General features: G+C 38.0%; 7 protein-coding genes and 1 non-coding gene across 60 annotated transcripts; 5 read left to right on the plus strand and 3 right to left on the minus strand.

Annotated features, from left to right (window-relative positions):
* Window positions 1-19487: 19487 nt before the first annotated feature.
* LOC145802414 (uncharacterized) lies at window positions 19488-22627 on the plus strand. The gene is made up of 4 exons (XM_082895125.1): window positions 19488-20055; window positions 20632-20846; window positions 20967-21150; window positions 22614-22627. The coding sequence occupies exons 1-4, from the start codon at window positions 19488-19490 to the stop codon at window positions 22625-22627; spliced, it is 981 nt and encodes a 326-aa protein (XP_082751251.1).
* A 2929-nt stretch (window positions 22628-25556) lies between these two features.
* LOC114256789 (GDSL esterase/lipase At1g71691) lies at window positions 25557-175829 on the plus strand. 45 transcript variants are annotated; one of them, XM_082894148.1, is made up of 11 exons: window positions 25557-25945; window positions 26104-26367; window positions 169445-169582; window positions 170394-171548; window positions 172327-172366; window positions 172454-172546; window positions 173705-173884; window positions 173976-174106; window positions 174658-174882; window positions 175053-175302; window positions 175434-175829. In XM_082894148.1, exons 8-11 carry the CDS (start codon window positions 174044-174046, stop codon window positions 175610-175612), a joined length of 717 nt encoding a protein of 238 aa, XP_082750274.1. In that variant the 5' UTR covers window positions 25557-25945; window positions 26104-26367; window positions 169445-169582; window positions 170394-171548; window positions 172327-172366; window positions 172454-172546; window positions 173705-173884; window positions 173976-174043; the 3' UTR covers window positions 175613-175829. The 45 variants fall into 45 exon arrangements, 20 of the variants coding, with proteins under 20 accessions (XP_082750274.1, XP_082750285.1, XP_082750282.1 ...); XM_082894158.1 differs by lacking the exons at window positions 25557-25945; window positions 26104-26367 and adding an exon at window positions 128493-129183 and having other exon boundaries at window positions 169445-169570; window positions 170394-170514; window positions 170599-171548; XM_082894154.1 differs by lacking the exons at window positions 25557-25945; window positions 26104-26367 and adding an exon at window positions 128494-129183 and having other exon boundaries at window positions 170394-170514; window positions 170599-171548.
* LOC114256767 (GDSL esterase/lipase At1g71691) lies at window positions 43543-50539 on the plus strand. The gene is made up of 5 exons (XM_082894142.1): window positions 43543-43842; window positions 48709-48839; window positions 49390-49614; window positions 49785-50034; window positions 50186-50539. Exons 1-5 carry the CDS (start codon window positions 43572-43574, stop codon window positions 50356-50358), a joined length of 1050 nt encoding a protein of 349 aa, XP_082750268.1. The 5' UTR covers window positions 43543-43571; the 3' UTR covers window positions 50359-50539.
* Window positions 69215-69823, minus strand: LOC145802415 (uncharacterized). The gene has a single exon (XM_082895126.1). It carries the CDS (start codon window positions 69821-69823, stop codon window positions 69215-69217), a length of 609 nt encoding a protein of 202 aa, XP_082751252.1.
* A 12715-nt stretch (window positions 175830-188544) lies between the features above and the next one.
* LOC114261462 (uncharacterized) lies at window positions 188545-190371 on the plus strand. The gene is made up of 3 exons (XR_014345273.1): window positions 188545-188820; window positions 188918-189768; window positions 189919-190371. It is a non-coding gene; the product is annotated as an uncharacterized LOC114261462 (transcript).
* Window positions 190372-209367: 18996 nt separating this feature from the next.
* LOC145802416 (uncharacterized) lies at window positions 209368-210942 on the minus strand. The gene is made up of 2 exons (XM_082895127.1): window positions 210777-210942; window positions 209368-209768 (listed from the first exon to the last, which is right to left on the minus strand). Exons 1-2 carry the CDS (start codon window positions 210940-210942, stop codon window positions 209368-209370), a joined length of 567 nt encoding a protein of 188 aa, XP_082751253.1.
* Window positions 210943-233385: 22443 nt separating this feature from the next.
* On the plus strand, window positions 233386-270063 carry LOC114256738 (transcription factor BIM2). 9 transcript variants are annotated; one of them, XR_014344141.1, is made up of 10 exons: window positions 233429-233606; window positions 233721-233855; window positions 234066-234150; window positions 252099-252168; window positions 252249-252344; window positions 253235-253674; window positions 264000-264129; window positions 264481-264586; window positions 265024-265185; window positions 269501-270063. XR_014344141.1 is itself a non-coding variant. In XM_082894163.1 (9 exons), the coding sequence occupies exons 2-8, from the start codon at window positions 233765-233767 to the stop codon at window positions 264580-264582; spliced, it is 1014 nt and encodes a 337-aa protein (XP_082750289.1). In that variant the 5' UTR covers window positions 233386-233606; window positions 233721-233764; the 3' UTR covers window positions 264583-264586; window positions 265024-265596. The 9 variants fall into 9 exon arrangements, 6 of the variants coding, with proteins under 6 accessions (XP_082750289.1, XP_028052214.2, XP_082750290.1 ...); XR_014344140.1 differs by lacking the exon at window positions 269501-270063 and adding an exon at window positions 265335-265596; XR_014344142.1 differs by lacking the exon at window positions 269501-270063 and adding an exon at window positions 265335-265596 and having other exon boundaries at window positions 265059-265185.
* A 796-nt stretch (window positions 270064-270859) lies between these two features.
* Window positions 270860-272436, minus strand: LOC114256770 (rhamnogalacturonan I rhamnosyltransferase 1-like). The gene is made up of 5 exons (XM_082895128.1): window positions 272160-272436; window positions 271985-272052; window positions 271759-271847; window positions 271460-271625; window positions 270860-271153 (listed from the first exon to the last, which is right to left on the minus strand). Exons 1-5 carry the CDS (start codon window positions 272434-272436, stop codon window positions 270860-270862), a joined length of 894 nt encoding a protein of 297 aa, XP_082751254.1.
* Window positions 272437-288358: the final 15922 nt, after the last annotated feature.

Here is a 288358-nt window from a genome sequence, read left to right on the forward strand (position 1 = left end):
TCCAAACACGTGTATGGAGGGGAGCAAAGTGGGTGCCAGCTATCACAGCTGGCACAAAAATATCTGAAAAAGCAGATGAACAGTGGTCGGCCGGCCAAAAATGCAATTTGACTAAAAAAATAGCCGGTCGACTACAAAGAGTGCTGGTCGGCCAAATATTTGGCCGATGGCAACTAAACATAGCCGGTGGCCTCAAGCCCTAGCCGATGGAGTGTGGGGATGGCCAGTAAGCCATTCCCTGCCCTCCAAAGCAAAAAAACAAGTGTTTTGTGCAAAACCAAACACAAGTGTTTGGTGCAAAACCAAACACAAAACAGTCGAGTCGAGAGATCCTGAGACAAGGCGTGTGTAGCCGAGACCTCCGAGAACTCAAGATGAACACAAACAAGGATGATCACTGAGTGTTCAAACAGTGACATCCAAGTCTTGAGGACGGTCAAAAATGGGGTGTCTACAAACCCTTAGTTTCCTCAACAAGCTTGAGGCTTGGTTTTCTATATAAGAAAACCTCTTCCTCCCCTCTCTAGGGTCAGAAAATTGTGCTTGAGAGATATAGATACACCTTTGTATCTATCTGGCATCTTCTCTTCATATTTGTGCTCAAAAGTGTAGTTTTATCATACTTTAACACATAAACACACACTCAAACACCATACTCTTGGAGCTGAGGTCCCTTGAAGTTGTTTTTGAAGTTTTTGGGCTAGTTTTGGTAAGAAAAATCTGCTGGAGTTACAGTCTTGAAGGTGTTCTTCAAGGGTGAGCTTCTAACCCTTAAAACCCTTATCTTTGCTTAAGCTTTTAGACCTATTTGCATGTTGTTTTTGGCTTGACTTTAAACTGAAAAAAAATCTATTTTTTAGTCCTTAGCATGTTTGTTTAAGGTCATTTTTTGTTGGGGGTGGTCTACTCCCTCTTAGGCCTTGTTAGACCTTGTTTTGAGCCATCCCTTTTGGCTCTTGTTCTAGCCTTTGCATGACCTTTCTACCACTGAAATCCAGAGGATTTTCAGTAGTGGAAAGGTGGTTTTGGGGTCCCAAATAGGAAAGGGTCATCCCCTCTCCTTGTGTTTTGTATGCTTGCTTTGAATGCCTCATGTTTAAGCATGTTTATTAAGCTCGTGTTGGCTTGTTCTTAGCATGTATTTGGGGTTATTTTGAGATCGCATGCAACTATTTTTGGTTGTCTTGATCGTCCCTTTCATGCATAATACACTTGTAGTGTAAATCTCACAAACTAGTCTTGTATGCTTCATGAAGTAGCATGTCTTTCTAGCTTGTTTTGAGTCCATCTCAGTAGATTTTTCGTGTTGTTTTAACATGCTTCAGATCTGTTTTGGATTGGTTTGGTTTGCCCTTGCATGCTCCTTGCACTTGTAGTGCAATTTCCTTTACTAGCTTAATCTGTATCATGCTTTAACATATCATTCTAGCATGCTTTTAGCTTAACTCTAAGAAGCTTTTGTCCATGTTTTAACATGCTCTAGCTCTAATTTGTGTTGTTTTGGTCATGCATGCCATGCTTTGTATAGCTATAGTGCATTCTAGCTTGTTAGCTTTGTGTATCAAGTCCACTAGCATGCATTGCTTGGCTTATTTGAATGATTTGTCATCATTTATTATGTGACTTCAGTGCATGTTTCATGGCCATACACTTGCATCTTTCACTTATTCAATGCGTTGGAGGGTTTGCCCTTTATGCCTTAAACATGAGTCATTGTGTATGCCTTCATGCCTAAGCTTGCGAGCTATCATTTCAATATGTTTTTGGGGTTATTTTGCCATGATATAACTCTGATTTTTGTTGGCGAAGCCATCTCATGCTTGGTCTTGATAGGTGTAGTGTAATCCACCTTATTTGCCTTGCATATTCCATGCCTTATGCCCTTCATGCTAGCTTATTTTGGCTTCCTTCCATACATGTTTTAGACTCATTTTGGCATGTTCTAGGACTGTTTTAGGTTGCCTTGACCATATGCTTCATGTTTTGCATAGTTGTAGTACAAATGCTTAGGCTAGCTTCAAGCTTTGAGCACCATAGCATGCTTCATTTGTGTTATTTGGATGATTTGGCATCATTTACCAAGACATTTCAGAGCATGTAGTATTGCCATGTTTCCACTTCATTCACTCTTTAAGTGCCTTTAAGTGTTATGCATTGTTGCCTTGTTTATGGCTTAGCTTGTATGCCATCTTACCTAGGCCCTTGAGCTCTCATCTCAGCATGTTTTGGTCTTTGTTTAGACCTATTTGAGCTCTGTCCATGATTGGTTCATGCATTTGTGCCATGTATTGCATGCCCCCTTTGTAGTCCTCTTAGCTAGCTTTAATGCTAAAGGACCTTTGCATGCTATACTTGTTTTGTTTGAATGATTTGGCATCATTTCATACCTTATATTAGTGCACTTAGTGTTGTTACACTTCCACATTTGTCACTCCTTGAGCACTCTTGAGGGTTGGGCTCTTAGGCCTAATTGATAGGCCAATGCATGTGCATGCATTTACTTTATGCTTTTGTGCCTTCATTTCTTAACATTATGGCCACTGTTTTGGGCATGGCTGAGGTCTGTCCTTTTTGGTTTAAGTCCATTGAGCATGTTGAGTATGCCATGTTCTTTACATTGTGCATGCTTAGGTCGCATTGCATTGTGTATGCCATGTTGTTCATCGCATTGAGTATGCCATCTTTCATTGCATTGTGTATGCTATGATGTTCTTTGCATTGTGTATGCCATGTTGCATTGTATTGAGTGCATGCCATTTGCATTGTGCATGCATGCCTTATATTATCTTTAGATGCTTAAGTTGCATTGCATGTTTGCATGCTTGAGTTGCTTGCATTGTGTTTGGATTGGGTGTTAGTCCAAACACAAGAAACGGGGGACCGTTTCATACTTGAAGTGATGAAACGTGCCTCAATTCTCGACCGTCGACGCTCTTGATCATACATGATAGAGTTCTAGGCTTTATGTGTTTATGTGTGCATTCATTTCATATTGAATTGTGCAATTTGGTTTCTCGGCCATCATGCATCGAGGTGCGTGATTGGTGGCCCGAGGGTCGAGAACCACACTCCCTTGAGCTTATGAAATGATAGGGAGGGTGGTTGTGCACACATATCTTGCAAATACATTGCCATACCCTTTCTTGCTCTCTGTTGCAGCAAATTGGAGTTTGGCAGCAACAACTGGTCGGCCAGCCAGAAAAACTAGCTAGCTGACCACTTTCTCTGGTTTTCAGTAAAAAAAAGTGGTCGGCAGGTGGTCTCCCACATCAACAACTAGTCGGCCACCCTCCCACAGGTTCCCAAGGTGAGTTGGAAGCTTTCTGGAGCTTGGTGCAAGGTTCCTAGAACAATTGAAAACAGAGGCAAGTTGGGGCATCGTGATGGATTTCCAAACGAGGCGACCAGGCATGCGTGCACTCTTCTCCCTCTGAGGACCTTGATTTACTGCTTTACTTAGCTAATTTGCTTAGCTAGTTTATGCTTTGGTTTTGTACCTAAGTAGTTAATGCGTTTAGCTGCTTAATTGTTTTGTAATAATTAGTTAGCTTGTTAGTTAATTAGTTTTGTGTTATAATAATTAGTTTAATTAGCTTAGATTAGCTAGTTAACTTCTTATTCGGACCCTTCGTCGAGAGGGCCAACTGTTGTAATAAGCGTGCGTGTGTGTGATGCATGTCTTCTAACCCTCATTTCTTTTTCCTTTTTACTTAACCGCTTACGATGGTTAGTTTTAGGGCATATTTCGATTAGCATACCTTATGCTTGCATGCGTGCATCCATTCATCTATCTTACATGCACTGGGCTCGGCACATCATACTAAACGTATTGTATTTCAATTTCAATTTGAATACATGTACCAAGTTGCATTTCACATGACATCTTAGGATAGCCGAGCCTATCTAAGTTGCATTTTTGCATGTGTTGTATTAGCCATTTTAACATGAACTAGGATCATGCATGATTTCTAACTAGTTCTTTGTTTTGGCTCGAAGTACACTGTGAGTGTTTACGCTTTAGCATACTGCATGTGTGTTAATGTTTCCATGAAAGCATGCTTGCCATGAGGCTAACTGCTTATTCGATATAACTGCCTGAATGCCTGTGGGTGAATGTTGGGTTGCTTGAATTGGAACAATTCATTGAAATCCTCAATTTAACCTACTTGCGAGTAGCAACTTCAAATCATTTTCACAAACGAACATGCAATGTTTTGTTCCAACTTAGGCAATCTAGTCTATACTTGTATGCTATGCGCATCACATAGTAATTCTAGGTTAATAACCAGAATAAAAACACATGTGTTTTCAAAAACAAAATATCATGCTTAGTACAGGTCAATCTTTGATCGGGCGAGCGGGGGTGCTCATTGCATGACCTTCCCCTCTCGTACCCAAGTTCCCGAGCCGAGGCAACTTTGGCGATGACAGACACGTGGCCTTAGGCACGAGTCAGGGTTTCCTAAATTCCCCCAAAATAAAATATTTAGGTGGCGACTCTATATCTGGCAAATCAATCCATGTTTGGCACTTCTTTATAAAAATCAGTTTTCCAAAACGATTTGCCGGATTTGGACTCTTTGGTGATTTATCAGTCTCACATTGCACTTTGTGAGATTAGATTCAGAACCATGACATTGAGTCCGAACTTGTAGTAGCCTAAGAACAAAACGAATTCGTGCCCTTCGCGACGCGGAGCTCGGGAGTTCTCGGGGCGGTCTACAGATGTCCTTCAATCTTTAAAATGATCAATTAGCATTAGAACATTTTCGATTAACATCTTTTGTCAATCAATCATTCGATTCAATCAATGCGATCCATCATATTCTTTTAGGTCATACGTGGTACATCTAATAGCAACAATACACTAGGTCTTAAAGACCGACCAATCAATTGATGGTCATCATACAATAACAATAGTTCCAAGATTTGGAACTGATAGAGATCTCTGTAACAATAGCGATGTCAATAACAATAACAATAACAATATGCAATGGATGCCACGAATACAATTCAAAAGAGGATCATCATTCGATCGATAAAAGTAATCATTCAGAAACAATATAATTTATCATTCTGAAGATAATACACTTTGAACATATCTTTACAACATTGTTACTCACAGATAACGGGGCTGTAAACAGGCTATTCAGCTTCCTTGAGGTGCGTACCCCTACACAGTTACAGAACGAACGTATACTAGATTACACATCCGGAATTGGTAACTTGTTCTGTCTACTTGTGTTGGTGTGGTTTTAATTCATTAACCTCATTATGATGTCTTAAACATGGCCTAGGAATGCCTAGGATGAAATGAGGATGCAAAAATGCACTTACCAATGTTTTTCAAAATTTGCCGAAAACAGGAGTCTCACTCGAGCGTAGCTTCCTTCGCTCAAGCGAGCATACCGAATGTGAGTGGTCGCTCGAGTGTAGACTCCTTTGCTCGAGCGGTCTGCAAAAATGTGAAAAGTTCTAGTTGCATGAAATCTTCGCCCGATGCTTGCTCGAGCGTAAGACACAATTCTTCGCTCGAGCGCAACTCTCGTCGCTCCAGTGTGCTTCTAGACACACCAACGCCTGAGAGCATGCAATTTACGCTCGAGCCATCCTTTTGTCGCTCAACCGAAAGTATGAAAATGAAGGTGGTCGCTTGAGCGTGGAATGCTTCGCTCGAGTATGGAAGCAAAATTCTGGGTTTTCCAAATTTGCTCCCAAAGTTCAAACCATGGGTTTAACACCTCCAAACACATCCTTTTGGGACAAAATTCTAGAAAACACTTGGAAACTTATAAAACATCATGGTTTAAAAAATCAAATTATGAAATCCAAGCCCTAAAGTATGCCAATTGTGCAAAAACCCAACTTAAACTTTATGAACATTACAAGAACATAACATGCAAGAATTCTCTTGAACTTCATTACTTCAAAACGTAATCAAACTTGGCAAATTTATAGAAAACATGATGATCTCCTATAATTAAGCTCAATCTAGGACACGCATGAGAAAATCTCATGAACACAACTTCAAAACTCCATGATATGGACATGCATGCATGAATTGATTCTCAAATCTACTCTTTAGGCTATTTCTTGATTTTAGCCTCTAATTTCCATGTACCCATGCATTAAACAACTTTAATTCACAATTAAAAGGGCAGATTCCTACCTTAATTCTTGAATTCCCAAGTGTGGTAGCCTAATCTTCCGAGTCCTCTTCAATTTCCTCTAAATTTTAAGCAATTGCCTAGTTGAGTTCAATTTTCTTCCTACTCTCTCTCTCTCTCTCTCTCTCTCTCTCTCTCTCTCTCACATTTTTGTGCAAGAAGGTGGAAAATGGATGGTGTCAAACATGTATAAGGTGAAAAAAAGAAATGGTCTTGTAAAAACCTGCTTAATGGCAAACATGTAAATAACTTAAGCTAGATTAATTAGCATTATTTATTATAATTTAATTACTCTAAATCGAACTTCAATTAAACCTACCACAAATTTATATAATTCCTAATTAGCATATAATATAAGTCAATTTCTGAATTGGTTGCCGATAAGGCTTTCAATTTGCAAATTAAAATCAAAACATGAAAAAATCTTTCCATATCAAACAGATAAGAATGCATTTAAAGCAACACACTCACATAATTAATCTAGGATTTCATCTTAATCATTTTCTTAGTATGCTTAATCATGAATTAGCGTTAACCATGAGTCGGGGTTGTCACAATATCTTAAAGTTTCCAACGGTCTATTCAATCTAGGCACAAATTGCATAGAAACAAAAGAATGGGTTGATCCTGAATCAATCAAAACATACGCATACTGTCCACAAATAGAGAGTGTAACTGAGACTACAACTTCTGCAATTTGAGTGCCCCCCGATACAAGAGCAAAAACCCTTCTGTCTTTGATTATCCCTTGTAGCAGTCGGAATTGCGGACATTCCCTTGCTATGTGTCCTGTCTTCCTACACTGGAAAGAAGTCCTAGTAGTCTAGTAACACATAACCCCCGTGCTTTCTTCCACAATCCGGACAAACAGGTACTGAATTACCACTCTAACTTGAACTGCCTAAATTTCACAACCTTGCTTTCTTAGTTGTTGTTGAGGATGTCCCTTTGTTCACATTCCAATTCTATCTTTTGGCTTTCCACTCAAAATTTCTGTCACGGGTAGCCAGATTTGTCTCTTCTATGAGAGCTCTGTCTAAAATATCAACATATTTTGGTAGTTTCAACACATTAATTATGGCAAGAATTACATCACAAAGACCTTCTTCAAATTTTTTGGCCTTTTATAGTCTGTGTTGACCATGTGCAGTGCAAACCGTGCTAGTTCAGCAAGCTGGGCCTCATACACTGCCACTGATTTATTTCCTTGTTTCAATTGTTCAAACTCTATTACTTTCCTATCTCAAACACACTGCGAGAAGTACTTCGCGTAGAAAATCTCTAAGAATTGAACCCAGCTAATTCCCCTGTTGGTATCTCGCACTAACATCGACCACCTTCTTGCTTCATCTTCAATAGTAAAGGTGGTTAGCAATACCTTTTGTGTCTCTGTGCATGGAAACACTTCAAATAGTTTCTTGATTCCTAATACCCAAGCCTTAGCCTTTAGCGGATCAATTCTCTCATAGGACAAGGGCGACTTTATCTTTTTGAATTCTTTAGTGAGAGTAATGGTTCGGTCATCTGTTTGATGATCTTGTTTCAGTGGTACAAGCATCGGAGATGGGGGTGGTGGTTACTGTTGCTGCCATTGATCTTTTTGTCTCAGGCTCTCAGCCATATCATACATCATTCTTTCCATCCGATCAGGACGATTAGAGGTAGACTCCTCCAATTCATTCCCTCTTGTTCTCACCATTATCTATATAAAACCTATATTATAACAAATACATTGTATGCACACTTTCACATATACACATTTTCAAAAGTTATCTCATATTGACATTCAAATGCAAATGAATGCAATTCTTAAGCCTTTTCAAGACACCTTATTGTTCAATGGACTAATGAGTGATGTATAACTCGTGCTCTAGTGTCTGCTTTTCCTTTTCCCTTTAAGGTCACCAATTTTGTGGGGCTCAAAGGTGGTCTTTCAATCCCCTCTAGAGAAAAAGATGCTGGCATTGGATAGGAGAGGGACAGGCTAGTTGCTGCTGCATTTCAAAAGAAAGAAGTGCAAGGGCAATGCTAGCATAAAGGATGTGAAACACAAAGGGAATCATAAAGAGCTCAAGAGGATTACTAGCAGTTTTAGTGGTGGTAGCTGGAGAACTGTAAAGAGTGTGATGTTCAGCAGTTCTACTTTTCCTTACAGCCACTTTTTGTACTACCTCAGCAGTAGTAGCCTCCTCGCTTGAGATTCTCTATTGCCTCTTTTTCTCTTACCTCTAGAACACAATGAGCTCCTTGGCCTGTTCCTTTTCTACTGCCTTGGCTACTCCTTCATGCGTAAAATCCATAATAAGTTCGACAATAGGAGAGATGGGCTTCTTCCTCCTTTGTAGGAGACTCTTCTTTCTCTTCTTCATCTTCCTCTAAAGGAACCCCAGGTAACACTTCTATAGGATCAAGCTTGAGAGCGGCCTTTCTTTTCTTTAATTCCTGCTGTTTTCCTTTCAGAGTGACAGGGGCCTGTGCTCGCTGATGTAAGACCTTCTGCAAAGCCCCTATAGCAGTAAAATGAGCAATAAGGTTAAGAAAAGTGTAAAAGAAGGTAAGAAAGTCAAAAAAAGAGGTAAAGCATGTACCTTTCTTGGTGGCAGCCCTAGTAATTCTGAGTGAAATAGCTGAAACAGTAGGGGTGGAAGCAATGGGTACGCCAACCCCCTTAGTTTTGGCTTGCCCACCATGGATTGGCATACCCAGCCCTTTTAGTAAGTCTAGGGTGGGAGTGGTAAGCTACACCTCCATGTTCGCTGTTCACCAGTCTTGAAATCTTTGCATGACCCCACCATGGCTAGTGAAGGACACGAATTCGAAGCTAGAAAAGTCCTTTACAAACTTGACCATTGCTTCATTTAGCCTGGTTTTTGGCACCTTCAAAAATCTGGCATCAAGTTCAGAATTAGAAAGGCTGCTGAGAGGGACTGGGATCCCCTGGGTAAGCCCAAACTGCCTTGCAAGTTAGGCAGGGCAATAAGCCTCAGCGATGCACTTATAGGCCCTAGGGTTTATAGTGACAATGAAGAGCTCCTTAGGAATTAAGATAGAGGTTCACATTTCCTTATGAATAGGCCTGGAATACGTCACATCAACCAAAAAGGCCCTTAACCATGTCGGCCTCACGTCAGCATCGAAGGGGCAAAAAAATGAAGGTCAAATAAAGGCTGGCAAGTTATGAGAGTAAGAAAAGTAAAAAGCAAAACTAGAAAGATACAAAGAGAATCTGGCATAATTCTCTCTGTAGGTGGCGGGCTCTTACACCAAAAATTTTAAGCAGCGAGAATGGAAGTCACTAAAGTAAGCAGAACCCAAATAGGGCCTCCTTGATTGGGTTCTAGAGACCTTTCACAAAACTGGGAACAAACCCTATATACATGGCCTAGAACATAGGAAGCCAAGGCTATACTCTTCTTTGAAGCCAGAGCCTTGACAAGATGAATAAATTCAGACATTATTTTTAGGATGAAGTATCAAAAAGAAATTTACAAAGCCAATAAAGAATAAAAAGAAAAGAATTCTCAGTTGGTCACTGGACCTTCCTTATTATTCTCAACTTCTATGAACTCACTGTAAGAAGGATTCAAAGCAAGAGTAGAGAAGGAAACCGCAAGGTCTGGGTAATCAGGACCAAAGGGGTCACCAATGGGTGAGAGTCTTAGAAGATGGCACATATCAAAAATGGTGGGGGCCATCATACCACACCGAAATTGAAAGAAATTGAAAGCAGAATTCCAAAAACAAAGAGCAGCTGGGATAAGGAAGGGATCCTTAGGAATTATGAACCTGGAAAGTTGAAGGGAATCAAGGATATAAAGGTCCTCTAAATCTTGTTCTCTAGCCTCGATGATTCAATCATACCATTCCTCACATTCCGTCTTCAACATGGACCAGCAGTGATAAGGTCGAGTGGCCCTCCAACCCCCAGTTGAATTTTCCTTCGTAAAGAAGGTAGTGATCCTCCAAATGTGGGTGCAAAGCGGAAACTACAGCAGGAGCCTCAGTAAAGATAGGGCCAAGGATATACTCACCTTTTGCGTGATAGCGCAGGATGAAGTACCTTCCATCGATTGCACTGTGGCCTTCATTATATTTGGCTATTTCTTTGTTTATCCAACTTCTTAAGGCCATCGAGGGACAAAGATGTTCGATAACTAGTACGTTTGTAAAGGAAGAGGTAGTCATTGGTGAGCGTAGAAGAAAGGATTGAAGAAGTAATAGGAAGGGTAGGAAGAACAAGAGCTAAAGTAAGCACAGAGGGAAGTAAGAGTGAGAGTAAGAGTTAGAAATTGACAAGTGAATATGTAAGAGCACAAGAATTAGGGCTTTATACCTTCTTGTCTAATTTGCCCATTTAACCTAATGGGTCAAGTAGTTCTAAGCTATTTAAGCTTCATTTGACCCATGTGGAGTTAGGGCCCATATTTTAATTTTAAAGGCCTTGAAAGCACATTTTTGGGCTTTCTACTAAGAAAATTTCCTTCAAAAGAATATTTTACTTCCTTTTGAGGAAGGAAAGTGTGCTTCAAAGTGCTTGACTTGGCTTTAAATGAATGGGTCACTTTGAAGCTAGTATTTGCTAATACGTTAATCAGTTTTTGCATATTAGCAAGTACAAACCATGAAATTTGAAAAGATAAACCCATATTTTAATTTCAGAGGTTTTGAAAGCACATTTTGGGGCTTTCTACCAAGAAATTTTTTTTCAAAGGAAATATTTTACTACCTTTTGAGGAAGGAAAGTGTGCTTCGAAGTGCTAGACTTGGCTTCAAAATCAATGGGTTACTTTGAAGCCAGTATTTGCTATTATGTTAATCAGTTTTGAGATCAAAGGCTTGCATATTAGCGAATACAAACCATGAAATTGGAAAAAATGAACCCATATTTTAATTTCAGAGGTTTTGAAAGCACATTTTTGGACTTTCTACAAAGAAAATTTCCTTCGAAGGAATATTTTACTACCTTTTAAGGAAAGAAAGTGTGCTTCGAAGTGTTTGACTTGGCTTCAAAATGAATGAGTTACTTTGAAGCCAGTATTTGCTAATATGTTAATGAGTTTTAAGATCAAAGGCTTGCATATTAGAAAATACAAACCATGAAATTGGAAAAGATAAACCCATTTTTTAATTTCAAAGGTTTTGAAAACACATTTTTGGATTTTCTAAAAAGGAAATTTCCTTCGAGGGAATATTTTACTACCTTTTGGGGAAGGGGATTGTGCTTCAAAACACTTGACTATGCTTTAGGATAAATGGGTTACTTCAAAACTAGTAATTGCTAGTATAAGAACGAGTTTGAGGTCATACATATTAACAAATACAAACCATGTAATTGGAAGCAAGAAACCCATAATTTATTGAATAAATAAATGATTACATTGAGGGGCCTATTTGGTTACATTTGCAATTTCGTAAAAATAAGGAATGGAAAAGGTTATGAGGTCATGGAACTTAGTCCAGCAAAACTCAATGAATACATGTTCTCTCTCTAACCTTTCCTCTATCCTATCTAATTGGGGCTTCTCTAGCTGGTGTTCCCTTATTTGGTGAAAAAGCTGCTGGGCCTTCATCTCAAATTATGTTTGCTTCAGTGCCTGCTCCACCTCATCCATCCTATCCATCCCATCCATATCAGAATCCTCGCTGTATGCTAAATCATGGTTCTTGAAGTCTTCATATTGTTCAAAGAGATTCTCTGCTTCGTATTGGGTTTGAATACGAGTGGTAAAGATTTCTTCCAACGATTCACCAATGGCCAATGCATTTTTATAGCAATTAAGAAGAAGAGGGAGTTGGTCCAGGAAGGTATGAAGTTATATTTGGGCCACTAGATTGAGGGTATGGCTTCGAGAGACTATATTACTATGAGGGGTGTCATCTCAAAGCACTTCAAAGGATAGGTGGGAGAAGGCAGTAAGCAGAGTTTGGGCTTTGTACTGCTGGTAGGCAGTGGGAAAAGCTGGGGCTTGATAGGGGGCAAAATGCCGATCCTCAAAGAGGGTGAGCTTCAATTCCTCAATCCGGTTAGGATTATAAGGAATGAGAGGTGCAATTGGGTCCACTCCAAAGGAAGGAGGAAATTGGGGCTCATTCACACACTCTAACCAGTCAAAAGAGCCGAGTTTTGCCTTCTTGGCTAAGTGTGAGGGTCTCAGTCCTAGAGCTTCGATTAAGTGGGGAGTCTTCCGCACTATTTTTCTTGGCAAGGTGGAGGTATACCTTGGCGATAGTAAATTGTCTTCAAGGCAGCGAAGACAGTCAAATGGTACATAGGATTATAACACTAAGCTACGAGAAGAAGGAAGAACCAAAGTAGGGTCATCAAATTCAACAAATCTATGGTGAATTCGCTTGTTTGAGGTTGGGCTGGTTTCGGCCAGGCATTCCAACCAGTAGTTTTGGTAGAGGAGGAGGCAACCTCATCCCAAGCAGAGACCTTTGGGACAGATGAAGAGCCTTCAAAGTCTATATGAGCAACTTTTTGTTCTAAAGGTGTATATTCTGCAAAAACCTCCATACCTTGTATAAATGGAGAATGATAGGTATGGCTAATAAATGCATAAGAGTTCTTTCGAGATCGACCATCATTGTGCAAAACCTCTTCACATGCTTGATCACTGAATGAACATGTTTGATTAGCAATCAAGGATGAATCAGTCTCTTCGTTTGCATAGATAGTGGAAGTAAGGTTCAAGCACAAGGGGAAGTTTAGTGTTTTAAACATTGCTTGAAGGCGATTATACTTCCAGAACAATTAATTACCATGCACACCCTAGAACGTAGGTAGTAGGGCATCAATCCACTAATATTACCAAGTATTGGTTATATTAGTGTGGGGGGTAATGTTGGCCATATATTTTGTATCAATGAGTCACAGCTTGACACGTGGTCCATCAAGGGTAACTTGAGGAATTAGTAAAAGTCTCCAATCATTAGAGGACATGTGGCAAATCATATCAATGGCAATGGATCTACGAAGTACTAGAACAATCAAAAAGAGCAAGGTGTCGTGGCTAAACATTTCTTGAAGATTTAAATCCAAATTCAAGAGGGAAGCTCAACTGCAAGAAATCGCGTAGTGAAGGCAAAATGCTTGGAGCCATGTCCCATGATCATGGAAGTTACTTCGACAATTATCATCTACTTCGACAGTTATCAGGCACTTCGACGGTTACTACCAAGGCCTATAAATAGAGAAGAAAGCTGATAGTAGAGGACCCAGAACCAGATTCAAAAATCAGTTTACTTACTTTATATTTTTCCAATACTTTACTTTCAAGTTCTTTACTTTTCCGTACTGCATTTCAGTTTCTTAGGAGTAATTCTAAGTTAGTCTGTTCATGGCTATAAATTCCTTCGAAGCTGTGGAAATGTGAAGGTACTATTGTAAACATTTGTTTACTTAATGAAATTCGATTCTAACACTGTTCTCTCCTTCTTTTACTTTTGATTAGTACTTCTGAATTTTCTCCTAAAACAAGCCACTAATAAAAGTCCTCTTCATTGGGGCTAAGAGAATTTTGAAGCAATTGTCAGATTAATTGGTTGACATTTATTATTTTTGTAAGAGTTATTGATCGTTGCTAGCACACTGTAATTACATTTCTAGCCATCAAAAGCCAAAAAAGCCAACAGTTTTGTATAAAAAAATAAAATAGACGGTGAGAAAATAAACCATTAATTCAAAATTGTTTCAAATGCGTGGTTTCCGTTATTCGATCAACTTATTTTTTGCAAGAATAATATACTTGACAAATCCTAAAATTTAAACAGTTCAGATTATCGAAATAGGGCCCAAAAGAGAACCTATTGGGCCGAACTGGACTATCCTATCCGAATATGGACTGGAGACAGTCCAATCTTATACTTTAATTCATATTTTTCAAATTTTATGGTGTATATTTAAATTTGACATGGTGTAAATCACAATATAAAGAAATCTAAAACACTCATTTCAAATTTTGCATATTTTTTGAAATTTTTTCTTTTTTGGTCTTCAATTTAAGAACCCTAATAATATATTTTTTTTTAGAAATATAAGGACAATAATAATTTATGTATTAATTTATGTCCTCCAAAACACATGGTGACAAAATTCTATAACTTTTTTAACTCATTTAAAATTTTGAAAACTCTATAACTTTTTTATCTAAGACACTATGTGGCATCCCCTATATTAGCACCTTTTTTTTTTTAATTTTTTTTTGGATCACATCACCTCTCTACTTTGCTTGCACATCTTTTCATAAAAATTCAAAAAAATATACTTATTTAGGGGCCATTTGGGAAAATATAAAAAAAAAAAAAGAAGCCAAAAGCCAACTTTTAACCGATTTTGGGTCACGTCACATTTTACATAAAAAAGCCAAAAAAAACTAAAAAGACAGCTTTTAACCATCTTCTCAAAACACCTCTTAGATCATTCCAAATACCCTTAAATCTTTGTTTTTTTTTAATTTTTAAAATTTGTATTTTTTAAATCATTTCCTCAAGATTTGTAAAACAATATTCATAATGAATAAAAAATTCTATAAAATAAAATAAAATAAAAAAATGATGCCATTTCACTTACCTAAGACAAGTCAGTGAAATTTCAGTTAGTTAGTGAATTTCGATGACCAAGTCTGATTTAGTGAAATTTTGGTTAATCAATGAAATTTTAATGACCAAATCAGTGAGGTCATTGAAATTTCACTGACCTAGCCTAGTTCAATGAAATTTTAGTTGATTAGTGAAATTTTGATGACCAAGTCAATCAAAGTCAATGAAACTTCGATGAGAAAACTTGTTTAAGTAAGTGAAATTTTAAAAGTTCGATAACCAAGTCAGTAAAATTTCACTGACCTTTCACTAACCTAGGTTGGTGAATTTCAATTGGTCAGTGAAATTTCAATGACCAATTTAGTGAAATTTTATGAATATAATTTTTTTTTTATTTATACAATTTCATATTACTCATGTATTTTGTTTGAAAGATCTTATCAATAGAATTCTAAAAATATAAATTTTATATTATTAAATTTTAAAGTTTAAAAATCACTTAAACAATATAAAAGATAGGACAAACAAGTTAAACTACTAAAATAATAATACTGAGAGATCTTAACTAAAAATGGAAATTATTTCTTGGACCTCTCCTTCTACCAGGATAAGCTCCCCTTCATAACTCATCTATCTATACCTCTCCACACTCTTTTTATGGGTTTTAATTTGGACCTATACTGATGATCCAAACTGTCTATCTCATAGTCCCCACAATGAAGGTCATCCATGAAAATCGGACAATTATAAATATGGAAACAAATCACATTTTGTTTTGTAAAATAGATATTTAAATTTTATATTATATTTGCCATTCATTTTATGAAACAAAATGTAATTTTTTTTTTGTATTTATAATTTTCTAATAAAGTTAATTTTTTTGCATGGATGACCTTTATTATTGGGCCTACGAGACAGACAGTTCGGATCATTGATACGGGTTCGGATTGAAACCTATACGAAAAAGTACAGAGAGATATAGAGAGATAAGGTAGGAAAGAGATCTTATCCCTACCCAAAAAACTATATGGAAGATGTATTACTCCTTTTCTCTTTTTTTTTTTTTTCCTCTTATATATGTAGATAACATAAATAAATAGATAAAAGTTGTGTGAGAAAACGAAATCATTAATTGTTGAACTTAGGCAAGGTAGGCCCAGCACAAGCACTGACCAATAAACCCTACACAGTGATGGGCAGTATTAGTAGATACCATTACCCTGGCTTGGGTCCAAATAATATTTGTTCGACAGCCAAGAGAAAATAAATAAAAAAAAGAATCGAAATTTGTCAAGAATCAATAATCAAATGTGAAGATTTTTTCATGACAAAAATGTAAAACCCAAGTTGTGTGTAGGATTATTTTATTGGATAGATTAGTAATTAAATTAATTTATATGGGTCATTTATTAATATCAAAGAATTAGTTGTGAGATGGCATTATATTTCCTATTACTTAGATGGGTAATTTTGTAACTTTGTGAAATTAGGTTAATAAGCCCACCTATTGTGGCTTAAAGTCTTGGAAAACAAACGAAACAGAGGCTATGAATTGCTCCATAGGCGGCTAGGGTTTGAGAAGGTAAAAGAAAAAAGAAAAGAAAAAGAGAAGAGAGGTTCAAGTGAGGCTACAATAGGGATTGAAGGCAGCACGTTGGTGATTTTGGGACACCCATTGGTTAAGGTAAAATCTGTCTTTACTATTAATTATTAAGTTTATGTTGAGGAATTTAACAATCAATGCATTAAGGAGATTTGGAAGATCTATAAGTGCCTACTTAGGTTTTGAGAATTGGGTGCAATGTGTAAGTGTAACTTTGGGTGGGTAATAGAAACAATGGAGTTTTGTATCATGGGTAAAGGTGTGTTTGGCTATAAAGTTGGGTTGAATGGTTTGATCTCTTGGATACTAAAGTAATACATTAATCTAATATAGTGGTGCTTTTGTGGGTGTTTGTAACATGTAAAAAAAAATATTAATTTATTTGCGGTGTAATATTTTATTAGGTTTGTGAGATTGAGGTGGATCTTGGTAAATTGATATTAGCTTGGAAAATATTATTTTAGCTGTTTGAAGGTAAGTAACCCTCTATCACTGTTGGTTCATTTTTATTCCTATCGAATCGTTTAAAATCAGAAATATTTATTTATATCCTTCATGTTCTCTTAAAATAAAATATGGGTCAAGTATAAAACAACATCGAATATTATTATGAAAATTATTTGAATATTTGATGAAACTATTTTGAAAATTGTACTAAACATTTATTCTGAAAATATCGAATGTTTTATTTGAAAGTTGTGTATTGTTTGAATTTTGAACATCACTCAAGTCTGACTATGATTTGGACCCTAGCCAATGGGGGTTATTTATTGGCACAGAAACTAGTTTCTTTTGGGGCTTTACCACCGGCCTATGTGTGGTTCTGGGCCTTGTCACGGGCTAAGTGACCGTAGTCACCAAGACTTGGGTTTTGTGAATTGCATCATTGAACCATTTGAATATCGAACCATCAATTTTGAACAACGAAATTTCATTGAATTACCTCATTGTCTTTTCAATTAAAATGTATTGCTACACTGTTTATTTTCAGCTACGAAACATCTTACAAAATAATTGTTCATTTATTGAATGGTAGCAAAAAATATATTTATTGGTTATCGATTATTTTTTTTTGTATACTTGATCCAGCTAACAGTGATGGTTGGTTATTTACTGGGCTGTCTAGCTTACCCTTATTTTATTTTTCAGATTCTGAGGAGTAGAGCTGCGCGGGGTTTTTACGTGTGGGAGTGCCGAGAGTAGGACTATGATTTAAGTACTTGGATTATTATTATTATTTCTTTTATTAGTGGACTTGGTGGACAATTTCATATGATAAGAATTATCTATTTGTATGGTTTTTAGCATTATGATATTTAAGGATTTAATCTGAGTATTTTACATTGTTGGTTATGTGTTGGACTCTTAGCCTTGCATGCTCACTTAAATGAGTGTGCGGCGTTGTCACGGAGCTTGGGGCGTGACAATTTTATGGTATCAGAGCCAGGTTGTAATTTTAAAAGTTGGTATAGAATAGTGGTGAGATTGGGCAGATGTAGGATTGGGAACGCTTATAATTTGGTATAATGTTAATTTTATTTACATGTTGTAGGGACTTGAGAATAGAATAAGATGAGGTTTTATTATTGATGCATATAGGTTGCAATGGAACATGAGGAGACATTGGGAAATCTCGTGTGGTTAGTACAGATAGCAGGAGATTGCTTGTAGACTTGACTGTTTTAGATATGCAGGACTTTGACATAATTCTTGGAATGGATTGGTTGGAAACCAATTATGCTTCTGTTGATTGTCGAGGCAAAAGGGTAGTATTTCAATTTCCTGATCAACTAGAATTTTGTTTTCTGGGTAGTGGACTTAACACTCCTCCTTTGGTAGTCTCAGCTTTGCAAGCTAGACGATTGTTGAGGAATGGTTGCGAGGATTATTTTGCATCTGTGAGAGATATTCATGAGACTGGATTGAAGTTAGAGGATATTCTAGTTGCAAAGGAATTTCCTGATGTTTTTCCTGACGACTTACCGGGTTGCCACTAGATAGAGAGATTGAGTTTGTCATCAAATTGATACTCGGCACGGGTCCTATCTCTAGGGCTCCGTATCGAATGGCCCAGCAGAGTTGAAAGAGTTGAAGGAACAATTACAAGAGTTACTAGATAAGGACTTTATTAAGCCTAGTGTTTTTCCTTGGGGTGCGCCCGTTTTATTTGTGAAAAAGAATAATGGTAGTTTTCGCCTTTGCTTTGATTATCGAGAGTTAAACAAGGTGATAATTCGAAATAAACATCCTTTGCCTAGGATAAATGACCTATTTGATCAGTTGCCAGGAGCACAAGTCTTTTCTAAGATTGACCTTCGTTCTGGCTATCACCAGTTGAAGGTTAAGGCGGAAGATATACCTAAGACAGCCTTCTAAACTAGATATGGGCATTATGAATTTTTAGTGATGTCATTTGGGTTGACCAATGCACCTGCAGCTTTTATGGATTTAAGGAACAGAGTATTTCAACCCTTCTTAGATTAGTTTATGGTAGTTTTTATTTATGACATTCTTGTGTACTCAAAGAGTAAATAGCAGCACGAAGAACATCTGAGAATAGTGTTGCAGTTATTAAGGGAGAAGAAATTATTTGCTAAATTAAAGAAGTGTGAATTTTGGCTGGAGAGTGTATCATTTTTTTTTGAGTCATGTGATATCTAAAGATGGGGTGTCTGTTGACCCCAAGAAAGTGAGGCGGTAGTAGAGTGGAATAGGCCTACTAGTGTCACTGAAATTCGTAGTGTCTTGGGTTTAGCAGAATATTATAGAAGGTTTGTTAAGGGATTTTCTTGAATTTCTATGCCTTTGACTCGTTTAACACAAAAAGGGGTTAAATTTGAATGGTCTAATGATTGTGAGAAGAGTTTCCAGGATCTAAAGAGTCGATTAGTGTGTGTTCTAGTACTTATAGTTTCGTCCGGAGATGAAGGTTTTACCATCTATTGTGATGCATCGAAGATAGGCTTGGGTTGTGTCCTGATGTAGAACGATAAAGTAGTGGCATATGCGTCTAGGCAGTTGAAGCCATATGAGCAGATTATCATACGCATGATTTGGAGTTGGCTACAGTGGTGTTTGCATTGAAAACCTAGAGGCACTAATTGTATGGGGTAAAATGTGAGATATTCATTGATCATAAAAGTCTGAAGTATATTTTCACTCAAAAAGAATTGAATATGAGGCAAAGGCGATGGTTGGAGCTATTAAAGGACTATGATTTGACTATCAATTATCATCCAAGAAAAGCCAATGCAGTGGCTGATGCCTTGAGTAGAAAGACCCTGAGTAATTTGGCTACCTTGATCACTGACCAAAAGAATATCTTGGAGGACTTGCAAAGGTTGAATATCAAGATTAGATGGCATAACCATGGAGTGCAGTTGGCAAACCTTAGAGTTCAACCCACATTGATTGATAGAATTAAAGATGCTCAGAGAAAAGATCCTCAGTTGCAAAAACTTAAGGCTGAAATGGAAATAGGGCTACAGATGGAATTTTGTATGCATAAAGATGGAACCTTGAGATTTGGAGAGAGGTTGTGTGTGCCTAATGATTTAGAGCTCAAGAGAGAAATCCTGAGAAAAGCTCACAGTTTAGGGTATACTGTACATCCAGGGAGCACTAAAATGTATAAAGACTTGAAGATGAACTTTTGGTGGAATAATATGAAGAGGGAAATTGCTCAGTATGTTGCTCAAGGTTTGGCATGTCAACAGGTGAAAGTTGAACATCAGAGACCTACAGGTAAGTTACAACCTCTTCCTATTCCCAAGTGGAAGTGGGAATATATTACCATGGATTTTGTGATGGGGTTGCCTAGGACCTAAGGTGGTAACAATGCTATTTGGGTTATTGTTGATCAATTGACCAAATCCGTTCACTTTCTAGCTTTTATGGTAGGGTTCTCCTTAGAGAGGTTTACAAAATTGTATATCAAGGAGATTGTGAAGTTGTATGGTATTCCAGTGACCATAGTGTCTGATAAAGATAGCAGATTTGTATCTATGTTTTGGAAAAGTTTGCATACAGCTTTGGATACTAGTTTGAATTTTAGCATGACCTTTCATCCTCAAAGTGATGGATAGTCAGAGAGAACTATTCAGACTCTTGAAGACATGTTGAGGGCCTGTATTAATGATCTTGGAGGTTCTCGGGATGAGCATTTGGCCTTAGTGGAATTCTCTTATAATAATAGTTATTATGCGAGCATTCAGATGGCACCATATGAGGCTTTATATGGACGAAAGTGTAGATCACCTATTTGTTGGGATGATGCGGGCAAAAGAAAGTTGTTAGGGCCTGAGATTGTGCAACAAACAGTGGACAAGATCAATCTTATTAGAGAGCAACTTCGCACTACACAGAGTAGACAGAAAAGTTATGCAGACAACAGGAGACGCGATTTGGTGTTTGGGGTTGGAGACCATGTGTTCCTTAATGTGTCTCCTATGAAAAGAGTAATGAGGTTTGGTGTTCGTGGTAAATTGAGTCCTAGATTTATTGGACCATTTAAGGTTTTAGATCGAATTGGAGAGGTAGCTTACAGACTTACCCTACCACCTTCACTAGTTGGAGTTCATAATGTCTTTCATGTTTTGATGTTGAGGAAGTATATACCGAATCCCAATCATGTGATTGATTATACACCGTTGTAGTTTAAGGAGGATTTGACCTATGAAGAACACCTTGTAAGAATTGTTGATAAGAAGGAGCAGGTTTTGAGGCGTCGAGTCATCCACTACGTTAAGGTTCAATGGAGCAATCACTCGGAGAGAGAAGCTACTTGGGAACTTGAGAATGAAATAAGACAAAAGTATCCACAACTTTTTGAGACTACAGGTATGTCAAATTTCGAGGACGAAATTTCTTTTAAGAGGGGAAGAATGTAAAACCCAAGTTGTGTGTAGGATTATTTTATTGGATAGATTAGTAATTAAATTAATTTATATGGGTCATTTATTAATATCAAAGAATTAGTTGTGAGATGGCATTATATTTCCTATTACTTAGATGGGTAATTTTGTAACTTTGTGAAATTAGGTTAATAAGCCCACCTATTGTGGCTTAAAGTCTTGGAAAACAAACGAAACAGAGGCTATGAATTGCTCCATAGGCGGCTAGGGTTTGAGAAGGTAAAAGAAAAAAGAAAAGAAAAAGAGAAGAGAGGTTCAAGTGAGGCTACAATAGGGATTGAAGGCAGCACGTTGGTGATTTTGGGACACCCATTGGTTAAGGTAAAATCTGTCTTTACTATTAATTATTAAGTTTATGTTGAGGAATTTAACAATCAATGCATTAAGGAGATTTGGAAGATCTATAAGTGCCTACTTAGGTTTTGAGAATTGGGTGCAATGTGTAAGTGTAACTTTGGGTGGGTAATAGAAACAATGGAGTTTTGTATCATGGGTAAAGGTGTGTTTGGCTATAAAGTTGGGTTGAATGGTTTGATCTCTTGGATACTAAAGTAATACATTAATCTAATATAGTGGTGCTTTTGTGGGTGTTTGTAACATGTAAAAAAAAATATTAATTTATTTGCGGTGTAATATTTTATTAGGTTTGTGAGATTGAGGTGGATCTTGGTAAATTGATATTAGCTTGGAAAATATTATTTTAGCTGTTTGAAGGTAAGTAACCCTCTATCACTGTTGGTTCATTTTTATTCCTATCGAATCGTTTAAAATCAGAAATATTTATTTATATCCTTCATGTTCTCTTAAAATAAAATATGGGTCAAGTATAAAACAACATCGAATATTATTATGAAAATTATTTGAATATTTGATGAAACTATTTTGAAAATTGTACTAAACATTTATTCTGAAAATATCGAATGTTTTATTTGAAAGTTGTGTATTGTTTGAATTTTGAACATCACTCAAGTCTGACTATGATTTGGACCCTAGCCAATGGGGGTTATTTATTGGCACATAAACTAGTTTCTTTTGGGGCTTTACCACCGGCCTATGTGTGGTTCTGGGCCTTGTCACGGGCTAAGTGACCGTAGTCACCAAGACTTGGGTTTTGTGAATTGCATCATTGAACCATTTGAATATCGAACCATCAATTTTGAACAACGAAATTTCATTGAATTACCTCATTGTCTTTTCAATTAAAATGTATTGCTACACTGTTTATTTTCAGCTACGAAACATCTTACAAAATAATTGTTCATTTATTGAATGGTAGCAAAAAATATATTTATTGGTTATCGATTATTTTTTTTTGTATACTTGATCCAGCTAACAGTGATGGTTGGTTATTTACTGGGCTGTCTAGCTTACCCTTATTTTATTTTTCAGATTCTGAGGAGTAGAGCTGCGCGGGGTTTTTACGTGTGGGAGTGCCGAGAGTAGGACTATGATTTAAGTACTTGGATTATTATTATTATTTCTTTTATTAGTGGACTTGGTGGACAATTTCATATGATAAGAATTATCTATTTGTATGGTTTTTAGCATTATGATATTTAAGGATTTAATCTGAGTATTTTACATTGTTGGTTATGTGTTGGACTCTTAGCCTTGCATGCTCACTTAAATGAGTGTGCGGCGTTGTCACGGAGCTTGGGGCGTGACAAAATAATATCAATTTAAATATAGGGTTTAAATTCTAGAGTAATGTTACATACCTACACTTCTAATCTATAAATCTATTTACAATGATGTGGTAAGAGGGAGGGGCCTATATTATTAGATGTATAACAAATTAAAAATTGGCATGCATAATATCACATTATTATAGATACACTTGTGAGACTTGTTTGTGGATCTTAAATATTTTCTTAAATTCTAAGTTATTTTGTAGGTTAATACACTTTTAGTGCAGTTAATGGCTGCTGAGCAATGGAAAAGTTTGGTATCCTAGAATTAAGGGTCTAGATTTTACTAAGAATGAGTATGTGTAGTGGAAATTAAATTGATGAAGTGTAGCGTTTACTAGTGAAATGAATTTGAACCATTAATTATTGTTTCTGGACAAATTTTGGGTAGATAATTATGGATTTGTAGTATTGTTGCCAAGCAATTGTCCAGTTAAACCAAAAAAAAAAAAAAAAGGCTAGAAAATACATTGAATGATTGAAATTAATTTTATATGTTAGTCAGTGTTTCAATACTCTCTAATGTTTTAAAAATCAGGTTGGTAAGAGAACCAGAAAAGGGATTAGGTGGGGAGATCACTAGTTCAACTGTTGAACCAAATTGGAAACAAACCATAACGCCATAATTATTTTATAAATATATTGAAATTTATTTAATAATAACATAAGAATTAGGATACATTGATTTATTTTTTTTAAAAAAATTAAAGATAAATTTACAATTTCATAAATATATTATTATATATAAAATACATCAACTATATTAACGATTGAAAGAAAATGTAATATAGATATATATTTATCAAATATAAACAAAAGTTGAATATGGTATGGTAGTTGTTTGTCATGCTACTTCCATCTGGTTCTATGCTCAATTCTCCCAAGCAACATAGTTTCGCAAATTTGCTTGCCATTTAACAAAATGGGAGCCCAACCGATTTAGTTGAACCGTACTCGGACTGAACTTTTAGTCTGGTCGATGGTTCAACTAGCTTGTCCAGTCCGATTTCAAAATATTGTTACTCACACTAACGTTTTTGATCGGAAAAACATTACTTTTGGCGACTAACTTTTTAGCTACCAAATGATTTAGTACGGTAGTTATATGTTCAACAACCAAAAGTTTAGACCAAATATTTGTTTTTAATCATTTAGTCACTGTAGTTATTTGTTCAAACGGCCAAAAGTTTAGTCATCGAATACTTGTTTTGTCAATTAATTTGATTAACGATTTTTTTTAGTCATGAATTACATTTCACGACCACATGTATTCACTACAACAAAACTAACTATTTACGGCTTCAACTTTATGGCATACATCAAATGCATGTCGTAATTAGTATACTCTATGACATTTTTTTTTTTTTGGAAGTTGTTCATGGTTTTTCAATAACGACATACATACCATGTAAGTTGTTAATTCATATATTTGTTGCATACAAAAATATATCGCAAAAAATGTATATTTTCGAGACTTAAAAAATATGTCGTAAAATATTTACACTTAAGAAGATACACATTTCATGTTGTAAAATATTGTAACTTTACACGGCATGCATTAACATGTTGTGAAAACTTCTACAAAAAAAAAAAAAAAAAAAAGTTCAATACGATTTTTTTTTATGGCATGCAAAAGCATGCCGTAAAAATGCATATTTTTATAGCATACAAAATATGTTGCAAAATTTTTACATTTAAAGCGACATACATTTCATGCCGTAAAATATTATAACTTTACACGGCATACATTAACTTGTCGTGAAAACTTTTATTAAAAAAAATTTCAATCCAATTATTTATTTATTTTTTTATTAAAAAATAACTAACAATTTCTAACCAAGCTTCCCACCTTAAATTTTTCTAATTGAGGACAACGTAAAAAATAATTTATACATTATTTTATAATTTAGTGTCTTCTTTTAAGAGATAATTGCACCTAGTGAAATTTTAGAAAAAAAATTATATATTCATGAAAAAGTTTATAATTTTAATTATTAATATTTATATTGCTTCTCACTAATTTGTAATTATTGTTTTTTAAATTACCTTGATTTGATATTTTCCCTTCTTTCAATAATTTATTTATATTTTACTTTTTAGATGTGCCTAATCTAGATACAGCTAAAAAATAAAATATTTATAAAAAAAATATAATACATATGAAATGTATTGAATTTTATATTTTTTTAATTTAGTATTTTTTTTAGAAAATTAAAAAAATATTTTTCTTCTAAGTATATGTAAATTTTTTCAATTTAAAATGTAAAAAAAATTATTTAAAATATTTAAAAACATACAATAACTAAAACAAAAACAAAAAAATTCAAAAACATTATTTTAAGGCCCGTTCACCACTCTTCCTCTCATTCTATCTATGCATGTTTTTGCCTCAAACCCTCTCTCTCTCTCTCTCTTTCTCTCATTTTGCTATAATTTTTTTAGACTTATTTGGATATATTTATAATTTTATTAGAAAAAAAAAACAACTTTAAAGCTTGTCTAAAAAATTACTAAAAAACTACACACAAATATGAACTATTTTTTGTAACATTAATTTTATTTTTTTTTTTAAAAAAACTTATTTTTAATTAATAAAAGCCGAATTTCTGTGTCATCCCTAAACAGTCCGCCAAAGCCTTCATTGTGCCTGTTTGGCAGAAATTATTTACAGCTTATTTCAGCTTTCAGCTTAATTTAAGCTATTTTGATGTGTTTGGTTTAGCTTATAGCTTATAACTTATAGCTTTGTGGAAGTCAGAAATCAGCTTATTCTTTGAGTGGGGCAGGAGATGCTTTAAGAATAAGCTGGAAATCAGCTTAAGCTGAAAGTTATAAGCTATAAGCTGTTTAGGCATAAGCTATAAGCACTTTCCCACAGCTCTACCAAACAGGGCCATTGTCCGAATCCCCTCAAGCACAACCGTCCGTGTTCAACTTGATTCGAGCTGTGGGAGGCAAACACCATTTCACAAATTTAGGACTCACAGATTTCAAAAGAATAGATGCTTGAAAGGCTTCAACAATTTGTGAAGTGTAAGTTTGAATAAAAAAACAACTTTGTTGCCGGGCATGATTTTATTTTCAATTTTTTTTTTTAATTTCTATCCTTCCAAAATCTACTACTTACTCAGCAACACAAATATCATCGGTGGATCTCTCTCCATCATCATTTTCATTTTGTATCAACCTAGGGTTTCTTTCTCTCTCTACATACATCGCGATCCTTCCTCCTCCTTTGATCTGATCATCTCTCTCTCTCTCTCTCTCTCTCTCTCTCTCTCTTCAATCGAGTTCTCCAATTCATTGAGTCAATGGACGCGGTCGACGAATTGGCTCAGCTCGCTGATTCGATGCGCCAAGCATCTGCTTTGCTTGCTGACGAAGATGTCAACAAAAACTCATCGTCCTCACGCCGCCCTTCCACTTTCCTCAATGTCGTTGCTCTCGACAATATTGTGAGTTGATTGATTTCAGAATCAATGATATATTGTATCGATGTTGAAATTTGATGCTTTTGTTAATTGATTAGATCTCTGGATCTAGCTGCATTTTTTGTCTTTATTTTGATTTCAATAGGTGCATCTGAGTCAGATGTAGAGAGAATTGTGTATCAATTTTTGGTGAACAAGTAGTTAAGAGAGAACTGAGTCAAATCAGGCATTTTTTTGTTGTGTTGATTGTGTAATTGCTTATTGGATATCTTATGATCTTTGGTTATTATTGCTCTCTCAGCATTTTGGTAGTAGTGCCTCAAGTATTATTGATTCGATGAATTGAGTAGTATTATGCATGTAATTTGGTATACGAGCTAATGTTGCTGTTCACTTTGTTGTTAGATTGAGTGAATTGTACTGTCCTTGCGTGAATTGTAATTGGCATTTTTTTTTAATCTTTAATTTTAATTTTAATTTTTATCTTGTGCTTTATGAGCTCAGATTTCTATTTTACTGTTTTATTAAAATGTAACATGTATGTGTGTAAGTGATTCTGGTTTGTTGATACAGCTCTTTTGTTTTATTGCTCTAGCTTACACATGCCACTTACACATTTGAATATACCCTTTCAAGGATTTTGTAGAAGCCATTACAGTGTAAAGCTATATAGACTTTGATTGGACTACTATGGACAGGAGCAAAGGAGCAGTTTGTGTAGAAGATTTTAGAGGCTTAGGGTGTATATAATGTTAACACAATACAATCATTACACAATCGAACTCTGAAACTCTGTTGTGTCTTTAGAGGCTTATGTTTTGAGAGTTAAGGGTATTTTGGTAAGTTTGAGATTGCTAGACATCTGTTGTGGTTATGTTTACAAGCATTAATATAGATCAAGTTGTGTTTACAACAAAATAACCTATGGTGATGAAAAATAGTGAAGAAAATAAATTTCATCACTAAATAAGAATAATTTGGGATGAATTATAAAATTTTGTCACATATAATAAAAAAATAAAAATAATTCGTTGACGAAATTTATTTTTGTCAATAAATACTTATTTTTAGGTGAAGAAAAATTAAGTTTTGTCATCAAAGGTTTTCCCGCTAATTTTTTTTTATGGTGCCAAAATTTTGAGCCTTTTGGTGAGAAAAAAATTTGCCACCAATAATAAAATTATTAGCGAGGAATATATTTTCGTCATCAATAATTTTACATTTTTTTTTTTGAAAAACTTGATTTTAAATATTTTAAGATTATTTAATGAGAAATATATTTTAGTCAGTAATCAGCTTGTTTGGTTTTGGTTTTCAGAAAATAGTTTCAAAAAATTCTACTTTTTTATTTTTCGTATTTTAATAATTTCAATGAATTTTTTTAATATTTTAAGTTTTTTTTTTTTTTTTTTTTTTTTTAGATTCTTAGACACGCCTAACATAAATATACTTTAAAAGTATAATGTTTGTGATTTTTTTTAAAAAAATACACTAAATATCAAAAAATAAAAAAAAATTACGAAATTTTCCCCCCTTTTTTTACACTACAAATTTTTACACTAAATACAAATTCACTAATTTTAGAGGAAAATTTTTGACAAATTGCCAGAAAAAAAATAGATTACTAATTTCCCCCCCCCCTCCCCCTTTTTTATTTTTGTTTTTTTGTTTCGTTGTTTTTTTTTTTTTTTTTTCCCTCTCATATCACTCTCTCAAAACAAAACACTGGTTAGTCCTCCTTCAACGTGTTCTTCTCTCGTGCCATCGCCGATGTCGCCTGTTCTCCTCCTTCAGTGCTGTTGCCGATGTCGCATCTCTGAGCTCGCTTGCCCATTTCCTTTAGTGCCTCGTGTTCTCTTCCATCAGCACCTCCTGGTGACAAAAACTAGTGAAGAAAATAAATTTCGTCACTAAATAAAAATAATTAGTGAGGAATTTATAAATTTTGTCACATAATAAAAAAATAAAAGTGATAGATGACGAAATTTATTTTTGTCAATAAATACTTTCTTTTAGGTGGAAAAAAATTAAGTTTGGTTACAAAAAAATTTCCCGCTAATTTTTTTGGATGGTGTCAAAATTTTGGGACTTTTGGTAAGAAAAAAATTTATCACTAGTTATAAAATTATTTGTGAGGAATATATTTTCGGCACAAATTTTTTTTAATATTTTTGAGATCTTTTATGAGGAAATAATGTTCTCAATTTTGATGGGAAAATGTTGATATATTAAGCCGCAATGAAAAAAATAGGGCATTAATTTTTTCACCCTGTTATCATCTTATCATCTCTCTTTTTCCGTTTATCATCTCTCTCTCTCTCAAAATAGGATATTATTTGTCTCACCTCTTGCTCCTCCACCACGTTGATTGCCATCGTCGTCGCTTTATTAGCCTTGTCGGTCGCCACCGCCACTAGTAGTCTTTCCGGTAACCGCCGCATCTTCTCTTCTCGCCGATTTAGTACGTGATTTCTCCTTTCTCTTTTTCTGCTCTCTCTCTCTCTTAGGCCTCGTTTGGCAACAGGCCGGCTAGCCAAAAAGTCAAAAAGTTATTAAAAAAGCCAAAAAGCCAACAATCCATACCAAAAAGTAAAAAATTCTTTTTTCTCTCTACTTTTTGCACATCTTTTCGTAAAAAATCAAAAAGTCATCCCAAATATACTAGTTTTTTTTAGCTCATATTTTAGCCAAATAACCAAAAAGTTACTAAATTAGCCTATTCCCAAACGAGGCCTTATTCTCTGTTTTGGGTTTCTTTGTAGTGTTTTTCACGAAATGGGTCTCTAGATTTGGACCTTTTGCTTCTTGATTTGGTGTTTCTGTGTTTTCTAGGGCTGGAAAGAGAAGATATATATATATATATATTCCCTTGTATTGTTCACATGTTTTGTAATGGGTTTTCAATCTTGTTCAAATCTGAGTTTTGTGATGGGTTTTTAAGAGAGATTCAAATATGAGTTTTCAATCATGTAATGCATATTCCTTCATTTCTTCTTTTGCTGCATTTTTTTTTTTTTTCAAATCTGAGTTTGTTTTTTCTCTCTATTCTTCCGAAGAAAAGATTGCTTTGCTTATTAATAGATTGACATATATGCATCAATTACTTTTTCCATATCTAACAAAAACTAGGATCCCATTCTTTGTTTGTTTTTCCGGTTTAACTTTTGAGTAGAATTGTTGGAGACATTATCTAAAAATTTTGTGAAAGAATTATATGATTGATGATTTAATGAATCTGTGAATAAAATTTTGTGAAAGAATTATTTTGTGAAAAAATCTGTGAATAAAATTAGTATTGCTGATATATGATATATGATATACACAAAAAAAGGTATCTGAAATTTTATCTGAATATGAATTATATGATATACATTTAAAATTAGTATGATGTGAATCTTATCTAGAATGACTGTGATTTATATATATATTTATCTAAATGTTTTCTAAGTATTTTTTTGAAAAATTTGTAATATTGCTGATAAATATTATAGCCAGAGCAATTCTGCCTCAAAATTACATGATTAGGCAAGTATATATTGCCGCAAAGATTGACATTGATATACACAGATAGACACAAGCACGTTATATATGCACATGTTTGCTTTGAGTGCAGTCCACTTCAAATTCTCCAAGTGCTCATGCTTTTTTGGGTCTGAATCTGGTTTGCTTGAAATTCATTATTATAGTTCTTGTAATTTGGTCATTTTTTCCCAGATCTTAATTGAGGTTCTGAAGTGTGTTTGTATATCAGTAGGAAAATTTTTAAATGCAACTAGCACTTTAATAATGAACCGTAAATTAAGATTGACCCAACACAAGTTTGTTATCTATTAGATAATGGTTGCTTGTTATATAGCAAAATCCTTGTTGGCTTGCTGGACTAAAACACTATTGCAATTTGCAATCAATCAAGTTTAGGAAACAAGTTGACCTTGTTTTCTTTTTCTGAGTCATTCGTATAAGCTATTTAATCAGTATTTTTAATAAAATTAGGGTTCAACTCCTCTCTATATTTGAATGTTTGTTTAATATCTGTTTATTTTATTGGTTTTTCTACTTAGGTTATTCATAAAAAAATAAAATTGATTACTTAGGTTATGAGTTGGATTGATTCCTTTGCTTCTATGATCATCCTTGCTAGCTGGACTAGCCTCCTGATTCTTCTTGGATACCATGCCTAGCTATTTGAGGATCCTTGTAGATGCTTGACGCTTTGCTACTGCCATTATTTCTTGCCTTTGTTTTAGTTGGCTGTGGGCATCTTCTCTTTGAGTAGTTCCTCCTTGCAGGCTGTTTTGAGGTCTCCTTCTGTTAACAATTTCACAGACCCCATCTCTCTTTGTTTATGTGGTCTCTACACTTGTGTGGAGTTTTCTTTTTATTTATTTTCTTTTCATTTAGCCTTACCATATAACATACGGAGAAATAGTTCTACCTACTTCACTCCAACTATGGACATGGGAAATAGAAGCTTGTCATTGACTTCCATAAGATCAAATGGTTGGTTTTTATATGAGATAGGCTCGGGTGGCTCTACTCCAGTGAAGATGTAGAGAGCTTTTAGTTCCTCTGCGCACATTGCATGGGGTGCAGCTTTATATCCCACTATAGTTCTCAATGCTTCAATCTGTTCCCATATTTTATCTTTGCTTAGCAGCACTTACAGCAACAATGGTAGAGGTAGATCCTATCAGAAACATTTCCAATAATGCAAATTTTGACAAAGGAATGATCAGATATTAATAACCGAGACCTACACAATCAAAATAGTCCATAACAAGTCATTAAGAAATCAAATCATTGGCCTCATATTTTTCCAAATAAAGAAGAGGTTAGATGATACAAATACAATATATCAGTGATAATTGAACCTTTATTGTTGTGTGCTCCAGGTTCCAACCATCTAAGAACCCATGAATGCATGTGAGCTGCACATGGATTTAGTTTGTTAATCTCTGCTTCTCTTAGCCATGTTCATAGCCCGTCTTCCATTAGGTAATCCATGTCCATGGCACTGCTAGTCCAAGTTGCTTGTTTGCTGCTGCCCATTTGCCTTGATTTCTTGTATGTGCTAGCTGCTGGATGTGGGAAAATGGGTCTTCAGTTGGTCCTTCTACTTTTTTGGATGTCTTGTCTTTGGTGGGTTTGCTTGGCTGCTGCTATGGTTGGTGTGGCCTGCTGTGGTGTTGCTTTTGGCGACTGGTTTGGCCTGCTGAGAAGGCTTGCTCCCTTGGTTGGCTTCTCCTTTTTGTGGTTTTATTTTTTCTGCTAGGTTGATTTATTTTAGTTTAGTAGTGCTTTATTTTTGGGTGAATAAGTCATAAAATAAAGACAAGAAAATTTACACAACTACAAGGGGTATGCTCCAGGACCTAGCAAGAACTATACATAACCAGAGGATAAAAACCTGCCTAGAAACAGCAAACTAAATCCAAAGAGAGAACAACGGCTCATAGAGATAAACAACTAAAACTATGCATACGTGGGCCCTCAAAAAGTATCACCAAAGTACCACAAAAAAACCCACAATAGAAACCCTAAGGAAAATAAAATCTGGTTGCAATCAGTGAGCATAAACCTGTTCAGGGGCCTCATACTATGCATATGTGGGCTAAGAACAAAGTCAAACAAACCAAAAGGGTTGTCGCAAATACCAGAATTTTTCCTTGCACATCCCGCAAGGGTAGACCCAAAAAGGCTCTGTAACAGAGCAAAAGTGACAAAATAATATATACAAACTAATAGAAAAGCCTTGTCATTCTGCATGTGTGTCCAGCAGCCATACTTCAAGATAACACCCTGTACAGTAGTCACAATATAACCATCCTCTATGTCACTGCCAGCACTCTCTACAATTGCACCATCCAACGTCAGACTTGGGAGATTAATAGGACCTGCCCAATATAGAAAATGGATTAAGTACAACCAAACAGGAAGCCTGCCTCTGTGTAGAATACAACAAAGTAACCAACACACAATATATGAGCTAATTTCACTCAACCCACAATTTTTAATCTCACAACCCTCGGGAATTGATTGACCACACATAATATCAAGTCTCACACCACTCAACCCACAATTATAACACTCACACCATTCAATGTATAGCCTTTCCATGTACCTGCAAAAAACAGAGAAACTAGAGATACCAATAAAAGAAAACATTAGGCAACTCTCTCACTGTGGACTCAAGTAAAGGTATGAATATAGTCCCCACTATCACTCAACTCTCAATGGTATATAATAGTTCACACTCCAGCTTTTTACAACCTGCAAAAATTAGAAGATTGTTAGATAACACACAATATCTGCTCACCTTCACTCAACCCACATATACTAAACTCCCATCCCTCATATTTCTGCTGCTTCCAGCACCATGACTGTCCTTCAAGATGGAGTGAGGCAGCCTCTATTTGCTTAGAAACCAGTTATGAGTGGAATGAACTTTCAAGTTAGACAATGAAATCATTCTATATCTGATCATATCCACAATTCTCTTGATAACCACTTCTTCAGGGTACATTTCATTATTAAAAATCCTATTATTCCTAGCAAGCCACAGCTGGTAAATTGTGCAAGTAAAAACAAGCTTAGAAATAATAGTGCCCATAGAATTCCCCTTAACAGCTTTAGAGATATGTTCCACCAAATCAGGCCAAAGAAGACTAGGCCAAGATTCATTAATCATAGATTTCAGCTGACTCCACACTCTATCAGAGATAGGACAGTGAAAAAATAGATGATTATGATCTTCATAAGTGTTCTGGCAAAAGACACAATTCACATGTTGGGATAAACCAAGTAGATAAAGCCTATCCCCTGTATTAAGCCTTCAGTGAATAGCCATCCAAGTAACAAAGCTAGCTTTGGGATAATACGTGAGCCCCAAACAACATGAGCCCAAGGAACTTTGGCAAAAGATTTCCTCCAAGAATTCCAAGTAGATTTGATAGAGAATTCACCATTGGGGGCAGGAGTCCACAGAACTTTATCATCATCCTGACTGGGATGTAAGGGATAGAGGAATGTTATCAATTAACTCCTTAATTTCCCAAGAGCTAACCACAGGCCACTTCCAAGAGTTTTTCTCAATAACAGCACTGACCTTAGAATCACTATGAATAGCAGAATCATAGATGATCCTCTCACCAAACTTAGACCACAAAGAACCTAAAGTGTGCCAATTATCATGCCAAAGGAAAGTATTACGCCCATTCCCAAAGATGTGTTTGATAAGAGGAAAGATAATAGGCCTAAAATTTAGTTTAGTAGTGCTTTGCTGGTGCTTCTTTGTGGGGCATTGAGTTCTGCATCTTTTTGTTAGGCTTTGTTTTGTTTGTTGTTTTCCTTGGGTAGGTTGCTTAGTTATTTTTTTTGGCTGGTTCTTTTCGCTAGGGTTAGCTTCTTGTGCCTCTTTGTTTTGGGTTGGTTTGTTGTTTGCCTTAGGAATGCCTCTTGTAATCTTGTATATTTCTTTGTTTTATTTTATAACTTGCCCAATGTAATAATAACAAAGATGTACACTCCAAAGAGAGGAGAGAGCCACTTTATTGACGACAAAGAGGTAGATTCATGAGGGAGGGGAGAGAGATAGATAGGTCCCAAATTTTTTTCTCTAAATTGATAGTGAAGGAGAAATTATTCAATACTTTTGGAACAATACTCTATTTCATTTGCAGGTAACACACCACAACACATATAGGGCTCACTTCACTCAACCCACACAGGAAGAGGCACTCAACAAAGATATATCCTGAATTCACTCAACGCACAACCAAAGAATTCCCTCACCCAAAGGCCAGCTCGACAACCTGTAGAGAAAACAATGAGTAAAAACATATGTGCTCACTTTCACTCAGCCCACATATAGGAACTCACATTACTCAAATATCCAAGAAATACAATAACCTAACATATCTGGCCTCACCAATCTCAACCCTCATTCTCCTTACAAGCAGTACTAGCTAGACACTGCAGAGAAAACAATTAGATAAACATATGAGAACAATGCAATATGGATAAGCATTTTGGGCTCACAACACTCAACCCTCAACCTAAATATCACATCACCTCAACCCTCAGCATCCCTCAAGAGGTACCAGCAGGACCTGCAAAGAAGCTCATTAGAGGAAATAAGGAGTTGCTTCAGCCAACAAGCACCCACAGCCTAAGGAGACCTGCAAGAGTAGTAAGTCCAAGCATATAAGATCAGAGCGTTAGTGCCATAGCCATAAGAAAGCACCCCAGTTTCAGTACAGAGGAAGGGAGCCTCCATCTGTCCATAAACCAATCACTAGCGGCATTCTTATTAAAGTTCTTTCACAGAAAGAATTCTAAACCTTACAGGGTTGACAATTCTCCTCTGAAACACCTCAACAGGAGAGCTAATAGATTGAAAAATTCAAGAGTTTCTTTCCTGCCAAATACAGTAAACAGATAGGTTATTTGTTGTAGATAGAAAGAGGGGGGGGGGGGATTGTCAATAGATTTCTAGCAAAGGTTTATTAGCTGATGTGGCTTCATTATGCTAGTCCTACTCCATAAATTTGTTATCTATTATGTTGGAAAGTTTTGACTGGCTGCTTGAATTTGGGCAGTTTTATGAACCAGCGGATTCTTGCAAACTTTAGATTTAAATGTTTTACTAAGTGCCAGAATTTGGCACTTAAGACTTCATTTGTACAAGTAATAGGAAAATTGATTCTGAACTTAAAGTTAGTGCCTAGAAATGAGTTTATGGTGAATTGGTGATCAGGACCCTATATCTGTCCATTTACTACTTATGTTATTGAATAATACATTATAATTATCACTGCATTTGATAAGAGAGGAAACACTCTTTTTGGCAGTGGGATATATATTTAATGAAAATTAGAATATTACACCCTTAAATTAGCATATCTTGCTTTAACTTCTCTGGACTTCGTATATAGTTGAGTAAAGAGAAAATCAAACAGAGTACGAACTGCAGTAATAGGCCATAAGTACTAAATTTTAGTCTCAGGGCATTCATTGGAATTGTCGCATGTGGCTATCAATTCTATTGGTATCGTTCATTTCTTATATGCACAGCTCCTTAAGTGCATTATTAAGTTCCTCTCTAGAATTTAATCACATTTTGTTTACCGAGTGCAGATTGTGTACACAATTTGTATTGACATGGATAGAGAGGTCTATACAATGTAATTGATAATATGTTGATGTTTTTCTTGTTTATTGTTTTTGCAGATTGGTTTTTGATGACGTTTGGAAGCATACTTGAATTTTTTTTTTCCCCTAAATTGATACTTCTACAAATCAAGATCGAGTGTTGATTTTTTTTATGGACTCCATGTTAGTTCATTTTGGGATTTGCTTTGATGGTTTTTTTGTTATACTTAATGGATTATTATTAAATTTGTTTGATGGATATATTTTGATTTATAATATAAATTGTATAGTGAATTTTTTTGTGGAGTGGTGTATAATAGCTAGTGGATTTCTTAGTACATTTAAAAGCCTTTTGGGATATGAACAAGGATATTTGTGAAATAATAATCTAAATTAAAATATAAAATACAGGACAAGTTTAGTGACGAATTTTTTTCGTCATTTGTACTTGTTATTATGACAAAGTGATTATTCGTCACTAATAAATATTTTTTGTGACAATTTATTGCAACTTATATATGAAAGTTTTCATTGATTTTGTTGTTTGGTGACTAAAAATTTCGTCACGGATATATATTTTTGTCACGAAATATATTTTGTCACCCATGTATGACGTTTGGAAACGAAAAATTTCGTCAAATTTACATTTTACTGTGACGAAATTATTTTCTCATCAATGATCAACATGTGAAATTTATTTGTCAACTAAAGTTATAATATGGTACTGAATAATTATTTGGTGACAAAAATGAGGATTTTTGGCGACAAAATGTTATTTTATTGGTGACAAAAAGTTTCGTTACTGAAGTAATTTCATTGGTGACGAAATTATTTTTCGTCACGATGCTTTTTAGTGACAAACATTCAATGACGAAACCAGTGAGGAAAATATTTCCTCACAAATATCTATAGTGACGAAATTAGCTCTTTGGCGACACAAAAAATTCGTCATTCAAGACCCAATTTATTGTAGGCTTATATATGGTCTACATTCCTTAATTTGGCATCTTACTATAGAATCAAGAGATTCTCTTGAATAATTCCAATTATCCTTCATCTTTTTTGTCTTTTTTTTATCCTACTTCCATCTTCTTGACCACTAAAAGAAGTTTTCTCTGCATTTGTTTAAGCCGCTGCGTGCTAGTTTTCTTGGTCCCATCTATCTTACAAACCAGGGAGCTATTCTTTTTGCTTGTTCTAGTCTATATTTGCTGTGCTTATGTGCTGATCATCTAGTTTATGCAGGATATCTTACTTGTGCTCGCTGTTCAAGCTCAGGAGTGCTTGTCCTAGTTGAACCAGTTTCAACTGTTAACGATGGAGATCAGCACCTAGCAACTCCTAAAACTGAACGATGTTCAAACTGTTCAGGTTCTGGAAAGGGTAGACATTTGGGATTTTGGTTTCCGTATTTGTTTAATGAATGTCACATGGAGCTATTTACTATTTGAGGGCGGTAGAATAGTGGATTTTGATGGTGCAATATATGGCTTATATGCATGGTTAAAACGGTTGCCCGATGAACTAATATGAGATTCTTGGGGAAGAGATTACGAAAACAAGAATGCTATTTCATCAGAAAAAATAAATATCTAATTTAGAATGCTTAATGCTTTGAAGCCCTTGCGTTTATATTGTGCTAAATTACTGACTTCAACCTGCTTGAAATTAATCCTCTTATTTGTTTCCTATGCTGACATGTCCAACTATACCTTTGTTACCCCCATTGGTGAAATTTCTTCCTGTGCAGTAAGACTCTAGACCTGCTTTGACACTAGCTGAGCTAGAGCTGTTTATTTATTTATTTATTATTTTATTTTTAAATTTATTATTTATTTAAGTTGGCTGCTAAATGAGGAAGTTATTTGATAAACTGGTGAGCTCCAACCCGTGACTTTTGAAATTTTTATTTTTATGAGTAAGCTAAAAGTTTCTCTTAACACCTTTTCATTTGGCAAGTCTTACCATTGGGCCATGCCACCCTTTTTCCATTTCATACCCCTAATTACTAAAATATTCTGCTGCCGAGCTTTTTTGTGGTTCTGCTGCCTAACTTTTTTGTGGTTCCTCGAGGTTAACTATTATGACCATTATACATTATGTTTTTTTTCATAAGCCTGCTACTCCTTTATTTATCTTTTTCAAGTTTTTGTAAATGGAAGAAAGCTCATGGTTGTCAAACTGTATTTTGACAGTGAATCATGCGCTTGGGTTTTAATTGGGACTGACATAAATATTCTGCTACTTGCTAAGTTCGCAAAGCCTTTAATGGGACCTGCCCAGATAGTCATAAACAGCATCCTCATTAACGGTGAAGTATGTAGTTTTCTTTTCTCTTTTTTACTTACCTTTTATATCTAAAATTCTGAATTATCGTTCTTCTCTTTTTGGTAAATGAAGAATTAAAGTCACATCTATGAAATTGAAGAACTGGTAATTGTTCTTTGCCACCACTAGTGTAAATCAGGTAATGTTACAGGCTCAACTCCTCATTCACATATAAGATGGTGGGATATGTGGTGGGTAATTCCTGGGTCGATTGAGGCTTTGTTTCAGTGGTGGGCAGGGGCTTTGGTTAAGAAAAAAGAGGTGAAGGTGTGGAAAATTGTGCCGCTAGTTTTATTTTGCCAATTTGGTAGTTAAGGAATGATATATTGTTTAACAGTGGCCATCCTAATTTTGATGATTTGGAGGACATTGTGAAGACCAGGATTGCATTTTGGGCTAAGAACAATTTACCAGGTGTGCAGTACGGAGTGCATGATTTTGTTCATAGGTCAGACATTGCTTGAGATGAAGGGTGTTTACTGGGGCACTGTGGTGGCAGTGTTCTGGGACGCCTTGTGCTGGTTTTGCTGTCAAGTCCTGCTGTTGCTGTGTGTAGTCCAGTTGCTGGGTGCGTAGTCCCACTGCTGTGGTCTTGTTATGGGAAGCCCTCTGCTGGTGTTTTTGCTGTTATGAACTGCTGCTGCTGGTCCTATAGTTGCTGGTTCTCTTGTTGCTGGTGTTTGCTGTCATGTGTAGTAACAGTTTGCAGTAGTAGTGTGCTGCTGTAGCTGTGTACTTGGTGCACTTATCAGTTTGTTAGCAGTCCTGTTATAGCTTCTGTGTTGTTTGCTTGCTGGGTTGTCATGCAGTTGCTAATGTTTGCGGGGTTGAAATGCTGTTGCTGATGTTTGCTGGGTTGACATGCTGTTATAGCTGTTGTTTTGCTACCTTGGGTGCTGTTGGTGCTGCTGTCTATTGGTGCTGCTTGTTGCTACCTTGGGTGTTAAATACTGGTGCCTCTTCCTGTGGCAAGGAGTTTGATGGTGTATTGTTTAGAAGTTGCTGGAAGATTTTACAAGGGAAGGAGTTGGCAGAGTTGGATGGTTGTCCTTGCGGTGTGGTTGGTCTGTTTTTTACTGTTTTTCTTTTTGTTTCTCTGTTTTGGATTGGTTTCTCGTCAATCTGTGGGTTTAGTGCTACCATATAATTGTGCTTCCTCCTTGATGCCAATCTAGTTGGGATTGTGGAGTTTAGTTATGATGTTTTTTGCACTTCCCTTCTTTATTGATGTTTATTGTTGCTTGTATTTGCTCACCTCATCAATAAAGTTTTCCTTTTTTTGCTGGTCAAAAAAAAAAAAAAAAAACTCACATAGTGAAAAGGGGGAAATAAAATAAATTAAAAAAATAAAAGATATTTTTTTTCTGTTACTTTTTGGGAAGTGGAAATTGCATCAATAAAATATCTAAATTAATTAACTAAACTATGCTAGGTGATATTATGTTTCGTTCTGTTTATGTGTGTGTATTAGTGGTGGACATATGGAAATGTTATTTTAAAGGGATGAGAGTTTTGAAAAAAAATTCCTTTTACCTAGTTCCAAATAAAATATTAGAGTGAATTTATGACATGAATGTCTGCCCGATGTAGTGAAGAGCATGGATGTAAGACTCTCTCTGGCTATAATTTGATATAGTGTTTTCATCTAGGCTATGTTACATTTAGACACTTGGGCTATTAAAGCATGAGAACATGCGTTAAATTTGATGTTATTCATTTTATTCAAAAAATACCAGAGCTTTGCTTATTACTCTCAATCTACTCCTAGTACCCTGTTTTGTTGTAGTGTTGATACAGTTTATGTAGTTGGTGTGTGTTACCTCTTTTGTTGTTGATCTAATTGTTCTTGTTGTTGATCTGATTGTTAATGTGAATACCCATTTTCTTATTAACAGTTGAATCATGAAATTGTCAACTAGCAAGATGAGTGGAGAGGTATTTTATTTCTCATTTAACATAAAATTGAATTTATAACCAATTGTTGTCCCTATTATTTCTTATTTTTCCTTGTGTATTGCACAGAATTCAAAAAAAGCTGAGAAAAGAATTAGGAAGGAGCGTGAAGCTATAATTGCTACGACAATGGATGATCTTCAAGATGTAATAGGAAGTATAGTTGCATGGCCTAGTCAATTCATTTTTTTGGACTAAATATTAGAATAATTGATTTACGATTTGTAGTTATGCTTTTTGGATGTTTAAAGTCGTATTTTAGAAATTAGTAAATCTTATGATTTGGATACTTTTCTTGGTTTGTATGTTTGAGATTGTTATTAGCTTGATATGATAAAAGTTAAAGATGGAAGTTAGTATGAAGGTTGTTTGGTGTATGGATATTAGATTTTTTTGTTTACTTCATAGTTGTTGCTTTTTGCTTGGTTTGTTCACAGATTGCATTTTATAAGCTACTATTTGCATAATGTTAGGCAATGTTATATTTCTGTATATATATTATATATTAAAAATAGCATTCTAAGGCATATAAAATTATGTCATGAGCAGTGTAATGATTTATGACATGTAAGAAAATGCTGTAAAAGATTATATACGATATACAAAGTACGTCATAAATATATTAAAAATGACTTAAGGCCTACAAAATTATGTTGTGAAACGTGATGATTTATGGCATGTAAGAAAATATCGTAAAATATTATACATGGCATACAAAGTATGCCATAAATATGTTAAAAATAATCTTCTATAGCATTTAACATTATGCCATGGAAATTATGATGATTTATGACACGACAAAAATATTGTAAAAAATTATGTATGATATACAAAGTATGTTATTAATGTTTAATTTATTACTTTTTATAACTTTATCTGTATGCCGTAAACAAAACTCAACTTTCCACGGCATGTCATATAATGGCATTTGTATACATGCCGTGAAAGAGTTTTTACGGCATGCATTGCAAGTCGTGAAAAATCAATTTTATTGTAGTGGTTATCGACCAAAATTTTTTGTCGCAAAAATGCTTACGCTGATTAAAAATAATTTTTTTGCAATAAAAATTTTAGTCAGCAAAAAGTGTAACTTCCTGTTATATTCTAAAATTCAGTTTCTCAGATCTGTTTTTGGGTTTATAGACTATCTGGCAGTCATAAATACCAGACCCATCTTGTTCCATTTTCTTCACATTCTCTTCTATTTTTCCCCACCATAGATTGGCATGGGTGCACTTACCCCTGTGTTTTTTTTCTTGCTTCTTTGTTCGAGACATGCTTATTAAAGATTGAGGGTTCAACAAGTTTGCTAGTTTATTTTTAATTATGAGTGGTATGGTAGTAAGAGTATGGGATGAAAACAAGCTCTTGTCTCTGCTGAAGTTATTATGGACACTCAAATGATTTGATTTTTTTTTTAGGTGAATGTGATTTGATTATTTAATATACACTTAATCTAAACTTCATTCTTCTACACTTAATCTACACTTCATTTTTCTTAGCATCCTGCTATTATTTTATTTATTTGTTTTTTATTTTGATTCTATAAGTTTGCGTGACGTGGGGGAATAATGTTACGTGGTATTTTACAAGCATCTAAGAAAATTTTCAAAGTTTAAATGTCAACGGTGAGTTTTAGAATAATAGAATCAAGGAATGGACACTATATTCATGGGTGGAAACAAAAGACTAGTATTAGAGACCCACAATTTGAATCCTTAATTCAATCTACAATGATATGACAAGAGAGATGGACTCTACACAACTGAGAAATGACAAACTAAAAGTTTATATGTATAATGCCACATCATTGTAGGTCACATTGTGAGAGATTTTTTATGGGTTTTAAACATTTTCCTAAATGAGAAATTATGTCTAGGGAGACCAATGTGATTGTGTGAAAAAAGAAAAAGGAAAAAATAATTGGTACATTACCGATAGAGAGTAATTTCTCACATGAGGTTTGTGAAAAAATTGCTCTATGAGAAAAAAAACAAACAAATAAATCTAATAATTTCTTTTTTCTTTTTAATTCTTTTCTAAATTTGTGAAATATTAGTAAAGCTATTTTGTTGGTTGACAATATCTAGGAAATAAAATGTAAGCGTACTTTTTATTTTTGAAATAAAAATAGAAAGAAATGACCTATTCTATAAATAAAATTAAGTAAATCTTATTGATGCTAAGTAGCATACCAATTAGTTAGAAATCATCTCATTATACATTGTGAAACATTAATGAAATATAAAATTAATAGAAAGATTTTGAAAAAAATTAAGAGACAATCCAATGATACATTTTACAAATACTTATGAATATAGAGCTAGTAGTGTAATTTTCCAAAGGCTGGGGTTGGCGATGGCACCCCAGTCCCACTGTGGGTCCGCAATTAACTATATTTTTCTTTTTTTTTTTTTGTTTTTTTGTTTTTTGTTTTTGGCAACAATTTTATATTTATGTAGATGATGTTTCTGGGCGACAAGTAGTCTTTAAAAGAGAAAAAAAGAAGGTGAAACAAAAAGAGAAAACTACATTCATTTTAACTTAGCTATCATGAATCAGTTTTAGTGTTAAGAGTTTCTCCAATGGTTAGCTAAATTCAATAGCTAAAGTTATATTTTAGCAATGAACCATGTAAAAAATTTACAATTCAAATTTTTTTTTTTTTTTTTGAGGAATAATTTAACAATGTTTTTCCAATGATCAGGTTGCTATTCTTTGGCTCAACTAGCTTTGCTCAGATTAATTATTATTCTTTCAACCACTATTTTTCAACCATTACGCTTCCAACGCTGCCAAAAAAAAAAAAAAAACAAAGAAAAGAAAATTTGTTTCTTATATTTTCTATTAATTTTTTTTCGTGGCCCATTCGAAGTCATAAAATTTATATTTTTTTGTGCTTCTTCTGTAACAATTGTAAGGAAATGTTAGAATATGAAGTCTCAAAGGAATTGATAAGAAATCAATGCATGGCAGAGGAACACAAGGAACAATTAAGTTTTAAACATCTTCAACAATCCCACATTATTAAAAATTAAAAAATTTCAAAAAAATAAAATAAAATTTTGGACTTAACCACGTGTCTTGATGTTGATTGATGTTTTCTGGACTTGAATGTGAGTGTCTTGATGTTGATTGATGTTTTCTGGACTTGAATGTGAGTCGTTGGTGTAAGTCTTGAGTTCACCTCTAAATAATTCAATAATGCTAGTATGCTACACATAATTTAAAGAGAAAAAATATATATATATTTTCTTATATATGGGAGAGAAAAATAGGATTTCATTATCCTACCTTAACAATTATTTCGAAAAACATTAAGTATTTTGATTTTACAGTTTTCAAAAATAATTTAAGAGTTTTTAATTCATATTTTTTTGAGTTTTGGTGAATTGTTTTTAAATAAATTAATCAATTTTTTTTATCCACTTAATCTCAATATATACTGAAAAAGTAGAAAATTTTTGAAATTTTTAAAAAAATTTCACTAAATACATTTTTTTTTCTAATGCATTTTCGTATTTTTTTTTAATATTTATTGAATTCTTTTTAAATTTTTTTTATAAAGATTTTATTTTTTAAGTATATTTAAATTATACATTTAAAAATAAAAATAAAACTAAAAAATTCAAAAATTTTAGTTGGCAAAAAGTGTAATTTCTTATAATATTCTAATATTCAATTTCTCATAGTATCTGTTTTTGGGTTTACAGACTATCTGGCTGTCTATAAATACCAGACCCATCTTGTTCCATATTCTTCACATTCTCTTCTATTTTTCCCCACCATAGATTGGCATGGCTGCACTTACCCCTGTGTTTCTCTTTTTTCTCTTTCTCTCTGCCAATTCTGATGAAAGTTCTAAGTTGGATTCATCGTGCTTTTCAGCCATTCCGATTTCCAACTCGGTTGCTGCTCTCTACGTGTTTGGGGACTCCACCGTTGATGCCGGCAACAACAATTACATCGACAATGCCGCAAGGGCTAATTTTTTGCCTTATGGCATTGATTTCAACAACACCCCCACTGGCCGTTTTACCAACGGAAAAACTATTGCCGATTTCATTGGTATTATATTACTAACTACCGTAAACTGTAAGTCAGGTCAGGACTTACGGCAGGAGGCTTTTGGAGTTGTGCAGTTTTTATGATTGTATTATCTTGGAATATCAGGGGGCTGCGAAGACCCGAGAAGAGATCAAAAGTTAAAAGTGAAGTTCGGGAGAGGAAGGTAGATTTTCTTCTGCTGCAGGAGACAAAGAGAAGCTTAGTAGATGTTAATTTTGTTAAGTCACTTTGGCCGTGGGATCAGCTGGAGTTCATGGAGGTGGGTGCAGAAGGGAGTGCTGGTGGTTTGCTATGCTTGTGGAATCCACAGAATTTCGAGCTTAAGGAATGTTGCTGCTCCAGGAACTTCATTCTTTTATCAGGTTTGGCCCATCATTCTTTCAATTGTTCTCTTATTAATGTTTATGCACCTAATGATGTGCAAAAAAGAAGTATACTTTGGAAGCTCCTATCAACACTGAAATCATCTTTCCCAAACCCTTGGTGCATAGGAGGTGATTTTAATGAAATCAGATTTATGAGCGAAAGAAGGGGTTGTTCTCGTAGGGGAAGAGGGATGAAGGATTTTAATGAATTGATTGATAAATTGGAGTTGGTAGATATGCCAATGCTGGGCAGGCAGTTCACTTGGTGTAATGCGATGGATGGTGATAGGTGGAGTAGAATTGATAGATTTTTAATTAATCCTAGGTGGCTGGAAGAGTTCAAGCTCAAACAGTGGGGACTTCCTAGGAGTATCTCTGATCACTGCCCAATTCTCCTTATGGAGGATGAGAGGGACTGGGGTCCAAAACCATTCCGGTTTATTAATGCATGGTGTCTGCACCCTAAATTTAAAACAGAAGTGAAAAACTGTTGGGAAGCATTCCAGGTTAGTGGTTGGGCAAGCTTCAGGCTTTTGAAAAAGTTAGGAAATCTGAAATCCCATCTGAAGAGGTGGAACTGTGAAGTCTTTGGTAACATTGAGGAGAAGTTGAAAAAAGCAGAGGACGAATTGCACGAATGGGATTTAATAGCTGAAGGTAGGAATCTACAGGATGCTGAGATTAAACGAAGGATAGAAATAAGAAAATTAGTCTGGGATCTCAGTAAGAAGAAGGAATGGTTGTGGCTCCAAAAATCTAGAAGAGTATGGGCTGAAAATGGGGATAAAAATACCAGATTTTTTCACTTAATGGCAACCAAAAGGCAGAGGTTAAACTTGTTAAACTCAGTTACCGTGAATGGTGTGACTTATGATGAGCCTGGGATGATTAAACAGGCAGTGGAGAGTCATTTCAATTTCCTTTTCACTGAAGATTGGAAGAATAGACCAAAGCTATCAGGTTTTTTCGACTCAATTAGTTCAAGTGACTCATCTGAGGTGTTAGAGGCAGAATTTCTGGAGGATGAAATTTGGGAAGCACTTAAAGATTGCGAGGGAAATAAAGCCCCGGGGCCGGATGGTTTTAACTTGAAATGTATCCAAAAGTGCTGGGCCATCATGAAAGGTGAGTTCGTGCAGTTGATGAATGAGTTCCATTCTAATGGAAAGTTAGTCCAAGGAATAAATAGTTCATTTATCACCTTAATTCCCAAGAAAGAAAATCCTGTGGGGTTGGGGGATTACAGGCCAATCAGCTTGATTACCTCCGTATACAAAATCATAGCTAAAGTCTTATCAAGAAGGCTGAGGAAAGTGCTGCCTAAGATCATTAGTGAAGTTCAAACTGCATTTTTGAGTGGAAGGCACATTATAGATGGGGTTTTAATTGCCAACGAAGTGGTGGACTGGTGGAAAAGGTCAAAGAAAAAAGGTCTCATCCTAAAGCTGGATTTTGAAAAGGCGTATGATTCCGTAAATTGGGAGTTCTTGTTCTCAATGATGAAAAACTTCGGTTTTGGAGAGAAATGGGTGGGGTGGATGAAGACCTGCATATCCACAGCTCGAATTTCAGTACTTGTAAATGGCTCACCAACTTCTGAGTTTTCTCCCATGAAAGGGCTTAGGCAAGGAGATCCGCTCTCTCCTCTTCTCTTTAATATTGTAGCGGAGGGTCTGAACATTCTATTGGAAAGAGCTAAGGAAGTGGGACTGATTAGAGGAGTATCCGTAGGATCATCTGAATTGACAATTACACATCTACAGTTTGCCGATGATACCATTATTTTTGTGAAGCGGAGTGGGAGGAAGTTGTAGCCGTGAAAAGAATTCTAAGGTGCTTTGAGTTGATGTCTGGTCTCAAAATAAATTTCCACAAAAGCAAGGTTTGTGGTGTAGGTGTGCAGGAGGATATTGTTCAGGTCTTTGCAAACAAACTAAACTGTCTCAGTCAAAAGTTGCCAATGAGTTACCTGGGGTTACCATTAGGTGCAAACCCAAGGAGAAAGGCTTCTTGGAAACCTGTGCTAGACAAGTTTAAGAGGAAGTTAGCTTCTTGGAAAAGAAGGTATTTATCCTTTGCGGGCAGAGTAACACTTATCAAGTCCGTCCTGTCAAGTTTGCCAGTTTATTTCTTATCAATTTTTAAGCTCCCAGTGGGCATTGCAAAAGCCCTTCATAGAATTCAAGCCAATTTTCTTTGGGGAGGATCTGAAATCAGGAAGAAAGTACACCTAATTAACTGGAAGGAGGTATGCCTAAGTAAAATTAAAGGTGGGCTAGGTGTGAGAAATCTTAGCCAGGTAAATGAATGCCTGCTAGTTAAATGGTGGTGGAGGTATGGCAAGGAGGAGTCAGCGTTGTGGAAACAAGTGATTTGTAGTAAGTATGGAGGTTTAGGTGGTGGTTGGTGCCCATTTTTTTCTAGTTCAGTGTGGCTATCACATACGTGGAAAGATATATTGTCAGTGGCTGTAGTTAACACTGACCTGCGTGATTTCTTCTTGCGAAACTACAAGCTAGTTGTTGGAAATGGTAGAAGGTTGCATTTCTGGACTGACAGGTGGTGCCAGAACCAAAACCTGAGTGTGTCTTTTCCCAGACTATTTACACTTTCAGTTGACAAAGATGGAAAGCTGTTTGATTTTTTTCACCGAAGAGTGGCAGACCCCGACTGGAATCTGGTTTTCAGAAGACCACTTTTAGCATGGGAAGAGGAGGAAGTGCAAAAACTTAATGATCTTCTGCAGAGTGCGCCTAGGCTCAATGAAGGGGTGGTAGATTCTTGTGCTTGGCTAGGCCATCCGTCTGAAGAGTTCACTGTGGCATCAATTTGGAAGTGGATGGAAGCAAGTCAAGGGGTGGACTGCACAGTCACTAGGTGCATTTGGAATAATATAGCCCCACCCAAAGTTCAATTCTTGAGTTGGCTAGCGTGGAAAGGAAGGATAAAATGCTCTGAATTCTTGCAAAGAATAGGAGTGTTGAGCCCAAACGCCTCGGCTGTCTGTCTCTTCTGCAGATCTGGGGTGGAGTCCGTAAATCATGTTTTTCTGCACTGTCCTGTCATTTGGAAAGTGTGGGCCATGTTAGTGAACTGGTGGAATTATAAGTGGGTTATCCCTGGATCAGTGGAGGGACTACTCCTGTCGTGGCCAGGCATAAAAGTGAAGAAGAAGTTGCAAGCTGTTTGGAAGATTATACCTCTAACAGTCATGTGGTCTGTGTGGAAAAGCAGAAACGATTGTTTATTTAATAAGGCACAACCGGATTGGAAGGCATTGGTAGAACTGATAAAGGCTAGAGTCGCGTTGTGGGTTTCTACATCATTAAAGGGGTTTAACTATTCGGTGCAAGATGTTATCTTCAACCTGAGTCAAGTGTGTCACTGTGTGTAGTTAAGTGCTGATTTGCTTCTGGTTTTGTGGTTGGTTAGTTGGTCTGCTCTGAAGTCTGTGTTGAGTTTGTCATAATTTGGTTCAGTAGGCTTAATGCTGTGCGATTCAGTTGTCAAGCCAGTGGAGTGTCCATCTGCATCTCTGCTCTTACTCAAGGAAAGGTGTCTGGTTTGTTTGTTTGGGCTGTTGCTAGGCAATGTAGCTTAAGGCAAATCTGCTCCATCTGTATGCTCCAGCAGTGGTGACTTCTGCAGTTCTGTTGTAAGGATAGGTGTATGGTTTGTTTGTTTGTGCGATTTACTTCAGTCCCACAGGTCTGCCATGACTTTAGGCTGCAGGTGGTAGCTCTCCAGCTTAGGTGCTGCAGCTCTGTTGGCTCAGTCAGAATTAATCTGCAGGTTGCAGGTTGCTGTTTGGTTCTGGTTTGGACTGTTTTTGGACTGATTACCTCTGTCTTCTCTGGGCTGTTTGCATATCTGTGGGGTATGGTGGTAGTCTCTGATCTGAGGGCAGAGGTGTAGCCAGTTGGATCCAAGGGAGTTGTGTCTGGGCTCCTGGAGACTTCATCCAGCTTTGCATCTGTGCTGAGTTTTGGTGATAATGTTGGTGCCAATTTGAAGCATATCTGCAGTAGATTCAGAAGTGTAGTGCCCCAAATTGTGTAGTCTGCTAGCTCTGGGGACTGATCTCTAGCTGAGTTTTGTTTAGCTGTATATGCTGATCAGTCAGCTGTGGTTGTCCAAATGTTGCGTAGTTCTGCTTTGTTCTGTTTTTTCCTCTGTAGTTTGGTTGTTAGCTACGGTTGCCTTTCTTTTTTCTGTTTCTCTTGTCTTGTTTGTTGGTTTCTCACCAACTGGCGCTTGGAGCTTCTGTTAGCTTCAAGCTCCTCTTTATTGATGTTCTGTATCTTTCTTGGTTACTTTCATCAATAAAGATTTTCTTTGCCGATCAAAAAAAAAAAAAAAAAAAAAAAAAAAAAAAAAAAAAAAAAACTACCGTAAACTGTACTCTCCCTTTGGTTTGGTTTGGTTTTGTTATGTTTTATTCTCATTATAAGTAGTAAATGTTTTAAATTCAATTTTCTGTGTTGTGATGTGATTCGTGAAGCGATATTATATAATCTTTCACTACCCCCTCCGTATTTGAGCTTGATGGAAGCACAAAGGAAGACCACCATGGGCGGCATCAATTATGCTTCTGCTGGATGTGGTATCTCCCCCAACACCAAACCAACCGAGGTGAAATATTTGCAACTTTTCTTGCTTCTTGTGAATCCTCTAAATCTGTATTTTTTTTCAGACTTTTTGTTTTTAATATATGTATATATTTACAATTTACCCAACCATTGTTAACGTTACTTTATGGGAGAGGTTTTTCTGCAATCCACATAGTGGATTGGAGTGTGTTGTAGGATTCGTGAGGTTCACCACGGGTTTCATTTCGATAATCTGAATTGTTCATTACATAGAGTTTTTCGAGTACTTCATACCTACAAAAAATACATTAATCAGATATAGGTAACCTCTTGATCGGAATACATTTTTGTTAATAATTTTATTTTTAAAATCATATTACCATTGACAAAAATATATTCCGATCAAAGGACTGCCGATATCTAATCGATATGATATTTTGCACACATGAAGTACTCGACGAGTTCTACATATTGAACGGTTCGGATAATCGAAACGGGATCCATAGTGAGTCCCACGGGTCCAACAGCATGCTCCAGTCCACTGTGGACCGGAGAGAAGCCTCTCCCTAGTTTAATTCCTCTTGGTTTCTCAGAAAGATTGCTGGAGTTTGCAAACACAGATTGAGGCATTTAACAGGACTGTCCAGGAAGATCTGCCATGTATGATTGAAGATCCACAAGAGCTCGCTGAGTATCTTGCAAATTCCATATTTTTCATCTCCATGGGGGGCAATGACTACCTCTTAAACTTTAACAACCACAGCGACCCTGAATATTTTGCAAATTCTCTCTTAATCCAGTTTCAATGCTATTTGCAGGTAAACTTTTAACTAATTGCATTCAAATCAGATTGTTGATTTTTAACACGATATTATTGCTATTAATCGATGATCAACTGTAATTTAAGTGTGAAAGATGATAGCTTCCATGGCTATGGATTGGATTAGAGTCTAACGTAACCATCCTTTAATGTTTTCATTATTGCAAGACACTATATAACATTGGAGCCAGAAATCTAGTGGTGAACAACATAGGTCCTCTGGGATGCTTGCCGTCGGTGATAAACACGACAGGAAATGGGCAGTGCGATGAGCGGATGAATCGAAACATCATGCCATACAACTCGCAACTTCCTAAGACACTAAAAAATATCCAGGATGATCATCCTGATGCTACCCTCACTCTGGCCAACAGCCATGATCTTCTTCAAGATGTATTGGCAGACACTGAAAAATATGGTAACTGTTTTTCTTTTCATTATTTTTTCAATTGACAAATAATTGATTTCTGGTCATTATTATTTTTTTTCTTTTTCTTTTTCTTTTTTTTAACATCATTTCTCCGTAAAGTAGCTATTTTCGTCTCTTGCATGTGTGTTGTGTTGTGTAGGGTTTACAGATGTAAAAGATCCGTGTTGCAGAGGCTATGTAAATGGGAAACTAGCTTGCATCCCAAACTCTACACCATGTGACAACAGATGTCAATATCTCTTCTTTGATGACAGCCACACCAGTGAATTTGCAAATTGTATCTTTGTTCGAGACATGCTTATTAAGGATTGAGGGTTCAAAAAGTTTGCTAGTTTAATTTTAATTATGAGTGGTGTGGTAGTAAGAGTATGGCATGAAAACAAGCTCTTGTCTCTGCTGAAGTTATTATGGACACTTAAATGATGCAATTAAATAATCTACCCTTAATCTAAACTTCATTCTTGGACACTTAATCTACACTTCATTTTTCTTAGCATCCTGCTATTATTTTATTTATTTGTTTTTTATTTAGATTCTATAAGTTTGCGTGATGTGGGGGAATAATGTCACGTGATATCTTACAAGTATCTAAGAAAATTTTCAAAGTTTAAATGTCAGCGGTGAGTTTTAGAAGCATAGAATCAAGGAATGGACACTATATCCATGGGCGGAAACAGAATACTAGTATTAGAGACTTACAATTTGAATTATTAATTCAATCCACAATGATGTAACAAGAGATATAGACTCTACACAATTGTGGAATGACAAACTAAAAGTTTATATGTATCATGTCACATCATTGTAGGTCACATTGTGAGAAATTTTTTATAGGTTTTAAACATTTTCCTAGAAGAGAAATTATGTCTAGGGAGACCAATGTGATTGTGTGAAAAAAGAAAAAGGAAAAAAGAAATGGTACATTACTGATAGAGAGTAATTTCTCACATGAGGTTTGTGAAAAAATAACTTTATGAGAAAAAAAAACAAACAAATAAATCTAATAAGTTTCTTTTTTTTTTCTTTTTAATTCTTTTCTAAAGTTGTGAAATATTAGTAAAGTTATTTTGTTGGTTGACAATATCTAGTAAATAAAATGTAAGTGTACTTTTTATTTTTGAAATAAAAATAAAAAGAAATGACATACATCTATTCTATAAATAAAATTAAGTAAATCTTATTGATGCTAAGCAGCATACGAATTAGTTAGAAATCATCTCATTATACATTGTGAAACATTAATGAAATATAAAATTAATAGAAAGATTTTGAAAAAACTAAGAGACAATCCAATGATATATTTTACAAATACTTATGAATATAGAGCTAGTAGTGTAATTTTCCAAAGGCTGGGGTTGGCAATGGCACATTGGCTAATATAGCCAACTTTTTAAGCCTGAGACTTTTTTAACCTCGTTTGATTTTTGTTTTGGGGTTTTTTTGACTTTTGTAAAAGAAAAAAAGTAATGATTATGGGTAAAAAGTGGTATTTTGTCTTATTGGCTTATATAACTTATTTTATCTTTTTGTGATTTTTTAGTCCCAAAATCTTAGCCAAACGAGCACTAACTATATTTTTCTTTTCTTTTTTCTTTTTTGTTTTGTTTTTGGCAACAATTTTATATTTTATGTAGATGATGTTTCTAGGCGACAAGTAGTCTTTAAAAGAGAGAAAAAAAAAGAAGGTGAAACAAAAAGAGAAAACTACATTCATATCAACTTAGCTATCATGGATCAGTTTTAGTGTTAGAGTTTCTCCATTGGTCACTAGCTAAATTCAATAGCTAAAGTTATATTTAGCAATGAATCATGTAAAAAATTTATAATTTAACAATTTTTTTCTTTTTTCTTTTTTTTTTTTTTTTTTTTTTGAGGAATAATTTAACAATGTTTTTCCAATGATCAGGTTGCTATTCTTTGGCTCAACTAGTTTTGCTTAGATTAATTATCATTCTTTCAACCACTATTTTTCAACCATTACTCTTCCAACACTGCCACACACACCAAAAAAAAAAAAAAAAAAAAAACAAACAAACAAACAAAAACAAAAAAACAAAGAAAAGAAAATTTGTTTCCTATATTTTCTTTTTCTTTTTTTCATGGTCCATTCGAAGTCATAAAATTTATATTTTTTTGTGCTTTTTTTTTTTTTTTTTTGTAGAGTTAATTGTGGTATTTCTTAATTTTTTTTATTTTTGAAAATTTCGTTGAGAGATGTACAATGTTTCATGGCAACTTTGTTGACATGACATATTTCACTATAACTAGACCTTGTGCCAAATTTGACACATGGTATATGTATGTGTATCAATTGGTAACAATTGTAAGGAAATGTTAGAAAAAGTCTCAAAGGAATTGATAAGAAATCAATGCATGACAAGGAACACAAGGAACAATTAAGTTTGAAACATCTTCAACAATCCCACATGATTAAAAATTAAAAAATTTCAAAAAAATAAAATAAAATTTTGGACTTAACCTCGTGTCTTGATGTTGATATCTTCTGGACTTGAATGTGAGTCGTTAGTGTAAAGGAGTTAAGTCTTCAATTCACCTCTAAATAATTCAACAATGCTAGTATGCTACACATACTTAAAAATAAAAAAAAATACACTATTTTCTTATATATGAGAGAGAAAAATTCGATTTCATTATCGTACCTTAACAATTATTTCGAAAAACATTAAATATTTTGATTTTACAGTTTTTAAAAATAATTTAAGAGTTTTTAATTCATATTTTTTGATTTTTAGTGAATTTTTTTTAAATAAATTAATCATTTTTTTTTTGTCCACTTAATCTCAATATACACTGAAAAACTAGAAAATTTGTGAAATTTTTAAAAAAATTTCACTAAATACATATTTTTGTTGTACATTTTTTGTATTTTTTTTATGTTTATTGAATTTTTAAAAAAAAATTATAAAGATTTTATTTTTTAAATATATTTAAATTATACATTTAAAAATAAAAATAAAACTCAAAAATTCAAAAATTGTTTTATAAACTCAATTCCAAACTGGCATTGGAAACTTTTAAACATATAAAGAATTCAAAAATTCATTATATGTCGTTTGCAAGATATAATTGTTATGATAGACGTCATTTCCGTTATACCAAGTTTTACAGGTTCAATAATGGGGAGAACAAATCCTTTTTGTATACATTACTCATAAATGGACTGACACAGTTGCAGATCTCTTACAAGTGGGAATATCATCCCAATGAACCATGGGGCCATTTTTGTTAGGAATAAACTTCTCTCGATGCTTCTCTTTATATTCATCTCTTATTCTTTTTATTTTTATGGATTTAAATTTGGACTCTGTTATGATCCGAATCTATCCTCAGAGATTTAGATCATAATCGGCCAGTAATCATGAGATTATATACGATCCCAGATAGTAATTAAATCATATTCAATTATATGGAGTCAGAGGCGGAAATAGAATTATCCAATTTGGTTGTGCACAAATGGCATAAACAATAACTTTTTATATATTAATAAGTCACCCATACATATATAAGAGATTTCACATGTCCAAAATCATACATATGTCATTAACATTCAAAACAAAAACTTATATAGAGACATGGTCAAACATGACCAACAAAAGAGAACAAGAAATCAAAAGACAAAAGCCTCATTCGTAAGGCAATCCTTGGCTGACTCCACGAAACTCAGTAAACTTCACAGGCTCACTGGGACTAGACATCCCGCTACTCACCCATATACATATAAATACAGAGTAAGCGAAAGCCCAGTAAATAACATCAGAGTAAAGAGGTTATATGAATGAGATCTAATGTAAAAGTAAAATCATTCTCATCATATTAATTTCATATCACAACGGAACCAGCTCAGGTCCAATACATGACAGAACGACATTGGATCTAACATATACAGAGATACAGAGCAGAATAGATCATACTTGTTGGAATGACCACGGGTACAATGACCTCAGGTCAAATCAATTATAGTTGTATAAGCACCATTGGGTCAACACATAACAAATATTCAAACTTATTAGATATTCAGAACAACTTTGGGTCCATCTTGTCAAATTTACAGAATAACCTTGGATCCATTTCAGATATACAAAACAACCTTAGGTTCATCATATACATTTGTATTTCATCAAACACATTTGCAGATATCATGTTAATCAGGTAGATGGAAACTCATTCATACTTGTAAAATCATAGATTCGGAAAAACTAACCATATTAGGACATTTAGAAAATAGAGTAAATAATAAAATATCTTTTTTAAGATATTACTCACAGTGATTCGGTTGCTGACATGTCCTTGCGGATGATCCTACACAATTCATAAACATATACACATTGAATCACATTGTTCATTTGAATCATTCTCTAACTTATTCAATTCTCATAGACTTCATTCTAACTCTTTAATTCATTTAGGATGCTCAATTCATGCTTAATAATGTTCAGAAAGGAATGAGAATACATAAGTGATCAGAAATATGTCTTTTCAAAATATGCTAAAATAGAACACTTCGCTCGAGCGCAAGATTAGTCGCTCAAGCGAACCACATGGTTTGCAAAAGTACTGGACTGTCCGAATCTAGGCTTGACGATCGATCAAGCCAAGGTGCAAAATAAAAAGGCGATCACTTGAGCGGTAACTTAGTTGTTCGAGCCAACTACAAATGTCTGCAAAAATACTAGATGTAAAAGATGTGCGCTCGAGCGATAGTTTGTTCACTCAAGTGATTTGATCGAATTTTGGGTTTTCCAGTCGCTCAAGCGATGCGGTCGAATTCTGAGTTTTCCAGAACATAGTTGAACTTCAAAACATGTATTTTCAAATCAAAAGCTTGCATGGCTTATACACAACCTCCCAAAAACTTAAAAACTCTTCTATAAACATGGATACAAAACCAACTCTCAAAACTCAAGGTCAAACTTCATGAATTCAAACTCAAATGATTATGCATGTAACATCTAACTCCAAATTCCTTTCTAAAGCTTACAAAACATAGAGATTAGCTTCAAAACAACTTAATTCTTGAGTGAATGTATGATATGATCCTCAATTCAAACATGGATAACAATATTATGCTCAAAATGATTAAAGTCAACAAAATTATTCATGCATATATGATCTAGCCCCAAATTCTTCATTTTTAGACCATTCTCTTGTGATTAATCTTATAACTTCTTGAATACACATTTGTTAACTTAAACTCATGAATTAAGGTTCAAAAGCTCACCTAAGCTCTTGAATCAAGCTTTCTCTAGCCAATTTTTGAGCTCTCCTTCACAATTCCACAATCTCCTAACCAATGTTCCAAGTTTTCTTGTTTCTCTCTCTCGAACTTGCTCTTTCTCTCTCTAAGATGAAATTTTAGAATTGTTGAGTGAATAATGAGCTAAATCAACACTTCCTTCATATTTATAGACTAGATTAACTTAATTAACTAACTAAGGATTAAGCTAAGTAATTAAAGCTTAGATTAATTAATCTGAGGCTTAATTAGATTGATTTAATCTAATTAATTTAATTCAAATCAAAATTTTAATTAAACTTCTTATTAGACTCTAAAAATTATGCCATTCATATTAAACTAATCAATTTCGATTTTTGACACCATTAAGACCTTTTCAGATTATAATAGAAATCATAACAAATTTTCCTACGGCTAACAGATATAAATTCAAAAATTATATTAAGCACATAATTAGCATTCAAATTCTCACTAAGCACTTGAATAACATTCAAAATCAATGATTAAAAGCATAATATGTAACGGGGTTGTCACAGTCTTTCCCCTTCAAGAAGTTTGGTCCTCCAAACTTGCGTTACCTTATGTCAAAAATAACTCCGGATACTTTTGCCCCATTTCATCTTCTTTCTCCCAAGTTGCTTCCGTACCATAATGTTTCTTCCATTCTATCTTAACCATGGAAACCGCTTTAGTTCTCAGTTGTTTCACTTGTCGATCGATGATTTGTATTGGCCTTTCTTCATATTCCATATTATCGTCGAGAGCTATCCGATGATAATCAATAACATGGAACGAATCTCGGAGGTAACCCCTCAACATCGATACGTGGAACACATTATGCACTAGTCCCATCCCTAGCAGTAGAGCAATTCCAAATGCAACTGGACCTAGCCTTTCCAAAATCTGAAATGGCCCAATATATCAGGGTGCCAACTTGCCCTTATTACTGAATCTTGACAAGCCACTCATTGGAATCACACGAATGAACATATGATCACTGGCTTCATACTCAAGAGCCCTTCTTCTATGATCTACATAACTCTTTTGTTGACTTTGTGCAGTTTTAAGCCTTTGTTGAATGACTTTAATCGTTTTGGTGGTCGTTTGCACAATCTCGGGACCAAGCAAAACTCTATCTCCAACTTCTATCCAACAGATTGGAGATCTACATTTCCTGCCGTACAAGGCTTTATACGGTGCCATATCGATGCTATAATGAAAATTGTTGTTGTAAGTAAACGCTACCAACAGTAAGCAGGTTTCCTAACTCCCCTTGTCACGACTCGAACCCACCCCAAGAGGCTTAGGCCATGACCGGATAGTAATCCAAGATTACTTTCGGCCTCAAAGACAAACTGATAATAATGATGATATTGGGACGTTGCAGAAGCAATATACAAATATAAACATGTACATCGAGCAGTGCATACATGAAAGTCCGTATTAAATTTAAACTTCAACCTTCTCATAGATATAGACACATAGAATGTCAAAACATCTTAGCACACTTGTACAAAATTATCCATACACAACAAGTTCCAAAAATAAAAGAAAACAAAACGAAGTAACTTGATCCACGTGGTTGACATAACTTGCCTCCAATGAGTCCAAGATCGCCCCATCACGGAGGCACTTCCAAAATGGCTTGACTGAATGGTGGACTCCTGAGGTTGCTTTACACTTGACACTCCATTTGCTGACCTACACAAACATATATATATATATATATATATACAAGGGACGGGGGAGAGCTAAAGCCCACTGAGTAATACTAGTATAAAGAGGTTAAATGAATGATTTCTATCATTGTACAAAATCATATCACAAGAATTCAAAGCAAAACATAAGTGAGCACTTGTTGTATCAAAGTTCACAAATCATATTTATATGTGGTACATCCAAATGTGTGACGAAGGGCTCGAAGGCATAACATGATGGACCATATAGGTCTAATAAAGGGACCATATAAGTCAAGCGAAGGCATCACCTAGGTCAACACCAGAGATCTCTAAGTAGATTTCGTTAATCTATCAACAATAACGCAAATAACACTCTTACCTCTAGGTGTTCGTGGTGGACCGACAATTAAGTTCATGGTTATAGGTTCCCACTTCCATTCGGGAATAAGAAGAGACTGAAACAAACCTGTTGGTTTCTAATGTTCAGCTTTCACTTGTTGCCATTGGAGGGAATTGTAGTCGGCAATTTCTTTTTTCATGTTTGGCCACTAGTACACTTGTTTCAATTCTTGGTACATTTGGTATTCTCCAGATGCATAGCAAACATTGACTGGTGAGCCTCTTCTAAAATTATTCTTTTCAATTCTATATCATTAGGAATACAAAGTCTTCCTTGGAATTTCAATAGTTGTTCTTTGATGAAGAATCTCGGTTTAGGCTTAGTTTCAAAATCATCGCACACTTTCTTCAGGAACTGATCTTTCGTTTGTTTTTGTTTAATTTCCTTAATAACGGCTGGCTGTGTGAACACTGTGGCCGAAATACTGTCCTGCCCATAATACACAACTTCTATCTCAAGTCTTTCTAGATCTTGCAAAAGCTCTTTTCAGTCAGTAAACAGACAAGTCGAGGGTCCCGTACTCTTTCTGCTCAATGCATCAACTATGGTATTACCTTTACCCGGATGGTAGTGAATCTACAGGTCAAAATCTTTAATCAGTTCAAGCCAAAACCTTTGTCACATATTTAGTTCTTTCTGTGTAAAGAAATACTCTAAACTTCTATGGTCTATATACACTTCACATTAGCCCCATACAAATAGTGGTAGCAAATTTTCAATGCAAATATAACGGCAGCAAGTTCTAAATCATGTGTTGGATAGTTCTTTTCATGTGGTTTTAGTTGTCGGGATGCATAAGCAATTACTTTGCCATTCTACATTAAAACACAACACAAATTTCTATGAGATGCATCACTAAAAATTACAAACCCTTTAGTACCGAATGGTAAGGTAAGAATTGGAGCTGTAGTTAACCTCGTCTTCAGTTCTTGAAATGCGGATTCCCTCTGATCAGTCCACACGAATGGTTCTCCCTTTTAGGTCAATTGTGTCAATGGCACATCAATTTTAGAGAAGTCTCTAACAAATCTCCGGTAGTAACCTGCCAAACCCATAAAACTACGATTTTTGTTACATTAGTCGGAGTAGGCCAGTTAACAATTGCCTCAATTTTTTGTGGATCAACAGATATCCCTTCTCTATTAATAACATGCCCAAAAATGTAACCTAATTCAAGCAATTGTTTCTCAAGTAGTTGTTTACCCTTAGTGTTTGAAGAATTATTCTAAGGTTTGTTAGAATTATTCTAAGGTGTTGTTCATGTTCTTCCCCATTCTTTGAATAAATCAAAATGTTATCAATAAAAACTACAGCAAACTCATCCGTAAATGGTTTAAAGATTCGGTTCATCAAATCCATAAAAGCTGCATGTGCATTGGTAACTCCGAATGGCATAACTGAAAATTCATAGTGTCCATATATGGTTCGGAAGACAGTTTTCTATGTCTTTAGCCTTAACTTTCAATTTGTGGCATCCCCAATCTCAAGTCAATCTTTGAAAATACCTGAGCCCCCTGTAACTGATCAAGCAAATCATCAATCGAGGCAAAGGATATTTATATTTAATAATTACCTTGTTTAGTTGTCGATAATCAATACACAAATGAAGTGTCCCATCTTTCTTCTTCACAAACAACACAGGTGCACCCAACGGTGATATGCTTGGTCGAATGAACCCTTTATCAAGTAATGCTTGCAATTGCACTTTTAGTTCTTTCATTTCAATAGTTGACATTCGATACCGAGTTTTGGATATGGGTTGAGTAATAAGCATCACATCAATCACAAATTCAATTTATCTATCAACTAATTGTCCTGGCAACTCTTCCAGAAACACATCAGAAAAGTCTTTCACAATTGGAATATCAAAAATACCCTTGACAACCAGTGTTAATCAATTTACGTGCTTTTATGAAACTAAGTATGGTGGGGGAACTACACCTCTCCCCTTAAAATAAATTTCATTCTGTCCTGAAAGTCGGAATATCATATGTTTAGATGTAAAATCAGTGGTTGCATAATATTTAGATAACCTGTTCATACCCAAGATAATGTCAAAATGAGTCATATCTAAGGGCAACAAATCAACATATAATGTGGCCTTCTCAAGCAAGATTTCACACGCAGGGTAAACAGTTGAACATAGCATAGATCTCCCTAACGGTGATGATACACATAGTATATATTTGTCACGACCCAAACCCGCCCCTATGGGTTTAGCATCGTAACCTGCAAGTAATTCGTGATTACCAAAGGCCTGTTTAACAATAATACAATACAAAGGGGCTGGCGGAAGCCAATCAATAGTAATATACATTGTCCAATGAGCTGTGAAGATCTGAACGGAAAAACTTTCATGCACATGGCCATAATCATATGTCACTTAAAAGAAAAGTGCAAATATATAATAGGGACATATTCCCAGCATCAAAAAGAAAACTGTACAATCGATAGTCTTAGACGTCCATTACATTAGCAAAGACCAAAAAGGATAAATTTGAATCACCCCAAAAACAGCCTTAACTTGTGCAGGTTCGGACCTCGATGTGAGGCACAAAGGCTGACTTGACAAAACAAAAGCTTGGGCCGGCGCCTTTAGCTTTGGTCCGGTGCTTGGCCACCTATATAGATATATAAACTGTGAGCCATAGCCCAGTGAATAACAAATGTGTAAAGCGGTTAAGAATGATGTCCTTCAAGCTTTAAAACGATCAATTAGTATTAGAACGTTTTCGATCAATATCTTTTGTCAATCAATCATTCGATTCAATCAATGCGATCCATCATATTCTTTTTGGTCATACGTGGTACATCCAATAGCAACAATACACTAGGTCTTAAAGACCGAACAATCAATTGATGGCCATCATACAATAACAATAGTTCCAAGATTTGGAACTGACAGAGATCTCTATAACAATAGCGATGTCAATAACAATAACAATAACAATATGCTGCGGATGCCAGGAATACAATTCAAAAGAGGATCATCATTCGATCGATAAAAGTAGTCGTTCAGAAACAATATAATTTATCATTCAGAAGATAATACACTTTGAACATATCTTTACAACATTGTTACTCAAAGATAATGGGGCTGTAAACAGGCTATTCAGCTTCCTTGAGGCGCGTACCCTACACAGTTACAGAACGAACGTCTACTAGATTACACATCGGGAATTGGTAACTTGTTCTGTCTACTTGTGTTGGTGTGGTTTTAATTCATTAACCTCATTATGATGTCTTAAACATGGCCCAGGAATTCCTAGGATGAAATGAGGATGCAAAAATGCACTTGCCAATGCTTTTCAAAATTTGCTGAAAACAGGGGTCTCGCTCAAGCGTAGCTTCCTTCGCTTAAGCAAGCATACCGAATGTGAGTGGTCACTCGAGCGTAGACTCCTTCGCTCGAGCGGTCTGCAAAAAATGTGAAAAGTTCTAGTTGCATGAAATCTTCGCCCAACGCTCGCTCGAGCGTAAGACACAATTCTTCGCTCGAGCGCAACTCTCATCACTCAAGCGTGCTTCTAGACGCACCAACACCTAAGAGCATGCAATTTACGCTCGAGCCAACCTTTTGTCGCTCGAGCGAAAGTATGAAAATGAAGGTGGTCGCTCGAGCGTGCAATGCTTCGCTCGAGTGTGGAAGCAAAATTCTGGGTTTTCCAGATTTGCTCCCAAAGTTCAAACCATGGGTTTAACACCTCCAAACACATCCTTTTGGGCCAAAATTCTAGAAAACACTTAGAAAGTTATAAAATATCATGGTTTAAAAAATCAAATCATCAAAATCCAAGCCCTAAAGTATGCCAATTGTGCAAAAACCCAACTGAAACTTTATGAACATTGCAAGAACATAACATGCAAGAATTCTCTTGAACTTCATTACTTCGAAACATAATCAAACTTGGCAAATTGATAGAAAACATGATGATCTCCTATAATTAAGCTCAATCTAGGACATGCATGAGAAAATCTCATGAACACAACTTCAAAACTCCATGATATGGACATGCATGCATGAATTGATTCTCAAATCTACTCTTTAGGCTATTTCTTGATTTTAGCCTCTAATTTCCATGAACCCATGCATTAAAAAACTTTAATTCACAATTAAAAGGGCAAATTCCTACCTTAAGTCTTGAATTCCCAAGTGTGGAAGCCTAATCTTCCAAGTCCTCTTCAATTTCCTCTAAATTTCAAGCAATTGCCTAGTTGAGTTCAATTTCTTTCCTACTCTCTCTCTCTCTCTCTCTCTCTCTCACGTTTTGTGCAAGAAGGTGGAAAATGGATGGTGTCAAACATGTATAAGGTGAAAAAAAGAAATGGTCTTGTAAAAACCCACTTAATGGCAAACATGTAAATAACTTAAGCTAAATTAATTAGCATTTTCTAATTTAATTACTCTAAATTGAACTTCAATTAAACCTACCACAAATTTCTGTAATTCCTAATTAGCATATAATACAAGTCAATTTCTGAATTGGTTGCTGATAAGGCTTTCAATTTGCAAATTAAAATCAAAACATGAACAGATCTTTCCATATCTAACAGATAAGAATGCATTTAAAGTAACACACTCACATAATTAATCTAGGATTTCATCTTAATCATTTACTTAGTATTCTTAATCATGAATTAGCGTTAACCATGAATCGGGGTTGTCACAGTCTTCCTTCTTTTAAAAGAGTTTGGTCCTCCAAACTCAAATTACCTTCATTTTGGAAGAACACCGGATTCAGAGGAAATATCTCAGGATATCTTTTCATCATGTCGTCTTCTCTTTCCCAAGTCGCGTAAACGCCACCATGGTTTTGCCAATCCATTTTCACTAACGAGATTTCTTTATTTCTTACCTTCCTGATTCGTCGATTTACAATCTGAATAGGTTGTTCTTCATAAGTGTAGTCATCACTCAACACCACATGGGTAGGTTCAATAACATGAAAAGGATCCCGTAGATAGTCCCGCAACATCGAGACATGAAAAACATCATGCATGTGTTCCATTTCGGGAGGGAGTGCTACTTGACACGTCACTGGATTGATCTTTTCAATAATTTCTGACGGCCCAACATACCTCGGTGCTAGCTTACCTTTGGTTCCAAAGCGAGTCTGTCCTTTCATTAGTGTTACTTTAATAAAAACATGATCGCCTACTTCATATTCCTTGTCTCGTCTTCGTACATCTGCATAGCTTTTCTGTTGACTCTGTGCAGTTTTCAATCTTTGTTGAATTAATTTCACTTTTTCTGTGATTTCATGCACAATTTCAGGCCCAAGTAAAGGCCCGTCTCCAACTTCTGCCCAACAAATAGGAGACTGACATTTTCTGCCATATAAAGCCTCGAAAGGCGCCATACCAATACTCGAATGAAAACTGTTGCTGTTGGCAAATTCAGCTAAAGGTAAATGACTTTCCCAATTCCCTTGGAAATCAAGTACACACATATGTAGTAAGTCCTCCAGAGTTTGGATTGTTCTTTCTGATTGGCCATCTGTCTGAGGATGGTATGCACTACTCAATCTCAATTCGGTACCCAATGCCATTTGCAGACTCTGCCAAAATCTTGATGTGAACTTCGAGTCCCTATCAGAAACAATGGACACAAGCACTCCATGTAATCTAACAATCTCATTAATATAAATTGTAGCCAACTTATCCACATTATAAATTGTTTTGACAGGTAAGAAATAAGCAGACTTAGTCAATCGATCAACAATAACCCAAATTGAATCCATACCTCTACTGGAGTAAGGCAATCCAACAATCAAATCCATAGTGATATGCTCCCACTTCCACTTCGGTATTGGCAAGGGTTGAAGCAAACCCGCAGGTCGTTGATGTTCGGCTTTGACTTGTTGGCATTGTAAGCATTTTGACACAAATTCAGCAATTTCTTCTTCATTCTCGGCCACCAGAAATTTAGCTTCAGATCTTGGTACATTTTTTGTATTCCCCGGATGAATAGAAAGTTTTGAACTGTGAGCTTCTTGCAAAACTCGCTTGTTTACCTTAACATCATTTGGTACGCACAATCTACCCTGAAATTTCAGCACATTATGTTCAAAAACAAATCCCGGCCTCGGTTTAGATTCTCGTTCATCAATAATCTTCTTCAAAAAGTCATCTTGTTGTTGTTTCTCTTCAATTTCCTCAATAAGTGCCGGCTGGGGAGAAATAACAGCTAATGTCTCACCTTGTTCTCGCACAACAATTTCAACCTCAAATTTCTCAAGATCATGTAGCAATTCTCTTTGCCCGGCAAGTAAGCATGCCAAATTCCCAATTGATTTCCTACTGAGTGCATTAGCAACCGTGTTAGCTTTCCCCGGATGATACAAGATTTGTAAGTCATAGTCTTTTATTAATTCTAGCCATCTCCTCTGTCTCATATTCAACTCTTTCTGTGTAAAGAAATATTTTAAACTCTTGTGATCTGTGTACACCTCACATGTTGCCCCATATAAGTAGTGGCGCCAAATTTTTAGTGCAAATACTACTGCGGCAAGTTCCAAGTCATGAGTTGGACAATTCTTTTCATGTGGCCTCAGTTGTTGGGAAGCATATGCAATAACTTTACCATTCTGCATTAACACACATCCCAAACCCTCATAAGAAGCATCACTAAAAATAGTAAATCCATCTGTACCTGAGGGTAAGGTGAGAATCTGTAATGCCCCCAAAGTGCGTATAGAAAGTTATCCTTATTTAATTAGGGGTTAATGTGCTTGCCATTGGAATTGAAGAATTATCCGTTGGATTATGCCTTTGAAACTAGATTGGTGACCTTTACCAAATAACCTGAGAATTTTCCCTCTGCTCGAGCAGAATAGTTGGCGCTCGAGCGTAATTTTGGGGTTCCCAGCAAATTTTGCAGGTGGCCTGAGATTCTGCGAGTTGTGATTTCCCGCTCGAGCGGGGGATTAGACGCTCGAGCAAACTACCTTGTTGGTCTGCACGCTCGAGCGCAAGGTTGGGCGCTCGAGCGGGTCTCCTGGTTAAGTTTAAATTTCTGAGGCACGTAGGTTCGTTTTTGGACATTTTTATTAGTGTATTTAGAACCTCCTTATCTTATTTTGGAGTATTGATTGAGATGATAATATGATGGTAAAGTAAGATTGGATCAAAAACTTTAATTTGAATAATTCGTTTACGACCAACCGTCACTCTTTTGCCCTTTTCTTGTTCCACACTTGGAATTTGGATGTGCGGTTAGAACCATTGGAAAGCTTATTTTCGGGGCTTCAATTTGGACACAAGAACGACCTAAAACGGAGTCCGGATGGGGGAGTTATACCTGTTTGAAGTTTTGAAATCCGTGCTGGGAGCAGGCCCGCTCGAGCGGGAATTGGGACGCTCGAGCGGGAATAGCGGGTTTTTCGGGACAACAGCTTTAAAAATGGGATTTTGGATCATTTCTCATATTTTTCTTCTTCCCTCTTCCTTCCTCTTTGCCTAAGTCCGAAACCCTAGCCCCAAATCCTTGAATCCCTTTACTTTGCTCACGATCCACCATGGTTTTTGGCATCAAGGATAGAGAACAAGGGAGGATCGATGATTTTACCCGATTAGAACTTGGATTTGTGAAGGCTTCTTCTCAAGCTCACTTCTTTGCTTGATTATTGAGGTAAGGGTTTGAATACTCTTCATTTGAAGATGTTGGGAGTTAATTAATGGGTTAAAATGGTGAATTATGAGTCCTAGGTGTATAATCAATGGAAAAGTTGGAATAAAAAGTGTTGGGTTAATAAGTTTGATTATTTCTTGAAATCTCCATATTTTCTTGAAACCCTAGGTTGATTAAAGATGATAACTAAAGATTTAACCCAAATCGAAAGTAGAATAATGAAATTGAGGTATTGAATCATGTATATACAAATTTAATTGGAATTTGGTGATACTTGGAAATTATGTTTAAAATTGCGAATGAACTTTGTTGTGAGCACGGTGAATCATGTCTTAATGAGAAAGGAGATTAGGGGGGAAGGGTTTGTTGACGATGTGGATGATGTAAACTTGGCTATGGAATATTGAATTGAGTCTTAGCAAATTAATTTGAATTATGTGGAATTATAATTGGTAGTATTGAGTTAAATAATGTTAAATAGTGTGGATTATCTTGGATAGTAATAATTATGTGGGGTTATGTCGAATTGTGTTAAATGTTGTTGAATCGAATTGTGTAGGGTTATCTGCAGGGACGGACCTAGCATCTAAACACTGTGAGTAGTAGTACGCTTTACCACCGCTAATGCTTGCCATTAGTATTCTGTTAATTTTGTTACTTATGTATGTAAACGATTCAAGGAAGATAAATGTTATATGTATATAAATGATTCAAGGAAGATAAATGTTATATGTATGTAAATGATTCAAGGAAGATAAATGTTATATGTATATAAATGGTTCAAGGAAGATAAATGTTATATGTTTATGTAAATGATTCAAGGAAGATAAATGTTATATGTATGTAAATGATTCAAGGAAGATAAATGTTATATGTATATAAATGGTTCAAGGAAGATAAATGTTATATGTTTATGTAAATGATTCAAGGAAGGTACATAAGTAAGAGAAAGAATGAAACAACCCTCCTATGATTCTGGAATTCTGTAAGACTCTGAAATAAGTTTGCTATGATAATGTTGGGCTAAATGCCAACAAGTTTAATGCCAATACATGTAAGAGTTAAAGGCCAACAAGGCTAAATAATCAAGAAATGCTCTAGTTATGATATGTTACGTTTGAATTAATGAATTCATGATATCCTTAGTACATGGCCCTTACCCGGGGGTACTAATACCGTGGTTTAAATAAATAAGTTACAAGTGTATGTATGTTACAAGTTCAAGTGTATTACAAGTATAAGCATGTTACAAGTTCACGTATGTTATAAATTTAAGTATGTGTTTCAGGTATGTTTCAAGTATATGTTACAAGGGCTTAAATGCCAATATGTTTACAAGGGCTTTATGCCATTTTCAAGGGTTTTAATGCCAATATGTTTACAAGGGCTTTATGCCATTTTCAAGGGTTTTAATGCCAATATGTTTACAAGGGCTTTATGCCATTTTCAAGGGCTTTAATGCCAATATGTTTACAAGGGCTTTATGCCATTTTCAAGGGCTTTAATGCCAATATGTTTACAAGGGCTTCATGCCATTTTCAAGGGCTTATGCCACTTTCAAGGGCTTCAATGCCAACAAGTTACAAGGGCCTCGTGCCACAAGTTACAAGGGCCTCGTGCCACACGTTTCAAGGGCCTCGTGCCACCATGTTTCAAAGGCTTTATAGCCATTGTGTTTATGTTGCAGGATTAGGCCTAAGGCCATATGAAATGAAAACAGGAACAGATTAACTACATGAACTTCGCATTTATTTATGCATTGTTATGTACTATGTTTAAATTGTGCATTTATGTATCATACTATTCACTGAGCCCGGCTCACCCTCTGTTATGTCTGTTTCTGTAGGTCACCAATCAGGCAGTCAGTCCTAGCCAAGACGTTGCTTTCTTTTTGTCAACCCCCATATGTCCAGGCACTGTTTAAGTCATTTAATTTCTTAAGTTGTCAAGATGTTGGTTTGCTTATGAGTGTCCATCTAAAGTGGTTGTATATACCTTTCATGTTTGTTTTTGTATACGCCCGACTTTAGGGCTGGAACTGTAAATGCGTATGTACATACTCTGGGATATAGTTGAGACTTTATTTATCCGGTATAATGCATGTGATGAATGAGATCCTGGCATGTAGGAGTAGCTCAATGGAGTTTAATTGTTCATTATTATTTATCTATTTATTTTTGTGCTTCCGATAAGGCCCCGTATGTTAAATTACCAGGTTACATGTCCGTCTCTAAAGAGGTCATGCCCAAACTTTTAGGGGCGGGTTTGGGGTGTGACAGAATCAGTGCAGTCACAAGTCGAGTCTTCAATTCTTGAAAAGCTGATTCTCTGTGGTCTGTCCAGTCAAATGGTACCCCTTTCTGTGTTAGCTGAGTCAACGGCAAAGCAATTTTGGAGAAATTTTTCACAAATCTTCTGTAATACCTGGGTAAACCCAAGAAACTCCGAACTTCAGTAACATTAGTCGATCTAGGCCAATTTACCACTGCTTCAATCTTTTGTGAATCAACTGAAATGCCATCTTTACTAATCACATGCCCCAAAAACATAACACTATCAAGCCAAAATTCACACTTTGTTAGTTTTGCATATAGTTTATGTTCTCTCAAGGTCTGTAAAGCAATTCTCAGATGATGTTCATGTTCCTCCTTACTCTTGGAATAAATCAAGATATCATCAATAAAAACAACCACAAATTCATCGAGGAACGATTTGAAAATTCTGTTCATAAGGTCCATAAATGGAGCAGATGCATTAGTAACTCCAAAAGGCATAACAAGAAATTCATAATGTTCGTACCTCGTTCAGAAAACAGTCTTTTCAATGTCTTCAGCTTTGACTTTCAATTGGTGGTATCCAGATCTAAGGTCAATTTTGGAAAAGACTTGAGCACCTTGTAGTTGATCAAATAAGTCATCAATGGGAGGCAACGGGTACTTGTTTTTCACTATCACCTTGTTTAGTTCACAGTAGTCAATACAAAGCCTTAATGAACCATCCTTCTTTTTCACAAATAAAATTGGAGCGCCCCACGGTGATGTACTAGGCCTAATAAACTTCTTGTCCAATAGCTCCTGCAACCGAATTTTCAATTCTTTCAACTCAGTAGGTGCCATTCTCGGAGCTTTGGAAATTGGCTGTGTACCCGGCAACACCTCAATGGTGAACTCAATCTCCCTATTAATCAAATCCCCTAGAAAATCATCTGGAAAGACATCTGGGAATTCTCTGACTATTGGAATACTGTCCACATTAGCTTTAACATTAGTAGGCACAATCAATATACAACATAAATACCTTTTACACCCCTTTTTAATCAATTTAAATGCTTTCATAGATGAAATCAAGTATAGGGGAGGTACAACACCAACTCCGTTAAACACAAATTCAGGCAATCCAGGTGGACGAAAAATAACTTGCTTCGTTACACAACCAATGGAGGCATGATATTTTGTTAACCAATACATTCTCAAAATTACATCAAAATGATCAAGATTCAAAGGTAGCAAATCAACAAATCAAAGTACATCCTCAATAACAATCTCATATGCAGGATACACATAAGCACAAGTCATAGATCCCCCGGGTGAATATACAACTAACCAATAGTTCATGGGTTCCAGTGGTCTATTTAATTTTCGTGAAAAAGCATGCAAGACAAACGAATGTGTAGACCCTGAATCAATCAGAATATAAGCACTTTGAGCACAAATTAAAAGTATACCTGACACAACTGTCTCGGTATTTTGCACATCTCCTGGTACAAGTACGAACACTCGGCCTTGCCTCAAAGGTTCTTTCCCGGTGGCTTTGGAATTGGGTTTTGGTGTAACAGTTGATGCTGCAGCACTTGCTACGAGTTTACTGAAATTCTGAGAAGCGAGAGAACAGTCTTTAACTATATGGCCCACCTTGCCACATTTGTAACATGCCCCAGAGATTCTACAACAAACCCCTCTATGTCTTTTGCCGCATTCTGAACAAGGCGGTATAGAGTTATTGCCTTGGCTAGAACTGGTTGTTGACCCTGTGTTTTGCTTTTTGTTCGATGAACTGTTCCGGCCCTTTTTAAAGTTAAAACTTTGTCTCTTACCCCGCCATTCGGTCGCCGGTGTCTTAGACTGTTTCAATGCTGCCATATTTGCCTCGGCTATAATGGCTTGGTCAAGGACATCCACATACTTAAGTAATTTCAAGACATTAATTCAGTCCAGGATTTCCACATTAAGTCCACCCTCAAACTTCCTAACCTTTTTGTAGTCGGTATCCACCATGTGTGGTGCGTACCAGGTGAGCTCGGTGAACTTAGACTCATATTCAGCTATTGACATGGTGCCCTGCTGTAGTTGTTCAAATTCAGTCACCATACGGTCTTGGACACACTGGGAGAAATACTTTTCGTAGAAAGCTTCTTTAAACTGTGCCCAAGTCATAGCATTATTTGTATCACGAATAAGCATCCACCATCGTCTAGCCTCTTCTTGTAGGGTAAAAGTAGCCAATAACACTTTATGTGCCTTTGCACATGGAAACACTTCAAACAGTTTTTCAGTTTCTAGGACCCATGCGTCGGCCTTCAGTGGCTCAAGACCTCCATGAAATGTCAGTGGCTTCATTTTGTTAAACTTTTGTATCAAGGCAATCACATCATCATTGGCATTTAATTCTGGTTGTACCAGTTGTGGAGAAGGAGGTGGGGGCTGTTGGTTTTGTTGCTGTCTTAAAGTCTCAATCAATAATTCAACCATTCTCTCCAACCTAGCAATTCTTGTTTCGAACGATTCTGGTTCATCTGTATTTTTTGCATTCTCCATTTCACTATAGAAAACATGGTAATAATAAACATAGGAAAGATGGTTTCATATTCATGTATGTCAATTCATATGCACACATCATGTCCGTACATACTTATGTATGCTCATGAAATGCCCTATTACTTTTCTAGGACACCCTATAGCTCATTTGGACCCGTGTGTGCAGTATAACTCGTGCTCTGATACCATTCTGTCACGACCCAAACCCGCTGCTATGGGTTGAGCATCGTAACTGGTCAGTAATCTGTGATTACCAAAGGCCTATTTAACAATAATACAATACAAAAGGGCTAGCGGAAACCAATCAATAGTAATATACATCGTCCAATGAGCTGTGAAGATCTGAACGGAAAAACTTTCATGCACGTGGCCATAATCATATATCACTTAAAAGAAAAGTGCAAATACATAATAGGGACATATTCCCAACATCAAAAAGAAAACTGTACAATTGATAGTCTTAGACGTCCATTACTTTAGCAAAGAACAAAAAGGATAAATCTAAATCACCCCAAAAATAGCCTTAACTCGTGCAAGTTCGGGACCTCGATGTGAGGCACAAAGATTGGCTTGACAAAACAAAAGCTTGGGTCGGTGCCTTTAGCTTTGGTCCAGTGCTTGGTCACCTACATATATATATAAACTGTGAGCCATAGTGTCACGACCCAAACCCGGCCCTATGGGTTTAGCACCGTAACCGGCCAGTAATCCGAGATTACCGAAGGCCTGCTTAACAGTAATACAGTAAAACAGAGTACAGGGCTTGGCGGAAGCCAATACAGTAATTAAACAATGTCCAATGAGCTGTGACAGTCTGTATGCCAAAAAGATTTTTCATACATTTATACATAAACAGTACAGAACAGTATGCACAATATTTACATTCATTCAAACTAGGGACTCTACCCTAGATAGCAGTACAGTGAACAGTCAGTCTATACAACACAGTGAAACAGTACAGAAGGGGGAATTCTTAAAACACCCCTAAGCCTTAGCAAGTAGGCTCGGAACCTCGCAGTGAGGCACAAAGGCTGGCTTGACAAAACTGGAGTTACCCTGACGTTCCTAGCTCCGATCTGGTGCCTGTACACCTACATATATATATGAGCAGTGAGCTAAAGCCCAGTGAATAACACAAAGCGTAAAGGGGTTTAGAATGAATGTCCTTACAGTAATGAAAACAGTTCAATTCAATCAGTATTTCAGTTGTTCAGTACAGTAAACAGTCATATGTGGTACATCCATTAGCATAACAGTGACAGTAGGTCTTAAAAGACCGAACAGTAATGATGGCCATCAGTCAGTAAACAGTAGTGGTTCCACGAGGGAACCGACAGAGAATTCTGTCGCAGTAACAGTAACAGTAAACAGTAGGTACTAAGGATGCCACAGTACAGTTCAGAAATAAAGGACATACATTCATTCAGTAAATAATACCAGTTCAGTAAACAGTTTAGTTCAGTATTCAAAAGATAATCAGTTGAACATATCTTTACACAATTGTTACTCACAGAGTTCTGGGCTACAGTATGCTAGAGCGCGTCTCCCCAGTTGCCAACCCTACACAGTTAACAGGTTGAACACACTAAGCTACACAGTTGGGAAATCTCATAACTTAATCCCTAATGCCTCGGTGTGTTCTACATCTATATCCTCAACAAGATGCCTTAAACTAGGCCTAAGAATGCCTAGAATGGGATGAGGATGCAAAGATGTACATTTAAAAGCATGTTCAGGATTTTCAGAAAAACAGAGTCCCGCTCGAGCGCAGGTTTCCCCGCTCGAGCGTACAGGCAAACAAAGGTACACGCTCGAGCGCAAACTTTCCCGCTCGAGCGTACTGTAAAAGTACTGGATGGGTGAAATCACCGCTCGACGCCCGCTCGAGCTTGAGACATGACTCCGCTCGAGCGCCCAATCCTCCGCTCGAGCGGACTGCAAAACAGTGCAGAGAGATGCTGGTTGCTCGGATTCCACGCTCGAGCGTAAATTTTCCCGCTCGAGCGGAAGTGCGAAATCTGGAAAACCCAGATTGCACCTCCAAGCTCAAACTCAAGTTTAAATGCTTCAAAATCGATCCTCTTGGGCTCATTTTCTGGAAAACTCTTATAAACACATGGAGTAACATGATTCAAAGCTCAATTTGAGAAATCAAAGCCCAAGGGTGTTTAATTCAAACCCAATTTCAAACCAATTTCAAATCATTTTCCAAGAACAATCTTCAAACATGACATGCATGATCTTAAATCATTTTCAAAGCTTTAATGCTGTTTCAAGAGAGCTCAAGCCTTCAAAAACAAGATGAACTCATGGAGTATGACCAAAAGATGGACATGCATGTAACCTTTGCCATGAAAACAACTCAAACATCTACATTACAAACATGCATGCAACACTTAAGCTTCAATTCACCATTAATGACCCAAATCATGACTTAGCTCTACAATCTAACATGGATCATGCAACAATCAACTCAAAACATGGACAAGAAGACAATGGAGTTACCTTTAGTCTTGTAGTTCAAGAAGGGAGCTCAAATATGCAATCACTTCAACAATTTCTTCAATTACCAAGCAATTTTACAAGCAAAATTGAGATGAAATCAACTCCTCAAGTCTCTCTCTCTCTAAGGTCGGCTAGGCACAATGAGGAATGGCTGATGAAATGTTCTTGGCTCAAGTATAATGAGCTCAAGGTATAGAGGTAGTGGCCCACTCAAGGGCAAAACGGTAATTAAGTCCAACTCTTTAATTCGCTTATTTTAATCTAATTTAATCATACCTAATCAATTTTCAGATAATTATACTATAAAATCACCTTAATTCTAAGGATCATAGAACACTAATCGGTTTCGGATTCGGCCGTCGATAAGGCCTTCAATTAGCAGTTTAAATGTCACGACCCGAACCCGCCTTCGTGGGTTAAGGACGTAACCGGCCAGTAATCATGAGATTACCTACGGCCTCAAACTGTTCTAAACGTATTTTAACAGAGTTAATGGGGGCCAAACGGAAGCAAAATTAAAAACTTTGTCCATAGAGCCGTGCTTATATGCACATCAAACAAACCATACTCAGATACGTTAATAACTCACATCAAAAGTGCAGTTTCACAAAATTCATTACAGACAGGATCGTCCAAAACGAGTCAACCTATAACAGACTATGTACAGACATGCACTGGGTCCTTGCCAACAAGACAAAACATAGGTACATAGTAAAAGGGCAAGGATGGTCTCATGCGCGAGGCACAAGGCTGACTCTCCCAAAACTCCTGTTGTTCCTAGCAGACTTCACTGGGGCTGGGTTTGGACTTCCCTTGGCTCACCTACAAATACATGAATGAGCGTGAGCGATAGCCCAGTGAATAATATCAAACATAACAGTTACATAACAATATGTAGATCAACATGCTCCAAACGGCCTTGGGCCCAATTCATACTTCTGTTTAACAGCAAAATATATATAACTATACGAAATGCAAGTCAAGTAACTGTAGTTCCAAACATTCTGGCCTTTGGTCCATCCGGGTTTCCATTCATGGCAAAACGGCCTTCGGCCCATTCATTCATGTCAAACGGCCTTTGGCCCATTCATTCATGTCAAACGGCCTTTGGCCCATTCGTTCATGTCAAACGGCCTTTGGCCCATTCATTCATGTCAAACGGCCTTTGGCCCATTCATTCATGTCAAACGGCCTTTGGCCCATTCATTCATGTCAAACGGCCTTTGGCCCATTCATTCATGTCAAACGGCCTTTGGCCCATTCGTTCATGTCAAACGGCCTTTGGCCCATTCGTTCATGTCAAACGGCCTTTGGCCCATTCATTCATGTCAAACGGCCTTTGGCCCATTCGTTCATGTCAAACGGCCTTTGGCCCATTCGTTCATGTCAAACTTTTGTCCACAATCCCAATTAACAACTCATAATATTTATAGGGGAATAACAATTGGACATTGACAAGTTTTCAAATATTGATATTACTCACAGCGATCGGCTTGTGGATGCGCCCTGGAGCTTGACCCTACACATTTCATGAATACAAAAGGGTCACTAACAGTTCAATCCGTTCTTTAATTCACATATTCCTCTTTAGGCTTTGTTCTTATCTCATTAACTCATTTACAATGCTTAACACATGCCTAAGAGTGCTTACAAGTGAAAGAGAACGGAAAACGAATCACAGAATGCATGAACAAAATTCCAGGAAACAGGGTCCCCGCTCGAGCGTAAGATTCTCCGCTCGAGCGGACCCTTAAGGCCTGCAAGGTACTGGTTGCACAAAAGATGCGCTCGAGCTGAAGGTCCGTCTACAAAAATCCACGCTCGAGCGTGAAATGTCCCGCTCGAGCGGGCATCCAACTCTGCAAAAATGCTGGGAGCACGATTTTCCCGCTCGAGCGGCCATTACCCCGCTCGAGCGGACCTCAAAAATCTGGGTTTCCCAGATCGTGTTCTTGAGCTCCAAATCAGTTTTCCATCTACATTTCTTGCATGCAATGGTTCAAATTACACATTTACACATGCTAACATGCTACTAATGCAGATTACAACATTAGGAAGCTCAATTACATGAATTATCTACATGCATGTCCCAAATTGTCTCAAACCCATCATCAACATGCTCAAATTCAACATTCAAGACTTATACTCCCATGATTTGTACATGCATGTGGGAGATGCTCATCATTCTCAACTTAGATGGTACAAATGGTGACTACAATATGAGCTTTACCCAAAACTCCACATGAATCATGTGTTTCAAGCTCAAACATGCAATTTCAAGCTAATTTCTTACATGCATGAGTTCTAAGACTTCAATCTCAACAAAAATCAACTCATTACATGTTCTTGATCACAAACAACCCTTGAACTTACAAATTACAAGTAAGAGTTCATGAAATCACTTACCTAAGAGCTTCAACACTCAAGCTCTAGCCAAATCTTGAGCTAGATCTTCAAATTCCCAAGTCTTGAGCCCAAATTACACAAATCTCTCCCTTTTTCTCTCCATGGCCGGCCTCTCTCTCCCTCTCAATTGTCTAACTCAGATTTTGAGTTTTAAGAGAGCTAAAGGGGAGTGCAATGCAAATATAAAACAAGCCCCACTAACAAATATTTTAATATAAAATAATGGGGTACTTAATTTATCAATTTAATCAGTTTAAATTGGCCAGAATCAAATTTCAATTAAATTTCACCGTAGGCCCTAAAAATTATGCCAACCACAATGGCGTAGTCAATTTCGGGTTCCGTGGCCGATAAGGCCCTCAATTAAATTTCCAAAACAGACTACTCAAACAGATATTCCTACGATGAACAGATAAAATTTCAAACCACATATTTTCACATAGTGGAACACAAAATCATATCAAAATACATAATCACACCATGTTAAGGACCAATTAACATACTACGGAACAGGGGTGTCACAGTCTTCCCCCCTTTAGGAAGTTTGGTCCTCCAAACTTAACTTACCTTCGTCGGGAAACAAATGTGGATAGCGTAGCCGCATTTCCTCCTCTTTTTCCCATGTAGCATCTGCCCCATAGTGTTCCTTCCATTCCACTTTCACCATTGGAATGGATTTGTTTCTCAATTCTTTCACTTGTCGGTCAACAATTCTTTCCGGCCATTCAGCATATTCCATATTTTCATCAATAGCAATCCGGTGATAATCAATCACATGCAACGGGTCTCGGAGGTAACCCCTCAACATTGACACATGAAACACATTGTGGATTTGCTCAAATCCCGGTGGCAAAGCAACTCTATAAGCAACTGGACCAAGTTTCTCCAAAATTTGAAACGGCCCAATATAACGGGGCGTCAACTTGCCCTTTTTCCCAAACCTGACTTGGCCTTTCATTGGAGAAACACGGATGAACACATGGTCACCGACCTCATACTCAAGAGGTCTTCTCCGGACATCTGCATAACTCTTCTGTCGGTCTTGAGCTGTTTTGAGCCTTTGCCGAATAGTTTTGATCTTTTCAGAGGTGTCTTGTACAATTTCAGGCCCGAGCAAAGCTCTGTCCCCGACCTCTGTCCAACAAATAGGTGATCTACACCTCCTACCATACAAAGCCTCGTATGGTGCCATACCGATGCTGGAGTGGAAGCTATTATTATAGGCAAATTCTGCAAGTGGCAGGTAATCTTCCCAACTCCCCTGAAAATCCAAAGCACACATGCGAAGCATATCTTCCAAAGTCTGTATTGTTCGTTCTGACTGCCCATCTGTCTGTGGGTGGAATGCAGTGCTGAACCTTAGTTCTGTCCCCATAGCTTCCTGCAAACTCTTCCACAATCTAGATACAAACTTCGGATCTCTATCCGACACGATGGTTACTGGAACTCCATGTAAGCGGACAATTTCATCAACATAAATAGTAGCCAACCTGTAAGCAGTAAATGTAGTTTTGACAGGCAGAAAATGTGCAGATTTAGTCAGTCTATCAACTACAACCCAAACAGAATCCATACCGCGGGAAGTCCGAGGTAGGCCAACAACGAAATCCATGGTCACATGTTCCCACTTCCACTCAGGAATGGGGAGAGGTTGAAGTAGACCGCCTGGTTTCTGATGTTCAGCCTTAACTTGCTGACACTGAAGGCACTTGGATACATGTTCTGCAATCTCTTTCTTCATTTTAGGCCACCAATAGGTTTGTTTCAAATCCCGATACATTTTATTGTTACCCGGATGCATAGCAAATACGGATCTGTGGGCTTCATCTAAGACCCTCTTCTTTAGCTCCGGAACAACTGGAACACATATTCGGTTTCGAAATTTCAACATTCCATTCTCGATACTGAACTCTGCTTTTGGGCTGACTTCAAATTCATCAATTACCTTTCTGAGGAACTCATCCTCTTTCTGTTTTTGCTTGATTTCATCAACAATTGCCGGCTCGGCTGTAATAGCGGCTATCAATCCGCCCTGTCCACACACTACCACTTCAATTTCAGACTTTTCAAAGTCTTGCAAAATCTCCCTTTGTTCAGTAAGCAAGCAAGCCACACTCCCTGTTGATTTCCTGCTCAAGGCATCAGCCACTGTATTAGCTTTTCCGGGGTGATACTGAATTTCTAGGTCGTAATCTTTTATCAATTCCAGCCATCTTCTCTGACGCATATTCAACTCTTTCTGCGTGAAGAAGTATTTTAGGCTTTTATGATCTGTGTAGACTTCACACTTTGCCCCATACAAATAATGCCGCCAGATTTTCAAAGCAAAAACAACTGCGGCCAATTCTAGGTCATGTGTTGGATAATTCTTCTCATGTGGCCTCAACTGTCGGGAGGCGTAAGCAATAACCTTTCCGTTCTGCATTAACACACAACCCAAACCCTTATAAGATGCGTCACTGAAAATCACAAAATTTTCCGTACCCGAAGGTAGTGTCAAAATTGGTGCAGTGGTCAATCTTGTCTTCAATTCATGAAAGGCTGATTCTCTTTCACTATTCCACTCAAATGGTTGTCCTTTACGTGTCAATTGGGTAAGAGGCACAGCTAATTTCGAAAAGTCCTTTACAAACCTTCTGTAGTACCCAGCTAAGCCCATGAAACTGCGAACTTCTGTCACATTAGTTGGTGTAGGCCAATTTACAATTGCTTCTATTTTCTGCGGGTCCACTGAAATTCCTTCCTTGTTGACCACGTGCCCTAAGAAAATAACTTCATCCAACCAAAACTCACATTTCTTTAACTTAGCAAATAGTTTTCTTTCCCGAAGTATTTGTAAAACAGTCCTCAAATGATGTTCGTGTTCAAGTCTATCTTTAGAGTATATTAAAATATCATCGATGAAGACAACAACAAACTCATCAAGGTAGGTTTTAAAAATTCTATTCATTAAGTCCATAAATGCTGCCGGAGCATTAGTCACTCCAAATGGCATAACAAGAAACTCAAAATGACCATACCTCGTTCTAAATGCGGTTTTCTCAACATCTTCTGCCTTAACCTTCAGCTGATGATACCCGGATCTCAAATCAATCTTAGAAAACACCTGTGATCCCTGCAACTGGTCAAATAAGTCATCAATACGGGGTAAGGGATATTTATTCTTTATCGTTACCTTGTTCAATTCCCGGTAATCAATACATAGGCGTAAGGTACCATCCTTTTTCTTTACAAATAACACTGGTGCGCCCCAAGGCGAAGTACTGGGCCGGATAAACCCTTTATCAAGAAGGTCTTGCAACTGTTCTTTTAATTCTTTCATTTCGGCTGTAGCCATCCTGTAGGGAGTTTTAGAAATAGGTTGGGTGCCTGGCACAGTTTCAATAGTAAACTCTATCTCCCTGTCTACCAATTCCCCTGGTAATTCATTTGGAAACACATCTGGGAATTCTCTAACGATGGGAATATCATTCAATTCAACATTCACGGATTGTTCAGTCAATACGTAACACAAATAACCCTGGCATCCCTTCCTGATCAATTTACATGCTTTCATTGCAGATATCAAATATGGTGGAGGTACTACCCCATTTCCCACAAACACAATTTCTTTCTGTTCTGGTGGTTTAAATACAACCCTCTTTGTCACACAATCTATAGTGGCACAATATTTGGTCAACCAATCCATGCCCAAAATTACATCAAAGTGTCTAAAGTTTAAGGGCAACAAATCTACATACAAGGTAGCATCCTCAATATGCATGTCACAAAACCGATATATATAGTCACATAACACAGATTCCCCCGATGGAGCAGACACACATAACAAATATGGCAACAATTCTAGGGGTCTTTTCAGTCTAGATGCAAATGCATATGTCACAAATGAATGCGTTGATCCAGAATCAATTAACACAAAAGCATCCTGATTACATATCGAGATAGTACCTGAGACAACGGCATTGGCATTCCGTGTATCACCCGGAACGAGTGCAAAGACTCTCCCTTGTCTCACTGTATCCCCAGTAGTAGCAGATCTCGAAGTGTTTCCCGGCTTCGGGATCGATGCAGTGGAGCTAGCAGCTATCTTCCCACTATTCTGATTACAATCTCGGGCTATATGCCCTTGTTTCCCACACTTAAAACAGGCTCCCGATGCACGGTAACAAACTCCACGGTGCCTTTTGCTACAAGTGTTGCACATGGGAGTCGTGTCTCGGGAAGAACTTGAGGTAGTTGAGGAGCCCGTGTTTTGCTTTTTCAGAAATTTCTTCTTCAAAAAGAAGCCTTGTCTTTTGTTGCCTCTCCATTCGGTTGTTGGCTTAGCTTGTCTAGCTATATTAGCCTCTGATATGATGGCCCGGTCAAGCACCCCAATGTAGGTCTCCAATTTCAGGACATTCACCCGCTCTAGGATGTCACTTCGGAGCCCGCCTTCAAAATGCCTTGCCTTCTTATAATCAGTGTCAATTACGTGTGGTGCAAACCTGGCCAACTCAGTAAATTTGGCCTCATACTCAGCTACAGTCATACTGTCTTGTTTGAGTTCCATGAACTCTGCCACTTTCCTGTCCCGGACACACTGCGGGAAGTACTTGTCATAGAAGATTTCCAAAAATTTCGCCCAATCAATATCTCTGTGGTTTTCCCTCATCAACATCCACCATCTTCTCGCTTCATCTTCTAGCATAAAGGTGGCTAGAAGCACTTTCTGTGTATCCGAGCACGGAAACACCTCAAACAGTTTTTCAATCCCAAGTACCCAAGCTTCGGCTTTTAAGGGATCTAGTCCACCATGGAACTGTGGTGGTTTCATTTTCTTGAATTCCTTGGTGAGGGCGATTATCCGATCATCATTTTGATTATCTGGCACAGGTGGTGCCGGAGGTGGAGGTGGCGGATGTGGTTGCTGCCACTGTTGTTGCCACTCCTGTTGCTGTCTCAAAGCTTCTGCCATTTCCTGAATCAGTCTTTCCATTCTGTCCAGTCTGGCAGCAGAGGATTCCTCTAACTCATCCCCTCTGGTTCTCACCATCTGATTAAACTTGCATTATATTCCATACCAAAGGTACACAAGTACACATACACTAAGGAGCACATATTTCCAGATAATTCGTAATGCAAGTAGTTCACAACTTACACATATAATTATTCATAACAAAACATTTAAGTATATAATCAATGCTTCCAAACTCGTATTTATCACATGAATGCATCCTAGATCTCATCTAGACGCTTATTGCTCCTTTTGGACAAGTGTGTGAGTTATTAACTCGTGCTCTGATACCACTCTGTCACGACCCGAACCCGCCTTCGTGGGTTAAGGACGTAACCGGCCAGTAATCATGAGATTACCTACGGCCTCAAACTGTTCTAAACGTATTTTAACAGAGTTAATGGGGGCCAAACGGAAGCAAAATTAAAAACTTTGTCCATAGAGCCGTGCTTATATGCACATCAAACAAACCATACTCAGATACGTTAATAACTCACATCAAAAGTGCAGTTTCACAAAATTCATTACAGACAGGATCGTCCAAAACGAGTCAACCTATAACAGACTATGTACAGACATGCACTGGGTCCTTGCCAACAAGACAAAACATAGGTACATAGTAAAAGGGCAAGGATGGTCTCATGCGCGAGGCACAAGGCTGACTCTCCCAAAACTCCTGTTGTTCCTAGCAGACTTCACTGGGGCTGGGTTTGGACTTCCCTTGGCTCACCTACAAATACATGAATGAGCGTGAGCGATAGCCCAGTGAATAATATCAAACATAACAGTTACATAACAATATGTAGATCAACATGCTCCAAACGGCCTTGGGCCCAATTCATACTTCTGTTTAACAGCAAAATATATATAACTATACGAAATGCAAGTCAAGTAACTGTAGTTCCAAACATTCTGGCCTTTGGTCCATCCGGGTTTCCATTCATGGCAAAACGGCCTTCGGCCCATTCATTCATGTCAAACGGCCTTTGGCCCATTCGTTCATGTCAAACGGCCTTTGGCCCATTCGTTCATGTCAAACGGCCTTTGGCCCATTCGTTCATGTCAAACGGCCTTTGGCCCATTCATTCATGTCAAACGGCCTTTGGCCCATTCATTCATGTCAAACGGCCTTTGGCCCATTCGTTCATGTCAAACGGCCTTTGGCCCATTCATTCATGTCAAACGGCCTTTGGCCCATTCGTTCATGTCAAACGGCCTTTGGCCCATTCGTTCATGTCAAACTTTTGTCCACAATCCCAATTAACAACTCATAATATTTATAGGGGAATAACAATTGGACATTGACAAGTTTTCAAATATTGATATTACTCACAGTGATCGGCTTGTGGATGCGCCCTGGAGCTTGACCCTACACATTTCATGAATACAAAAGGGTCACTAACAGTTCAATCCGTTCTTTAATTCACATATTCCTCTTTAGGCTTTGTTCTTATCTCATTAACTCATTTACAATGCTTAACACATGCCTAAGAGTGCTTACAAGTGAAAGAGAACGGAAAACGAATCACAGAATGCATGAACAAATTCCAGGAAACAGGGTCCCCGCTCGAGCGTAAGATTCTCCGCTCGAGCGGACCCTTAAGGCCTGCAAGGTACTGGTTGCACAAAAGATGCGCTCGAGCTGAAGGTCCGTCTACAAAAATCCACGCTCGAGCGTGAAATGTCCCGCTCGAGCGGGCATCCAACTCTGCAAAAATGCTGGGAGCACGATTTTCCCGCTCGAGCGGCCATTACCCCGCTCGAGCGGACCTCAAAAATCTGGGTTTCCCAGATCGTGTTCTTGAGCTCCAAATCAGTTTTCCATCTACATTTCTTGCATGCAATGGTTCAAATTACACATTTACACATGCTAACATGCTACTAATGCAGATTACAACATTAGGAAGCTCAATTACATGAATTATCTACATGCATGTCCCAAATTGTCTCAAACCCATCATCAACATGCTCAAATTCAACATTCAAGACTTATACTCCCATGATTTGTACATGCATGTGGGAGATGCTCATCATTCTCAACTTAGATGGTACAAATGGTGACTACAATATGAGCTTTACCCAAAACTCCACATGAATCATGTGTTTCAAGCTCAAACATGCAATTTCAAGCTAATTTCTTACATGCATGAGTTCTAAGACTTCAATCTCAACAAAAATCAACTCATTACATGTTCTTGATCACAAACAACCCTTGAACTTACAAATTACAAGTAAGAGTTCATGAAATCACTTACCTAAGAGCTTCAACACTCAAGCTCTAGCCAAATCTTGAGCTAGATCTTCAAATTCCCAAGTCTTGAGCCCAAATTACACAAATCTCTCCTTTTTTCTCTCCATGGCCGGCCTCTCTCTCCCTCTCAATTGTCTAACTCAGATTTTGAGTTTTAAGAGAGCTAAAGGGGAGTGCAATGCAAATATAAAACAAGCCCCACTAACAAATATTTTAATATAAAATAATGGGGTACTTAATTTATCAATTTAATCAGTTTAAATTGGCCAGAATCAAATTTCAATTAAATTTCACCGTAGGCCCTAAAAATTATGCCAACCACAATGGCGTAGTCAATTTCGGGTTCCGTGGCCGATAAGGCCCTCAATTAAATTTCCAAAACAGACTACTCAAACAGATATTCCTACGATGAACAGATAAAATTTCAAACCACATATTTTCACATAGTGGAACACAAAATCATATCAAAATACATAATCACATCATGTTAAGGACCAATTAACATACTACGGAACAGGGGTGTCACATTAAACATATAAGCATGAACAGATAGCCATACAATCAACAGATAAAATGCAATTAACTAACATGTACTCAGTCAATTCGGTTTTCAATTTCAGTCGGCCAGTTCAGTACTTATAATCAGTTCAATTATCGGTCAAAATCAATTCAGTTTAACGGTAATCAATCAGTCATCAGTCGGTAAACAGTATGAGGGTTGTTACAGTCTCCCCTCCTTATAAAGAGTTTAGTCCTCTAAACTCGAGTTACCTTCATTCTGAAAGAAAACGGGATTCAGTGGAAACAGTTCAGGATATCGTTTGGCCATGTCATCTTCCCTTTCCCAAGTGGCATACACACCACCATGGTTCTGCCAGTCAACTTTCACTAGCGGGATCTCTTTGTTCCTCTGTTTCTTGATCCGTCTGTTAACAATCTGTATAGGTCGTTCCTCGTAAGTGTAGTCATCACTCAGCACTACACGAGTAGGCCCTATTACATGGAAAGGATCCCGAAGGTAGTCTCTCAACATAGAGATGTGGAAGACGTTATGCATGTGCTCCATTTCAGGAGGAAGCGCAACTTGATACGCCACCGGATTGATTTTCTCAATGATCTCATATGGTCCGACGTATCTCGGTGCTAACTTGCCTTTGACTCCAAAACGAGTCTGGCCTTTCATTGGTGTCACTTTCACAAAAACGTGATCACCCACTTCATACTCTCTGTCCCGTCTTCTAACATCTGCATAACTTTTCTGTCTACTCTGTGCAGTTTTCAGTCTTTGCTGTATCAGTTTCACTTTTTCAGTTGTTTCATACACAATCTCGGGCCCAAGCAAAGGCCCATCTCCAACTTCTGCCCAGCAAATTGGAGATCTACATTTTCTGCCATACAATGCCTCAAAAGGCGCCATACCAATACTCGAATGGTAGCTGTTGTTGTAGGCGAATTCAGCTAATGGCAGATGACTTTCCCAGTCTCCCTGAAAATCAAGGACACACATTCTCAGTAAATCCTCCAGAGTTTGGATGGTCCTTTCTGATTGGCCATCTGTCTGAGGATGATAGGCACTACTCAGTCTCAGTTCAGTACCCAATGCAGTCTGTAGACTTTGCCAAAATCTCGATGTAAACTTCGAATCCCTGTCAGAAACAATAGACACAGGCACTCCATGCAGTCTAACAATTTCATCAATATAGATGACAGCCAATTTGTCCGCATTATAAATCGTCTTGACAGGTAAGAAGTGAGCAGATTTGGTTAGTCTATCAACAATAACCCAAATTGAATCCATACCTTTTCTGGAGCGAGGTAACCCAACGATAAAATCCATCGTGATATGCTCCCATTTCCACTCTGGTATGGGCAGGGGTTGCAATAATCCGGCAGGTCGTTCATGTTCAGATTTGACCTGTTGGCAATGAAGACATTTGGATACAAAATTAGCAATTTCTTTCTTCATTCCCGGCCACCAGAAATTCTGTTTCAGATCTTGGTACATTTTCGTATTCCCCGGATGGATAGACAATTTTGAATTGTGGCCTTCTTGCAGAACTCTTCTTTTCAGTTCAGTATCATTTGGTACACACAGTCTTTCTTGAAATTTCAGTACATTATTCTCAAATTTGAATCCCGGTCTCGGTTTGAATTCTCTTTCCTCGATGATCTTCTTCAAGAAATCATCCAGTTGCTGTTTTTCTTTAACCTCTTCAATCAGTGCCGGTTGAGCAGAAATAGCAGCTAAGGTTCCACCTTGTTCTCGTAAAACAATTTCGATTTCAGATTTTTCAAGGTCACAAAGCAACTCTTTCTGTCCTGTAAGCAAACAGGCTAAGTTTCCAATCGATTTCCGGCTCAATGCATCGGCAACGGCATTGGCTTTTCCCGGATGGTACAATATCTGTAGGTCATAGTCTTTAATCAGTTCCAACCATCTCCGCTGTCTCATGTTCAGTTCTTTCTGTGTGAAGAAATATTTTAAACTCTTGTGGTCAGTGTATACTTCACATGTCACCCCATACAGATAGTGACGCCAGATTTTCAGTGCAAATACTACTGCAGCAAGTTCCAGATCATGGGTCGGGTAGTTCTTTTCATGCGGTCTCAACTGTCGGGAAGCATAAGCAATAACTTTCCCATTCTGCATCAAAACACACCCCAGACCCTTATGAGAAGCATCACTAAATACAGTATAACCATCCGTACCTGAAGGTAAGGTAAGAACTGGTGCAGTCACTAATCGAGTTTTCAACTCCTGGAAGGCAGATTCCCTTTGGTCAGTCCAGTCAAATGATGTCCCCTTTTGTGTTAACTGTGTCAGTGGTAGGGCAATTTTGGAGAAATCTTTGACAAATCTTCTGTAATATCCAGCCAATCCCAAAAAGCTTCGGACTTCAGTCACATTTGTTGGTCTAGGCCAGTTCACTACAGCTTCAATTTTCTGCAGATCAACAGAAATTCCATCTTCGCTAACAACATGCCCCAAAAACATAACATGGTCAAGCCAAAATTCACATTTAGACAGTTTAGCATACAGTTTCTGTTCTCTTAAGGTTTGCAGGGCAAGTCTCAGATGATGTTCATGTTGTTCTACACTTTTGGAGTAAATCAATATGTCATCGATAAATACAACAATAAAGTCATCAAGGTATGGTTTAAAAATTCTGTTCATAAGGTCCATAAAGGCAGCAGGGGCATTCGTGACTCCAAAAGGCATAACCAAAAATTCGTAGTGTCCATACCTTGTTCTAAAAGCAGTTTTATCAATGTCTTCCGGTTTAACCTTCAACTGATGGTATCCGGATCTGAGATCAATCTTGGAAAATACTTTAGCACCCTGTAACTGATCAAACAAGTCATCAATACGCGGTAATGGGTATTTGTTCTTTACAGTTACCTTATTCAGTTCACGGTAGTCAATCCACAGTCTCAGTGAGCCATCTTTCTTCTTGACAAACAAAACAGGAGCACCCCATGGCGAAGTGCTAGGTCTGATGAACTTTTTGTCTAACAGTTCTTGCAATTGCACTTTCAGTTCTTTCAGTTCAGTTGGAGCCATTCGGTAAGGAGCTTTCGAAACTGGTTGTGTTCCGGGAATCACATCAACGGTAAATTCAATCTCCCTGTCAGTCAAATCTCCTGGAAGATTCTCTGGAAAAACGTCTGGGAATTCTCTGACTATAGGAATACAGCTTATATTAACATTAACATCAGTAGATACAGTTAATACAGAACACAGATATCCTTTACATCCCTTTCTAATCAGTTTAACAGCTTTCACAGACGAAATCAGATACGGAGGAGGTACTACTCCACTCCCATTAAACACAAATTCAGGCAAACCAGGTGGACGAAAAACAACTTGCTTGGTCACACAGTCAATAGTGGCATGATATTTTTGTAACCAATCCATCCCCAATATTACGTCAAAATGATCAATGTTCAATGGCAGTAAATCAATAAACAGATGCATATCCCCAACAATGATTTCACATGCAGGGTACATATAAGCACATGTCACGGATCCCCCTACGGGTGATGATACAGCTAGCAGATAGTTCATAGGTTCTAAGGGTCTATTCAATTTCCGTGAAAAAGCATGCGACACATATGAATGCGTAGACCCCGAATCCATCAGTACATATGCATTTTGAGTACAGATAGAGAGAATACCTGACACAACGGTCTCGGTATTCTACACATCTCCCGGTACTAGTGCGAACACTCGGCCTTGCCTCACAGGCTCTTTCCCGGTAGCTTTAGGGTTAGGCTTTGGTGGAGCATTTGATGCTGCACCGCTGGCTGCAGCTTTGCTATTGCCTTGAGGAGCAGAAGGGCAATCTTTAACCATGTGGTCCACCTTGCCACACCTGTAACAGGCTCCAGATAATTTGTGACAAACCCCTTTGTGCCTGTTGCCACATACAGAGCAGGGTGGAATGAACCCACTCTCTTGGCTGGGGCTAGTCATTGATCCCGTGTTCTGTTTCTTATTGGCTGGGCTGTGCTTGCCTTTCTTGAATTTGAAACCCTGCCTTTTTCCATGCCATTCAGTTGTTGGTGTTTCAGATTGTTTCACTGCTGCAATGTTCGACTCGGCCATCAATGCCCGGTCGAGAACACCCACAAAAGTCGGTAATTTCAAAACATTTATCCGGTCAAGTATTGCCACATTAAGGCCACCTTCAAATTTCCTGGCCTTCTTATATTCATTATCCACCATATGCGGTGCATAACGGGCAAGTTCAGTAAATTTGGCTTCATATTCTGCAACGGACATTGTGCCCTGCTTCAACTGTTCAAATTCAGTCACTTTCCTATCCCTAACACACTGAGGGAAATACTTTTCAAAGAAGGACTCCTTGAACTGAGCCCAAGTCATAACAGTATTTGTATCACGGATCAACATCCACCACCTTCTAGCTTCTTCTTGAAGAGTGAAGGTAGCTAACAATACCTTGTTCGCTTCCGAGCACGGAAACACTTCAAATAATTTTTCTGTTTCCAGAACCCAAGCTTCAGCCTTTAGCGGTTCAAGGCCTCCCTGAAAGGATGGCGGTTTCATTTTACTGAACTTCTGGGTAAGAGCAATTATATCCCCATCATTCACATTCACATTAGGTTCCAGTTGAACCGGAGGAGGAGGAGGTGGGGGCGGTTGGTTCTGTTGTTGTTCAAGTCTAGCAGTTATCAGTTCGATCATTCTTTCCATTCTTTCCATTCTTGCCTCAGTAGATGAGGACTCAGGTTCATTTGCATTGTCCATTTCACTATAAGCAGTTATAACAGTTTTAAACATAAGCAGTCATTTGTTTAACAGTTTAACACATTAGCAGATATTCAGTCATAACATAACCACACACTTTTTAAGTTCATGAGATGCCCTAATAACTTTTCTAGGACACCCTATAGCTCATTTGGACACGTGTGTGCGGTATAACTCGTGATAAGTATCGCTCTGATACCACTCTGTCACAGCCCAAACCCGGCCCTATGGGTTTAGCACCGTAACCGGCCAGTAATCCGAGATTACCGAAGGCCTGCTTAACAGTAATACAGTAAAACAGAGTACAGGGCCTGGCGGAAGCCAATACAGTAATTAAACAATGTCCAATGAGCTGTGACAGTCTGTATGCCAAAAAGATTTTTCATACATTTATACATAAACAGTACAGAACAGTATGCACAATATTTACATTCATTCAAACTAGGGACTCTACCCTAGATAGCAGTACAGTGAACAGTCAGTCTATACAACACAGTGAAACAGTACAGAAGGGGGAATTCTTAAAACACCCCTAAGCCTTAGCAGGTAGGCTCGGAACCTCGCAGTGAGGCACAAAGGCTGGCTTGACAAAACTGGAGTTACCCTAACGTTCCTAGCTCCGATCTGGTGCCTGTACACCTACATATATATATGAGCAGTGAGCTAAAGCCCAGTGAATAACACAAAGCGTAAAGGGGTTTAGAATGAATGTCCTTACAGTAATGAAAACAGTTCAATTCAATCAGTATTTCAGTTGTTCAGTACAGTAAACAGTCATATGTGGTACATCCATTAGCATAACAGTGACAGTAGGTCTTAAAAGACCGAACAGTAATGATGGCCATCAGTCAGTAAACAGTAGTGGTTCCACGAGGGAACCGACAGAGAATTCTGTCGCAGTAACAGTAACAGTAAACAGTAGGTACTAAGGATGCCACAGTACAGTTCAGAAATAAAGGACATACATTCATTCAGTAAATAATACCAGTTCAGTAAACAGTTTAGTTCAGTATTCAAAAGATAATCAGTTGAACATATCTTTACACAGTTGTTACTCACAGAGTTCTGGGCTACAGTATGCTAGAGCGCGTCTCCCCAGTTGCCAACCCTACACAGTTAACAGGTTGAACACACTAAGCTACACAGTTGGGAAATCTCATAACTTAATCCCTAATGCCTCGGTGTGTTCTACATCTATATCCTCAACAAGATGCCTTAAACTAGGCCTAAGAATGCCTAGAATGGGATGAGGATGCAAAGATGTACATTTAAAAGCATGTTCAGGATTTTCAGAAAAACAGAGTCCCGCTCGAGCGCAGGTTTCCCCGCTCGAGCGTACAGGCAAACAAAGGTACACGCTCGAGCGCAAACTTTCCCGCTCGAGCGTACTGTAAAAGTACTGGATGGGTGAAATCACCGCTCGACGCCCGCTCGAGCTTGAGACATGACTCCGCTCGAGCGCCCAATCCTCCGCTCGAGCGGACTGCAAAACAGTGCAGAGAGATGCTGGTTGCTCGGATTCCACGCTCGAGCGTAAATTTTCCCGCTCGAGCGGAAGTGCAAAATCTGGAAAACCCAGATTGCACCTCCAAGCTCAAACTCAAGTTTAAATGCTTCAAAATCGATCCTCTTGGGCTCATTTTCTGGAAAACTCTTATAAACACATGGAGTAACATGATTCAAAGCTCAATTTGAGAAATCAAAGCCCAAGGGTGTTTAATTCAAACCCAATTTCAAACCAATTTCAAATCATTTTCCAAGAACAATCTTCAAACATGACATGCATGATCTTAAATCATTTTCAAAGCTTTAATGCTGTTTCAAGAGAGCTCAAGCCTTCAAAAACAAGATGAACTCATGGAGTATGACCAAAAGATGGACATGCATGTAACCTTTGCCATGAAAACAACTCAAACATCTACATTACAAACATGCATGCAACACTTAAGCTTCAATTCACCATTAATGACCCAAATCATGACTTAGCTCTACAATCTAACATGGATCATGCAACAATCAACTCAAAACATGGACAAGAAGACAATGGAGTTACCTTTAGTCTTGTAGTTCAAGAAGGGAGCTCAAATATGCAATCACTTCAACAATTTCTTCAATTACCAAGCAATTTTACAAGCAAAATTGAGATGAAATCAACTCCTCAAGTCTCTCTCTCTCTAAGGTCGGCTAGGCACAATGAGGAATGGCTGATGAAATGTTCTTGGCTCAAGTATAATGAGCTCAAGGTATAGAGGTAGTGGCCCACTCAAGGGCAAAACGGTAATTAAGTCCAACTCTTTAATTCGCTTATTTTAATCTAATTTAATCATACCTAATCAATTTTCAGATAATTATACTATAAAATCACCTTAATTCTAAGGATCATAGAACACTAATCGGTTTCGGATTCGGCCGTCGATAAGGCCTTCAATTAGCAGTTTAAACATATAAGCATGAACAGATAGCCATACAATCAACAGATAAAATGCAATTAACTAACATGTACTCAGTCAATTCGGTTTTCAATTTCAGTCGGCCAGTTCAGTACTTATAATCAGTTCAATTATCGGTCAAAATCAATTCAGTTTAACGGTAATCAATCAGTCATCAATCGGTAAACAGTATGAGGGTTGTTACACATAGCATAGTGAATAACAAATGTGTAAAGAGGTTAAGAATGATGTTGTAGACACCCCATTTTTGACCGACTTTAAGACTCAAATGTCATAGATTGAGCGCTCGGTGATAGTGCATGTTGTGCTCGTTTCGAGTTTCCAGAGTTTTGGCTGAGAGGCTTGCCTCCGGGCCTCTGAACTCTTTGTGCTTTGGCTCGGTTTGTCAACCGAACCTTGTTTTCTCTTCCCTAGAGGGAGGGAGAGGTCTTGTAGACCATCCTTTGTGGTCGTAGACCACTTTTCCTGCTTGGAGATTAGTTTTCGATTTTCAGAGCCTTCGGTCGCGCGCCTTGTCTGGGGACCGCTTAACGTTCTCCGTTTGGCTTGGTTTTCGAACCACACCCTGTTGCCTTGGCCTAGAGGGCCACTGTCGTCTGGGAGACCACTTTTGTAATCGTAGACCACTTTTGATGCTCGTAGACTAGGTTTTTTTTGGAACAAACCTTGTTTTCCTTGTTTGGAAGGTGGTACAAGGGTGGGAGTGGGAGACCAGTTCTTCCCCTTGGAGACCACTTTTCTTCTCGCCAGCCAGTTTTCTGGTCGTCCAACTGGTCTCCTTAGTCTTTGGGCCACCTTTTCTGGTCGGCCACCACACCACCACCTTGTTTTCAGTGTGTAGACTTCTCCTGCCCATGGCCGACCAGTTTTGTTCTTGGGAGACCACTTGTGGTGGTCGGCCGACCACTTCAAGTAGCTGGCTGACCACTTCAAGTGGTCGGCAGCTTTTCATCAACTTTTTGGAGATATTTTCATCCAGCTGGCACAGCTAGAAGGCACTGAAGCCATCCTCCATACACGTGTATGGAGGGATGGCTTTGAACCCTGTAGACGCGCCCGCGTGAGGTCTTCGTGCTACAATTCAGACTCGATTTTTGTCACGGTTCTTAATCTGAACCAAAGAGTCCAAATCTGGCAAATCGTTTTGAGAAAAACAGATTTTTAGAAAAGAAGTGCCAAACATGGACTGCTTTGCCAGATACAGAGTCGCCGCCTAAATATTTTTTTAATGGGGGAATTTAGGAAACCCTGACTCGATGCCAAAGGCCATGTGTCCGTCATCACCAAAGTTGCTTCGGCTCGGGAACTTGGGTACAATTGGGGAAGGTCAGCTATGAGCACCCCCTCTCGCCCGGTCCGAAGACCGGCCTCTACTAACCATGATATCTGATTTTAAAAACATTATGCGTTCTTATTCCGGTTATTAGCCTAGATTTACTACGTTATGCGCACAGCAAACAAGCATACACCAAATCGCCTAAATTGGAACAAAACATTGCATGTTTGTTTTGAAAATGGTTTGATACTCGCAAGTAGGCTAAAATACAGGTTTTGCCACCCTCAAGTGGGATTTAGAAAAGATGGTTTTGCCATTATCTAGTGGGCTTAAAACTCACAGTTTTAGTGCATTATTCTAATTTAGGTAATTCAACCTCCATCCACAGGCAATCAAGCAGTTATATCACATAAGCAGCTAGCCTCATGGTAAGCATGCTGTCATATCAACATTCACACTCATGCGAGATGTTAAAACATAAAACACTTGTAGTGTACTCCAAGTCAAAACAATAAACTAGTTAGTAATCATGCGTGATCCTAGTTCATGTTAAAATGGTTAATGCATCGCATACAAAATGTCACTAGAATAGGCTCGGCTAATCTAAGGATGACATGTGAAATGCAACAGATAGCATGTATTCAAATTTGATTTGAAATACTATGCAGTTAGTATGATGTGCCGAGCCCGATGCATGCAATACTGATGAATGGTGCACGCATGCATAGCATAAGGATGCTAAATTAAATATGCCCTAGACTAACCATCGAAAGCTAGTAAATAAAAGAGAAGAAAGACGTGGGGTTGGGAGACATACACACACTTACGCACACTTATTACACAATTGCCCTCGCTCGGAGGGTCCGAAAGAATAATACAAACCTACAAGCTAATTGATTATTACAGACAAATTAAACTAGTTAAGGAAATTAACTAATCTAATAAGACAGTAAAAGCATCCTCGAGAAGAGGGCCCAATGCATGCGCGTTCGGTTCCTCTTGGAAACCCACCACCATGCACAAGTTGCCTCTGTTTTCCCTGCTCTGCTCCTCTGAAGACTGCCAAAGTCCCAGGGTTGCTTCTTTGAGTGCTGTGGGACACCACCGGTTGAGGGGGAACACCACCGGCCAAGGGAAATGATCACCGACCACAAATTGATCCATCGGCCAAAAATGGATGGCCGGTCAGCACTTTATTTAGTCGACCGGTCAAAACTTCCTGCAGAACCTGTTTTTGACAGCAGCAGAGGGCAAAACTTGGCATGGCAATGCATTTCAAGCAAATGTATGCACCAACACATCCCTTATCATGTTCATGACTCAAAGGGACATGGTTCTCGATTCTCGGACCATCAATCGCGCATTTCAATGCGTGATGGCCCAAGAAACTAAGTTGTGCATTTTCAATGTGGAATTAAATGCACATAAACGAACAATGGGGCTCAACCTCTGTCACAATCAATTCAAGAGGCTAAGCATGCAACATGGTCCGAAACTCAAGGCTAACAAGCCAAAATGTAAGGTAGCTATACAAAGCATGCCATGGTCGACCAAAGCAACCCAAAACAAACTTCAAGCATACCAAAACAAGCATGGAAGCTTCACAAAGCTTGGCCAAAAAAATGCTAGAACAAGGGCTCAAAGCATAAGACATGTTAAGGCTAAATGATGGCATTACAAGACATGTATGCAAGGCATACAAGGTGTGTCCAAACCAACATGAAACAAAGGTAATACATGGAAAAATACTACCAAATAACAGTTAAGGCATGGTCAACATGAACCTAGACTAGGTGCTCACACATGAGGCAAAAATGGACCTTTTCAAGGACAACAAGGAGAGGGGGTGGCCCCCTCCTTCTTAGGACCTCAAGGAACCATCATCACCACTGAAATCCCTCAAGATTTCAGTGGTGAGGAGGGCCAAACAATGTGGTCCCGGAGCTCACCAAAATGGCACAAAAATAGAGCCTAACAAGGCTTAAGAGGGGTCAAACAACCCCAAAGCTTAAAACACCCTCAACCAACTATTTGAAGCACTAAAAAACAGAACTTTTATATGTTATATGCTAAGCTCAAAAATAGTTGGAAGATAGGTGAAAAAGCTATGCAAAAATGGGGAATAAAAGGGGTAAGTTCTTACCCTTGTTGACCTTCTTCAAGAACAATGCTCCAGCTGGTCCTCAAAGCTCAAAACCAGTCAAGAACACCAAGAACAACCCTCTGGCCCCTCATCAACCAAGAGAAGGTGTAGAACTAGGTGTTTGTGCACAAAAGTAAGACAAAACACACACAAGGCAAGAGAGAGAGAGAAATATAGAGATAGGATAGAGACACTATGACCTAACCCTAATATCAGAGCTCCTCTGGCTTTTTTTTTGTAACCCTAATGGAGGGAGAAGAGCCTCCCTCTTATAGAGATCACTCTTGCAAAGCTTCTCAAGTAAGCTAGTCAAGAGGGAGATCCCTCCATACACGTGTATGGAGGGGAGCAAAGTGGGTGCCAGCTATCACAGCTGGCACAAAAATATCTGAAAAAGCAGATGAACAGTGGTCGACCGGCCAAAAATGCAATTTGACCAAAAAAATGGCCGGTCGACTACAAAGAGTGCTAGTCAGCCAAATATTTGGCCGATGGCAACAAAACACAGCCGGTGGCCTCAAGCCCCGGCTGGTGGATTGTGGGGATGGCCAGCAAGCCATTCCCTGCCCTCCAAAGCAAAAACACAAGTGTTTGGTGCAAAACCAAACACAAAACAGTCGAGTCGAGAGATCCTGAAACAAGGCGCGTGTAGCCGAGACCTCCGGGAACTCAAAACGAACACAAACAAGGATGATCACTGAGTGTTCAAACGATGACGTCCAAGTCTTGAGGATGGTCAAAAATGGGGTGTCTATAGTTGCCTCTCTTTGACAGAACTCGAAAGTCATAAGAATGACGGGAGTGAGTGTCAAAGCCCAGAGACGACCCATTTTTGACAAGGCCGAAGACTTAGACAAACATGCAAGACAAACAAAGATATGCGCCCGAAGGTGGGGACAAAATGCAATTGACAATGCAAGGAGCCGAACATAACTTATGATCATGCAAAGAAAGCTGTAACGAAGCACATACAATGCAATAGTTTTAAGCTAGCAAACACAAACCCAACCACATCACGATGCAGAAAGGATGTAAGAGAATTATGCAATTCTCGATACGTCTCACTCGGAGAATACAATACCTGTGCGGTTCGTCTGGTTGCACCAGCTTCAAATGAACCGTACATACAATATCGTGCCTGTAAAAGAAAGCAACTTAATAGGTACAATATTGTTAGCAACATGCATGACAATGCAAGATGAATGCAAAATGATATGCAATATATACAAAACTATGTATAAACGATACAAATGATATGCAATGTATTTGAAACAATGCAAATGATATGCAATGCATTTGAAACACGATCAAATCATGAACAGTTCAAAACCACACAAATGTCATAGAGATGATGGAGATGCAAAGTCCGTCTACCATAGAAAAAGTGCCGCAACCCTCAAAGCGCGTACACATGCAGAACTATGATTGATGTAGACGAACAAAAGAACAAATAATTGGGTGGATTGACATAGGTAGGGGAATGACCCGCTAATTAAAAACATGATCCTAATGCTGGATGCAAAAAAAAATTACACTACAATGTAATACACACAATGGATATGGCACACGGGCCAAACCGTATCTTGCCTAGGAAAGGCATGCACACAAATAAGCCATGTCTAACACAGAAAAGGTGCCGCAACCCTCAAACCAACATACCAGCGTGGAATAGGCGCATACACATGCAGAGCTGTGCTTCGACGTGAAAAGTATGGGCACATACCAGACCAAGCTCAACAAGGAAAGGCGCGAGTCATAGATGGAAGGTGATGCAATGAATGCATGCAACCTACAATGCAACATATACGATATGCAGTGGAGTGTATGTATGTACAATGCATTATATACAATGAATGCTATGTACAATGCGATCTGCTGGGGAGAATGCAATGGATGCAGTGGATAAGGCCCATGGCCAAACCGTATTTTGCCTAGGAAAGGCATGGACACAAACCAACCGTGTCTAACACAGAAAAGGTGCCGCAACCCTCAAACCAACATACCAGTGTCGAATAGGCGCGTACACATGCAGAACTGTGCTTCGATACGAAGAGTGTGGGAACATACCAGACCAAGTTCGACAAGGAAAGACGCAAGCCATAGGTGAAGGTGATGCAATGAATGCATGTAAGCTACAATGCGATATATACAGATATGCAATGGAATGGAATATTTACAATGGATAAGGCCTGCGGCCCAAACCGTATCTTGCCTAGGAAAGGCATGGATACATACAAGCCGCGTCTAACACAGAAACGGTGCCGCGACCCTCAAACCAACATACCAGCGTGGAATAGGCGCGTACACATGCAGAACTGTGCTTCGACGTGAAAAGTATGGGCACATACCAGACCAAGCTCAACATGGAGAGGCACAAGCCATAGACGGATGGTGATGCAATGAATGCATGCAAGCTACAATGCAATATATACAGATATGCACTAGATGGGTAGGATACAATATTTAAAGTGATGCATGACATATGTACTATTTGTAATGAAATGCATGGCATATGCACTAATTATTTTTGTTTTCTTTTTTTTTTAGATGCATGAAAAATGCACGAAAGGAAAAATGCATGACAATGCATGTTTTTTTTTTGTGTTTTTGTTTTTTTGAAATGCAAAATGATGCATGTTGTTTTTGTTGTTTTCTTCTTTTCTTTTGTTTTGAAATGCAAATGCATGATGATGCATGATTTTGAAACGCGCGACAACGCACAGCTTTTGAGATGCATGACAATGCAAATGATCTTGGAATGCACAACAACGTGCGGCTTTTGAAATTCACGTGAACTTGAATATGCGACGACGCGTGTCACTTGAAATGCATGGCAATGCGTGTGGACTCGAATGCGCGACAACGCATGTTGCTTGAGATACATGATAATGCCTGTGAGCAGTGCACATCAATGTAAGTTGTGCTTGTTACGACGTATGTAGGCATGCGAAAACCAAAGGTTTTTCACCTTTCGAGGATTTAGGGTCTCCTAGACCGTGCGTATTTTAAGGTCTCGCCAGACCGGTGGGAGGTGCATAACAATGCAAGTCGTGTGCATGACAATGCGAGATGTGTGCATAACAATGCGTATGACATGACGTATGACCAACGCATGTTCACGGCAAAGCATTGTAAAGCAACTCATGTGGGGCAACTTTCGAATCTCGCGAGAGACAAAAGGATACACCCTACACATATTCAAGTGATGCGTACAGGAGACACAGTCTGAGGTCAAAACGGAGACCGGTTGAGCTTCGAAAATGCACTATCTTGCACTGTCTTGAGCAATGAAGGTCCCAAACCACATATCTAACCCAAACAAAGGTGTAGGAGGCTCACCGGCCATCAGAAGAGGTCACCGGCTGCCCACCGGCCATCAAAAGGTTCCATCGGCCAAATATTTGACCGACCGGCCAACAGTGTGGCCGACCGACCAAAAGTGCTTGATTCGGGGCAGTTTGGTCTTTTGGCCTCGGGTCTTTAAACATAGGGCTTCTAGCCCTATATTTCCCACTTTTCCTTGGTCGAAAATTCTTCATCTCTCTCTCTAAAGTATTTTTCTTCCTTCATTCTCCCATTTTCTTGTGTTTTCGGCCCCGTTTCGTTGTTCGATTCGCGTATACCTTCGCATTTCGAACGTTTTGAACCGATTGAAACTTCGTTTCGGTGTCTCTTTTGCGATTTTCACCACTTGGGGTTTGTTTCCCCCGAGTTCTTCTCGACCTTTGTGCCTTTTCCATATTTCGGCTTTTCCGGCCATTTTTCGCCCTCTTGGGGTTAACTTTCCGTTGACTTTTCACATTCTTGCCTGGTTTCCACATTTCCGGCCATTTCCACACTCTCTTGGCATGGCAGACGATCTTCCTCTGGGCGGGACTCCCCCTGAGCATGAGATGGATCCAGAGGCCGAGCTTTTCCCCTTGAGCGTCCGCCCGTTCGACCCGGCGACCTACCGGCCGATGATTCACGTACTGCCTCCAGACGAACTTTGCCAGTTCCGGAGTTTTGACAAGGCGGCACCTCCAGAGCTTCTCCTGCGTGAGCCGGAGTCACATCTATCATACAACACTTCCGAGGTATATTCTTCCCCGTTTCATTTTTCGCAATGTAGAACATTTAACTGCCAAAGTTGATCCTGTTCTTTAACTGCTTAGCCCGGATGTACCGATACACTGTATGCTGTAGTTGACTGTGAACACACTTGCACTTGATATCTGTTTGAATCTGAACACGTGCACACACACTGTGTTTGCCCTGAACCACTCAAACACACTGGCACATCACATGTTGTAGTTCACTGCGAGCACACCGGCACTCGGTATCTGTTTGAATCTAAACGCGTGCACACACGCTATGTCTATACCGAACCACTCAAACGCACTGACACATCATATGCTGTAGTTCCCTGCTAGCATACCAGCACCCGATGTTTGTTTGAACTTGAAAACGTGCACACACGCTATATTGCCACCAATTCTGGATGCTCTTCAAAACTGTACATTTTATATTGCTTCGCAACTGTTTGCTTTTGAACAGGGAGATTCTCATACCGTTCGCGGGTATGGGAATGTTGCTGCCAGGAATTGGTACATGGAGTTACTGGACGGAGTCCATCGCATTGTCGATCAGGCCGGCTTTGGCGCCTTCTGCAGAAGACTCTCGCGCCTCACTGCGAGCAGGCCTCTTCTTGTTGCTCTAGCAGAGAGGCGGTGGGACACCACCGACTCATTCCACCTCTCTGTCGCGGGAGACATGACGATGACTCCCTACGACTTCTCGATGCTCATCGACATCGGGGTAGGGGGTGATCCGATCCCCTTTGACACCGACATGGATGAGTGAGATGCTGCCCAGATACACTTGCTTGGCACTCAGTCGCCACTCGCTCGGGCAGGATATGTGCGATATTCGTGGTTCAAGAGCCACTTCCGGGAACAGGCGCCGACCACTCGGGTAGGGGAGGAGCAGTACGCACGTGACTTCCTCATGTTTCTGCTAAGGATGACTATTTTCGCCGACCGGGCGAATACCGTGACTCTCTGTCTACTCAACGCTCTTGTGGATGTCACCCAGATCCTGCGCTATGACTGGGGTGGGGCAGCCTTGGCCACACTCTACGGGTACATGAGCTTAGCCTCCCGTTGCAGTGGGCAGTTGCTCGGAGGTTACTGGCGAGCTTAGGAGGTACATCTCTTTCTTTGTTTTACATTTCTGCCTTTGCATTTCCTATACTCTGTACACTGCACATACTGTGGTTTGCTTCACGCTAACTATATACTGCACACACGGCACACATATACTCTGCTTTACACCGACTGTACACTGCACACATTGTACACCCTGCCACAATACACTGTACCATACACTGCCCTGCTATTTTTGCTTTTATTCTGCATTTTGCTTTATCTGATAAGCATACTGGTATTTGCTCTATAGTTATGGATCTACGCCTACTTTCCGAGACTCGCCCCAGTACCCGATGTGGAGACCCCACTTGGCGTTCCATTCTCCCGCCGCTTCGACGTGAGGTGTGTGCGGAGGCCTCGGGAGACGTTCATCTTCTTCCGTCGCTATTTTGACACCATCACCCCCGCAGAGGTATGTTTAGAACTTGTGGTTCATTTAAGCTTCGCTTTGCACTGTATTTTCCATAACAGTGGATAACAAACTGAATTTCATTTTCAGATCACCTAGCAGCCTTGGGCTCCATTGCTAGCCGAGATGCGGGAGCGATTTGCCGGTGCGGAGGAGACTGCCCGCTTCAGACTTCTATTGGAGGGCCCGGTCTATCAAGCTTGGTACCTGGGTGAGCGCTTCTTGCGTCAGACCCTGGGTTTGCCGGAGCAGATAGTCCCGGTTCACCCTCCTGACCATATGAGGGAGACTGAGAGGTTCACTCCCGAGCAGATGGCCGACTATATGATCGGCTGGGATGCGACCCACTTCAGAGGCATAGGCGACTACTCAGAGTATGTGAGGACGTATATCATGCGGCCTTTGAGCAGTGGCCGCCGAGCTGAGAGAGGGGGACATGCAGCGCCGGTAGCTGGAGCAAGAGCAGGAGTGGGAGCAGGAGCGTCGAGGGTGGCTCGGGGCCGTGGCAGGAGTGGAGCTCGGAGGGGACAGGGGTCTAGTTGGCCAGCACTGCCCGTGACGATGACATGCCGAGGGCGGGGTGGGGCGACTTACCAGATTCCCATTGCTCCCCCTCTAGCAGACCACGAGCTAGTCGGGTTTTATGGATTGCCTCCGGTATGTACTACTGCATTTTGCATTCTACACAGTCATTTCATTCCAATTCACTTGATATTTTGCGGGATACTGAGACTCCTAACACTTTTGCAGGCCTCTTCTGAGTACACTCGCCAGTCCCTAGAGCTGACCGCTTCGGTGATGGGGATGCTCCAGCAGAGCCTCGACCTTCTGGCGATTTACAGCATTCCGGTATGTTTCTCTGACCGCGGTCTCAAACCATACATAAACTGTTTCACATATCTAATGCACAACACCACACTGGATACACTGCCCTCACGGCATCTGACATACTGTCGCCCACAGACTGTTCACGGCACCACTCACGGCATTCATACACTGTACTCATACATTGCATTCTACACTGACATACTGCTCACAATATTCACACGTTGTACTCATACATTGCATTCTGCACTAATACACTGCCTACAATATTCGCACACTGTACTCATATACTGCATTCTGTAGCGTACTGATGCGTTTGCCATTTGTACTTTTCAGCATCCCTTCCAGATTCCTACTGTAGGAGGTGCTCCAACTGGACCATCCGTTCCTGTTTGAGGGGGAGATGGAGAGGGCAGAGTATACCCCCGCACCAAGGTGGGGCGCACTCATGTTGGGAGTAGCTCACAGGCACCTGTCCCCGATGACGATGAGTCCGAGGCGGAGACGAAGGCGGAGTCATCTGAGGAGGAGACCGGAGACGGTACTGACTCGGGTTCGGATGATGGCGCTGATGGTGATGCTCCTGGACCTTCGTCCAGGAAGAGGACGAGGGCAAACCCCTAGGCCTAAGGCCGCTTGACATTGATCCAAATTTTGCTGCTTTTCTTTTTCTTTTTCTTTTGTACTTTTTTTTGCTGGTAGCTAGAGTACCTTGTACAGCCACGGGCAGGTTTTCTTCTGTTTTCTCCAAAACTTTGTACTTGAAAAAGATGATGAAATGAAATAAAACTTTTTGTTTGAAAAATTATTACATCTGTGCATTTCATACTCTGCATTGCATTGCATCATATTACACCTAAATGTAAATGAGATTGATCCTTTGTCTAAAAATCAAATGCTTGTATTGCAATAACCAGATAGTGAACTAGCTAATGACAAACAACTTGCACAACCCGCTGCTCATTCTGAACACACGACCCATTCTGAACACTGCTCATTCTGAACTCATAGCCCACAGCAGCACATTACCCATTCTGGATACACGGTTCATTCTGAACTCTGCCGAAGTTGAAACACACTCAAATGCTCCAAAATTTCTTGCTTTGCAATCCGGAACCCAAAAGCTTCAGATAGGTCCTGGTTCTACTGTTTTGACAAGTCCTGGGTTAAACCCTGCGGTTGTTGAAAGAACCAATCTTACTTTGTACAAATGTGGAGAATGGCACAGCACTCTGAGCACAAATGATTTGAGGAGAGGGTTTTCAACCGGGTATTGAGCCTACGACTGAACACAACATACTACAACTCTACCAAAGGTATACGACCTAAACATAATGAAACACACTTGGAACAGACCCAAAACAAGAGTTAAGGTAAACAAAACAAAAGACACGACACACCGACGCGTTATAAAATAAGAGACTTCTCAGATCACGAGGAGCCAGTTTCTCCGAGTATTATTTCCCACCCTCTTCTCATTTGTGATTCTCACATCTCTCGGCCCTCAGGCTCTGTTTTTTCTCTCAAAACCCTTTTGCTCACTTTTTTTTTTTCAGCGCACATCTCTCTATTCTTTACTCTCTCATTTTTTTCATCCCTCTCCAGATATGGTCGGTGAATACGCAAGACGTTGTGGGTTTATGCCCAACACTGTTAGCTCGCGGCTATTCCCTCCGGTGACGCCTAATCAATGCCCCGGATGAGGGAATGAAGTATCTTGATCCATTCCGGCTTGTGCTTCGCACTTGGTTTGATACCTCGTTGCTCGGAGGATGTTGGGAGCTTTCAGCCCTTTATAGACAATTCCAGTTGTGCTCTTCTGGCAAGTATGTTGATGACGGGGGAAAGACAGAACACCTGACTCAACTGTGCCCCTAGTTCATCATTTTGACCATTTTTTTTGTTTTGGTTTCTACGAAAACAATTTTGACCAACACGAGAGTTAGATTAACATACTTGTGCGATTTTTGATTTGAAAATCTGGCAAATCAGGCTATGAGCACTGAAAATTTTCCTTTTTTGGGTCCAAGAAAATGGTCCAGTTTTGGAAAATGATATAATTTTTGAGAAAACGGTCGACCTCAGTAAAAAAATTTTCAAAAACTATTTTTGCAAACAGTCAATGCTTAATGAGCACGGAACTTACTCTCGAGATGCACAACCTCGGATCGGAGGCAATGGAAAATTGCCCCTTGTCTGGATGGCACTGCATGGCAACGGAAAGTTGCCCCTGGTTTGAATGGCGACCCATGGTAACGGAAAGTTGCCCCTTGTCTGGATAACGCCGCAGCATTTTGTAAACAATCCTCATTAGTGATGATCACGACCAAACTCTTGGATACAGAGAAGACGAAGATGGCCAAAACCAATATATGGACACGGTCACTTTGAAAGTGCGTGGGGCTGGACTTCAGGACGAAGCTACCTACGTATCCCAATCATGGGAATCAAGGATGATTAAAAACCATTACATGGACTTAGTCGCTATGAAAGCGTTGGGGGCTAGACTTCAGGATGAAGTTGCCTACGTATCCCAAACATGGGAATCAAGCCTTACGTAGTTCCGGTTAGGGTACACTCGGGTATTAACCTTCACTTTTTAGGCTCTAACTTTTGCCAAGGCGCCCGTTGCGGGTTTTCGACCTTGCGAGCTTTGTTTTTCTTTTCCTTTTCGATTCTTTTCTTTTCTTTTCTTTTTCTTCTTTTTTTTCTTTTCTTTTCTTCTCTTTTCATTTCTTTTGCATTTTTTTGTATTTTCTCTTGCTCTAACTTTTGCCTGGGTCGCCCTTCCGGGTTTTCAGCCCAGTGAGCCTCTCAAAGGGTAAAAGTGTAACAAGTCCATGCCAAATGGTTTTGAGACCCTGAAGTCGTCTGAATCCAGGAAAATGACTGTTATATTGATTTGCTGAAGGACCCATCTACGGCTCTTCGAGCACATCGAACATTTTTACCCCTAGTTAGAGAGGTGCTTCTGTTCTAGCTTCACAACCTTCTTCTGATGAGATCTGATCTTCTTGATCTGACTTTGGTGCCTTTTGTTCGAGGGCCGCTTCCAATCTGGCCGCACAGGCCTCTCTTGATGGTCGATCGTTGAACACTCCGAATTGTGGTTCAAGGTTTTGAAGCAAGGGCTCAAGTCTTGAGGCTGAGAGCGATCCTAAGCTACACAATCTCAAGAGCAATTCCACACAGGTCTTCGCAGGACCGCGCAAAACATTTTATTTTTGAAAGTTTTTAAAGAAATGACAAATAGCTTGCGCTGAAGATAGTGTGGAACCAGTCTGGATCAAGCCAGGGTCCTTCTCAGTACTCATGCTGACAAGCATGATTTCAATCATTAAGGGCTTAGCACGCCTCTCTTTTGATTAGAGTTTTGCAAATCCCGATGAATTCCTTCCCCTTTGTTTTTACCGCAGTGTTCAAGAAGGTTTTGAAAAACTTAGGTCAATGCAATGATTTTCAGGGCACAAGAGAGCATGTGGAATGTACTGCTATTCCATTCAAATCCTCGGGCACAACCGGTTCAAAATAGCAGTAAGCACGGAAACGTGATAGCCGCAACTGTTTCATTCAGATTCCCTGGTTGCAACTGGCTCCACGGCAGAGATAGATTTAAAAAGAAAGCAAAAGGGTAATTACAAAACAAAAGGGTGTTCAAGGCAACAACTCCGGAATCACCCGACATTTTATACAATGGGACTGACTCGACGCGACAAGACAGACCCTTAATCAAAAAGACTAAAACAAAGAGACAGACTCAAAACAAGACCACCGAACTGACTCAACATCTAAGTCAGAAACCACAAAAATTGGCATTCGCAGATGCTCAAAAGTGCGTGCCAGACGCCACATCCAAAATGCACCGAGCGCCGCCCGCAGGTGGTCTAACCCCTAATCACATACTTGCAGTATCTTCGAAGTCCAACAACCCAGTGGTAACAGACTTTGCTGAGGTAGGTGGGAGTATGACCACATTGTCGATCAAATCTTACACTTCATGACGAAGGTGGAAACAACCATCGGTACTGTGACCGGACTGTTGGTGGTACGCACAGTACAAGGTAGCATCATGCGAGAGAGGGAGATTCTTCGGGAGGGGCCGAGGCTCGAGGGGTTTAAGATGCCCCTTTTTAGCCAATATTTGAAATGCCCTAGACAAAGGCATGTAGAGGGCATGAAAGACTCTGCGCCCTCGAGGCAGGTACTTTGAAGTCTGAGGGTTCCTGCTAGATGCACTAGCGAAAGGGTCGGCAGGCACTGCCTTGGCTTTCTGATCTTTTCCTGGTGCAGGGTTGGGAATGACAGGAACTGTCTTGGCATGACGGGGCCCATCCCAATTTTTCGCTTGGCTTGAACTGCCCTCGGCTGGAGTGGGAAAAGCATTATCCACAGCTTTAGTCATGACTGCGAGTACTTGTTGCTTATTCATCCCCCTGGCTTTCAAACCCTCGACTACCCACAGCAGTTGTTCGACGGGATCAGTATCTGTTCCCACTTTGTTCTTACCTCTAGCCTCAGCCTGATCAGGGGTTCGGGTTACTACATCAGAGCGAAGCCCGGTTGTTGCTGACACGTCGTTGCTGTAGCTGGAGACAACCTCTGGTTGGCTGAGCTCGATCACAATCCGCCCCAGTAGCGGGGGCTCCTATGGTATGAAATTCCCGGCATACGGTGCAGTTGGTGGCGAAGCCAACATTCCATAGGCCAAATCGGCCACGGATATCTGGAGGTCTCCGATCATTCCCATTAACTCCAATGTAGTAGGTTCACGAACTTGAAACATCTGGGGTTCCCAGATCGGGCGCGCAGCAGGCGACCTGGGCGGATACAGTACATCAACATTGGTCTCATCCTGCAAGATGATCCCTTGGTCCAACGCGGCTGCCATAACCACAATTTCCTCTGAACTCTGTGTCATCTTAAGTCCGCTGAATTGAACGATGACTGACGAATCAGATATCTGTCTTGCCTCAGCAAAGAAGAATACCGGCTATTCTGAACTAATTTTCTGAACTGAAAGAGAAAACACGCAGCGTTTCAGCCCAATCAGAATAGACACAAGCATAGCTGAATAACCGTACCCTATTACTGATCACTGTTCCCCAAAATCACTGCCCCAAAAACTGAACCTGATACCCGCAGATATAACCGATCCCCAAAACACTGATACTGATGCCCTCAGGCCTGGTACTAAACTTGCAAACTGATATGCGCGTTCCCCCTGTAAAGATACACTCCAAAGCACATAGCAGATAAGTGAGAGCCAAAACACCCCTATGTTGGGGTAGGGTTTCCCTGTCCTATTTTGTCAGGAGCTAGGGTTTCACTACGCATGTAGCGGTTTCAAACAACCTATCGGGTAAGCAACCTGTCCTAGTTTGGAATGGTCACTATAGATTCCGAATATGCACTAGGTCGAATGGTCAAAAATGGTGCCCCGGTAAAATCGGGGTTTGTGCTCCCATACTGGCAGAGCCCGTAACCGGTCAGCCTTATGGCATGCTTTGACAAAGCAAGCCTCCGACAAATCGTTCAGGAATAGCATATGGCAAACACAGTGTCCTAGGCGCGCCAATGCACATGCAATGCAAAGAAACACGTAAGTGTAGTCAAAACAAGATATCATGAGTTCGAGTCAAGTTCTCTAAATCCCCAGCAGAGTCGCCAGAAACTGTGAACGCGCCCGCATGAGGCCTTCGTGCTACAGTTCGGACTCGATTTTTGTCACGGTTCTTAATCTGAACCAAAGAGTCCAAATCTGGCAAATCATTTTGAGAAAAATAGATTTTTAGAAAAGAAGTGCCAAACATGGACTGCTTTGCCAGATACAGAGTCTCCACCTAAATATTTTTTTAATGGGGGAATTTAGAAAACCCTGACTCGGTGCCAAAGGCCATGTGTCCATCATCACCAAAGTTGTCTCGGCTCGGGAACTTGGGTACGATTGGGGAAGGTCAGCTATGAGCACCCCCTCTCGCCCGGTCCGATGACCGGCCTCTACTAACCATGATATCTAATTTTAAAAACATTATGCGTTCTTATTCCGGTTATTAGCCTAGATTTACTACGTTATGCACACAGCAAACAAGCATAGACCAAATCGCCTAAATTGGAACAAAACATTGCATGTTTGTTTTGAAAATGGTTTGCTACTCGCAAGTAGGCTAAAATGCAGGTTTTGCCACCCTCAAGTGGGCTTTAGAAAAGATGGTTTTGCCACTATCTAGTGGGCTTAAAACTCACAGTTTTAGTGCATTATTCCAATTTAGGTAATTCAACCTCCATCCACAGGCACTTAAGCAGTTATATCACATAAGCAGCTAGCCTCATGGTAAGCATGCTATCATATCAACATTCACACTCATGCGAGATGCTAAAGCATAAAACACTTACAGTGTACTCCAAGCCAAAACAATAAACTAGTTAGTAATCATGCGTGATCCTAGTTCATGTTAAAATGGTTAATGCATCGCATACAGAATGTCACTAGAATAGGCTCGGCTAATCTAAGGATGACATGTGAAATGCAACAGATAGCATGTATTCAAGTTTGATTTGAAATACTATGCAGTTAGTATGATGTGCCGAGCCTGATGCATGCAACACTGATGAATGGTGCACGCATGCATAGCATAAGGATGCTAAATTAAATATGCCCTAGACTAACCATCGATAGCTAGTAAATAAAAGAGAAGAAAGACGTGGGGTTGGGAGACATACACACACTTACGCACACTTATTACACAATTGCCCTCACTCAGAGGGTCCGAAAGAATAATACAATTAATTAACCTACAAGCTAATTGATTATTACAGACAAATTAAACTAGTTAAGCAAATTAACTAATCTAATAAGACAGTAAAAGCAGCCTTGGGAAGAGGGCCCAATGCATGCGCGCTCGGTTCCGCTCGGAAACCCACCACCATGCACAAGTTGCCTCTGTTTTTTCTGCTCTGCTCCTCTGAAGACTGCCAAAGTCCCAGGGTTGCTTCTTTGAGTGCTGTGGGACACCACTAGTTGAGGAGGAACACCACCGGCCAAGGGAAATGATCACCGACCACAAATTGATCCATCGGCCAACAATGGATGGCCGGTCGGCACTGTATTTAGTCGACCGGTCAAAACTTCCTGCAGAACCTTTTTTTGACAGTAGCAGAGGGAAAAACTTGGCATGGCAATTCATTTCAAGGAAATGTATGCACCAATACATCCCTTATCATGTTCATGACTCAAAGGGACATGGTTCTCGATTCTCAGACCATCAATCGCGCATTTCAATGCGTGATGGCCCAAGAAACTAAGTTGTGCATTTTCAATGTGGAGTGAAATGCACATAAATGAACAATGGGGCTCAACCTCTATCACAATCAATTCAACAGGTTAAGCATGCAACATGGTCCGGAACTCAAGGCTAACAAGCCAAAATGTAAGGTAGCTATACAAAGCATGCCATGGTCGACCAAAGCAACCCAAAACAGACTTCAAGCATACCAAAACAAGCATGGAAGCTTCACAAAGCTTGGCCAAAAACATGCTAGAACAAGGGCTCAAAGTATAAGACATGTTAAGGCTAAATGATGGCATTACAAGACATGTATGCAAGGCATGCAAGGTGTGTCCAAACCAACATGAAATAGAGGTAATACATGGAAAAATACTACCAAATAACAGCTAAGGCATGGTCAACATGAACCTAAACTAGGTGCTCACACATGAGGCAAAAATGGACCTTTTCAAGGATAACAAGGAGAGGGGGTGGCCCCCTCCTTCTTAGGACCTCAAGGAACCATCCTCACCACTGAAATCCCTCAAGATTTCAGTGGTGAGGAGGGCTAAACAATGTGGTCTCGGAGCTCACCAAAATGGCACAAAAATAGAGCCTAACAAGGCTTAAGAGGGGTCAAACAACCCCAAAGCTTAAAACACCCTCAACCAACTATTTGAAGCACTAAAAAATAGAACTTTTATATGTTATATTCTAAGCTCAAAAATAGTTGCAAGATAGGTGAAAAAGCTATGCAAAAATGGGGAATAAAAGGGGTAAGTTCTTACCCTTGTTGACCTTCTTCAAGAACAATGCTCCAGCTGGTCCTCAAAGCTCAAAACTAGTCAAGAACACCAAGAACAACCCTATGGCCCTTCAGCAACCAAGAGAAGGTGTAGAACTAGGTGTTTGTGCACAAAAGTAAGACAAAACACACACAAGGCAAGAGAGAGAGAGAGAAATATAGAGATAGGATAGAGACACTATGACCTAACCCTAATATCAGAGCTCCTCTGGCTTTTTTTTTTGTAACCCTAATGGAGGGAGAACAGCCTCCCTCTTATAGAGATCACTCTTGCAAAGCATCTCAAGTAAGCTAGTCAAGAGGGAGATCCCTCCAAACACGTGTATGGAGGGGAGCAAAGTGGGTGCCAGCTATCACAGCTGGCACAAAAATATCTGAAAAAGCAGATGAACAGTGGTCGGCCGGCCAAAAATGCAATTTGACTAAAAAAATAGCCGCTCGACTACAAAGAGTGCTGGTCGGCCAAATATTTGGCCGATGGCAACTAAACATAGCCGGTGGCCTCAAGCCCTAGCCGATGGAGTGTGGGGATGGCCAGTAAGCCATTCCCTGCCCTCCAAAGCAAAAAAACAAGTGTTTTGTGCAAAACCAAACACAAGTGTTTGGTGCAAAACCAAACACAAAACAGTCGAGTCGAGAGATCCTGAGACAAGGCGTGTGTAGCCGAGACCTCCGAGAACTCAAGACGAACACAAACAAGGATGATCACTGAGTGTTCAAACAGTGACGTCCAAGTCTTGAGGACGGTCAAAAATGGGGTGTCTACAAACCCTTAGTTTCCTCAACAAGCTTGAGGCTTGGTTTTCTATATAAGAAAACCTCTTCCTCCCCTCTCTAGGGTCAGAAAATTGTGCTTGAGAGATATAGATACACCTTTGTATCTATCTGGCATCTTCTCTTCATATTTGTGCTCAAAAGTGTAGTTTTATCTTACTTTAACACATAAACACACACTCAAACACCATACTCTTGAAGCTGAGGTCCCTTGAAGTTGTTTTTGAAGTTTTTGGGCTAGTTTTGGTAAGAAAAATCTGCTGGAGTTACAGTCTTGAAGGTGTTCTTCAAGGGTGAGCTTCTAACCCTTAAAACCCTTATCTTTGCTTAAGCTTTTAGACCTATTTGCATGTTGTTTTTGGCTTGACTTTAAACTGAAAAAAAATCTATTTTTTAGTCCTTAGCATGTTTGTTTAAGGTCATTTTTTGTTGGGGGTGGTCTACTCCCTCTTAGGCCTTGTTAGACCTTGTTTTGAGCCATCCCTTTTGGCTCTTGTTCTAGCCTTTGCATGACCTTTCTACCACTGAAATCCAGAGGATTTTCAGTAGTGGAAAGGTGGTTTTGGGGTCCCAAATAGGAAAGGGTCATCCCCTCTCCTTGTGTTTTGTATGCTTGCTTTGAATGCCTCATGTTTAAGCATGTTTATTAAGCTCGTGTTGGCTTGTTCTTAGCATGTATTTGGGGTTATTTTGAGATCGCATGCAACTATTTTTGGTTGTCTTGATCGTCCCTTTCATGCATAATACACTTGTAGTGTCAATCTCACAAACTAGTCTTGTATGCTTCATGAAGTAGCATGTCTTTCTAGCTTGTTTTGAGTCCATCTCAGTAGGTTTTTCGTGTTGTTTTAACATGCTTCAGATCTGTTTTGGATTGGTTTGGTTTGCCCTTGCATGCTCCTTGCACTTGTAGTGCAATTTCCTTTACTAGCTTAATCTGTATCATGCTTTAACATATCATTCTAGCATGCTTTTAGCTTAACTCTAAGAAGCTTTTGTCCATGTTTTAACATGCTCTAGCTCTAATTTGTGTTGTTTTGGTCATGCATGCCATGCTTTGTATAGCTATAGTGCATTCTAGCTTGTTAGCTTTGTGTATCAAGTCCACTAGCATGCATTGCTTGGCTTATTTGAATGATTTGTCATCATTTATTATGTGACTTCAGTGCATGTTTCATGGACATACACTTGAATCTTTCACTTATTCAATGCGTTGGAGGGTTTGCCCTTTATGCCTTAAACATGAGTCATTGTGTATGCCTTCATGCCTAAGCTTGCGAGCTATCATTTCAATATGTTTTTGGGGTTATTTTGCCATGATATAACTCTGATTTTTGTTGGCGAAGCCATTTCATGCTTGGTCTTGATAGGTGTAGTGTAATCCACCTTATTTGCCTTGCATATTCCATGCCTTATGCCCTTCATGCTAGCTTATTTTGGCTTCCTTCCATACATGTTTTAGACTCATTTTGGCATGTTCTAGGACTGTTTTAGGTTGCCTTGACCATATGCTTCATGTTTTGCATAGTTGTAGTACAAATGCTTAGGCTAGCTTCAAGCTTTGAGCACCATAGCATGCTTCATTTGTGTTATTTGGATGATTTGGCATCATTTACCAAGACATTTCAGAGCATGTAGTATTGCCATGTTTCCACTTCATTCACTCTTTAAGTGCCTTTAAGTGTTATGCATTGTTGCCTTGTTTATGGCTTAGCTTGTATGCCATCTTACCTAGGCCCTTGAGCTCTCATCTCAGCATGTTTTGGTCTTTGTTTAGACCTATTTGAGCTCTGTCCATGATTGGTTCATGCATTTGTGCCATGTATTGCATGCCCCCTTTGTAGTCCTCTTAGCTAGCTTTAATGCTAAAGGACCTTTGCATGCTATACTTGTTTTGTTTGAATGATTTGGCATCATTTCATACCTTATATTAGTGCACTTAGTGTTGTTACACTTCCACATTTGTCACTCCTTGAGCACTCTTGAGGGTTGGGCTCTTAGGCCTAATTGATAGGCCAATGCATGTGCATGCATTTACTTTATGCTTTTGTGCCTTCATTTCTTAACATTATGGCCACTGTTTTGGGCATGGCTGAGGTCTGTCCTTTTTGGTTTAAGTCCATTGAGCATGTTGAGTATGCCATGTTCTTTACATTGTGCATGCTTAGGTCGCATTGCATTGTGTATGCCATGTTGTTCATCGCATTGAGTATGCCATCTTTCATTGCATTGTGTATGCTATGATGTTCTTTGCATTGTGTATGCCATGTTGCATTGTATTGAGTGCATGCCATTTGCATTGTGCATGCATGCCTTATATTATCTTTAGATGCTTAAGTTGCATTGCATGTTTGCATGCTTGAGTTGCTTGCATTGTGTTTGGATTGGGTGTTAGTCCAAACACAAGAAACGGGGGACCGTTTCATACTTGAAGTGATGAAACGTACCTCAATTCTCGACCGTCGACGCTCTTGATCATACATGATAGAGTTCTAGGCTTTATGTGTTTATGTGTGCATTCATTTCATATTGAATTGTGCAATTTGGCTTCTCGGCCATCATGCATCGAGGTGCGTGATTGGTGGCCCGAGGGTCGAGAACCACACTCCCTTGAGCTTATGAAATGATAGGGAGGGTGGTTGTGCACACATATCTTGCAAATACATTGCCATACCCTTTCTTGCTCTCTGTTGCAGCAAATTGGAGTTTGGCAGCAACAACTGGTCGGCCAGCCAGAAAAACTAGCTGGCTGACCACTTTCTCTGGTTTTCAGTAAAAAAAAGTGGTCGGCAGGTGGTCTCCCACATCAACAACTAGTCGGCCACCCTCCCACAGGTTCCCAAGGTGAGTTGGAAGCTTTCTGGAGCTTGGTGCAAGGTTCCTAGAACAATTGAAAACAGAGGCAAGTTGGGGCATCGTGATGGATTTCCAAACAAGGCGACCAGGCATGCGTGCACTCTTCTCCCTCTGAGGACCTTGATTTACTGCTTTACTTAGCTAATTTGCTTAGCTAGTTTATGCTTTGGTTTTGTACCTAAGTAGTTAATGCGTTTAGCTGCTTAATTGTTTTGTAATAATTAGTTAGCTTGTTAGTTAATTAGTTTTGTGTTATAATAATTAGTTTAATTAGCTTAGATTAGCTAGTTAACTTCTTATTCGGACCCTTCGTCGAGAGGGCCAACTGTTGTAATAAGCGTGCGTGTGTGTGATGCATGTCTTCTAACCCTCATTTCTTTTTCCCTTTTACTTAACCGCTTACGATGGTTAGTTTTAGGGCATATTTCGATTAGCATACCTTATGCTTGCATGCGTGCATCCATTCATCTATCTTACATGCACTGGGCTCGGCACATCATACTAAACGTATTGTATTTCAATTTCAATTTGAATACATGTACCAAGTTGCATTTCACATGACATCTTAGGATAGCCGAGCCTATCTAAGTTGCATTTTTGCATGTGTTGTATTAGCCATTTTAACATGAACTAGGATCATGCATGATTTCTAACTAGTTCTTTGTTTTGGCTCGAAGTACACTGTGAGTGTTTACGCTTTAGCATACTGCATGTGTGTTAATGTTTCCATGAAAGCATGCTTGCCATGAGGCTAACTGCTTATTCGATATAACTGCCTGAATGCCTGTGGGTGAATGTTGGGTTGCTTGAATTGGAACAATTCATTGAAATCCTCAATTTAACCTACTTGCGAGTAGCAACTTCAAATCATTTTCACAAACAAACATGCAATGTTTTGTTCCAACTTAGGCAATCTAGTCTATACTTGTATGCTATGCGCATCACATAGTAATTCTAGGTTAATAACCAGAATAAAAACACATGTGTTTTCAAAAACAAAATATCATGCTTAGTACAGGTCAATCTTTGATCGGGCGAGCGGGGGTGCTCATTGCATGACCTTCCCCTCTCGTACCCAAGTTCCCGAGCTGAGGCAACTTTGGCGATGACAGACACGTGGCCTTAGGCACGAGTCAGGGTTTCCTAAATTCCCCCAAAATAAAATATTTAGGTGGCGACTCTATATCTGGCAAATCAATCCATGTTTGGCACTTCTTTATAAAAATCAGTTTTCCAAAACGATTTGCCGGATTTGGACTCTTTGGTGATTTATCGGTCTCACATTGCACTTTGTGAGATTAGATTCAGAACCATGACATTGAGTCCGAACTTGTAGTAGCCTAAGAACAAAACGAATTCGTGCCCTTCGCGACGCGGAGCTCGGGAGTTCTCGGGGCGGTCTACAGATGTCCTTCAATCTTTAAAATGATCAATTAGCATTAGAACATTTTCGATTAACATCTTTTGTCAATCAATCATTCGATTCAATCAATGCGATCCATCATATTCTTTTAGGTCATACGTGGTACATCTAATAGCAACAATACACTAGGTCTTAAAGACCGACCAATCAATTGATGGTCATCATACAATAACAATAGTTCCAAGATTTGGAACTGATAGAGATCTCTGTAACAATAGCGATGTCAATAACAATAACAATAACAATATGCTATGGATGCCACGAATACAATTCAAAAGAGGATCATCATTCGATCGATAAAAGTAATCGTTCAGAAAAAATATAATTTATCATTCTGAAGATAATACACTTTGAACATATCTTTACAACATTGTTACTCACAGATAACGGGGCTGTAAACAGGCTATTCAGCTTCCTTGAGGCGCGTACCCCTACACAGTTACAGAACGAACGTATACTAGATTACACATCCGGAATTGGTAACTTGTTCTGTCTACTTGTGTTGGTGTGGTTTTAATTCATTAACCTCATTATGATGTCTTAAACATGGCCTAGGAATGCCTAGGATGAAATGAGGATGCAAAAATGCACTTACCAATGTTTTTCAAAATTTGCCGAAAACAGGAGTCTCACTCGAGCGTAGCTTCCTTCGCTCAAGCGAGCATACCGAATGTGAGTGGTCGCTCGAGTGTAGACTCCTTTGCTCGAGCGGTCTGCAAAAATGTGAAAAGTTCTAGTTGCATGAAATCTTCGCCCGATGCTTGCTCGAGCGTAAGACACAATTCTTCGCTCGAGCGCAACTCTCGTCGCTCCAGTGTGCTTCTAGACACACCAACGCCTGAGAGCATGCAATTTACGCTCGAGCCATCCTTTTGTCGCTCAACCGAAAGTATGAAAATGAAGGTGGTCGCTTGAGCGTGGAATGCTTCGCTCGAGTATGGAAGCAAAATTCTGGGTTTTCCAAATTTGCTCCCAAAGTTCAAACCATGGGTTTAACACCTCCAAACACATCCTTTTGGGACAAAATTCTAGAAAACACTTGGAAACTTATAAAACATCATGGTTTAAAAAATCAAATCATGAAATCCAAGCCCTAAAGTATGCCAATTGTGCAAAAACCCAACTTAAACTTTATGAACATTACAAGAACATAACATGCAAGAATTCTCTTGAACTTCATTACTTCAAAACGTAATCAAACTTGGCAAATTTATAGAAAACATGATGATCTCCTATAATTAAGCTCAATCTAGGACACGCATGAGAAAATCTCATGAACACAACTTCAAAACTCCATGATATGGACATGCATGCCTGAATTGATTCTCAAATCTACTCTTTAGGCTATTTCCTGATTTTAGCCTCTAATTTCCATGTACCCATGCATTAAACAACTTTAATTCACAATTAAAAGGGCAGATTCCTACCTTAATTCTTGAATTCCCAAGTGTGGTAGCCTAATCTTCCGAGTCCTCTTCAATTTCCTCTAAATTTTAAGCAATTGCCTAGTTGAGTTCAATTTTCTTCCTACTCTCTCTCTCTCTCTCTCTCTCTCTCTCTCTCACATTTTTGTGCAAGAAGGTGGAAAATGGATGGTGTCAAACATGTATAAGGTGAAAAAAAGAAATGGTCTTGTAAAAACCTGCTTAATGGCAAACATGTAAATAACTTAAGCTAGATTAATTAGCATTATTTATTCTAATTTAATTACTCTAAATCGAACTTCAATTAAACCTACCACAAATTTCTATAATTCCTAATTAGCATATAATATAAGTCAATTTCTGAATTGGTTGCCGATAAGGCTTTCAATTTGCAAATTAAAATCAAAACATGAACAAATCTTTCCATATCAAACAGATAAGAATGCATTTAAAGCAACACACTCACATAATTAATCTAGGATTTCATCTTAATCATTTTCTTAGTATGCTTAATCATGAATTAGCGTTAACCATGAGTCGGGGTTGTCACAATATCTTAAAGTTTCCAACGGTCTATTCAATCTAGGCACAAATTGCATAGAAACAAAAGAATGGGTTGATCCTGAATCAATCAAAACATACGCATACTGTGTAACGCCCTCAAAATAATAACAATAATCCCATCTGATAAGACATGTATTTACATATAAGCTAACCACGTTCTTTCATTCATTAGAGTTCCATTACATAAGTATTACATGCTAACATCAAAACAAAATGCCTTACAGGCTTACAGCTTTCCAAGTTAACACTTGGTTACAACAAAAGAGTACTAACTCGTTTACACATTAAGCCCTTGGCTTGAAGTTACATGTAATACATCAAAAGTTAAGCAACAAAAGTATGCCCGCCACTAGCCTCCCAGCTATGTCCTTGGGGGTGGCATGCTTCCTGCACCTGAAAATGATATTCCCATATAGGGTGAGCCACAGCCCAGTAGAAATACACTAAACCAACCATGAACAATGCCTAAAACATTAGCAATTGATAGATGGCCAACACTGATACAATCACATAAATCATATATTTATGTCAAACGACTTACAAGTCCCAATTACTTTTCATTTCCCCTTTTTCAACAGATAGGCATATAAGCACTACCCACATGCTCAACAGATATGTATAACAACAATATCCACATTCTCAGATAAGCAAATAAGCTATATCCACATTCTACAACAGATATGTATAACAACAATATCCACAGATAAGCATAAAAGCTATATCCACACATCACAAAGGTAAGCATATAAGCTCTATCTTCACTTCTAGACAAGCATATGAGCTGTATCTACGGAGTTCATCCCCTATCTTCTCCCATCACTATCCGGTTTAGAGGTACATCCCCTATCTTCCCCTAAACCGCGGAGTACATCCCCTATCTCCTCCTCTACACATAACGTATATAAACACATTGGTTCTATATACAATCACCCAATACATACAATTAATGTATTCTATCAACCGTCAAGTTCCATGACACATTTCATTGATTAGTTTCAGTTTGCCTAATCATCATGCATTGTCTACAACAATCACGACTATTCTCCACCAATAGCCCAAAGCAGTTATTTCTAAACAGAAAATAAATGCACAATGGATATTCAATCAACATTTCATTTCCTCGCTCTTCTCAATTAATTATCCCAATTAATTAAACAATGTAATTAGGTCAATTCCCATAATTAACATTTCAACCCTTAGGTTCCATTTTCATCAATGATTCAACAATCATTCCATTTTTCTATGCCAAACATGCATCTAGGTTTATTATGAATAACACCTCAACCTTTGTAAAATTACACAAAAGCCCCAAACTTTCACAAAATTACCAAACCAAGCCCAACATCTCAAATACCAAAATTTAAAGACAAAACCCATAGAGAGGAGTAGGATATCCCTACCTCGAAGTTTAAGCCACAGAGGAGATGAAAACTCGAAGATCAACGTGCTCCAAATCCAAACTTTTTCAGATTAAATCGAAGCTCTCAACACCCTCTATCTTTTTAACAAAGGCCCTAGGCTAGATTCACACTCTAGGGGGATCAAATCTTAGAGAGAGTGCAAGTGTAGAGAGAGAGAGGCTCGGATTTAGGTTTTGCTCAAAGAAAAGAAGTGAAAAAGTGATGTTTTAGACGCTACTGTCCGCTGATATAAAACACTCTCGCTCGAGCGAAGCCTTCGTCGCTCGAGCGACCAGACACAGAAACTCTCGCTCGAGCCAAGAAGCTCTCGATCGAGCGAAGAAAAACCCAGACCGCTCGAGCGAAGGAAGCTCGCTCGAGCCAAGAAAGACAGCTCTCAGGTCCAAAACCAGGTGCAACCGCTCGCTCGAGCGAGCCACTCTGGCTCGACCCACCATACTCGAACCCACTCTCGCTCGAGCGACCAACTCCTCGCTCGAGCGAAGGTCCAAAATTCTGGGCAGCAACACTTGGCTCCCGAACACAACCAACCTGTAACAAACCTGCCTAACACATCCTATAACTCAAATATGAAGAAAAGGAATGTAAACACGATTATAACCAACTACCAACATCCACGGATACATGTCCGGATCACTGTACAACAAGGGTAAACCCGGGATCGCTATATACTGTCCACAAATAGAGAGTGTAACTGAGACTACAACTTCTGCATTTTGAGTGCCCCCCGATACAAGAGCAAAAACCCTTCTGTCTTTGATTATCCCTTGTAGCAGTCGGAATTGCGGACATTCCCTTGCTATGTGTCCTGTCTTCCTACACTAGAAAGAAGTCCTAGTAGTCTAGTAACACATAACCCCCGTGCTTTCTTCCACAATCTGGACAAACAGGTACTGAATTACCACTCTAACTTGAACTGCCTAAATTTCACAACCTTGCTTTCTTAGTTGTTGTTGAGGATGTCCCTTTGTTCACATTCCAATTCTATCTTTTGGCTTTCCACTCAAAATTTCTGTCACGGGTAGCCAGATTTGTCTCTTCTATGAGAGCTCTGTCTAAAATATCAACATATTTTGGTAGTTTCAACACATTAATTATGGCAAGAATTACATCACAAAGACCTCCTTCAAATTTTTTGGCCTTTTATAGTCTGTGTTGACCATGTGCAGTGCAAACCGTGCTAGTTCAGCAAGCTGGGCCTCATACACTGCCACTGATTTATTTCCTTGTTTCAATTGTTCAAACTCTATTACTTTCCTATCTCAAACACACTGCGAGAAGTACTTCGCGTAGAAAATCTCTAAGAATTGAACCCAGCTAATTCCCCTGTTGGTATCTCGCACTAACATCCACCACCTTCTTGCTTCATCTTCAATAGTAAAGGTGGTTAGCAATACCTTTTGTGTCTCTGTGCATGGAAACACTTCAAATAGTTTCTTGATTCCTAATACCCAAGCCTTAGCCTTTAGCGGATCAATTCTCTCATAGGACAAGGGCGACTTTATCTTTTTGAATTCTTTAGTGAGAGCAATGGTTCGGTCATCTGTTTGATGATCTTGTTTCGGTGGTACAAGCATCGGAGATGGGGGTGGTGGTTACTGTTGCTGCCATTGCTCTTTTTGTCTCAGGCTCTCAGCCATATCATACATCATTCTTTCCATCCGATCAGGACGATTAGAGGTAGACTCCTCCAATTCATTCCCTCTTGTTCTCACCATTATCTATATAAAACCTATATTATAACAAATACATTGTATGCACACTTTCACATATACACATTTTCAAAAGTTATCTCATACTGACATTCAAATGCAATGAATGCAATTCTTAAGCCTTTTCAAGACACCTTATTGTTCAATGGACTAATGAGTGACGTATAACTCGTGCTCTAGTGTCTGCTTTTCCTTTTCCCTTTAAGGTCACCAATTTTGTGGGGCTCAAAGGTGGTCTTTCAATCCCCTCTAGAGAAAAAGATGCTGGCATTGGATAGGAGAGGGACAGGCTAGTTGCTGCTGCATTTCAAAAGAAAGAAGTGCAAGGGCAATGCTAGCATAAAGGATGTGAAACACAAAGGGAATCATAAAGAGCTCAAGAGGATTACTAGCAGTTTTAGTGGTGGTAGCTGGAGAACTGTAAAGAGTGTGATGTTCAGCAGTTCTACTTTTCCTTACAGCCACTTTTTGTACTACCTCAGCAGTAGTAGCCTCCTCGCTTGAGATTCTCTATTGCCTCTTTTTCTCTTACCTCTAGAACACAATGAGCTCCTTGGCCTGTTCCTTTTCTACTGCCTTGGCTACTCCTTCATGCGTAAAATCCATAATAAGTTCGACAATAGGTGAGATGGGCTTCTTCCTCCTTTGTAGGAGACTCTTCTTTCTCTTCTTCATCTTCCTCTAAAGGAACCCCAGGTAACACTTCTATAGGATCAAGCTTGAGAGCGGCCTTTCTTTTCTTTAATTCCTGCTGTTTTCCTTTCAGAGTGACAGGGGCCTGTGCTCGCTGATGTAAGACCTTTTGCAAAGCCCCTATAGCAGTAAAATGAGCAATAAGGTTAAGAAAAGTGTAAAAGAAGGTAAGAAAGTCAAAAAAAGAGGTAAAGCATGTACCTTTCTTGGTGGCAACCCTAGTAATTCTGAGTGAAATAGCTGAAACAGTAGGGGTGGAAGCAATGGGTACGCCAACCCCCTTAGTTTTGGCTTGCCCACCATGGATTGGCATACCCAGCCCTTTTAGTAAGTCTAGGGTGGGAGTGGTAAGCTACACCTCCATGTTCGCTGTTCACCAGTCTTGAAATCTTTGCATGACCCCACCATGGCTAGTGAAGGACACGAATTCGAAGCTAGAAAAGTCCTTTACAAACTTGACCATTGCTTCATTTAGCCTGGTTTTTGGCACCTTCAAAAATCTGGCATCAAGTTCAGAATTAGAAAGGCTGCTGAGAGGGACTGGGATCCCCTGGGTAAGCCCAAACTGCCTTGCAAGTTAGGCAGGGCAATAAGCCTCAGCGATGCACTTATAGGCCCTAGGGTTTATAGTGACAATGAAGAGCTCCTTAGGAATTAAGATAGAGGTTCACATTTCCTTATGAATAGGCCTGGAATACGTCACATCAACCAAAAAGGCCCTTAACCATGTCGGCCTCACGTCAGCTTCGAAGGGGCAAAAAAATGAAGGTCAAATAAAGGCTGGCAAGTTATGAGAGTAAGAAAAGTAAAAAGCAAAACTAGAAAGATACAAAGAGAATCTGGCATAATTCTCTCTGTAGGTGGCGGGCTCTTACACCAAAAAGTTTAAGTAGCGAGAATGGAAGTCACTAAAGTAAGCAGAACCCAAATAGGGCCTCCTTGATTGGGTTCTAGAGACCTTTCACAAAACTGGGAACAAACCCTATATACATGGCCTAGAACATAGGAAGCCAAGGCTATACTCTTCTTTGAAGCCAGAGCCTTGACAAGATGAATAAATTCAGACATTATTTTTAGGATGAAGTATCAAAAAGAAATTTACAAAGCCAATAAAGAATAAAAAGAAAAGAATTCTCAGTTGGTCACTGGACCTTCCTTATTATTCTCAACTTCTATGAACTCACTGTAAGAAGGATTCAAAGCAAGAGTAGAGAAGGAAACCGCAAGGTCTGGGTAATCAGGACCAAAGGGGTCACCAATGGGTGAGAGTCTTAGAAGATGGCACATATCAAAAATGGTGGGGACCATCATACCACACCGAAATTGAAAGAAATTGAAAGCAGAATTCCAAAAACAAAGAGCAGCTGGGATAAGGAAGGGATCCTTAGGAATTATGAACCTAGAAAGTTGAAGGGAATCAAGGATATAAAGGTCCTCTAAATCTTGTTCTCTAGCCTCGATGATTCAATCATACCATTCCTCACATTCCGTCTTCAATATGGACCAGCAGTGATAAGGTCGAGTGGCCCTCCAACCCCCAGTTGAATTTTCCTTCGTAAAGAAGGTAGTGATCCTCCAAATGTGGGTGCAAAGCGGAAACTACAGCAGGAGCCTCAGTAAAGATAGGGCCAAGGATATACTCACCTTTTGCGTGATAGCGCAGGATGAAGTACCTTCCATCGATTGCACTGTGGCCTTCATTATATTTGGCTATTTCTTTGTTTATCCAACTTCTTAAGGCCATCGAGGGACAAAGATGTTCGATAACTAGTAGGTTTGTAAAGGAAGAGGTAGTCATTGGTGAGAGTAGAAGAAAGGATTGAAGAAGTAATAGGAAGGGTAGGAAGAACAAGAGCTAAAGTAAGCACAGAGGGAAGTAAGAGTGAGAGTAAGAGTTAGAAATTGACAAGTGAATATGTAAGAGCACAAGAATTAGGGCTTTATACCTTCTTGTCTAATTTGCCCATTTAACCTAATGGGTCAAGTAGTTCTAAGCTATTTAAGCTTCATTTGACCCATGTGGAGTTAGGGCCCATATTTTAATTTTAAAGGCCTTGAAAGCACATTTTTGGGCTTTCTACTAAGAAAATTTCCTTCAAAAGAATATTTTACTTCCTTTTGAGGAAGGAAAGTGTGCTTCAAAGTGCTTGACTTGGCTTTAAATGAATGGGTCACTTTGAAGCTAGTATTTGCTAATACGTTAATCAGTTTTTGCATATTAGCAAGTACAAACCATGAAATTTGAAAAGATAAACCCATATTTTAATTTCAGAGGTTTTGAAAGCACATTTTGGGGCTTTCTACCAAGAAATTTTTTTTCAAAGGAAATATTTTACTACCTTTTGAGGAAGGAAAGTGTGCTTCGAAGTGCTAGACTTGGCTTCAAAATCAATGGGTTACTTTGAAGCCAGTATTTGCTAATATGTTAATCAGTTTTGAGATCAAAGGCTTGCATATTAGCGAATACAAACCATGAAATTGGAAAAAATGAACCCATATTTTAATTTCAGAGGTTTTGAAAGCACATTTTTGGACTTTCTACAAAGAAAATTTCCTTCGAAGGAATATTTTACTACCTTTTAAGGAAAGAAAGTGTGCTTCGAAGTGTTTGACTTGGCTTCAAAATGAATGAGTTACTTTGAAGCCAGTATTTGCTAATATGTTAATGAGTTTTAAGATCAAAGGCTTGCATATTAGAAAATACAAACCATGAAATTGGAAAAGATAAACCCATTTTTTAATTTCAAAGGTTTTGAAAACACATTTTTGGATTTTCTAAAAAGGAAATTTCCTTCGAGGGAATATTTTACTACCTTTTGGGGAAGGGGATTGTGCTTCAAAACACTTGACTATGCTTTAGGATAAATGGGTTACTTCAAAACTAGTAATTGCTATATAAGAACGAGTTTGAGGTCATACATATTAACAAATACAAACCATGTAATTGGAAGCAAGAAACCCATAATTTATTGAATAAATAAATGATTACATTGAGGGGCCTATTTGGTTACATTTGCAATTTCGTAAAAATAAGGAATGGAAAAGGTTATGAGGTCATGGAACTTAGTCCAGCAAAACTCAATGAATACATGTTCTCTCTCTAACCTTTCCTCTATCCTATCTAATTGGGGCTTCTCTAGCTGGTGTTCCCTTATTTGGTGAAAAAGCTGCTGGGCCTTCATCTCAAATTATGTTTGCTTCAGTGCCTGCTCCACCTCATCCATCCTATCCATCCCATCCATATCAGCATCCTCTCTGTATGCTAAATCATGGTTCTTGAAGTCTTCATATTGTTCAAAGAGATTCTCTGCTTCGTATTGGGTTTGAATACGAGTGGTAAAGATTTCTTCCAACGATTCACCAATGGCCAATGCATTTTTATAGCAATTAAGAAGAAGAGGGAGTTGGTCCAGGAAGGTATGAAGTTATATTTGGGCCACTAGATTGAGGGTATGGCTTCGAGAGACTATATTACTATGAGGGGTGTCATCTCAAAGCACTTCAAAGGATAGGTGGGAGAAGGCAGTAAGCAGAGTTCGGGCTTTGTACTGCTGGTAGGCAGTGGGAAAAGCTGGGGCTTGATAGGGGGCAAAATGCCGATCCTCAAAGAGGGTGAGCTTCAATTCCTCAATCCGGTTAGGATTATAAGGAATGAGAGGTGCAATTGGGTCCACTCCAAAGGAAGGAGGAAATTGGGGCTCATTCACACACTCTAACCAGTCAAAAGAGCCGAGTTTTGCCTTCTTGGCCAAGTGTGAGGGTCTCAGTCCTAGAGCTTCGATTAAGTGGGGAGTCTTCCGCACTATTTTTCTTGGCAAGGTGGAGGTATACCTTGGCGATAGTAAATTGTCTTCAAGGCAGCGAAGACAGTCAAATGGTACATAGGACTATAACACTAAGCTACGAGAAGAAGGAAGAACCAAAGTAGGGTCATCAAATTCAACAAATCTATGGTGAATTCGCTTGTTTGAGGTTGGGTTGGTTTCGGCCAGGCATTCCAACCAGTAGTTTTGGTAGAGGAGGAGGCAACCTCATCCCAAGCAGAGACCTTTGGGACAGATGAAGAGCCTTCAAAGTCTATATGAGCAACTTTTTGTTCTAAAGGTGTATATTCTGCAAAAACCTCCATACCTTGTATAAATGGAGAATGATAGGTATGGCTAATAAATGCATAAGAGTTCTTTCGAGATCGACCATCATTGTGCAAAACCTCTTCACATGCTTGATCACTGAATGAACATGTTTGATTAGCAATCAAGGATGAATCAGTCTCTTCGTTTGCATAGATAGTGGAAGTAAGGTTCAAGCACAAGGGGAAGTTTAGTGTTTTAAACATTGCTTGAAGGCGATTATACTTCCAGAACAATTAATTACCATGCACACCCTAGAACGTAGGTAGTAGGGCATCAATCCACTAATATTACCAAGTATTGGTTATATTAGTGTGGGGGGTAATGTTGGCCATATATTTTGTATCAATGAGTCACAGCTTGACACGTGGTCCATCAAGGGTAACTTGAGGAATTAGTAAAGGTCTCCAATCATTAGAGGACATGTGGCAAATCATATCAATGGCAATGGATCTACGAAGTACTAGAACAATCAAAAAGAGCAAGGTGTCGTGGCTAAACATTTCTTGAAGATTTAAATCCAAATTCAAGAGGGAAGCTCAACTGCAAGAAATCGCGTAGTGAAGGCAAAATGCTTGGAGCCATGTCCCATGATCATGGAAGTTACTTCGACAATTATCATCTACTTCGACAGTTATCAGGCACTTCGACGGTTACTACCAAGGCCTATAAATAGAGAAGAAAGCTGATAGTAGAGGACCCAGAACCAGATTCAAAAATCAGTTTACTTACTTTATATTTTTCCAATACTTTACTTTCAAGTTCTTTACTTTTCCGTACTGCATTTCAGTTTCTTAGGAGTAATTCTAAGTTAGTCTGTTCATGGCTATAAATTCCTTCGAAGCTGTGGAAATGTGAAGGTACTATTGTAAACATTTGTTTACTTAATGAAATTCGATTCTAACACTGTTCTCTCCTTCTTTTACTTTTGATTAGTACTTCTGAATTTTCTCCTAAAACAAGCCACTAATAAAAGTCCTCTTCATTGGGGCTAAGAGAATTTTGAAGCAATTGTCAGATTAATTGGTTGACATTTATTATTTTTGTAAGAGTTATTGATCGTTGCTAGCACACTGTAATTACATTTCTAGCCATCAAAAGCCAAAAAAGCCAACAGTTTTGTATAAAAAAATAAAATAGACGGTGAGAAAATAAACCATTAATTCAAAATTGTTTCAAATGCGTGGTTTCCGTTATTCGATCGACTTATTTTTTGCAAGAATAATATACTTGACAAATCCTAAAATTTAAACAGTTCGGATTATCGAAATAGGGCCCAAAAGAGAACCTATTGGGCCGAACTGGACTATCCTATCCGAATATGGACTGGAGACAGTCCAATCTCATACTTTAATTCATATTTTTCAAATTTTATGGTGTATATTTAAATTTGACATGGTGTAAATCACAATATAAAGAAATCTAAAACACTCATTTCAAATTTTGCATATTTTTTGAAATTTTTTCTTTTTTGGTCTTCAATTTAAGAACCCTAATAATATATTTTTTTTTAGAAATATAAGGACAATAATAATTTATGTATTAATTTATGTCCTCCAAAACACATGGTGACAAAATTCTATAACTTTTTTAACTCATTTAAAATTTTGAAAACTCTATAACTTTTTTATCTAAGACACTATGTGGCATCCCCTATATTAGCACCTTTTTTTTTTAATTTTTTTTTGGATCACATCACCTCTCTACTTTGCTTGCACATCTTTTCATAAAAATTCAAAAAAATATACTTATTTAGGGGCCATTTGGGAAAATACAAAAAAAAAAAGAAGCCAAAAGCCAACTTTTAACCGATTTTGGGTCACGTCACATTTTACATAAAAAAGCCAAAAAAAACTAAAAAGACAGCTTTTAACCATCTTCTCAAAACACCTCTTAGATCATTCCAAATACCCTTAAATCTTTGTTTTTTTTTAATTTTTAAAATTTGTATTTTTTAAATCATTTCCTCAAGATTTGTAAAACAATATTCATAATGAATAAAAAATTCTATAAAATAAAATAAAATAAAAAAATGATGCCATTTCACTTACCTAAGACAAGTCAGTGAAATTTCAGTTAGTTAGTGAATTTCGAGACCAAGTCTGATTTAGTGAAATTTTGGTTAATCAATGAAATTTTAATGACCAAATCAGTGAAGTCATTGAAATTTCACTGACCTAGCCTAGTTCAATGAAATGTTAGTTGATTAGTGAAATTTTGATGACCAAGTCAATCAAAGTCAATGAAACTTCGATGAGAAAACTTGTTTAAGTAAGTGAAATTTTAAAAGTTCGATAACCAAGTCAGTAAAATTTCACTGACCTTTCACTAACCTAGGTTGGTGAATTTCAATTGGTCAGTGAAATTTCAATGACCAATTTAGTGAAATTTTATGAATATAATTTTTTTTTATTTATACAATTTCATATTACTCATGTATTTTGTTTGAAAGATCTTATCAATAGAATTCTAAAAATATAAATTTTATATTATTAAATTTTAAAGTTTAAAAATCACTTAAACAATATAAAAGATAGGACAAACAAGTTAAACTACTAAAATAATAATACTGAGAGATCTTAACTAAAAATGGAAATTATTTCTTGGACCTCTCCTTCTACCAGGATAAGCTCCCCTTCATAACTCATCTATCTATACCTCTCCACACTCTTTTTATGGGTTTTAATTTGGACCTATACTGATGATCCAAACTGTCTATCTCATAGTCCCCACAATGAAGGTCATCCATGAAAATCGGACAATTATAAATATGGAAACAAATCACATTTTGTTTTGTAAAATAGATATTTAAATTTTATATTATATTTGCCATTCATTTTATGAAACAAAATGTAATTTTTTTTTTTTTGTATTTATAATTTTCTAATAAAGTTAATTTTTTTGCATGGATGACCTTTATTATTGGGCCTACGAGACAGACAGTTCGGATCATTGATACGGGTTCGGATTGAAACCTATACGAAAAAGTACAGAGAGATATAGAGAGATAAGGTATGAAAGAGATCTTATCCCTACCCAAAAAACTATATGGAAGATGTATTACTCCTTTTCTCTTTTTTTTTTTTCCTCTTATATATGTAGATAACATAAATAAATAGATAAAAGTTGTGTGAGAAAACAAAATCATTAATTGTTGAACTTAGGCAAGGTAGGCCCAGCACAAGCACTGACCAATAAACCCTACACAGTGATGGGCAGTATTAGTAGATACCATTACCCTGGCTTGGGTCCAAATAATATTTGTTCGACAGCCAAGAGAAAATAAATCAAAAAAAAGAATCGAAATTTGTCAAGAATCAATAATCAAATGTGAAGATTTTTTCATGACAAATAATATCAATTTAAATATAGGGTTTAAATTCTAGAGTAATGTTACATACCTACACTTCTAATCTATAAATCTATTTACAATGATGTGGTAAGAGGGAGGGGCCTATATTATTAGATGTATAACAAATTAAAAATTGGCATGCATAATATCACATTATTATAGATACACTTGTGAGACTTGTTTGTGGATCTTAAATATTTTCTTAAATTCTAAGTTATTTTGTAGGTTAATACACTTTTAGTGCAGTTAATGGCTGCTGAGCAATGGAAAAGTTTGGTATCCTAGAATTAAGGGTCTAGATTTTACTAAGAATGAGTATGTGTAGTGGAAATTAAACTGATGAAGTGTAGCGTTTACTAGTGAAATGAATTTGAACCATTAATTATTGTTTCTGGACAAATTTTGGGTAGATAATTATGGATTTGTAGTATTGTTGCCAAGCAATTGTCCAGTTAAACCAAAAAAAAAAAAAAAGGCTAGAAAATACATTGAATGATTGAAATTAATTTTATATGTTAGTCAGTGTTTCAATACTCTCTAATGTTTTAAAAATCAGGTTGGTAAGAGAACCAGAAAAGGGATTAGGTGGGGAGATCACTAGTTCAACTGTTGAACCAAATTGGAAACAAACCATAACGCCATAATTATTTTATAAATATATTGAAATTTATTTAATAATAACATAAGAATTAGGATACATTGATTTATTTTTTTAAAAAAAATTAAAGATAAATTTACAATTTCATAAATATATTATTATATATAAAATACATCAATTATATTAATGATTGAAAGAAAATGTAATATAGATATATATTTATCAAATATAAACAAAAGTTGAATATGGTATGGTAGTTATTTGTCATGCTACTTCCATCTGGTTCTATGCTCAATTCTCCCAAGCAACATAGTTTCGCAAATTTGCTTGCCATTTAACAAAATGGGAGCCCAACCGATTTAGTTGAACCGTACCCAGACTGAACTTTTAGTCTGGTCGATGGTTCAACTAGCTTGTCCAGTCCGATTTCAAAATATTGTTACTCACACTAACGTTTTTGATCGGAAAAACATTACTTTTGGCGACTAACTTTTTAGCTACCAAATGATTTAGTACGGTAGTTATATGTTCAACAACCAAAAGTTTAGACCAAATATTTGTTTTTAATCATTTAGTCACTGTAGTTATATGTTCAAACGGCCAAAAGTTTAGTCATCAAATACTTGTTTTGTCGATTAATTCGATTAACGATTTTTTTTAGTCATGAATTACATTCCAGGACCACATGTATTCACTACAACAAAACTAACTATTTACGGCTTCAACTTTATGGCATACATCAAATGCATGTCGTAATTAGTATACTCTACGACAATTTTTTTTTTGGAAGTTGTTAATGGTTCTTCAATAACGACATACATACCATGTAAGTTGTTAATTCATATATTTGTAGCATACAAAAATATACCGTAAAAAATGTATATTTTCGAGACTTAAAAAATATGTCGTAAAATATTTACACTTAAGAAGATACACATTTCATGTTGTAAAATATTGTAACTTTACACGGCATGCATTAACATGTCGTGAAAACTTCTACCAAAAAAAAAAAAATCAATACGATTTTTTTTTATGGCATGCAAAAGCATGCCGTAAAAATGCATATTTTTATAGCATACAAAATATGTTGCAAAATTTTTACATTTAAAGCAACATACATTTCATGTCGTAAAATATTATAACTTTACACGGCATGCATTAACATGTTGTGAAAACTTTTATTAAAAAAAATTTCAATCCAATTATTTATTTATTTATTTTTTAAAAAATAACTAACAATTTCTAACCAAGCTTCTCACCTTAAATTTTCCTAATTAAGGACACCGTAAAAAATAATTTATACATTATTTTATAACTTAGTGTCTTCTTTTAAGAGATAATTGCACCCAGTGAAATTTTAGAAAAAAAATTACATATTCATAAAAAAGTTTATAATTATAATTATTAATATTTATATTGCTTCTCACTAATTTGTAATTATTGTTTTTTAAATTACCTTGATTTGATATTTTCCCTTCTTTCAATAATTTATTTATATTTTACTTTTTAGATGTGCCTAATCTAGATACAGCTAAAAAGTAAAATATTTATAAAAAAATATAATACATATGAAATGTATTAAATTATATATTTTTTTAATTTAGTATTTTTTTAGAAAATTAAAAAAATATTTTTCTTCTAAATATATATAAATTTTTTCAATTTAAAATGTAAAAAAAAATTATTTAAAATATTTAAAAACATACAATAACTAAAACAAAAACAAAAAAATTCAAAAACATTATTTTAAGGCCCGTTCACCACTCTTCCTCTCATTCTATCTATGCATGTTTTTGCCTCAAACCCCCCCTCTCTCTCTCTCTCTCTCTCTCTCTCTCTCTCTCTCTCTCTCTCTCTCTCTCTAATTTTGCTATAATTTTTTTAGACTTATTTGGATATATTTATAATTTTATAAAAAAAAAAACAACTTTAAAGCTTGTCTAAAAAATTACTAAAAAAGTTACACACAAATATGAACTATTTTTTTGTAACATTAATTTTATTTTTTTTAAAAAAAAACTTATTTTTAATTAATAAAGCCGAATTTCTGTGTCATCCCTAAACAGTCCGCCAAAGCCTTCATTGTCCGAATCCCCTCAAGCACAACCGTCCGTGTTCAACTTGATTCGAGCTGTGGGAGGCAAACACCATTTCACAAATTTAGGACTCACAGATTTCAAAAGAATAGATGCTTGAAAGGCTTCAACAATTTGTGAAGTGTAAGTTTGAATAAAAAAACAACTTTGTTGCCGGGCATGATTTTATTTTCAAATTTTTTTAATTTCTATCCTTCCAAAATCTACTACTTACTCAGCAACACAAATATCATCGGTGGATCTCTCTCCATTATCATTTTCATTTTGTATCAACCTAGGGTTTCTTTCTCTCTCTACATACATGGCGATCCTTCCTCCTTTGATCTGACCATCTCTCTCTCTCTCTCTCTCCCTCTCTTCAATCGAGTTCTCCAATTCATTGAGTCAATGGACGCGATCGACGAATTGGCTCAGCTCGCTGATTCGATGCGCCAAGCATCTGCTTTGCTTGCTGACGAAGATGTCAACAAAAACTCATCGTCCTCGCGCCGCCCTTCCACTTTCCTCAATGTCGTTGCTCACGACAATACTGTGAGTTGATTGATTTCAGAATCAATGATATATCGTATCGATGTTGAAATTTGATGCTTTTGTTTATTGATTAGATCTCTGGATCTAGCTGCATTTTTTGTCTTTATTTTGATTTCAATAGGTGCATCTGAGTCAGATGTAGAGAGAATTGTGTATCAATTTTTGGTGAACAAGTAGTTGAGAGAGTGTAGGAGAGGGTTCGAGAAAAGAGTTGGAAAATTCGAAGATCTTCGAAGATCCTTGAAGAACAATTTCGAATTCTCTAGAATATGATGAGAGGCTTAGATTCTTCAATAATCTCAACTTAGGAACACGACAACAAAGGAGATGATGGAGATAAGAGATTGGGTGAAGAAGAAGGCAAAATGGCTAGAGAATAGAATAATGGCAAGGCTCTCCCATTGATCTCCCACTTTCACTCTCAAGGTCGATAATGGAGAAGGGAAATTAGTTCTTTCCCAAGAGTTAAAAATCTCCAAAATCCATCCCTTGTAAAGCTATGGGTGGGTGCTATTTATAGGCACCTCATGATGTAGGATGGAGCCCATGTGCAAGGCACATGGGGGATATTCTCTCTAACCACCTTGTCCGAGGAGGTGACCTCTCCGAGGAGGTGACTTCTCCGAGGATGAGAAAACCCCGAAGAGGAGATCACTCCCTCGGCGAACCCTTCTTCTTAGCCACACCTAACCAATGATCCCCAATCATCCCAAAGGGTCAGGGGTAGTCCCAGAGGATGTCCTGCCGCAAAAATATTGCCGAGTCTCATGGACCCCCCCGGGGTCGTGCCACCTCGACCCGGGTATAGGCTAGTTTAACCGAAGAGTGAATTTATCTCCACTCACCGTCCTCGGGATCGGGTCCTTTGTTCGAACTCCATTATGCCCATGGTTCTGGTGCGTAGATCCCGGAAAGCTCCGAGCCCGCAAGTGTTCTGGGACTCATTAACGGAGCGGCTTCTAGATTGCATCTGAATCCGTTCGAAGCCAAGTGCTTCGGATCTCTAGATTCGTAGGTCCGAATCCTTTCGAGTCCGAGTGCCTCGGATCTCTAGGCTTGTTCAACACCCTTTCGAGTCCGGGCCCGAGTAAGTCTCTAAGTCTCTAAGTTCGTGGATCCGAACCCCTTCGAGGCTTAGAGCGATTCAGCCCGTTTGATGGCGATAAATCTGGGCCCACCGATTCTTGGACTTGCAATAAATTCGGGCCCACTAATCTTGGGCTATTGGGCCTAAATAATTTAGTGGGCTCAAATTAGCCCCTCTTACATTTGCCCCTTGCGTGTATGAGAAATTTTAAATTTCTCAGACATGCATACTGTCATTTCTTCGGCCCTGTTTCGCATCACGTTTCCCAAAAAAAAAAAAAAAACATTTTGTCACGACAGAGCCTATGGATAAAGTTGATGACGCACTTCAATTTACAGAAAAAATTGACAAGCAAAAATTTAATTTTTTTGTACTCTTTTTCTTTTTTTTTTTTTTTTAAGGCTCACACGTGCCTTTGTTGTTTGGCACACACGGATAATGCTCTCTCTTTTTTTTATTTAAGGAAAGTGCCAAAACCCTAATCCTTACAAACTTTGCACAGCCGCCACACTATTTCTGATCCTGCTCTCTTTCTCTACAGAAACCAACCCATCGTTTTTCTTCTCCTTCAAGCAGCTTTCCTTCTCCTTCCTCAAGCAGCTCTACTTCGGGTTTGCTCACTGCCGACTGCTGCAATTCCAGACACGCCGACACCATCCCAACTCTGACTGCCGCAGGTGTCGCGGCCCAGCCACCACCTTGTTCCAACCTTGACGACCAGCACCGACACGAACCTCTCTGCACAGTCACAACTCTGCGACATCCCCAGCAACATCACTGCAACTTTCGGCCTCGGCTGCCCAGCACCGACCACCGTTAGCTCCTCTCTGCCCCGACTTTGCCTTCTGCCCCGGCTGTTCAGCGCCACCCACAGACGCCGCCCACTCAACGCGTCGTGTGTGGTTTGCACCGTAGCTCTAGGCACTGCCGGCAACGCGACCCGAGCTGTCGTTACTGCACACCAACACCGGCACAACTCGCAATTGATTCCCGTGGCCACTGGTTTTCTTTCTCATCTCTGCTTTTGGCTAGCATTTCAAATATATATATATATATATATATGGCTGATGATGTATATATATATAATATTTTATTTTATTATATATATGTTATTTTATTTTATTTTATTTTTTTGCTTCGAATCTGCTGGTGCTTCGTTTTTTTTTTTTTTTTTTTTTTTCTTTTACTTTGCTGCTTGACAAACTTTGGGCAAATATATATATATATATATATATTGATTATCATATATATTTTTCTTTTGTTTAGAGCTCGGATTACCCACATTAGCCTTGGCTTGTGCATAATCAATCGCTGCTTCCGGCTTCAGCTTATCCGCCGTCGACCACGCATGTTCGCCCTCTCAACGCAACGTGTGTGGTCTTGCCCAACCTAGCTCCACATCGCTGCTTCCGGCTTCAGCTTATCCGACGTTGACCACGCACGTTCGCCCTCTCAACGCAACGTGTGTGGTCTTGCCCAAGCCTAGCCCAGTCTTGTTGATTACAGTCTGTAAAGCCTTCCTGATTTCAGCTTAAATTTCCAGTATCGGCTTCGGACTTCACCTCTCTAACTGCCCAAATTTGTAAGTATGACATTCAACCCCCTCTTCCGAATATAAATATATTTAAATATATATAAATATATTTTTGTGGCAATGTAGAGGGCTCAAGCAATCTGATGAAAATAAAAATAAAATACATAAATAAAAACTGAATCTGAATATGGACTCAATTTTTGTGGCAATCCCAATGATATATTTTTTTTTAGCTCAAACACCGTGATTTTGGCCATATGAAAACATGCACTAACACTTGAAACCGTATTGAGGTGCTTGGCTTGAACATAATTTGTTGAACTTTATCACCGAGGAAAGGCCGAATATAACTTGTTGACTAGTATTTGAGCTCCATTTTTGACATGGAGAGAGAAAACCCTGGACTTATGAATATGGACTTTGGAAAGGACATTCTTGTAATTTGCATAATGATCCATTGAATCTTGCTACTGATAAGCAATGTAATATACTTCGGATCTCGGGCCTGAAATTTACTATTGAACTTCACTCTGTCCAAATTTTGAGCCCCGTATAAATTGGACCTTTAATATAGAACATAGTGACTTTAAGAAATTGACCCGATTGAACTTCATCATGAAGCGACCTATGACATTGCACCTCTTATTGATGATAGAAGACGAAAATCTATATGTTGATGATGCACCCATTGGTATTAAAATTTGTTGAGCTTGAGGAACACCCGAGAAAAAGAATTGTTGATGACTTCCGGGGTTGAACCTGGACTCTTGGTGTAAAAAAATTCCTCGTAGAATTTGTTGAACTCATGGACTCTCAGAGAAACGAATAGTTGATGCCGAAATTTCATTCGAATGTGTTGCTTTAATTCCAATATTCTGAATTTTAATACGGTCAACTCCTTACTATCTATACCTGTTATTTCAGCCATATGTCTTCTCGAAAGAAACCCGCTGTCCCGGGGTCATCGGAACCGGCTCTCATGAAAGAGAGGGATGTACCTCCGGCATCTGAGTGGAGGAAATCTCCTTATTTTGGTCGGAAGGACCCCTTCTGGCGGGCGGCTACCTCCACCACTTCTCTTCTATCTCCGAAGGCGGCTCCATTATGTCTCACTGAGGACACTGACTCTGGACATGAGGCCCTCATTTCTCCTTCCTCGGTGCTACGCTTTCGAATTGAGCAGGGGGACTTTCCATACTGTTATCCTCAGTTCAAGGCCTTCTCAAACCCTCCTTTCGGTTGGCAAGAGTGGGTCGATGATGTCCTCTCGGACAGGAGCCTCTGTCAACGACTTCAGGAGGCCCGGCTATTGATCCCGGTGAAAATATCTAGATCTCTATCCATCCGTCGCAACAATGCTAGCCTGGAAGCCATGGCTCTTCGATGGAGCACCGAGACACACACCTTTATACTTGGCCAGCACGAGATGGGGCCCACCCTTGAGGATGTGTTCATGTTGCTGCGTCTGGAAGTGACCGGCCCTGATGCCTTCGACCCTGAGCAGACACCCCCCGAAGATGATTCTTTGATCCAATCTCTGAAGCTAAATCTTCAAACTTGTGGTCGGTGGAGTTCTGTTTTTGATGGTTCAGCGAGGAGGACTAGTCGAGTAAGGACGGACCGTGCCTCCTATACTGCATGGATCCGTCACTTCTTCAAGGATCTTCAGCCCTTGGCCAGAGATGCTGATCTTGACTCTCGGGAGTATGAAGCCGGTCCGATGTATGGCTCCAGGCTCTATTTCTTAGGATTTCTGGCTTGCTTCCTTTCATTCTTCATTCTTCCGAGCACACCTCCGGATTCCCTCAATCCTTTCGTCTTCCCCTTGGCAGTCAGGCTCTTCAGAGGAGATCGGATCCCTTTGGCTCCCCTGTTTCTTAGGAATCTCTATTATCGGCTGGATCTGCTACATCGAGATATGGTTCGCTCCGTGGGTCGATATGAGCCTGTCTCCTTTATTCACAGCCAGTTCCTGCTATGTTTCTTCTTCGAGAGGTTCCCAAAATTTGCCCCTGCTCCGACTGTATTTGAGGCGGAAGTTCTTCGGGAGATAGTGGATAAAGATGGCATCCCCGTGCTCGATACTGATGGGTCTCGGACATTTGAGAAAGCGAAGTCTTGCCAGCCGTTGATTACACGTTGGTCACGTACTATTTCCACCTTATCCTTGAATACTCTGGTGGATGATCCCCGACGCTTTGTGGCACGGCCGTATGTATGCCCACCTGTAGGTGTGGCCACACCGCTTATCTATCATGGTTCCTCCCGCTCGGTGTCCTTTCCTTTGCCGAAGAACATCCCTGCACCCTTTGTTGATATGCTGATTATGATCCGTCCGAGTTCATTACCGGTGTGGCATGAGGAAGGTGTTGATAGTGCCGTTTATAGGCCTGACCGTGTAGCATGTCAATTCGGGTTTGATCAATGTGCCCCGGGGCCAGCACCTCATTTATTATCATTTTCAGAGAGCTACGGGCGCTTCAGTCGCCGGCTTATACACACCGTGCTTCCCATATCCGGCTCTTTGACGATGCCAGGCTTGAGCCGAGTAGGGGGTTTCACCCCCTCTTTCAGGCGGTATTGGCAGAAGAATATCGATGCGTTTATTGCATTTGTCCAGAGCAGACCAACCGTATGTTTGCCTCCGCCGATTTATAAGAAGGATTCTTCTCTTCGGCTACCCGAGAGCCGAAAATCTGACCACATGTACGAGGGTTTCTTCACTTCATCTGCTCCAACTGACCCTTCTGCTCGGGCATCTGCTTCTAGCTTGGCAATTACTTCTCCAGAGCCAGTCCCTTTGAATAAGGCCTCTGGTCCTCGGACGACCCGCCTTAAGAAGATGGCTCACAAGAGGACTTCTGATGCCAGTCCTTCCGCTCCTCGCCTTTCCAAAAGGCTTCATGAGGTACCCGAAATTCTTGATTTGAAGCTACTTTCCTTCTTGCGACTATACCTTCTAAAATGAAAACTTTTATTTGCCCATGTTGTGTAGGATCCTGCGGTTGTTGACGTTCTCGGTACCGTGGCTCCTGGCCATGCTGCCTCCCCCAGGCCGGACTCAGACTTGGACGACACCCTCCCTTTGTCTGCAAGACTTGTGAAGATGTGCACCCCTCGTATAGCAGTTATAGATGACGATGATGATGAGGCTGAGTCCTCCGATCATTTTTGTGACCTTATTCCACGCACACGTCGTCATCGCCCTACCGTAGCTGAGGAGGAGCACTACCTTGGTGACGAGTTTATTGGGGCTCACCGTTCTGATGTTGAGATTGCTGGAGGGACTGATGCCACAGAAATTGATGTCGCGGGCCATGCTTCTAGAGGCGATGTAGAGATGAGGTGCGCCTCTGGGAATGGTGTGGAGGTGGATGTGCTAGAGATCTCTGAGACTCGCTCTGGCACTTATGGTGATTCTCATCCTCCGGCCCTCCTTCCTTCTTCAGGGATGACTACTACTGTTCAGGGTTTATCAGACATTGAGATCGATCAGGTGGTCTCTACACGACCAAGTGACTTTGTTGATGCTAGGAGTCCTTCAGTTGCCCCTGCTTTGCATATTGATTCTCCCTCTGGTAATCTTTCTTTCTGAAGTTTGTCATTTACTTATATCTGTGAGAAATCTTTACTTAAATGACTTTCCTGTTCCCTACCTCTAATAAGGCCTTCTTATCTTTTCTTCAGTGTTAGCTGCTAACGGGGTCTTGCCTTCACCTACCTCGGACTCTGCTCCAGTGTTAGCTGCTACCGGGGTCCTGCCTTCACCTGCCTCGGACTCTGCTCCAGTGTTAGCTGCTACCGGGGTCCTGCCTTCACCTGCCTCGGACTCTGCTCCAGTGTTAGCTGCTACCGGGGTCCTGCCTTCACCTGCCTCGGACTCTGCTCCAGTGTTAGCTGCTACCGGGGTCCCGTCTTCACCTGCCCCGGACTCTACTCCGACTCTCTTTGTAACTCCTCACGGTTCTCCTTCTCAAGGGGGAACACCTGCCTTTGAGACGACTGCCAGAGGTTCTTCATCGCCAGTGCCTTCAAATATTTTGGATTTGAATCTCAGTGATTTCCACATTGATAGTGATGCTTTTGGTCTGTCCCCTTATCGTTCGGCATTCTCAGGCTCGGGACCTCTGCCGGGAGTTACCCCTCCGGGTGGTTCATCTAACCCGATAGACATTGGGGAGATTCCTGAGACTAGCAACTTTCCGGCCCCAATTCCTCCTTCGACTTCTGGCAAAGTATCATTTCTCCATTATTGGGTAGCTCCTGAGTTTGCTTCAGTTCTACAGCTTGTGCATTCAAGTTACCCGGAGACCTTTGCTTCATTTGCTTGCCAGTGTCCACTCATTCAGACTGCTCTTCTCGAGTCTTTTGCCACTATCTTATATAGCTTGGACACGCAACGGTTGTGTGACCTTAATGGAAAAGTAGTCGAGACGGCGTATCAGGGGATCTCTGACATGGAGCGTCACCAAGTGGACTTATCATGGCTTCGGAAGCGCCTGGATATAGCTTCGAACGCCAGTCATCGGCTGGAACTTATGTCTGTGCTTGCCTCTTATCGCACCTCTATAGATGAGACAAAGGCAACTCTTCGTGAACTTGAGTCGGGTTATGCTCGGGCCTTGGAGACTTTAGAGGCACACTCTACTGTTTGTCCTCCAGATGTAGATGTGACGGGCAGCTTCTTCGAAGGTGTCTTTAGGAAAGATTGAGTTTTTTTTTTATCATTACTTTCTTGCCCCTTTCGATAAAAATGTTTTATCTAGGACAATGCAATGAAATGACAAAATTTTTGTTGTTTGGATATTTTCGCATTGTTTTCTCATTCTACTTGATAAAATATTTATTTCGAATGATAGAACAATCATATGCACATGTTTATAAAAGCTGAAATATTCTCATTAGTTCTTCAACTTTCTTGACAAAAGCATAATAGATTCACTGTAAGTGATGGGATAAAACATACACCATAGAGAAAACCAGCTTCTTCATAACGCAAGGGAAATACAACCTTTAGACAAAGTAAGAAAGTGAAAATGAATTTCAACATAGATGAGTCCAACTATGGGTAGTAATGCTTGATAAACTTTGCATTGAGCGGGCCAGTTCGGAAGCCGTCTTCAACCCTTACAAGTTTGTAGTACCCGCTTGAGCTTGCCTGAACCACCTTGTAGGGCCCTTCCCATTTTGGAGAAAACTTGGGTAAAGGCTGTCCTCGCATGATTGGGTCTACAATCTTCCATACTAGATCACCTTCTTCAAACTTCCTTGGTACCACAGTCTGGTTATAGGCTCGGGCGATGGACTCATGATACCTTTCCATGACTTTTGCAGCTCTGTCATGCTTTTCCTCTAATGCTTCCAATCTGGTGGTTCGAGGCTCCAATACCATTCCCGAGGCGAGAGCCATTCGAGCAGATGGCGTTTCCAACTCTATAGGTAACACTGCCTCGGACCCATACACAAGGGAGTAAGGAGTTGCTTGAGTTGGCTTTCTCTTCGAAGTGCGATACGCCCATAGGGCTACTATCAACTGTTCGGACCAAGTCCCCCCAAACTCATCCATCATCTTGCTCAGAATCCTTATCAGTGTCTTGTTTGTGGCTTCCGCCTGCCCGTTCCCTTTTGGATAGTAGGGTGTGGATTTGTGATGCTTCACTTGGTAAGTCTCTAGGAGGCTCTTCACATCTTTGTTTATGAAGGGAGTGCCGTTATCCGAGAGGATGGTGTTTGGTACTCCAAATCGGCAAATGATATTCTCCTTGATGAAGTTCGCAACTGCAGGCCCCGTAGCGTTCTTCAGAGGAATTGCTTCGACCCACTTTGTACTCAATTCTGTGGCTGCGAGAATCCACTTGTACCCCTTAGAAGATGTAGAGATGGGCCCTATCAGATCAAAAGCCCAGGTATGGAACGGCCATGGCGTTCGGATACTATGCAGGTCTACAGCTGGAGCATGGATCAAATTTCCGTGTTTCTGACAAGTCTGGCACCTCTTCACGTGATGGGATGTATCTGACTCCATGGTCGGCCAGTAATACCCAAGGTGTATAAGTTGCTCGAACAGCCGAGCCCCTCCTTGATGTTCAATCTCGTGGGCTCTTCCGAGGACTAGATCTGACTCCTCCTTGGAGAGACATCTCAGGGGAGTGCCCTCAATACTTCTTCTATACAGCTTGTCCTGATCAAGAAAGTACCGCCTCGCTCTCCTCTTGAGGTGTGCAATGTCCCTCGGGCTCTCAGGTAGTGTTCCCTCTTTGAGATAGTCAATGTAGACTTGCCTCCAGTCAGGGGTATCAATTTCAAAGCAACTCTCATCCTCCCGGATGTATGACTGACACTTGGGGCATTCCATCTGTAATTGATTTGAGTCCTTCTCCATCTCGGGCCAATAATAACCTTGTCTTTGGATTCTTCTATACAGACTGATATCCCCATCCCCGCAAGACTTTTCATGGATCTGTTGTAGTCGGAAGCTTGCTTCTTGTTGGCCAATACACCGGGCTAGGAATCCGGTACCTCCTCGGAAGTAAAGTTCACCTTGAATAATTGTGAATTGGGCAAGCTTGGCCATAGTCAGTTTTCCAACTTTGCTTCTGAGTTGCTCGAGGACTTCTCCTCTCCAGTCCTCTGGAAGGCCTTTGTCTTCGGGTATTATTGAAGGTTCTGTTCTCTTCTTGATAACAATTGTTGCCTCTTCCTCTGGAATGTCAACTCTTGCCCCTAATGTTGCGAGGGCATCTGAAAACTTGTTGTCGGAGCGAGGCATATGCTCTATTTCGACCTTCTGAAATTTGTCAAGAAGCCTTTGGACTGTTGTTCGATATGTGGCCAAGGCAGGCTCCTTTAAGACGAACTGTCCTGAAACTTGCTTCACTATCAGCTTTGAGTCCCCCCGGATCCGAATCTTCTTGATACTGTGCTTCTCAGCTGCTATCAAGCCTAAAATAAGAGCCTCACACTCGGCTTCGTTATTCGAACAATGGAAATCCAGTTTATAAGACAAATATAACTTTTCCCCACTTTTGCTTGTAAGGACTATCCCGGTTCCTCCCTTCCCTCCGGCTGCTGCTCCGTCAAAGCTCAATGTCCAGAAGCTTTCCTCGGAAGCCATAGCTGCGTGCACCTCTCCTCTTAATTCTTCATTCACTGGTTCATAGTCACCACTTGGAAATTGGGCAAGGAGATCAGCTAAGGCTTGGCTTTTGATCGCCTTGGGGGCTACACATGTGATCTCAAATTCACCCAATGCTAACAACCATCTTGCCACCTTCCCGGTTAGAGCAGGCTTGCTGAGGAGGTATCGGATTGGATCACTTCTAGTAACAATCTGAATCTGATGTGCTAGGAAGTAATGTCTGAGCTTTTGGGCAGTGAATACCAAAGCTAAACAATGTCTCTCTACTAGAGTATATCGGACTTCTGCTCCTCGAATCTTCCGACTGATGTAATACACCGGGCGTTCTACTCCATCTACATCTTGGACCAATAATGCCCCTATGGACTTGGGGGTTGAAGTTAGGTACAACATTAGAGGCACCCCGGGCTGCGGGGCTATCATGGTCTGAGGCGAGGTCAAGGCCGCCTTGATTCTCTCAAAGGCCTTTTGGTGCTCTTGGTTCCACTCGAACTTGGCATCTCCTTTTAACAAAGAGCCGAAAGGCGCAGAGATCTCTGCCAGTGCTGGGATAAACCTCCGAATATAAGACACCTTCCCGAGGAACTTCTTTAACTCCTTCTGAGAATGCGGGGGAGGCATTGCTCTGATAGATTTGACCTTGTCTTCATCTGCCTCGATACCATGCCTATGTACAAGAAACCCGAGGAACTTCCCGGCCGTCACCCCGAAAGCACATTTGAGAGGATTCATCCTCATTTTGAATTTCTGGCACCTCTTGAATACCTTCTCAAGGTCTCGGAGATGGTCTTCTTCTTTCTTGGATTTCACCACTAGATCATCAACATAATCTTCCATCTCATGATGGATCATGTCATGAAAGATTGCAGTCATAGCCCTTTGGTAAGTTGCACCGGCATTCTTGAGTCCGAAAGGCATGACTGTATAGAAGAAGTTTCCGAGAGGTGTTCTAAAAGCAGTCTTTTCTGCGTCCTCTTCAGCCATCTTAATCTGATTGTATCCACTGAATCCATCCATGAATGAGAACATCTGGTGTCCTGAGGTAGTATCCACGAGGGTGTCGATGTGAAGAAGAGGGAATTCATCCTTTGGGCAAGATTTGTTCAAATCTCGAAAGTCTACACATACTCTGATTTGGCCATTCTTCTTCTTTACTGGCACGATGTTTGCTAACCACGTGGGGTACTGTATTGGCCGGATGAAACCAGCCTGTTGAAGTTTTTCAATTTCCTCCTTAATCTTCTCTTCGAGATCTGGATGATATTTTCGAGCAGCTTGCTTAATTGGCTTGGAGTTTGGGAACACATCAAGATAGTGGGAGACTAGGTCAGGATCTAGTCCAGGCATTTCCTTATATGACCAAGCAAACACATCTGAGTATCGGCTTATCAACTTTAACAACTGTTCCCGCTTTTCTGGGCTAAGGCTCGAACTTACGAATACCGGCCTCGGTGCATCTTGTCCATCACTCAGATCTATTTCGATAAGTTGTTCAGGCTGAGGCTTCGGCCCATCTTGCATACATTCTGGAGCCACTTCAGGCTTTATTACTATATCATTGTCAGGAGGCTCTTCTTTTGACTCGGAGTCGGTGACTGAAGAAACCGACTCCCCGCACCTTCATAAATAATACACCATCTTGCCTCCTTCTCGAACTTTCATCACCTTCCGAGGAATAGGCGGACTTTCTGGTCTAGACATCGCCCGCTTACTTGATTCTGTCATCGGCTCCTTGTCATCTTTGATATCCTCCCAACGAGGAATTTTGACCCCTCGAGGCTTAGAGGTGGTGGGAACTTCTTCGACAGCCAGTTCGGTGAAGTAGATGGCATCAGAATAATGAGCTTCATGGATCTCGAACGGCCTTTCTGTAGCCTGAATTGTCACCGTCTTCTTTCCCCATTTAGCCTTAACACACTGATGATAACTTGATGGTACAGCCCCATATCTATGCATCCAGGTCCTCCCTAGAATGATGTGATAATTTGCCTCAGAATCGATAATATGGAACTTGGTGGCCGAGCGAATCTCTCCAACGGCTAAATCAACTGTTACGCATCCGATAGTAATTCTCCTTTCTCCACCGAAGCCAGTGATGACTATCGGCTGCTTCACAATGCGTTCTTCAGAGATTCCGGCTTTTTCTAGAGTAGCGCGAGTCATAATGTTGATAGAGGCTCCACTATCTAGAAAGGCCCTTTTGAACTCAACCCCGTTAATAAAAACAGTAACATAAAGCGGGCGATTGTGAGAAAAAGGATACTTTCGATCAGCCTCGGAGAAAGTAATGGCACTAGATTGCTCTTTTGCCTTCCTCGGGATAGACCCCTCAGTCGACATGCATTCCTCATGGTGTGCCTCGGCTATATTAATGATAGACTTGGTGATTTCCGTTCTTGCCTCCCTGGAAAGTCCAAGCTGGTCAAAGAACTGCTTGAACTTTACACAGTCTTGCAGGGTTTTGGCATAGTGATCCGGATCTTTTTCCACTCTTGGAGGCTCGTAGTTAACCATCTCCTCGGTCTCCTCAAAATAAGATGCCACATAAACATGGTGTCCTCCTCTTCCATAGTATTCTTCTCCTCCTTCTGGATCAAAGGGATCATCGCCATGAGTCATAAATGTTCTGCCCTCTGGATCGAGAGCACTTCCATAGTAAACTTGCTCACCCTCTGGCTCGAGGATGTCGTCCAGATAACAGTCATCGTCATCGAGATTAGCGATAGCCTCGATCATTGGGCCTTCATAAGCTATCATAGCAACATTCTTGCCCTTGTCTCGGTGTTGAGGATACGGTTGTTCTCGGATGTCTTGAGTCCCTCGCTTTTTGAACCTCAATTCGTCTGCCTCGACTTTATCTCTGAAGATTTTCCTGAGAGTCCAACACTTCTCTGTCGGATGTTTCAATGTACGATGGTAGACACAAAATTCAGGGCTCTCACGGTCCTTTTTTGATGGCATTTCTTCAACATAAGGCAATTTTAGCTCTCCGTCAGCCACCCATTCCTTAACTAGAGCTTTCACTTCCTCGATTCCACATGGATAAGAAACATTCCCCTTTTCACCATTATATTGCTTTCTTTTCTGGCCCCTATGACCTCCCCCTTGTGAATTTCGGGTATCCGGGGCAGAGGCAGCAGCAACGATAGGTCCACGAGATGACTTGAAACTAGTCTTGTAACTGGCTTTAAATCCGGACTCCTGAGCCTGAGGAATGCTAATGTTCCGAGCTGCTTCTATTAATGCCGAGAAGGTGGGTAGTTTGTGGTTAACTAGAAACATTTTGTACCTGCTCAATGCCCCTTCTAGACAAATTTGGACCAGATAACTTTCCTCAACTGCTTCATGACAATCCACGGCCTTGTCCTGAAACCTTTTGACGTAGTCAAGGATGTCTTCACTTTCTTGTTGCTTCTCTTTACACAATGTAAGTGTGGTCACCTTCTCCGCCACTTGAAAGAACTTGGAGTGGAATTTGTTAACCATTTCCTCCCAACTTCGGACAGAGTTTGGGGCCAAATTAACATACCAACTATATGCTCGGTCGGTGAGGGACTTAGAGAATTCTCTCAGTCGGAGGACGTGGTTTGAACCATGAATACCTAGAGTCTCGATGAATCGCACAACATGTTCTCGGGCATTTCCTTGTTTGCCGTCGAACTTGATGAACTTCGGCACTGTATACCCCTCAGGGTATGGATAGCTCAGCATCTCAATGGGGTAAGGCGGCTTGACGTCTGGATCAGGCAAAGAGGGTAAGGTCCTCTTGCCCCGTTCGAGATCGAACATGGCCTGCACATCGGCGAGAGTGAGAAACTGTTGAGGGAGAGAGTTTGATGGTGGTATTCCCGGGACTTGGCTTATGTACCCAAAGACTGAGCTAGGGGCGTCTTGGCCATTCTGGTGCTGCGAATTCATCATTGGTGAGGACATTTGACGATACTGGCCATCAGCGCCTATAGACAAGCCAGTTGGTGATGGGATATTGAATTGAGGCCCGTAAAGTCCACTGCACGGCGCCGCTATACCGGGTTGTGCTTGCAGATTTGTTGTCGGCACCAAAGGAGGCCCGCTTGGTGCTTGGGTAACATTCACTGGTGGCGTAACAAGATTAGGTACGGGCATAGCTCCCTTTTGCGCCATCATGCTCCTTATGTTTTCCTGGACACCAGCAGTCGTTGGAGCGCCATTCATTACACCAGAAACTCCCCTAGTCACCATTGGATCTTGGCTCGGCATGCCATGGAGCCCGGGCATAGGCAAACTGCTGCCGCCTACTGTGGTTTGAGCATGTGTTACTGTGGCCGTGTTGCCATGAGCCATAGGCTGATTGGGGCCTACTTCTCCTTGGATTTGATTTTGCGCTCCGGCGGGAATAACTCCACCACCAGTTTGATTTCCGTTTGGCGCCGGTGCAAAGTTAGAACTCATCACCAACATGGTGTGAGTGAGATTCTGAAGAGTGGTAAGAATCTCTTGCTGAGTATTTTGAAGTCCTTGAATGGCTTCAAGCAAAAGTGGTTGATCTGGAGCCATGGTTCTGTCATCACCACCATTAGAGGATCCTTGTTGGTGAACTTCATCTTCTCCCGCCATCCTTGTTGGAGTTGTGTGGATTCCAGATCTCGTTGAGACCATTAAACAATCCGCCTCCCCAGCAGAGTCGCCAAAATGTAGGAGAGGGTTCGAGAAAAGAGTTGGAAAATTCGAAGATCTTCGAAGATCCTTGAAGAACAATTTCGAATTCTCTAGAATATGATGAGAGGCTTAGATTCTTCAATAATCTCAACTTAGGAACACGACAACAAAGGAGATGATGGAGATAAGAGATTGGGTGAAGAAGAAGGCAAAATGGCTAGAGAATAGAATAATGGCAAGGCTCTCCCATTGATCTCCCACTTTCACTCTCAAGGTCGATAATGGAGAAGGGAAATTAGTTCTTTCCCAAGAGTTAAAAATCTCCAAAATCCATCCCTTGTAAAGCTATGGGTGGGTGCTATTTATAGGCACCTCATGATGTAGGATGGAGCCCATGTGCAAGGCACATGGGGGATATTCTCTCTAACCACCTTGTCCGAGGAGGTGACCTCTCCGAGGAGGTGACTTCTCCGAGGAGGTGACTTCTCCGAGGATGAGAAAACCCCGAAGAGGAGATCACTCCCTCGGCGAACCCTTCTTCTTAGCCACACCTAACCAATGATCCCCAATCATCCCAAAGGGTCAGGGGTAGTCCCAGAGGACGTCCTGCCGCAAAAATATTGCCGAGTCTCATGGACCCCCCCGGGGTCGTGCCACCTCGACCCGGGTATAGGCTAGTTTAACCGAAGAGTGAATTTATCTCCACTCACCGTCCTCGGGATCAGGTCCTTTGTTCGAACTCCATTACGCCCATGGTTCTGGTGCGTAGATCCCGGAAAGCTCCGAGCCCGCAAGTGTTCTGGGACTCATTAACGGAGCGGCTTCTAGATTGCATCTGAATCCGTTCGAAGCCAAGTGCTTCGGATCTCTAGATTCGTAGGTCCGAATCCTTTCGAGTCCGAGTGCCTCGGATCTCTAGGCTTGTTCAACACCCTTTCGAGTCCGGGCCCGAGTAAGTCTCTAAGTCTCTAAGTTCGTGGATCCGAACCCCTTCAAGGCTTAGAGCGATTCAGCCCGTTTGATGGCGATAAATCTGGGCCCACCGATTCTTGGACTTGCAATAAATTCGGGCCCACTAATCTTGGGCTATTGGGCCTAAATAATTTAGTGGGCTCAAATTAGCCCCTCTTACATTTGCCCCTTGCGTGTATGAGAAATTTTAAATTTCTCAGACATGCATACTGTCATTTCTTCGGCCCTGTTTCGCATCACGTTTCCCAAAAAAAAAAAAAAAAACATTTTGTCACGACAGAGCCTATGGATAAAGTTGATGACGCACTTCAATTTACAGAAAAAATTGACAAGCAAAAATTTAATTTTTTTGTACTCTTTTTTTCTTTTTCTTTTTTTTTTAAGGCTCACACGTGCCTTTGTTGTTTGGCACACACGGATAATGCTCTCTTTTTTTTTTATTTAAGGAAAGTGCCAAAACCCTAATCCTTACAAACTTTGCACAGCCGCCACACTATTTCTGATCCTGCTCTCTTTCTCTACAGAAACCAACCCATCGTTTTTCTTCTCCTTCAAGCAGCTTTCCTTCTCCTTCCTCAAGCAGCTCTACTTCGGGTTTGCTCACTGCCGACTGCTGCAATTCCAGACACGCCGACACCATCCCAACTCTGACTGCCGCAGGTGTCGCGGCCCAGCCACCACCTTGTTCCAACTTTGACGACCAGCACCGACACGAACCTCTCTGCACAGTCACAACTCTGCGACATCCCCAGCAACATCACTGCAACTTTCGGCCTCGGCTGCCCAGCACCGACCACCGTTAGCTCCTCTCTGCCCCGACTTTGCCTTCTGCCCCGGCTGTTCAGCGCCACCCACAGACGCCGCCCACTCAACGCGTCGTGTGTGGTTTGCACCGTAGCTCTAGGCACTGCCGGCAACGCGACCCGAGCTGTCGTTACTGCACACCAACACCGGCACAACTCGCAATTGATTCCCGTGGCCACTGGTTTTCTTTCTCATCTCTGCTTTTGGCTAGCATTTCAAATATATATATATATATATATATATATGGCTGATGATGTATATATATATAATATTTTATTTTATTATATATATGTTATTTTATTTTATTTTATTTTTTTGCTTCGAATCTGCTGGTGCTTCGTTTTTTTTTTTTTTTTTTCTTTTACTTTGCTGCTTGACAAACTTTGGGCAAATATATATATATATATATATATATTGATTATCATATATATTTTTCTTTTGTTTAGAGCTCGGATTACCCACATTAGCCTTGGCTTGTGCATAATCAATCGCTGCTTCCGGCTTCAGCTTATCCGCCGTCGACCACGCATGTTCGCCCTCTCAATGCAACGTGTGTGGTCTTGCCCAACCTAGCTCCACATCGCTGCTTCCGGCTTCAGCTTATCCGACGTTGACCACGCACGTTCGCCCTCTCAACGCAACGTGTGTGGTCTTGCCCAAGCCTAGCCCAGTCTTGTTGATTACAGTCTGTAAAGCCTTCCTGATTTCAGCTTAAATTTCCAGTATCGGCTTCGGACTTCACCTCTCTAACTGCCCAAATTTGTAAGTATGACATTCAACCCCCTCTTCCGAATATAAATATATTTAAATATATATAAATATATTTTTGTGGCAATGTAGAGGGCTCAAGCAATCTGATGAAAATAAAAATAAAATACATAAATAAAAACTGAATCTGAATATGGACTCAATTTTTGTGGCAATCCCAATGATATATTTTTTTTTAGCTCAAACACCGTGATTTTGGCCATATGAAAACATGCACTAACACTTGAAACCGTATTGAGGTGCTTGGCTTGAACATAATTTGTTGAACTTTATCACCGAGGAAAGGCCGAATATAACTTGTTGACTAGTATTTGAGCTCCATTTTTGACATGGAGAGAGAAAACCCTGGACTTATGAATATGGACTTTGGAAAGGACATTCTTGTAATTTGCATAATGATCCATTGAATCTTGCTACTGATAAGCAATGTAATATACTTCGGATCTCGGGCCTGAAATTTACTATTGAACTTCACTCTGTCCAAATTTTGAGCCCCGTATAAATTGGACCTTTAATATAGAACATAGTGACTTTAAGAAATTGACCCGATTGAACTTCATCATGAAGCGACCTATGACATTGCACCTCTTATTGATGATAGAAGACGAAAATCTATATGTTGATGATGCACCCATTGGTATTAAAATTTGTTGAACTTGAGGAACACCCGAGAAAAAGAATTGTTGATGACTTCCGGGGTTGAACCTGGACTCTTGGTGTAAAAAAATTCCTCGTAGAATTTGTTGAACTCATGGACTCTCAGAGAAACGAATAGTTGATGCCGAAATTTCATTCGAATGTGTTGCTTTAATTCCAATATTTTGAATTTTAATACGGTCAACTCCTTACTATCTATACCTGTTATTTCAGCCATATGTCTTCTCGAAAGAAACCCGCTGTCCCGGGGTCATCGGAACCGGCTCTCATGAAAGAGAGGGATGTACCTCCGGCATCTGAGTGGAGGAAATCTCCTTATTTTGGTCGGAAGGACCCCTTCTGGCGGGCGGCTACCTCCACCACTTCTCTTCTATCTCCGAAGGCGGCTCCATTATGTCTCACTGAGGACACTGACTCTGGACATGAGGCCCTCATTTCTCCTTCCTCGGTGCTACGCTTTCAAATTGAGCAGGGGGACTTTCCATACTGTTATCCTCAGTTCAAGGCCTTCTCAAACCCTCCTTTCGGTTGGCAAGAGTGGGTCGATGATGTCCTCTCGGACAGGAGCCTCTGTCAACGACTTCAGGAGGCCCGGCTATTGATCCCGGTGAAAATATCTAGATCTCTATCCATCCGTCGCAACAATGCTAGCCTGGAAGCCATGGCTCTTCGATGGAGCACCGAGACACACACCTTTATACTTGGCCAGCACGAGATGGGGCCCACCCTTGAGGATGTGTTCATGTTGCTGCGTCTGGAAGTGACCGGCCCTGATGCCTTCGACCCTGAGCAGACACCCCCCGAAGATGATTCTTTGATCCAATCTCTGAAGCTAAATCTTCAAACTTGTGGTCGGTGGAGTTCTGTTTTTGATGGTTCAGCGAGGAGGACTAGTCGAGTAAGGACGGACCGTGCCTCCTATACTGCATGGATCCGTCACTTCTTCAAGGATCTTCAGCCCTTGGCCAGAGATGCTGATCTTGACTCTCGGGAGTATGAAGCCGGTCCGATGTATGGCTCCAGGCTCTATTTCTTAGGATTTCTGGCTTGCTTCCTTTCATTCTTCATTCTTCCGAGCACACCTCCGGATTCCCTCAATCCTTTCGTCTTCCCCTTGGCAGTCAGGCTCTTCAGAGGAGATCGGATCCCTTTGGCTCCCCTGTTTCTTGGGAATCTCTATTATCGGCTGGATCTGCTACATCGAGATATGGTTCGCTCCGTGGGTCGATATGAGCCTGTCTCCTTTATTCACAGCCAGTTCCTGCTATGTTTCTTCTTCGAGAGGTTCCCAAAATTTGCCCCTGCTCCGACTGTATTTGAGGCGGAAGTTCTTCGGGAGATAGTGGATAAAGATGGCATCCCCGTGCTCGATACTGATGGGTCTCGGACATTTGAGAAAGCGAAGTCTTGCCAGCCGTTGATTACACGTTGGTCACGTACTATTTCCACCTTATCCTTGAATACTCTGGTGGATGATCCCCGACGCTTTGTGGCACGGCCGTATGTATGCCCACCTGTAGGTGTGGCCACACCGCTTATCTATCATGGTTCCTCCCGCTCGGTGTCCTTTCCTTTGCCGAAGAACATCCCTGCACCCTTTGTTGATATGCTGATTATGATCCGTCCGAGTTCATTACCGGTGTGGCATGAGGAAGGTGTTGATAGTGCCGTTTATAGGCCTGACCGTGTAGCATGTCAATTCGGGTTTGATCAATGTGCCCCGGGGCCAGCACCTCATTTATTATCATTTTCAGAGAGCTACGGGCGCTTCAGTCGCCGGCTTATACACACCGTGCTTCCCATATCCGGCTCTTTGACGATGCCAGGCTTGAGCCGAGTAGGGGGTTTCACCCCCTCTTTCAGGCGGTATTGGCAGAAGAATATCGATGCGTTTATTGCATTTGTCCAGAGCAGACCGACCGTATGTTTGCCTCCGCCGATTTATAAGAAGGATTCTTCTCTTCGGCTACCCGAGAGCCGAAAATCTGACCACATGTACGAGGGTTTCTTCACTTCATCTGCTCCAACTGACCCTTCTGCTCGGGCATCTGCTTCTAGCTTGGCAATTACTTCTCCAGAGCCAGTCCCTTTGAATAAGGCCTCTGGTCCTCGGACGACCCGCCTTAAGAAGATGGCTCACAAGAGGACTTCTGATGCCAGTCCTTCCGCTCCTCGCCTTTCCAAAAGGCTTCATGAGGTACCCGAAATTCTTGATTTGAAGCTACTTTCCTTCTTGCGACTATACCTTCTAAAATGAAAACTTTTATTTGCCCATGTTGTGTAGGATCCTGCGGTTGTTGACGTTCTCGGTACCGTGGCTCCTGGCCATGCTGCCTCCCCCAGGCCGGACTCAGACTTGGACGACACCCTCCCTTTGTCTGCAAGACTTGTGAAGATGTGCACCCCTCGTATAGCAGTTATAGATGACGATGATGATGAGGCTGAGTCCTCCGATCATTTTTGTGACCTTATTCCACGCACACGTCGTCATCGCCCTACCGTAGCTGAGGAGGAGCACTACCTTGGTGACGAGTTTATTGGGGCTCACCGTTCTGATGTTGAGATTGCTGGAGGGACTGATGCCACAGAAATTGATGTCGCGGGCCATGCTTCTAGAGGCGATGTAGAGATGAGGTGCGCCTCTGGGAATGGTGTGGAGGTGGATGTGCTAGAGATCTCTGAGACTCGCTCTGGCACTTATGGTGATTCTCATCCTCCGGCCCTCCTTCCTTCTTCAGGGATGACTACTACTGTTCAGGGTTTATCAGACATTGAGATCGATCAGGTGGTCTCTACACGACCAAGTGACTTTGTTGATGCTAGGAGTCCTTCAGTTGCCCCTGCTTTGCATATTGATTCTCCCTCTGGTAATCTTTCTTTCTGAAGTTTGTCATTTACTTATATCTGTGAGAAATCTTTACTTAAATGACTTTCCTGTTCCCTACCTCTAATAAGGCCTTCTTATCTTTTCTTCAGTGTTAGCTGCTAACGGGGTCTTGCCTTCACCTACCTCGGACTCTGCTCCAGTGTTAGCTGCTACCGGGGTCCTGCCTTCACCTGCCTCGGACTCTGCTCCAGTGTTAGCTGCTACCGGGGTCCTGCCTTCACCTGCCTCGGACTCTGCTCCAGTGTTAGCTGCTACCGGGGTCCTGCCTTCACCTGCCTCGGACTCTGCTCCAGTGTTAGCTGCTACCGGGGTCCCGTCTTCACCTGCCCCAGACTCTACTCCGACTCTCTTTGTAACTCCTCACGGTTCTCCTTCTCAAGGGGGAACACCTGCCTTTGAGACGACTGCCAGAGGTTCTTCATCGCCAGTGCCTTCAAATATTTTGGATTTGAATCTCAGTGATTTCCACATTGATAGTGATGCTTTTGGTCTGTCCCCTTATCGTTCGGCATTCTCAGGCTCGGGACCTCTGCCGGGAGTTACCCCTCCGGGTGGTTCATCTAACCCGATAGACATTGGGGAGATTCCTGAGACTAGCAACTTTCCGGCCCCAATTCCTCCTTCGACTTCTGGCAAAGTATCATTTCTCCATTATTGGGTAGCTCCTGAGTTTGCTTCAGTTCTACAGCTTGTGCATTCAAGTTACCCGGAGACCTTTGCTTCATTTGCTTGCCAGTGTCCACTCATTCAGACTGCTCTTCTCGAGTCTTTTGCCACTATCTTATATAGCTTGGACACGCAACGGTTGTGTGACCTTAATGGAAAAGTAGTCGAGACGGCGTATCAGGGGATCTCTGACATGGAGCGTCACCAAGTGGACTTATCATGGCTTCGGAAGCGCCTGGATATAGCTTCGAACGCCAGTCATCGGCTGGAACTTATGTCTGTGCTTGCCTCTTATCGCACCTCTATAGATGAGACAAAGGCAACTCTTCGTGAACTTGAGTCGGGTTATGCTCGGGCCTTGGAGACTTTAGAGGCACACTCTACTGTTTGTCCTCCAGATGTAGATGTGACGGGCAGCTTCTTCGAAGGTGTCTTTAGGAAAGATTGAGTTTTTTTTTTATCATTACTTTCTTGCCCCTTTCGATAAAAATGTTTTATCTAGGACAATGCAATGAAATGACAAAATTTTTGTTGTTTGGATATTTTCGCATTGTTTTCTCATTCTACTTGATAAAATATTTATTTCGAATGATAGAACAATCATATGCACATGTTTATAAAAGCTGAAATATTCTCATTAGTTCTTCAACTTTCTTGACAAAAGCATAATAGATTCACTGTAAGTGATGGGATAAAACATACACCATAGAGAAAACCAGCTTCTTCATAACGCAAGGGAAATACAACCTTTAGACAAAGTAAGAAAGTGAAAATGAATTTCAACATAGATGAGTCCAACTATGGGTAGTAATGCTTGATAAACTTTGCATTGAGCGGGCCAGTTCGGAAGCCGTCTTCAACCCTTACAAGTTTGTAGTACCCGCTTGAGCTTGCCTGAACCACCTTGTAGGGCCCTTCCCATTTTGGAGAAAACTTGGGTAAAGGCTGTCCTCGCATGATTGGGTCTACAATCTTCCATACTAGATCACCTTCTTCAAACTTCCTTGGTACCACAGTCTGGTTATAGGCTCGGGCGATGGACTCATGATACCTTTCCATGACTTTTGCAGCTCTGTCATGCTTTTCCTCTAATGCTTCCAATCTGGTGGTTCGAGGCTCCAATACCATTCCCGAGGCGAGAGCCATTCGAGCAGATGGCGTTTCCAACTCTATAGGTAACACTGCCTCGGACCCATACACAAGGGAGTAAGGAGTTGCTTGAGTTGGCTTTCTCTTCGAAGTGCGATACGCCCATAGGGCTACTATCAACTGTTCGGACCAAGTCCCCCCAAACTCATCCATCATCTTGCTCAGAATCCTTATCAGTGTCTTGTTTGTGGCTTCCGCCTGCCCGTTCCCTTTTGGATAGTAGGGTGTAGATTTGTGATGCTTCACTTGGTAAGTCTCTAGGAGGCTCTTCACATCTTTGTTTATGAAGGGAGTGCCGTTATCCGAGAGGATGGTGTTTGGTACTCCAAATCGGCAAATGATATTCTCCTTGATGAAGTTCGCAACTGCAGGCCCCGTAGCGTTCTTCAGAGGAATTGCTTCGACCCACTTTGTACTCAATTCTGTGGCTGCGAGAATCCACTTGTACCCCTTAGAAGATGTAGAGATGGGCCCTATCAGATCAAAAGCCCAGGTATGGAACGGCCATGGCGTTCGGATACTATGCAGGTCTACAGCTGGAGCATGGATCAAATTTCCGTGTTTCTGACAAGTCTGGCACCTCTTCACGTGATGGGATGCATCTGACTCCATGGTCGGCCAGTAATACCCAAGGTGTATAAGTTGCTCGAACAGCCGAGCCCCTCCTTGATGTTCAATCTCGTGGGCTCTTCCGAGGACTAGATCTGACTCCTCCTTGGAGAGACATCTCAGGGGAGTGCCCTCAATACTTCTTCTATACAGCTTGTCCTGATCAAGAAAGTACCGCCTCGCTCTCCTCTTGAGGTGTGCAATGTCCCTCGGGCTCTCAGGTAGTGTTCCCTCTTTGAGATAGTCAATGTAGACTTGCCTCCAGTCAGGGGTATCAATTTCAAAGCAACTCTCATCCTCCCGGATGTATGACTGACACTTGGGGCATTCCCTCTGTAATTGATTTGAGTCCTTCTCCATCTCGGGCCAATAATAACCTTGTCTTTGGATTCTTCTATACAGACTGATATCCCCATCCCCGCAAGACTTTTCATGGATCTGTTGTAGTCGGAAGCTTGCTTCTTGTTGGCCAATACACCGGGCTAGGAATCCGGTACCTCCTCGGAAGTAAAGTTCACCTTGAATAATTGTGAATTGGGCAAGCTTGGCCATAGTCAGTTTTCCAACTTTGCTTCTGAGTTGCTCGAGGACTTCTCCTCTCCAGTCCTCCGGAAGGCCTTTGTCTTCGGGTATTATTGAAGGTTCTGTTCTCTTCTTGATAACAATTGTTGCCTCTTCCTCTGGAATGTCAACTCTTGCCCCTAATGTTGCGAGGGCATCTGAAAACTTGTTGTCGGAGCGAGGCATATGCTCTATTTCGACCTTCTGAAATTTGTCAAGAAGCCTTTGGACTGTTGTTCGATATGTGGCCAAGGCAGGCTCCTTTAAGACGAACTGTCCTGAAACTTGCTTCACTATCAGCTTTGAGTCCCCCCGGATCCGAATCTTCTTGATACTGTGCTTCTCAGCTGCTATCAAGCCTAAAATAAGAGCCTCATACTCGGCTTCGTTATTCGAACAATGGAAATCCAGTTTATAAGACAAATATAACTTTTCCCCACTTTTGCTTGTAAGGACTATCCCGGTTCCTCCCTTTCCTCCGGCTGCTGCTCCGTCAAAGCTCAATGTCCAGAAGCTTTCCTCGGAAGCCATAGCTGCGTGCACCTCTCCTCTTAATTCTTCATTCACTGGTTCATAGTCACCACTTGGAAATTGGGCAAGGAGATCAGCTAAGGCTTGGCTTTTGATCGCCTTGGGGGCTACACATGTGATCTCGAATTCACCCAATGCTAACAACCATCTTGCCACCTTCCCGGTTAGAGCAGGCTTGCTGAGGAGGTATCGGATTGGATCACTTCTAGTAACAATCTGAATCTGATGTGCTAGGAAGTAATGTCTGAGCTTTTGGGCAGTGAATACCAAAGCTAAACAATGTCTCTCTACTGGAGTATATCGGACTTCTGCTCCTCGAATCTTCCGACTGATGTAATACACCGGGCGTTCTACTCCATCTACATCTTGGACCAATAATGCCCCTATGGACTTGGGGGTTGAAGTTAGGTACAACATTAGAGGCACCCCGGGCTGCGGGGCTATCATGGTCTGAGGCGAGGTCAAGGCCGCCTTGATTCTCTCAAAGGCCTTTTGGTGCTCTTGGTTCCACTCGAACTTGGCATCTCCTTTTAACAAAGAGCCGAAAGGCGCAGAGATCTCTGCCAGTGCTGGGATAAACCTCCGAATATAAGACACCTTCCCGAGGAACTTCTTTAACTCCTTCTGAGAATGCGGGGGAGGCATTGCTCTGATAGATTTGACCTTGTCTTCATCTGCCTCGATACCATGCCTATGTACAAGAAACCCGAGGAACTTCCCGGCCGTCACCCCGAAAGCACATTTGAGAGGATTCATCCTCATTTTGAATTTCTGGCACCTCTTGAATACCTTCTCAAGGTCTCGGAGATGGTCTTCTTCTTTCTTGGATTTCACCACTAGATCATCAACATAATCTTCCATCTCATGATGGATCATGTCATGAAAGATTGCAGTCATAGCCCTTTGGTAAGTTGCACCGGCATTCTTGAGTCCGAAAGGCATGACTGTATAGAAGAAGTTTCCGAGAGGTGTTCTAAAAGCAGTCTTTTCTGCGTCCTCTTCAGCCATCTTAATCTGATTGTATCCACTGAATCCATCCATGAATGAGAACATCTGGTGTCCTGAGGTAGTATCCACGAGGGTGTCGATGTGAAGAAGAGGGAATTCATCCTTTGGGCAAGATTTGTTCAAATCTCGAAAGTCTACACATACTCTGATTTGGCCATTCTTCTTCTTTACTGGCACGATGTTTGCTAACCACGTGGGGTACTGTATTGGCCGGATGAAACCAGCCTGTTGAAGTTTTTCAATTTCCTCCTTAATCTTCTCTTCGAGATCTGGATGATATTTTCGAGCAGCTTGCTTAATTGGCTTGGAGTTTGGGAACACATCAAGATAGTGGGAGACTAGGTCAGGATCTAGTCCAGGCATTTCCTTATATGACCAAGCAAACACATCTGAGTATCGGCTTATCAACTTTAACAACTGTTCCCGCTTTTCTGGGCTAAGGCTCGAACTTACGAATACCGGCCTCGGTGCATCTTGTCCATCACTCAGATCTATTTCGATAAGTTGTTCAGGCTGAGGCTTCGGCCCATCTTGCATACATTCTGGAGCCACTTCAGGCTTTATTACTATATCATTGTCAGGAGGCTCTTCTTTTGACTCGGAGTCGGTGACTGAAGAAACCGACTCCCCGCACCTTCATAAATAATACACCATCTTGCCTCCTTCTCGAACTTTCATCACCTTCCGAGGAATAGGCGGACTTTCTGGTCTAGACATCGCCCGCTTACTTGATTCTGTCATCGGCTCCTTGTCATCTTTGATATCCTCCCAACGAGGAATTTTGACCCCTCGAGGCTTAGAGGTGGTGGGAACTTCTTCGACAGCCAGTTCGGTGAAGTAGATGGCATCAGAATAATGAGCTTCATGGATCTCGAACGGCCTTTCTGTAGCCTGAATTGTCACCGTCTTCTTTCCCCATTTAGCCTTAACACACTGATGATAACTTGATGGTACAGCCCCATATCTATGCATCCAGGTCCTCCCTAGAATGATGTGATAATTTGCCTCAGAATCGATAATATGGAACTTGGTGGCCGAGCGAATCTCTCCAACGGCTAAATCAACTGTTACGCATCCGATAGTAATTCTCCTTTCTCCACCGAAGCCAGTGATGACTATCGGCTGCTTCACAATGCGTTCTTCAGAGATTCCGGCTTTTTCTAGAGTAGCGCGAGTCATAATGTTGATAGAGGCTCCACTATCTAGAAAGGCCCTTTTGAACTCAACCCCGTTAATAAAAACAGTAACATAAAGCGGGCGATTGTGAGAAAAAGGATACTTTCGATCAGCCTCGGAGAAAGTAATGGCACTAGATTGCTCTTTTGCCTTCCTCGGGATAGACCCCTCAGTCGACATGCATTCCTCATGGTGTGCCTCGGCTATATTAATGATAGACTTGGTGATTTCCGTTCTTGCCTCCCTGGAAAGTCCAAGCTGGTCAAAGAACTGCTTGAACTTTACACAGTCTTGCAGGGTTTTGGCATAGTGATCCGGATCTTTTTCCACTCTTGGAGGCTCGTAGTTAACCATCTCCTCGGTCTCCTCAAAATAAGATGCCACATAAACATGGTGTCCTCCTCTTCCATAGTATTCTTCTCCTCCTTCTGGATCAAAGGGATCATCGCCATGAGTCATAAATGTTCTGCCCTCTGGATCGAGAGCACTTCCATAGTAAACTTGCTCACCCTCTGGCTCGAGGATGTCGTCCAGATAACAGTCATCGTCATCGAGATTAGCGATATCCTCGATCATTAGGCCTTCATAAGCTATCATAGCAACATTCTTGCCCTTGTCTCGGTGTTGAGGATACGGTTGTTCTCGGATGTCTTGAGTCCCTCGCTTTTTGAACCTCAATTCGTCTGCCTCGACTTTATCTCTGAAGATTTTCCTGAGAGTCCAACACTTCTCTGTCGGATGTTTCAATGTACGATGGTAGACACAAAATTCAGGGCTCTCACGGTCCTTTTTTGATGGCATTTCTTCAACATAAGGCAATTTTAGCTCTCCGTCAGCCACCCATTCCTTAACTAGAGCTTTCACTTCCTCGATTCCACATGGATAAGAAACATTCCCCTTTTCACCATTATATTGCTTTCTTTTCTGGCCCCTATGACCTCCCCCTTGTGAATTTCGGGTATCCGGGGCAGAGGCAGCAGCAACGATAGGTCCACGAGATGACTTGAAACTAGTCTTGTAACTGGCTTTAAATCCGGACTCCTGAGCCTGAGGAATGCTAATGTTCCGAGCTGCTTCTATTAATGCCGAGAAGGTGGGTAGTTTGTGGTTAACTAGAAACATTTTGTACCTGCTCAATGCCCCTTCTAGACAAATTTGGACCAGATAACTTTCCTCAACTGCTTCATGACAATCCACGGCCTTGTCCTGAAACCTTTTGACGTAGTCAAGGATGTCTTCACTTTCTTGTTGCTTCTCTTTACACAATGTAAGTGTGGTCACCTTCTCCGCCACTTGAAAGAACTTGGAGTGGAATTTGTTAACCATTTCCTCCCAACTTCGGACAGAGTTTGGGGCCAAATTAACATACCAACTATATGCTCGGTCGGTGAGGGACTTAGAGAATTCTCTCAGTCGGAGGACGTGGTTTGAACTATGAATACCTAGAGTCTCGATGAATCGCACAACATGTTCTCGGGCATTTCCTTGTTTGCCGTCGAACTTGATGAACTTCGGCACTGTATACCCCTCAGGGTATGGATAGCTCAGCATCTCAATGGGGTAAGGCGGCTTGACGTCTGGATCAGGCAAAGAGGGTAAGGTCCTCTTGCCCCGTTCGAGATCGAACATGGCCTGCACATCGGCGAGAGTGAGAAACTGTTGAGGGAGAGAGTTTGATGGTGGTATTCCCGGGACTTGGCTTATGTACCCAAAGACTGAGCTAGGGGCGTCTTGGCCATTCTGGTGCTGCGAATTCATCATTGGTGAGGACATTTGACGATACTGGCCATCAGCGCCTATAGACAAGCCAGTTGGTGATGGGATATTGAATTGAGGCCCGTAAAGTCCACTGCACGGCGCCGCTATACCGGGTTGTGCTTGCAGATTTGTTGTCGGCACCAAAGGAGGCCCGCTTGGTGCTTGGGTAACATTCACTGGTGGCGTAACAAGATTAGGTACGGGCATAGCTCCCTTTTGCGCCATCATGCTCCTTATGTTTTCCTGGACACCAGCAGTCGTTGGAGCGCCATTCATTACACCAGAAACTCCCCTAGTCACCATTGGATCTTGGCTCGGCATGCCATGGAGCCCGGGCATAGGCAAACTGCTGCCGCCTACTGTGGTTTGAGCATGTGTTACTGTGGCCGTGTTGCCATGAGCCATAGGCTGATTGGGGCCTACTTCTCCTTGGATTTGATTTTGCGCTCCGGCGGGAATAACTCCACCACCAGTTTGATTTCCGTTTGGCGCCGGTGCAAAGTTAGAACTCATCACCAACATGGTGTGAGTGAGATTCTGAAGAGTGGTAAGAATCTCTTGCTGAGTATTTTGAAGTCCTTGAATGGCTTCAAGCAAAAGTGGTTGATCTGGAGCCATGGTTCTGTCATCACCACCATTAGAGGATCCTTGTTGGTGAACTTCATCTTCTCCCGCCATCCTTGTTGGAGTTGTGTGGATTCCAGATCTCGTTGAGACCATTAAACAATCCGCCTCCCCAGCAGAGTCGCCAAAATGTAGGAGAGGGTTCGAGAAAAGAGTTGGAAAATTCGAAGATCTTCGAAGATCCTTGAAGAACAATTTCGAATTCTCTAGAATATGATGAGAGGCTTAGATTCTTCAATAATCTCAACTTAGGAACACGACAACAAAGGAGATGATGGAGATAAGAGATTGGGTGAAGAAGAAGGCAAAATGGCTAGAGAATAGAATAATGGCAAGGCTCTCCCATTGATCTCCCACTTTCACTCTCAAGGTCGATAATGGAGAAGGGAAATTAGTTCTTTCCCAAGAGTTAAAAATCTCCAAAATCCATCCCTTGTAAAGCTATGGGTGGGTGCTATTTATAGGCACCTCATGATGTAGGATGGAGCCCATGTGCAAGGCACATGGGGGATATTCTCTCTAACCACCTTGTCCGAGGAGGTGACCTCTCCGAGGAGGTGACTTCTCCGAGGAGGTGACTTCTCCGAGGATGAGAAAACCCCGAAGAGGAGATCACTCCCTCGGCGAACCCTTCTTCTTAGCCACACCTAACCAATGATCCCCAATCATCCCAAAGGGTCAGGGGTAGTCCCAGAGGACGTCCTGCCGCAAAAATATTGCCGAGTCTCATGGACCCCCCCGGGGTCATGCCACCTCGACCCGGGTATAGGCTAGTTTAACCGAAGAGTGAATTTATCTCCACTCACCGTCCTCGGGATCGGGTCCTTTGTTCGAACTCCATTACGCCCATGGTTCTGGTGCGTAGATCCCGGAAAGCTCCGAGCCCGCAAGTGTTCTGGGACTCATTAACGGAGCGGCTTCTAGATTGCATCTGAATCCGTTCGAAGCCAAGTGCTTCGGATCTCTAGATTCGTAGGTCCGAATCCTTTCGAGTCCGAGTGCCTCGGATCTCTAGGCTTGTTCAACACCCTTTCGAGTCCGGGCCCGAGTAAGTCTCTAAGTCTCTAAGTTCGTGGATCCGAACCCCTTCGAGGCTTAGAGCGATTCAGCCCGTTTGATGGCGATAAATCTGGGCCCACCGATTCTTGGACTTGCAATAAATTCGGGCCCACTAATCTTGGGCTATTGGGCCTAAATAATTTAGTGGGCTCAAATTAGCCCCTCTTACAGAGAGAACTGAGTCAAATCAGGCATTTTTTTGTTGTGTTGATTGTGTAATTGCTTATTGGATATCTTATGATCTTTGGTTGGTAGTAGTGCCTCAAGTATTGTTGATTCGATGAATTGAGTAGTATTATGCATGTAATTTGGTATACGAGCTAATGTTGCTGTTCACTTTGTTGTTAGATTGAGTGAATTGTACTGTCCTTGCGTGAATTGTAATTGGCATTTTTTTTTAATCTTTAATTTTAATTTTTATCTTGTGCTTTATGAGCTCAGATTTCTATTTTACTGTTTTATTAAAATGTAACATGTATGTGTGTAAGTGAATTTTGTAATGAGTATAACTAGTGTTTATGAAATCTCTGGTGATTCTGGTTTGTTGATACAGCTCTTTTTTTTTTATTGCTCTAGCTTACACATGCCACTTACACATTTGAATATACCCTTTCAAGGATTTTATAGAAGCCATTACAGTGTAAAGCTATATAGACTTTGATTGGACTACTATGGGCAGGAGCACAGGAGCAGTTTGTCTAGAAGATTTTAGAGGCTTAGGGTGTATATAATGTTAACACAATACAATCATTACACAATCGAACTCTGAAACTCTGTTGTGTCTTTAGAGGCTTATGTTTTGAGAGTCAAGGGTATTTTGGTAAGTTTGAGATTGCTAGACATCCGTTGTGGTTATGTTTACAAGCATTAATATAGATCAAGTTGTGTTTACAACAAAAGTAACCTATGGTGATGAAAAATAGTGAAGAAAATAAATTTTGTCACTAAATAAGAATAATTTGTGACGAATTATAAAATTATGTCACATATAATAAAAAAATAAAAATAATTCATGACAATTTATTTTTGTCAATAAATACTTCCTTTTAGGTGAGGAAAAATTAAGTTTTGTCATCAAAGGTTTTCCCGCTAATTTTTTTTGATGGTGCCAAAATTTTGAGCCTTTTGGTGAGAAAAGAATTTGCCACCAATTACAAAATTATTAGCGAGGAATATATTTTCGTCATCAATAATTTTACATTTTTTTTTTTGAAAAACTTGATTTTAAATATTTTAAGATTATTTGGTGAGAAATATATTTTAGTCAGTAATCAGCTTGTTTGGTTTTGGTTTTCAGAAAATAGTTTCAAAAAATTCTACTTTTTTATTTTTCGTATTTTAATAATTTTAATGAATTTTTTTAATATTTTAAGCTATTTTTTTTTTTAAATTCTTAGACACGCCTAACATAAATATACTTGAAAAGTATAATGTTTGTGATTTTTTTTTAAAAATACACTAAATATCAAAAAATAAAAAAAATTACGAAATTTCCCCACCTTTTTTTACAGTACAAATTTTTACACTAAATACAAATTCACTAATTTTAGAGGAAAAATTTTGACAAATTGGCGGAAAAAAAATAGATTACTAATTTCCCCCCCTCCCCCTCCCCCTCCCCCTTTTTTATTTTTGTTTTTTTGTTTCTTTTTCTTTTTTGTTTTTTCCATTTTTTTTCCTCTCATATCACTATCTCAAAACAAAACACTGGTTAGTCCTCCTTCAACGTGTTCTTCTCTCATGCCATCGCCGATGTCGCCTGTTCTCCTCCTTCAGTGCTGTCGCCGATGTCGCATCTCTGAGCTCGTTTGCCCGTTTCCTTTAGTGCCTCGTGTTCTCTTCCATCAGCGCCTCCTGGTGACGAAAACTAGTGAAGAAAATAAATTTCGTCACTAAATAAAAATAATTAGTGAGGAATTTATAAATTTTGTCACATAATAAAAAAATAAAAACGATAGATGACGAAATTTATTTTTGTCAATAAATACTTTCTTTTAGGTGGGAAAAAATTAAGGACTAGTTTGGCATGTACTAAATAAGCCAAAAAGTCAAAAAGTCACTATCTTATTTAAGTCACATCATCTTATTTAAATCACATCACCTCTCTAACACATCACATCAAACCCAACCTAAACCCACCAATAAGTCAAAAAGTGCACTTTTTTAGGACATTCCAAACCAACCCTAAGTTTGGTTGCAAAAAAATTTCCCGCTAATTTTTTTGGATGACGTCAAAATTTTGAGACGTTTGGTAAGAAAAAAATTTATCACTAATTATAAAATTATTTGTGAGGAATTTATTTTTGGCACAAATTTTTTTTAATATTTTTGAGATCTTTTATGAGGAAATAATGTTCTCAATTTTGATGGGAAAATGTTGATATATTAAGCCGCAATGAAAAAAATAGGGCATTAATTTTTTCACCCTGTTATCATCTCTCTTTTTCCGTTTATCATCTCTCTCTCTCTCTCTCTCTCTCTCTCAAAATAGGGTATTATTTGTCTCACCTCTTGCTCCTCCACCACGCCGATCACCATCGTCGTCGCTTTATTAGCCTTGCCGGTCGCCACCGCCACTAGTAGCCTTTCCGGTAACCGCCGCATCTTCTCTTCTCGCCGATTTGGTACGTGATTTCTCCTTGCTCTTTTTCTACTCTCTCTCTCTCTCTTAGGCCTCGTTTGGCAACAGGCCGGCTAGCCAAAAAGTAAAAAAGTTACTAAAAAAGTCAAAAAGCCAACAATCCATACCAAAAAGTAAAAAATTCTTTTTTCTCTCTACTTTTTGCACATCTTTTCGTAAAAAGTCAAAAAGTCATCCCAAACATACTAGTTTTTTTTAGCTCATATTTTAGCCAAATAGCCAAAAAGTTACTAAATTAGCCTGTTCCCAAACGACGCCTTATTCTCTGTTTTGGGTTTCTTTGTAGTGTTTTTCACGAAATGGGTCTCTAGATTTGGACCTTTTGCTTCTTGATTTGGTGTTTCTGTGTTTTCTAGGGCTGGAAAGAGAAGATATATATATATATTCCCTTGTATTGTTCACATGTTTTGTAATGGGTTTTCAATCTTGTTCAAATCTGAGTTTTGTGATGGGTTTTTAAGAAAGATTCAAATATGAGTTTTCAATCATGTAATGCATATTCCTTCATTTCTTCTTTTGCTGCATTTTTTTTTTTTTGTTTTTCAAATCTGAGTTTGTTTTTTCTCTCTATTCTTCTGAAGAAAAGATTGCTTTGCTTATTAATAGATTGACATATATGCATCAATTACTTTTTCCATATCTAACAGAAACTAGGATCCCATTCTTTGTTTGTTTTTCCGGTTTAACTTTTGAGTAGAATTGTTGGAGACATTATCTAAAAATTTTGTGAAAGAATTATATGGTTGATGATTTAATGAATCTGTGAATAAAATTCTGTGAAAGAATTATTTTGTGAAAGAATCTGTGAATAAAATTAGTATTGCTGATATATGATATATGATATACATAAAAAAAAGTATCTGAAATTTTATCTGAATATGAATTATATGATATACATTTAAAATTAGTATGATGTGAATCTTATCTAGAATGACTGTGATTTATATATATATTTATCTAAATGTTTTCTAAGTATTTTTTAAAAAAATTTGTAATATTGCTGATAAATATTATAACCAGAGCAATTCTACCTCAAAATTACATGATTAGGCAAGTATATATTGCCGCAAAGATTGACATTGATATACACAGATAGACACAAGCACGTTATATATGCACATGTTTGCTTTGAGTGCAGTCCACTTCAAATTCTCCAAGTGCTCATGCTTTTTTGGGTCTGAATCTGGTTTGCTTGAAATTCATTATTATAGTTCTTGTAATTTGGTCATTTTTTCCCAGATCTTAATTGAGGTTCTGAAGTGTGTTTGTATATCAGTAGGAAAACTTTTAAATGCAACTAGCACTTTAATAATGAACCGTAAATTAAGATTGACCCAACACAAGTTTGTTATCTATTAGATAATGGTTGCTTGTTATATAGCAAAATCCTTGTTGGCTTGCTGGACCAAAACACTATTGCAATTTGCAATCAACCAAGTTTAGGAAAGAAGTTGACCTTGTTTTCTTTTTCTGAGTCATTCATATAAGCTATTTAATCAGTATTTTTAATAAAATTAGGGTTCAACTCCTCTCTATATTTGAATGTTTGTTTAATATCTGTTTATTTTATTGGTTTTTCTACTTAGGTTATTCATAAAAAAATAAAATCGATTACTTAGGTTATGAGTTGGATTGATTCCTTTGCTTCTGTGATCATCCTTGCTAGCTGGACTAGCCTCCTAATTCTTCTTGGATACCATGCTTAGCTATTTGAGGATCCTTGTAGATGCCTGACGCTCTGCTACTGCCATTATTTCTTGCCTTTGTTTTAGTTGGCTGTGGGCATCTTCTCTTTGAGTAATTCCTCCTTGCAGGCTGTTTTGAGGTCTCCTTCTGTTAACAATTTCACAGACCCCATCTCTCTTTGTTTATGTGGTCTCTACACTTGTGTGGAGTTTTCTTTTCATTTAGCCTTACCATTTAACATACATAGAAATAGTTCTACCTACTTCACTCCAACTATGGACATGGGAAATAGAAGCTTGTCATTGACTTCCGTAAGATCAAATGGTTGGTTTCTATATGAGATAGGCTCGGGTGGCTCTACTCCAGCGAAGATGTAGAGAGCTTTTAGTTCCTCTGAGCACATTGCATGGGGTGCAGCTTTATATCCCACTATAGTTCTTAATGCATCAATCTGTTCCCATATTTTATCTTTGCTTAGCAGCACTTACAGCAACAATGGTAGAGGTAGATCCTATCAAAAACATTTCCAATAATGCAAATTTTGACAAAGGAATGATTAGATATTAATAACCGAGACCTACACAATCAAAATAGTCCATAACAAGTCATTAAGAAATCAAATCATTGGCCTCATATTTTTCCAAATAAAGAAGAGGTTAGATGATACAAATACAATATATCAGTGATAATTGAACCTTTATTGTTGTGTGCTCCAGGTTCCAACCATCTAAGAACCCATGAATGCATGTGAGCTGCACATGGATTTAGTTTGTTAATCTCTGCTTCTCTTAGCCATGTTCATAGCCCGTCTTCCATTAGGTAATCCATGTCCATGGCACTGCTAGTCCAAGTTGCTTGTTTGCTGCTGCCCATTTGCCTTGATTTCTTGTATGTGCTAGCTGCTGGATATAGGAAAATGGGTCTTCAGTTGGTCCTTCTACTTTTTTGGATGTCTTGTCTTTGGTGGGTTTGCTTGGCTGTTGCTATGGTTGGTGTGCCCTGCTGTGGTGTTGCTTTTGGCAACTAGTTTGGCCTGCTGAGAAGGCTTGCTCCCTTGGTTGGCTTCTCCTTTTTGTGGTTTTATTTTTTCTGCTAGGTTGATTTATTTTAGTTTAGTAGTGCTTTTTTTTTTTTGGGTGAATACGTCATAAAATAAAGACAAGAAAATTTACACAACTACAAGGGGTATGCTCCAGGACCTAGCAAGAACTATACATAACCAGAGGATAAAAACCTGCCCAGAAACAGCAAGCTAAATCCAAAGAGAGAACAACGGCTCATAGAGATAAACAACTAAAACTATGCATAGGTGGGCCCTCAAAAAGGATCACCAAAGTACCACAAAAAAACCCACAATAGAAACCCTAAGGAAAATAAAATCTGGTTGCAATCAGTGAGCATAAACCTGTTCAGGGGCCTCATACTATGCATATGTGGGCTAAGAACAAAGTCAAACAAACCAAAAGAGTTGTCGCAAATACCAGAATTTTTCCTTGCACATCCCGCAAGGGTAGACCCAAAAAGGCTCTGTAACAGAGCAAAAGTGACAAAATAATATATACAAACTAATAGAAAAGTCTTGTCATTCTGCATGTATGTCCAGCAGCCATACTTCAAGATAACACCCTGTACAGTAGTCACAATATAACCATCCTCTATGTTACTGCCAGCACTCTCTACAATTGCACCATCCAACTTCAGACTTGGGAGATTAATAGGACCTGCCCAATATAGAAAATGGATTAAGTACAACCAAACAGGAAGCCTGCCTGTGTAGAATACAACAAAGTAACCAACACACAATATATGAGCTAATTTCACTCAACCCACAATTTTTAATCTCACAACCCTCGGGAATTGATTGACCACACATAATATCAAGTCTCACACCACTCAACCCACAATTATAACACTCACACCATTCAATGTATAGCCTTTCCATGTACCTGCAAAAAACAGAGAAACTAGAGATACCAATAAAAGAAAACATTAGGCAACTCTCTCACTGTGGACTCAAGTAAAGGTATGAATATAGTCCCCACTATCACTCAACTCTCAATGGTATATAATAGTTCACACTCCAGCTTTTTACAACCTGCAAAAATTAGACGATTGTTAGATAACACACAATATCTGCTCACCTTCACTCAACCCACATATACTAAACTCCCATCCCTCATATTTCTGCTGCTTCCAGCACCATGACTGTCCTTCAAGATGGAGTGAGGCAGCCTCTATTTGCTTAGAAACCAGTTATGAGTGGAATGAACTTTCAAGGTAGACAATGAAATCATTCTATATCTGATCATATCCACAATTCTCTTGATAACCACTTCTTCAGGGTACATTTCATTATTAAAAATCCTATTATTCCTAGCAAGCCACAGCTGGTAAATTGTGCAAGTAAAAACAAGCTTAGAAATAATAGTGCCCATAGAATTCCCCTTAACAGCTTTAGAGATATGTTCCACCAACTCAGGCCAAAGAAGACTAGGCCAAGATTCATTAATCATAGATTTCAGCTGACTCCACACTCTATCAGAGATAGGACAGTGAAAAAATAGATGATTATGATCTTCATAAGTGTTCTGGCAAAAGACACAATTCACATGTTGGGATAAACCAAGTAGATAAAGCCTATCCCCTGTATTAAGCCTTCAGTGAATAGCCATCCAAGTAACAAAGCTAGCTTTGGGATAATATGTGAGCCCCAAACAACATGAGCCCAAGGAACTTTGGCAAAAGATTTCCTCCAAGAATTCCAAGTAGATTTGATAGAGAATTCACCATTGGGGGCAGGAGTCCACAGAACTTTATCATCATCCTGACTGGGATGTAAGGGATAGAGGAATGTTATCAATTAACTCCTTAATTTCCCAAGAGCTAACCACAGGCCACTTCCAAGAGTTTTTCTCAATAACAGCACTGACCTTAGAATCACTATGAATAGCAGAATCATAGATGATCCTCTCACCAAACTTAGACCACAAAGAACCTAAAGCGTGCCAATTATCATGCCAAAGGAAAGTATTACGCCCATTCCCAAAGATGTGTTCGATAAGAGGAAAGATAATAGGCCTAAAATTTAGTTTAGTAGTGCTTTGCTGGTGCTTCTTTGTGGGGCATTGAGTTCTGCATCTTTTTGTTAGGCTTTGTTTTGTTTGTTGTTTTCCTTGGGTAGGTTGCTTAGTTATTTTTTTTGGCTGGTTCTTTTCCCTAGGGTTAGCTTCTTGTGCCTCTTTGTTTTGGGTTGGTTTGTTGTTTGCCTTAGGAATGCCTCTTGTAATCTTTTATATTTCTTTGTTTTATTTTATAACTTGCCCGATGTAATAATATCAAAGATGTACACTCCAAAGAGAGGAGAGAGCCACTTTATTGACGACAAAGAGGTAGATTCATGAGGGAGGGGAGAGAGATAGATAGGTCCCAAATTTTTTTCCCTAAATTGATAGTGAGGGAGAAATTATTCATTACTTTTGGAACAATACTCTATTTCATTTGCAGGTAACACACCACAACACATATAGGGCTCACTTCACTCAACCCACAAAGGAAGAGGCACTCAACAAAGATATATCCTGAATTCACTCAACGTACAACCAAAGAATTCCCTCGCCAAAAGGCCAGCTTGACAACCTGTAGAGAAAACAATTAGTAAAAACATATGTGCTCACTTTCACTCAGCCCACATATAGGAACTCACATCACTCAAATATCCAAGAAATACAGTGACCTAACATATCTGGCCTCACCAATCTCAACCCTCATTCTCCTTACAAGCAGTACTAGCTAGACACTGCAGAGAAAACAATTAGATAAACATATGAGAACAATGCAATATGGATAAGCATTTTGGGCTCACAACACTCAACCCTCAACCTAAATATCACATCACTCAACCCTCAGCATCCCTGAAGAGGTGCCAGCAGGACCTGCAAAGAAGCTCATTAGAGGAAATAAGGAGCTGCTCCAGCCAACAAGCACCCACAGCCTAAGGAGACCTGCAAGAGTAGCAAGTCCAAGCATATATGATTCAGAGCGTTAGTGCCATAGCCATAAGAAAGCACCCCAGTTTCAGTACAGAGGAAGGGACCCTCCATCTGTCCATAAACCAATCACTAGCGGCATTCTTATTAAAGTTCTTTCACAGAAAGAATTCTAAACCTTACAGGGTTGACAATTCTCCTATGAAACACCTCAACAGGAGAGCTAATAGATTGAAAAATTCTAGAGTTTCTTTCCTGCCAAATACAGTAAACAGATAGGTTATTTGTTGTAGATAGAAGGGGGGGGGAATTGTCAATAGATTTCTAGCAAAGGTTTATTAGCTGATGTGGCTTGATTATGCTAGTCCTTCTCCATAAATTTGTTATCTATTTAATTACGTTTACTAATATTAAGTAATTGTGCAATCTGTTTTGTTTCCCTAGTTTTCCCATCCTGAGAAATTTCCTTGTTATGTTGGAAAGTTTTGACTGGCTGCTTGAATTTGGGCAGTTTTATGAACCAGCGGATTCTTACAAACTTTAGATTTAAATGTTTTACTAAGTGCCAAATTTTGGCACTTAAGACTTCATTTGTACAAGTAATAGGAAAATTGATTCTGAACTTAAAGTTAGTGCCTAGAATTGAGTTTATGGTGAATTGGTGATCAGGACCCTATATCTGTCCATTTACTACTTATGTTATTGAATAATACATTATAATTACCACTGCATTTGATAAGAGAGGAAACACTCTTTTTGGCAGTGGGATATATATTTAATGAAAATTGGAATATTACACCCTTAAATTAGCATATCTTGCTTTAACTTCTCTGGACTTCGTATATAGTTGAGTAAAGAGAAAACCAAACAGAGTACGAACTGCAGTAATAGGCCATAAGTACTAAATTTTAGTCTTAGGGCATTCATTGGAATTGTCGCATGTGGCTATCAATTCTATTGGTATCGTTCATTTCTTATATGCACAGCTCCTTAAGTGCATTATTAAGTTCCTCTCTAGAATTTAATCACATTTTGTTTACCGAGTGCAGATTGTGTACACAATTTGTATTGACATGGATAGAGAGGTCTATACAATGTAATTGATAATATGTTAATGTTTTTCTTGTTTATTTTTTTTGCCGATTGGTTTTTGATGACGTTTGGAAGCATACTTGCAAATCAAAATCAAGTATCGAATTTTTTTTTCCTTAACTGATACTTCTACAAATCAAGATCGAGTGTTGATGTTTTTTTATAGACTCCGTGTTAGTTCATTTTGGGATTTGCTTTGATGGTTTTTTTGTTATACTTAATGGATTATTATTAAATTTGTTTGATGGATATATTTTGATTTATAATATAAATTGTATAGTGATTTTTTTTGTGGAGCGGTGTATAATAGCTAGTGGATTTCTTAGTACATTTAAAAGCCTTTTGGGATATGAACAGGGATATTTGTGAAATAATAATCTAAATTGAAATATAAAATACGGGACAAGTTTAGTGACGAATTTTTTTCGTTATTTGTACTTGTTATTATGACAAAGTGATTATTCGTCACTAATAAATATTTTTTGTGACAATTTATTGCAACTTATATATGAAAGTTTTCATTGATTTTGTTGTTTGGTGACTAAAAATTTCGTCACGGATATATATTTTTGTCACGAAATATATTTTGTCACCCATGTATGACGTTTGGAGACGAAAAATTTCGTCAACTTTACATTTTACTGTGACGAAATTATTTTTTCATCAATGATCAACATGTGAAATTTATTTGTCAACTAAAGTTATAATATGGTACTGAATAATTATTTGGTGACAAAAATGAGGATTTTTGGCGACAAAATATTATTTTATTGGTGACAAAAAATTTCGTTACTGAAGTAATTTCATTGGTGACGAAATTATTTTTCGTCATGATGCTTTTTAGTGACAAACATTCAATGACGAAACCAGTGAGGAAAATATTTCCTCACAAATATCTATAGTGACGAAATTAGCTCTTTGGCGACACAAAAAATTCGTCATTCAAGACCCAATTTATTGTAGACTTATATATGGTCTACATTCCTTAATTTGGCATCTTACTATAGAATCAAGAGATTCTCTTGAATAATTCCAATTATCCTTCGTCTTTTTTGTCTTTTTTTTATCCTACTTCCATCTTCTTGACCACTAAAAGAAGTTTTCTCTGCATTTGTTTAAGCCGCTGTGTGCTAGTTTTCTTGGTCCCATCTATCTTACAAATAGCTATTCTTTTTGCTTGTTCTAGTCTATACTTGCTGTGCTTATGTGCTGATCATCTAGTTTATGCAGGATATCTTGCTTGTGCTCGCTGTTCAAGCTCAGGAGTGCTTGTCCTTGTTGAACCAGTTTCAACTGTTAACGGTGGAGATCAGCACCTAGCAACTCCTAAAACTGAACGATGTTCAAACTGTTCAGGTTCTGGAAAGGGTAGACATTTGGGATTTTGGTTTCCGTTTTTGTTTAATGAATGTCACATGGAGCTATTTACTATTTGAGGGCGGTAGAATAGTGGATTTTGATGGTGCAATATATGGCTTATATGCATGGTTAAAACGGTTGCCTGATGAACTAATATGAGATTCTTGGGGAAGAGATTACGAAAACAAGAATGCTATTTCATCAGAAAAAATAAATATCTAATTTAGAATGCTTAATGCTTTGAAGCCCTTGCGTTTATATTGTGCTAAATTACTGACTTCAACCTGCTTGAAATTAATCCTCTTATTTGTTTCCTATGCTGACATGTCCAACTATACCTTTGTTACCCCCATTGGTGAAATTTCTTCCTGTGCAGTAAGACTCTAGACCTGCTTTGACAGTAGCTGAGCCAGAGCTGTTTATTTATTTATTTATTATTTTATTTTTAAATTTATTATTTATTTAAGTTGGCTGCTAAATGAGGAAGTTATTTGATAAACTGGTGAGCTCCAACCTGTGACTTTTGAAATTTTTATTTTTATGAGTAAGCTAAAAGTTTCTCTAACACCTTTGCATTTGGCAAGTCTTACCATTGGGCCATGCCACCCTTTTTCCATTTCATACCCCTAATTACTAAAATATTCTGCTGCCGAGCTTTTTTGTGGTTCTGCTGCCTAACTTTTTTGTGGTTCCTCGAGGTTAACTATTATGACCATTGTACATTATGTTTTTTTTCATAAGCCTGCTACTCCTTTATTTATCTTTTTCAAGTTTTTGTAAGTGGAAGAAAGCTCATGGTTGTCAAACTGTATTTTGACAGTGAATCATGCGCTTGGGTTTTAATTGGGACTGACATAAATATTCTGCTACTTGCTAAGTTCGCAAAGCCTTTAATGGGACCTGCCCAGATAGTCATAAACAGCATCCTCATTAAGGGTGAAGTATGTAGTTTTCTTTTCTCTTTTTTACTTACCTTTTATATCTAAAATTCTGAATTATCGTTCTTCTCTTTTTGGTAAATGAAGAATTAAAGTCACATCTATGAAATTGAAGAACTGGTAATTGTTCTTTGCCACCACTAGTGTAAATCAGGTAATGTTACAGGCTCAACTCCTCATTCACATATAAGATGGTGGGATATGTGGTGGGTAATTCCTGGGTCGATTGAGGCTTTGTTTCAGTGGTGGGCAGGGGCTTTGGTTAAGAAAAAAGAGGTGAAGGTGTGGAAAATTGTGCCGCTAGTTTTATTTTGCCAAGTTGGTAGTTAAGCAATGATATATTGTTTAACAGTGGCCATCCTAATTTTGATGATTTGGAGGACATTGTGAAGACCAGGATTGCATTTTGGGCTAAGAACAATTTACCAGGTGTGCAGTACGGAGTGCATGATTTTGTTCATAATCTTCAACAGGTCAGACATTGCTTGAGGTGAAGGGTGTTTACTGGGGCACTGTGGTGGCAGTGTTCTGGGACGCCTTGTGCTGGTTTTGCTGTCAAGTCCTGCTGTTGCTGTGTGTGTAGTCCAGTTGCTGGGTGCGTAGTCCCACTGCTGTGGTCTTGTTATGGGAAGCCCTCTGCTGGTGTTTTTGCTGTTATGAATTGTGTAGTAACAGTTTGCAGTAGTAGTGTGCTGCTGTGGCTGTGTACTTGGTGCACTTATCAGTTTGTTAGCAGTCCTGTTATAGCTTCTGTGTTGTTTGCTTGCTGGGTTGTCATGCAGTTGCTAATGTTTGCGGGGTTGAAATGCTGTCGCTGATGTTTGCTGGGTTGACACGCTGTTATAGCTGTTGTTTTGCTACCTTGGGTGCTGTTGGTGCTGCTGTCTATTGGTGCTGCTTGTTGCTACCTTGGGTGTTAAATACTGGTGCCTCTTCCTGTGGCAAGGAGTTTGATGGTGTATTGTTTGGAAGTTGCTGGAAGATTTTACAAGGGAAGGAGGTGGCAGAGTTGGATGGTTGTCCTTGCGGTGTGGTTGGTCTGTTTTTTACTGTTTTTCTTTTTGTTTCTCTGTTTTGGATTGGTACCATATGACTGTGCTTCCTCCTTGGTGCCAACCTAGTTGGAATTGTGGAGTTTAGCTATGATGTTTTTGCACTTCCCTTCTTTATTGATGTTTATTGTTGCTTGTATTTGCTCGCCTCATCAATAAAGTTTCCCTTTTCTTGCTGGTCAAAAAAAAAAAAAAAAACCTCACATAGTGAAAAGGGGGAAATAAAATAAATTAAAAAAATAAATCATATTTTTTTTTTGTTACTTTTTGGGAAGTGGAAATTGCATCAATAAAATATCTAAATTAATTAACTAAACTATGCTAGGTGATATTATGTTTCGTTCTGTTTATGTGTGTATTAGTGGTGGACATATGGAAATGTGAAAAAAAATTCCTTTTACCTAGTTCCAAATACAATATTAGAGTGAATTTATGACATGAATGTCTGCCCGATGTGGTGAAGAGCATGGATGTAAGACTCTCTCTAGCTATAATTTGATATAGTGTTTTCATCTAGGCTATGTTACATTTAGACACTTGGGCTATTAAAGCATGAGAACATGCGTTAAATTTGATGTTATTCATTTTATTCAAATAATACCAGAGCTTTGCTTAGTACTCTCAATCTACTCTTAGTACCCTGTTTTGTTGTAGTGTTGATACAATTTATGTAGTTGGTGTGTTTTACCTCTTTTGTTGTTGATCTAATTGTTCTTCTTGTTGATCTGATTGTTAATGTGAATGCCCATTTTCTTATTAACAGTTGAATCATGAAATTGTCAACTAGCAAGATGAGTGGAGAGGTACTTTATTTCTCATTTAACATAAAATTGAATTTATAACCAATTGTTGTCCCTATTATTTCTTATTTTTCCTTGTGTATTGCACAGAATTCAAAAAAAACTGAGAAAAGAATTAGGAAGGAGCGTGAAGCTATAATTGCTACGACAATGGACGATCTTCAAGATGTAATAGGAAGTACAGTTGCGTGGCTTAGTCAATTCATTTTTTTGGACTAAATATTAGAATAATTGATTTACGATTTGTAGTTATGCTTTTTGGATATTTAAAGTCATATTTTAGAAATTAGTAAATCTTATGATTTGGATACTTTTCTTGGTTTGTATGTTTGAGGTTGTTATTAGCTTGATATGATAGAAGTTAAGGATGGAAGTTAGTATGCAGGTTGTTTGGTGTATGGATATTAGTTTTTTTTGCTTACTTCATAGTTGCTGCTTTCTGCTTGGTTTGTTCACATATTGCATTTTATAAGCTACTATTTGCATAATATTAGGCAATGTTATATTTTTGTATATATATTATATATTAAAAATAACATTCTAAGAAATATAAAATTATATCATGAGCAGTGTAATAATTTATGACATGTAAGAAAATGCTGTAAAAGATTATATACGGCATACAAAGTACGTCATAAATATATTAAAAATGACCTTCTAAGGCTTACAAAATCATGTTGTGAAATGTGATGATTTATGGCATGCAAGAAAATACGGTAAAATATTATATATGACATACAAAGTTTGCCACAAACATGTTAAAAATAATCTTCTACGACATTTAACATTATGCCATGGAAAGCATGATGATTTATGATATGACAAAATGTCGTAAAAAATTATATACGACATACAAAGTATGTTATTAATGTTTAATTTATTACTTTTTACAACTTTATCTGCATGTCGTAAATAATACTTAACTTTTCACGGCATGTTATATAATGGCATTTGTATATATGCCGTGAAATAGTTTTTGCGGCATGCATTGCAAACCATGAAAAATCAATTTTGTTGTAGTGGTTATCGACCAAAATTTTTTGTCACAAAAATGCTTATGCTGATTAAAAATAACTTTTTTGCAATAAAAATTACAGTCAGCAAAAAGTGTAACTTCTTGTAACATTCTAAAATTCAGTTTCTCAGATCTGTTTTTGGGTTTATAGACTATCTGGCAGTCTATAAATACCAGACCCATCTTGTTCCATTTTCTTCACATTCTCTTCTATTTTTCCCCACCATAGATTGGCATGGCTGCACTTACCCCTGTGCTTCTCTTTCTTCTCTTTCTCTCTGCCAATTCTGATGAAGGTTCTAAGTTGGATTCATCATGCTTTTCAGCCATTCCGATTTCCAACTCGGTTGCTGCTCTCTACGTGTTTGGGGACTCGACCGTTGATGCCGGCAACAACAATTTCATCGACAATGCGGTGAGGGTTAATTTTTTGCCTTATGGCATTGATTTCAGCAACACCCCCACTGGCCGTTTTACCAACGGAAAAACTATTGCTGATTTCATTGGTATTATATTACTCTTCCGTTTGGTTTGGTTTTATTCTCAGTAGTAAATGTTTTAAATTCAATTTTCTGTGTTGTGATGTGATTTGTGAAGCGGTATTATATAATCTTTCCCTACCCCCTCCGTATTTGAGCTTGTCGGAAGCACAAAGGAAGACTGCCATGGACGGCATCAATTATGCTTCTGCTGGGTGTGGTATCTTCCCCAACACCAAACCACCCGGGGTGAAATATTTGCAACTTTTCTTGCTTCTTGTGAATTCTCTAAATCTGTATTTTTTTTTTTAGACTTTTTGTTTTTAATATATGTATATATTTACAATTTACCCAACCATTGTTAACGTTACTTTATGGGAGGGGTTTTTCTGCAATTCACATAGTGGATTGAAGTGTGTTGTAGGATTCGTGGGGTTTACCACGGATTTCGTTTCGATAATTTGAATCGTTGATTATGTAGAGTTCATAGAGTACTTCAAACCTGCAAAAAATACATTAATCAGATATAGATATCCTCTCGATCGGAATATACTTTTGTTAATAATTTATTTTTAAAATCATATTACCATTGACAAAAATGTATTCCGATCAAAGGAATACCGATATCCGATCAACGTGATTTTTCACATATATGAAGTACTTGATGAGTTCTACATATTCAACGGTTCGAATAATTGAAACGGGATCCATGATGAGCCCTACCGGTTCAACAGCATGTTCCAATCCACTGTGGACTGGAGAGAAGCCTCTCCCTAATTTAACTCCTCTTGTTTTCTCAGTTGGATTGCTGGAGTTTGCAAACACAGATTGAGGTGTTTAACAGGACTGTCCAGGAAGATCTGCCATGTATGATTGAAGATCCACAAGAGCTCGCTGAGTATCTTGCAAATTCCATATTTTTCATCTCCATGGGGACCAATGACTACACCTTAAACTTTAACAACCACCACGACCCTGAATATTTTGCAAATTCTCTCTTAATCCAGTTTCGATGGTATTTGCAGGTAAACTTTTAACTAATTGCATTCAAATCAGATTGTTGATTTTTAACACTATATTATTGCTATTAATCGATGATCAACTGTAATTTAAGTGTGAAAGATGATAGCTTCCATGGCTATGGATTGGGTTAGAGTCTAACCTAACCATCCTTTAATGTTTTCATTATTGCAAGACACTATATAACATTGGAGCCAGAAATCTAGTGGTGAACAACATAGGTCCTCTGGGATGCTTGCCATCGATGATAAACAAGACAGGAAATGGGCAGTGCGATGAACAGATGAATCAAAATATCATGCCATACAACTCTCAACTTCCTCAGATACTAAAAAATATCCAGGATGAATATCCTAATGCTACCCTCACTCTGGCCAACAGCTATGATTTTCTTCAAGATATATTGGCTGGCACTGAAAAATATGGTAACTGTTTTCTTTTCATTATTTTTTCAATTGACAAATAATTAATTTCTGGTCATTATTAATTTTTTTTTAATATCATTTCGCCGTAATGTAGCTATTTTCATCTCCTGCATGTGTGTTGTGTTGTGTAGGGTTTACAGATGTAAAAGATCCGTGTTGCGGAGCCTATGTTCAAGGGGAACTAGCTTGCATCCCACATTACTCTACACCATGTGACAACAGATGTCACTCTCTCTTCTTTGATGCCAGCCACACCAGTGAATTTGCAAATTGTATCTTTGTTCGAGACATGCTTATTATTAAAGATTGAGGGTTCAACAAGTTTGCTAGTTTATTTTTAATTATGAGTGGTATGGTAGTAAGAGTATGGGATGAAAACAAGCTCTTGTCTCTGCTGAAGTTATTATGGACACTCAAATGATTTGATTATTTTTTTTTTTTTGGGTGAATGTGATTTGATTATTTAATCTACACTTAATCTAAACTTCATTCTTCTACACTTAATTTACACTTCATTTTTCTTAGCATCCTGCTATTATGTTATTTATTTATTTTTTATTTTGATTCTATAAGTTTGCGTGACGTGGGGGAATAATGTCACGTGGTATTTTACAAACATCTAAGAAAATTTTCAAAGTTTAAATGTCAACGGTGAGTTTTAGAATAATAGAATCAAGGAATGGACACTATATTCAGGGGTGGAAACAAAAGACTAGTATTAGAGACCCACAATTTGAATCCTTAATTCAATCTATAATGATGTAACAAGAGAGATAGACTCTACACAACTGAAGAATGACAAACTAAAAGTTTATATGTATAATGTCACATCATTGTAGGTCACATTGTGAGAAAATTTTTTATGGGTTTTAAACATTTTCCTAAATGAGAAATTATGTCTAGGGAGACCAATGTGATTGTGTGAAAAAAGAAAAAGGAAAAAATAATTGGTACATTACCGATAGAGAGTAATTTCTCACATGAGGTTTGTGAAAAAATTACTTTATGAGAAAAAAAAACAAACAAATAAATGTAATAATTTTTTTTTTCTTTTTAATTCTTTTCTAAATTTGTGAAATATTAGTAAAGCTATTTTGTTGGTTGACAATATCTAGGAAATAAAATGTAAGCGTACTTTTTATTTTTGAAATAAAACTAAAAAGAAATGACCTATTCTATAAATAAAATTAAGTAAATCTTATTGATGCTAAATAGCATATCAATTAGTTAGAAATCATCTCATTATACATTGTGAAACATTAATGAAATATGAAATTAATAGAAAGATTTTGAAAAAATTAAGAGACAATCCAATGATACATTTTACAAATACTTATGAATACAAAGCTAGTAGTGTAATTTTCCAAAGGCTGGGGTTGGCAATGGCACCCCAGTCCCACTGTAGGTCCGCAATTAACTACATTTTTCTTCCTTTTTTTTTTTTTTTTTGGTTTTTGTTCTTGGCAACAATTTTATATTTATGTAGATGATGTTTCTGGGCGACCAGTAGTCTTTAAAAGAGAGAAAAAAAGAAGGCGAAACAAAAAGAGAAAACTACATTCATTTCAACTTAGCTATCATGGATCAGTTTTAGTCTTAGAGTTTCTCCAATGGTTAGCAAAATTCAATAGCTAAAGTTATATTTTAGCAATAAATCATGTAAAAAATTTATAATTTAACCCTTTTTTTTTTTTTTTGAGGAATAATTTAACAATGTTTTTCCAATGATCAGGTTGCTATTCTTTGGCTCAACTAGCTTTGCTCAGATTAATTATTATTCTTTCAACCACTATTTTTCAACCATTACGCTTCCAACGCTGCCAAAAAAAAAAACAAAAAAACAAAAAAACAAAAAACAAAGAAAAGAGAATTTGTTTCTTATATTTTCTATTATTTTTTTTTCGTGGTCCATTCGATGTCATAAAATTTATATTTTTTTGTGCTTCTTCTTCTCCTTCTTCTTCTTCTTCTTCTTCATCATCATTTTTTTTTTTTTTTTTGTAGAGTTAATTGTGCTATTTCTTAATTTTTTTATTTTTGAAAATTTCGTTGAGATGTAGAATGTTTCATGAAAACTTTGTTGACATGACATATTTCACTATAACTACACCTTGTGCTAAATTTGACATATGGTATATGTATGTGTATCAATTGGTAACAATTGTAAGGAAATGTTAGAATATAAAGTCTCAAAGGAAATGATAAGAAATCAATGCATGACGGAGGAACACAAGGAACAATTAAGTTTTAAACATCTTCAACAATCCCACATGATTAAAAATTTTAAAAATTCAAAAAAATAAAATAAAATTTTGGACTTAACCACGTGTCTTGATGTTGATGTCTTCTGGACTTGAATGTGAGTCGTTGGTGTAAAATAGTTAAGTCTTGAGTTCACCTCTAAATAATTCAATAATGCTTGTATGCTACACATAATTTAAACAGAAAATATATATGGGAGAGAAAAATAGGATTTCATTATCCTACCTTAACAATTATTTTGAAAAACATTAAGTATTTTGATTTTACAGTTTTCAAAAATAATTTAAGAGTTTTTAATTCATATTTTTTGATTTTTGGTGAATTGTTTTTAAAGAAATTAATCATTTGTTTTTTATCCACTTAATCTCAATATATACTGAAAAAGGAGAAAATTTGTGAAATTTTTTAAAAAAAATTCACTAAATACATTTTTTTTTTCTAATGCATTTTTCGTATTTTTTTTAATATTTATTGAATTCTTTTTAAATTTTTTTTTATAAAGATTTTATTTTTTAAGTATATTTAAATTATACATTTAAAAATAAAAATAAAACTCAAAAATTCAAAAATTATTTTAAAAACTCAATTCCAAACTGGCATTGGAAACTTTCAAACATATAAAGAATTCAAAAATTCATTATATGTCGTTTGCAAGATATAATTGTTATGATGGACATCATTTCCGTTATGCCGACTTTTACAGGTTCACTAATAGGGAGAACAAATCCTTTTTGTATACATTACTCATAAATGGACTGACACAGTTGCAGATCTCTTCGAGGTGGGAATATCAGCCCAATGAGCCATTTCCATTTTTGTTAGGAACAAACTTCTTGTTGAAAAATAATCCCGGTAAATTAATTAATTTAAATAAATATCAAAAACGAAATTCAATATTCAATAAATAAAAATTAAGTAACAGAAAATACTTACAACACTATAAACTAAACATAAAATAAATAATAAATGTGTGATTGAGACTAGTGTTTGGACACTGTGTCTTTACGACAGAAATTCGGCCTCTCCACTGGTGCTTCAGATTTATGGACATCTTGTCTCCAGAATATAACAATCACCTACAACACAGAAGTAGTACTACAATCTATGTGTATTGCGAACCAAATATGTGGTAAGTACTCTTAAAATAATAATAATAATAATAATAATAATGAAGATGAAGATGATTTTGACCACTGCCACAAGAAGACAAAAACCTAGGATCCAATCAATGATTGTTTTTTGTTTTAATGAGAGATTGCATTGCCATTATATACTTCACAAACCATAGCAAGCAACAGTCACTTATGTGACTGTTCGGTCAAGGAAGTTGACCGGTGGACCAAGATTTGAAAAACTTAAATTCAGTTGTTGGATCAAGATTTGAAAAAATTAAAATTCAGTTATATATATATATATATATATATATATATATTTCCAATACTGTTTTTTCCAAAAATTACAAGTGCCAACCCAACCCAACCCATACCCGCATGGGTGTGTTTTGGATTGAGTCTATCTCAGTCCATAATCCCCTTCTTACAAAGTTTATGTTCATGAGTCGATTTTTCATTTACTCATTAATGGTTTTAACACCCATACAACATACTCTTGTTCACCACATAATAAGCAATAAAATTGCTACGTTGACACACCTAAAATAATGTGTGGGTCCTACACTAATTAAAGTTCAAAATATTAATGGTTTAAAATCATTTTTCTCCAAAAATCTCCCACATGAATGAAATTGATGAAAAGAACATGCAACAATATGCAGACACAAAAAGTACTAAACTAGAAATATCCTACAAAGGAGAGGTAACTTTGGCCTTGAACCTTCCCTTGTAAAAGATTATCGGATTTACTAACAAACAGTAGACATAATGCCTTGAACTGTTTTGTCTTTGGTGTAAACCAAGACAACAACCTTTCATACAATTTGATTTCCAAACACAACTTAGTTCTATCAGTTATGCCCATTTTAGCCCTAGACAATTCATGATTTTCATTAGTGCTCTAGAGAATTCAGCCTTTTCAATTCTCATAAAGCCGGCCCAGTTTATACTCATATAAGCGATTCTCATTAAGAGTATCTTGCTATACCCCACTTGGATTTCCAAGTTATGAGAATCATTAAAAGTAAAACCTTATCATGATTATCGTTGCAGACATCACTATATCATCATAGAAATGGGTAGGAGATTGTCTCCTCAGTGATCTTCCTGAGTCATTCTTAATTTGGTTGTCCTTTTGAACCTAGATTTTGGGATCTTTAGTCAGTTAAGTTGGGTTGCCATTAAGGTGACTCTTAAGTGATAGGCGTTAGTCCCATCTCCTCGATGATCTTATAACCTGCTCTCTAGTCAAACCTTTTGTTAACTAATTCACAATATTATCTTTTGACCTTATGTATTCAATGGATATAACTCTATTTGAGAGCAGTTGCCTAACGGTATTGTGTGTACGTCAAATATGTCGAGACTTACCGTTGTACAAATTATTCTGTGCCCTAGCCATGGTTGCTTGACTATCACAATAAATACAAATAGCTAACATAGGTTTTGGTCACATTGGAATGTCTTCTACGAAGTAACGAAGCCATTCTGCTTTTTCTTCTGCTTTATCTAAAGCAATAAACTCAGATTCTATTGTGGATCTTGCAATGCATATTTGCTTGGACGATTTCCAAGAAACTGCTTGTGATACCTCTATTCCGTAATATGTTAATTGGTCCTTAATATGAGTATGATTATGTGTTTAGTATGATTTCGTGTGCTATTATGAGAAAATATGTGGTTTTGAATTTCTATCTGTTCACCGTAGGAATATCTGTTTGATTATCTGCTTTGGAAATTAAATTGAAGGCCTTATCGGCCACAAAGCCCAAAATTGATTGCGCCATTGTGTTTGTCATAATTTTTAGAGCCTACGGTAAAATTTAATTGAAAAAATGATTCGGACCAGATTAAGTTGATTTAATTGATGATTTAGTGCTTAATTATTTTATATTATGAAATAATGGTTGAGTGGAGGCCTTCATATACTCAATCTCTCTCTCCCCTAGCCTCATTTTGGCTGATCAAACACAGGGAAGAGAAGAGAGGGTCGTTTAGAGGAAGAGAGAGTAGGAGATTGAAGGTTTGATCAAGAACTTGGAGATTTTGGAAGAATTAGGTCTCTAGGTAAGTGGATTCATGAATTTAATGTTGTAAATTGTGAATTCAAGCTTGATTAATGGTCAAGAATATGAGTTAGTTTGATTATGATGAATTGAGTTGGTTTTTGTTGAGGTTGAGAGTCATAGAACACATGCATGTAAGAATTGGCTATAATCTCCATGTTGAGCACATTGTGTATAATCTATGTTGAATTTTTGGTTTAAATCCATGTGTTTGATCTTCTCCTCACCAATTGAGTTAAGAATAGTGAGAACCTTCCACATGCAAGTGCAAATCATGGAGGTGTGAGTTTGAATATTCGAATGTAATGTGTTGGTGATGAATTTGAGGCATGCATGTGATTAATTTGTGAAATTGAGCTCCATGTTAATGTATTTTAGTATTGGTACCATGTTAGTACAAGTATGTGTAGAATTGGAGCTATGAAATGCATGAAGTGTTGGTTGGGAGTCGAATCTTAGCTCAAGAACACAATCTGGGAAACCCAGAATTTTGATGTCCGTTCGAGCGTGAAATACGTGCTCCCAGTATTTTTCTGCAGATCATGATGCCCGCTCGAGCGGGGAGCTATGTAGGATGGACTTCCGCTCAAGCGTCCGAGGTCACACTCAAGTTTAAAAATGATACATCCAGAACTTTTTGCTGACACGGCGTCCGCTCGAGCGGGGAAGTTCACGCTCGAACGGGGAGCCATGTAGGGAGGCCTTCCGCTCGAGCGCCAGATTGAACGCTGGAGCGTAAACTTTACATATCCAGTACTTTTGCAGGCCTCTTGGGTCCGCTCTGTCACGACCCGCTCCCCATATCCAAGGGTTAAGTATCGTGATGGCCAATAACTGAAGTTACCTACGGCCAATTCATAAACAAATTAATAAACGCAAGAAGAAAAAATATTTAAGTAAGAATACTAAAATAATCATTAGAGTTTCTATTTTTATTACAAAATTATTGCCAAAAAAGTCGATATTTACATAGAACAATATCATGAAGGTGTTATATGTGTCTATTCCGCAGCCCGCATTTAAGACTTCCAAAAGCTATTTCTGAATTGCATGTTTCCTGAAAATTGGTAAACAACTATAAGCACATGGTAGAGTGAGAAATATTATACCAAGAGTATAAGGGACACAAAATAACCATGGATAGTTATGTAGCCAAAACATTTACATAAACAAATCATTTGAGTAGCAGAAACTGAAATACAGATATTATATAAATAGATAACCATAACCATGGTACAGAACAGAGGTCACAGAAGTGACAGTCAGAACAGAGGTACGAATTCAAGAGGTGGCTCGTACGGATTCTAGAGGTGGCTCCCACAATAGTGTAGCAATTAGCTCCGCACAGCACTTTGGTCTGCACAGAACAGAGGTCAATGGATTCATGACAAACAGAGGATCACAAAGTGATCAAACAGAAGCTAATGGTTATTTAAGTCTCCCAAGGCGTGGGACTCCCGTGGTGATACTTACAAAACGTAGTTGTTTATAAAGTCATAATCAAATATTCTTTAAAAGTAAAACAAATATATCCATAAATTTCCTTTTAATAAATAGGGTTCAGAAATAAATCCACATAACTGAAATAATAATATAGTTTATAATAATTTATAAAACATAACTTATATAAAATCGATTTTGATAAGTCAAAACATAAGTAAAATACATTTTAATGACTCAAAATATAATATAACTCACCTTAACTTAAATATCTTACTCTTTCTTTCCACTATCAAAGACCTTTAACTTTCACCATCATTTCTTTCTTCCTCTCCTTCTTTCTTTCCTTTCTCTCTATCTTTTCTTTTTTCTTTTTTCTTCTTTCTTTTCTTCCTTTTCTTTCTTTCACCCAACTGATTCACCTCTTATTTATAGGGAGATAGAAGCCTTATCAGGCCAACGCGTGGAATGTTCCAAGATACGCTCAAGATTTATCCTTATCAAATTAAATATTTAAGATAATTATATGTTGACTCAATATTTTAATATAATTTTATAAATAAATTTATTCTTAATTAAATTATATTTTATCTTATACTAATAGAAAATTAATTATTTAATTTATTATCACACTTATTATTATTATTATTTATTTATATTTTGACTCCTAAACTTTTAATAATTATTTTACTTTATAAAATTACACATAATAATATATAATAAATTATATATTTTCTGAACTGATTAAATAATATTAGTATAAATTCTACAGAATAATTAAAAATCTGAATTGTTACAATCTTTCCTCCTTTTAAAATTTTATTTCCGAAATTTGTCATATGTAAGCTATTCGCTGCGCACTCTGATAAATATATATTAGATGATTAATCTGATAGAAAATGTTACCTTAAAAAACATTTTTACCAAAAATAACTCACTATCTAGTTGACAAAAATTACTTTGGAGCAAAATAAGAAATAAAGAGCGACTTTAAAAACTTTTCACTCGCTTTGTTTACGATAAAAATAAATAAAAATGAGAACACAATGACAGAATGATATGCTAGAATTGAAAATTTTGAGATGAACTTTTCATTGATGAGAAATAGTTTCAAAATTAGTATCTTTATGATTGGAACCCACTTTTAAAAAACATCAAAATAATTTTTTTTTTTGAATACTAAACTGAAAATTATATGTATTTAATTATATTATAATTTTGGTGAGTGCTTGAGCCCGACATCTTTCTTTTCTTGTCATTCTTTTACTATAACAAATATAACTTATATCTAAAATCCTTCACAAATTAGGCACACTAAAAAAAATTATTATATATATATAATCATATAAAATTATAATATAATTAAATCGACTAACAAAATATAATATTTAGGTATTAATTACCTGCTATCCCACTTCATAAATGTGTGTATGTCCTATACTCCAATGATGATTTTTTTTTTTAAAAGAAACCATTGCTCTGATACCATTTGTCACGACCCGCTTCTCGTACCCAAGGGTTAAGTATCGTGATGGCCAGTAACTGAAATTACATACGGCCAATTCATAAATAAATTAATAAACGCAAGCGGAAGAAATATTTAAGTAAGGATACCAAAATAATCATTGGAGTTTCTATTTTTATTATAAAATTATTGACAAAAAAGGTAGATATTTACATAGAACAATATCATAAAGATGTTGTGTGTGTTTATTCCGCAGCCCCGCATTTATGACTTTCCAAAAGTTATTCCTGAATTGCATGTTTCCTGAAAATTGGTAAACAACTATAAGCACATGGTAAGGTGAAAAATATTATACCAAGAGTATAAGGGACACGAAATAACCATAGATAGTTATGTAGCCAAAACATTTACATAAACAAATCATTTGAGTAGCAGAAATCATTTAAGTAGCAGAAACTAAAATACATATATTATATAAATAGATAACCATAACCACGGTACAGAACAGAGGTCACAGAAGTGACAGTCAGAACAGAGGTACGGATTTAAGAGGTGGCTCGTACGGATTCTAGAGGTTGCTCCCCACAATAGTGTAGCACTTAGCTCCGCACAGCACTTTGGTCCGCACAGAACAGAGGTCAATGGATCCATAACAAACAGAGGACCACAAAGTGGTCAAACAGAAGCCAATGGTTATTTAAGCCCCAAGGCGTGGGACTCTCATGTGGTACTTACAAAACATAATTATTTATAAGGTTATAGTCAAATATTCTTTAAAAATAAAACAAATATATTCATAGATTTCCTTTTAATAAATAGAATTCAGAAATAAATCTACGTAACTGAAATAATAATATAATTTATAATAATTTATAAAACATAACTTATATAAAATAAATTTTGATAAATCAAAACATAAATAGAATACATTTTGGTGACTCAAAATATAATATAACTCACCTTAACTTAAATACTTTACTCTTTCTTTTCATTATCAAAACCCTTTTAACTTCCCACCATCCTTTCTTTCTTCGTCTCCTTTCCTTTCTCTCTATCTTTTCTTTTTTCTTTTCATTCTTTCACCCACCTGATTCACCTCCTATTCATAGGGAGATAGAAGCCTTATCAGGCCAACGCGTGGCCTGTTCGAAGATACGCTCAAGATTTATCTTTATCAAATCAAATATTTAAGATAATTATATTTTAACCTAATATTTTAATATAATTTTATAAATAAATTCATTCTTAATTAAATTATATTTTATTTTATACTAATAGAAAATTAATTATTTAATTTATTATCACACCCATTATTATTATTATTATTTATTTATATTTTGACCCCTAAACTTTTAATAATTATATTATTTTATAAAATTACACATAATAATATATAATAAATTATATATTTTCTGAACTGATTAAATAATATTAGTATAAATTCTACAGAATAATTAAAAATCTGAGTTGTTACACGCTCGAACGGGGAAGTCCACACTCGAGCGGGGATTGTTCATGCGTTCTGTGTTTTGTTTTCCGTTCCCTTTCACTTGTAAGCACTCTTAGGCATATGTTAAGCATTGTAAATGAGTTAATGAGATAAAAATAAAACCTAAAGAGGAATATGTGAATTAAGGAACAGATTGAATTGTTGATGACCCTTTTGTGTTCATGGAATGTGTAGGCTCAAGCTCCAGGGCGAATCCACAAGCCGATCACTGTGAGTAATATCTGAAATATGTTATTGTCCAATTGCTTACTTCTATGTAAGTTTTGTAAAGTTCATTAATTTTGAATGGTGGATAAGGTTTGATATGATAAATTTGAGAGGCTTAAATGCCAGTTTGAAATGAAAGTCTGAAAGGCTTAAATGCCAGTTTGATATGACAAGTTTGAAAGGCTTAAATGCCAGTTTGATATGACAAGTTTGAAAGGCTTAAACGCCAGTTTAATATGACAAGTTCGAAAGGCCTAAGAGCCAATTTGATATAAAAGTTTGATGGGCCTAAAGGCTAGTCTGAAATGAAAGTTTGGAAAGGCCGAAAGGCTAGTCTGATACGAAAGTTTGATAAGTCAAAAAAGGTCAGTCTGATATGAACGTTCGAAAAGGCCAAATGCCAATTTGACATGAATAAATTGGGCCTAAGGCCGTCTGATTTATAATGTTCCAATGTATTTTCTTTGTTTGATATTATTCACTGGGCTATTGCTCACGCTCATTCATGTGTTTGTAGGTGAGCTGAGGGAAGTCCAAACCCAGCCCCAGTGAAGTACGTAAGGAACAACAAAGGTTTTTGGAGAGTCAGCCCTTGTGTCTCACGCACGAGACCAGTCTTCGCCACTTTTGTTATGTATTTATATTTTGTCATGTTGGCGAAGTTCTATATATGTCTGTATATAGTTCCTTGGATTGACTTAGTTTTGGATGATCTTATCTGTACAGAACTTTATGGTACTGTATATATTTTGTGAGTTATTAACGCATATATGTATGGTTTGTTTTGATGTGCATATACGCACAGCTCTATGGACAAAGTTTTAAATTTTTGCTTCCGTTTGGCCCCTTTACTCGGATGAGTTATGTCCGTTTGATTTGAGGCCGTAGGTAATCTCAGAATTACTGGCCGGTTATGTCCTTAACCCATAAGGACGGGTTTGGGTCATGACACTGCTGCATCTCCTAGGGTAAAGACATAGCCACTAGTAGACTTAGAGTCTATAGTGTCAGATATCCAATTTGTGTCACTGTACCCTTCTAATATCGCTGGATATTCATGATAGCTTAGACCATAGTCACGGGTATATCTTAGATATCTAAGTACCCTCATTATTGCTGTGCAGTGGTCTTCCACTGGATTGCTCGTGTATCTACTCAATTTGCTAACTACATAAGAAATATCAGGAAGTGTGCAGTTCATGAGATACATCAAGCTTCCAATTATCTGGGAGTACTCTAATTGTGATATACCTTCCCCTAAGTTCTTCATTAAATGAAGATTAGCATCGATAGGAGTCTTAGTAAAACGGTCGTCATGTTTATTAAATTTTTCAAGTATTTTATCAACATAATGACTTTGAGACAAGGCATATCCGACATATGTTTTTGTGATTTTCATACCAAGTATAACATCTGCTATTCTCATATCTTTCATGTCAAACTTAGTGTTTAACATTTTCTTTGTAGTCTTTATTATCTCATTATTGCTGCCAATAATGAGCATATCATTCACATACAAGCAAACCATGACATATCCTTTTTTTAGTGTTTTTCACATAAACACATTTATCACACTCATTTATTTTAAAACCTTTTGACATCATACCCGAACTGATTTAGTGAAATTTCGATGACCAAGTCTGATTTAGTGAAATTTACAATGATGTGGTAAGAGAGTGGGGCCCTATCAATTTAAATATGGGGTTTAAATTCTAGAGAAATGTTACATACCTACACTTTTAATCTATAAATCTATTTACAATGATGTGGTAAGAGGGAGAGGCCCTATATTATTAGATGTATAACAAATAAAAATTGGCACGTATAATATCACAATATTATAGATACACATGTGAGACTTGTTTGTGGATCTTAAATATTTTCTAGGTTAATACACTTTTAGTGTAGTTAATGGCAACTGAGCAATGGAAAAGTTTGGGATCCTAGAATCAAGGATCTAGATTTTACTCAGAATGAGTATGTGTGGTGGAAATTAAATTGATGAAGTGTGGCGTTTACTAGTGAAATGAATTTGAACCATTGATTATTGTTTCTGGACAAATTCTAGGTAGATAATTATGGATTTGTAGTATTGTTGCTAAGCAATTGTTCAGTTAAACACCCCCCCCCCCCAAAAAAAGGCTAGAAAATACATTGACTGATTGAAATTAATTTTATATGTTAGTCGGTGTTTCAGTACTCGCTAATGTTTTAAAAATCAGGTTGGTAAGAGAACCAGAAAAAAGATTAGGTGGGGAGATCACTAGTTCAACTGTTGAGTCAAACTGGAATCAAACCATAACTTCATAATTATTTTATAAATATATTAAAATTTATTTAATAATAACATAAGAATTAGGATACATTGATTTAATTTTTTAAAAAAAATTTAAGATAAATTTACAATTACATAAATATATTTATTATATATAAAATACATCAATTATATTAATGATTGAAAGAAAATGTAATATAGATATATATTTATCAAATATAAATAAAAGTTGAATATGGTATAGTAGTTATTTGTCATGCTACTTCGATCTAGTTCTATGCTCAACTCTCCCGAGCAACATAATTTTGCATATTTGCTTGCCATTTGACAAAATGGGAGCCCAACCGATTTAGTTGAACCATACCCGAACTGAACTTCTAGATTGGTCGACAGTTCAACCAGCCTGTCCAGTCCGATTCCAAAATATTGTTACTCACACTAACATTTTTTATCGGAGAAACAATACTTTTAGCGACTAATATTTTAGCTACCAAAGAATTTAGTACGGTAGTTATATGTTCAACAATCAAAAGTTTAGTCACGAAATATTTGTTTTTGATCATTTAGTCATAGTAGTTATATATTCAAACGGCCAAAAGTTTAGTCGTCAAATACTTATTTTTGTCAATTAATTCGATTAATGATTTTTTTTAGTCATGAATTACTTTCCACAACCACATGTATTAGGGAACAAAATTTTTTGTCACAAAAGTACTTATGCTGATTAAAAAAACCTTTTTTACAACCAAAATTTTAGTTGGCAAAAAGTGTAATTTCTTATAGTATTCTAAAATTCAATTTCTCATATCTGTTTTTGGGTTTATAGACTATCTGGCAGTCTATAAATACCAGACCCATCTTGTTCCATTTTCTTCACATTCTCTTCTCTTTTTCCCCACCATAGATTGGCATGGGCGCACTTACCCCTGTGTTTCTCTTTCTTCTCTTTCTCTCTGCCAATTCTGATGAAAGTTCTAAGTTGGATTCATCATGCTTTCCAGCCATTCCGATTTCCAACTCGGTTGCTGCTCTCTACGTGTTTGGGGACTCCACCGTTGATGCCGGCAACAACAATTACGTCCACAAAGCCGCAAGGGCTAATTCGTTGCCTTATGGCATTGATTTCAACAACACCCCCACTGGCCGTTTTACCAACGGAAAAACTATTGCTGATTTCATTGGTATTATATTACTCTTCCGTTTGGTTTGGTTTTATTCTCATCATAAGTAGTAAATGTTTTAAATTCAATTTTCTGTGTTGTGATGTGATTCGTGAAGCGATATTATACAATCTTTCACTACCCCCTCCGTATTTGAGCTTGAAGGAAGCACAAAGGAAGACTGCCATGAACGGCATCAATTATGCTTCTGCTGGGTGTGGTATCTTCCCCAACACCAAACCAACCGGGGTGAAATATTTGCAACTTTTCTTGCTTCTTGTGAATTCTCTAAATCTGTATTTTTTTTAGACTTCTTGTTTTTAATATAAGTATATATTTACAATTTACCCAACCATTGTTAACGTTAGGTTTTTCTGCAATCCACATAGTGGATTGGAGTGTGTTGTAGGATTCGTGGGGTTCACCACGGGTTTCGTTTCGATAATCTGAATCGCTTATTATGCAGAGTTCTTCGAGTACTTCATACCAACAAAAAATACAATAATCAAATATAGGTAGCCTCTTGATCAGAATATATTTTTGTTAATAATTTTATTTTAAAAATCATATTACCATTAACAAAAATATATTCTGATCAAAGGACTACTTATATCCGATCAACGTGATATTTTGCACACATGAAGTACTCGACAAGGTCTATATATTGAACGGTTCGGATAGTCGAAACGGGATTCATGGTGAGCTCCACGAGTCTAACAATATGCTCCAGTAAGAAGCCTCTCCCTGGTTTAATTCCTCTTGGTTTCTCAGAAGGATTGCTGGAGTTTGCAAACACAGATATTTTTTAGTGTCTGAGGAAGTTGAGAGTTGTTTGGCATGATCATGCCATACAAATCTCAACTTCTCAGACACTAAAAAATATCCAGGATGAATATCCTGATGCTACCCTCACTCTGGCCAACAGCCGTGATCTTCTTGAAGATATATTGGCAGACACTGAAAAATATGGTAACTGTTTTTCTTTTCATTATTTTTTCAATTGACAAATAATTAATTTCTGGTCATTATTATTATTTTTTTTTTCTTTTTATTATTTTTAACATCATTTCGCTGTAAAGTAGCTATTTTCGTCTCCTGCATGTGTGTTGTGTTGTGTAGGGTTTACAGATGTAAAAGATCCGCGTTGCGGAACCTATGTTAATGGGGAACTAGCTTGCATCCCAAACTCTACACCATGTGACAACAGATGTCAATATCTCTTCTTTGATGCCAGCCACACCAGTGAATTTGCAAATTGTATCTTTGTTCGAGACATGCTTATTAAGGATTGAGGGTTCAACAAGTTTGCTAGTTTATTTTTAATTATGAGTGGTATGGTAGTAAGAGTATGGCATGAAAACAAGCTCTTGTCTCTGCTGAAGTTATTATGGACACTTAAATGATGTGATTAAATAATCTACCCTTAATCTAAACTTCATTCTTCTACACTTAATCTACACTTCATTTTTCTTAGCATCTTGCTATTATTTTATTTATTTGTTTTTTATTTTGATTCTATAAGTTTGCGTGATGTGGGGGAATAATGTCACGTGATATCTTACAAGTATCTAAGAAAATTTTCAAAGTTTAAATGTCAACGGTGAGTTTTAGAAGTATAGAATCAAGGAATGGACACTATATCCATGGGCGGAAACAAAATACTAGTATTAGAGACTCACAATTTGAATCCTTAATTCAATCCACAATGATGTGACAAGAGAGATGGACTCTACACAATTGAGGAATGACAAACTAAAAGTTTATATGTATCATGCCACATCATTGTAGGTCACATTGTGAGAAAATTTTTTATGGGTTTTAAACATTTTCCTAGAAGAGAAATTATGTCTAGGGAGACCAATGTGATTATGTGAAAAAAGAAAAAGGAAAAAAGAAATGGTACATTACTGATAGAGAGTAATTTCTCACATGAGGTTTGTGAAAAAATAACTTTATGAGAAAAAAACAAACAAATAAATCTAATAAGTTTCTCTTTTTTTTTTTTTCTTTTTAATTCTTTTCTAAAGTTGTGAAATATTAGTAAAGCTATTTTGTTGGTTGCCAATATCTAGTAAATAAAATGTAAGTGTACTTTTTATTTTTGAAATAAAAATAAAAAGAAATGACATATATCTATTCTATAAATAAAATTAAGTAAATCTTATTGATGCTAAGTAGCATACAAATTAGTTAGAAATCATCTCATTATACATTGTGAAACATTTTTTTTTTTATTTGAATGGCAAAAAAAATCTTTATTTATGAGAACATACAAAGCATAAAAAGAACATCAATAAATTGGAGCTTGGAGCTAACTCAAGCTCCAAGCTCCAGTGTGAGAAACCAACAAACAAAGCAAAAGCAGCAAAGGCAGCAAAAGCAACAAAGCCAACCAACAAAACAACCACTACATGCAGCCCCTGAAGAGCAAAACAGAAAAGCAGAACAGTAGCATCAGACCATCACACCCGCTTATTAGTCACCAAAATCACCAAGATAGTGCTGAGCAAACCATAAGCAACCAGCATAAAGCACCAAGACTAACATCAAGACTGACAGCAGAGTAACATATCAGCAAAGCAAAGCATACTAACAGATAGTTCAACCAATACACCCTCTAATGAGGCACCAATACTAAGCAGCCACAGAACTTCACAGCAGAAAGCCAGAGATCACCCAACACTTCAATCAAAGACATCTCCACTGCTTTATACACCAGAACTTCACCAAGATCATCCCATGATATTGATAACCTGTCATGCTGCATAAACCCACCAAATTCCAATTGCTGAGTGGCCTTCAAATCAAGACAAAGCTGAGATCCAGAGAAATAACAGCTGCTGATACACCAGTGGGAGCTGCTGCTGGAACTCCTAAGCCAGATTGGTGAGAAAAAAGGGTAGTGCAATATTGGTGAGAAACCAATCAAGGGGAACCAAAAGAGAGAAGGAAAGACAAAAACAGAACAACCAAAAAACCAGCAGCAATATTGGGGGGAGATGGTTATCTTAGATACATTGTGAAACATTAATGAAATATAAAATTAATAGAAAGATTTTGAAAAAATTAAGAGACAATCCAATGACACATTTTACAAATACTTATGAATATAGAGCTAGTAGTGTAATTTTCCAAAGGCTGGGGTTGGCGATGGCACCCCAGTCCCACTGTAGGTCCGCAATTAACTATATTTTTCTTTTTTCTTTTTTTCTTTTTTTTGGTTTTGGTTTTTGGCAACAATTTTATATTTATGTAGATGATGTTTCTGGGCGACAAGTTGTCTTTAAAAGAGAGAAAAAAGAAAGGTGAAACAAAAAGAGAAAACCACATTCATATCAACTTAGCTATCATGGATCAGTTTGTGTTAGAGTTTCTCCAATGGTCACTAGCTAAATTCAATAGCTAAAGTTAAATTTTAGCAATGAATCATGTAAAAAATTTATAATTTAACAAACTTTTTTTTTTTTTTTTTTTGAGGAATAATTTAACAATGTTTTTCCAATGATCAGGTTGCTATTCTTTGGCTCAACTAGCTTTGCTCAGATTAATTATCATTCTTTCAACCACTATTTTTCAACCATTACTCTTCCAACACTGCCAGAAAAAAACAAAGAAAAGAAAATTTGTTTCTTATATTTTCTATTAATTTTTTTTCATGGTCCATTCGAAGTCATAAAATTTATATTTTTTTGTGCTTCTTCTTTTTTTCTTTTTTTTTTTTGTAGAGTTAATTGTGTTATTTATTAATTTTTTTTTATTTTTGAAAATTTAGTTGAGAGATGTACAATGTTTCATGGCAACTTTGTTGACATGACATATTTCACCATAACTAGACCTTGTGCCAAATTTGACACATGGTATATGTATGCGTATCAATTGGTAACAATTGTAAAGAAATGTTAGAATATAAAGTCTCAAAGGAATTGATAAGAAATCAATGCATGTAGGGGTGAGCATGGTCCGGATTGGACCGGATTGGAGTAAAATCAGAACCAATCCATTATCTATGGATCCTGAAAAATTGGAACCAATCCAATTCGTTTAAATCGTGAAACCAATCTGAACCAATCTATTTAAATACGGATTGGATCGGTTTAGGATCACGGATTTATATAATTAAATAACAAAAATATATATATAACACTTTATTTTCATAAAAATATAAATATAGCACCATATTAGTTTCACAATAGCAATATGTCTTTTTATAATAGCGACAAACTGAGCATCTCCAATGCACTAGGCATATAATGCTTGTTAGGTAAAATGCCTAGTATGACTCACTTTTTTCAACTCCAATGCACTAGGCATGTAATTAGGCATTTTAGCTCAACTCAAATTCACTAGCTACATGTAGCTAGCCTTCAAGGCTAGGCAAAATGTATTCAATCATTAAGATTATTTCCCTCCATCTTTGTTGCTGATGTGGCATTTTATAAAATTAATAGTATTTGGATGAATAGTTAAAATAAAGAGCATGGTTGGAGCAGAAATATGAAACAGTTGATAGGCAAAATAAAATGTATACTTTATAGTAATATTTGGATAGGTAAAATGCCTATTACCGTTGGAGATGCTCTAAGTATTTAGACCATTACAAATTAACACTAAAAACTAGCAAACAAAAGTAATAAAAGAAGGTACTATGCAAGTTTAGGTTTGGATTTAAGTTTTATATGAAATAAGAGAAGATACTATGCAGGAGGGTGTATAATAAAAATATAGACTATTTGTATACGGTCCGGATCGGTTCCAATCCGGAACCGTGGGATTCAATCCGGAACCAATCCGTGAACTACGGATTTTTAATTTTTCAATCCGGAACCGAATCACGGATTCAAAAAACCAATCCAAACTTACTGGATTGGACTGGACTGGATCGGATTACGGATTTCACGGATTCCTTGCTCAGCCCTAAATGCATGACAAAGGAACACAAGGAACAATTAAGTTTGAAATATCTCCAACAATCCTACATGATTAAAAATTAAAAAATTTCAAAAAAATAAAGTAAAATTTTGGACTTAACCTCGTGTCTTGATGTTGACTTGAATGTGAGTTGTTAGTGTAAAGGAGTTAAGTCTTGAGTTCACCTCTAAATAATTCAATAATGCTTGTATGCTACACATAATTTAAAAAAAAAAAAAGAAAAAATTATACTATTTTCTTATATATGAGAGAGAAAGATAGGATTTCATTATCCTACCTTAACAACTATTTTGAAAAACATTAAATATTTTGATTTTACAGTTTTCAAAAATCATTTAAGAGTTTTTAATTCATATTTTTTTTTTTGATTTTTAGTGAAATTTTTAAAAATAAATTAATCATTTTTTTTATCCACTTAATCTCAATATATATTGAAAAAGTAGAAAATTTGTGAAATTTTTTTTAAAAAAAATTCACTAAATACATATTTTTTTGTACATTTTTGTATTTTTTTTATATATTTATTGAATTCTTTTTAATTTTTTTATAAAGATTTTATTTTTTAAGTATATTTAAATTATACATTTAAAAATAAAAATAAAACTCAAAAATTCAAAAATTATTTTAAAAACTCAATTCCAAACTGGCATTGGAAACTTTTAGACATATAAAGAATTCAAAAATTCATTATATATCGTTTGCAAGATATAATTGTTATGATAGACATCATTTCCATTATGCCAACTTTTACAGGTTCGATAATAGGGAGAACCAATCCTTTTTGTATACATTACTCATAAATGGGTTGACACAATTGCAGATCTCTTACAAGTGGGAATATCAGTCCAATGAACCATAGGGCCATTTTTGTCATGGACAAACTTCTCTCAATGCTTGCATCTCTTTATATTCATCTCTATTCTTTTTATTTTTATAGGTTTAAATTTGGACTCTGTCATGATCCGAATCTATCCTTAGAGATTTAGATCATAATCAGCCAGTAATCATGAGATTATCTACGGTCCCAGATAGAAATCAAATCATATTTAATTATATGGAGTCAGAAGCGGAAACAGAATTATCCAATGAGCTCGTGCACAAATGGCATAAACAATAACTTTTTATATATTAATAACTCACACCCATACATATATAAGAGATTTTACATGTCCAAGATCATACATATGTCATTAACATACAAAACAAAAACTTATAGAGAGACATGGTCAAACATGACCAACAAAAGAAAACAAAAAATCAAAAGACAAAAGCCTCATTCGTGAGGCGATCCTTGGCTAACTCCACAAAACTCGGTAAACTTTACAGGTGCACTGGGACTAGACATCCTGCTACTCACCTACATACATATAAATACAGAATGAGCGAAAGTCCAATGAATAACATCAGAGTAAAGAGGTTATATGAATGAGATCTAATGTAAAAGTAAAATCATTCTCATCATATTAATTTCATACCACAATGAAAGAGCTCAGGCAATACATGACAGAACAACATCGGATCCAACATATACAGAGATACAGAGCAGAATAGGTCATACTTGTTGGAACGACCACGGGTACAATGACCTCGGGTCATATCAATTATAGCTTTATAATGACCATTGGGTCAACATATAACAAATATTCAGACTTATCAGATATTCGGAACGATCTTGGGTCCATCTTGTCAAATTTACAGAACAACCTTGGGTCCATTTTAGATATACAGAACGGCCTTAGGTTCATCATATACATTCGTATTTCATCAAATACATTTGCAGATATCATGTTAGTCAGGTAGATAAAAACTCATTCATACTTGTAAAATCATAGATTCGGAAAAACTAACCACATTAGGACATTCAGAAAATAGAGTAAATAAGAAAATATCTTTACTAGGATATTACTCACAGTGATTTGGTTGCTGACACGTCCTTGCGGATGATCCTACATAATTCATAAACATATACACATTGAATCACATTGCTCATTTGAATCATTCTCTAACTTATTCAATTCTCATAGACTTCATTCTATCTCTTTAATTCATTTAGGATGCTCAATTCATGCTTAATAATGTTCAGAAAAGAATGAGAATACATATGCGATCAAAAATATGTCTTTTCAAAATATGCTGAAACAGAGCACTTCGCTCGAGCGCAACATTGATCGCTTGAGCGAACCACATGGTCTGCAAAAGTACTGGAGTGTCCGAATCTAGGCTTGATGATCGCTCAAGCCAAGGTGTAAAATTAAATGGCGATCACTCAAGCGGTAACTTGGTTGCTCTAGCCAACTGCAAATGTCTGCAAAAATACTAGATGTAAGAGATGTGCAATTGAGTGACAGTTTGTTCACTCAAGTGATTTGGTTGAATTATGGGTTTTCCAGTCGCTCGAGTGATGCGGTCGAATTCTGAGTTTTCCAGAACATAGTTGAACTTCAAAACATGTATTTTCAAATCAAAAGCTTGCATGGCTTGTACACAACCTCCGAAACACTTAAAAACTCTTCTACAAACATAGATACAAAACTAATTCGCAAAACTCATGGTCAAACTTCTTGAATTCAAACTCAAATGATTATGCGTGTAACATCTAACTCCAAATTCCTTTCCAAAGCTTACAAAACATAGAGATTAGCTTCAAAACAACTTAATTCTTGAGTGCATGTATGATATGATCCTCAATTCAAACATGGATAACAATATTATGCTCAAAATGATGGAATTCAACAAAATTATTCATGCATATATGATCTAGGTTCAAATTCTTCATTTTTGGACCATTCTCTTGTGATTAATCTTATAACTTCTTGAATGCACATATTTGTTGACTTAATGTCACGACCCAAACCCGGCCCTATGGGTTTAGCACCGTAACCGGCCAGTAATCCGAGATTACCAAAGGCCTGCTGAATAGTAATACAGTAAAACAGAGTACAGGGCCTGGCGGAAGCCAAAACAGTAAATAAACAATGCCCAATGAGCTGTGACAGTCTGTATGCAAAAAGATTTTTCATACATTCATACGTAGACAGTACAGAACAGTATGCACATTATTTACAATCATTCAGACTAGGGACTCAACCCTAGGTAGCAGTACAGTGAACAGTCAGTCTATACAGAACAGTAAGACGGTACAGAAGGGGGAAATTATAAAACACCCCTAAGCCTTAACACGATAGGCTCGGAACCTCGCAGTGAGGCACAAAGGCTGGCTTGACAAAACTGGAGTTTAACCCGCGCTCCTAGCTCCGATCTGGTGGCTGAGCACCTACATATATATATAAACAGTGAGCTAAAGCCCAGTGAATAACATAAAGCGTAAAGGGGTTTAGAATGAATGTCCTTACAGTAATGAAAACAGTTCATTTCAATCAGTATTTCAGTTGTTCAGTACAGTAAACAGTTGTATGTGGTACATCTATTAGCATATCAGTAAACAGTAGGTCTTAAAGACCGAACAGTAGTGATGGCCATCAGTCAGTAAACAGTAGTGGCTCCACGAGGGAACCGACAGAGATCTCTGTAACAGTAGCAGTAAACAGTAGGTGCTAAGGATGCCACAGTACAGTTCAGAAATAAAGGATATACATTTATTCAGTAATACCAGTTCAGTAAACAGTTCAATTCAATATTCAAAGATGATCAGTTGAACATATCTTTACACAATTGTTACTCACAGAGTTCGGGCTACGGTATACTAGAGCGTGTCTCCCCAGTCGCCAACCCTACACAGTTAACAGATTGAACACACTAAGCTACACAGCTGGGAAAGATAATAACTTAATCCCTAATGCCTCGGTGCGTTCTACATCTAAATCCTTAACAAGATGCCTTAAACTAGGCCTAAGAATGCCTAGAATGGGATGAGGATGCAAAGATGCACTTTTAAAAGCATTTTCAGAAAAACAGAGTCCCGCTCGAGCGCAGGTTTCCCCGCTCGAGCGGTCATGCAGCAAAGGTACACGCTCGAGCGTCAACTTTCCCGCTCGAGCGTACTGTAAAAGTACTGGATTGGTGAAATCTCCGCTCGACGCCCGCTCGAGCTTGAGACATGACTCCGCTCGAGCGCCCAATACTCCGCTCGAGCGGACTGTAAAACAGTGCAGAGAGATACTGGATGCTCGGATTCCACGCTCGAGCGGCACTTCCCCCGCTCGAGCGGAAGTGCAGAATCTGGGAATTCCAGATTGCACCTCCAAGCTCAAACTCACATCCAAATACATCAAAACCAATCCTCTTGGGCCCATTTTCTGGAAAACATTTATAAACACATAGAATATCATAGTTCAAAGTTCAATTTGAGAAATCAAGGCCCAAGGGTGTTTAATCAAACTCAATTTCAAACCATTTTTCAAGAAGATGAAGAACATGCAAACATGCATGAATTCAAATAACTTTCAAGCTTCAAAACATGCTCTAGTGAGCCAATTGATTCCAAAACATGATGAAAACATGGACTACTCTTAAAACATGGGCATGCATGTAACAATTTACCATGAATTCACTCAAAATCCAACAATACTAACATGCATGCATGAAATGAGCTTCAATTCACCATTAATGATCCAATTCAAGACTTAGCTCTACAATTTAACATGGACCATGCAAGAATTAGTTCAAACACAAGAATGAGAAGATGAAATCCTTACCTAGGGCTTGAATTAGAAGACTAGGAGCTCAAATATGCAATCTATACTTCAATTAGCAAGCAATTCTCCAAGTTTCCAAGCAATTCACAAGGTAGAACTCAATTTCTCTCCCTCTCCCTCTCTTGGTCGGTTAAGCACAAGAAGTGAACTGATGAAATGTTTTGATTGAAGTGTATACACGGCTCAACAACATGCGTGAAGTAGTGGCCACTAAGTGGTCGAATGGTAATTAAGCCTAACTCTTTGATTAGCTTATTTTAATCTAATTTAATCATACCTAATCAGTTTTTGGATAAATACACTATAAAATCACATTAAATATGAGGATCGTAAAACACCAATCGGTTTCTAATTCGGCCGTCGATGAGGCCTTCAATTAACAATTTAAACATTAAACACGAACAGATCAAACAAACAGTCAACAGATAAAATGCAATTCAAACAGATGTATTCGTTTAATTCGGTTTCAATTTCGGTCAGTCAGTTCAGTACTTTTAATCAATTCAATTATCAGTCATGATCAGTTCAGTTTAATGGTAATCAGTATTTATCGGTGATCAATCAATCATGAATCGGTAAACAGTATGAGGGTTGTTACACTTAAACTCATGAATTAAGGTTCATATATCGATCCCGGATTTCACCTGGCTTTTATGGTGTTCCAGACTCAAGTCTTGTGATTTAATGCCGTTATTTATGCCTTTTCCCCCTCTCACTCTTTGAATTTGAGTTTTGGAATGTCTTGGGCGTGTTTAGAACAGGTTGGTTGTTAGTTGGTCTAGAACCTTGTTGCCCAGAATTTTGGTCTTCCGCTCAAGTTGCCTTTTGCGCTCGAACGGGGTTTGCAAACATTCAGTACTTTCTGCGTCTGCAAAATGTTGGGGAACTGTTTTTCACGCTCGAGCGGGTCTGCGCTCGAGCGTCTGTCTGAAGTCTATAAAAATTCTGGAAGTGTGTATTAAATGCTCGAGCAGGCCTTCTTGCGCTCAAGCGGGTAGTGCCTTGTTGTTGTGTCTTGGTGCTCGAGCGAACTTTCTTGTGCTCGAGCAGGACAAATTCATGCGTCTGACACTCGAGCGGACTGCGCGTATATCAAATCATAAAAGTGACTTTTTACATAACTTTTTTTATCTCTTTTCACCCAAAACCCTAAAGTTGAGAGCCTCTCTCTCTAAAACTCACCTTCTCTCCACATATTGACCTAAATCCTTTGATCTCTACACCCTTGAGCCTTCATTAAAAAGATAGAGCTCCTCAAGATCTTCTCTTTTACACGATTAAAGTTGGATTTTGGCATTCCATCCTTGCTTGGCTCGTCATTACTCTTTGAGGTAGGGATCTTCTACGCTTTATTATGGGTTTTAACTTAAGTATTTTGTAGTTGTGTAACAATGGTGGGTTTTGTGGTACTTTGAACACAAACCTAGGGTTTGGATGATATTTAAAATAGAGGTTTTTGGTGGGAATGAAATAAAAGAACATGGGGTTTGAAAATGAAGTCTTGTTGTGTCAAAATAGTTGCTTTTGGTACTTGGTTGAGATTTGGGGAAATAAGGGAAATTTGCACTAGAATGAGTATTATATTTATTTTGTATAAATAAATGATATTGATGTTGTAAACATGGAATTGGACATGTATGGAGATGGATAGTGAAATGAAATGGATGATGTGTCTCATCTTCGGAAATTTGGAATAAATTATATGTCTTGAGAATGTATATTAATTTAGAAATAACTATATTGGGCTATCGGTGGAGGATAACTTTGATTGTTGTAGAAATTGCATGTGGATTAGGTGAATTAGAACTATCCCATGGTTAACTATCATTGAATATGATTATGTTGTGAATACATTGCATATGTATGTACTTTGGGAGTGGAAAAGGGATGTGCTCCATACGTGATTATGTGTTTATATACATTGTACATGTATGTTTGTTTTTGGAGGAGAAATGGGATTGACTCCATTATAATTAAGTTGGCTGGAGTGTCCTGGGTGAAAGTCCCGAAATCTATACATGAGTGCCGATCCCGTAAACGAAATATCTGTAAAATGGCAAGATGGAAATCTATACATGGGTGCCGATCCCGCAGACTAAATATCTGTAAAATGGAAAATGAATGTGGATGTGTTGACTTTCAAAATGTTGAACTATCGAGTTGTAGTCTCCCTTGAGATATTGAAGAAAACGAATGAAATTGGTTTATGTAGCAAAGTGAAACAAAAAGGGAATAAAATGAGCTATGAACTTGTTATGTTGTGAATACAAGAGATAATGAATGTTTTAGCCTTAACATTGTTTATGCTTACTACTCTTATACCTCTGTTAAATCTCATATACTGTGTTGGATTATCTTTACTGGACTGTGGCTCACCCTATTTGGGGAAAAACATTTTTAGGTAATGATGGTATGCCTCCACCAAGGCAATAGCATTGGATGGTTATTTGGGTAGCACGAGTGCTTCTTGTTTGGTTTCACATTTTGTATAGCCTAGGGCCTTAATTGTAAGGGCTAGTCCCACTTTTGTTGTGACCAAGTTAAGACTTGGAAATGTGTAAGCCCGAAGGACATTTATTTATGTTAAACTCTATTGTAATAGTAACTTTGTATAATGAGAGAACTGTTTGCTCTAATGTATGTTGCCTTCTTTATATATGCTTATGGGTTATATTATGGTTATATTTTGAGGGCGTTACAACTTGGTATTAGCGCGAATCGGGTTTGAATACTTTGGGTACGTGGAAAGTGGTTAGTACTACAATGGGTTAGTCTCGCTTGTTAGAGACTTAAGTGTGGATGTTATATGCTTATATGATAACATGCTTATGTGATTATATGGGTATGGGATTTGGTTCCTAAGATGCTGATTGGGTCTACGGGTTTCTTAAAGTCCTATTAGAAGAGCACTTGATCACTGTTGTTTCTAATTGAAACTCTAGCAATGCCGCTGAACAGTCACTATGTAGGAATGAAATTCGTGTGTGTTTAAGTGACTACGTGCTTATATGGAGTGAATTACAGTTGTCCATCGTGTTAGGATGTAAGTGAAATAGCTTCGGCACATTTGTAAATGTGCTAATGTCTTTTGTTACCTTTATTAGGATGTCAGGACGTGGCCGTAGTGGTAGGCGTGGTAGGCCTAGGAGGCATGAGATGCCTATACCGGAGGAGATTCTGGCGCAGGAGAAAAGAGTTGGTCAGGTCAATGTGGCTGAACCAGTTAGTCAACAGGCCATGGGCTCCTTAGCCCGTGAAATGGCCAGAGCATTAAAGGAATCTATGTACATTCTCAGGGCTAAGAATCAAGTCCAGGCACAAGTAGCTGAAGTAGAGCCGTCTTTCTTGAAGAAAGAGTTCTTCCGGTGGAATCTGGACGAGTTTTTAGGTGATCCCAAGGAGCCACTGAAGGCTGACGAGTGGCTAGAGCAGACGACGAAGACATTTGAGATGCTCGACATCGAAGACGGAGGTTTGAGGGTAACCTTAGCGTCCTTTCAATTATAGGGAGACACGGGTCAGTGGTGGAAGTATGCGTAAGGGCACATTGGAGGGACTTGGGAGGCTTTTGTCAATGCCTTCCATGAGAAGTTTTTGCCTCCCACAGTTAGGGAGAAGTTAAGGGATCGGTTTTGTCAGCTCAAGCAGTTGAATACACCAGTGGCTAAGTTTGAGGCCATCTTCACCAATTTGTCGAGGTTTGCACCAGAGTTAGTGGCGACTGAGGAGCGTCGATGCCTAGAGCTTGAGAAGAAGTTGAGGACCGGACTCATGTTTAGAGTGGTCGAATCCATGATCAGGGACTATGGGTGCCTTGTGGAGTCTACAACCCATCTCGAGACCATTATGCAGGCTGAGGAGGAGAGAATGAGGGGCTCCAAGAGGAGTCAAGATAGTCTGGGGGACGGTAAGAAGCAGAGGGGTTCTAACCATGCGTAGTCCCAGGGAGTGCATTCAAGGTCTACCTTTCCAGTGCCGAGTTTGGGTTCTAGGAGAGGTGGTCAGGGATATGTGACTTGTTTCAAGTGTGGTCAGTTGGGACACAAATCTCCAGCTTGCCTGCAGAGAGGAGGAGCGCAGTGAGCAGCTTCATCTTCGGCCCGTTCTCAAGGCCAGAGTCAGGATAGAGGGTAGTCGCTCACTTACTATCAGTGTGGTCAGGCTGGGCATTTGAAGAGGTTTTGCCCACAATTGGGTGGCACACCTAGTGCATCTGGTTTGAGGCAGACACAAAGTCACCAGCTAACACAGTCAGCATAGGCCTCGAGGGCTAATCAGGGAGCCTCTTCGACTCAATCTGTGCATCAGGCTTATGCTCTTAGGGGTGAGCAAGTGGATCAGAGGCCTACAGGGCGTGTGCATGTTGTTACCGCGCCAGATCTTGTATCAGCTCTAGCTATTGTGAAAGGTACCTTTTTGTTTTGCAATTCAGTTGCTAGCGTGTTGATTGATACGAGTGCATTCCATTCATTTATTCTATCTGTATTTGCATCGATTTTGGGGTTAGAGTTGGCCCAGTTAGCATCTCCCATTTGTGTGGTGTCGTCAATTGGTGGTGAAGTTATTCTAAAATAGGGGTGTCGAGGTTGTGACATAGGGGTCGCCGGTCGTCAACTTCCATTTGCATTTGTTTTGCTTGATATGACTAGTTTTGATGTTATCCTGGGTATGAACTGGTTATCGTCATATCAGGCTGTTATAGATTGCTACCGTCAGAGGGTTACTGTATGTATCTTGAGCAGTGATTGCTTTTATTTCTTGGGGGAGCGGGTGGATAGAGTCTTATCACCAGTGTATGATCCGCACGGCCGGAATGAACTTCGTTGTCTACTTGCTAGCTTTCAGAGTAGTGAGTGTGATGAAGGCAGGGTTAAGTAGCCAAGGATGGTTTGTGAATACCCTGATGTTTTTCTCGAGGAGCTTACTAGTTTACCACCTTACCGAGAGATAGAGTTCTCTATTGATTTAGTGCTTGGCACAACACCGATTTCTATGGCACCATACCGGTTTGCACTCGCTGAGTTGAGTGAGTTGAAGATTCAACTCCAGGAATTGTTAGATAAGGGTTTTATCCGCCCTAGTACTTCACCTTACTTCACCTTGGAGTGCGCAGGCTCTCTTTGCTAAAAAGAAAGATGGAGCGTTGCGACTTTGTATTGATTACAGAAAATTGAATCGGGTTACTATTAAGAATAAGTACCCAATGCCCCGTATAAATGACTTGTTCGACTAGTTGAAAGGATCTCGTTATTTCTCTAAGATAGACTTGAAGTCGGGTTATCATCAGTTGAGGGAAAGGGAGGAGGATATCCCGAAGATGGTATTTTGTACACGGTATGGCCATTATGAGTTTTTGGTGATGCCTTTTGGGCTAACCAATACACCGGTTGTGTTTATGGATTTGATGAACCGAATCTTTCGAGAATTCTTGGACCATTTTGTGGTCGTTTTTGTGGACGACATTTTGATTTACTCATCATTTGAGGAAAAGCACGATGAACACTTACGGGTAGTGCTTGAGTTGCTTAGAGCCCACGAGCTGTATGCTAAGTTTGGAAAATGTGAATTCTGGCTAAGAGAGGTTAAATTCTTAGTCCATGTGGTATCCGGGGAAGGGGTGACTGTAGATTCATCCAAGATAGAGGCAGTGCAAGATTGGGCACAACCTAAGAATGATTTTGAGATCCATAGCTTCTTGGGGTTGGCTGAGTATTATTGTCAGTTTGTGAAGGACTTCTGTAGGCTAGCCTCACCTTTGACTAGACTAACAAGGAAAGGAGTTAAATTTGTGTGGAATGAGACTTATGAGAAGTCGTTCCAAGAGCTTAAGGTTAGACTTACCACTGCTCCAGTCTTGATTATTCCAGAGAGGGGTTTGGGCTATTCAGTTTATTGTGATGCTTCATGGGAAGGTTGGGGCTGTGTATTGATGCAAGAGGGGAAAGTGGTAGCCTATGGCTCGCAGCAATTGAAAACACATGAGAGTAATCACCCTACTCACGACTTAGAGTTAGCGGCAGTGATTTTTCCCTTGAAGATTTGGAGGCATTATTTGTATGGTGAGAAATTCGAAGTATTTTTTGATCACAAGAGTTTGAAGTATTTGTTTACTTAGAAAGACTTGAATCTAAGGCAGAAAAGGTGGATGAAGTTCATAGAAGATTATGATTTTAAGTTGCATTATCATCCGGGGAAGGCCAATGTTGTGGCCGATGCCTTGAGTAGGAAATCTATTAGTAATGTGGCTTGTATCACCATTCGGGAATGGGAAATGTTGGGTGCCCTTGGGGAGTTGGACCTACAACTGAGCGAGTCCATTGAATCTGCGGCTTTGTTTTCAGTAGTCGCACAACCTACGCTTGTGAACCGAGTGCTAGAAGCATAGAAAGGTGACCTTGAGGTAAAATCCCTCCGAGAGAAGATTTCCAGTGGGAAGGTAGAGAAGGGTTTGAATGTGTACCCCGACCTGAGTGTGAGGTACCGTGACCCATTTGTTTGTGCCAGAGTCTTGTCGAGAGGAGGTACTTCGAGAGTTTCACCATTCACGCCTTGCGGTGCATCCGGGAGGCACAAAGATGTATCACGACTTGAGTCGCTAGTTTTGGTGGAGAGGTATGAAGAATGATGTAGCCGTGTTTGTGTCAAAATGCCTTACTTGTTAGCAAGTGAAGGCCGAGCACCAAAGGCCAGCGGGTATGTTGCAACCCTTGCCTATAGTGGGAGCATATCACGATCAATTTTGTTGTCGGCCTTCCGAAGACTCAACGGGGTAGCGATGCCATTTGGGTGGTAGTTGACCGGTTAACCAAGTCGATGCATTTTATTCCTATGCGCGTAAGTGATTCGATAGACTATCTTGCCGACTTGTATATTAGGGACATAGTAGATTGCACGGGGTCCCTATGACGATTGTTTTAGATAGAGATCTACGTTTCACGGCTCGGTTATGGCAGAGTTTACAGAATGCCTTGGGCACTAGATTGACCTTAGCACTGCTCACCATCCTCAGACTGACGAATAGTTCGAGCGTACTATTCAGATTTTTGAGGATATGCTCCGAGGCTGTGTCCTTGATTTTAAGGGGTTATGGGAGAGGCACCTGCCCTTAGTGGAGTTTGCCTATAACAATAGTTTCCAGTCGAGTATCGGCATGGCACCATTTGAGGCCTTGTATGGTCGACCGTGTAGATCTCCAGTGTGTTGGGCCGAGGTGGGTGATGCACCTTTGTTAGGTCCAGAGTTAGTTCGGGAAATAACGGAGAAGGTGGGAGCTTGGTTACAGCCAAAAGTCCCCAGAAGATATCACCTAGGCGGGGTCTTATAAGATTTGGGAAGAGTGAGAAGTTATCCCCTCGATTTATTAGCCCCTTTGAGGTCCTTGAGCCGATTAGGGAGGTTTCCTATCGTTTGGCGTTGCCGCCACAACTTTCTGGAGTTCATGACATGTTTCATATTAGTATGCTTCGGAAGTATGAGTCGGATCCATCACATGTGTTAGATTGGACCAACTTAGAGGTAGACGAGGATGCCTCGTTTAAGGAGAGACCGGTGAGGGTCTTGGATAGACAGGACCAACTCTTGCGAGGCAAGACAATTCTCTTGGTTAAAGTTTTATGGAAACATCACAGAGCTGAGGAAGCTACTTGGAAACGTAAATTGGAAGTCCGAGAGAAATATCCTGATTTGTTTGCTAATGTATAACTTTGTATTGAGATTTTAATAGTTGTTGATGAAAAGTATATAAACATTATATATGTTTTACATTATGGGAACATTATATCTGTTATGGGCATTTTGAAAACATGGATTCTATATAAGCATTGTATATGTCTTGAGAATGTGGAATATCAATGAGTATTATACCATTTTTGGAAGCATTGTATATGCCATGTAAATTTCTTGAAAATTTGGGTTTTGGCCAAGCATTGTGAATGTTTTGGGAAATCGGAAATTTCATATTTATATGGGACTTGTGTATCGAGTCAATGAGGATGGATGACTAGGGAGTGGGTCATGGTGATTAACTTGTAAAAATAACTTTGTTTTGAAAGATCTAATGTTGATTTTGAACTTAATTTGTAATTTCGGGGACAAAATTCTTTAAGGGGGGGAGGTTATAGCGATCTCAGATTTAACCAGGCTTTTATGGTGTTCCGGACTCGAGTCTTGTGATTTAATGTCGTTATTTATGCCTTTTTCCCCTCTCACTCTTTGAAATTGAGTTTTGGAATGTCTTGGGCGTGTTTAGAACAGGTTGGTTGCTAGTTGGTCTAGAACCTTGTTGCCTAGAATTTTGGTCTTCCGCTCGAGCGGGCCTTTTTACGCTCGAGCGGGGTATGCAAACATTCAGAACTTTCTACGTGTGCAAAATGTTGGGGAACTATTTTTCACGCTCGAGCGGCGTTTCTTACGTTCGAGCGGGTCCGCGCTTGAGCGGCTGTCTAAAGTCTATAAAAATTCTAGAAGTGTGTATTATACACTCGAGCGGGTCTTCTTATGCTCGAGCGGGTAGTGCCTTGTTGTTGTGTCTTGGCGCTCGAGCGGACTTTCTCGCGCTCGAGCAGGACAAATTCATGTGTCTGACGCTCGAGCGTCGAACTCTCCGCTCGAGCGGACTGCGCGTATATCAAATCGTAAAAGTGACTTTTTACATAACTTTTTTATCTATTTTCACCCAAAACCCTAAAGTTGAGAGCCTCTCTCTCTAAAACTCACATTCTCTCCACATATTGACCTAAATCCTTTGATCTCTACACCCTTGAGCCTTCATTAAAAAGATAGAGCTCCTCAAGATCTTCTCTTTTACACGATTAAAGTTGGATTTCGGCATTCCATCCTTGCTTGGCTCGTCATTACTCTTTGAGGTAGGGATCTTCTACGCTTTATTATGGGTTTTAACTTAAGTATTTTGTAGTTGTGTAACAATGGTGGGTTTTGTGGTACTTTGAACACAAACCTAGGGTTTGGATGATATTTAAAATAGAGGTTTTTGGTGGGAATGAAATAAAAGAACATGGGGTTTGAAAATGAAGTCTTGTTATGTCAAAATAGTTGCTTTTGGTACTTGGTTGAGATTTGGGGAAATAAGGGAAATTTGCACTAGAATGAGTATTATATTTATTTTGTATAAATAAATGATATTGATGTTGTAAACATGGAATTGGACATGTATGGAGATGGATAGTGAAATGAAATGGATAATGTGTCTCATCTTCGGAAATTTGGAATAAATTATATGTCTTGAGAATGTATATTTGTTTAGAAATAACTGTATTGGGCTATCGGTGGAGGATAACTTTGATTGTTGTAGAAATTGCATGTGGATTAGGTGAATTAGAACTATCCCATGGTTAACTATCATTGAATATGATTATGTTGTGAATACACTGCATATGTATGTACTTTGGGAGTGGAAAGGGGATGTGCTCCATACGTGATTATGTGTTTATATACATTGTATATGTATGTTTGTTTTTGGAGGAGAAATAGGATTGACTCTATTATAATTAAGTTGGCCGGAGTGTCCTGGGTGAAAGTCCCGAAATCTATACATGGGTGCCGATCCCGCAGACGAAATATCCGTAAAATGGCAAGATGGAAATCTATACATGGGTACCGATCCCGCGGACGAAATATCCGTAAAATGGCAAGATGAAAATCTATACATGAGTGTCGATCCCGCGGATGAAATATCCGTAAAATGGAAAAAAAAAATGTGGATGTGTTGACTTTGAAAATGTTGAACTACCGAGTTGTAGTCTCGCTTGAGATATTGAAGAAAACGAATGAAATTGGTTTATGTAGCAAAGTGAAACAAAAGGGGAATGAAATGAGCTATGAACTTGTTATGTTATGAATACAAGAGATGATGAATGTTTTAGCCTTAACATCGTTTATGCTTACTACTCTTATACTTCTGTTAAATCTCATATACTGTGTTAGATTATGTTTACTGGACTGTAGCTCACCCTATTTGGGGAAAAAACATTTTCAGAAAATGATGGTATGCCTCCACCAAGACAACAGCATTGGAGGGTTATTTGGGAAGCACGAGGGCTTCTTGTTTGGTTTCACATTTTGTATAGCCTAAGGCCTTAATTGCAAGGGCTAGTCCCACTTTTGTCGTAACCAAGTTAATACTTGGAAATGTGTAAGCCCAAAGGACATTTATTTATGTTAAACTCTATTGTAATAGTAACTTTGTATAATGAGAAAACTATTGGCTCTGATTTATGTTGCCTTCTTTATATATGCTTATGGGGTATACTATGGTTATATTTTGAGGGCGTTATAGTTCAAAAGCTCACCTGAGGTCTTGAATCAAGCTTTCTCTGGCTAATTTTTGAGCACTCCCTCACAATTCCATAATCTCCTAACCAATGTTCGAAGTTTTCTTGTTTCTCTCTCTCGGACTTGCTCTTACTCTCTCTCTCTCTCTCTAAGAAGAAATTTTAGAATTGTTGAGTGAATTTTGAGCTAAATTAACACTTCCTTCATATTTATAGACTAGGTTAACTTAATTAACTAATCAAGGTTTAAGTTAAGTAATTAAAGCTTAGATTAATTAATCAAAGGCTTAGATTAATTAATCAAAGGCTTAAATTAATTGATTTAATCTAATTAATTTAATCTGAATCAAAATTTTAATTAAACTTCTTATTAGACTCTAAAAATTATGCCATTCATGTTAAACTAATTAATTTCGGTTTCTGAAGCCATTGAGACCTTTTCAGATTATAACAGAAATCACAACAGATTTTCCTACGGCTAACAGATATAAATTCAAAAATTGTATTAAGCACATAATTAGCATTCAAATTTTCACTAAACACTTGAATAAAATTCAAAATCAATGATTAAAAGCATAATATGTAACGGGGTTGTCACAGCCTTCCCCCCTTTAAGAAGTTTGGTCCTCCAAACTTGCGTTACCTTATGTCGAAAATAACTCAGGATACCTTTGCCTCATCTCATCTTCTTTCTCTCAAGTTGCTTCCATACCATAATGTTCCTTCCATTCTATCTTAACCATAGGAACCACTTTAGTTCTCAATTGTTTCACTTGGCGGTCGATGATTTGTATTGACCTTTCTTCATATTCCATATTATCGTTGAGAGCTATCCGATGATAATCAATAACATGGAATGAATCTCGAAGGTAACCCCTTAACATCGACATGTGGAATACATTATGCACTGGTTCCATCCCTGGCGGTAGAGCAATTCCAATTGCAACTGGACCTAGCCTTTCCAAAATCTGAAATGGCCCAATATATCGGGGTAACAACTTGCCCTTCTTGCTAAATCTTGACTGGCCGCTTATTGAAATCACACGAATGAACACATGATCACTGGCTTCATACTCAAGAGCCCTTCTTCTATGATCTGCATAAATTTTTTGTCGGTTTTGTTCAGTTTTAAGCCTTTACTGAATGACTTTAATCTTTTTGGTGGTCGTTTGCACAATCTCGGGACCAAGAAAAACTCTATCCCCAACTTCTGTCCAACAGATTGGAGATCTACATTTCCTGCCATACAAGGCTTTATACGGTGTCATATCGACGCTTGAATGAAAACTGTTGTTGTAAGCAAACTCTGCCAACGGTAAGCAGGTTTCCTAACTCCCCTTGTCATGACTCGAACCCGCCCCTAGAGGCTTAGGCCATGATCGGCCAGTAATCTCGGATTACTTCCAGCCTCAAAGACAAAACTGATAATAATAATGATATTGGGACATTACAGAAGCAACATATAAATATAAACATGTCCATCGAGTAGTGCATACATGAAAGTCTGTATGAAATTTAAACTTCAACCTTCTCATAGATATAGACACATAGAACGTCAAAACATTTTAGCACACTTGTACAAAATTATCCATACACAACAAGTTCCAAAAATAAAAGAAAACAAAACGAAGTAACTTGATCCACATGGTTGACATAACTTGCCTCCAATGAGTCCAAGATCGCCCCATCACGGAGGCACTTCCAAAATGGCTTGACTGAGTGGTGGACTCCTGAGGTTGCTTTACACTTGACGCTCCATTTTCTCACCTACACAAACATGTATGTATATATAAGGGAAGGGGGTGAGCTAAAGCCCAGTGAGTAATACCAGTATAAAGAGGTCAAATGAATGATGTCTATCACTATACAAAATCATATCACATGAGTTCAAAGCAAAGCATAAGTGAGCACTTGTTGTATTAAAGTTCACAAATCATATTTAGATGCGATACATCCAAAAGTGCGACGAAGGGCCCAAAGGCATAACGAATGGACTACATGGGTCTAACGGAGGGACCATATAGGTCAAGCGAAGGGATCACCTGGGTCAACATCAGAGATCTCTAAGTAGATTTCGTTAATCTATCAACAATAGCATTCTTACCTCTAGGTGTTCGAGGTAGACCGACAATGAAGTTCATGGTTATAGGTTCCCACTTCCATTCTGGAATAAGAAGAGACTGAAGCAAACCTATTGGTTTCTGATGTTCAGCTTTCACTTGTTGCCATTGAAGGCATTTGGAGTTGTAGTCGGCAATTTCCTTTTTCATGTTTGGCCACTAGTACACTTGTTTCAAGTCTTGGTACATTTTGGTGTTCTCCAGATGCATAACAAACATTGACTGGTGAGCCTCTTCTAAAATTCTTCTTTTCAATTCTATATCATTAGGAATACAAAGTCTTCATTGGAATTTCAACACTTGTTCTTCGATGGAGAATCTCGGTGTAGGCTTAGTTTCAAAATCATCGCACACTTTCTTGAGGAACTGATCTTCTCTTTGTTTCTGTTTAATTTCCTCAATAATGGCTGTTTGTGCGGACAATGTGCCCAAAATGCTATCCTGTCCATAATACACAACTTCTATCTCAAGTCTGTCTAGATCTTGCAAAAGCTCTTTTCAGTCAGTAAATAGACAAGCCAAGGTTCCCGTACTCTTTCTGCTCAATGCATTAACTACGGTATTACCTTTACCCAGATGGTAGTGAATCTGCAAGTCAAAATCTTTAATCAGTTCAAGCCAAAGCCTTTGTCGCATATTTAGTTCTTTTTGTGTAAAGAAATACTCTAAATTACTATGGTCTGTATACACTTCACACTTAGCCCCATACAAATAGTGGCACCAAATTTTCAATGCAAATATAACGGCAACAAGTTCCAAATCATGTGTTGTGTAGTTCTTTTCATGTGATTTTAGTTGCCGGGATGCATATGCAATTACTTTGCCATTCTACATTAAAACATAACACAAATTTCTATGAGATGCATCACTGAAAATTACAAACCCTTTAGTACTGAATGGTAAGGTAAGAATTGGAGCTGTAGTTAACCTCGTTTTCAGTTCTTGAAATGTGGATTCCCTCTGATCAGTCCACACGAATGGTTCTCCCTTTCAGGTCAATTGTGTCAATGGCACATTAATTTTAGAGAAGTCTCTGACAAATCTCCGATAGTAACCTGCCAAACCCATAAAACTACGAATTTTTGTTACATTAGTCAGAGTAGGCCAGTTAACAATTGCCTCAATTTTTTGTGGATCAATAGATATCCCTTCTCTATTAATAACATGCCCCAAAAATGTAACCAAATTCAAGCAGTTGTTTCTCAAGTAGTTGTTTCTTCCTGAGTGTTTGAAGAATTATTATAAAGTTTTGTTAGAATTATTCTAAGGTGTTGCCTATGTGCTTTCCCATTCTTTGAATAAATCAAAATGTCATCAATAAAAACTACAGCAAACTCATCCATAAATGTCTTAAAGATTCGGTTCATCAAATCCATAAAAGCTGCAAGTGCATTGGTAACTCTGAATAGCATAACTAAAAATTCATAGTGTTCATACCTGGTTCAGAAGATAGTTTTCTCTATGTCTTCAACCTTAACTTTCAACTAGTGGCATCCCCAATTTCATGTCAATCTTTGAAAATACCTAAGCCCCCTGTAACTGATCAAGCAAATCATCAATCGAGGCAAAGGATATTTATTTTTAATAGTTACCTTGTTGAGTTCCCGATAATAAATACATAAACGGAGTGTTCCATCGTTCTTCTTTACAAACAACACAGGTGCATCCAACGGTGATATGCTTGGTCGAATGAACCCTTTATCAAGTAATTCTTGCAACTGCATTTTTAGTTCTTTCATTTCAACAATTAATATTCGATACCGAGTTTTGGATATAGGTTGAGTACCAAGCATCACATCAATCACAAATTCAATTTGTCTATCAACTAATTGTCCAGGCAACTCTTCTAGAAACACATCAGAAAAGTGTTTCACAATTGGAATATCAAAAATGCCCTTGACAACCATTGTTACTCAATTTACGTTCTTTTATGAAATTAGGTATAGTGGGGGAACTACACCTCTCTCCTCAAAATAAAATTCATTCTATCTTGGAAGTCGAAATATCATATGTTTAGATGTACAATCAATGGCTACATAATGTTTAGATAACCAGTCTATACCCAAGATAATGTCAAAATGAGTCATATCTAAGGGCAACAAATCAACATATAATGTGGCATTCTCAAGGAAGATTTCACATGCACGGTAAATAGTTGAACATAGCATAGATCCCCCTGACGGTGATGATACACATAATATATATCTCAAAGTTTCCAACGGTTTACTCAATCTAGGCACAAATTGCATAGAAACAAAAGAGTGGGTAGATCCTAAATGAATCAAAACATACACATTCTGTCCACAAATAGAGAGTGTACCTGAGACTATAGCTTCTGCATTTTGAGTGTCCCCCGATACAAGAGTAAAAACCCTTATGTCTTTGATTATCCCTCGTAGTAGTCGGAATTGCATTGGCCTTTATATGTGGTACCGATGCGGTTGAACTTGTAGCGCCCCGATTATCACGTTGTCATGGTTGCAGACATTCCCTTGCTATGTGTTCTGTCTTCCTACACTGGAAAGAAGTCCTAGTAGTCTGGTAACACACACCCTGGTGCTTTCTTCCACAATCCGGACAAACAGGTGTTGAATTACCACTCTAACTTGAACTGCCTGAATTTCCCGACCTTGCTTTCTTAGTTGTTGTTGAGGCTGTCCCTTTGTTCACATTCCAATTCTATCTTTTACCTTTCCACTTAAAATTTCTATTACAGATAGCCAGTTTTGTCTCTTCCATGAGAGCTCTGTCTAAAATATCAACATATTTGGGTAGTTTCAACACATTAATTCTGTCAAAAATTGCATCACAAAGACCTCCTTCAAATTTTCTGGCCTTTTATAGTCTGTGTTGACCATGTGCAATGCAAACCGTGCTAGTTCAGCAATCTGGGCCTCATACGATGCCACTGATTTCTTCTCTTGTTTCAACTATTCAAACTCTGTTACTTTCCTATCTCGAACACACTGCGAGAAGTACTTCTCGTAGAAAATCTCTAAGAACTGAACCCAGCTAATTCCCCTGTTGGTATCTCGCACTAACATCCACCACCTTCTTGCTTCATCTTTAATAGTAAAGGTGTTTAGCAATACCTTTTGTGTCTTTGTGCATGGAAACATTTCAAATAGTTTCTCGACTCCCAATACCCAGGCCTTAGCCTTTAGCAGATCAATTCCCCCATGAGACAAGGGCGGCTTCATCTTTTTGAATTCCTTAGTGAGAGCAATGGTTCGATCATCTGTTTGATGATCTTGTTTCGGTGGTACTGGCATTGGAGATGGGGTTGGTGGTTACTGTTGTTGCCATTGCTATTGTTGTCTCAGGCTCTCAGCCATATCATACATCATTCTTTCCATCCAATCAAGACAGTTTGAGGTAGAGTCCTTCAATTCATCCGCTCTTGTTCTCACCATTATCTATATAAAACCTGTGTTATAACAAATACATTGTATGCACACTTTCACATGTATACATTTTCAAAAGTTATCTCATATTGACATTCAAACGCAAATGAATGCCATTCTTAAGTCTTTTCAAGACACCTTATTGTTCAATGGACTAGTGGATGAGGTATAACTCGTACTCTGATACCAAAACTGTCACGACCCAAACCTACCCCCAGAGGCATTGGCCATGACCGGCCAGTAATCCCAGATTACCTTCGGCCTCAAAGACAAAACTGATAATAATAACCATATCGGGGCGTTGCGGAAGAAATATACAAATATAAACAAGTCCATCGAGCAGTGCATACATGAAAGTCCGTATGAAATTTAAACTTCAATCTTCTCATAGATATAGACACATAGAACGTCAAAACATCTTAGCACACTTGTACAAAATTATCCATGCACAACAAGTTCCAAAAATAAAAGAAAACAAAATGAAGTAACTTGATCCACATGGTTAACACAACTTGGCTCCAATGAGTCCAAGATCGCCCCATCATGGAGGGACTTCCAAAATGGCTTAACCGAAGGGTGGACTCCCAAGGTTGCTTTACGCTTGACACTCCATTTGCTCACCTACATATATATATATATATATATATATATATATATATAAGGGAAGGGGGTGAGCTAAAGCCCAGTGAGTAATTCCAGTATAAAGAGGTTAAATGAATGATGTCTATCATTGTATAAAATCATATCACATGAGTTCGAAGTAAAACATAAGTGAGCACTTGTCGTATCAAAGTTCACAAATCATGTTCAAATGTGGTACATCCAATGGCCTAAAGGCATAATGAAGGGACCACATGGGTCTAACAAAGGGACCATATAGGTCTAGCAAAGGGATCACGTGGGTCAACATCAGAGACCTCTATGCACATATAACAAAGGGCAACGGTATTGTTTCCTCCGAGCGAGAGCCTCATAACGAATGGCCACGGTATTGTTACCCCCAGGCGTAGGCTAAAAGGCCATGGTATTGTTACCCCCGGGCGAGATCCTGATAACAAAGGGCCATGGTAGTGGTATCCCTAGTTAAGGGCCACACTAAGGATGCCACAATTACATTTCCAAAGGGACAATCATTCATTTGTGTCAAAACAACATTTCAAAATAACATTGTTGTAGTAACTCAAAAATACATTTCAACATATCTTAACAAAGATACTACTCACAACGGGCAGGTACTGATGTTCGACCTCGGTTGACCATCTACATAAATTACATAACACAAATACACATTGAACACACGTTCAAAACAAGTATCAAATCTTAATTTATTCTCTTACGTGTGTTTCTACCTTATCTCATGATTAAGGATGTTCAAATGATGCAAAAGGACGTCTAAAAGGGCATGAGGATGCAAATATGCACTTACAAGTGTTAGTCAGAATTTACTTAAAACAGGGTCTTCGCTCGAGCACACACTTGGTCGCTCGAGCGGTGTAGCCTGCCTGTAAAAGTACTGGATGCTCGAATTATATGCTTGATAGTGGTCGCTTGAGCCAAGTGCTGTACAAAGGTGGGTTTGCTCGAGCGCATACTTGGTTGCTCGAGCCAACGGCCAAATGTTTGTAAAAGTACTAGATGCCTTCATTTTTCACTCAAGCGACGGATTCTTCGCTCGAGCGAACTGGACAAATTCTGGGTTTTCCAAATTTGTGTTTGAAGTTCAAAATCTTTCCTTTCAAGTCCAAAGTTTGCATGGTTGGTCTCAAAAGCTTAGAAACACTTTACAAAACATGAATTGTTGGAAAATATGAAACCATGATCTCAAATTCTCTTTCAATTCTTCAAAGCAAAACCTAAAATGCCATGATCTTACCATGCATATAGCAAACTCAACTCTTTTCTTTACAAAACATGATTATATGAGATGTTGACTGCAAAATCATGAAGAACCTTAAGAAATAACTCATGTAAGTCTCATACATGTATGAATTTGTGGAAAACCAAGTTCAAAAGTGAAGAATTAAGCATGCATGTACACAATTCTCTTAAACTCTCTATGATCATTGTGATTCATGCTCATTCCTTTCAAATACATGCAAATGATCCTATAACTTGGTGAATTCATCTTCCTACATGGTTTATCTTCCTGAATTATGGGTAGAGAGCATACCTAGAGCTTGAATTGGCCTTAGTTAAGCTTAATCTCTTCAATCTCTCTTAAACTCCCTTGAATTCTCTTCTCTCTCTCTACAAATGTTGAATTCTGTCTCTAACTCTAAATTTTCAGCACAAAGAGTTGAAGAAAATGAGCTCCTAAGCTCAATTAACATATATATAAAGGTGGGTCAGGCTTAACTAACTAATTGTCATCAAGACTAATCAATTGGGCTTAATTCTAATCAATTATGATTAATTTATTCTAATTATTTTAATCTGAATCAAATTTTATTTGAACTTACCATGTGGCCCTAAAAATTCCAACTAGCTTATTGAATTAACCAATTTTGGTTTTTGAATCCGTTTAGGCCTTCAATTACGAATTCTAAGTCGACAATTTAATAGATAATTCACAAATAAACAGATAAGTATCAAATAAACACATAATTGTGCAAATTATGCCCAATAAAATAATATGTAAAAATGATACGGAAGTCAAGGTTGTTATAGTCTTCCCCCCATCGTAAGTTTAGTCCTCTAAACTTAAGTTACCTCCATTCGGAAACAACTCCGGGTAGCATTGTCTCATTTCATCCTCCTTCTCCTACGTTGCTTCTTTTCCATAGTGTTACTTCCAGTCAACTTTCACTATAGAAATGGATTTATTCCTCAACTGATTGACTTGCCAACCAATTATCTGAATGTGTTTTTCTTCATAGTTCATGTCATCATCAAGCGCTATTTAGTGGTAATCTATGACATGGAATGGATCTGTAAGGTATCCATAGAGCATTGATACATAAAAGATATTGTGCATTTGTTCCATTCTCGGTGGTAAAGCGATACGATAAGCAAAGCCTTTCTAAAATCTGAAATGGCCTAATGTAACGCGGAGTCAATTTCCCTATTCTGACAAATCTTATTTGCCCTTTCAATGGTGTTACTCAAATAATCACATGATCTCCCACTTCATATTTCAAATCTCTCTTTCTCTGATCAGCATAACTTTTCTATCGGCTCTGGGTAGTCTTGAGTCTCTATTGGATGATTTTTATCTTGTCAGTTGTTTCTTGCACAAGCTCAGACTCATATAAAGCTCTATCACCTACCTCGGTCTAGCAAACTAGAGACCTACACTTTCTTCCATACAATGCCTCATAAGGCGCCATGCTGATACTTGAGTGGAAATTGTTGTTATAAGCAAACTCAGCCAATGGTAGGTAAGTTTCCCAAATGCCTTGAAATTCTAAGACACATACATGAAGCATATCTTCCAATGTTTGGATTGTTCTCTCTGTTTTCCCATTAGTTTGCTAATGAAAAGCTGTGCTAAATATTAATTCTATGCCCATTGCCTGTTACAAACTTTGCCAAAATCTCAAAACAAATTTAAGATCTTATCTGACACAATAGATATTGGAACCCCATGTAATCGAATGATCTCATCAATATAAATAGTGGCAAGTCTATAGGCATTAAACGAAGTTTTTAGAGCAAGAAAATGAGCAGATTTCATTAATCTATCAACAATAACCCAAATAGCATTCTTACCTCTAGGTGTTCGAGATAGACCGACAATGAAGTCCATGGTTATATGTTCTCACTTCCATTCTGGAATAGGAAGAGACAGAAGCAAACCTACTGATTTCTCATGTTCAGCTTTCACTTGTTGGCATTGAAGGCATTTGGAGTTGTAGTCGGCAATTCCTTTTTCATGTTTGGCCACCAGTACACTTGTTTCAAGTCTTGGTACATTTTGGTATTCCTCGAATGCATAACAAACATTGATTGGTGAGCCTCTTCTAAAATTCTTCTTTTCAATTTTGTATCATTAGGAACTCAAAGTCTTCCTTGGAATTTCAACACTTGTTCTTCAATGGAGAATCCTGGTTTAGGCTTAGTTTTAAACTCATCACACACTTTCTTGAGGAACTGATCTTCCATTTGGTTATGTTTAATTTCCTCAATAATGGTTGGATGTGCGGACATTGTGGCCAAAATACTGTCCTGCCCATAATACACATATCTCAAGTCTGTCAAGATCTTGCAAAAGCTCTTTTCAGTCAGTCAACAAACAAGCCAAGGTTCCCGTACTCTTTTTGCTCAACGCATCAGCTATTGTATTAGCTTTACCCGGATGGTAGTGAATCTACAGATCATAATCTTTAATCAGTTCAAGCCAACACCTTTGTCGCATATTTTAGTCATTTATGGGTAAAGAAATACTTCAAACTTTTGTGGTTTGTATACACTTCACACTTAGCCCCATACGAATAGCGGCGCCAAATTTTCAATGCAAATATGATGGTGGCAAGCTCCGAATCTTGTGTTCGGTAGATCTTTTCATGTGGTTTCAGTTGTCGGGATGCATAAGCAATTACTTTGCCATTCTACATTAAAACACAATCCAAACCTCTATGAGATGTATCATTGAAAATTACAAACCCTTCAGTACCTAATGTATAACAACCCCGAACTGTGATTAGCCACTAAACCATGATTAAGGATGCCTAATAAGTGATTAAGAGGAAATCATGTGTTAATTGCATGTATTATATGTTATTTGCAGTTGTATTTGTTTGTCGTAGAAATATCTGTTAGTGTTTGTACTCTGTTCTGCGAATTGAAGGCCTTATCGGTATCCGATCACGAAATTGACTTAGGTTATGTGTTATTTGGAATTTTCAAAATTTTATGGTAGGTTCAATTTAAATTCGATTCGGAATGAAGTAATTAGAATAAAATAATGTCTATTAATTAGTCACTAATTAAGCTCCCTAATGAGCCTATATAAGGCCACTTTCAACACCTTTGATACACTCTTACACCCTCATTTCTTCATCCTTGAGACAACAAATGTGAGGGGGAGAGAGAGACCAAAAGAAAATAATGAATTCAAGGAGATAAAGATAGAATTGTGATAGAGTGCTAGAAGAATTGAAGGTTTAGCTTATAGAAGCTCAAGAATTTCTTGATTATAACTCAATTAAAGACCTTAGGTGTGTAATTGACTCCTAATCTTGTATTTAAATCATTAATGAAGAGAATTTAAGGAGACCATGTGATCAAGTACAAGAATTGAGGTAGAATTTAAGAATTAAAGTCATATCATGCATGCATGTACGTTTCATGAAGTTTTGAAGTTATTTTTAAATGAATTCTTTCATGCATGTGGTAATTCTAGTTTGGTTTTAAGAATTCATGACTTTTCATACCATTTGACCTCAATTGATCTTGCTTTGGAAGGTCTAAGTTTAAAGGATTACATGCATGTTATGTTTTCCAAGTTTCAAGTTTGATTTTGAACAATTGGTATGCTTTTAGGTCTTGATTTCATGAAATGATCTTTAATTCTCAATGTTTTCCAAGTATAGACTTCTTTTCTCAAGTTTTAGACCCAAAAGATGCATTTTGAAGCATTACGTTCGAGTTTTGAAGCTTGGGAGCAAATCTAGAAATCCTAGAATTCTGCATCATCGCTCGAGTGACAGAACCTGCACTCAAGCGACTACTCTTTGTTTTGTACTTCCGCTCGAGCAACCATAAGTTAGCTCAAGCGTAAAATGCATGCTCCTAGAAGTTTACAAGTTTTTGCAGATCGCTCGAGCAACCAAAGTTGCGCTTAAGTGAAAACCTCAGTCTCATGCTCGAGCGGCCATCAAAACGAAAATTCACACAACCTATAGACCGCTCGAGCGACCGAAATTCGGCTCAAATGACCACAATTCCACTCAAGCGACCACCCTTATTTTTAAACCTCTGCTCGAGCGAAGGAAGCTACGTTCGAGTGAGGACCCTATTTTTAGCAAATTTGACTAGGTGTTGAACAACATGTTTTGGCATCCTTATTACATCCTAGGCATTCCTACGCCATGATTAAGACATAATAATGAGGATAAGGATTAGAAACACACCAAGATAAGAAAGAACTAAGTTAGTGATTCCGGGTGTGTAATTCAATACATATCCGTTCTGTGTTTGTGTATTTGTGTAGGTCACTGCCATTAATCACCTCATTCGTTTGTCATATCTGTTTTGCTATTGGAGTCATCTGTGTGTAATAACTTTGTAAAGGTATGTTCACATTTAAGTATTTTCTTATATGCTATGATATGACAAGAAATGATTTGTTTTTCTAAAGTGCTATGTTCCGTATCAATGAATGATTGTCCATATATTGAAAAGTATTCATGGCATCCTTAGTACATGGCCCTTGCCCGAGGATAACAATACCGTGGTCTATGAGCCCAAGGCCCTTTCCCGAGGGTAATAATACCGTGGTCTCGTGGCCCTCGCCTGGGGATAACAATACCCCGTGGCTTAAGTACGTTATCTGTTCCCGGTACCGAAGGTTCCTTTATGGAACTGGTCAAGTATGACCCTTAATGCTCTGTATCTGATCTGTTAGCGCTAATAGGTGTACCACGTATAATCATCTATGAAATTGAATAAGTACATACTTCTGAACTCTGAATAAGAATATGAATCTGTTTCTGCTTTCTGAATCTAATATGAGACATCATTCATTAAATCCTTTACTCTGTTGTTATTCACTGGGCTTTCGCTCACTATTTATATTATGTATGTAGGTGAGCAGACGCATGACCAGGCCTAAGCTGCTTCCTCCTAGAGAGTTTTGGATTAGCCAGCCACCGTGCCTCCTAGGAGGTTCACGTTTGAAGAAGTCAAATTTTTGTAAATCATGTTAAGGATGTTTTTGTTTTGTTTTGCTTATCTGTACACTGGACTAAGTCCCTTTTGATAATACTTGTACGATGTTGCATGACTTATGATCGTTTGACGTCACATATGTGTATATATATACAAGGTTTTAAATTATCTGTTCCATGTATGTCTACACAGCTCAATAGACATTGTATTTTGTATATTTGCTTCTGCAGCTCCTCTATTTATATGATATTCAGGTCAGAGGCCTTTGGTAATTCCAGGATTACTGGCTGGTTATGACGCTAAACCTATAGGGGCAGATTTGGGTCGTGACATGATGGTAAGGTAAGAATTTGAGCTGTAGTCAATCTTGTCTTCAGTTCTTGAAATGCAGATTCCCTCTAATCAGTCCACACAAACGATTCTCCCTTTTGGGTCAATTGTGTCAATGGGACAACAATTTTAGAGAAGTCTCCGACAAATCTCCTGTAGTAAACTGCCAGACCTATAACACTACGAATTTATGTTACATTAGTCCAAGTAAGCCAGTTAACAATTGCCTTGATTTTCTATGGATCAACAGATATCCTTTCTTTATTAATAACATGCCCCAAAAATGTAACCTTATTCAACCAGAATTCATATTTCTTAAATTTCCCAAGCAGTTGTTTTTCCCTAAGTGTTTGAAGAATTATTCTAAGATTTTGTTAGAATTATTCTAAGGTGTTGTTCATGTTCTTCTCCATTCTTTGAATAAATCAAAATATCATCAATAAAAACTACAACAAAGTCATCCAGAAATGGTTTAAAGATTCGGTTCATCAAATCCATGAAAGTTGCAGGTGCATTGGTAATTGCGAATGGCGTAACTAAAAATTCATAGTATCCACACCTGGTTCGGAAGGCAGTTTTCTCTATGTCTTTAGCCTTAACTTTCAACTGATGGCATCCCGATCTCAAGTCAATCTTTGAAAATACCTGAGCCCCTATAACTGGACAAACAAATCATCAATCAAGGCAAAGGATATTTATTTTTAATAGTTACCTCATTGAGTTCCCGGTAATCAATACATAAACGGAGTTTCCCATCTTTCTTCTTTACAAACAATACAGGTGCACCCCACGGTGATGTGCTTGGTCGAATGAACCCTTTATCAAGTAATTCATTTACCTGTACTTTTAGATCTTTCATTTCAACAGTTGACATTCAATATAGAGTTTTGGATATGGGTTGAGTACCAGGCATCACATCAATTACAAATTCAATTTCTCTATCAACTAATTGTCCAGGCAACTCTTCTGAAAACACATCAGAAAAGTCTTTCACAATTGGAATATCATCTAAAACAGCATTTGAAGTTTGGACATTAAAAATACTACAAAAATACCCTTGACACCCTTTGTTAATCAGTTTACATGCTTTTATGGCAAAAATTAAGTATGATGGGGGAATTACACCTCTCCCTTCAAAATAAAATTCATTCTGTCTCGGTGGTCAGAATATCACACGTTTAGATGTACAATCAATGATTGCATAATATTTAGATAGCCTGCCCATACCTAAGATAATGTCAAAATGAGACTTGTCTAAGGGCAACAAATCAACATATAATGTGACATTCTCAAGCAAGATTTCACATGTAGGGTAAATAGTTGAACATAACATAGATCCCCTTAATGGTGATGATACACATAATATATATCTCAAAGTTTCCAACGGTCTATTCAATCTAGGCGCAAATTGCATAGAAGCAAAAAATTGGATAGATCCTAAATTAATCAAAACATACGCATACTGTCCACAAATAGAGAGTGCACCTAAGGCTATTGTTTCTGCATTTTGAGTGTCCCCCAGTGTAAGAGCAAAAACCCTTCATTGTCTCTAATTATCCCTCGTAGTAGTCGAAATTGCATTGGCCCTTACATGTGGTACCAATTCAGTTGAACTTGTAGCACCCCGATTATCACGTTGCCATGGTTACAGACATTTCCTTGCTGTGTCCTGTCTTCCCACATTGGAAGAATCCCCAATAGTCCAGTAACATACACCTCAGTGCTTTCTTCCATAATCCGGACAAGCAGGTGCTGAATTACAACTCTGACTTGAATTGCCTGAATTTCCCGACCTTGCTTTCTTAGTTGTCATTGAGGTTATCCCTTTGTTCATATTCAATTTTTGTCTTTTACCTTTCCACTCAAAATTTCTATTATGGGTAGCTAGATTTGTCTCTGCCATGAGAGCTCTATCTAAAACATCAACATATTTGGGTAGTTTCAACACATTAATTCTGTCAAGAATTGTATCACGATGACCTCCTTCAAATTTTCTAGCCTTTTATAGTCTGTGTTGGCCATGTGCGGTGCAAACCGTGCTAGTTCAGTAAACTGGGCCTCATACTCTACCATTGATTTATCCCCTTGTTTCAACTGTTGAAACTTTGTTACTTTCCTATCCCGAACACACTACGAGAAGTACTTCTCGTAGAAAATCTCTAAGAACTAAACCCAGCTGATTCCCTTGTTGGTATCTCTTACTAACATCCACCACCTTCTTGCTTCATCTTCAAGAGTAAAGGCGGCTAGCAATACCTTTTGTGTCTCTGTGCATAGAAACACTTCAAATAGTTTCTCTATTCCCAATACCCCGGCCTCAGCCTTTAGCAAATCAATCCCCCCATGAAACAAGGGTGGCTTCATCTTTTTGAATTCTTTAGTGAGAGCAATGGTTCGATCATCTGTTTGATGATCTTATTTCGGTGGTACGGGCATCGGAGGTGGGGGTGGTGGTTGCTGTTGCTGCCATTGCTGTTGTTGTCTTAGGTTTTCAGCCATATCATACATCATTCTTTCCATCCGATCAAGACGATTGGAGGTACTCCTGCAATTCATTCCCTCTTGTTCTCACCATTATCTATCTAAAACCTGTATTATAACAAATACATTGTGTGCATACATTCACATATACACATTTTCAAAGTTATCTCATATTGAAATTCAAATGCAAATGAATACAATTCTTAAGTCTTTTCTAAACACCTTATTGTTCAATGGACTAGTAAGTGAGGTATAACTCATGCACTGATACCAAAACTGTCACGACCCAAACCCGCCCTTAGAATCTTAGGCCGTAACTGGCCAGTAATCCCATATTACCTCGGCCTCAAAGACAAAACTGATAAGCATAACGATATTGGGGCTTTACGGAAACAATATACAAATGTATGTTCATCGAGCAGTGCATACATAAAAGTCCATGTGAAATTTAAACTTCAACCTTCTCATAGATATAGACACATAGAACGTCAAAACATCTTAGCACACTTGTACAAAATTATCCATACACAACAAGTTCCAAAAATAAAAGAAAACAAAATGAAGTAACTTGTTCCCCATGGTTAACACAACTTGACTCCAATGAGTCCAAGATCACCCCATCACGGAGGCAGTTCCAAAATGGCTTGATTGAAGGGTGATCTCCTGAGGTTGCTTTACGCTTGACGCTCCATTTGCTCACTTACCTATATATAGGGAAAATGGGTGAGCTAAAACCCAGTGAGTAATACCGATATAAAGAGGTTAAATGAATGATGTCTATCATTGTACAAAATCATATCACATGAGTTCTAAGAAAAGCATAAGTGAGCACTTGTCGTATCAAAGGTCATAAATCATATTCATATGTAATACATCCAATAGTGTGATGAAGGGCCCCAAGGCATAACGAAGAGACCACATGGGTCTAATGAAGGGACTATATAAGTCAAGCGAAAGGACCACTTAGGTCAACATCAGAGATCTCTGTGCACATGTAACAATGGGCCACAGTATTATTTCCTTCGGGCAAGGGTCTCATAGTGAAGGGACATGGTATTGTTACCCCCAAGCGTGGGCCACACAGCAAAGGGCCACAGTATTGTTACCCCCCAGTGAGGGTCTTATAACAAAGGGCCATGGTATTGGTATCCCCAGGCAAGGGCTACACTAAGGATGCCACAATTACATGTCCAAAGGGACAATCATTCATTTGTGTCAAAATAACATTTTTGTAGAAACTCAAAAATACATTCAACATATCTTTAGAAAGATACTACTCATAGTTGGCGGGTACTGATGATAGACCTCGGTTGACCACCTACAAAATCACATAAAACAAATATACATTGAACACACGTTTGAAACAAGTATCAAATCTTAATTTATTCTCTTACGTGTGTTTTTACCTTATCTCATGATTTAGGATGTTCAAATGATGCAAAAGGATGTCTAAAAAGGCATGAGGATGCAAATATGCACTTATAAGTGTTAATTAGAATTTGCTGAAAATAAGGTCTTCGCTCAAGCGCACACTTGGCCGCTCAAGTGGTGTGGCTTACCTGCAAAAGTACTGGATGCTCGAATTTTACGCTCGATTATGGTCACTTGAGCCAATTGCTGAACAGAGGTGGGTTCGCTTGAGTGCAAACTTGGTCACTCGAGCCAGCGGCCAAATGTCTGTAAAAGTACTAGATGCCTTTGTTTTTCGCACGAGTGATGGATTCTTCACTCGAGCGAAATGGACGAATTTTGGGTTTTCTAGATTTGTGCTTAAGGTTCAAAATCATTCCTTTCAAGTTCAAAGCTTGCATGGTTGGTCTCAAAAGCTTAGAAACACTTTACAAAAAACATGAATTGTTGGAAAATATGAAACCATGATCTCAAATTCTCTTTCAACTCTTCCAAACAAAACCCAAAATGCCATGATCTTACCATGCATGTAACAAACTCAACTTTTTTTCTTTACAAAACATGATTATGTGAGATGTTGAGTGCAAAATCACGAAGAACCTTAAGAAATAACTCATGGAAGTCCCATACATGTATGAATTTGTGGAAAACCAAGTTCAAAAGTGAAGAATTAAGCATGCATGTACACAATTCTCTTAAACTCTCTATGATCATGATGATTCAAGCTTATTCCTTTCAAATATTTGCAAATGATCCTATAACTTGGTGAATTCGTCTTCCTACATGGTTTATCTTCATGAATTATGGGTAGAGAGCATACCTAGAGCTTGAATTGGCCTTAGTTAAGCTTAATCTCTTCAATCTCTCTTGAACTCTATTCTCTCTCTCTCTCTCTCTCTCTCTCTCTCTACAAATGTTGAATTCTATCTCTAACTCTAAATTTTCAGCACAAAGAGTTGAAGAAAATGAGCTCCTAAGCTCAATTAACATATATATGAAGGTGGATTAGGCTTAACTAATTAATTGTGATTTAGACTAATCAATTGGACTTAAGTCTAATCAATTATGATTATTTTATTTTAATTACTTTGATCCAAATTAAATTTTAATTAAACTTACCATATGCTTCTAAAAATTCCAACTAGCCTGTTGAAATAACCAATTTTGGTTTCTGAATCCGTTTGGGCCTTCAATTACGAATTTTAAGTCGACAATTTAACAAACAATGCGCATACAACCAGATAAGTATCAAATAAGCACATAAGCATGCAAATTATGCCCAGTAAAATAATATGTAAAAATGATACGGAGGTCGGGGTTGTTACACCCCTGAAAGTCTAAAGCACAAATTCGGAGCATATCTTCTAAGGTCTGTATGGTTCTCCCTGATTGTCTGTTGGTTTACAGATGGAAAGCGGTACTAAACCTCAATTCTATTCCCATTGCCCTTTGAAGACTTTTTCAGAATCTAGATACAAATTTTGGATCCCTATCTAAAACAATAGATACTGGAACTCCATGCAAACGAACAATCTCATCAATATAAATAATGGCAAGTCTATAAACACCATATACAGTTCTCACAAATAGGAGGTGTGTAGATTTAGTCAATCTATCCACAATACCCCAAATAGAGTTCATACCTCTAGGTGTCTGAGGTAGACCAATGATGAAGTCCGTGGTTATGTGTTCCTATTTCCATTCTAGAATAGGGAGAGGTTGAAGCAATCCCTCCAACTTTTGATTTTCGGTTTTGACTTGTTGACATTGAAGGCATTTAGACACATATTCTACAATTTCCTTCTTAATGCTAGGTCATCAATAACTTTGCTTCAAATCCATATACATTTATTGTTGCCTGGATGAATTGTGAACTTGAACTTATGAGCCTCTTCTAATATTCTTTTCTTCAAATCAAAAATATTTGGAACACACAGTCTCCCTTGAAACTTCAACACCTCATTTTCAATACTGAATCCTGATTTTAGATTCGATTCGAACTCGTCAAACACTTTTTTGAAGACCTCATCCTTCCTTTTCTTTTGTTTTATCTCATCAATGATTGTCAGTTGAGCTGTAATAGCGCCTATTGACCTGCCCGTTCATGTGACACCACTTTAGTCTCGAATCTTTCTAAATCGTTCAGTAGTTCTCTCTATTCAGTGAGCAAACATACCAAGTTCCTTGTTGACTTTCTACTCAAAGCATCGGCTACAATGTTAGCTTTACTCGAATGATACTGAATCTGAAGATCATAGTCTTTAATCAGTTCTAACCATCTCCTTTGTTGCATATTCAATTCTTTTTGAGTGAAAAAGTACTTCAAACTCTTGTGTCCAGTGTAGACTTCACACTTTGCTCCATATTATTAATGGAGCTAAATCTTCAAAGCAAAAACAACGGCGGCCAATTCTAAGTCATGAGTTAGATAATTCTTTTCGTGAGGTTTCAATTGACAAGAAGCATAAGCTATCCCTACCTCAAGATTAGAAGGAAAGAGAGAGCAAGGTTTGAATTTTGGCGGAGCCGAAAATGATATCTCCTCCGATTAAAACGAAGCTTTATACGAGCTCTACATTTTTCTCCAAAGAGCTATGGTGAGGAAATCAATGGGTGATGATGTATTTGAGATTTCAAGCAAGAACTAAAGAGAGATAAAGAGTGAAAAACTAGGATTTTGAAATGTTTTAGAGAGAGAGAGAGAGAGAGAGAGAGAGAGAGAGAGAAACAGAGAGCAAATGAAAAGTGATTCAAAACCCCTTTTTCTGAACTAATATATGCACAGACTGCTTGAGTGACCAAAACATCGCTCGAGCGTCAGACATAATAAGTGATACCCCTAGAGTGACCAAAAACAAAGCTCAAGTGCACAATGACCCCTTCTAGAAGTTCAGACCTACAAAAGACCACTCGAGCGTAAGAAACACCTCTTGAGTGAAGATACTCCACTTTTAGAAGTTTTACAAACCACAAAATGCTAGAAGATCTCAAAGACTGCTCCAGCGAACAAGCAGAAAACTAGACAATAACTTTTTTGAAAAAACTAACTCTCAACCTGTTTCAAACACAACCAATACTCAACCCAACCACCAACAATATGAAAAGAGTATGAACAACAATTAAATACACAAAATCCCGGATCTAGGAGTATGAAATGGGTCGGGTCTAAACTAGAGCCGTTATAGTTATCATGGAAAATAAGAAGAGAACATGTTTCCAATGTATGGAAATGAATTTTAGAAGTGAGGGTGTGGTGAAGGTTTCAAAATTTTTGAAAATTAATTTCTTCATTAAGGTAGGGATAGATATATTCTATGAAGTTTTGGCATATGATTTGTGAATTGGGGAAAAACTTTCAAGGTTTTGTTTCCTAGATTATTCATGTTATCAAGTCAGAAACAAGCTTTGGTAGCAGAAATTTGTAATTGAAAATTTGTGGGAGAGAAACGGAACATGTTGATTAGAACAGTTCTATTTCAATGGAAGAAAGATCTTTTGGGGGATTTACAAAGAAAGTTGGAACCTATTAAGTAATTTTTATATGTGGATATGATATATGACATGTGGTACCTTTCATTATTGTGATTGGTTTTGATAGTAGAGTCTACTATATTTATGTTGGGTGTTTTGAGAACAATAGAGGGTGTATACATTTGTAATTGATAAAATGTAATATTACATGATACCCTATTTGCATACAAAAATTTCTCCTTCTCGTGAATGTAAAAGACCAACTTATATGGAAGGGTGATAAGGGGGGTATGTTCTCAGTTAAATCTGCATGCAATTGTTATGAGAGGTTCTTGGTTCTTAAGAATGAGTTTGTCAAAATTTGTTGGAAGAACGGCTTACCACCAAAGATTCAACTGTTATGTTGGCAAGCATTATAAGAGAGAATCACAACAAAAGATTTGCTATTGAAATCAAACTTGTTAATAAGTATCATTTTTTCAATTAGTACGTACTTACCGATACGGACATATTTTCGGATATTGTTTTGGATTTATTGTAACAGTATTATATATGTATTAAAAATATTATCGAGTAGTAAATAATTTAAGCATATAATTTAACCTTCTAAATTTGTATTGTTTTGTTTTCTTAGGATAACAACGTATATCATATAATATATTTATTTTATATAAAATAAAATAAAATAAAAAAATTCACAAATTCACTTTGGCTTGTGTAGCATTCAATGTCACTAGAGTTACATTTTGCAACTAATATTGTCAGGTATTTAGGGAATTGGTTAAATACTTAATAAGAAATAAACCAGAACGGTATTGGTCTATTTGTATTTCGTTTTCTCTCTGATATAATATGTACCGTTAGTATCAGTTGGCACAATACGAGATTGACAATTATGATTCAAATTAGGGACATTTCTTGCGACTTTTTCGACGACAACTACTCTTTTCCACGACAATTGATAGTGATATGTAAAAGTAGAGAGAGAAAGTAGATTTTAAAAAACAAAAATTCTTGGTGGCCCAAAAAGGAGCGGCTCAAATGGCCCAAATGGATGTTGGCCAGTCGTCCGGCCGGACGCCTGAATGACCGGATGAAAGCTTGTCTACCGCGGTTGTAACCTTTGTCGACCGCGGCTGTCAGTCTCCTTGTCGGACGACTGGTCAAGCATCCGCCCGGACGACCGGCAAGGTTAAATTCGGGCCAGTTGAGCCAACCTCCTTTTCGGGCCACCTAGCATTGCTGATTAAAAAATTACAAAGGTAAAAATAAAAATAAAAACTCTTGTAAAATAATGATTTATACTTCTCACTAATATACTTTCAGAATAATTACAAAAAAAATCTTATGTTTGACTAATGTAATAAAATAAATTCTAAATTTTTAATTTTATCAATTTAAATCCTATTTTTGATTTGTTTTTAATTTAAACTATTCGTCTATTTTTGATAAATAAAATTGACCAAAAAAATGACATTTTTGTCATTAAATTCAAATGAAAATGATATTTCCACCTATGTGTGATTTGAATGACTACAATGTCATTTTTTAAAATCAATTTACTTATTGAAAATAGATTAATGTTTTAAATTGAAAACAAATTTTTAAAAAATAGGATTTAAATTGATAAAACTAATAGTTTAAAGTTTATTTTATTACAAGAATCAAGTATTGAGCGACCTTTTCTAATTTATTTTTTTTATTTATTAATTATACTAAAACAGATCTATCATTAAATTTTAATGACTAAAGTAAAAAAATGACTAAATATAAAATGGTAAAGTATAATTTATCATAAAAAAATAAAATAAAATAAAATAAAAAATGAAAAGAAAAGAAGGGGAGTTCACGAGAAGCACGTGGGGACACTCCTAAGCAAGTCGTGCTTGACAATAAATATATTCACATGACTCGTAAGAGTGGCATTTTATATAAATAATATAATAAATTTTCAGATAAATTATACCGACACCCTTAAAATTTATGTTTATTATAATTTTTTCTCTTATATTTTGAAAATTACATCTTTCTCCTTGAAATTTAAAGTTTCATTACAGATTCCCCTCAGTAATTTAATTTTTTTAAACACCAATTTTACCCTCACTGGGTAAATTACATTGACACCCCTCACATTTTAAAAATTATAATCCCCACCCTAAAGTTTAAAGTAGCATTACCAATTGCCCCATTGGTTTGTATTAGTTGGAAAAAAAAATTAATTGAAAAAAAAAATTGTTGGTAAAATTTTTAAATTTCTGTTTAAAAATCAACGTAAACTCATTTTTTAAATTTACGTTTTTTTCCTCAAATTTACAAAACCATTTATAAACCAAAAAAAATTATCAAACAAGTTTTTATGATAGTTTTTAAAATTTTTGTAAATATAAATTGAAAACTGAAAACGAAATGGTTACCAAACAGGCTTCCTATGGTAAAAATGTCGTAAAATTAACAACTAAATTACCAACGTAAGAAATGATTTATCAAAAGATTCTTAGGTTATGTATAGTTTGATTTTTTTAAAAAAATCAAAAAATTAAAAATTAATTTGGTTAAGAAATAAAAAATAAAAAATAATATAATTATTTTTTATTTTTTATTTCTTAACCAAATTAATTTTTAATTTAAAAAAAAAATCTAAAAATCAAACCATACATAGCCTAAGAATCTTTTGATAAGTTATTTCTTACGTTGGTAATTTATTTAATTATTTGTTAATCTTACAACATTTTTACCATCTGAAACCTGTTTGGTAACCATTTCGTTTTCAGTTTTCAATTTATATTTACAACAATTTAAAAACTGTTGTAAAACATGTTTGATAATTTTTTTGGTTTATAAATGGTTGTCTCAGTTTGTAAATTTGAGAAAAAAACGTAAATTCAAAAAATAAGTTTTCATTGATTTTTAAACAGAAATTTAAAAATTTTACTAACAAAATTTTTTTTCAATTAATTTTTTTTTTCAATAAATTTTTTTTCAAACTAATAATAACGGATGGGGCAATTGGTAATGCTACATTAAATCTTAGGGAGGAGATTGTAATTTTTAAAATATGAAGGGTGTCAATGTAATTTACTAGTGAGAGCAAAATTGGTATTTAAAAAAATTAAATTGCTGAGGGGAAATCTGTAATGAAACTTTAAACCTCATGGAGGGAGATGAATTTCCAAAACGTGAGGAGAAGAACTGTAATAAATATAAATCTCAGGAGATGTCATTGTAATTTACCCAAAATTTTCTAATAAAAAAAATATAATAAATTTAAATTTAATTATTTAAAATTATTATTTTGTGATTCAAATTTATTATATATGTGAACTCATATTATACAAATTTAATCAAAATCACACAACTCCAATCTAAAATAAATTGAGAATACTTAGATCTCTTTTAGGAAGTAACTTATAAGGTAATTTATTGACTTTTTAAACTTATTTAAGTCATATATTCTCTCTACTTTTTATACTTTTTACACATCTTACATAATAAGTAAAATAATAATTTATTTTACACTTCTCAAAACAACCCGTCAACGTAACATTTTTCATTCTATATTGTTTATCTATATAAAGAGGCACTTATATTTAATTGCTCATGTATTTGTTTATTTATATTTAGAAAATTTTTAACATACACAATCTTCAAAATGGTAAACTATATGCATTTCTATTTATGTCATTTTTTATTTTAATTATAACTAATTTTATTATTTAATTATGATAGCATTTTAATTTTAACTTATGAATTCTTTAAATATGATTCATATTATATTTAATTATAATATGATTCATATTATATTTAATTATAATATTTTTTTATTTTTTAAATTATGACATAAAAAATTTAATTTTTATTATTTTTTTTGTTCTATTATAAGGTAGCAATTTTTATTTTTATTTTTTATTTTTATACTTATATTTATATTTAATAACTAATTTTATTATTTAATTATGATAGTATTTTAATTTTTACTTATGAATTCTTTAAATATGATTCATATTATATTTAATTATAATATTTTTTTATTTTTTAAATTATGATTTTTTGTTCTATTATAAGGTAGCAATTTTTATTTTTATTTTTTATTTTTATACTTATATTTATATTTAATAACTAATTTTATTATTTAATTATGATAGTATTTTAATTTTAACTTATGAATTCTTTAAATATGATTCATATTATATTTATGAATTCTTTAAATATGATTCATATTATATTTAATTATAATATTTTTTTATTTTTTAAATTATGACATAAAAAATTTAAGTTTTATTTTTTTTTTTGTTCTATTATAAGGTAGCAATTTTTATTTTTATTTTTTATTTTTATACTTATATTTATATTTATTATATTTAATTGCTCATGTATTTGTTTATTTATATTTAGAAAATTTTTAACATACACGCTCTTCAAAATGGTAAACTATATGCATTTTTATTTATGTCATTTTTTATTTTAATTAAAATAACTAATCTTATTATTTAATTATGATATTATTTTAATTTTAATTTATGAATTCTTTAAATGTGATTCATATTATATTTAATTATAATATTTTTTTTATTTTTTAAATTATGACATAAAAAATTTAAGTTTTATTATTATTATTATTATTTTTGTTTATTATAAGGTAGTAATTTTTATTTTATTTTTTATTTTTTATTTTTTATTTTTATACTTATATTTATATTTATTATATTCACAAAAAGTTGTGGTGGTTAGTGGGTGGAGTGGCGGCGGCGATAGTGGTCGCCGGAGAGACGAATTAGAGACCAACCCCCAACCCAAACCCCAAATCTCAATTGTCTCAACAACTTGAATACAAATCTCAGCTATTATTCAACGATCAACGGACTTTTTTTTTCATAATCAATCTTCTGGGAGGTATTGGCTAATAGATCTCTCGCTCTCGCTCTCATATTTTTGAAATGGGTTGCTTTCTCTTTCTTCTTCTTGTTGTTTTCATCATCTAGTAAGGATTTTGAGAAATTCGCACAGGACATAAGCACGTAAGATAATCATAGCACCCATTTGATAATACCATGAAATCAGCAGCAGCAAAGGGTCATCAACATGAGGAAGAAGAGGAGGAGGAGGAGGACGACGACAAAGACCTTCTTTCCAAGAACAGAGGTACCTACCTAACTACTACGTCTTTCTTTCTTTGTGTGCTTGAGCTCCGATGATTTGGCATGGCTTCTTGGGAAGACCCTATAGTTGTTTAACGATTTTTGCTTCACTTTTTTCTTTTTTTCGTTTTTGGGTGCTCACTATTGTTCTTTTATTTTTTAAATTTAATCTCAAATTAAATGTTATTATTCTGGAATTTGATTGTAAAAACAGATGGGAAGAACAACGACAAGGTCAATTCAATACGCTCGAAGCATTCGGTCACAGAGCAGCGCCGAAGGAGCAAGATAAATGAGAGGTTTGTTTTGAATAGTTGATATACATATTTAGTTTTTCCTCTGCACCCTTTTTGTGTACGTTTTGTTGATGCATTCAATTGAATATAATTTGGTGAAGCTGAGTTCAGTAGACTCTCTATTGGTAATTCACTCTTCACAGCTTCTTTGGGCTACGCATAGAATATATTTGTGATGGGGGAAAGAAATTTCATTTGGGATAATCAATAATGAAAAGGCCACGTATTTGCGGCTTAAATATTGTGATGTAAAGACTTTATGCACTACAATATCAAGCTCTCTATAAATGTTAGGGATGTATCCTCGGATTGATTTTTTTATTTCTTTTATACTAAAATGTAGCTGTTAGTAGACTGAAACTGAAATAGGAAGAAAAACCTTGACTCAATTAACCAATTTCACACTATATGGAAGTTGTCTTAATAATGTCAACCAATTTCACCCTATATGGAAGTTGTCTTTTCTTTTCTTGTCTTCTTTGTAACAGTTGACAAATTTGGAAATTTTCCCCTGCCCATCATTCCTTGAGTTCGAAGAGCCCACACTATCCTCCTCATCATGCCCTATCATAGATAGGCAAGAATCCAAAACACCAAACATATTTGTGTTATTGAGGGCGTTATTCGAAGATGGTGTTTCAATTGTGGAATGGTTCATTTTCCCTTTTCTTTCTCTTTCTTTTGTTGGACAACCTTGCATTCATCATTGCTAGTACCTTTACCATTCTCCTCCTTCTTCATTGTTTCTTAGGTGAAGCTTTAGAGGCGCATGGGCAAGAATTGGTTGAATGCCAAATATATTGCAAGAAGAGCATCTTTGTGGTCTCCAAGTTAGTTCCACTTTAATTTCAAAAGGATCACCCTCACCATATCCAAGATTAAGAAAATGATTTAGGTACCTCATTAGTCAACTAGGAGTTCCACACAAATCCTAGCAAATGTGAGTTGACTCTTAGCTTGGGTGATTTTTATCAAAATACAAAGGTCGCCCAATATTGCTAGCCACAAAACTTCGAGCATCATCAGATCTTATCTCCAATTGTTTGTTGTAAAAATTAACTCCCAATGGAATAATGCTCGTGAATTTAGAATTTTCTAATATCTTACCTAGATACAAGGTTGTTAAAATTAATATTCTACATAGGATCGGTAAGAGGGTCTCGTAGATCGGATTGAGGATCGTAAGATTATACTTTCTATTAAAAATAAGGTAAAAATACAAATTAGGATGATACATCTACTAATCTACTACTATTATAAAAATGTGAAAAATCTATCATATTTTCTACTTTTTTTAAATCCCAATTTTACCTTATCAAATCTACTATATTTTCTAAAAGTCATAAACAATCCTATATACCAACTATCTCTTTAATTTTGGAGTTGAATACTTAAAAATGATATATCTACTTCCAAAAGTCCTATATAAATATAAACAAACAGCCTCTCTTCTTATCAAAAAAAAAAAGCCGTTTCCCTATTTTTTACATTTGTGATGATTAAAGAATAAAAAATAATTACTCTTTCTTATTTCCTTTATCTGCTTTTATACTGATATACATAATATTTGTAATTGTCCATCATGGATCAAATCACTGTGAATAATTTTGGTTGAATATTACAGTTGTATGCATTCATTCGAATCTAAACAGAGGAAAAAACATGCATTTTTAAAATAGAGATTTGTGCTACATCTCAAGAATTCACAAGTTATCTTCATATACTTTTTTTTTTTGTTTAAATTATATTTTAGGGCAAATTACACTAATGGTCCCTATTGTTTGGGCCTTATATCACTTTGGTCCCTAACTTTTCAATTGTGATACATTTGACCCAGAATTTTGAATCTTGTTCCAAATAAGGACAATTGAATATACTATTGCTTAATTTCAAGGACAAAATCGTCAATGTGATAAAATATAAACTAATTTGATAAAAATAAATGTCAAAAATATTTTTGAATATTTAAAAATTATTTCTACCCACTAAAAATAAAATTATGTAAAATTGATAAATCTTTTAGACATTTATATATTTATTTATATCAAATTAATTTTTACTATGTGTTTGGATGATGATCATGTAATGGGTAATTTTTATTTTCATTAAATTAGTTTTTATTTTTTCAAAAGTCAAATATGGAGACAACTTTAATATCATTGTTAAACCAATCCATTAAATCAAAAATCCAAAACTAAAAACATTTCATAAATCTATCGATTAATCCTAACAACCACTCATTATACGGTTATCATCTAAACACATAATAAAAATTAATTTTGTAAAATAAATAAATAATAAATGTGTAAAAAATTTATCAATTTTACATGATTTTAACTTTAATGGGTAGAAATAATTTTTAAAAATTTAAAAATATTTTTTTGACATTTATTTTTATCAAATTAGTTTATATTTTATCAAATTGACGATTTTGCCCTCAAAATTAAGTAGTGGTATCTTCAATTGTTCTTATTTGGATCAAGATTCAAAATTCAGGATCAAATGTGTCACAATTGAAAAGTTAGAGGCCAAACTGACACGAACCCCAAACTATAGGGATTGTTAGTATAATTCGCCCTATATTTTATAAACTGTAATATTTTACATGGCACTTTAATAATCAAAGTATGATGTCAAAATTCTAAACAAGAACTACTTTGGTTGGTTTTATTTTTTAACTCTATTTTTTAGTTTTTTATTTTTAATATTTTCTCAGTTTTGGTGATTAAAGATATTAGAATTTTTTCATATTTTATATTTAAATTATACTTTTACATGAAAAATCTAATATCTAATAACCTGAATAGAATTAAAAATTAAAATATTGGTAAAAAAATTTATAAATTCAAACACTTATATATTATTATTATTATTATTTTCAAAAAGAATACACAACAAATTATTTTCTAAGTGTATTTAGATTAAGTAAGTCTAAATCTAAAAGTAAAATTAAAAAAAAAAAAAGTATTCAATTAAGTGAATCTAAAAAGAAAATAAAAAAGGTTGTGGGGACATAATTTTTGAATGACGACACGTGGCCGAGGTGTCACCGAAGCGCCAGTCAAGGTGCCACGTGTCCTGGTCATGACGCCGAGGTAATCTCAACTAGGCCGAGGTTATCTGCGAAGATATCAGAATCCGGAATAAGCGAATAAGGGACAAAAGTCCTAGAATGAGAGAGGACTTCAGTTTGGGTAAAGATAGGACTCTTAGAGAGTTTATCCTAATCCTACTGGGAGTCCAAGATTAACAGTAATCCTAAGTCCATTAGAGCTAGGCTTATATTGGGACTAGGATTGTGTTGGCTATAAAAGGGAGGCACTCCCATGGGTCTAAGGTATGTCTTTTATGCTTTGTCAAGTGAGTTAAGCACTTTTAGTTATCTTTGAGAAATATTTTACTGACTTGATCGTCGGAGTGTCCCCGAGTAGACGAACTACTGCGGGATTCTTATCTTTCTGTGACAAGTTGTTTGGGCTTAATCTATTATGCCGGTGCTCTCCAGCTAAGTATTAGTTTGGCAGTGTAGTCAGAAATCTACTCACACAATTTGGCGCCGTCTGTGGGAAAGAAAGGAGAATAGATGGCCAACAACAGACAGAAAGAGAAGGTTAGGAGCGACATTCCTACTGAAAGTGGAAAACATGTAGACCTTGACGTCGAAGAAGACAACTACAACGAAAAGACTCGTGATAAGAATCATGGAGAAAATGACGTCGGCCAGGAGGGCGACGTGCCAAAGAAATCGGACCGAGGCGGGTACTATAACGAAGACAACCTCCAGGTATGGAAAGATAGATGCCTACGGAGAGATGAAAGGAATGACGGACAAATTGGCGGACCTGCAAACGGTCGTCAATTTCATAATATAGAACAACGTCATGCAGCCACCGTTCCCGTTACAAGATACGCCGATTCCAGTGACCAAGAAAAAGGCCCAGAAATGGGGGCAGAAAACTATTCTTGCAATCCCTCAGCGCGACAGGACTAAAGGACATTCTCACCGGCCTTCACGGGAGGTCGGGCGTGGAAAATCAATGAGAAGAGAATCCCAAAAGACACGTCGAACCCAAGAAGACTGCACTAGAAAACATCGCGATGTTCGGGCGAAGGAATTTTGTTTCGACACGACCAATGGAGGGAAGTCCAACAGGACCCACAATGACACTGGAAGTGGTGCACCAAAAAGGCTGAAATCTGGAGATAGCCGAACTCCTGGACAGACCAAGGAGTATCTGAGGGATTACCTCCAGAGGAAGCGGCAAGAAGCCGAGGTAACTTCTCCCGTCAAGCCAAGAACGCCGTTCTCGGTAGAATTGGACAAATTTGAAGCCCCGAAGAGGTTCCACATGCCGAGATTCCAGATATACGACGGTAAGTCGGGCCCTAACTTTCACGTTGGCTTATACCTGAACTTGATGGCATTATACACCGGGAATAATCCGTTGCTCTGCAAAGTGTTCCCCTCGTCCTTCGGGGAAATTGCATCGGACTAGTTTCACAAGTTGCCGAAAGGAACTGTGAAAACCTAGGAGGGCCTGGCCGAGATGTTTGTGGTCAGGTTTGTGACGAACAAACTACAGCCGTTGAGGGTAGATTCCCTGATGGCTCTGAGAATCAGTGAGGATGAAGGCCTTAGGGCCTATGCTAAAAGGTATTATGAGGTGTTCAACCGAATACCCGAGTGCAACCAAGAGGTGGCGGTCGTGTCTTTCAAGAATGGCTTGAAAGATGATTGTCTACTTCGAAAGTCATTGGCAAAGACATTACCAAAAAGTATGAAGGAGCTCATGGCCAGAATTGAGAAATATGCCAGAGCCGAGGAAAACACGCCGGGGACAAAGGCGTCCAAACAAGAGAAGAGAAACGGCTCGCTGAAGCGAAGCCCAGATAACACTGGATACAACAAACCAGAGCTCAGATCTCGGATTCCAAATCCCGGATCCCAGATCCTAGAAGACATGATCTCGGCCTAGATGATTAGGTCCGAGAAGACAAGGGGCTCAACCTAAGTGAGCAGATCCCAGATTCCAGAAGACAAGATCTCGGCCTAGATGATTAAGTCCGAGAAGAGAAGAGCTCGGCCTAAGTTAAAGAATTTTTACATAAGGTCCACAAAGGAGTATGTGGAAGCCATGCAGGGGGCAGATCCGTTGCCCATAGAGCAATATCACAGGGATTCTTTTGGCCTTACATGCAAAAGGAAGCTGAAACCCTATGTAAAAAAGCGTGAAAATGTTGTTGAAATCCACCTGTGACGTGCGATAGAACAACAATTCGGCTTGGAGCATACCAGTAACAACTTGCTAGGGCTTACAAACAAGAAGGTCAGCCCAAGAGAGTTCAAGGATAGGGACCTCATCCTGAGAAAGGTTACCGGCAATGGGGCATATCGGCTGAAGCAATAAAGTGCTAGTTTGATTTTTGTTAATTTGAAATCTGTGCGATAGGACCGACCAGTCCTATGACGATGTTTCCGAATGAAACATGATGAATAACTTGGACTTATTATATGGCAGAGTTTCTACTTACATATAATAGAGTTGAACCAAGTTGGCGAATGAAACATGACGAATAACTTGGACTTATTATATGGCAGAGTTTCTACTTGCATATAATAGAGTTGAACCAAGTTGGCGATGTTTCTGATTGAAACATGACGAATAACTTGGACTTATTAAATGGCAGAGTTTCTACTTGCATATAATAGAGTTGAACCAAGTTGGCAATATTTCTGATTGAAACATGACGAATAACTTGGACTTATTATATGGCAGAGTTTCTACTTGCATATAATAGAGTTGAACCAAGTTAGCGATGTTTCTGATTGAAACATGACGAATAATTTAGACTTATTATATAGCAGAATTTTTACTTGCATATAATAGAGTTGAACTAAGTTGAGTTAACCTGGACTTGCCATATCAGCAAGAATCAAGCACATATTGGAACTAAGTACATGTCAGTCAGATTAACAAAGAAACCATGGTCGGTATCCTCAGCCAGTCTTTGTTTGAATCTGACCTCGGCCACAAGATCAAAGCCACATGCTTAATGAGAACCCAAGTGGAACTTAAGTTCACATTAGGGGGCAGAGGGTTGGAGAATAATGCTTGGGAGTTGAAATCTACAAACTGAGATTGGTTTAACACTTGTTGAAATTTTGAGAAAAATTTACAAGTTGAAGTTAAGCCGAGGTCATTTTGAAAGAAGATTGGTTTAACACTTGTTGAAATTTTTGAGAAAAATTTACAAGTTAAGCCAAGGTTATGTTGAAAGAAGTATCTACATACTTGCCGAGATTACTATGTTGCCAAAACTTAGAAGATATTTGAAGATAGAAGTCTTGTTAAGTAAAGGGTGAAGTATCGAGTTGTGAATAACACTTGTGAAAATATTGTAAAAAATATTTTCAAGTGTTGGGCCAAAGCCGAGATAAACTGTTAGTGGGTATAACCAAAGTTTTCCACACCGAGAAAATTACATAGTTAAGGTGTACGTTGAAGACATGCAAAAAATTCTAAGTATGGAAAAACAGAGAAAGAAAAGTACCAAGTGTTAAGGGCTTACTTGTACGGAATGCTGCAGCATCAAAGCGAAGTTTTCATATTCGCTTGCCTTGGCGTTGCGTTCGAGGTCTTTGGGCAGAAGCAAGGCAGTAGAGAGGGCGACGCCGACTTCAATGTCAGTCGCACTGTCACCGGCTCTGACTGGCTTATCCTTTATGGTAATTGGAGGGGCCCAAGGGGCATCAGACTTCAGAGAGCCCGAGGTTGTTGCCGACAAAGACCTCGGCTTCTTTGATCTGGTTGATTCGGAGGGTTCGGCCTCGGCGGGCCTCTTTTTGGCAGCAGAGGCACTTTTTTCCGCCCCGGCCATCTTTGAGATCAGCAAGGTATCCTCAGAGTCGATCTGGGTTACCTTTGCCTTTGCTTGGGCTTTCTTCAGCCTTTTTGGTTTTGGCTTTGGCTGCGTTTGTGATGGTGAAGATCGTGCTGTGACAATACTGGGGATGTCGGCTAGGATGTCGTCTGCAACGGCTTTCTTACGACCCATCTCGGCGGCGATTGCAGTTCGACGTCGGCGTTTGCGTTGAGATGGAGGGATTAGTTGTGGAGCCGAGGTTTATGGTTGTTCTGCTGGATCAGAAGTTGATCCTTGATCCGACCGAGGTGATGAGGTTGCAGGAGGAGATGAACGGAGAAGTTGCAGAGCTTGAAAGCTTGGAACAATGGAGGATTTGAGAGAGAGAGTTAGCACGAAGTTGAGGATGCAAAAGGAAAAAGACGAAGAGAGAGATGATTTTGATCAAACGCTTGAAATGGCGGCAAAATGGCAATTATGGTGCCTCGGACGATGTACTTGTCAGACGGCGCACGGAAGTGCGATGTAACTTCATGGCGCGTGTCAGGTATGGCTCAGTAGGGGAAAGAAGCGTGGCAGAAACAATTGAGATGCTGTGCGTGCCAGCTCATACGCATGCTAGAACTCTTGGAGTTCTTGATTTAATGAAGCAAATACCTCGGCTAGGAGGACGGTTTCGGCTAAATAACTTTGAACAAACTTGGTTATTGGTTCTAAGGCATTGATGAAAACAGACTATAAGTCTTGGTCATAATGAGCCGATGAGTTCTGACTTCGGCAATAGATGATCGAGTGAGCTTAGCCGATTTGCTAAATGGAAGAAATGATATAGGTTTCATCACCTCAGGATGCTGAAGTAATAGAACCTAGGGGGCAGTTGTGGGGACATAATTTTTGAATGACGACACGTGGCCGAGGTGTCACCGACGCGCCAGCCAGGGTGCCACGTGTCCTGGTCATGACGCCGAGGTATGTCGTTTATGCTTTGTCAAGTGAGTTAAGCACTTTTGGTTATCTTTGAGAGATATTTTATTGACTTGATCGTTGGAGTGCCCCCGGGTGGACGAACCACAGCAGGATTCTTATCTTTCTGTGACAGGTTGTTTGGGCTTAATTTATTCTGTCAGTGCTCTCCAGCTAAGTACTAGTTTGGCAGTGTGGTCAGAAATCTACTCACACAAGGGTTATTAAAAAAACAGTGTCAAAGACAAAAAAAAACATGAAAATCAGAAAGTTCAAAACAAAAGTTTGAAAAAATAAATCAAACCAAACACTATAAACTTCTCTTTTTTTAAATATTTTTTCGCTAATCTCTAATTTTATACAAATTATTCACAAATTCTTTTCAATTTTTATGTGAATTTAATAATCTAATTAAAAAAATAGTGCATGCAGACAAAAATGTAACACTAAACATCTACATTATGACCAACTATTTAATTATGAATAATTAACTTCTCATTGTTACCTATATTATATTGTTACAAAAGATTTTGCATATCACTTTTGTGATATCTTATATATGTCCATGTCTACATATATAAATATAAAAAAAAAAAAAAAAAAAAGATAAATGCAAATTTATATGTTACTGTATTCATACATTGTCAATCTGTAATGCTATATTATCCTCAGATTTTCTAATTATTTGACATGTATCACTTTAGTAACATAGTTATATCTGTTAGGAAAAAACTGTAGAATTGTTATTGTTCTCCTATCAACTTATGTTCAGTACATATATACATACGTGTCATAAAAACAAGTGTCCACAACAAACGCTTTCAACAACAAATTAAAACTTTGTAAAACATCTCCATCACGACAATAATTGTACTTTTTTTTTCCCTCAAAAAAAAAAAAATTACATTATTCAGGGAAAATAGATTTTGAGATTTATAACAATATGATATCACCTCAAAACTCTTACTCAGAATATTTTTATTACGATAAGTTGTAATGGTGAGTAAGAAGAAAAATAAGAAAATGGTGAAACAGAAACCACAGAAGCTCTAATGCAACAAGCTCTCTAAGCAAAGTTAGAAGAGCTAAAGTAGGAATTGTCATATTTGATATGAAATTCAAGAAAAACAATATACCTCAAGTACACATTTTAAAATCAAATGATGCCCAAACATTATCGCAACAGCTCAATAATGCAGAAAGTAAGTAGATCAAATAAAAAGTTTCGATCAATTTTTGTAATATGCTAATTACTTACAGATGCCATAATAAATTATATAACTTGACAGTTTTATGAAAGTGACAAACACTTACAAGCATGGATCTATAAATATCGCAAAAACAATTATGAAACTCATATATCGATCAAAATATTAAGTTACAATATCATTTTATTTTCTTAAAAAATTATTTCACATTTTCTATATAAATGAAAATATACTAATGACTAATGTTATATTTTTCATCATGCAAGATAGACTCAACAACTCTTGATATATAAAAATTTATTACATATTGATATTAATGTATTCTTACACCAATAGTATGCAAATAGTATGTAATAGTGGGTTCAATGAATTTGTATTATAAGATGAACTATTAAATAAAATTGTGTAATAGTACAATTAATTTCATGCCTTCAATTGTATTACAGGTACGGATTATGAAAAATTGAAGTGGGAAGTTGATAGAAAAAGATTTGTGTAATACTATATATTTAAAGGATCTACTTATTGTTTATGGTTTAAGATAAAATTGTGATATCAACAATCTAGATATAAATTAATATTTATATTTATAAAATATTTCATGTATCATTTAAATTCTTCAGCTGAGTATGTATTCATTTCTTGCTTAGTTATATTTTGGATAGATCAATTTACCCATTCAAGTCTCTATACTTTGCATACATATCACATACTAATTTATGAGACACGCATAATTACTGTTAGAATTTACCATCACCTACCACCACTACCACCTCACCTACTCCACTAAACCTAACCCACTACACTACTACCACCTCACCTACTCCACTAAACCTAACCCACTACACCACTATCACCATCCACTACACACCATCCACTACACCTACATCTATATAAGGAACCATTTGTAATAGACAGAACATGTATCAATACTATAACATCAATATATCAATCAATAATATATCAATTTTTACATGGTATCAGAGCAAGGTTAAGATCTTAGTATTTCTCGCTTCACCGGCGGGCGGCAACCTCGCCTTGGCCGCCCGCCGGACCTCAACCTATTCCGCTGTCATCTCTATCAATACATAAATACACATACCTACATAGATACAACCTTGTAATTGAATCAATCGATCGAGCTCTCTCAAGAAACATGGATGCGTTCTTGTCGTTCTTCGAATCTCAGTCGTCGTCTCGCAACAGCTGGAGTTTTTCAACATCCACACCTCCAGCAGCCTCAGCAGCACCGTCGAGTCCTCCAGTGGCCCCAGACTCTCGATTCCTCAGCTGCCGCCGCCGAGACCTTCTCCATGAAATCACGCCACCGAGAGGAGGTTGCGTTCTCCATGAAATCACGTTCTTGAAGAGATGTTTTTAGCCTTGAGAAGCCATGATCTCTTCATTTATTTTGGTCATGGAAGCGGAGCACAGTATATTCCAGGGCATGAAATTCAGAAACTTGAAAATTGTGCTGCTACTCTCCTGATGGGTTGCAGTAGTGGATCTCAACTTTCTTTTTCCTTTTTTTTTTTTATTATTTTACTAGCCCACTCAACTTTCTTTTTCTTTTTTTTTTTTTATTATTTTACTCCCTCTTATGAAACGTACACAAAACACAACTTGCTTTACACCTGTATCTCTTTTCTCTCTCTGGTCCCTTTATTTTCTCTCCACCACCGCCCATGCTTTTCTCATTAATATATTATTATTATTATTATTAAAATAAAAAAAAAAATAAAAAAAAAAACAAACTTTCTTTTGTTTTATTATCACTTTCTTTTTTTCTAATCACGCTCTCTTGATTCGTCCTGTTCTCCACTCCCACCTTTATTATTTTTATTCATTATTATCTCTTCATCATCCCCATGCTCATCCAAAAAAAAAAAAAAAAAAACCTTCCAAATACCATTGCTGTTTTTCACAAATCCGTGTGATCACGATTTGCACTCCAACACCAACCATATTTTATTCACCTCAGGGATCACCCCCGATCAAAATTTTACACAAAAAAAAAAAAAAAAAAAAAAAAAAAAAACAACACCAACAGCTTTGTTTTCTTTTCTGCAGCCGGCCACCAACCGACCTCACTTCTTCGCCTATTCCGCCGGTCTCTTTTTTTTGCCTCCGTCTTGGGCGGCCCTTGACGGTATTGCCTCCGTGCTTCCTAGACCACCAAGCAAGTTGCCTCCTCCCTGCTCCTCCACTACAGCATATGGTGGACCTCCAAATCGGAACATCACGGTGGCCTTCCGCTTCAGCTCCTTGTTTTCTGCCCTTAGCACGCTTATCTCTGCTCGCGCATCCTTATACATGCGTTGGAGCAGAGCCAGCTGGGAGTTTAAATGCTGCACCTCATTTGTCCTACTCTGCAGCCAGTTCGACAAGTTTGTGACCGCCGTCATGCTTTCCACACATGCCTTCAGAGTATACTGATTGGCCTCCACATCCGACTGCACTGCCATTCTTTGCTCCACCGACCGCATCGGAAAGTTCAACGGAGCAAACTCCGGGGCGCTTGGATGAGTTTCCAGTGCCACCGCACCAGTTGTCTCTCTTGTTGACTCGTTGAGGTCGGGAAAGAGAGTGAGCAGACTCCGGGAAGATGACGCCATTTTCTGGGCAACAGAGTGTTACAGAATATCTCTCGCAACAGAGTGTTACAGACTCTCTCTCTCTCAGCACAACGAAGAGTTTTTCAGACTCTCTCTCTCAGCACAACGAAGTTTTTTTTTTCAGAGGTTTTTCGCAGCTTTTCTCTGCCTCAGCCTCAGCCTCCGTCTTATAGCCGAGGCAGCCACGCGCATCGCGCGCCTCTTGCCACCAGCCGACAAACGGGCACGCCAACCAAGACACTCACGTGCCTCGCCATCATGTCCGGCACACCTTTTGATAAATTGGGCACGCCTTTTGATGGCACGCCTTTTGAAAAATTGGGCGCACCTTTTGAGGGTGTGACTTTTTTAATGGGTCCGACAAGACTCTGTAAACTGTCCCGACATTGATTCCGGTTAGCTCCTTTATGGGTCCGACAAGACTCTGTAAACTGTCCCGACATAGATTCCGGTTAGTTTCTACAAGGGTCCGACAAGACTCTGTAAACTGTCCGGACATTGATTCCGGTAAGTTTCTACAAGGGTCCGACAAGACTCTGTAAACTGTCCCGACATTGATTCCGGTTAGTTTCTACAAGGGTCCGACAAGACTCTGTAAACTGTCCCGACATTGATTCCGGTTAGTTTCTACAAGGGTCCAGCAAGACTCCGTAAACTGTCACAACAACTGTCACAACATTGTCTACTACAACGGTCCGACATGACCCCATAAACTGTCTTCTACAACGGTCCGACATGACCCCATAAACTGTCTTCTACATCGGTCTGACACCACCATACAGTGTCCTCTACAACGTTATGACACCCCCATACAGTGTCCTCTACAAAGTTATGACACCCCCATACAGTGTCCTCTACAACGGTCTGACACGACCATACAGTGTCTCCTATCCTTTTTTATTTTTATGTATTTTCTTGTTTTGTTCCTCTCTTCAAACTCAAGTTGGTTAGTTTCTATCCTCCTTGAGTTTGCGGGGGGCTGTTAGAATTTACCATCACCTACCACCACTACCACTACCACCTCACCTACTCCACTAAACCTAACCCACTACACCACTACGACCTCACCTACTCCACTAAACCTAACCCACTACACCACTATCACCATCCACTACACACCATCCACTACACCTACATCTATATAAGGAACCATTTGTAATAGACAGAACATGTATCTACCACCACTACCACCTCACCTACTCCACTAAACCTAACCCACTACACCACTACCACCTCACCTACTCCACTAAACCTAACCCACTACACCACTACCACCTCACCTACTCCACTAAACCTAACCCACTACACCACTATCACCATCCACTACACACCATCCACTACACCTACATCTATATAAGGAACCATTTGTAATAGACAGAACATGTATCAATACTATAACATCAATATATCAATCAATAATATATCAATTTTTACAATTACAATACTAACAGTTGATGAAAAATTATGTGCCCAACCAGTAGTATTAAAAATAAGGTAAAAAATCATAAATCCAGCAATTGTACTTACGATCCTACTGTGATCTTACATGATCCTATACGATCCTACAACGATTTGGATCGTTTTGACAATTTAGGATCGTAGATGTCTTGACTTTGGAATAATGGGTTCTACATCTTTAAAATGAAAGACGAAGAAGCCCTTGAAAGGGTCTTAGGTGGTGGTCCTTACCTTAGTAGCAGAAATCGTTACAGTAGGTGACGATTTTCTGGAAGAAATGTGATTTTGCATTCCCAAATTAGAATCATGTAAGAAACGCGATTCTTAAGAGAGAATCACGTTTCGGTATGAGATGAAAACGTCTGTGAAATCAAACAACTCTAGATGCAAGAAGGTGAAGAAGAACCTGAACATGTAGAAGCTCAAGAGGGTGAAGTTGAAGCCCTAGATCGAGGTATGTCCTCCTCCTTTGCTTCATTTTTCTTCTTCTTTCATCACTTCGAAGGTCCTCTCTCTCTCTCTCTCTCTCTCTCTCTCTCTCTCTATGCGCTTTTCGTCTCTCTGTCACAGTGCATCTCTCTTGCTGGCAGATCATCTCTTTGTCTCTCTCCTTCTCGCTGGCAGATCGGCTCTCTCTCTCTCTCTCTCTCTCTCTCGCAGTTCGTCTCTTTGTTTTTCGTCGTCTCCTCCTCTCTGTTTTTCGTCTCTTGCGGATAGTCTCCCCTCTTTGTTTTTCATCTCTCTCTCCCTTTTTATTTATTCTCTGTCTTCCTTTTTATTTATTTATACTTGAGACCCTCTTTTTATTTTTTCTATTTTTTATTTTTTTTTCAATTTTATACATATAATAAATAAATGATATTATAACATATATATATATATACGTATGTCAATTTATTTATTAAAAAAAAATATGTACATGTATGTCAATTAAAAATAAAAAAATATATATAGATAAATTAGAAATATAATTAATAAAAATAATACATAAGCGCTCCTAATCTACGACTCCTCTAAGTGGCCACGTTCCCCCACTCCCGCTTCGTGCAACTAAGGTCTTTACTTTGTTGGAGGAAAACTTTTAATTGGTAAAAGATGGTATCCGGGCATGGTTATCAAAATCGCAATCCATTTATTGACTGCCCATGACTTAATAGGAAGATTTTTCCTAAGAAAATGTCCTACCAGAACAAGTTGCCATTGAGAAATCCCCTTGCTACTGATTTCGTGGGGCACAGGAACATTGGCCCCTTGCTTGACAAGTCCAATGTTATGAAGTTTAATTTTACCAGACTCCTGCTCTATTTCGGGTTTAGTAAAAAGAGAGCTCCAGCTTGAAAGATTTTGTGTTACTTACCCTGCTCGGAGCAGAGATTGTGCTGTCTATATTAGTGCTAACAACACTTAGCACAAGGTTCGCCAAACCAAAAGAGACTGCGTGGAAGCATTGTTTTTTCATAATGGCTAACAGCTGTGCTAGTCATGACTACACATCAAGGATAACTTATAGTGAACAACAATAAGAAGTTTTTAAGAACAACTTGGCATAATAATTAAGGATTTAATGAAAGTTTAACCGTCTTTCAATATACAAAAGAAGATATCATTCATGAGATGTTAATTTTGTTATGTATTTCCCCTTGAAACTTGAGTTGGAAGTTATATTATAGATGAGGGTAAAGGGAATCAGAGAGGTTCACCAGTGGCAGTTAATGAGAAATGATTTGTCAATCATGACAACAAAAGTGAGAATTTGTATGTTGGGGAAATAATGCAATTAATTATGATGTTTTTTCTTCACTTGCAAAAGTTGCAAGAAATTGACAAATGAATAAACTCAGTTTTCGTTACCCTGAGGGTTTGGCCTAGCGGGTGCAACTTGGGGCCTGGGGGTGCGCTCCGTCCAGGTATCAGGTTGAACTCCGATTAGGTGTTATCAATTCCTTGGGGCTATGCCCACAGGCTCTGCTCGAGATTTGTCCGATCCACGTGCAAGGGTGTTTTGTGTGGGTTCTGCATTAGTCGAGGTACGTGTAAGCTGGCCTGAACACCTAGTCATAAAAATAAATAATTAAATAAACTCAGCTTTTGTATGTTAGGAAAAATATAGTTGGAAGTTTTTATTTTATACTATATTGGGCGTAGACAATTTTGTAGGTTAAAATTTTAATGTGCCTATGGACCACTGGTGAATTCTTCATTGTTTTATTACGAATTGTTTATACACCCTTTTCTTAATTTATATATATATATATATAGTCAGAAACATTACAAGGGTGTAGTTTTTAAAGATTCATCAGTATGTTTATGGAAGACATTATTTTTTGGGTCTAATCTTGGTCCATAGTTATCATTTGCAATACTGATTACATGAGAGCATGATTAATTTTAAGATATTGGATTATCATATTTTTGCAACTAAGGCTTTGTTTGTTTCACCGTAAAATATTTTTCATGCAAAATGATTTTGTCCAAAAATAAATTTTTATTGTTGTTTTCCAATGTTTGGTTAGCACTTCAAATGTTTTCTACAACAAAATCCCTAATATAGAACCAATTGTAGAATAAATTTTAAAAGCAAAAAAAATAAAGGAAAATGATATTTATGCATAATTTTCATATAGAAATGAACACAAATAATGTGGCAATGTTATTCTTACAATTATGAACAATATTAATGAGAATTTTAACTTTTAATAAGTGAATTTGAATGTGACACATCATTGTATATAAATTTTTCATTGCTAAATAGGGGTGATCGTGGATCGGGTTGGGTCAGGTGGCATTCCCTTCACCATCCGTCTAAAATCAGGCGGATTGGAAAAAAATCAATCCGCATCCATCCACCGGTTTGACAATGGATTGAGCGGGCCATATGGGTTGGCGGATGGATGCGATTGGTTTGGCGGTTTGGATTTTACAAATTTTGGACATTTTTTTGAATTATAAGTCATAACTTGTACAATCTCCAATAACTAGTAATCTAAAAAAATATTTATTATTTGTCTATAATAGGCCATGATATCATGCATGCATATTTTTAAGGTATTGTTTTCTATTTTCACAAAAATATATATTTTATTATTTCTGCTCTATGTTGTTATTTATTACCAGTTTCTTTTTTTTTCTTTTTTTCTTTTTTTCTTTTTTTAACTTTATCTACGGGTGGATCGGGTTCATGTGGGTGTAGGATGGTTGATCCGCCATCCGAATTATATCCACAAATTTTGAAATATTTCATGTGCATCTATCCACCGAAAGGCACACATCCACCCAAAATCAATCAGGTTGGGTCGGTTTGGTCGGGTTGAGTGCCAGGTTGGGTCGGTTTGGTCGGGTTGAGTGGGTTGGACAGATTCATGATCACCCCATTGCTAAAGAATAAAGTAAGATAAGGATTGATTGTAACAAAAATAACAATTCCAAAATCTAATTCTGATCAATTGTTCAACCATAATATATGAATATATATATATATATGTAGACATATGGAATTTTTAAACAGATATCATTTTATGCTTTATGAAGTAAAATGTTTTAATTAAAAATATTTTATTGACTTTTTGGCCAACCAAACAATGGAAAATAAGTAAAAAAAAAATTTGTGGAAAATATTTTACGGTGAAACAATTGGAGCCTAAGAGTATTATTCACTATATTCCAGCGCCCCCACCCTCCTAACATTTGTGTTTGCTCCCCACTCTCACTTCTTTTTCAAATGATGGTTTTGTTTTCAATCTATTCGATAACAATGGCAGTTTTTGTAAGTATGCATCTTGTCAGTCTGACTTTCAGTTTTCCCATTGATCATAATAAGGTCTTTGTTTTATTAATTGTACTTATTATTGTTTCACCTCATTGTTGTTGGATCATATTGATTGTTGTTCTGAAACAAAAAAATGTCACATCAAACCCATAATCATTCACTTTTTCTCTCACAAACATCACATCCAACTACAAAAAAATCCAACTATCTTTCCAAGCATAAAAATTTTAGCCTCCTAAAATAGCCAAAAACTAAAATAGCAACTTTCCAAACACCCACTATGTATTAGATCAATTACTATAGCATCTTTCGGTGAATTTGTTGATCCTTAGAATTTGGGCAATTGAGAATGAAGAGCTTGGAGAGTCTAAACTTTTTGCCCCCTTTTCTCTCATAAGGAATTTTGGCCTACTTTTTGTGAGTTGGGACAGGTGTTTTTCAATATCAAAAGAAGTATATTTTTGTATGTATAATTCATGTTGTTAATAACTAAAGCTATAATAATGGAAAATGTGTACATTTAACAAGATGCATATGAGGTGATATTTTTAACCTTTGGTAATTAGGAATTTGTTTTATTTTTTGGAGTATTTAATGTAAAATTCATGTGAAAACTTTTGTAGGAGTTGGGATTCCAGTTTCAGAAGTTATATTGGGTTAGATGCTCCCTCTGTCCCATTTTGATAGTCCCTTTTGGAAGTTCAAACTTTTTAGGGGACATGTAATCATTGCATCTGAATTCAAATTTTAAAGCGCTTATTTCAATAATGCCCTTCTCTTTTCAATTTTAATATATTTCTAGCCATTTAAGAAGGGTAGTTTTGGAAAACTAAATATTTTTTATTTTCAAGTAGGACTAACATTTTGGGACATCCTAAAATGGAAAAAAGGACTAACAAAATGGAATAGAGAGAGTATCTTTTTTTAGTTTATTCCTTTTGAAGATTAAAAAGATGGGTTGGAGAAAGGTCTTGAGATGTTGGAATGCGATAATGATTTCATACACATATATCTTATATAAATTCCAATAAGAATATGGTTGATAAAAACCTGATGGACATTTAAATTTGTATCCAGATTTCAGATGCTGAGAAATCTCATACCTCATAGCGATCAGAAGAGAGATACAGCATCATTTTTGCTGGAGGTAGATCATTTGATGTAGAAAACATCTTTTTATTTGTTTAGAATCGTTACAGCAAACTGATCACTTTTTTCTGCATGCAGGTGATTGAGTATGTTCAATATTTACAGGAAAAGGTACAAAAGTATGAGGGATCATATCAAGGGTTGAATTCAGAGCCCACAAAGCTGATGCCATGGGTAAATTTAGGCACTTGACCTTTAAAACTTATCAATTTAAAAGGTTCACCTACATGGTCATGTGTGGTTGCATGCTCATTTGAAGCTGCTAGATACTCATCTTATACTTTTAATGTCCCATGTTTGTATGGAAGTTCTGATAAACATTTGGTTGTACTAGCAAGAGCATAAAATGAAACAAATCACTGAAATCCTTTATATAAATAAAATATTTTTTTGTTTAGTAAGTACTTTATTATATGGCTAATTATGGTAATTAAAATATTTTAATGAAAGCATGTGTACGCCTTTGCAGTGCCAATTATTGATAAAGTGATGATTTGAGTTAAAAGCTGAATGTCCTCAATTTATAAAAATCAGAAGCTAAAATATGAATTCCAAAATGTTAAAAATCAAAAAATATTTTTTCCATGGTTACATTGTAATTAGAACCAGCATCCTGATTTTAATTTTTTGAAAGAAACTCACACACACACACACACACACACACACACTTGCATTACTTTTCCTCAAACCATGTTTGTTCTTGGCATAGTGATAATAATGTTCTCATGGGCTGTATTACTTATCAAAACAAAATGTTCTCATGAACCCTTTTTTGAGATCAGAACTGCCAGCGCTTTTTGGTCTGCCTTTTCACAGTACATGGTTGCATTTGGATTTTGTCCTTCCTTTTTCTTGATACCCACTTTTTCTACCTTATTTTCTTTCCTCGTTCCTTGTTTCTAAAGTGGCAACAAGTTGGGTTGATGATGATTTTAACTGCCTCCACTGATTTCCAGAGGTGAAGAGGATTTGGAAAATGCCATAGCATATTGGGTTTTATATTCTTGCTGAAATATTCCACAGGTAGCATATTAAGTTTCTGTCAATGCTTTTGCTTCAAACAGAGAAATAGTCATTGGCGCATTCAGAGTTTTGTTGGACATACTCAAGCCATAAAGAATGATTCTGGTCCATGTTCAACCTTTCCTGGGAGGTTTGATGAGAATAATATCACTACTTCTATTTCTCCAGTCATACATCCAATTTCAAACCCACATAATCCAATTGAATCTGACAACCCTAGTAGAGATCCCGATGGCAAACCAGTGGAGCAGCAACCTGTATTACCAAGCAAGTCTATAATCATGCCCCCCATGCCTATGCCTTTGCAGGCGAGTGTGCCGGCTTCTGTCCAAGGTGACGATGTGATCCCCCATCCTCTTCAGAGACCAATTTCTGATGCACGATCAACTGAATGCCCAATCATGAGTGATGCATTAAGTCAACAAGAGGAGTTGATGATTGAAGGGGGCACAATTAGCATAACAAGCATTTACTCTCAAGGGTGAGTAATTACATCACTTATATCATCTTTGAGTATGTTCATTGCCAAATTCAGTTTTGAATTTCTCACCTTGTTCAATATCTAAATATGACTGGTTGCATTGAAAGTTCGTTATTTATTTTATTTGTTTTGGTATTGGCACCTCAAAGTCCTGCTTTTAACTTCAATATTTGGTTATATTTATTTTAGTTGTGAGACATGTTATGATTGTAATTTACTGTTTCAGGGAAGCTGTTGTAGGCTAAAGAATCTTGGTTTTACATTTAGTTTTTTATTTTATGGGTAAATTACCTAAGCTCCGTTGAGGTAAATTACCTGGCTAATACATTAGTACCTTTGGGGGGTGTTTGATTGAACGGACTGCATAAGGAGGGGGGAATTGCACCACAATGGACTGTTAGTCCTGAGATAAATAGTCCATAGTCTATTTGGTTGGAAATGATATGTATTTGACTATTAGTCCAACTTTCACTTCTCTAAGCAAGCGATGGTCTAGTAAGTCTATTGGACATGGAGTCCAATCCCACGAAGCATACGTCCCCTTGGGGCTCTTAAAATTATATCCCAGCCCTAAAGTTTGTAGTCACATTACATCCTGTCCACTTCACTAGTTCGCCATTAGGTCAATTAATGGTTTGTGTTGATGTCAATGATTAATTTTGTGAAGATACCTATTTAAACCCAATTTCTCTCTCTTTGCTTTGAACTGCAGGCTACCTGCCAAACGCCTCTCTGCCACCACCACCACTGTTTTGTACAACCCCACCCTAACTTCAACCGCTGTGACCCTGAACCCTCCACTAAAAATCCAAACAACACCAATCCAAACTGTTAACACTAATGGGAATACCTCCATCAACTACCCAAACCACCCAACCCCTTGGACATCCACCACACCACCAACTTTTATTAGCTCTACGCCCATAGCACACCTATACCCATCACTATTGACTACCACCCTCCAGACTCCTTACCATGGAAATCATCAACCACCACAAATAAAGTAGCGTTTGCTATCAATTTATCATGTTACTAACAACAATCCATTTACCAAACTCAAGAATCCTCGTTGCGATGCAAGGAATTCCGGCCACTATATTGCGTGCGCACGCATGCACACACAGATCAATAATAGTGAACAGTGGAGATGATAAGTCTCAGAGATAATTTGGGTCTAGAAGGAGATGATGATAATCTAAGAAGCATGGACACTTCTAATATAAAAATGTGTCGTGTTCGACATCATCACAGAATGACCGTCGTAGAAGATTTCAAACATTTAGACATACATAAGACACATTATAGGTGTTAGCGCAGTAGCTTGGGATCCAACGATAAAACAAAATAATGTAAATTTATACCTATTCTCATCTTTTAGACTTCAAAATTCTTGGAATTAAATATTCATATATATGACACACAATAATTATTTATTCTTATATATATGACATATAATATAAGAAAATATATAAAATAATATATTTTGCACGTGCCTCCCCCGTATCGTGTCTTACATTTTTTGAAATTTTCGATGTTGTCATGTTCATATCGTGTCATGTGTCCATATTTGTGCTTCTTAGATGATAATTACTTTAATTAAAACTATGTTTCATTGAGTTCCACATATGCGATCCTTCATTGATCAATTAGAAGAGGTCCAAATGGGGAAAAACTTTGGTATTGTGGGTTATTTGAGAAAGATTGCAAAAAGAGTGGTTGGGTTGGTAGAGAGAGATTGATGGACAAAGGACGAGAAGAGAGAGAGGAAGGTAAGAAGATGAAGAGGAAGAGGGGTGATCAGGGAGAAGAGGGTGGGAGCTATGGTGGTTGCCAATGGGAGTGGTTAGGGGTTATTGGAGGTGGGGGAATGTGAGGTTGAGGGTGAGAAATAATAGAGAAAATGGAGAAATGAGAGAGAGAAAAGAGTTGAGGTCAATTGTGGGGGTGGGTGGGGAAAGGAGAGATAATGGAGCAACTGAGCTGGGGGCAATAAGCTAGAAGCACAAACACTTTTAAGAAAGCAGTGTGTCCATGCCATTTACTTCAATTAAAACTATGTTCGATTGAGTTCCACATATGGAATCCTTCCTTGATCAATTAGAAGAGGTCCATATGGGGAAAAATTAGTGAGGGGGATTTGGTATTGGTGGTGGTGGCTGACGGTGGTGGGGGGTTGTTTGAGAAAGATGGCAAAAAGAATGGTTAGGTTGGCGTAGAGAGATGGACAAACAAAGGACGAGAAGGGAGAGAGGAAGATAAAGTTGAATTTTAATAAGGTTGAAAATGGAAAAATAATAGAGACAAAAAAGAGAAAAGAAAGAACACAAAGGTTTATAACGTGGTTCGGCCAATATTGGCATACATCCACACACACAAAGCCCTAAAGGGCTACATCCTTCATTCACTCAACTTAATACTCTCAACTTAATACTCTTATTTACGTGGTACACCATATATATAGATTGGGAGATATAATCAAATCCCTTCAGTTAAGGAATTGAAATAAATCGAAGATACAAAAAATCATAATAAGCATAAACCACGGGATCTCCATATATTCTAATATCTTCCATATCTTTGACAATATAACCTTATTTCCAACACTCCCCCTCAAGTTGGAACACGGAATGGTTGAAGTGAAGTATCCAACTTGAACTCGAAAATAGTATGATCATTACAAACAATTACTATGAAGTTGCCAAAAGATAACAACAATCGTAATAACTCCCTCCATTGAACATAGCAAGGAATCAACATCTTGCAACAAAGAAACACATTGAATCAATCATGATGGCAATAAGAGAAACCAATCGAGAGAGAGAAAGCAGCAAGGCCGAAGCAGTGACAAATCACCACAAACAAAAAAGCACAAAAAACGACATCCCACAAAGAATGCTACCGAACATACTAGTAGCCCAAAAAAAAAAAAAAAAAGAACCAAATATGTTTACCGCATTAACACAAGGATCCCAAAAGGGTAGAAAAGTAGGCGAAAAACTCGGCATATCACATAAAAATTCTACCGACCCCACCGGCAGTCCCGAAATAAGCAAAAATCATAAAGTTTGCTTCCACATCAGCAAACTGGTGGTCAACTCAAGGGAGAGAGAGAAAAACACCTTGATAACAAAAAATGTGGAGTGAGAAAGCACTCCATAGAGAAACATGCTTAGGATTCAGTAGGCTCTGATACCAAGTTGAATTTTGTAATAAGGCAATAAGGTTGAATATGGAAAAATAATAGAGACGGAAAAGAGAAAAGAAAGAACACAAAGGTTTAACGTGGTTCGGCCAATATTGGCCTACATTCACACACACAAAGCCCTAAAGGGCTACATCTTTCGTTCACTGAACTTAATACTCTTGTTTACATAATATTCCATATATATAGAGTGGGAACTTAGAAAATATGAGGAAGAAGAACTCCTAACTTAGAAAATATGAGGAAGAAGAAATATATTTCTGTTATATTCAAAACTTCTTATTTTACAAGACCAAATGACACTCCTTATATAGGAGATATTACAAACATCATTATAACCCATTATATGCCACTTACATATTATATATTACCACTATCTACCACTATCATATTATATACATGCCACTATCTACCACCAACACCACTATCATATTCTATACATGCCACTATCTACCACCAACACCACTATCATATTCTATACATGCCACTATCTACCACCAACACCACTATCATATTCTATATGTATTAACACAAATTTCCAGCACTCCCCCTCAAGCTGGTTTGAAGATATCTTCCATAGCCAGCTTGCTAGTCAGCTTATCAAATTGCTTCTTGTGTAGTCCCTTCGTTAGTACATCAGCTAATTGTTCACCTGTTGGAAGGTAGATCATACAGATTATGCCAGCATTGATTTTCTCCTTGATGAAATGTTTATCCACTTCTATATGTTTTGTGCGATCATGTAGAACTGGATTATGAGCTATAGATATAGCTGCTTTGTTGTCACAATAGACCTTCATAGGTGTCGGGTGAGAAAGTTTTAATTCTTCAAGAATTCTTTTAATCCACATTACTTCACAGATTCCATGGGCAACAGCTCTGAACTCTGCTTCTGCACTACTTCTAGCTACCACATTCTGTTTTTTACTCCGCCATGTAACTAGGTTCCCACCTACAAAGGAGCAGTATCCGGATGTTGATCTCCTGTCTGTAACACTTCCTGCCCAGTCTGCATCTGTGTATACTTCAACTTGAAGATGTCCATGTTTCTTGAACAGTAAGCCTCTCCCTGGAGTTCCTTTCAAATATCTTAAGATCTTATAAACGGCCTCAAAGTGCTCTGCCCCTGGTGAGTGCATGAACTGACTTACCATGCTGACTGCAAAGGCAATATCAGGCCGCGTATGAGACAAGTAAATCAATTTCCCGACAAGTCGCTGATATTGTTCCCTCTCTTTGACTTCTTCAGCCTTAGCAGCTTGTAACTTCAAGTTAGGCTCGATCGGAGTCTCCACCATCTTACAACCAAGCATACCTGTTTCTCCAAGGAGATCAAGAACATATTTTCTCTGATTAACGAATATACCTTCCTTGGATCTTGCAAATTCCATTCCGAGGAAATACTTGAGAGCTCCCAGATCCTTAATGTGAAATTCTTTTGCGAGTTTCTCTTTGAGGGCTGCTAACTCTGCTTCATCATTACCAGTTAAAATGATGTCATCAACATAAACAATCAAAATTGCAATTTTACTGTTTTTTGAATGTTTATAAAATATTGTGTGATCTGCTTGACTCTGCGAGAAGCCACAACTGATAACTGCCTTCCCAAAGCGTTCAAACCACGCTCTTGGTGATTGTTTGAGTCCGTATAATGACTTGTTCAATCTGCATACTCTGTCGCTTCCAAGTCTCTGCTCAAATCCCGGCGGTAGGCTCATGAACACCTCCTCTTCAAGATCACCATTGAGAAATGCATTCTTAATGTCAAGTTGATGTAGAGGCCAATCTGAATTTACTGCAAGAGATAACAGTACTCTGATGGAATTTATTTTAGCAACAGGAGCAAACGTCTCCTGATAGTCGATCCCATAAGTTTGAGTGAAGCCTTTAGCCACCAGTCTCGCCTTGTATCTCTCAACGCTTCCATCTGCGTTACATTTTATCGTAAACACCCATTTACACCCAACTGTTTTCTTGTCTTTGGGTAGATCAACTATCTCCCAAGTACCACTTCTCCTTAAAGCATTCATCTCCTCCATGACTGCTAATTTCCAATTCGGATCATCCAATGCTTCCTGTATATTTCTTGGAACAAACAAGTGTGAAATCCTAGATGTGAAAGCTCTATGGTTTTTAGACAGTCTTTGATAGGAGAGGTAATTTGCAATAGGATGTTTAATGCAATTTCGGACACCTTTCCTAATTGCTATAGGAACATCAAGGTCGGAAATAGAAGGAATAGGATTACCTAAAATTTCGATGCCAGAACTCGGGTGGACATTCGGGTCATTAGGATGGACATTCAGGTCATTATTCTTCAGATGAAATCGCTTCCTAGTATAAACCTGAAGCTCAGGATTTAGATCATTTTGTAGTACTTCTCCCCCTAAACAAGAATCTTCTTGACTAGGCACCATAGAACTTGGTTCTCCTAAGTGATCATTATCAGACAGATGTGGTTTTTGTGTAGGATAAATGACATTGGGGAGCGGGATAGAAATATCCCAAAAACGGTCTTCTACTCCACTTGTCTCCCCCTGAAGAGAAGTGTTGGGGAAATAGGATTTTGTTTCCACAAATGACACATCCATACTCACATGAAATTTCTTGGTTTGAGGATCGAAACACTTATACCCCTTTTTGTTTGAGGAATAACCCAAAAAAACACATTTTATAGCACGGGGGTCAAGTTTTGAACGAAATTGACTAGGAACATGAACATAGGCAGTACATCCAAAAACTTTGGCGGGTAAATTAGAAAACAACCTCGTGTCAGGAAAAAAAGCTTTGAGACAATCGAAAGGTGTTTTGTATGTTAACACCTTTGTAGGCATCCTGTTTATCAAATAAGAGGCTGTTAAAATTGCTTCACCCCATAAATATTTAGGAACATGCATGTAAAACATTATAGCACGTGCAACTTCAAGTAGATGTTTATTTTTTCGTTCTGCAATGCCATTTTGTTGAGGGGTATCCCGACATGTAGATTGATGAAAAATTCCCTTTTTTTCCAAAAACTCACCCAACTGCTCATTGAAATATTCTGTTCCATTATCAGAATGTAAAATACCAATTTTGGTTTGAAATTGGTTTTCAATCATATTGTAAAAATTTGTGAATAAATTTTTCACGTCAGATTTTTTATTCATCAAATAAATCCAACATAAGCGGGTATGGTCATCAATAAATGTAACAAACCATCTTTTACCAGAAAGAGTAGTGATTTTAGAAGGGCCCCAAACATCACTATGAATCAAATAAAAAGGTTTGGAAGCCTGGTAAGGTTTTGGCAAATAAGTAGAGCGATGAAATTTTGCAAAAATGCAACTTTCACAATGAAAAGAAGAACAATCAATCCCTTGAAATAATTCTGGAAATAAATGTTTCAGATAAAGAAAACTAGGATGTCCTAGCCTATAGTGCCATAGCATTATTTTTTCTCGAACAGAGATTGAACTAGTACTATTAAAGCTCTGAGCTTTTTTATTACTAACAGGTACTTCATCAAAGTAGTAAAGACCTTCAAGCATCCTAGCACGCCCAATCATCATCCCCGAGTTCTGGTCCTGAAATTCACAATGGGATTCAAAAAATGTAACACAACAATTAGAATCCTTAGATAGTTTACTGACAGACAAAAGGTTACAGGCTAAGTTGGGGACGTGAAGAACAGCATTGAGATTAATTTTCTCAGTTAGTTTAATAAATCCTTTTCCTGCAATAGGTGAAAAACTACCATCGGCTATTCTGATTTTGTCATGACCAGAACAAGGGAAATAGGTATTAAATAAATGGGAAAAACTAGTCATGTGATCGGAGGCACCGGAATCTATGATCCACGGAGAGAAGTTTAGGCAAGAGAAGGCTTTAGGATTTCTACCTGTTTGTGCCAACAAAACACTAGGAGTACCGGATGAGGAGTTGGATTTTATCAGCTTTAAGAGTTGATCAATCTGCTCTTTGTTGAAGGGACCTGAATCGGCTTCATTAGCAGTAGGAAAGCCACGATTCTTCTCTCCTTGTTTGCTGCTTTTCCAGTTGACAGGTTTGCCATGGATCTTCCAACACGTTTCGCGTGTATGGCGAGGCTTGTTGCAAAAATCACACCAGACCCGTGGCTTATCATCAAACCTGCGCTGGTAATTTGCAGCCTTGTTGGCCGCAGCATCGCTAATTAAAGCAGAAATTTCAATTGATTCACCAGTACCTTTTTTCTTAAGCATGACGCTCCTTCGGCTCTCTTCCCTTCTGACTTCGGCAAATACTTCGCCAATGGATGGGAGAGGAGGTCTGCCAATAATTCTTCCTCGCACTTCATCGAACTCAATGTTGAGGCCGGCAAGAAACTTGTAAATACGGCTGTCTTCCACAGTTTTCTTGTGGTGGTTGCAGTCGTCAACCGATTTCCATTCGTATGTGTTGAAGATGTCAAGATCCTGCCACAACCTTTTCAACGAATTGAAATATTTGGTGACGGAATCATCTCCTTGACGAATCTCTCCCAACTTCAAAGTTAATTCGAAAACTTGAGATTGATTTCCTAGGTCAGAATACATCTGACTAACATTATCCCACAATTCTTGTGCAGTAGGATAGCACATGTAATTAGAGCTTATATCCTCCTCCATAGAATTGACCAACCATGTCATAACCATGGAGTTTTCAGCGTCCCAACTGTCGAACAGCGGATCATTAACAGCAGGAGCCTTCTTGTCACCAGTGATGTAACCGATCTTTCCTTGCCCACGGATATACATCCGGACAGATTGTGACCAGCGGAGAAAATTATCACCATTTAGGCGGATGGTGGTGATTTGGACAGAGTGAGAGTTGGACGTTTTCACCGGAATGGCAGCGGCAGGGGTTGAAGTGGTTTCGGACGTGACTTCCGACATGGCTATGACGGTTTTAGGGCTGCTGCGTTTTTTGTTGCTCTGATACCAACTTAGAAAATATGAGGAAGAAGAACTCCTAACTTAGAAAATATGAGGAAGAAGAAATATATTTCTGTTATATTCAAAACTTCTTATTTTACAAGACCAAATGACACTCCTTATATAGGAGATATTACAAACATCATTATAACCCATTATATGCCACTTACATATTATATATTACCACTATCTACCACTATCATATTATATACATGCCACTATCTACCACCAACACCACTATCATATTCTATACATGCCACTATCTACCACCAACACCACTATCATATTCTATACATGCCACTATCTACCACCAACACCACTATCATATTCTATATGTATTAACACAAATTTCCAGCAAAATGCAATCAAATTCCTTCAGTTAAGGAATTGAAATAAATTAAAGGTACAAAAAATCATAATAAGTATAAATCATGGGATCTCCATATATTCTAATATCTTCCATATCTTCTGATATCTTTGACAATATAATCTTATTTCCAACAAGAAAATGAAGAGGAAGAGGAAAAGGAAGAGGGGTGATCAGGGAGGAAAGGGTGGGGGCTGTGGCGGTTGCCAATGGGAGCGGGGGTGGGGGTTATCGGAGATGGGAATGTGAGGTTGAAGGGGAGAAATGAGAGAGAAAAGAGTTGAGGTCAGTTGTGGGGGTGGGGGTGGGGGTGGGGGTGGGTGTGGAAGGGAGAGATGATGGAGCAATTGAGGTGTGGGCTATAAGCTAAGAAGCATAGACACTTCTGAGAAAGTAGCGTGCCCACATCAACCATGTGTCGGACACGTCCCAACACGTGTTGGACACTCATCCAAATGTATTCTCTTTTTGTTTTGTTTTGTTTTGTTTTGTTTTGTTTTTGTTTTTTGTTTTTTTAACGATCCGAACATGTTTCGAAAACTAGGTGACACACATGTCCATCGCTTGGACATAGATAACTAATTGTAAGTTTGAACAAAATAATTTGGTATATAATGATAAAAGAAAAATAATATAGATTTATAATAATTAGTGTTATTTTACATTTCTGTATTATATTTGAATGATATATTCATAAATATATGATAAATTATATTATAGAAAACTATATATGATGTGTATCCCCACTTGTCGCGTACTGCATTTAAAAAAAAATTATCTTGTTCGTGTTGTGTCGCTTGCCAGGGTTTGTACTTTGTAGATAGTAAGGTAATTTTATATTTTTTGTTAAACATAGGCGGAGAGGTCAGTATAATTTCAAAAATGTCAAGAAGGAATCTGTATTGGTCACTAATCTCAAAGGAGGTCAAGGCAATTTACCTTTTTATTTTTTATTTTGTCATATCGCTAGGTTGTTTGCTTCTACTAATTATAGTTTTTGGATGATCCATGACATCCATTAGCCTAATAGAAAAAGGAAGATCATTTGTTATCTTAGCTACACTGGTTGGAAATTTTTTGTCTAAGGGGTTGCACAGTTTGGGGTTGGAGCTTAGGTACAAAATGGTGTATCTGCCCCTAGCAAATGGGTAGTCAGCCATCTGAGCTATCAAAGTCATGAAATTGTTTAGGTCAACGTCCCGTTTGTTTTCATTCTAATCTGTTCAATACATTGTGAAAGCTTGTCAAGATCATCTCCCTTTTGACATCCATCAGTTTATTTTTTCTCTTATGCAGTGTTGGTTTAGAAATTGTGGAACTTTTGTGAAAGGATGGGTATTACTATCACTGGATCCTAAAAGTACGAGCAGTATCAATCTGTAACACGTTGTTGTTGTTGTTGTTTTCAGTATGTGTGTGTGTGTGTGTGTGTATAACATTGTACTGATGTCTGTTTTTTGGGTAATAGAACAGTGGCTTCATGACTAAAGAAGGTTCATGTATGTTATTCATCTGAAAGTGTAATAACACAGTCAACTAACTTACGGATGGTGTATAGAGGGAGGCTGTTTTTTTATTATTTTATTTTTAAGTTGTTTTAAAGTACAAACAGATGTTTTCAAATTTGTGGCATTTATCCATATTTTGAAACACAAGCCCCAATCCTAATCAGATTTCATCTCATTTAAAAAAATGTAAAGATCTGTCTAATACTTTCAAACCAGGAGAATGTTGAATAGCAGCATTTTTATCCAATGCTCATGGTAGGGTTTCATGCTAGTTTTGTAAACTGGTGACTAACGGGAGATTTGCTGTTAAATAGGTTACTAAATAATCTGACACAAGCACTGCAGAGTGCGGGTGTTGATCTGTCCCAGGCCACTGTCTCAGTGCAGATTGAACTAGGGAAGCGAGCAAATAGAGGAGTGACATCTGGTGTGCCCATTGCTAAGGTAAAGGTATTTCATTCCTGTTCCCAGCATTAGGGGTTGCACAGATAGATGTGCTTGATTTGACCATTAAAAATAGAATTTCATTTCAATTATTGGACTAGACTGTATATGTTTCATCATCACCACCTTGCACTTGATCCCCATTCTTTTTGCTTCTCATAGTTCTTCGGATAGTACAACAGAACATATTTTCAAGTGATAGGGATTGTAATATTTTTGTGCAACTCGCATATTCTTTTATTTTGCCTCTGGCTTGTAAACAATTAAGTGGAGTTTTGTAATTTCATACTTCAGATATCTCTCTCTCTCATTTTGATTGGTGTGTATAATTATCATGTTGTTTCTATCCAGGATCCTGAGAATACCCCTTCTTCCCATCAACCGTTTGGACATTTTAGGGATGCAAGCAATGGTGAAGACCTAGATCAAGCACAAAAGAGGCTGAAGATATAAACTAGTATGGTGCTTCCTCGAATCTTCATTTACATTTTACACTCATTTACATGTCATCTCCTGGTTTATGAATTCATCACGTGTACATGCCGTGTTTTCTCTTCTGTTTTTTTTTTTCTTTTTTTTCTTTTTCCCCTCAGTTTTTTGGGTTTTGTGTACACTATCATAGGTTCCTTTATTTTTTGTTTGGTAGATAGCATTCCCTCTGATTCCCTTAAATTAGAAGTAATTGAAGAAATGTCTCTGATAAACATTCCCTCTGTTGATTGTATTCATATAAATGTTTCTATGTGCTTTATATTCAAAACCTGTTCTATTTGATATCTAGTTGTGTTGCATAAACATTCTATACGAGTATTTTACTTTCTAAGTGCATGTAAGAAGTATATTCTGTTGGATGAAAGTATCTGAATCTGGGGATGTAATTGTTGATTGGAATAGGCACATTACTTAAAGATGATTCATGTTAAATCTAGATGCGAAACAGAAAGAGAAGTTTTCTCCAGCTTTGGGGAAGTTTTCTCCAGCTGCTGCCGTATTGAGCATTCCCCCACCCCCACATACTTAAGCAACAATGGAGACTCTGCATTTTTGCTAAACAGGGTTTGTTTTTCCTTTATGATTATTTATTTTCTTTTCGGTAATTATTGCATGGACATCTCTCTCTCTCTCTCGCTCTCTCTCTCACACACACACACACGTGCGCGCGCGCACACACCTGACAACATTTGAATCTTTAAATCTTTTTGTAGGTAGGGTAGCCTGGGCTGGGTTAGGGATGGGCTGGCACTATATAGTAGGTCTAAAGTCTGGTTTTGCTCAACATTGGGCTTAATTTTGTTACCTTAAGCCTGGCCCAAAAAATCTTCTAAATTCAAAGCTTGCCTACTTAATTTTGTAATATGTTCATTTAATAATATCACTATGAATATAATATCTCAGTTTGTTGCCACTTTCACATCATTTTGGACATAAATGCAAGATAAAAAAATAAAAATAAAAAATTTGGTGGTATATTATTTTTCCTTTCAAATGTAATGTTTGTTGGGAAATTTATCTTCAGTCATCTTGAAGAGACAGGGGTTTAAAAGCAATTATCTGTTGTGTGCTCATTATTTGTTGTGATTGAATCACCTTGCTTATTTTTGTGATTGAATGGCTCAGACATGCTGGTACAAGAATGACACAGAGATTAAACCATATTGAGAAAACAATATCTTCCTGTAAATAAATACATAAATATGTGATAGGAAAATGTTTGGTAGCTCAAAATTTTGTGGCTCAAATGGCTCAAATCCCTCAAAACGACGTCGCTTTACACTCATTTACACTCAAAACGACGTCGTTTTGAGGGATTTGAGCCATTTGAGCCACAAAATTTTGAGCTACCTAGCATTGTTGTAAATGATAAGGTGGAGATCCAAACCAAATTGAAACAAAAATGGATTTTTTTTATAATAGTAGGTTGATAGGTAGAAGAAATCTTCCCACAAAATTAAGCCAAAGTGAATCCATAGGCTATACTGTTAAAGCAAGATTTCTATATGGTATACAGTAATTTGCAAATAATAATAATAATAATAATAATAATGTACATAGAAGTGCATAGAATGCAGTATTATCTTGGTGGAGTGTGAGATGAATGCATCACTTTCTGTGTTTGTATATTTTTTCATTAGGGTGTCTGTACTCACTTCTTTCAATATTCTGTCAAGGGTTTCATTATTATGTGTTCTTACTGCTTGATATAAAAATATTATAATAATTTTTATAAAAAAAATCCTTTGGTCCTCTGAAAATTTGTTTGGTTTGTTCTCTCTCTCTGTGGTTCTTTCATTATATCTTTCCTCAAGTCCTCTTCTTGTCAAAACAAGGAAATAAATAATATAACTACAAAAACATCATTTTACATGCATGTTTTAGAAAAAGGTATTTCCATTCCTTTGGCCCTTATAAGTCTTCTTGTTAAAAAACTTATGCTATGAAAGTTGATTTTTTTTTTTTTTTTTATAATAAATTCCTTTTCGTGACCTGTGTTGTGTAAAGAACACCTATTTTGTATCAACATCGCTTGATAAGTTCCTTATTGCTTTCAAATATTCTAATATGATTGATTAAAAGCTATATGAAGATATGAAAATTGATTGATTAAAAGCTACAAAGAGCATGCCTTTGCTGTGCTTGTAATAGGTATTTCCATCTATATGAGGGTAGCTTTGTTTTTTTTTACTTACCCAAAAAAAATAAAAAAGCTACAAAGAGCATGCCTTTGTTGTGCTTGTAATAGGTATTTCCATCTATATGAGGGGGTTTGAAAACGTTGCTGGAAAAGTCGAAACCGCCAGAAAAGTTGCCAGAATCTTCCAAGGCTCGCCAGAAAATTTAAATGTCGGTGGAAATTTCGAGTCTCCTAGACATAAGTGGCGAGGTTAAGATTCTTCAATGATCACAACTTGTTGCAATATCTAAGAGAGAGAGAAAATATTGTATTATGTGTATATTCAAATAAAATTTAAAAAAAAATAAAATATTGATAGATTTGAGGTAAATAAATTGCAAAGTCCAGATGAGAGTACAAGGGCGTTTGAGATAAATCAGAAGCTGGAGCTAATATCGGGATACAATTTATGATCATGTCGGACCGTTGTAGAAAAAGAACGGGTGTTGAACTAGCAAACGTGACACACACGTAGCTTATGACGTAGTGTTAAACAGTGATGGCAACAAATAAAGAAGTGCGCTAGAGGACGTCTTGGAAAGGAATAAAAAATGCGCCTAGGGGCCCACTTAGGTGGTGCACCAAGGGGGCGACTTAGGTAGTATGCCAAAGGGACGGCTTAAGAAGGTTTGCATGCACCAATGGGACGGCTTGGATGGTTTGCCTGGTGCATAACCATGCTTACCATAATGTAGGTGTAATACCTCCCTCCCCCCCCCTCCCTCAAAAAAAAAAAAAAACCTATTTGAAGTTGAAGCAAAGGAAAAGACATAATGGAGCAGAAAATATATTTTTTTTCATAGTTTATAAACAAGATTTTTTTTTTATTTTTATTATGAAAAAAAAAATAATAAATCAGATGGGTTGGTGGAAGCAAGCCCATGTAATGATGAGAATAATAAATAAATAAATAAATGTGTAAAATAATGAAAGTGGAGAACAAAGCTTATGTAATAAAGTAAAGAGGAAACTAGAAAATTAGTAGTTATGTTGGTTTTGCCGTTGAAGCTAATGAAGAAAAAATAATAAAACATGTAGTATGATATTGAGATGGTGATGGGTTTGTGGGCAGCACTATGAGATGGCGGCGATGGCCGTAGTTGGGAGATGCAGCGGAACTTTGGTCGGTGATGGAAGAACATAAAGAAACCAGTGGACAAATGAGATCATCACGAAATGATACTAAAAGAAAAATATAGCAGTAGATTGAGTTGAGGTCCGGCGGGTGGCCAGGGCAAAGCTGTCACCTGCCAATGAAACGAAATTACTAGATATTTAATCTAACTCTGATACCATGTTAAAATATCTAAGAGAAAGAGAGAAAACGAATATTATATTATGTGTATACAAGACTTCTTTATATAGAAAGAGAGAAATGTAAGTACGGTAATGAATATAATATGATATATATGATAGATAGAATATATAGTTATTATATTTAACACAACTAATAGAAACTCACATAGAAAAGAGATGATGGAAAGAAAGGTTGGGTAAAGAAGGCGGCAAAGAAGCTAGAGAGAGATAATCATAGCAAACTCTCATAAATCTCATTTTCACTCTTAAGGAAGAAAGATGAGAACTCCCAATGACTCTCTCTCTCTCTCTCTCTCTCAAATTCCTCTTCCTTAAAGCTATGAGGAGTGCTTTATATATAGGCAACTCAAGTGGTGGAGTCTCATGTGCAAGGCACATAGGGGAAATATTCTCTCTAACTACTTTGTCCAAGTAGGTGACCTCTCCGAGGATGAGAAAAGTCCCGAAGATGAGATCAACCCCTCAACGAATCCCTTTTCTTAGTCATACCGAACCAATGCTCCCCAACTATCCCAAATGGTCGAGGTAGTCCTAGAGGCCCCCCTGCCGCTAATATTGTCTAGTCTCATGAGCCCCTCAAGGTCATGCCACCTCAAACCGGGTATAGGCTAAATTGATTGATAAGTGAATTCATCTCTACCCACTGTCTTTGGGATTCTAGCCCTTTGTTCAGGCTCTAACGCACTCATATTTCTAGAGGGTTGATCCCAGAATGCTCCAAGTTCGCAAAAAGGAGCGGTCTGTAGGTTGCAATCAAATCCGTTTGGAACCTGAATGCATCGGATCTCTAAGCTTGCTCAATGCCCTTTTGAGTACGGGCCCGATTAAGTCTCTAGATTTGTGGATCCAAACCCTTTCAAGGCTTAGAGCAATCTGGCCCGTTTGATGGTAATAAATCCGAACTCACTAGTTTTGGACTTTTTGATTAGGCCTAATTAATTTAATGGGCTCAAACTAAACCCCTCTTACACTATCTACCATGCTTTTTGCATCAACCCCATTAATGGAACCTTGTGCTAGTAGTTTGATTCTCAATTATTCTGAGCTAACTTTTCTTTTCTTTTGTTATTATTATTATTATTATTATTATTATTATTATTATTATTTAAATAATCAGTTGAATTTGAATTTGGATTCTAGAGTTTCCTCTACAATAGCTTCCACATATATTGTTTATAAGAACAAACTTACTTGACTAGAATTAAGGACAAAAGTATTAAATTTGTAATATATTTCTGAAAAGGCATATTGTTCCTTTTTTCTGGTGTTTGTTTTTAAACTTGGAAAACATTTTATTGCTATGTAAATAGACATAAATTGGGCAATCCTTGTGTGTTCCAACTATGAATACGTATAGAATAATTTGCACAATTTTCATTACAGGGTACTCTGTTATTGGCCTGCCTGCATTTTTACATTTTTACATATATATTTATATATATGAAAGTGAATGTAACATGTAAATAAGGTGAATCATCAATGCACATGACAATGACAATGACCATGACATCAAATCTGTGATGGTTTGTTTTAAGTGGAGGGTGAGGGTGAAGGTGGAGCCAAACATTCTTGTGGGTTGGACCAGAAGTAGTCCTCGTCCTTTGGTTTTCCAGGAGTCACGACTCTATCCGCCAGGTTCCCCCACCTGTTTGCATGAGCTTCCTTCATCACAACTGAAAACTCTTCCCACTTTAGTTTTCCTTTGTTGTACTTGTCTGTCAGATTCACCACAACCTTTCTGTTTGGATCCAATGTTTTCTTGAATCCCAGGAACCTGACAATTCAATACAACACATTACACAACACCATATTAGATGGAACAAGTAGATCATTTTCATATGGAAAATGCTATTCCACCAAAATTCATAAACAAATTTTATACCAGAATGATGTGACAGTTTTATTTTGGTAATTAAAGACATCTCAACGGCTTCGTTGTTTTAAAATGATAGGCTCAAAATCCAGTTAAATCATTCTGTATAGATTTTCTGTTTGTATATCACTGCTCTTTTCAAGTAATCCACACACAGGTATATAACTATAATAGGTCAGGCTTCTATGTCTGTGTGTCAAGTGCATTGAACCTGAGAGGCCTGGGGAGAGAAGCCATTTTCTTATTAATAAATTGAAGCATTTCATTTCACTGTAGTAGATACCTTCTATGGCCTTCAACAACTTTTGCCATGTTGCCTCCATATGTTGGGACAAATATATCACTCTCAACCGAAACAATATAATCCAATGCTGCCATTTGAGATGAATGGTTCTGGAAGGGCAATAGCTCTGAGGGTTTAAGTAATGTTTCCTTCTTCACCTGTTTCGCACATCACATAAACCCAAACAAATTTTAATGTCAAAAACTCTCAAACCGTATTAAAAGTCAGATAGATTGTACACAGCTGGTAGCTGTTCTTGAGGCTTGAACTAAAACTTACTAACCAAATTTGGAAAAGCCGCTGCTAGACTCGCCAACCTTGTCTTTCCTCCATATATATCTCCAGCAGCAATATAAATCTGGATGTTTTGATCAATGTCCAGTGCTCGCAATGTCAAAGCCGCTTCCTCCGGAGTCATAGGGCACAGCCCTGCTTTTCTTTTCTTTGTAGAGTTTATAACCTTGTCTTTCCACCATGGATAAGCATACCTGTTAATATTAATATTAAAGAGATACATATTTGTTGCAGATCTACCAATTCCTCCCCCCCCCCCCCCCCCCCCCCCCAAAAAAAAAAAAAAAATATGTCACCTCATTTTTGTCAACTCTTTAACCTCTGTAGCATTGCAACCTTCAGTACAACCAGAGAATGCCAACATGTCCATTTCATATCTAAGGTGAAGAACTAGAAATGGACCCTTTTGCCGTAGAAGGTCAACTATCTTTCTACCCAACTTCTCTATGGCAGGAGTGAATCTTAGGGCTTTGTAATTTGCTCGACACCGTAGCTTCTGAACCTCCAAAGGAAGCCCGTTGTTGGCAAGCCGAGCATCGGTCTTAGTGAGGTGCAAAAGTTCATACTCCTCTATTTGAGAAAGAATCTACACAATAACAAATAGTTATTTGTCAAAATAATAGGACTCTATACACATGCTCGCACCGGCAAAACTCATGCTCAAACCATGGTAAAGTTTTTTACCTCTTGCTACTAAATATCAATAGAAATATTCACAGTTGATTGCAATTGATTATTTTAAACTATTCATGACTGCATCATCCAATTCCTGATAAGTATTGTTTGATACTTTTAATATTATTACACTACAATTGATATTAATTTGTCTCTCAATATTGCTCAAACAAAATATATATATATATATATATATTATTAGAGCTCGAGTACTAACCGTGTTACTATAATAGGACATGTTAGACCAGCTAACTGGTGGCATGGAGTAAAATGTGCCCATCTCCACTATTTTCTTCAGATTTGAAGGCAGCTCTCTCTGTATCTTAACCTTGTCTCTTAAGGACGTGATGAAGTAATCCACGTCGAATATATCCTTGAACTCACTTCCATATCAAGTAAACTACGTGAATGAATCGTTGAGATAAAAATAAAAAGGAAAGCTGGACTAACTCACGAATTAAACCACTCGGATATTATTTCAAATATCAAACAATATTCGATATAATCTAGTTTTACCTGTAATCATTCCAAAAGGAGGTTTTGTCAAGTTCAGGAACTATTAGTGTGACATTTATGTAGCTTGCAATAGCAACCATGTCACAAATCTGTACCAATATGAGGTTTAATTAAGCAAATACATATATGCAACAACAACAACAATGTACAAGATAGCAGGGTAGAGCACCCATATGCTATATTGGAGAGAGAGAGAGAGAGAGAGAGAGAGAGAGTTGTCACTCACTCCGGCTCGCATTTGGTTCAGTCCTCCATTGCTTGAAACCATCAGATATCCATTACTCTTGTAAAGCCCTGAAGGCAATGATAACGTTTAATCAAGGTGCCAAACTTACATATACGCAAGTAAATTATATAAACAACAAAAATTATACTAATAATGGTATATGTAGAGTACTGACTTGCAGATGGAATAGAAGAAGAAGAAGACCAGTGCTGCACCACCCTGAGCCACCTTGTCTGATTCAGTGCTGCTAGCTGCACTGCACAACCCCAAATCAAAACTACCGTCGTTACCCAAATGGCCCACATCTTTATTTGAGCCATTAATCGCGCTCGAGCAGCCATAGAATATTTCAACTTCTCAATTTTGATCTTTCCCAAGTATCTCAAACCCATCTTATCAAAATCTTTCTCGTTTAACGCCTCATCCGTCTCATAATCCTTGCACCCAGCCATCAATAAATTATCTGCACTAACACATGTTCAGAAATTAATATGGCTACAAACCGGGATTTTGTTACTTAAAACTTATATCAAACTATTTTATAAACTTTGAACTTTTTTTTTTTTTGGGTGCTTTTCTTCTGCTCTATAAGTATTGAAAAAGTTAAAAAAAAAACCTTAATTGAAGGAAAGGAAATGCAGAGGAAGAGTTGTGGTGTTTTTGAAGAGACGAGAAACGTGAATAAGAGAAGAGGTTTTCCGGCAGCTACTGCCACCGGAAAGTTGGTGGTGGAGTTGGCTGATACAGATACAGAATGGTGAGGCAATATTGCTGACCTTTTAAAGAGAAGGAGGCGAGGGGTCCATGTGCAAGCCATGGTGTTGAACAAGCCTTCATTATTATTATTGTTATTTTTATTATTTGTTTTCGTAAATAAATTGTGGCAACATCCATTGCTCTACACCATACAAGTAATGTCCACTTCACTACAATGAATTATATTATGCCTTGTAACCTTACATGTTCCACGTATGTTCAAATTACAATAACATGCATGCACACAATTAAATGTATTTCGATTTCTTCAAAATACCTAAAAAAGTTGCGTTGTGAGAAAAATTATTCACAAGTTTACTCAAAATTGAAATTTGTAGACACAATTTATTTTAAATATGACCCACCACAACCTATTAACTTTAAATTACATCCTACACTTCATTTTATAGATAAAATTCTGGTTAAGCTTCCATGCTAATTACAATCAATAAGATTAAGGAGCCTCCCTAATTTATTTGAAAATTTATCAATTACCCACATGGCAACCCACCTCAAAGTGTAGGCTTTTAACGAAAAATAGTGTTTCAATTAATTAGGCTATCAATTTGTTATTAGGGCGAATTACGCTAATAGTTCCTGTAGTTTAAGGTTCATATCACTTTGGTCCCTGACTTTTTAATTGTAACACATTTGATTATTAATTTTGAATCTTGTTTCAAATAAAAACAATTGAAGATATCATTGCTCAATTTCAAGGGCAAAGTTAACAATTTGATAAAATATAAACTAATTTAATAAAAATAAATGTCAAAAAAATATTTTTGAATTTTTAAAAATAATTTCTACCCACCAAAGATAAAATTATGTAAAATTGATCAATCTTTTAGACATTTATTTATTTATTTATTTTACCAAATTAATTTTTATTATATGTTTGGATGATGATCATGTAATGGGTGGTTATTAGACTTTTAATATGTAATCAATATATTCAGGGGTTGTTTGGGATGACCTAAATAAGTGTACTTTTTGTCTTTTAACGAAAAGATGTGCAGAAAAATAGAGAGATGATGTAATGGAAAAAAGATAAAAAGATAAAAAGTGTGTACTTATTTTGGGTTGCCAAACTTGACCTTAATATATGAAATATTTTAGTTTTGAATTTTTTGATTTAATGGATAGGTTTAATATAGAATCATAGGGAGTGATTCGTATTTTAATCAAATCTTAAGAAGTATATTTATAATTTACCTGAATAAAAACAACCTCCACATTGAGGTGGGCAGTTGGATTTTTGGGAGTTTCCCTAAACTAGTTGGAATTCAACTAGAATTATTGTCCACGGATTTCAATTATGGGTAAAATTGTGAATAATTTTGTTTTGGGTATGTAACACAACTAACCTTTAACTATCTTTTGCAAATTTAAAAGAGTGGATCCTACACGACAATAAACAAAAGTTTTAGAAACTAAATTTTTCTCCAAAAGTATTTAAAAAAAATTATAAAAAATATTTGAGGATCAATTTCTGTTATTGCAAGAATAGTTGTTAAAAGTCATTCAGAAAAGTAAAGAAAAAAATGGCTTTTTGTAAAAAAAATTTGAAAACACCATTAATAAATGCACTTTTAAAGAAAAAATAATTTGATTCCGAAAAGATTAATTGTTTGAAACAAAAACATTGGTCAAAAATAATAGTAATTCATCATTAAATATTTAATTTCATCACTAAAGATATAATAATGACACCTATAATAAAAATATTTTATCTCTAAAAATTAATTCAGTCTCTAAAATATTATTATTATTTTTTTTATTTTTTATTTTTTTTTTTTTTGAACGGAGTCTCTAAAATATTAATTTGTTGTTTATATTCTCATCAAATTAGTTAAGCGGGTCTTATTGCTTAGGATCATCAGATTCATATGCAAATGTAAAATTTGTATCCATTTATTCTTCCTACATATTATTTTTTAGAAAATTTACCCATAAGTCCTAGTTTCTAAAAAGTTGAACCATTTAGTCCTAAAAGTTTTCTTATACTCCATTTAGTCCCATTTGCACATCAATCTAATGTTTGAAACATTAATCTGATGTTCGAAATCTATTGTTCGAAACATTAATCTGATGTTCGAAATCTAATGTTCGAAACATTAATACGATGTTTGAAACATTGTAATGGGACCAGCTAACTGTACTAACACATTAATACGATGTTCGAAATCTAATGTTTGAAACATTAATACGATGTTCGAAACATTAACCTTGCACCCAGCCATCAGTAAATTATCTGTACTAACACATGTTCAAAAATTAATATGGCTATTTTATGAACTTTTTTTCTTTTGGGTGCTTTTCTTCTCCTCTACATGTATTGAAAAAGTTTAAAAAAAAAAAAAACCTTAATTGAAGGAAAGGAAATGCAGAAGAAAGAGTTGTGGTGTTTTTGAAGAGACGAGAAACGTGAATAAGAGAAGAGGTTTTCCGGCAGCTACTGCCACCGGAAAGTTGGTGGTGGAGTTGACTGATACAGATACAGATACAGAATAGTGAGGCAATATTGCTGACCCTTTAAAGAGAAGGAGGCGAGGGGTCTATGTGCAAGCCATGGTGTTGAACAAGCCTTCATTATTATTATTATTATTTGTTGTCGTAAATAAATTGTGGCAACATCCATTGCTCTACACCATACAAGTAATGTCCTCTTCACTACAATGAATTATATTATGGCTTGTAACCTTACATGTTCCACGTATGTTCAAATTACAATAACATGCATGCACACAATTAAATGTATTTCGATTTCTTCAAAATACCTAAAAAAGTTGCGTTGTGAGAAAAATTAATCACAAGTTTACTCAAAATTGAAATTTGTAGACAAAATTTATTTTAAATATGACCCACCACAACCTATTAACTTTAAATTATTACATCCTACACTTCATTTTATAGATAAAATTCTGGTTAAGCTTCCATGCTAATTACAATCAATAAGATTAAGGAGCCTCCCTAATTTATTTGAAAATTTATCAATTACCCACATGGCAACCCACCTCAAAGTGTAGGCTTTTAACGAAAAATAGTGTTTCAATTAATTAGGCTATGAATTTGTTATTAGGACGAATTACGCTAATAGTTCCGCTAGTTTAGGGTTCATATCACTTTGGTCCCTGACTTTTTAATTGTAACACATTTGACTATTAATTTTGAATCTTGTTTCAAATAAAAACAATTGAAGATATCTTGCTCAATTTCAAGGGCAAAGTTAACAATTTGATAAAATATAAACTAATTTAACAAAAATAAATGTCAAAAAAATATTTTTGAATTTTTAAAAATAATTATACCCACCAAAGATAAAATTATATAAAATTGATCTATCTTTTAGACATTTAATTATTTATTTATTTATTTTACCAAATTAATTTTTATTATATGTTTGGATGATGATCATGTAATGGGTGGTTATTAGACTTTTAATATGTAATCAATATATTTAATATATGAAATATTTTAGTTTTGAATTTTTTGATTTAATGGATAGGTTTAATATAGAATCATAGGGAGTGATTCGTATTTTAATCAAATCTTAAGAAGTATATTTATAATTTACCTGAATAAAAACAACCTCCACATTGAGGTGGGCAGTTGGATTTTTGGGAGTTTCCCTAAACTAGTTGGAATTCAACTAGAATTATTGTCCACGTATTTCAATTATGGGTAAAATTGTGAATAATTTTTTTTTGGGTATGTAACACAACTAACCTTTAACTATCTTTTGCAAATTTAAAAGAGTGGATCCTACACTACAACAAATAAAAGTTTTAAAAATTAAATTTTTCTCCAAAAATATTTTTTAAAAAAATTATAAAAAATATTTGAAGATCAATTTTTGTTATTGCAAGAATAGTTGTTAAAAGTCATTCCGAAAAGTAAAAAAAATGGCTTTTTGTAAAAAAAATTTGAAAACATCATTAATAAATGCACTTTTAAAGAAAAAATAATTTGATTCCGAAAAGATTTATTTTTTGAAACAAAAACATTGGTCAAAAATAATAGTAATTCATCATTAAATATTTAATTTCATCACTAAAAATATAATAATGACACCTATAATAAAAATATTTTATCTCTAAAAATTAATTCAGTCTCTAAAATATTATTATTATTATTATTATTTTTTTTTTTTTGATCGGAGTCTCTAAAATATTAATTTGTTGTTTATATTCTCATCAAATTAGTTAAGCGGGTCTTATTGCTTAGGATCATCAGATTCATATGCAAATGTAATGATATAGTACTCTTCAACGAGTTAATAATTTTACCGTGACCTTACGCATTGCTTGAAGGAGATTTTCTAAGTAAAATTTGTATCCATTTATTCTTCCTACATATTATTTTTTTAGTGTTCACACTTACAAATTTATTTACCTTTAATTTTACTAATTCCACACACCAAATGTTTTAAATATACCTGTAAGACATAATATGTGTACACATCAGTACAAAAATTCAACACATTATATACACAAGCCACAAAAAATATAAATCCGCACCATACCCCTAAACATAAACCTAAATTGTGCTATACATACACGGTATTTTTCAAAACTCCGCAATACTTGAGCGATTGAAGTACAACAAAGAATCATCTAAAGCAAATCATTCTCCGATATTTTCTGAGATATATGGTTTTCAAAAATCAACAACTTTTAATTATTATTTTATTATGTAACAATAGTTTGAGAAAGAGAGAAGAGAGAGCAAATGAATAACTCTTTATTTCTGTGTATTTTTACAATAAAATGAACACTCTCTTTATAGAGAGGAGATGACAGCATAGGATGCTAAGTTAGGCACCGAAAACAGGAAACATTACATATTATATAATATAAATGACAACTAGCTATGCTTTACTTTACAGCTTTTCTGTGCACTAATAACACTAACAGCCGCCCTCAAACTCAAGGAGGATAGACACAAACCAACTTGAGTTTGGAAAGAGTAACAAAACAAGAAAAAAACTAATACATAAAATAAAATAGGATAAGAGACACTGTGTATGATCGTGTCAGACCGTTGGTGAAGACACTGTATGGTCGTGTCGAACCGTTGTAGCAGCTAACCGGAATCAATGTCGGGACAGTTTACGGGGTCATGCCGGACCGATGTAGAAGCTAACCGGAATCAATATCGAGACAGTTTACGGGGTCATGCCGGACCGTTGTAAAAGATTTTGGTGGTGCACCAAGGGGGCGACTTAGGGAGTGCGCCATGGGGTGGCTTGGGTGGTTTTCATGGTATATAACCATGCTCATCAGCTTGGGTGGTTCGCATGGTGTGTAACCATGCTCACCATGATATATGTATAACTCCCCCTCAAACTCAAATAGGTGTGAAGATAGAAACCTATTTGAGGTTGGAACAAAGGGATTGATAAAGTGGAGCAAAACAACTCAACACAGAGTGAAGATATTAAAAAAAAAATATGGTAGAAAGGTTTTTTTTTTTGTTTTTTTGTTTTTTTTTTGTGGTGTAAAGAAAAGTAAATAAATAAAGAAAAATAAATAAGTAAATAATAATAATGTATTTGAAATCAAAGAGGAGAGAGTGGGAAACATGTGAGTGAAAAGGGACTCACCAACTGAGCTTCCTTTTTTTTTCTTTTTTTCTTTTTTAATAATAAAATAAAAAGAAGCACAACACAACTATCTCGAGGGGATGGGGCCCGGGGGAGTAACAAAAAAGAGAGAGCATGGATGACTGAGGTTCGGCGGGCAATAAAAAAGAAAAAAAGAAAAGAAAGAGCAAGTGGGGCTATGATCATTGTTCCTGAGGAGGTGCTCAGGAGACAAAGGGAGTGGGTGCAGGATTAGAGTTGAGGAGAGAGAGAGTTTATTGTTGTGTGTGTGGAGAGAGGATTGTTCCTCAGTTCAGCAATGATACGTAGATGGCTGGGCTCTACGTTGCTGTTAGCCTCTCCCCAGTCTAGAGAGAGAAGAATGATATTCCTGGATGTGGAATTTTTGTGGAGTTCCGGAGGTGACCAAGATGGACGGTGGTGATGATGCTCTGATCTTGAAAGTGAATGTTGAATTGGGTTTAGTAGCAGCGGAGTCAAGGTATGTGTAGAGGTCCGGCGGGCGGCCAAGGCGAGCTGCCGCCCGCCGGTGAAGCAGAATGACTAGGTTCTTAACCTAGCTCTGATACCATGTAACAATAGTTTGAGAAAGAGAGAAGAGAGGGCAAATGAATAACTCTTTATTTCTGTGTATTTTTACAAGAAGATGAACACTCTCTTTATAGAGAGGAGATGACAGCATAGGATGCTAAGTTAGGCACCGAAAGCAGGAAACATTGCATATTATATAATATAAATGACAACTAGCTATGCTTTACTTTACAGCTTTTCTGTGCACTAATAACACTAACATACTATTATTCTACAAAAATTAGGGTATTATTTTACCATTTTTGTTATTTGTTTGTATTGGCTTGGGAAGAGAATAAAAACCATTAGTACTGGTTATTCGAACAAATTTTAAAAATTCAGCAATCAACAATTAAATAAAATTATAATTTTCGGTTCTATATTTCTAAATAAAATTTAAATTTTTGTCATATAACAAAAGAAAAATGTCCGGTTCTGTACTTCTGAATTAAATATATATTTTTAATCTGTAGTTGTAGACGTCCCCGAACGCCCCGTGAGGAACGAGTCCCCCCCCTGTTCCGTTCGATATTGGGCTCACTAGAGTTCAGGACTCTCAATTTGTCACGATTCTAAGTCTGAACCAAAGAGTCCAAATCCGGCAAATTGTTTTGAGAAAAACAGATTTTTTTTGAAAGAAGTGCCAAACATGGACTGCTTTGCCAGATACAGAGTCGCCACCTAAATATTTTATTTTGGGGAAATTTAGGAAACCCTGACTCGTTTGCCTAAGGCCATGTGTCCGTCATCACCAAAGTTGCCTCGGCTCGGGAACTTGGGTACGATTGGGAAAGGTCACTTCGTGAGTACCCCCGCTCGCCCGATCAAAGATCGGCCTCTACTAACCATGATATCTATTTTTGAAAACATTATGTGTTCTTATTCCGATTAGTAGCCTAGATTTACTATGTGATGCGCACAGCATACAAGTATAGACTGGATCGCCTGAATTGGAACAAAACATTTCATGTTTGTTTGTTTGAAAATGTTTTGATGGTGCTACTCGCAAGTAGGCTAAGATCTTGCCACCCTCAGGTGGGCTTAGAAAACATGATTTTGCCACTATCTAGTGGCTTAAAACACACATTTGATGAATTGTTCCAATTCAAATAACCCAACCTTCACCCACAGGCATTCAGGCAGTTATATCATATAAGCATATAGCCTCATGGTAAGCATGCTATCATGGCAGTCACTCACACGCATGCAAGGATGCTAAAGCATAAAACTTACCGAGTACTCCAAGCCAAAACAGAAACTAATTAGAAATCCATGCATGATCCAAACTATACAGAAATGCCTAATGCAACACATGCAAAAATGCAACTATAGCAGGCTCGGCTATTCTAAACATGGCATATGAAATGCTACAGCTAGCATGTATTCAACTTGGAATTGAAAATACGATGCAGTTAGTATGATGCGCCGAGCACGGTGCATGCAAAACAGATGAATGAATGCAAACATGCTATCATACTGTATGCTAATTGAAACATGCCCTAATCTAACCATCATAAGCGGGTAAATAAAAGGGAGAAAGACGTGGGGTTGGAAGACATACATCACACACACGCACACTTATTACAACATTGCCCTCGTGCAGAGGATTCGAAAGAATAATACAGTCCCGAATAAATATTACAGTCCAAATAATTACAAAATCCTAATTAAATTTACAAATTTAACTAAGAAAGCTGTAAACTAGCATGCAAGCTAGGGACTGCCTCGACTCCACTCCGGATGATGAATGATGCATGCTCGGGTTGCTTGGCACGGAAATCCACTGCGATGCCCCAATTAGCCTCTGTTTGCGATTGATGCCGGAATGCTGTGCAAGGCTTTTGAAAGGCCACTGATTCTTGATTTGCTGCAACAGAGAGCAGGAAAAGGGCATGGCAATGTATTTTCACAAATGTATGCATGCCTCGATCCTCTTGCCACCAATCACGCACATCGATGCATAATGGCCGAGGAGTCGAATTGCACGACTCAATATGGAATGAATGCACATGAGAACACAACAAAACCTAAACTCCATCATGGGTAATCCGGAGTGTCGGTGACTGGGAATTGAGACACGTTCCGTCACTCGAAGTACGAAACGTCCCTCGTTTCCCGTGCTCGGGCTAACTCCTATCCCAAACACAATGCAATATGCATGACATGCATGAATGCAACTAATGTACAACCTAGCATGCACAATGCTATGAAATGGCATACACGATGCACGAGGTACCATGGCATACACAATGCTCTAACATACAACCTAGCATACGCAATGCTATGAGATGAAATGGCATACACAATGCACAATGGACTTACACCAACATGAGTGAACCTCAGCCACACTCACGTCAGTAGCCAATAGATAAAAATGAGACACTCGATATGCGTGCACGCATGCACGCAAACAGAGAACCGATCCTAAGGCACCAAATGCCACTCTAACAAGACATGGAAAGGCATGGAATATGGCATACTAGCATGAAAATTTCAGTAGCAAAACATGATGCAAAACAACCCCGAAACATGGCGATATGGTACCCGATGCATGAAATGAGACCCGAAATGCAAAACTAGGCACACGCAATGGCCTATAGTTATACAAAGCATGCACTATTTGATCATGAAGCATGAAGACAGATTCAAGGCAGTCCCAAAAGAATCATGTTTCAAGTTTTAAGCAAGGCCAAACAATGGACACAAATAGGATTAAGCTAGCATGCAAAAATGGCCCCATAAGAGAGGTAATGAAGCAAGTAGCAGCTGCTGGCCCTGAATGGCCAAGAGCCCTTCAACAAAGTTGAAGAGGGGCTCAAAAAGAAGCACTTTACAGTTTACAACAAGCCACGGATCTAAGCACAAACAGGCTTAAAACATTGTGCAAGAAATAGGCCAAAAGGGAGACCAAAGAAGCAAGTGATGGTTTCTGGCCTCAAACAGAGGAGGGCCCTTCAAAAAAGTTGAAGAGGAGCCCAAAACATGATATTTTAAAGTTTATGATCAAACCCAAAACAGTGCACATGTAAGCCTAAAATACTATGCAAAATAAGGCCTAAAAAGAGGTTTAAACACAAAGAGCAAGAAGGGAACCTTAAACAGCAAAAGACCCTTGATCAAACATGAAGACAAGGTCAAAATAAGGCTATTTACAGTTCGGACCAGAGCCCAAAAATATAAGCACAAAGGGCTAACAAAACATGTAAATATGAGGCCAAAAGAGGGATAAAGAGGCAAGTGACAGATGAAGGCCTCAAACAGTGAATATCCCTTCAATAATGTTGAAGAAGGGCTCAAAATAAGTCACTTTACAGTTTGGCTCGGAGCCCAAAAATGCTTAAAAACAGGGCTAACATATCATGCAAGAATAGGCCCTAAAAGAGAGGTAAAGAACAAAGGGGGAGAAGAAGACTTCAAACAGTAAAAAGTTCTTAATCAAACATGGAGATGACCTCAAAATATGATCTTTTTCAGTTTGGATCGAAGTCCAAAAATACCTGCAAGTAAAGCTAAACAATCATGCAAAAAAGTACAAGTTTAAGGGAAATAGGGACTCACCCTTGAAGAACAACTTTCCAGCAGCTTTTAGTCCGAAAATCTGAGCTTTCAACCTCTTCAAATGTCCTCCAAGGTACTTAAATGAGTAATGGAGGTGATAGGCTAGGGGTTGTAGTGTAAAAATGGTCCAAGAACAAAGGGTTTTGGAGCTGGGAAGAGAGGGAGAGGGAGGTTGTGTGTATAATGCTTCAAACAATTTTTTGTGACCCTCAAAACAGAGCTGGAGGGTCTGGTTTTATAGAGGGAGAAGTGGAGAAAAAATGGGGGAAAATGAAATTCAAATTTCTCCCCAAAATAGGCCTAAAAGAGAGTTAAAGAGGCAAGTGATAGTAGGAGATCTCAAACCGAAGAGAGCCCTTCAAAAAAATTGAAGAGGGGCTCAAAACAAGACACTTTGTAGTTTATGACAAGCCACGAAAATAAACACAAGTAGGCCTAAAATAACATGCAAAAATAGGCCTAAAAGAGAGTTAAAGAAGCAAGTGGTAGCTGGAGTTCTCAAACAGCAAAAGGTCCTCAATAAAACATGAAAAGGAGCTCAAAATATGACTATTTACAGTTTGGGTCGGAGCCCAAAAATGCTTGCAAGCAAGGCTTAAATATCGAGCAAGATAGGAACAAAAAAGAGGAAAAAGAAGCTTACCCCTTGAAGACCAATGGACCAACAGGTCTTGGTCTGAGAAATGGTGCTCCCAAGCTCTGAAAAACAGCTCCAAGTTGTTGGAATGGATGGTGGTGGGGTGTATACCAAAAATCGGGGCAAACGGAGGTGGTTAAGCGGTCCCGAACCGAGGCACACAGCCGTCGGTTCCGAAAAATCGAAAACCGGGCTCCAAACGGGAAAAATGGCCTACGACCACGAAACGTAGCCTAAGGCCACTAAGAGATGATCTACGAGACATCTCCCTCCCTTCGAGAAGAGAAAACAGAGAAAACGGAGCCTGGTTCGCAAACCAAGGCAAGACACGAAAGAGCCCGGAAGTCCGGAGGCAAGGCTCGCAGCCGAGACTCTGAAACTTCTGAACGAGTACAATATGCACCATCACCGAGCGCTCAATCGGTGACATCTGAGTCTTAAGGTCAGTCAAAAATGGTGTGTCTACAGTTGCCCTTCTTTGACAGAACTCGAAAGTCACACGTGACGGGAGTGAATGTCAAAGTCCAGAGACGACCCATTTTTGACAAGGCCGAAGACTTAGACAAACAGACAAGATAACAAAGATGTACCCGCAGGCATGCCCGCAGGCAGGGGGCAAGATGCAAAATGATATGCAGGAAGATTTTGATAATTGGACTTATACGTTACGCGAAGCCGGTTTGAAAATTGGACTTATACGCTACGCGAAGCCGGTTTGATAATTGGACTTATACGCTACACAAAGTCGGTTTGAAAATTGGACTTACACGCTACGCGAAGCCGGTTTGATAATTGGACTTATACGCTACGCGAAGCCGGTTTGATAATTGGACTTATACGCTACGCGAAGCCGGTTCGAAAATTGAGGATTCATGCAATGCACTGTAATGTAGTGGCTAAAATGCAATGTAATAGCTAAGACGTAAAGGTACCTTACAGGGGCAATTGGTAATGACTTACCTCATGCTGCTGGGGATCTTTCGCTTCTTCTTGGTTGAACTGCAGGTACTACTTTTCTCCCTGACTATGGTCGCAGCTTTCCCTATTCTCCAACAGGGTGACAGACTAGGTTGGATCAATATCCAGAATTGAGGTGCATACAGATGCTATCTCAATCTATGGGGCTGCCATACAGATTTCAAGCCGAGGATACACCCCTGGGTATTTAAACCAGACTTTAGTCTCAGAAATCCCGAACCTTTGCGTTCTAGGCATAAGCCATTCGAACTCTAGTTTCCACCGTCTCAGTTGGTCTCCTAGGAACTCACCACAAACACAGGCAGGTGGCTATACCAGACCACCAGAAGTCGTTCGGGCACGACAAACACCAAAGGAATTGCACCTTTAGAGGATTTAAGGTCTCCTAGACCGGGGAGTGCACAAGACAGTGCGAATAAAGATGCAGGATTTAAGGTCTCCTTAGACTGGAGGATTTAAGGTCTCCTAGACCAGACAGTAAAATAGATACGATGTAATAGATGTGATGCAATAGATGCAAAGGGTGAACACACGCCAACCACGCTGGACTCGCGAGTGGAGGAAGAACAAAGAAAATCAATCAGGAGCGCGCTCCATGCAACCTAAGGTAAATTCCAAACACGCTGAAGTCGTTTGAGGAAGGGAAGGCTCCAATCACGCTGAAATCGTGAGAGGAGGTCCAAAAATAACCCGCCCAGTGCATCTACAATGCAACCTGGGATAAAATCCAAACACGCTGAAATCGTATGAGGAAAAGAACACTCTAACCACGCTGAAATCGTGAGAAGAGGTCCGAAAACAACCGTCCAGGTGCACGCATAATGCAACCTGAGATAAAATCCAAACACGCTGAAATCGTGTGAGGAAAAAAAACACTCTAACCACGCTGAAATCGTGAGAAGAGGTCCGAAAAAACAACCGCCCAGGTGCGCGCACAACGCAACCTGAGATAGATTCCAAACAGGCTGAAATCGCGTAAGGAATGGGACACTCAAACCACGCTGAAATCATGAGAGGAGGTCCAAACAACAACCGCCCAGGTGCGCGCACAACGCAACCTAAGATAAAATCCAAACACGCTGAAATCGTGTAAGGAACGGGACACTCAAACCACGCTGAAATCGTGAAAGGAGTCCAAACAACAATCGCCCAGGTGCGCGCACAACGCAACCTGAGATAAATTCCAAACACGTTGAAATCGTGTGAGGAAAGGGACACCCAAACCACGCTGAGATCGTGAGAGGAGGTCCAAACAACAACCGCCCATGTGCGCGCACAACGCAACCTGAGATAAAATCCAAACACGCTGAAATCGTGTGAGGAAGGGGACACTCAAACCACGCTGAAATCGTGAGAAGAGGTCTGAAAATAACCGCCCAGGTGCATACACAACGCAACCTGAGATGAATTCCAAACACGCTGAAAACGTGTAAGGAATGGAACACTCAAACCACGCTGAAATCGTGAGAGGAGGTCCAAACAACAACCGCCCAGGTGTGTACACAACGCAACCTGAGATAAATTCCAAACACGCTGAAATCGCGTAAGGAACGGGACACTCAAACCACGCTGAAATCGTGAGAGGGGGCCCAAACAACAACTGCCCAGGTGTGCGCACAACGCAACCTGAGATAAATTCCAAACACGCTGAAATCGCGTAAGGAACGGGACACTCAAACTACGCTGAAATCGTGAGAGGAGGCCCAAGCAACAACCGCCCAGGTGCGTGCACAACGCAACCTGAGATAAATTCCATATACGCTGAAATCGTGTAAGGAGCGGGACACTCAAACCACGCTGAAATCATGAGAGGAGTCCAAACAACAACCGCCCAGGTGCGCGCACAATGCAACCTGAGATAAATTCCAAACACGCTGAAATCGTGTAAAGAACGGGACACTCAAACCACGCTGAAATCGTGAGAGGAGTCCAAACAACTCGGGAACGTGTTCCACGCAACCTAAGTTGAGTCCCGGGGGACAACGATCCTAAACGCTGCACGGCGCAAAAGGATTAAGATAACACAAGATGCAAATAAATGCAACAAGTGCGATGATACAATACTTATTACAAGCAATGTAGAGCATGATGTTTAGGGAATGCAATGAATAGACAAAGCGGCACTCTAGAAACCACCTCATGGAGTGAGTGGCGCTGAACCGCTTTACTCTGACGGGAACGATACTCAGGGAGAGCACTTCTGATCGCCATTCTGGCTTGAAACAGTGAAACAGTCAACACAGTATTTTGTTCACTTTGAACACACGGCTCGTATCGGCATACTGCTTATTCTGAACACGCAGCTCATAACACAATATTCTACTTATTTTGGAACATACGGCTCACGCAGGACACCGCTGATTCTGAACACATGGTCCGTTCTGAACACAACTCATTCTGAACCACAGCCCATAACACAGTATTTGGTTTATTCGGCACACCGCTCATTCTGAACAGACAGCCCATAACACAGTATTTTGTTTATTCGGCACACAGCTCATACAAGACACTGCTCATTCTGGACATACAGGATGCAATGACGAAACTTGCAGAAGTTGAAACAATCTGGGATGCCTGACATTTTTCCTCTTTTCTTTTGCTTCGTAGCCTGGAACTTTCATAGCTTCAGATGGGTCCTGGTTTTACTGTTTTCACATGACCTGGGTTGAATCCCGCGGCTTTATGAAAGAACCAATCCTAATTTGCACAAATGTGGAGAACGACACGGCACTCTGAGCACAAAACGATTTTTGAAATTGAAATGAGAAATGGGTTCTCAACCGGGTATTGAGCCTACAACTGACCACAGCCAAAATGACTCAACAATGGAAAACAAAGGTAGAACGACCTAAACACAACTCAACAAAGGAAAAACAAGGTAAAATGACCTAAACACATTTGTTGACACTCAAACGACTTAAAACAAGAAACGAGACAAACAAAACGCACAAACACAACACTCAGCTGTGTTACAAAGGCGAGAGACCTCTCGGTGCACGAGGAGCTAGTTTCTCCGGGTATTGTTTCCCACCCTTTCTTTGTGATTCTCACATCACTCGGCCCTCAGGCTTGGCTTTTCTCACAAAACCCTTTTCCTCACTTTTTCTCTGAGCGCACATCTCTCTATTCTTTAATCTCATTTTTTTATCCCTCTCCTGGGTGGTTGATGGATAAACAAGAAGTTGCGGGCTCTTGCCCCTAGCATTCTGCTAGATTCTCTTTCTTCTGCGCACAGCTAGTGAATTCCTCCCACAGAGAAATTGCGCTACAACTGGGTGTGTAGCAAATCTGCAGCTGACATCGGCTGTCGATGCTCTGCCGGGGAGTTTGGATGTGGTTAGATCTGCCCAGATGAGGGAGTGGGATATCTTGATCCATTCCAGTTCGTGCTTCGCACTCGGCTTGATACCTCGTTGCTTGGAGGATGAGAGAGCTTTCAGCTCCTTTGTTGACAGTTTCAGCTGTGCCCTTTTCTGGCAGGAAGAGTGCCCTTCTTGGCCAGTATGGTGCCCTTTCTGGCAAATGCACTAACAACCGGGGGGGGAAAGACAGGAAGCCTGACTCAACTGTGCCCCTAGTTCATTATTTTGACCATTTTTTGTTTTTGACGTTCTGCTAAAACAATTTTGACCAACATGAGAGTTAGATTAACACACTTGTTCGATTTTTGATTTGAAATCATACAAGTCAGGTTATGAGCACTGAATATTTTTCTTTTTTGGGTCCAAGAAATGGTCTAGTTTGGGAAAATGAAATAATTTTCGAGAAACTAGTCAACCTTAGTAAAAATTTTCAAAAACTATTTTTACAAACGGCCACTGCTCAACGAGCACGAAACCTACTCTTAAGATGCACAACCTCATATCCGAAGGAAAATTACCCCTTGCCTGAAGGACACTGCATGGCAACGGAAAGTTGCCCCTTGTTTGAATGTCGCCGCAGCATACTGAATGGCAACAGAAAGTTACCCCCTATTTGGATGATGCCGCAGCGCATTGTAATCAGTCCTCAGAGTGACGATCATAACCGAACCCTCGGATACAGAGAAGGCAAAGATGATCAAAACCATTACATGGACACAGTCGATTTGGATTGTTTTACGGCTGGACTTCAGAATGAAGTTGCCTACGTATCCCAAAGATAGGAATCAAGCCTTACGTAGTTCGGGGGTTAAGGTACACTCGGGTATTAACCTCTCCTTTTGCGCTCTAACTTTTGCCAAGGCCGTCCTTCCGGGTTTTCAACCTTGCGAGCTTTGTTTTTCTTTTCATTT

The sequence above is a fragment of the Camellia sinensis genome, chromosome 11 (genome assembly GCF_055761805.1).
Source record: "Camellia sinensis isolate YWXY chromosome 11, ASM5576180v1, whole genome shotgun sequence".
Lineage (NCBI taxonomy): Eukaryota > Viridiplantae > Streptophyta > Magnoliopsida > Ericales > Theaceae > Camellia > Camellia sinensis.

Excerpts from the sequence above, each read along its gene's own strand:
- LOC145802414 (XM_082895125.1), top strand. The coding sequence starts at position 19,488 with ATGAGGCAAAGGCGATGGTTGGAGCTATTAAAGGACTATGATTTGACT. Across the intron at positions 20,056-20,631 it reads TGAACATCAGAGACCTACAG|TGGACAAGATCAATCTTATT; the intron begins GTAAGTTACAAC and ends TGCAACAAACAG. Across the intron at positions 20,847-20,966 it reads TTTTAGATCGAATTGGAGAG|TTTAAGGAGGATTTGACCTA; the intron begins GTAGCTTACAGA and ends ACACCGTTGTAG.
- LOC114256767 (XM_082894142.1), top strand. The coding sequence starts at position 43,572 with ATGGCTGCACTTACCCCTGTGTTTCTCTTTTTTCTCTTTCTCTCTGCC. Across the intron at positions 43,843-48,708 it reads AACTATTGCCGATTTCATTG|CGATATTATATAATCTTTCA; the intron begins GTATTATATTAC and ends TGATTCGTGAAG. Across the intron at positions 50,035-50,185 it reads GGCAGACACTGAAAAATATG|GGTTTACAGATGTAAAAGAT; the intron begins GTAACTGTTTTT and ends TGTGTTGTGTAG.
- LOC145802415 (XM_082895126.1), bottom strand. The coding sequence starts at position 69,823 with ATGGAGAATGCAAAAAATACAGATGAACCAGAATCGTTCGAAACAAGA.
- LOC114256789 (XM_082894148.1), top strand. The coding sequence starts at position 174,044 with ATGGACGGCATCAATTATGCTTCTGCTGGGTGTGGTATCTTCCCCAAC. Across the intron at positions 174,107-174,657 it reads CCAACACCAAACCACCCGGG|TTGGATTGCTGGAGTTTGCA; the intron begins GTGAAATATTTG and ends TTGTTTTCTCAG. Across the intron at positions 175,303-175,433 it reads GGCTGGCACTGAAAAATATG|GGTTTACAGATGTAAAAGAT; the intron begins GTAACTGTTTTC and ends TGTGTTGTGTAG.
- LOC145802416 (XM_082895127.1), bottom strand. The coding sequence starts at position 210,942 with ATGAAAAAGGAAATTGCCGACTACAACTCCAAATGCCTTCAATGGCAA. Across the intron at positions 209,769-210,776 it reads TCTACCTCGAACACCTAGAG|ATCATAGAAGAAGGGCTCTT; the intron begins GTAAGAATGCTA and ends AAATTTATGCAG.
- LOC114256738 (XM_082894163.1), top strand. The coding sequence starts at position 233,765 with ATGAAATCAGCAGCAGCAAAGGGTCATCAACATGAGGAAGAAGAGGAG. Across the intron at positions 234,151-252,098 it reads AGGAGCAAGATAAATGAGAG|ATTTCAGATGCTGAGAAATC; the intron begins GTTTGTTTTGAA and ends ATTTGTATCCAG. Across the intron at positions 252,345-253,234 it reads CCACAAAGCTGATGCCATGG|AGAAATAGTCATTGGCGCAT; the intron begins GTAAATTTAGGC and ends TGCTTCAAACAG.
- LOC114256770 (XM_082895128.1), bottom strand. The coding sequence starts at position 272,436 with ATGGCTGGGTGCAAGGATTATGAGACGGATGAGGCGTTAAACGAGAAA. Across the intron at positions 271,848-271,984 it reads TGAACCAAATGCGAGCCGGA|ATTTGTGACATGGTTGCTAT; the intron begins GTGAGTGACAAC and ends ATATTGGTACAG. Across the intron at positions 271,154-271,459 it reads TGTCCTATTATAGTAACACG|ATTCTTTCTCAAATAGAGGA; the intron begins GTTAGTACTCGA and ends GTTATTGTGTAG.